The 278,559-nt window shown below is 40.6% G+C and overlaps 1 long non-coding RNA gene and 1 other non-coding gene across 7 annotated transcripts; one reads left to right on the top strand and one right to left on the bottom strand.

Moving 5' to 3' along the window:
* The first annotated feature begins 41,725 nt into the window (after positions 1 to 41,725).
* On the top strand, positions 41,726 to 268,233 carry LOC108583810. 6 transcript variants are annotated; one of them, XR_004180542.1, is made up of 5 exons: positions 41,726 to 42,302; positions 45,990 to 46,122; positions 229,844 to 230,016; positions 234,843 to 234,979; positions 266,150 to 268,233. It is a non-coding gene; the product is annotated as an uncharacterized LOC108583810 (long non-coding RNA). The 6 variants fall into 6 exon arrangements; XR_004180545.1 differs by lacking the exons at positions 234,843 to 234,979; positions 266,150 to 268,233 and adding an exon at positions 230,580 to 231,049 and having other exon boundaries at positions 41,727 to 42,302; XR_004180543.1 differs by lacking the exons at positions 229,844 to 230,016; positions 234,843 to 234,979; positions 266,150 to 268,233 and adding exons at positions 166,825 to 166,958; positions 205,421 to 210,359 and having other exon boundaries at positions 41,728 to 42,302.
* On the bottom strand, positions 264,352 to 264,458 carry LOC116272190. Its single transcript, XR_004180917.1, has one exon. It is a non-coding gene; the product is annotated as a U6 spliceosomal RNA (small nuclear RNA).
* Positions 268,234 to 278,559: the final 10,326 nt, after the last annotated feature.

Genomic DNA, 278,559 nt, shown 5'->3' with positions numbered 1-278,559 from the left:
AAAAAAAAAAAAAAGAAAAGAAAAGAAAAGAAAGAAAGAAAGAAAAGCAAAGAAAAGATAACACATGGGAAACAATTCATGACATTGATTTTTTTGGGATAGAACCTGAAATGCACGGGCAACAAAAAGCAAGAATAGACAAATGAGATTACATCAAACTAAAAAAGCTTCTACACTGGAAAGGAAACAATCAATGAATGAAGACAATCTGCAGAATAGGAGAAAATATTTGCAAACTATGCATCTTGACAAGGGGTTAATATCCAGATATATAAGGAACTCAAATAACTCAATAACAAAAAAAACAAATAATCTCGTTTAAAAATAGGCAAAAGACCTGCTCAAAAGAAGACACAAATGGCCAACAGGTATATGAAAAAATGCTCAGTATCACTAATCAACAGGGAAATGCACATCAAAACCACAATGAGGTATTACCTCTCCAGTTAGAATGTATATTATCAAACAGACAAAATAATAACAAATGCTGGACAGGATGTGGAGAAAGGGGAACTCTTACACACTGTTGATGGGAATGTAAATTAGTAGAGACATGATGGAAAACAGTGTGAACTTTCAAAAATAAAAATAAAAATAGAGTTACTGCTGGGTACAGTGGCTCACGCCTGTAATCCCAGCACTTTGGGAGGCTGAGGCAGACGGATCACCTGAGATCAGGAGTTCAAGGCCAGCCTGGCCAACGTGGTGAAACTTTGTCTCTACTAAAACTACAATACTTAGCCAGGTGTGGTGGTGGGCACCTGTAATCTCAGCTACTTGGGAGGCTGAGGCAGGAGAATGGCTTGAACCCGGGAAGCAGAGGTTTCAGTGAGCCGAGATCACAGCACTGCACTCCAGCCTGGGCAACAGAGTGAGACGCTGTCTCGAAAAAGAAAAAAATAAATACAATAAGACAAAAATAGAAATATAACTACCATATGATCCAGAAATCTCGCTACTGGGTACATATCCAAAATATATAAAATCAGTATGTTGAAGATATATCTGTGCTCCCTTGTTTATTGCCGAACTATTCACGATAGCCAAGATATGGAACCAACCTAAGTTTACATCAATGGATGAATGGATAAAAATATATGGTACATATACACAATGTAATAATACTCAGTCATGAAAAACAAGATCCTGCCATTTGTGACAACATGGGCAAAGCCAGAGGACATTATTTTAAGTGAAATAAGCCAAGCACAGAAGGACAACTATAGCATGATCTTACTCATATGTGGAAGCTTAAAATGTTGAAGTCATAGAAGTAGAGTAGAATAGTGGTTACCAGAGGCTGGGGAGGATAAAGGGGAAGCTGTGAAGGGGAAAGGCTGCTCAACAGGTACAAAATTACAGTTAAACAGGAGGAATAAGTTCTGGTACTCTATTGCACAGTAGGGTGACCATAGTTAACTATAATGTATTGTATATTTTCAAAAAGCTAGAAGAAAGGATTTGGGGTATTTTGTTGGTTTTTAATTGACAAATCAGAAGAATCATTCGGAAGTACATTTATTTTATTATTATTATTTTTGAGACCGAGTCTCACTCTGTCACACAGGCTGGAGTGCAGTGGTGTGATCTGGGTTCACTGCAACCTCCGCCTCCCAGGCTCATGCAATTCTTGTGCCTCAGCCTCCTAAGTAGCTGGGACTACAGGCATGTGCCACTGTACGGAGCTAATTTTTGTTTTTTGTTTTTGTTTTTTTTTTTTAGTAGAGGTGGGGTTTCATCATGTTGGCCAAGCTGGTCTTGAACTCCTTGCCTCAAGTGATCTGCCCGCCTTGGCCTCCCAAAATGCTGGGATTGCAAGCATCAGCCACCCTGCCCAACTGTAGAAGAATTTTGAATGTTTTCACCATAAAGATATGGTAGATATTTGAGGTGATGGATATGCTAACAACCCTGATTTGATCATTACATATGTATCAAAACATCACACTCTACCTCATAAATATTACAATTATTATGTGTCAATTAAAAACAAAATAAAACTAAAAAGAAAAAACAAAAAGAAAAATCTACAGACTTTTTGCTGTTTTTTGATTTTGTCTTTGTTTTTAATACTGCTAACCACAAACATGACAAAGGTTTTTATTAAGCCATTGTCATCTGCTGCTAGACCTTTGATCTTGTAAATGACCTTAAAACCTGTTTTATATATGTTAGGGTCAAATAAGATTTAAAGCAATTCAATAAAAATTTATTGAGCACTTACTATACGCTGAGCACCGAACTAGTTATTAGGAATGTGAAGGTGGATGAGATCTGATCCCTTGGCCCCTGCTTCCGGGGAACTCAGAGTATTAAAGGAGGGCATTACCTAGCGTAATGGTAAGTTATTTATTACAGGAATATCAAGGTGAAAAATATGGTTGTGTAATGAGAGAGCCTTTTTGTCTCCCCCAAAACAGATTGCAGTGATTCTGCCCTAGAGAGAGCGCAAGCTTAGATTCTGGGGGCCAAGGACTATTTTGAAAAAGAGAAATACAGGTCAACGGGAAGGAGGAATCTTTCTTCAGCCTGCTCCCATTGCTCTCGTTGCTCTTTCCATGTTGGCTTGTGGGAGCAGTTCAGGGAGTTTTGTGAACCATAACACTTGCTTCCTGTATTAACAGCCAAAGAACAATTGTATTCTGCCAGGTAGGGTTTCCTGCCCTACTGACCTCTGAGTCTCACTGTGGCCAACACTTACGCTTACATCTGCACAGAGCTGTGGAAGGTTTAACCAGATGGGCAAATCACGGAAACTCCCTGTATCTCCATTTTCTTATCTACAAAGAAAGGAAAACCCAAAACCTCATAAGACAGTTGGGGTAGACAAAAACTCCTTATAAATGGTTAAGTGTTTGGCAGACATTGGTCATTTTTACTATCCAGGCCTCTTTCTTGACCTGAGATTTACATGGAGACTTTTATCCTGTGCTTCTTTGCAGTTTTAGAAAGTTACCTACCATACGGGAATTGGTATGGCATGGTGATTAAGAACATACACTTTAAAATCAGAGAGACCCTGGGTTTAAATCTCAGCTTGACTATTTTCCAGCTGTGTGGGAAGAAACAGTGCTTCCCTTGGAGGTTCCTGTGAGGATGAGATGAAATAATGTACAGTTAAGTGCCAAGCATAGTGCCTGGTGGGCAGCAAACACTTGATAATGAAAGTTGTTCTTTTATCCCATTTCTTCATTTATGTTCCACTACACTGTAAGCTCCAAGAAGACAGGATTTTTAAAAATTTCACTCAGATATATTTCAAGTACCTGAAATAGTGGATAGCATATGGGAGTGCTTATTAAATATTTGTCAAATGACTGAATGAACATGTGGGCTTCACTCCAGGCTCTATCTGTCACACAGCACAGAAGATACTCTGGTGGAGACAGAAAACTCAGAGGCTCAAGGATATCTGTGCCAGTTTCTGGTATTTTAATGGTTCCATTGCCTCAGGTGGGCAGGTATTCCATTTACGATCCCCAGTTCTGGTGGACGAAAGATGGCCACACTTTTTTTTACTGTCTTTTCTTAGAAACATGGGGGTCTATGACCCCTCCCCTTGAAACATAACAGTCTTTGTGACTGCTTTGACTAACAGAATATAATAAAAATTAAATCATGCCAGTTTTCAGGCCCAGGTATTAACAGAATGATAGTCTCCATTTCCTGTGTCTTGGATGCCAGCCACTATTAAAGAAGTGTGACTACCCTGGGACCACCTTGCTGTAAGAAGCTCAAGCAACATGCAGAGACCTTGAAGAGTGGTGCGCTATGTGAAGAGAATAGACAACTGGAACACTGGCTATAGAGAAAGAAACTACAAACTGTGTGGAAACTGAAATTGGTTTCAGAGTGGTTAGTTACTTATTTTCATCATCCCTCTTCACTTTGTTCCCAGAAATAAAATTGATGACCTGCCCACTTTGAGCAGAGGAGAGAAAGTGGGAACTGGCCCCATCAATGAATCAAAAAAATTCCTCTTTGGGGTGAGATTATAAAACAAGTGGGCCCATGAATTACCATAATTCCTTTGATGGCCACTGTGGCAACCAACCACCATGGCACCCCACTGATTCTCTCCTCCTGGTATCCACATCCTTGTGTAGTCCTTTCTCAAATAGGACATAGGAATAAGGCTGACCTGGGTCTCCAGTAGGGAGGGTGGTTTCTGAGGAGTGTGATTTCTGAGTGTAAGTCATGAGAGATTGCAGCTTTCACCTTGCTTCTCTTGAATCACTTGCTCTGAAGGAAGAGAGATGCCATGTTGTGAGGACAATCAGGCAGCTCTATGGGGAGATCTACGTGGTGAGGAACTGAGTGAGGTATCCTGACAACAGCAAGCACTAATGTGCCAATTGTATGATGAAGCCACATTGGCAGTGGATCCTCCAGTCTCAATCAGGCCTTCAGATGAATGCAGCCCTGGCTCTGACATGCTGGCTGCAACTCAATGAAAAACCATGACCCAGAAACACCCAACCAAGCTGTTTCTAGATTCCTGATCCACAGAAACCGTATAAGGTAATAAACGTTAATTTAGAGTTTTAGGGTAATATGTTACATAGCAATACATAACAAATATAGCCACTATCTGCATCCATATGGCATTTGTTTTTGTTTCTTTGCTATTTTGTTGCTATGTTCACTCAAGTGTAGCTTATATTTGGAGCTCAGAGCTTTAACAACAAAATTGTTTTCTAGCTCTATGGTGTCTCAGGAAACTAGCTTCTGTTTTATGGATCCTCTGTACTTCCTTTGATGGTAGGTAGACCCCGCCTTGTCACACGTCTTATAAAAGGCACACTCTTAGAGGTGGTGACACTCATAAGCCAGCCCAAAGTTGCCTAATGGACCCATGTTATCTGAAACATTGCTAGTATTTCTATTTCAACCATATGCAAGTATAATTTTTTAAAAAATTATCTGTATATGGAAATCCATGCTGAGGCCCAACTAGGCCATGACTGCAGGACATGAGTCTTCCAAGCGTGTGTATACACAGACCGAAAAGGCGAGGAATGGCAGGACAGTGAGAAAATTAAGAGACTCCTATCCTTAGTAACTAACAGCAGAAACTCTTAACATTGTGACTTGGACCCTGATTTCCCTGACTTCTTCCAAAACAAAGTTTTGGCAGTGCCATCAGGAGCTTCTTGCCTTGGTTTGCTTAGGAGAAGTTACTTCTCTAGATGAGTGATTTTCCAAGTATTCAGAATTAATCCAGAGCAGGGGCAGTTATCTACCTGTTAATGAGGAGTCTTTTAACATGGACTTCCTCACTCCCCATCTATCCATCTGTCTGTGCTTTCAAAAGTTGAGGACTGCTTTATAATATATAAAGGAGTCAGAAGAAGATAGAGAAGAGTTCTAGAAAGTTCTGCTCCATGCTTATGGAAAGACAAGAAAGAGTAGACTTTGATAAGGCAGGGGATAATTTCATCAAATATAAGGACATCTTGTCAGCTGGGGCCAAAGAACCCAAGCGTGGATTTCTGAACTAGGAGTGTGTTATCATTACAGAAGAATTTTAAGAGGAGAATGAGAATGATCTCACCGGAATGGCTTACACATCTTGTCCTATAAGTAGGACACTGGATCATATGACCTCAAAAATTCATGATCCAACCCTAAGATTCCATGAAGAGTCCACCTAGTATATTTGTTCTCTTCTCCATGTAACATACTGCTTTCCCATTTTTATGAGAACCTAGGTACTTTAATAACTGCCATCTTTATTTATGCTGTCTTTTGTGGATGCTATTATAGTAATGCAAGTTGATTCTGTTTTTCTACATCTTCTTTCTCTTCCTACAATTTCATAAAGCAGGTTTATGCCCAACTTGAATATATCATGAATAAGTATGGAAAAAAGCAGTTAACTATGTTTGTATCAAAATAAGTTCAATAAGACTGAGCAGGAGCAGCAACAGAGATTAAGAGTAACTCCAATTCATGGACTAGGAATGGGATGAGAAGCGAGATAATTTGTAACCAACTGGCAGCTGGAAGGGTGGTGAATGGATAAGGTCAGAGTCACAGATCTTTAACTGATGGCTTTACCATCTGTATAGAAACCATGTGAAAATAAGAATGAATGGTTTGGGCACAGAGCTCAGCGTGTCTGTGCAACCAAGTCCCAGAAAAAGAGATGGCAAAAAAAAAAAAAAAAAAAAAAAATTAATCCCCAGAGTTTATGTTGCTCAGTCTCCAACTAGTTGAGAATGTTTTCTCTGCCATGTCTTAATGAATGCCTTATCTGTATGACTCAAGTGGAGAAGCTTCCACAACAACATGGTAACAACAGGACCACAAACCTCTACCTAACAATTATACTTTGCTGGCATGTTCAGGTCAACTCTCTGAAGGAAGCAAGAAAACAATCATAAAAATGATCTGTATGCATTTGTATGGACTTGGCCTCTGCCATGTGTCCACATTTCTTCAGCTCAGGCTGTAGTCAGGGTGCAGGTGCCAAAGGCCTTGTATTTTCAGGTGTTTCCCATGTGGCAGGTCTGCAGTGATTCAGATTGAGAATTATGATCTGCTTAATTTGGCCCTGTTGTTAAGATCACCACATGGATCTCTGACATGTGATGATTGGAGAAGGTTGAGCAGCTTCACAAGCACCAGAAGGTGTGTGACACCTGCTAGTTAGAAGGAATGGAGAGGAGGCATCTGGTCTCCTCTCACAATGCCTGCAGTAAAAAGCAGGGTTATATTAAAAAATCCACCTTGATCCATCCACATGATGCTGTGCTCATAGATGAAGACATAAAAATGAAAACCAAGAAATACACATTACTTTGAGATCCCTAGCAAAGCAAGTATGGTGGTGCTCCCAGGGCCAGACTCCATAGCAAGTGAAGGGTCTTTACTGTTGTATAGGTCTATTTTTACCTCTATGGGACCTGGATGCCTCTCAAAGGTCATATTCATTTTTTTCATTTCAGCCATGTTATCAGCAAACCTTAGTTTTTCTCAACAACATTTTTGTTTTCCTCTTTATAAAGGCCATATATTGATCATAGTAGAAAATTAGAAAAAGTACTTAAATTATAAAATAGAAAATAGCAGTTCTCCATAGAACAACTCCTCAGAAATAACCACAGTTAATATTTGATGCATTTCATGAAAACTTTTCCTCTGTGTGTGTGTGTGTGCGCATATTACAATATTCAGATTAAATACATACAATTTTCTATCATGTCTTCCTTCAACATTAATTTTTTTCTATCACTGAAAGTTAATTTTAATGCATAGTATTTTATAGTATAGAGGTACTGTGTGAGTAAGTGCTTTGGAGTCAAACAGATCCTAATTCCAGTCATGATTCCTCTAGTTTTCAGCTCTCTGAATGGGCAAATGACTTCCATTTTAGCATCTATAAAATAGGCATAATATAAATTACTTCATATGGTTTCTGTAAGGGTTAAATGAAACAATATCTTACACAGTTCCCATAGATAATAAATGTGAAATATATATTAGCCAGTGCTGAATTGTTCAGTTGTTGGACATGGATCCTGTTTCCAATATTTTTGCTGTTTATAATGTTATTATGTTTGGCTATATTTAAAGTTATTTCCTTAGGATAAATTCCTAACAGTGGGATAAAGGGCATAAAGCTTGATTCCAGTGCCTTTCTAGCCTGGTTGTAACCATTTGCACTCCCACTAATGTTGCATAAGAGTGGTCATCTGGCTCCACCCTTGAGAGCATTATGTATTATCTTTTGTAACTGTGCTAACATAATTGGCAAAAAATGATATCTCATTTAAATATAAATGTTGCTGGTTACCTAGTGACATTGAATAGTTTTTCATACATTTGTCTTCTTTTGTGAATAGTCTGCTAATCAATCAACATGTATCAATCATCAGGTGCCACTTTTGTGCCAGACACTCTACTAGATATATGATAGGAACGCTTTGGGGTCTAGGCAGATATGATCCAAGATCTGGTAACACACCATTTATTGGGGGTGCTTCTCCTGTCAGTCACTGGACCAAATGCCTAACTTGAATGTTAAACATTTTCGGTTTTCTGGCTAATAATTAGCCTCCTTTGGGTAATCTGAAGCCTGTTTTGTGAACTTCCTTATTTTGGCCACATTCTTCAGAGTTGAGGATGCTGTTTATACACTCTGGATGAGTAAACTGTTATGTATGAATTTAAATTTCATATACATACATGAAATGAAGATGGGTGGATGGACTCATTACAAAAGGTATAGAGAAGAGAAGGATAGCGATAAATTAATAGTATCGAGGGGGGCAGAAGAAGCTGAAGAATATATAAACCAAACTAAACAATTTTAGTATGTGTGAAGCTGGGGCATTTGATGGAAATTAAGGTTGTATTCTTTGAATTCTCAGGTTGAAAATCCTGTCCTACATTTGGCAACTCAAGTGGAAGCATCTTTTCATAGCTACCCACCCATCTATATACTCATTGTCCTGTTATGTCATAGATTAAAAGATCAACTTTGCTTTGGTAACTGGAGAGTACCAGCTTTGTCACCTGTGTAGGTGAAATAGAACAGTCCAAAGAGAAGTATAGGCGAAAAAGTTTCTCTTTGCTTCCAATACTAAGTGTAAGATTCCCCAACATCTTACAAAAGTTTCAAGGAGTTGCCATTCACTCCTTGCCATTCAAGGAGTGTTCACGTGCCCTTCTGGCATATTGACACCCTCTGATTTAGCAGATATTATTTATGATCCTCTGCAAAGATGTCACATAGGAGGGAGGAGAGGCTAGCTCCTGGTTATTCTGAGAGAGGGTATTGCTCTGTTGCCCAAGCTGGAGTGCAGTGGTGCAATCATAACTCACTCAGCCTAGAACTCCTGGGCTCAACTGATCCTCCTGCCTCAGCCTCCAGAGTAGCTGAGACTATAGGCAGTACATGCCACCATGGCCGGCTAATTTTAAAACAGATTTTTCTTTTTTTTTGGTAGCGATGGGGTCTCACTGTTTTGCCCAGGCTGGTCTCAAACTCCTGTGCTCAAATCATCTTCCCATCTAAGCTTCCCAAACACTGGGATTACAGGTGTGAGCCACTGTGCCTGGCCCCCATTTCATATTTTTATTGCAATTCATGACATTCAACAATTTTTCATGCATATTATTACAGTGATTCTAAGAGGTGTCAAAAGCTGGTTCCCCAAATATCACCAATACAACCTCTTGTTAAGACAAAACTGAGATTCTTCCTTCTGCAGTGTCTTAGAGAGGGACACTACCCTCAGAGAGGGGAAGGTAAGGTCAGAGTTTCTTGAGAATTGGAAGTTTGTTTTAAGGTGGGTATTTCCATGCAGGGGGATTTGATTAAGACCTCCCACATGACAGTCCAGGATTGGTTAAGATAAAAAAAGATGTTGAAATGAGAGATATTAGGGCACATGTGGTCTCCTGATGCTTTCCACTGAAGTGGTGATGAGTCCTCCAGCAATGTCCTATAATAAAAAATCAAACCATTTACCTAGTCATGACAGTCCCGAAAAAGTAGTCATACTAATAAAGCCAGTGGAATAGCAAAGTCACGTCAGTGTAGCTGGTAAGGTGTGATTTCGGCTAACTGTTGGGAAGATGGTTTTGGTTTTCAGAAGAAACATGGTCACATATCCATTTTACAGATGAGGAAAATGAAGCTCAGGAAGATTAAATGGCTTGCCAAGGTCAAATATCTAATTAGTTCTAGAGAGAGAACTAGCGCTGAGCTCCTTTCCATTTTGTTCACTAAGAACTTTCCCTCCTATACTGTTCTTGCCCTTGTCTCAAATCTCTCTGGGCATTGATGAGTTGCTAGAGCAAAAGGTATCTTCAAATTGATTTTAAAATATAAGCCGCACAGTCTTACTTGAACAGATGATAAAATGCTTTACTGAGAATGGGTTTGTCCAATGAGTCTAAGTGCCTTCCACTCTATGTTTCAAAGATAATCTGTGGATGAGGAAAAGGGAATTATGTCCTTACTAGAGGTTTGATGTGACAAATTAATCATTAACATGGCACTGGCTGCTATATCAATGGTATGCAGGGGACAGAAATCCTTTACTGTTTTTTTCTCTAAGTTTTCTCATAGGGATGTTTTTAAGTGGAAGAAGGAGCCAGGGAGAAAGGGAGAGAAAGCTGGAAAAATGGAGAGAAAAGGTCTGTCTCTCTCTCTCTCTCGCTCGCTTGCTCGCTCTCTGTCTCTCTTACACACACTCTCTCATTTGTGCTGTGTACATTTGGATTTTCTTTAGTTCTTTTTCACCTCCCTCACTCTTCTGTCCTTCTAATTCCCACTCCACCTCACTCTCATGTCTTATGTGCTACATCTGTGGGTATAATTCATGAAGGTAAAATATACCCAAAACAAAATGGCTATAAAGAAAAATATGGTGCCAAAGAACTGTGAAAAAGTTTATCAGTGTGAGCCCAAGTCTTAGTGTGTTAAGTGTGATACAGATTATGTTTTTTATAAGTCTACTACTAAGAGCACATAGCAGGTGCTCCTAAGTATTTGTTAAAAAAACAAATGAACAAACTGGTGGACACCAGTTACCATTTTGCTTTTGAGGTCAACTCAAGATGCCATTTTGTTTTCGTAACTTTGTTCCCAGATGTGCTGATCAGAGCCTGTCCTAATGTCAGCAGTGTGTGAATCAGGTGCAAGTAGGCAAATATTGACAGGAGTTGGTGGTGTCTCTACCCTGCCACTGCTGCTGAGAGTGCCAAGTCCTTCTCCAAGTTTGGGTGGAGATGGGGTGAGGGAGACAAAGGCTTGGAGAAGACAAAGCCTGGATGAGCACTGGAATAAATAACAGAGGCTGGATGGATGGACAAGCATAAAGAGGTGGGGTGACATTCGTGAAGCAGAACTAGTTTGATTGAAAATTGAATAGATTTTTGGCAGGTTAAGTGGTTCTAAGCTTTTCTATGAATTTCTCTAATATTGTTCTCCAAGAAATGTCTTAAAATTAGTCACTATAATCTCGTATGAGAGACTCAGGCACCAAGACTCACTTGTAAACATAGCATGACTGAAGTTTCTTGTTTTAAAAACTCATCTAAAGATACTTGCAGAAATATTACAGATTTTATTAAAAATTATTATCCTCTGAAGTGATCTAACAAATTGACAGTAGAATATTATATATTTTGATATATATGTCTCAATAGGCTTACCTCTGTGTATGCTGTACTAAAGGCAATTGCACTCAATATCAGTTGCATGGAAGAGCAATTTTCCTGTTGATTGTACTTCTATTTATTTATCTATTTAATAATTAGATCTTAGATCTAATTATTAATTTAAGGGCACATCACTCAGTGTTAGTAAGTAAAAGTGTCTGTTGAGTCTAGTTAATTTTATAACAGTTATGGGGCACCAAATTAAATATGAAATGCAAATATATACAAAATGCAAATACATGAACAAACTGATAAAATTGCTAATTGCTCTGCCTTAAAAAAAAAAAAAGCTTCTGTGTGGCAAATGTACATAACAAAATATTGCTACTAGTTATAAAATTTCTTTGTTCCAAGCTTGATGCAAACAGATTAGGGATATAATCTGTCACATATACACAAGAAAAGGTGGATTCTTGGAGACAATGGCTGTGAGGAGTATTTTCATTAGCTTGTCACTGTGGTATTATACTTGTGTATAATTGAAAAGTGAACTATTTTCATTTCCTTTTTAAAAATGGAGTCCCGAGACAGACAGGATACTGGAGTGGCCAGTGGAATAGCTTGATTTAAACCACTATTTGTTAGTCATGATGTCTTTGTGGGCAGCTTAGAAAAGTAACATCCAAATAATTCTACTGTTGTGAAGTTTCATGGCTACTTGAACATTTTTTTAAAATTAGATTCTTGTCAGCTTAGGATGAGGTTTTTGGTAGTGGGTTCCAGACCTCTAACTTTGGCCTTTTCTTTTTTTACTTTCTTCAACGCTTTGAATGAAGACCCCAAAGATTCATGAATCAAATTTAGAAATGAACTAAAGCTGAAAGAGATTGTTAGACTGGGAGTGCTGGAAAATAAGTCAGAGAACAAAATAAATATTCGAAGATAATGTCATACATTGGAGCTAGGAAACAAAGGCAGCAAAATTTAACCTAACAGAGATAAGTGCAAATTCCTCATTAAGGGTTCATGATTTAATCATCCTAGTGTAAGTTGGAAGGAGATCTCAGGACTTCTTATTAAAATGAGCTAGGAGATTTAATTGGTTCCAACTTTAATACAAACCACTAAGTCTACAAAGTTATCCAAAAGCTATGATTCCCTTGCCTATAAGTTACTCTAGGAAGAAGAGCCTGTTTTTCCTTCTCCCTTCAATCTATTTCCGAGGAGGAGTGTTTTTTTTGGATTCAAATCTGGGACATGATTATGCTATGTTTGCCAGTAGGCACAGTCAATGTGTGTTAACAGGTCAGCACTTGGGTGTGACTATTTTGCTGTTCTCGGAAACACTACTGAAGTGGAAGGGTCAGGGCCTACTTTCTATTAGAGACTCTCTTCCTCTCTCTTCTTTCTCTGCCATCCATATGCCAGAAATGATAAGCCAATTCAGGGCCTAGTCTCCTGGAGCATATCCAGCCAACTAACTTTTCTTTTTTCTTGGCATGGGACTGGAGTATGGTTAGATCTAAAATTTGGGGGCAGGTAAAAACATTCACAGGCCTCACTCACAGCCTGCTTTGGGCTGAAGACATTTACCCTAAATACCTTAGGAAAAAGGTTATGCTACACGTGGCCCAGCTCAAATATTACAATATCTTTTTTTGGAAGCTTGGGATCTAAATTCAGAAATCAATAAGGATTTGTTTCATTTTTCCTATTTCATTTTTTTTGGTGTGTGTTTGTGTCTCTTTCAAGAACCTCTCCCTCTCAAGGGAGGATGGCAGTGTCTAGAGTGGGCTATACATATTCCTGTATTCTTGGGACATTTTACCATTCAGAAGCACAGCACCCTATCCTGTACTACTTCTAATAGCCGGACTAAGAGGACAACATAAGAGTTAACATCCCTTTATACTCCAGACATATGTTTTTCACTCTATTGTACATCCCTATTTGTGTGTCCCATATGCAAGTCAAAAATTTATTTTCAAAATTTAACCTCTTTGTAACCTTTTCCCCTGACTCTCCACCCCTACTACTCACTCACAAATGCACTTCTGCAGCTGTTTGAGTATTCTCTGTTCATTAAAGACATCATCATATTCCTTGTTGCTTGGCTCCTTTGACCCTCCGTATGTTGTTTGACACCAAATTCTGTCATCAATAATAGAAAAAAAAGGTTGTTGGAACATACCTACTCCTGTCTTCACACAGTTTGCCATCACTGTATATCACTTGGATTATTTTCAGTCATGGCCTATGTTTCCATTCCTGCTACAATGCTTAGCACATAGTTTCTGACTGACTATGGAAAATATAGCTTTTATGTCTGCCTTCAAATGTTTAATGGAACATGATGTTTGAGAGGCAATAAATTTATTCTTTGGCTGCTTCAGATATCAAGAAGGCCAATTTTCATTAATGTAAGATAGAACTTAAGACAGATTGACTCCAACTATGGACTAAACCATTTCATAAATCTTTGAGCTCTTTATCATTGGGACTATTCAAGGAGAGACTGGATAGACATCTGGGAGAAGTGCTGTCAAAAGGATGCTGGCTTTAGTAAAATGTCAGACAATATGACTTTTAGGGTCTCTTTCAACCACAAGATTTGATGATTTATATATTAATTTTCAAAGATTAATTGAAATTAATTAATTCAGTTCTGTTCTGACTGGTAGAATTAGAGATGTGTAATTTTTTCTTATTTCTTTCCAAAATTTTTAAGTTTTCCAAATAGAAGTGTATTACTCTCATAATGAGAAAAATTTCATCTTGAGTAAACTCAAAGACTTTGCTTTTGAACATTTTAATCTCCTTTGAATATGAGCATACCTTTCATTATATGTATCAAAGAAACATTTTTGTTATTGTGTATATGCCAACTGTTAGTTTGATGTAGGTTTGGCTCCATATAATAGAAAAGAAAAAGTAACAGTTGCTTAAAGAAGCTGGAATTCTAGTTCTCTGTTTTTATGTAAAAGAAGTTTGGATGTAGGTAGCCAGAAGTGGTCTGATGACTTCACCATGTCAGGCACCAACACTTCTTTATCTTGTTCAGCTGTATGTGGCTTCAATTCTTAAGGTCACTTCATGGTCCAAAACAGCCAATGAATACTAGCATTACATTTGTGTTCTGAACAGCAGGAAAGAGGAAGGAGAAAATGGACCTGCCTCCTTCATTTTAAAGTTCTTCCCAGAAATACCAGACAACACTTTTTTATAAATTTCACTGGTGAGAATTTGGCCATAAAGTCATATCTAGCTGCAAGGAATTCAGCGGGGAAAATCAGGGCTTCGTTTCTAATGAGGAAGAAGGGAATGGATATTGGGAAGCTAATAGCTGTGTCTGTTACACCTGTTGACTAAGGGTAAGCATAATACAGAATCATTAAGGAAATGTCACTGACCACAGCTTTTTTGCTAATAGTTTTAGGAACTTTCGATTGGGCTCCATTTATTTAGATCAGTCAACAATTATTTACTAAAAACCTGCTATTTGCATCATTTTTTTTTTCTTTTGTAGGATGAAGCTGTACCTTCCCAATGGGGTTGTAGTGAGCATTAAATGAGATAATAATGTAGAACACTTGGACGAGCATCTGATATATATTAAGCACTCAATACATGTCAGTCATTACTCTGATTAATATTACTATTTGTGAAAGAATAAAAGTGAGATTTAAAACACAGTACATTTAAAGGCTAAAAACGTCCCTATAAGGGTGTGTGTGTGTGTGTGTGTGTGTGTGTGTCTGAGAGAGAGAGAGAGAGAGACAGAGAGACAGAGAGAAAGAGAGAGAGAGAGGGAGAGAGAGAGATAGAGAAGTATCATGGAATATTTAATGAAGACCTAAGGCTTTAGGTTTTATGATGACATCTTAATTTTGTCTGGTCACATAATTTGGTTTCATCTCCCAGAGAGGCTAACCACTGGTCCATATCATCTCAGGCTGGTAAGGGTCTTTCAGTTTCTTAAAAGTTCCAAGGGAGAGGCCACAGACTCCCAAATTTTTCTCTTATGTTTATTTGTGATACTGTAAGTATTAGCTTTTTTAGGGCAAAACTCATGAATTAAAGTAAAAAATTTTTTGTAGTTTAAGAATATAACACCAACTTAAAATTGTATCAATTGAATGAACAACATCACTGGTATGGGAGAGAATGAATAACCTATTAGAACAGATATTGCCTGCTATTTTTTTTTTTTTTTTTTTTGAAGTAAAGTCTTTCCTAGCATTACATTCTATTTTATGCAGTACATTTGCTAAGAGAATTCAAAAGAAGAAATCGGGCCCATTGTCCTTCATTCCAGCAGTATTGAAGGCCCAATTTCATCTTTTGAGGCTCTTAAGGAGCATACTACATAAAAAGGAATGGACTGCTTGCTATTCAACCAGAGCTGGAATAGCAATACCAATCTTTATACTGTTATCTATTTGAAAAATGTGGATTTTACTTGGAGATGGTATTTATTGAAGCCTGCAAGAAATCAGTTTTCTGTCTACCTGGCAAGAGCAATTTGAAATGGTAAATTCAAGCTCAGAAATCCAGTTGAAATTTGACCTTCTCTATATTGCCATGAATGTTGATATGATGATATATGCAGGGGTGGGGGTGAGGGGTGTCCACTGGCTTCTAATCCTGTGCTGTGTTTGTCTCCTGCTGCACAACAGGGCAATCGAAGGGAAACCTTCTCCAGCTTTATTAAAATGGGGAGGGCGTGGGATGCTGGGGCTGATGCACTTAAAATGCGCTCTGAAGCATCATGAAAATTTTGCAAAAGACTTTTTATGTAGCAACAATTCTATTGATAGAGTCAATGAGAGTTTTGTCTGTGCAAGAACTGCAGGATGGGACCCCAAGTCACATGCTTTCAAAATTATTCTCCCTTTGTTGGATATCACAAAGGATATTTTCCCATGAAAACAAGATCTTTTGTTTCTCATGAATTCATTCTAATTTTGAAGCGGGCTGATAGGGTTACTGCATGTTCTTCTCTCGCACTGGCAGGTGGCCTGAGGGAGCTAATGAAATGGGCTCAGTCATCTATTAAGGTTTTTCTGGTCTTAGTGTCATTTACTTATCATCTAAAACCATAGTCCTTGATGTTCATCTCCAAAGGAGATAACAGCGATGTCACAGACACTGATTTGTTCCTATTTGGCTTTAAAAGGCAATAGGCAAAATATTCCTGCCTTTCTGGTTTCCTTGCCTTTTTGCAAATGTGTATGACTAACAAAGAGAAACACACAGGAAATATAGACAGGTAGGGAAAGTTGAGACAAGTTACAGCATCAGTTTTCAAAAGAACTTGTTAAATACTTCATTGCATGTGCTAGGTTCTGTGCAGAAAATAAAATAGGTACAATTTCCTCTTTATGAGGACTTACAATTTACCAGCCACTGTGCTGTGATGAAAACATTTAGCAGCAATTTGGCAAGCATTTGCATAAATGCTCTGTAGAAGACCTGTGCTAAATACTGAGGATTTAAGACAGGTGAGGCCTAGGCTTGTCCCTCAAGAAACTCATGCAGAAATGCTATGTAGTGATGTGGCAGTGCTGCAGCAAATAAAAAAAATGAACTTAAAAGTGCAATAGGAACCAGATGAAAGACAATTCAGTACGTAAACATGAAAGACTGCAGCCAAAAGCCCACAATGTATTAATGAAAGATAGGAAAAAATTTAAAAAATTTTAAAAAATTTCCTGTATGAGCTATTGTGGAAAGCTTTGGCCAGATCTTTTGCACGGAAATCTTTAGTGAATCCAATGATACAGTAACAAGTGAGAGGGTGCAGGTTGTGCTGCGTTAGAGGATGGAGGCTGGGGCTGTGAACCTCTCTAAATAATAATTGTAATCTGTGGACTGTGGACTGTGGACTTGTGCATGCACACACAACCACATGATCAGCAGACTTCTAGAGAGCATCTGTATGGAGCAAAGGAAGGTGAGATGAAGGAGCTTCATTCACTTTTTTTGTATCTTTGATCTTGAGGGCATCTATTGTACTTTTTGTTCGCTGGTTCCCCACCCAGCATGAGTTATCATTTCATCCGTCTTAGAAACTGGACTGAACTTTGAGGTCTAGCACGGCTCATCTAGGTGGGTGGGTTTTGGGGACAAGGTAGGCAAGATATGGTTGGAGGCAGAGATGACTAGAGAATATCAGACATGGACAAAACATGGTGTCACCTTTAGATAAAGAAAGGAGGACTTTGTGGTGAGTGGGATGTGAGTTGCTTCCTTAATTGGACAAGGGTAGTAGATTTCCCCCCTTTCTGGTTGAAGTAAGGAGGAAAACCCTGGTTAACAGGGATGAATGGGGCAAAGGAGATGTTCTTGACCCAAGCATAGGGATCAGGTGCAGCATAGGCCTAAGGGCAATGGAAACATTTGGGCATCATTGAGCCTGGTTTGAGTGCAGGTTATTCAAGGGCAGGGATGCACCATTGTGAAGGGAGAAGGAAAGTGCTGATCTGGGACCTGATACAATGGTATAATGACCATAGTCTTACATTAGAAACAAAGGACACATGATCCAATGAGAGACTGTATCTGAAGATTAATAGAAAAGAGACAGGCAACACAGGCAGGGCAGGTGATATTAGTAATCACAGCGATAAAATAACCAGAGAAGGATTGTATTAAAAATGGGGCTTCTAGTGAAGTCTAGATTGTAGGGGGGGAAAAAAATATATTGTTTTTTATCAATCAAACAACATCTACAGATGTTCAAGCTCTCCGGATTGCATTGGCTGCTTATTATACTGCTTTATCAGATTTCCAAAGGTCCTGGTTGCACATTAACCTACAAATACACAAAAGCCAAATTCGGTAGCTGGTATGGTGAAAAGAAGATTTTCTTTTTCATGTGTTGTCTTGGCGAGAGTCTTAAGGAGCTCAAATGATTCTCACATGCAGTCCTGCAATATAAAGGGACTTCCACCTGAAGTAGGATCTTTAAGTATTTTCCTCCCTTATTCCCATCCTCTCTTTTATTCTGACCCTAACTCTAAACATCTTTAAGAAAAGCACTTAGAAAAATATAAAATAAAAGCAGCTGGGGGTGTGGAGGGGGAGTATGCTTTGGATGTTCTTTGTCAAAGCTGCAGGCATTAAGTGAGCCAAGGCCTCACAGAAAGAGCTCTGTCTTGCTCAAGTGTCTGCGGATTTTGCTCTGCACCATTTCTTTGAAAATCTCCTTGACATAACCATGATATTTCTTCTTTCTCTTGCCTGACTGCAGCTGTACCTGACTCTTATTTTGTCACTTGCCAGAGGCAGGAGCTAGCAGATACATTTTACTAATTTCAGCTGTTTGGATTAGTATCACCATAAGTGGATTAATGTGGATTTCATAAAAGAACTCTACAGACTCAATCAAGGCCAAAAACTTCAGTCGGCCAAATCTACAATTCCTTATGCAACCCCCACTGATAATAAGGCTGCACCCTCCATTGCATGACCACCACATAGACAAAGGATGGCAGACTTTTCGTAAATACATATATCTAGCAATGGCCAGCACAGTGGTCCTCAATGCTCAACTGACTGGAGTGCCAAAAGTAAGAAAACAAAAAAAATCTACGGGATGGGGAATATGTCAAAGGGACACAGGGGCTTACTGAAAAAGCTCCCAGTGGCTAAAGCTGGAAAAACGTGAGCAACAACATGAAGTAATATTGATTTAAACCAGAAGGAAATAAAGGGCGCTGTGGCTCAAGCCTGTAATCCCAGCACTTGGAGTTTCCCACGGTGATCACGAGCTCAGGAGATCGAGACCATCCTGGCTAACATGGTGCACGTGAAACCTGCCTCTACTAAAAAATACAAAAACTAGCCGGGCGTAGGTGGTGGGCGCCTGTAGTCCCAGCTACCGGGAGGTTGAGGCAGGAGAACATGTGAACCTGGGAGGCGGAGCTTGCAGTGAGCTGAGAGCTGGCCACTGCACCCCAGCCTGGGCAACAGAGCCAGACTGGCCTCAAAAAAAAAAAAAAAAAAAAAAAAAAAAAAAAAAAAAAGAAATAAAGAAAAGAAAGAGAGAGAGAAAAAGAGAAAAATAAAATAAATAAAACCAAAAGTATAAAATAAATATCCACGAGTCATACTGATTATAAATAAGTACTTGAATAAATAAATAAATGGTAGAGAAAGACACAAGTTTCCTGCGCAGATAAATTCCAAATAATTTATGTAGGTTCTCTGCCTTCAAGGAGGAGGGATATAACTTCCCACTCCTGATGTGTTGGCTACAGGGACTTTCTTTCAAGCATACAATATAGAAAAAGTTGGGGGGAGAGTAACTTTACAGTGGGGAAACCTGATAAACGCTACCTCAGCCAGCTGATCAGGAGGCAACATCAACAGCGGTCAGTCATGTTGATGGTGTATACCCTTGAAGTGATGTGATGAAAATAGCACTTCACTTAGGTGGTTCTTTCTTTTAAAAACACACAATCGCAGTCCCATTATGAGAAAAACATCAGACAAATTCCAACTGAAGGACATTGTAAAATATATATGACAAGTACTTCTAAAACTGTCAAGGTCATGAAAGACAAGGGAAGTTTGAGAAACTGTCACAGCCAAGAGGAACCTAAGAAGTCATGATGACTAAATGTCATGTGGTGTCCTTAATGGGATTCTGGAACAGAAAAAAGAAATCTGAATAAAGTATGGTCTCTAGTTAATAATAATATATCAACATTGATTCATTAATTGTAACTATACAAATATACCACACTAATAATGCAAGATGCTAACAATAGGGGAAGCTGAGTGTGGGATGCACGGGAACTCTCTGTACTATCTGTAACTCAATAGCTACAGTTTTTTTTAAAAAAAATAAATCTGAAACAGTTGTAAAAAATAAAGTCTTTTCAATAAAACAAAGCCCACAGATAGAGATTGCTGACAGCCGGTCTGGGCTCATAGAGGGAAGCATGACTAAGATGTGGGCATCTGCACCACCTATTATCTGCAGATGTGAATTACTAGAGGAGTCCCAGGCACCCTTCTGGGGCATTTTGAAAGTTCCCCTCTCTCGCTGTGGTCTTCTCTTGGAGAATTTGCAATGGACACTTCAAATCTGTCAGCAGAGACTGGGCTCTGATTAGCGCCTGCACAGCGGCCTCAAGACGGGTAGGAGTCCCATCAGACCACCAAGGCTATCTGAGGCAGAGACGGGGGCACCTGCCTGTACCGGACTCTACAGACTAAGTAGGCAGAGCAGTCCACCAGTGTGTGTGGGCCTATCCTTGTTCTTGGGAAACATAACAATGCTACCCCCTTCTCTGGGCTATTTTCTTGGGGCTTCACAGGGATCCGATTTGGATGAGCCAAGAAGCTCTGCTTTGAGGGTTTCAATGAAATCTCCCCATTCTATCCAACGTAATCTGGCAGTTGTAGCTGAGAAAGTCCCCAAACTACAGAACTGAGGAAGGCATCTAGGCTCCGCAGACCCTCACCAGGCTGCGGCTGCTATTTGTAAAATTTGAATATCTAAACAAAAGCAGATGGTGGCTATGCCTTTTGTTTCTGGGCAAATCATGAACAATAGTTTGGGTCTGATTTCCATAGATGGCCAGGAGCATAGACTTCTCTGCTCATGAATGGTGTGTTTTTGTCAAGACTGACTGAACAGTTTTCTAACCATGATTCCCAGGAAAGAAGCTGATTAATTTCAACCCGGGCAGCATGCCTTAAAGCAGCCGTGTTAAGCACAAGGGATAGTTTATGTTCCATGGTACTGGCCACATATGGTCACTAACCAGTACATTTGAGAGTGGCATATACTTCCTGATTTTTCTAATTTCCCCTTTGAATTTTAAAATTAGGGGCCTGTTGTCTCATGGCCAGAAGACAAAGTGTTAGATGGCAATTAATGTAGGCCAAAGGTTCCATCCCTTTTCCACATTAATTTTGGGAAAAAATGCTTTTATGTTACATGGTGACCCTGTATCAGACTAGCATAAAACTAGAATAATTATGATGTAGGCCAGGCGCAGTAGCTCATGCCTGTAATCCCAGCACTTTGGGAGGCCGAGGCGGGTAGATCACCTGAGGTTTGGGAGCTCGAGACTAGCCTGACTAACATTGAGAAACCCCGTCTCTACTAAATATACAAAATTAGCTGGGCATGGTGGCGCATGCCTGTAATCCCAGCCACTTGGGAGGCTGAGGCGGGAGAATCGCTTGAACCTGGGAGTCGGAGGTTGCGGTGAGCTGAGATCACGCCCCTGCACTCTAGCCTGAGTAACAAGAGCAAATCCCATCTCAAAAAAAAAAAAAAAAAAGTAAGATGTAAGCACAAAGCATTAACAAAGAACATTGGTACTTCCTGTCTTGCCCAACAGAGAGTCCCCTTACTAACAGAACTGAAAAAAGGAGGCCTTGAAATAAAGGTATTATCTCTTTTTGTCTAGTCCATCGTGATAAGCAGATATCATCAATGAAACTTCATTCCTAACTGACTTTGTTCTGGGCTTTCGTATATGTACAAGTTAGCAGAGAAGAAGTGTTGATAAGGGATGCCAGGCTCTGTACCTATTGATCTACGATTGGGATTTACTGCTGCCTGGAAAGTTCTACCCAATTTCAGCTTCTGCAGTGTACCCAGCAGAGAGAATGATAAATACCACTGTGCCACTGGGGCTGTCACTTTAGAGAGTGACATGAATGATGATAAAAGACAAACACAAATTTCAGAAAAACTTGGATTGGCTTTCCTGTCAACACGACTGAAATGGGAGATGGGAGACTATTGATAGAAAGCACTGAGTGTTCCTGATGCAATGTTATATAACAATGACTGTGCTGTGCAAAGGTACATTTTACTGTCTCTGGAAAACAGGAATACATTCTCCTGGGGAACCGGCTTTTAGAAAAGCTTCTTGTATTTTCCTTCTAAGGGAAATGAAAGCAGAGAGAGAATGGAATTTGAAAAGCATCAGAGACAGTTTAGAACACCATCAGCGACTACAAGATGATGTTGGAGAAATCCTCTGACTACTCTATCCTCCTCACTGCTTGAAAGAGATGACATCATTCGGGCTTTGGAAAGATGGCTTGGGCTATTTTGACCCATCTGATGGGTGACTTGATTACTTGCTTTCCCTGTTGCCTGATGCAGTCAGCAATATGAAATCGTCTTTAGAACAGCTAACGGGTTATGTAAATAACAAAGCCAAAGGCACTTTAAGACATGCTACTAAAGCATGCTCTTTATTAAGTTAACTAATATATATAAAGAGTTTAGAACAGTATCTGGAATATAGTAAGTGCTCAATAAATGGTGGCTATTATAGCAGACACTATTTTTAAAATTTTAATTTTAAGTTCTGGGGTACATGTGCAGAATGTGCAGGTTTGTTGCATAGGTAAATGTGTACCATGGTGGTTTGCTGTACCTATCAACCCACCACCTAGGTATTAAGCCCAGCTTGCATTAGCTATTTTTCCTAATGCTCTCTGTCCCCCCCCCCCCCCCCCCCACAGACCCCAGTGTGTGTTGTTCCCCTCCCTGTGTCCATGTGTTCTCATTGTTCAGCTCCCACTTACAAGTGAGAACATGCAGTGTTTGGCTTTCTGCTCCTGTGTTAGTTTGCTGAGGATAATGGCTTTCAGCTCCATCCACGTCCCTGCAACGGACAGGATCTTATTCTTTTTTATGGCTGTATAGTGTTCCATGGTGTATATGGGCCCTATATTCTTTATCCAGTCTATCACTGATGGGCATTTGGGTTGATTTTATGTCTTTTATAGCAGACACTATTAATGTCCCGCCCCATATTCCTTGGCCTTCCTCTGAGTTTGCCTGCATGTGCCACCTAGTTCCTGTGCACATCAACAGTTGCCTATTTTGAGTGCTGAGCTTCCTTGGTTTCTCTGCCCAAGGGCCTCCTTGGGTAACAGCGGAGCTTGTACACTTCTTTGCAGGAGAGGCTAGAAATGCTGGGGCATTTAAGGGTCCCAGGAGCAACCGTCAACCCACGAGAAATGGGACCTGATGAATAAGTAACCCAGCTTCCATGTTCTTAGGTGGGAAAATTCTGAGGAGTGTTCTACAAGCTTCCTAAGAGGATCCTCTTCAGGATTGAACTCTAGTTGCCCACAGCAGAAGCCTACTCATTAAAGCACCCTTTTCTTGTCCTTTCACTATTTCTTATCTCACTTTATCCACTCTATCAATTATGCTTCCTGGGATCACCTCCCGTATAAACTGCCCAAACCTAAGTTGTTTTTCAGGGTCTATTTTTTGGATGATCAGAACTGAGAAAGTATGATTGGCATTAACTGCTGCTAAACATGGGGGCCATAAAAGGTCATGGCAGAAAAGTTCATTACAGTATTATGTAATATGGCTACAAAGACCAATAGATGCATGCTGATTTTTGGATTTATAGAAAATGACCAAAAATTATTCAAGTAATAAGAAATAGGCTTTTGGAATAGTAGCTATAGCTGGAATTTCCCTCCCTCAAAAAGCTCATGTTTACCAAAATGTAGAAAGAAGTAGTGGCTATGTGGTAACATTTACAGCAACTCTTGTGCTCACAGTTCATCATCTTTATTGTGTTCCAACATGGACAGCAAGACATGTGCAGTATGCATACACAGTGGCCTGCACAATTGTATTTGCTTCATGAAAAAAATAAGCAAAAAAACTGTTCAAGGCTTTTAGTTCAGTATAAATTCATTCCTCTAAAGGAAAATGCCATCCTAAACATTTTTTACTTGCAAAACAATCTTCAAGCTATAGAGCAATTTATTTCACATGACATTTACAGAAAATCAACAGAAGTTGCTTTTATAACGTGTGAGTCCACAAATCACGTTTCCTTGCTATGGTTATGCATTGAAATCTCTTGAGGTCTCTTCCGGTGCTGCCCCTGGGAGAAGGCCTTTAGAGATGATTGTTTCTGTTCACGTAAGTATCCTTTTCTCAATGGAAAATTTATATTATTCCCTACTGGGGTACCACTGCTTTCTCCACTCCCAGGCCCTCAAAGACAGTATTTGATGAAGATTGCTACCTTCTGCCTTAACACCTTCATAGTCTCCAACATTTCATATGGTGCTTTACTTGAAACAAACAAGCAAAAATTGAAAAATGAAATAACAAACAGGAAAACTGAAGTAGATTCAACATGAATGGTATGTAATTTAACTGACATAAAAATAATTTGAACATGAAAAAGTGGGTGAGTTCAATGAGTATAATTATAACAGAATCTTGAGATTGCATAACAACATTAGCATCCAGCCTTAGCACAGTGTTATTCCAAATGACCTTTTCCCCCTTCCCATTCACTCCCTTCAGTACTTGGAGGATGGGTTTCATAATATCAGCTGAGCTAAGGGGTACTGTGGGCTCTCACACAGTGATGCTTAATCACAGCATCACTTCTCCAGCCTGGGATGTTGCTGTTTACCTTTTAATGCTGGTCAACTGAAGACAGATGGTAAGCAATCGCTTTCTAATGACATGTTCGGAAATTATTACATTTAAAATGTTAATATATTAACCTTTTTGTTTTGTTCCAACTGAGCCCAGATCTTTGATCTGAAGGATTTATAGGTTATGAACAGGGACACGACGGTTACCAAAAGGAGGATAAATTAAAATAAGTTTGCAAATGAGTAAGGTGGTGTTGAAAGGGCAGAGGATGTGCTGTCAATGAAATGTAGGTAAACACAGAGTTTAGTTGTGATGAATATATTTTGTCTACAGTAAGCAAGGTGTCCAGAAAATGGTCTACAAGAAAGTAACTCCCAAAGAAAGATTTTTGAGTGTCCACTGGCCCAAAGAAGGCAAGGATCTTGCCAGATCTTCCCACATCAGCTAACCTTTCTGGTATTGTTAATAGCCTTAAACACACAAAGCCACCTTGTGCAAGTGAACCGAGACTGCAAAGATTCTTTCAAAAAAATCTTTTTTATTTTTTAATAAGTAGAGACAGGATATCACTATTGTTGCTCAGGCTGGTCTTGAACTCCTGGCCTCAAGCGATCCTCCTACCATGGCCTCCCAGAGTGGTGGGATTACAGGTAAGAGCCACAGCATCTGGCTCAGATTCCTTTTGAAGAGTATGACCACAAGAATTATGCAGAGGCCAGGCACAGTGGCTCATGCGTGTTAATGCCAGCACTTTGGGAGGCCAATGCAGGTGCATCACTTGAGCTCAGGAGCTTGAGACCAGCCTGCCAACATCATGAAACCCCATCTCTACTAAAAACACAAAAAATTAGCCGGTTGTGGTCACATGTGCCTGTAGTACCAGCTACTTGAGAGGTTCAGGTGGGAGGATCACTTGATCCCAGGAGCTCAGGGCTGCAGTGAGCTGTGAGCTGTGATCATGCCACTGTACTTCAGCCTCGGTGACACAGTGAGACTCTGCATCAAAAAAAAAAAAAAAAAAAGAGAGAGAGAGAGAGAGAGAATTATGCAGAGACTTTCAAACTTACAGGGGGAAAAACGATTCTTGGTAGCCACAATGGCCTTCTTAGGACAGTAGGTCTCATTAAATCGGGGCTTTTTATTGTGATAGAATTCATATAAAAATTTTACCACTTTAAATCAGGGCTTCGTACTCTTTTCTTATGCCATCGACCCCATTGGCAATTTGGCAAAATCTGTGGACTCCCTTCTCAGAATCATGTTTTTAAATGTATAAAATAAAATGCATAGAATTTCATAGGAAAGCAATTACTTTGAAACTTTGTTGTCAAAGAATTTTAAGAGTCAAATATGTGAAACTGATATATGTGCTTCTTAATTAATCTATTAATAGCAAGATCTAGCAGGCAAGACTAATAACTAGCATAATTTTAAAGTGGTGATGAACAAAGAGGATATTCTGATTCAGCTGCAACAATTATGAGGTGAAAATATCTGTGACTTCTCCTGGTGGTAAGGGTCTCAGGTACAGATGATACTGCTGTAGGTTGTTGATTAGATTCATAATAGAAGCAAACACTAAGTTTTAGTTAGAGGTTAGTATAATAAAGTAACATTTTTCTATCCAAGTTTATGAAACCCCTGAACTCTTAATACCAGATTAGGAACCCCTGCATGAAATGCAAGTCCCGCTGCCTCCGCCCAGGTTTTGGTTATTTAAGTTTGGAAGCAGATAATAGAAGGAGGGTAAAACAGTTGGAGCCAAGAGGGACTCAGCCAGGAATTGACAAGGTGAGGCCAGTACAACCACAGTGGCAAGGTAACCATGGGGCACTTTTAACTCAGTGATGCCTACTCTAACTCAAAAAGTCGTTTTTTTATCACGTAGTGTCAACCATTTCTATGTTTCCCTCTGAACGCTTCAGTAAAGTCAGGTATATTCCAGAATGTATTTTGGCAGCAGCCTTTCCATGGCCCTTGAGGAAGGGTCTGATTTACACACTTGAGAGGCAAAGGCCACTGATCGCCCAGGCAGATGCAGGAATTCTCAAGGATCACCAAAGTTCTGTGGAGGGCTTTGGACTTCTGTTGCATATAGAGCTGGGGGCTTGGGTTGACCTAGACCTCCAAAAAACAGAGAGTCCAGATGATATCCGTTTGTACTTGGTTTATATGGAATAAGTATTAATAGAACTACAGGAGGTGTGGGACAGATCCAGTGAGACGAGCTGCCTTCCCTTGCTCTTCAGCTAATCTCTGCAGTCTGGAGTATCTATTTCCCAGTAGAGTCAAGCGGTGTAAATTAGGATTCTAGCTAAATGAAGAGCATCATTTTGCCTCCTCTGACCTTACACAGAAGTCGTTGCTTGCCTTTGCACTTGGATTGCTCCAACCATCATTTGCTTACTCTTCCCAGTCATCTTATCTCAGATGTGAAAGATGGTGACACCACAAGCAGAGCTCTGTCATGGATTCCAGGGCCTGAGTGAGGTGGTGAGGTGTAGTGGTCTACACCTCACACTTTGGATCTGATCTGAGTTTGAATCCTGGCTCTACTACTTGCCTTATGCAAGTTCCTTCACTTTTGCAAGCAACAATTCTCTCCTGTGTAAATTGAGGAAAACAATTACACTTGATTCATAGGACTTTTGTGAGTATTAAACCCAATAACGTGGGTAGCACCTTTAGCGTGGTTTGTGGTACGTAGCAGGTGTTTAATAATATAGCTATGGCTAGGTGCGGTGGCTCACATCTGTAATCCCAGCACTTTGAGAGGCCGAGGCGGGTGGATCACCTGAGGTCAGGAGTTCAAGACCAGCCTAGCTAACATGGCGAAACCCCGTCTCTACTAAAAATACAAAAAAACAAATTAGCCGGGCGTGGTGGCGGGCGCCTATAATCCCAGCTACTCGGGAGGCTGAGGCAGGAGAATTGCTTGAAGCCAGGGGGCAGAGGTTGCAGTGAGCCAAGGGCAGGCCACTTCACTCCAGCCTGGGCAAAAAAGCAAAACTCTGTCTCAAAAAAAAAAAAAAAAAAAAGTGGCTATGTTTGTTGCTATTAGTATTATTATCATATCACACCTCACCATATGAGAGGTTAGCGCTATTTTTTTTTTAATGCTAGCAAAAAGCATAGAAAATCTTTCCATAAAAATCTTAAATGTTCACAAGAATAGCTCCTCTCTACTCCAGTTCCTACCCATATACACCCCCACCATATACACCCCCAACATATACACCCCCACCATATACACCCCCACCATTTCACTTCCTCATCCCCTTTGTCCTCTTTGCCTTTCTTTGGAATGACAAATGTTAACGTTTTTTCAAAAGAAACAGGTTTTTTGAGAACCTGTTCTCATCCTCTGCCTCCTTATTAGCTGCTACTGTAAACGCATGCATGTATACACACACGGCATGCACATACACGCACATGCACACACACACTCTCTCTCTCACACACACATGCACACATATTCCTCTCTCCCTGCAGCAAAAGAATCAAATCCAGGCCTCCTGCCTGGAACTGCAGAACATTACCATCAGGCTGGTCCATTAAATATCATTTGAAAGTCAATTTTATCCCAGAGTGGTAAGTAGTATGCGTGCTTATGTCTTCATCTACCTTAATTAGGAAAAGCAATTTGCTGCACATTTCTTAAAAAAAGAAAAAAAAAACTGATCAAATTTGAGTTCCTGATAGATTGAAACACAGCGTATGTTGTGGTGGTGATACAAAGATGTGAAACCACTTCCCACATCTAAATTATGGCTTGGTCTAAAAACAGTCCAGCCTTATGACTCTAGTGTTTTCTAAGTAACTTGTGCAATTGCCCATAATTATGGAAATAGGGGCCATCTCCTGAAAGCTAGCCCCTCCTCATTTTGTTTCCCAAACCGAGAATAGAAAACTCCATTTTGAGTCTATCATTGGAGATCTTTCCATTCCATCATATTTTCTGTGATTCGATACCATTAACAATCTCAAGACCATTTTTGCACATCTACTTATGCCAAAATGGTTAGACCAGCTGAGAAGCTACAGCTCTGTTGAAGGCGGGTCTCTGCTTTGCTCATTTGTTTCTTTTAACTAGGCCAGGCCAATTTTAACTCACATGGATACCTCTGACTTGAGTCTTCCTGGTATATGAGGAGGGTGCCAGTGGCAACTTAGCTTGTACTCCATCGGCCTTGGAGTGTCTGGAGGGCTGCAGGGACAAGCCCATTGGAAGTCTTTGTGCTTGAGGAACTAAGGAGTATCCTAAGAGGGAACAACCCCTCAGAGAAGGATGAACCAGGGATGAAGCAGCCAGGCCTAAGGAGCGCGGCCTGGTAAGACAGCTTTGGACTTTAGAAGGGAGGTGTAATTATGAGTACACGCCCTGTGGTCACTGGCATGCTAAACTGACCCCTGTGCAGCGTCTGAGCTCCTGTTTGGGTCCTGGTGAGAAATGAACTGTCATTCTTGCACCACTCTCTATATTCCATTTGCCAGGAAGCAGCCAGATAACTACTTCCAAATCATAAATCAGATCACTCCTCTGCTTAAAAACCTTCTTTGGCTTTCCACTCCACTTAGCAGTAAATAAAACTCCCCTTCTAAGAGCCTACAGAAAACTGACCTAAGCAGATTCTGCTGGCTTCTCCCACCTCATTTTCACCCCTTTGCCCTGAGTTTTCAACCACACGGTCTTCTTTGTCTTCCTTAGCCAGGCCCATTCTCACTCTACTGCCTACATATTTGCTATTTCTTCTGTCCTGATTACTTTGCCCTGGAGGATCTCTCCATATCCTCCAGATCTCAATTTAAATATCACCTCCTTAAAGAGTCATTTTTCTGAGCCCTCTGTCTAAAGTGGCTGCTGTCTCATGCCCTCTCATGCACCAGTAACTCTCACGTACCATTCCCTTTTGTTTTACTCCTAGTCCTTATCACCGGCAAACATGATATTGCTTGCTTACTAATTTGTTTGTCTCTTACCTCTTGAGTATGGGGTCTGCCTTAGTTAGCTTCCCTCTCAGAAGCAGAGCCTGAGACAAGGGTTTGGTGCAGGTTCTCTATCTTAGAAGATAGAGCCCCTCTAAGTATAATATTACATAAATAAAGGGGTTTGATGTAGGAATCAGAGCTTACGCAAATATGGAAGGATGCAGGGGAGTGAAGATCAAAGAGACTGAAGCTGGAAGGTCAGAGAAATGGCCCCTGATGACCTCAGCCTGCAGCAAAGCACTGAAATGGTTGGCTCTCAGAAGTTCTCTGGGAAATTATGTCACATCTGTCTTCTACAACTTTCTGAAAATATTAGCCTCTTGGCCTCTCCTAACTTCTGCCTTTCCAGTCTCACTTAGGTTCCTCTCATTGGCAAAGTGTCTTGAAGTGTGTCTGGAACTGTTCACTGTAGCCATGCTGGGATCAGAAATGAGGCTGAACGGATATGAGGTGCCTGATGCAGAGATACTGCCTGTCATTTCATTTATCTGCCCCAGACCCTGAAATAGTGCCCGGTGCACCATCGATATTCAATAAGTGCTTGCTGAGTGACTGATTCACAAAAGGTCTGTAAGTAAAAACTCACAGAGTTGTGTCATTCAATTTGGGAACCCAGCAGCATCCAAGCCACCTTGCTATGGGACCCCTTTAATAGAGGGTACCTCAAAAATCTAAGAGGCATTTGCTATCTATTGTTCCAGACAGTTGGGCTCTGCCAGTGCCTCAAGGTTCCAGGCTTTAATGACTGTGCTCAGTGGATAGTAATAGAACAAATACGGCTAACAGCAAGGGGTGGTGTATAGACATAGAGATATCTGAGCAAACTTGTTCATGAGCACGTGTGAAACACCCCTGGGACCTCCTAGAACTACTATTGATAGGGGGAGGGATGACTAAAATGTCTGCTATTATTTGTAATATAGGTCCATCAGGACCATTGGCTTGGCCAGGAAAAACTCAAGTAATAACAATATCTATGAGAAAATATGTCATGAACATAGCACTCAAGGATGGGGCACATTGCTTAAAAGTTCAGAAACTCTTAGAATAGGAACTACCCATGGGATTCCATTAAGCAGTACAAAATTGTACTGGCTAGGAAGAGGGAGGAGGCTATGAGTTTAACAGTGTTGTTCCTGCATCTGTTGATAATGTGGCCATGGAAGACAGCATGAGTCCAGAGGCCTAGGGCCTGAAAGAAATCAAGTGGTGGAAAGTTGCATTAGAATTTAAATCAAACAGGGAGACCAAAGCATGAGTCATGTACAGGGCAGAGCATTAAAAAGCCCTGTACCTCTGTGTAGTAAGCATGAGCCTGCTGAGGTCTGGGGATTAGTTGATGAGATATATGAGTGCTGTTCCATGAATTCCATAATGGAAATATATGCTGTTCCAGAAGTTATTCAGATAAGATGTTTATAAACATCTATGCAGGGTACAGCTACTTTAATTCTCAGCTTTTACTTGAATCCTCCTGGGCATGAAGATGGCTCTTCATCATTTGGAATATGCTATTTCTATGTTCACTCATTCAACAAATATTCATTGAGACCCTACTATGTGCCAAGCAATTAGTTAAGCACTAAGGATGCACTGGTGAACAAAACAGTGCTTATATTAACATATTTATCCAAAAGAAATAAAAGCATACATTCATACAAAGACCTATAGACATACGATCAAAGCAGCTTTATTTGTAACAGATGAAAACAACCTATCAACTGGAGAATAGATCAACTAGCTGTGGTACATCCATAAGACAGAATGACTCAGCAATAAAAGGAAACAAATTATTGGTAAATGCAATCACATGGATGAATCTCAAAAGGTATGCTAAGAAAGAAGCCAGGCACAAATGACTACACACTGCAATTTCATTGATATGACACCATTCTGAAACAGGCAATATTATAAGAACAGAAAGTAGATCAGTGGTTGCCAGTGGCAATAGAGGATTGACTGCAAATGGGCAGAAAGGAACTTTTGGGGTGTTGGAAGTGTTTTATATCTTGATTGTGGTGGCAGTTTTATGACCAAATACACTTATCGAACTCATTGAACTTTACTCTTCAATGTGGACTGAATGCTCAAAAGGCTGCGTATTACTGTATGTAAATTGTACCTTAATAAACATGACTTTTAAAAAAACCATGATAGCCTATATTCTAGCAGAGGAGCAGACACTTATGACTTAATATATAAGGTGCAGCAGACCCACTTGTGCCCCACAACACTTCTTGTCAGCCCACCTCTTATTTCACCTGCTTCTCCAGGGGACAGTCTCCTGCAAACTTGTGCTTGCCTCACATTCACAGCATCTCTCCTCAAGCATGCACTTTATGCATTTTTACTTTCAGTTCTGGGGCTTCTACAACACCTTGGGAATTTTTGGCCTGCAGCCTGGATGTGGGGTGCATTAACTACCAGGGGTGAGCTCAGCACTTCAGGCTGAAATTTCTAGGAGGCATTCTGTATACTTTTCAGGAGGTCTCAATGGAACTGAGCCCTCATGGCCCAAGTGGCAACCTCATGAAAGCACCCTTACATTGGCCATTGGCTTTTCCTCCTTCCCCATCTCACTTTCCCCATTTCCTCAATCCTGCTTCATGGGATAACCTCCCCTAATAAACTACCTGCACTGGAGCCCTTCTCTCAGGCTCTGTTTATTTATTTGTGATTTCAGGGACCGAAACTGAGACATATTATAATCTCAGATGATAGAAAGAAAAAGCAAATAGAGGAGGTAGAGAGATAGTAATGCCACAACAGATAAGGTGAGGAAAGATTACTATGAAGTGAGGACTTCTGAGCAGAAACCTGAACTCAGCAAAGGAATGAGCAATGTGGCTTTTTAGGGGAAGAAAATTTGGGGCTGAGGAAGCAGTAAGCCTAAATATGGAACATTCTAGAAATGTCAAAGAGTTCGCTGTAGCCGTAGCTCAATGAGAAAATGATTAGGGCCTAGAGCTAGTAGGGCAAGTCATGTAGGGTTTCATAGGCTACAGAGGGGATTCTGGACTTCATCCTGAATGATTTAGAAACCAGTGGAGGGTTTTGAGCAGAGGAATAAAATGATCTAAGTGTTCAAAAAGACAATTCTGACCGTTGTGTTATGATGAAATTGTAGGGGTTATTGGTGGAAGCAGGGAGAACAGCCAGAAGTCTGTTGCAATAGTACTGATAAAAAATGATGGTAGATGAAACCTTGGTGGTCATGGTAGTTTCTGCTGAAAAGTGATGATCCTGGATAACTTTGCAATTATAACTGACAGAATTTGCCGATGGATTGAATGTAGAATATAAGAATAGGGAGAAGATTCAGGATCCATAGCCAGATGTTTGTTTTGAGGTATTTAAAGAATGGTATCATCTGTTGCACTGGTTTGGGTAAGGGGAATAAAGATCCTGGTTCAAGCCATGTTAAGTTTGAGGAGCATAATCTAAGTACAGATTGTTGAGGAATCAATTGAACATACAAGCTAGCAGGTCAGGACAGTTGCCAAGGCTAAATAAATAAATTTGGGAACTGTCAGCAAATGGCTAATATTTAAGGCCCTGAGATTCAGGATGAGATCACCCAGGCATCAAGAGTAGACAGAGAAGCGAAGAGGTCCGAGGACTGAATGCTCTGTCATTTAGAGGTCAGGAAGATGAGGAGTAACCAGCAAAGGAGACTGATATGGTTGGCTCTGTGTCCCCACCCAAACTGCATCTTGAATTGTAATCTCCAGGTGTTAAGTGAGAAACCTGGTGGGAGGTGATTGGATCATGAGGGTGGCTTCCTCCATGCTGTTCTTGTGATAGTGAGTGAGTTCTCACAAGATCTGATGGTATAAATGGTAGTTTTCCCTGCACTCTCACACACTCACACTCGCTCCTGCTGCCTTGTGAAGAAGGTGCCTGCGTCCCTTTCTGCCATGATTGTAAGTTTCCTGAGGCCTCCCCAGCCATGCAGAACTGTGAGTCAATTAAACCTCCTTTGTTTATAAATTACCCAGTCTCCCGTGTTATCTTTATAGTAGTGTGAGAACGGACTAATACAGAGACAAAGAAGAGAAATCAATGAAAATAGGAGGAGATCCAAGAAGGGATGGTGTCTGGAAGGCCAAGAGAAGAAAACATTTCCAGAAGGAGAAATGATGCTGATGGGTCAAGTCAGGGAGAAGTCTGAAAATTAGTCTTGGACTTAATTGTAGGGACCATTGGTGATACTAAAAGTTTCAATGGGACAGTGAGGATGAAAGCCTTGTTAGAGTGAATGCAAGAAAGAAAAAAGGAGGAAGTAGAGCAAGTAGAAATAACTTTTGAGTTTTGCTGTAGAGGAAGCAGAGGAACAAGGCAGTAAGTGGAGGGAGATATGGGGTCAAAGAATATTTTTATTTCTGTTTTTGTTGTGTTTTAGATTCATAATATAAGAGTGAGTTTGTATGCTTGTGGGCGTGTTTTAGCAGGATGGGCTAACTTTATGATGCAGCAGCAGGCAGGAGGGAAGTCTCAGTAGGCTGGGAGGGTGTGGGATCTGATTAACATATGGATTGCTTTGGCTTTAGAAAGGGGCATGGATAGTTCGTCTACTATGACAGAAGAGAAGATGAAGTATATGATCACAGAGGCAGAGAGACTGGGATATATGGTGGAGGATATGGAATTTCTCTTCTGATTACTTTCGTTAGTGAAATAGGCAAGATCATCAACTAAAAGTGAAAATGAGAAAGGGAGTATTGAAGATTGGAGGAGAGAAGAAAAAGGGTGATAGAGTTGTTTTAGAGACTGAAAGAATAGACTGACTAGGGAAGTGTAATAGGCAGCATTACAGACCTACTTGAAGTTTCTGGTCATGAATTTAAAGTGAGACCAGTAATCATAGAGCTGCCTCAACTCCTTGCATGCCGGTGGCAAGGAAGTGGAAAGGTGGATTTAAACAGCACAGGGATGTGAAGGTAGGAGAAGAGGTGAGGGAACTGAGGTAGTTGAAGTGGTAGGAAAGGAAGTGGGTGTTATCGTGGGATCAAAACCAGGTAAGAAGGGGAGCAAGGTTACTAAAGGGGTTAAGGGGAGTGAAAAGCTGGTAGGATCAGTGGATAAGAACTCCCAACGAGATTCAGGAATCATTGGATTTGGGAGATGAGAGAGTAATATGGAAAGCTCGAAAGTGGTAACTGGAAAGTGGGAAACTTGAAACTGAGATATGTTGGGAATGCAGTCATTGGTAATGACAGGTCTAGAGTGTGACCTGCTGAGTGGCTGAGGCAGGGCAGAGACACAATTGTTGGAGGAGAAAAGGTCAAAGATCTGCGAAGCTGGAGATTTGAAAGGATCAACTCTGTTGGAGTTGTGGTCATGAATTTGAGAATTTGACCACAAGAATTATCATAGCGCCAGCGGTAGAGGAGGTCATGAACCAGGTGCTTAAATATTTAAGAAACGAGGAGAAAGGGGTGACTGGGAGATGTATGATAGCAGCAAGACATTTTGCATACTCTACCTGTGATGTTCATTCTTTTCGTTTGTGGATTTTTTGTTCAACCCCTTCCCACCCTTTTCCCAACTAATTATGCTGTGAGCTCATGGAAGGAAGGAACTATGTTGTTATCTTCTTTTTGGCAGCTAAGCTAGTGCTTAGACCAGAGGTATTGGTTACTTGATTGGCAGAGGGAGCAGGACCTTCTTTCCTCAGTCCTTTTTCTAGAAATTCTAAAATACCAGACATCTGTCCAGATGCATTTCAGCCCTTGTAGCAACTGCCCTTGTAGCAACCACATTTCTAAAGATAGCACAGCCAAGTTAACTCCACATTACCAGTTATTTTTAGGGCGCAGTCAATGCCAAGCCTTGAAGTTGAGGAAATAATTTCTTCAAATCTACATAATTGTGGCCAAAGGTTAGGCCTTAGTAAAGCTGTGAAGCAGTCAATGTTGTTTCAGATGCTTTTTAATCTCACTGTGTGCAAACTGTAGCACCCGGTTCCCCACTCCTTTACTTCCCCTAATCAGAGCTTTTCAAGAATGACCTGTTAATTCCTGGTCTTCGCCCTGACTAATTAAACCAGCATCATCGGGACAAGGCCCAGGAATCAGCATATTCAATGCTTGTCAGACATTTCAGTGGGCCGTTTGAGAAGCCCTGAACTAAAATAGTGGGTGGTAAGGTTGGACCTCTCCCAAGTGTTTTCATATTTTAACAGTGACCTCTTTAAGGAGACAACACTGTCAAGTCCAAAGGAGCCCATTTTGGTTGGGTGTGGTGGCTCATGCCTGTAATCTCAGCACTTTGGGAGGCCAAGGCAGACAGATCACTTGAGGCCAGGAGTCTGAGACCAGCCTGGCCAATATGGTGAAACCCCATCTCTACTAAAAATACAAAAGCCGGGCATTGGTGGCATGCACCTGTCATCTCAGCTACTTGGGTGCTTGAAGCACAAGAATCACTTGAACCTGGTTGCAGTGAGCCAAGATCATGCCACTGCACTCCAGCCTGGGAGACAGGACTCTGTCTCAAAAAGAAAAAAAAAAAAAAAAAGAGCCAATCTCTAATGGAACTTGGGGCACCTGTCAGGATACTATTAAGCAGCAGAGGGCTGGTCTGAAGCTGTTACATTTTTTAAGTCAAGATTAAGGTGGAGCAAGAGATGCTACCAGGTGTAGTCAGACTTTAATGATTTAATGATTCTCGGTATGTGGTCCCTGAAGCAGCAGCAGCAGCAGTTTCACCTGGGAACTAGTTAGAGATGCAGATTCTTGGGTCCCACTCCAGACCTGCTGAACCAAAAATTCTGGGGGTGGGGCCTAACCATCTGGATTTTCATGAACTGTGATTTTTTTTTTTTTTTTTGAGATGGAGTCTCATTCCTGTTGCCCAGACTGGAGTGCAATGGTGCTATCTTGGCTCACTGCAACCTTTGCCTCCTGGATTCAAGTGATTCTCCTGCCTCAGCCTCTCAAGTAGCTGGGATTACAGATGCCTGCCACCATGACCGGCTAATTTTTGTATTTTTTAGTAGAGACAGGGTTTCACCATGTTGGCCAGGCTGGTCTCGAACTCCTGACTCAGGTGATCCACCCACCTCTGCCTCCCAAAGTGCTGGGATTACAGGCATGAGCCACCATGCCTGGCCCTCATGACCTGTGATTCTGATGCTCACTCAAATTTGAGAACCACTGTTCTTCCAACTTGTGAGTCTGAGCCATGGGGGGCCCCTTCCCATGTGACTGAGCTTAATGTAGGTTGATCTCACTCACTGTGTGGATGTACAATGCTCTCTATGCATGGTAATCTGGGATATGGGAGTGGTTCCTTGCTCTGATTACTGTGCCAGGCTGCGTGGCTGCAATGGTGTCTATCTTTTCTGACACCACTCTGATAGGTAGTGGGACAAAGATTTTTGCATAGACAATAGCTCTTCCTCTCACTCCAACATCCGAAAGTCTCCTCTATGAGTGGTCACCCCACGTTTACTCTCAAAGCAGGTCTAGGGTAATACACTCTGATGTGTTTATACAGCAAACCATTTGTTCTGACAAGGGAGGGTTGCCTCCTGATGAGCTTCATGAACATTCACCTGTTGGTGTGGATTTCAATGCTAAAAGCTATAGGCTAACACCTCCCAGGTATTGCCAGGGCTATCCCACTACAGCATTAAAGAATGTCACTAATTTAAACAGACACTTAAGTAACATCAAAGTAGCAGTGTCCGTCTTATGCAAAGTCACATACAAATGATTTGGAATTACTTCCCTCTCTGCCTCTTTCATTAGTCCAGAAAACAGGGGTTTGATTGAATTATACAGGAGTCTTATATTGGCTGTTGATTATTTTTCAACTTGTTCTATTATTTAAAAGTAATAGAGATTGCACAGTTTTATATGATCTGATTTTTATTCAGATTTGTAAGTCATTCACATCAAATTAAAATTCCTATGGGCCCTTTAAAATACCTTGAATTAAAGTTTATGATTTAATAACTAAAGGGTACAGAGGGAATGTGAACTTACTTTCTTAATCTTCAGTGAAATGGAAATTTCCAGAAGCTTCACAGCTTCTCCAAATTAACATTTCCTCTGTTTAGCAGACAGGGTGGTGATGGGGGGAGGATCCAGGTCTGTGAACCAAAATACCTGCATTTCAGTAGGCTTTACTGAAAGTGAGTTAGTACAAAGAAAAGAACTAGAATACTTGGTCACTGGCCTTAAAGGACTTAGAAAACCAGAGGACAGACAGAAGGGAAAAGGGGGAAAAATTAAATGTGTAAAAGGCTGGTAGTTTTAAGAAAGTCACAGTGAATACAAACTCCTGTACCAGCACAATGTCCAATTCTAGGGAAAAGATCTTCTGTCCTTTCCCTCCTCCTTGTTTCCTTCCTTCCCTCCTCCTCCTTTCTCTCTTTATTCTCCCCCTCCCCAACATCCCTTTATCAATGAATCTATATTACTGAGCAGGCATTCATTAAACTTCTCTTTGTCCCAGAAGTGTGGGAAGTGCCATCTATTCTTAGACCAGAGCTAGAGGGACCTCTGCCTGGGGCCTGGGGGGTTCAGACCCTTGCTACTGAAAGTGTGGTCCATGGACCAGCAGCATCAGCATCACCTGGGAGCTTTTTAGAAATGCGGACCTTGAGCACCACCCCAGATTCAACGCATCAGAATCTTCATTGTAACAAGATCCCTGGGTGATTCGTGTGCACATTAAAGTTTGAAAAGCGCAGTCAGTAAGTCTTCCCTGGACCTCATGGATTGATTTTTGGAAACTGTGACTTTAAGTGAAATGACGTATAATGAAACCAATTTTTCCATAGGCGAATTGATATAAATGAGAGTTAAGAGACCTCCTATGGCAAGTCACAAAAACATCACCAAATTTGTAAATGAAGACCAAAACATTGAAATAAATGTAAGCCATACATACATTTAAGAGCGATTAATTAAAACACGTAGGATAATTATTTACCTACTTATTCCAGTTCAGGGTCGTGGGTGGCTAGTGCCTATGCTGGCAGCTCAGGGCGCCAGGTGGGAACCTACTCTTGACAGGATGCCATCCCATTGCAGGGTGCACTCACACATCCACAACTCACTCACTAGGACCATTTAGACACCACAGTTCGCCAAACGTACACAGCTTAGGGATGTGGGAGGAAATCAGAGTGCCCAAGGAAGACCCAAGCAGACATGGGAATAATGTCCACACAGATAGTGGCCCTGGCCAGGAATTTTTTTTTTCTTCTCACTAACACTACAATAAAAGGACATTGAATGAAACAATCTTTTAAAACATTTATTATTTTTGAAACAGGGTCTCACTCTGTCTCCCAGGCTGGAACGCAGTGGCGCAATCACGGCTCACTACAGCCTTGACCACCCCTGCTCAAGCAATCCTCCTGCCTCAGCATCCCGAGTAGCTGGGACTACACCCTCAGTCTCATGAGTAGCCTGGGACTACAGGTGCATGCACCATGCCTGGCTAATTTTCATATATATTTGAAAATTATTATATATATGTGTGTGTGTATATATTTGTGTATGCATATATGTGTGTGTGTGTGTGTGTGTGTGTGTGTATATATATATATATATTTTGTTTTTTTTGGAGAGATGGGGTTTCACCATGTTGGCCAAGCTGGTCTCGAATTCTTGGGCTCAAGCCATCCTCCTACCTCAGCCTCCCAAAGTGCTGGCATTATAGGCGTGAGCCACCATGCCCAGCCCAACAAAACAACATTATCTAAGGACTTGCTCTACTATATTAGAAGCCCTTTCTCCAACAGCACCACTCTCTGCCAAGCAAGATTCTGAAAAGTCAAGGGATGTGCCCACCTTTGATAACGCCTTCTGGGTTCCTGGACCCCTAAATTTCTTGCCTACAAGTCCTGAGTCTGCTTGCGGGGCCTACAATGAACTGACTGTACAGCCAGTTCCCCTCGACCTGCAGGGTGGGTGTGTCTGTTTAGACGGCAGAACAGGGAGGTCTGTGGAAGGAACTTGGTGAGGCAGCTGAGATAGCCACGTACATGGGCTGCCAGGCTCAGTCAGTGCAGGATGGACCTGCAGGGGGTGAAAGGTGAAAGGGGATGGCTGAATGTCAGAGTGCTCTCTCTCTCTCTCTCTTTCTCTCTCTCTCCCTATCTCTCTCTCTCTCTCTCTCTCTCTCTCTCTCTGTCCCTTTGCCCCTCCAAATTCCGGTGTGAGACTCCAAAGAGCCTCCAAACTCTAAATGCACACTTGGCCTTCCAAATTGTTATGACAGATTACTAGTCAAAATAGAAGGAAATAACTTTTTTTTTTTTTTAAATTTAAGCATTTGTTAGCTTGATACATAACTTTTAAACATTCATACATATGGTATGTAGGCCTCTGTTTGTACTCTTGGCTCAGTCCTGCAGATGTTAAGGGCGAGCCTGCTCCTGGTGAGATGTAAAGACATCTGAGGCTTTCATGTTTTCCAAGACAGCTTGCCCCTCTTTGTCTTCCGGAGAATCAAAGCTAGAGTGGCTGTGCCGCGTCTTGCCTGCCTAGCTCTCTCCCTAAAGCTGCATTCCTTTGTGTGCTTGAAGACTCTTCCTAAACCTCATGGCCTTCTGTTTAGATTGCCTTTAGGATTTCCTTATAGGAACTATTTGTCCAGCCTTTAACAAATCTTCCTCTGGCTTCTCTTTGATTGCTCCATATCGCTGTTTTGGGGTTCAAGCTTGTAATAGAAGTAGCATTCTAGCATAAGCACCTGCCCAATGCAGGGTATAGAACCCAGGACCTCCAACTCAGCACCCAGCATCTTGGGCCTGATGCCCAAAATTATGATTTGCTAAAGGCAAGGTCCAGGGGTTTGCATTTTTAGCAAACGCCCTGGTGACTTTGAGGCTGGTGGTTGGTGGGCCACACTTGGAGAAATCTTAGTATGGAGGGTGGGTCACCTCACTGTCCCTATGTTGCCTAGTTCCATTTATATCCGAGGTCCTGACTGCCAATTAGCTGTACAGACACTGGTGACTCACAAGCGGCTAGGAGCTCATGAAATCCCCTGCACTGAACTGAACTAATATTTATTAGGCATCAGCTCTACATGGAGGAATGTAATAAGCACTGGGAACCCACTAAAGAATGAGTCATGGCTCCAGTCATGAGGAGCTTGGACTCCTTTTCTGTCTATTTACACTAAGTCAGGACTGTCACTAATATAATTTAGGAATATCTATTTTGTTTTGTGAGTAGTCCTAGGTTGGAGAGGAAAGAGGCACAAGACACTACAGAGGAATGATGCAATATCTAATGGTGAAAGAGGATGTACTGACTGTATGTATCTATAGTTACAAAATAAAACATTCTAACGATCCCAACTGCAGTTACAATAAATCTGTCTTATCAAAAACCATTCATTAAAAAAAAAACAAAAACAAGCCACCAAAGGTGGAACTTTTGAGTTCACGTGAAAGAATTTTAAAAAGACTTTCAAGGAGCTATGACTAAGTCTGTACAGCCACACAATTATGTGATACATGGGAAAATATCTATTTTGATTTATTATCTGAATAAGAGGAAAATTTTTTGGTTTCTTTTTAGCCTGGAATTACCCAACTTGATTATCTGTGTTGTTCCCAAAACTCAAGGTAATCATTTGTCCCCAGCCTTTGATATAGCTGGGGTGTGGAATTAGAGATACAAACAGTATTCTTTTTGTTAAATTCCATGCATGGCTTCTGAAGCCTAGCACAGTGGCAGGCATCCCTAGACAGAGCACAGAAACCCACCTGGACACTGTTGTCAATGTTTCTCTCACACAGTTCACGGAGGAAGTTAAGAGCCTCTGAGGGAGTTTGTTAACTAAATGCCTTTTAGTCATGAGGCTTATTAAGACTGCTTTTAAGATATATTTGGGGAATTCATGAAATATCTATTTTTTTTTTAACACCCTCCAGGCCTACCACACCTATCAGTCCCTGACTTCTGTCTCAGAAAAAACAAAGCTGTGTTTATGATTTATTATCAGGCCAGAGCTAATGATTACAAACCCCTCCCAGGCTGCATCTGGGGAGTAGGGATTCTGTCTGTGCTCACTAGGCGCTTGTGGGGAGGATACATTTCTCACAGAAATGCACCTCAACTGTGGGAGATCCTCTGCCCTTGTCTGAGAACGACCCAACTGCTTGGTTCTCCACGTACTACCCACTCCTTCCCACTGCCTTTCTTATCTTTATTCAATATGCAGAAGATACCCAAGTGGTCTTAGGTTAAAATTCTGAGCCCCCAAAGCAGATTTCAGAAAGGAACATCATCATGCTTTTGGGATTGTGAAATAAAGCCACACTGGACCTCTACGCAGAGGGCTCCTCTTTTGAACTCTGTAGGCGATCCACACAGTTCATTGCACCAATCATATTCCCTGGCATTTCAAGTGTGGGACCACTCAAAGCGGCCCCAAGCCTGGTATTTCTCTATTTTGTCCTCCATTGGAGAGCATGGTTGTGCCAAGGCTCTCTAGCCAGGACAGCCCATCCTCAGGCCACCCAGCTCTGTGAGTGAGTTCCCTGCACAACCTGTGACTGACTCACGGATGCAGTGGGGCTGATCTTCACACGGCCCCCCAAGCAGCCTTTTCCAGTTCACATCTGCCAACAAGGCAGCCAAGAGAGTGGTTTAGGAAGTAGAGAAAAGGTGAAAAGGCAGCGGAGTGAGCCAGCTGTCCTGTCTCTCCTCTTTTTCCTGCCCCCGATGACTTGCATTTTCTCTGCGACAGCTGTCATTCTGGTCTCCCAGCCATTCTTAGGAAGAGACGTGCCTGGCTCCGGGAAGGGGCAACTTCTCTGGTAAGGGGAATCATGTGACAAGTAGATGGGGGAAGAGTGGGAGTTAAGGGTGGGAGAGGGCCCAATCTAAAGTCAACAAAAATCCTATTTTTCTTCCCTTAACTTTACACTCTCTTGTTTTCCCAGGCTGTATATTATCTGCACACACACACACACACACACACACACACACACACAAAGCACGAATTCTCTCCACGTTGCCCTTTGTTGATGGCTATCCGGACACCTGCCTTAACTGCTTCCAATGATGAGGCTCACTCTCTTCTGAGGCTGCCCTTTAAAGTCCACTATACAAATATCCCAGATACCCACTTGTATGCGACAGGTTCAATGTTGCGAACTCAGCCAGACCAGGCCCTCTGAGGACCACAGGCTTAGACGAAAATGGTTTTGGCCTTTAAAATGAAATCATGAACTCAGTTGCCTTCTGGGTCCACCACTCCCTGGCTTTGGACAGCTGTTAATTCTCAAGGAGCCTCTTGCTGGGTCTTTGTATGTTTAATGTAAACAACACTGTTCTGTTTCAAATTCTGTTACAACTACCTTTGCTTCCTGTATTTGCTGAAAGTGGTGTTCTTGTTTTTGGTCTTAGTGGGAGTAGGAAGTCCAACTAGCCTAGGTGTAAAGTCTCTAAGTAACTCTGAATAAAGAGGTGCAATTTTCAAATGAAATGAAGACAGATGGAAGTTGGAATCATACAAAGGACATTGGATTTGAATTTGCCCTGAGATACTTAGAGACTGGAATACGTTTTCACTATGTTTTATGTTTAATTTTCTTCTGGTGTTTGTTTTGCTCCATTCTCCTGGAGGCGATTCAGCTGTTTTTTACTAATGGTTCTGAGGACATTTCTGTTGCAAAAATTTATCAGCTAAGACCCTTTGCAAGTATTTAAAAACCCAACTCCAACTGTTTTAAGGGGCAGTTAGAGAAAGTGCTGGTTTGCATAATCAAGAAGTTCAGGGTAGATGCCGGCTTTAGGTAAGGCTTGATCCAGGGGCTCTGGTGCTGTCACCAAGACCCATTTCTGTCCATCTGGAGGTTGAGCCTGACTCTTCTCCTTCCATTGGCTTTCTTCTCAGACTTCACAAGGCAACAGGGCACTGGCAATAACTTCTCATTATTTCCTTATTTTAAATTCTGCTAGTCCAATCAGAGGGAAGCTACCAGACATGAGCTACCAGAAAATAACTCCCTTTCTCTTTCTCTTTTTTACACCCTGATATGAGAGGTGGAGCGCTGCCTAGATCATTTGGACTTAAGATCAAGGGAAGAATCTGTGTCCAGATAAAAATCTGGGTGGTTGTTGGGAGAGAGGGTAACAGGTACTGAGAGACAAACAGAGAATGTCCATAAGAGAGACAGCCATCAGTTTTCTTCTTGGATGCTGTCACCCCCTCAGTAGGACGCATATGTAAATATACATAGGAAACAGCCAGTATTGGCAGCTACAGCTTCAAACAAAGCAGGGACAAATCAGGAGCTTTTTTGGAATGGAACACCAAGAGGAGTTTCAAAATCAGTGACAAAACTAAGAGGGTGATGGAGGAAATTCCACTCTGGGTGGTGGGAAGAGGAGAAAAATGAGGACAATCAGAGAACACAGTTCAAGTTGTTTGGCCATAGTATCCTCTAATACTATATAATAATATGAACAGCAATACTTTGCAATAATGTGTATTATGACTTCAGAAACTACCTAGGTACTTTACATGTATTAATGCATTTAATTCTCACAATAACCCTATGAAGGGAAAACAATTAATATTGTAATCATCCACATTTTACAGATAAGGAAATCAAGGCCCAGAGAAGTTACACAACTTGCCCAAGATCACAGAGCCAATAAGTGGCAGTGCTGGGATTTAAATCTTGGTGGCTCTTAACTCCCCGTATTACAGTGTCTCCAGTGTATGAAATGAATGCACAGAAATGGCAATACTGTGGTGGCCCTAGGGACAGAAATATGGCTAAGAGAGTGCTTGAGTCATTCTCTAAAACTGGCAGCCTCAAGGACATAGAAGGATGAGGAACAAGGGAAGGAAAGTTCACTCCTTCATGACAGAAGTAAAAAGGGGATAATTATGTTCCACACAGCACAATAAAGTATCAAGACTACAGACTACGGTAGAGTAGGTGAAATGTAGGGTGTGGATTAGAAATCAGAGGCCCTGGGTTCTTTGCCAGGTCAACCACTAACTCGTAGTGCAACTGTGGACAGGTCACTTAACCTCTCTGTGCCTCAGTTTTCTCTTCTGTGAATAAGGATGACTGTTGTCTTGCCTCTCTTCTTGTATCATTATGGAGATTAGACAAGATAATGTGAGATGAAACACTTTGTATAGAGAACTCATAGTCATAATTATGCTTTCTATAGCCACTTAAAAGCTTATTTGCAGTAATTTATGACATTGCCACTGAGGTACTTTTATTTTTAAAAAGCCTGTTTTTCTAAAGGATATTATACAGCATCTTCTAGAAATAACTTACGTTTTTAAAATTATGTATTCTGTGTAGATAATTTTAAAAACAAAGATGAATACAAAGAAGAAAACAATGAAGTCACCCAGAAAAAATCTACTCAACATTATTTTTTCAATTGATTTTCTATGCCTGTCTATGCTTTTTTTAAAAAGCGAATAATGTTTCAACCTAATATTTTTTCTTACATACATACACTGTTTATTTTTTGCTATCTACTTTTTTTCCATTTAACGCATTATGAATATATTTCCTTGTCATTAATCTTTTGCAACAGTGATTTCCAAATTTTCTGACCATGATCTGTAATAGAAAAATTTGTATTATATTGCTACCCAGTAGCCACACATACATAAACACACATTTGCCCAATAGTTATCCTCATAATATATTGTGTATTCTGATATTTTCTATTCTATTTTATAATGAATTAGTATATAAGATAATACACTATGTCATGATTCACTACTTGATTACATGAGCCACAGACAGATCATATTTTGTAGTTTGAAAAATATTAACCCACAACATCAATTTTGTTGGTTAGATGGTAGCCCATTGTAGAGATTTACCATAATTATTGAACAAATCTCCAATTGTTGGACTTTCTTATTATTCCAATATTTCGGCATTCATTCTCTTGTTTATTAAATCGTTAAACCAATATGTATCGAGTGTTTACTACATGCCAGGCACTATTCTAGTTGCTGAGGACACAGAGGTGAACCAGACATATTTGGCTCCTACTGTTAATGCACTTGTATTCTATAGAGGACGGGGAGACAGACAATACACACATCTAGAGACTAGGAAATCCCAGGAGACTGTGATAAGAATGGATGGAGCACGGTTACTTTAAGTGATGGTTGGGAGCTCTCTGAGAGCCACTCTCTGGGGACTCTCTTAAATGTCAGCTCTCTGAGGGTTGGCATTTAAGCTGATACTATAGTAACAATAAGATATTGTTGAACTAATTCTTGAGAAAATCCGGGGTAAGAGAATCTGGGCTGGGAGAACAGCTAGCAGAAAGGTCCTAAGGTCGTTGAGAGCTTGGCACATTTGAGGATCAGAAGGATGGCCTGTGTGACTTGAGAACAGTGAAGAAGGGGGAGTGGCTATAAGAGATTAGTTTGGAGAGGTTGTTAGAGGGTAGATCATCCAGAACTTTCTATTACAAACATACTCTATCTTTGCTTACATCCGCAGTTAAGTAATGAAGAAAAAGCTCAAGAAGTGTCCTGAACAGCAGCAGCTGTGGGTGGGGAATGTTGAATGTCTGGGAGACTGAGAGCTGGCCCAAGTTTTTGAATGAAGACTTCTGTGCTAAAGAGGATCTAAGGTTTGTTGGGGGAGCATGGCCCTGGTACAACACTTTGTCCTTTCCCAAGTAGGTCCTTCACAGAGGATTTAAGCAATAGAGTATTTTGTTTTAAATTCTGAGCTAATTTATTTTTTCAAATTTGTATTTCAGTAGCTTTAGGGGTACAAGTGGCTTTTGGTTACATGGATGAATTGTGTACTGTGAAGTCTGGGCTTTAGGTGTACCCATCACCCAAATAGTGTACATTGTACCCAATAGATAATCTTTCATCCCTCATGCCCCATCTAGCCTCCCCCATTCTGAGTCTTCAACATCCATTATATTATGTATGCCTTTGCATACCCATAGATTAGCTCCCACTTATAAGTGAGAACATGCAGTATTTGGTTTTCCATTCTCGAGTTGCTTCTTGCTGCAAAAGACATTATTTTGTTCTTTTTTAAGGCTGAGTAGTATTCCATGGTGTGTGTGTGCGTGTGTATGTGAATACATATATATGGATATATATATGAATATATATGGATATATATGGATATATGTGAATATATATGGATATATGTGAATATATATGGATATATGTGGATATATATGGATATATGTGGATATATATGAATATATTTATGAAACTGGATCCCTATGTATATACCACACGTTCTTTATCCACTCATTGTTTGATGGGCACTGAGGTTGATTTCATATCTTTGAAATTGTGAGTTGTGCTGTGATAAACAAGTGTGCAGGCATCTTTTTCATAGAATTGACTTCTTTTCCTTTGGGTAGACATCCAATAGTGAGATTACTGGATATAACGGTAGATATACTTTTAGTTCTTTGAGAAATCTCCATGCTGTTTTCCATAAAGGTTGTACTAATTTACATTCCCACCATCAGTGTATAAGCGTGCCATTTTCACTGCATCCACACCAACATCTACTGCTTTTTTGCTTTTGAATAATAACCATTCTTACTGGGGTAAGGTGGTATCTCATTGTGGTTTTAATTTGCATTTCCCTGATGACTAGTGATACTGAGCATTTTTTTCACATGTCTGTTGGTCATTTGTGTATCTTCTCTGAGAAATGTCTGTTCATGTAATTTGCCTACTTTTTTTTTTTTTTTTTGATACGGAGTCTTGCTCTGTCACCCAGGCTGGAGTGCAGTGGCGCAATCTCGGCTTACTGCAAGCTCCGCCTTCCGGGTTCATGCCATTCTCCTGCCTCAGCCTCCCGAGTAGCTGGGACTACAGGCGCCCGCCACCATGCCCGGCTAATTTTTTGTATTTTTAGTAGAGAGGGGGTTTCACCGTGTTAGCCAGGATGGTCTCGATCTCGTGACCTCGTGATCTGCCCGCCTCGGCCTCCCAAAGTGCTGAGATTACAGGCTTGAGCCACCGCGCCTGGCCATTTGCCTACTTTTTAATAGAATCATTTGTTTTTTTCTTGCAGATTTTTTTCAGTTTTTTTGCAGATTGTGGATATCAATCCTTTGTCAGATATACAGTTTGCAAGTATTTTATCCCATTCTGCAGATTTTGTATTTACTCTGTTTATTATTTATTTTGCTGTGCAGCAGCTTTTTAGTTTAATTAAGTACTATTTATTTATTTTTGTTTTGTTTCATTTGCTTTTGGGATCTTAGTCATAAATTCTTTATCTAGGCCGATATCTAAGATTTTTCCCTATGTCATCTTACAAAATTTGTATGGTTTTGGGACTTAAGATTAAAGTGTTTATTTCATCTTGAGTTAATTTTTGTATACAGTGAAAGATAGGGATCGTTTCATTCTTCTACATGTGGCTATGCAATTTTTCCATCTCCGTTTATTGAATAGGGTGTCCTCTCCCCACTTTATGTTTTTGTCGGCTTTGTCAAAAATCAGTTGGTTGTAAGTATTTGACTTTATTTCTGGGTTCTCTATTCTGTTCCATTGCTCTATATGTCTCCTTTTATATCAGTATTGTGCTGTTTTGCTTACTATAGCTTTATAGTATAATGTGAAATTGGGTAATGTGATGCCTCCAGATTTGTTCTTTTTGCTTAGGATTGCTTTGGCTATTTGGGCTCTTTTTGGTTCCATATGAATTTTAGGATTGTTTTTTCTATTCTGTAAAAAACAGTGTTTGTATTTTGATAGAAATTACATTGATCTATCAATTGATTTGGGCAGTACAATTATTTTCACAATATTGATTCTTCCAACCCACGAGCATGGGATGTATTTCCATTTGTTTGTTTCATCTATGATTATTTTCATTAGTGTTTTGTAGTTCTTCTTGTAAAGATCTTCCAACTCTTGGTTAATTATGCTCTTAGGTAGTTTATTTTTTTGCTGCTATTGTAAATGGGATTGAGTTCTTGATTTGATTCTCAGCTTGGTAATTATTGGTGTGTGGCAGTGCTACAGATTTGTGTACATTGACTTTGTAACCTGAGACTTGCAATAAGGTTTTTGCTAATTTACGGCCTGGTGCTCAACACCTGTGGCAAGGCTTGACACATAGTAGGTGTTCAATAAATGTTTGTGAAGCAAACAAATGAATACATGAACATCCCCCAGGCCTAAAGGCAAAGAACGGTGGTAATTTCTGACAAATCATTATTGCACATTCAAGTTTTTTCGAATGTGACTGTCCATTCTCATGCTAACAGAGAAAAAAGGACTTTCATGTGATGAAGAAGAAGAGAGCATTTCTTTCAGCCCCTCTTCGGTAAAGTCACAAATAATCTCTCAAAAGCCACTATGTATTTATTTGGTCTTTTTTTTTTTTTTTTTTGTAATGAAATACCATGACGCTTCACCAGCTGGTTTTTGCAATGAAAAAAGATAACACATTGGGATTACCAGGAACAGATGTTGAAGAGGCCTAGAAATCTGATTTTTCCACATCAGGGACCCTGTTGTGTACTGAAATAAATTGACAGGGTTATTGGAAGTTAGATTGTTGGTTTCTTTGAGATTGCTTATTGCCTTGAAGAAGGGAGGGTGGGGAATGCCATCAGAATGGACAGTGCTGGAAGAGCCTCCAAAGGAAGCTTTTGCCTGCCGGGGTCTCCCTGCTGCTTTGGCACTAGCTCCATGTGACACAGCTTTCCCCTACTCTGCGTGCTCATCCTCATCATAAACCCACGCCCTGGGTAAACATGAATGGGGCAAGACAGACACATTTTATTCTGGTGCTTAATGAATGCCTCTCTTGACTGTTTTTCATCTTCTGAGTAAATGGCCTAGGCCTGGTGCTTTGGGATACAAAAACCATTTCAGTAATCCGTGTAGGGCAAAACATGTGGAATAAGGAGAGATCTCTGAGAGATCAACCAAATACCTCCCTAAGGAATTTGAACCCACAAGTGTGGTCACCGGGTAAGAAAACTGCTTTGATCTTCATTGAAATAATTTTCCTGGCCGGGCGCGGTGGCTCAAGCCTGTAATCCCTGCACTTTGGGAGGCCGAGACGGGCGGATCATGGGGTCAGGAGATCGAGACCATCCTGGCTAACACGGTGAAACCCCGTCTCTACTAAAAAATACAAAAAACTAGCCGGGCGCGGTGGCGGGCGCCTGTAGTCCCGGCTACTCAGGAGACTGAGGCAGGAGAATGGTGTAAACCTGGGAGGCGGAGCTTGCAGTGAGCTGAGATCTGGCCACTGCACTCCAGCCTGGGTGACAGAGCGAGACTCTGTCTCAAAAAAAAAAAAAAAAAATAATAATAATAATAATAATTTTCCTTGTGGAAAGAAAGAGACATCCTGTCTATGTGGGAAGGTTTTCTTTCCCTTTTTAACAAGATTGTTCTCTGTCATTTCTTCAACTTCTAATTGAAGCATAATGTCCATACTGGAAGTGCACAAATCATAACCATATAATTTGATAGATTCACATAAAGCCAACACAGCCACGGAACTACTACCTAGATTATCAGAGTGAATGTGACCGGCACTCTGGTCCTTTCCCCACATGCCCCTTTCCAGTCACCTCCCCCATGAAGGGTGGCCACTATCTTGTCTTCTAATACAATAGATGAGTTTTGTCTAGTTTTGAACTTAATGTGAGTGGAATCATGTAGCATACACTTTTTTGTGTGTTTCAGCTTCTTTCATTCAACACATTTGTGAAATTCATTTATATTGTTATGTATCATTGTAGTTCAGTTATTCTCATTGGCATAGAGTCATACGTTGGATGCATATACCACAGTTTATCCTTCTTACTTTTGATGGGTATTTGGGTAGTTTCTAGTTTCTTTTACAGTTATAGCTAATGTTGCTTTAAACATTTCTTTCCGTGAGCCTATGTACCCATTTCTATTGGGTATATTCCTAGGAGAGAAATTGCTGGGTCATAGGTTTGTGTATATCCCACTTTAGTAGATGCTACCAAACAGTTCTCCAAAGTGGTTGCACCAATTCACACTCCCACTGGCAGTGCACAAGAGCTCCGGGCTTCATTGTTTTGCTGTTGTATCGTCCTCCCCTATGCCTCTATCTTGGGTAACTTTCAGCCACTGCCACTGGAATATCTGAGTGTGCCTTGGCAGGATTTCACTTGAAAAAGGCTGTTCTCTGGAACTGTCTTTCCTACTTTCTCTTAAGTACTTTCTGTAGCCACAGAAGTACAGACCGCTTAGCATCTGCTCAAGTACAAAACTGATCTTTACATAATGCTGGCTGGGATTGGGGGAAGTGCAACTGGAAGAAACCATTCTAGTCATTGAGCTTTGTTTTTCAGAATTATAGTCTTAAAATGTCCCTGATTCCCTGGATGTTAATGCTTGCAGAAGGAATAAGTGAGAGTTAAACTTTCCTTCTGAAAAAGAACATAAGTAGGGATTAAAAGAGAGTTATAAGAATCAGTAAGAATTACAGTTAAGGGTTGGACTGCCTGGGTTCAAATCGTGGCTCCATCACTTACCGTGTGACATTAGGCAAATTACTTGAAATCTCTGCTTCAGTTGCCTCAGCTGCCAAGCAGAGAGAATAGTAACATCTACGTCATAGAGGTAGATTTGTGAGGACTAAATGGATTAATACAGGTGTAGCTCTTGAAAGAATGCCTGTCATGTGGTAAGTGCTATGTGAGTGTTAGCTGTATGAAGTGCCTATCTTAAATCTTGAACCCTAGAAGTAGTTCCTGTGATGCCACAGAGTCATACATTGGGTACATATACCTATACTGCAGCTAATAGAAGTGTGAATTGGTGCACCCACTTTGGAGACTGTTTGACAGCATTTACTAAAGTGGGATATATACAAATCTATGACCCAGCAATTTCATTCCTAGGAATATACCAAACAAAAATGCGTACATAGGCACATGGAAAGAAATGTTTAAAGCAGCATTAGCTATAACTGTAAAAGAAACTAGAAACTACCCAAATGCCCATCAAAAGTCAGAAGAATAAACTGTCTTGTTCAAGTTCAATTGAAAGAGTATTCTCAGCAGGGGGAAGGCAGGAAGCAGGACAGGGCATAGGAAGGAGCTAAGGATGTGGTTGAGCTGGAGCCCAGCTTTAACCTGATTCCAGGGTGGTTCTTGGAGCATAAATGACACCAGAGTTATCTTACCATGAAGCAAGGGGGTTGACATTTTTTACTCTTATGTTGGTCAGTCATTGGCTATGAGATGCCAGGGCTGGGGCACTTTGGACTGGGAACTCAGTTCCTGTTAGCTGAGGACAGTCCTCCAGAGAAGACTGCAGCTGTAAGCTCTCAGCAGTCAACAGCTCACAGCACCTGGAAGCTGGGTGCACCTGCCAAAAAGGGGATCTTGGCAGAGCAACAACACTGTTTATTTTTCATTGCCAGGCTTTTATTGTAGTGACAGCAGAAGAACTACAAGGCCAATGATAAAGAAAGTCTTTTAGAGGTAAGACACATACCTTCCTCGGCATTCTTTTTCAGGAACAGGACTGTCCACTTGTGCTCATGAGCCTGAGAAGTCTGTACCTGCAGATTAGTGATGAGCTTGTGAGTGTACCTGCTCCTCCAACAGCGGTTGCCTCTGTATAAGCTTAAAGCATTAAGGCTCCCCTTGTCATCATGTTCCTTCCACTCAAGCAGCCCCTCCCTTAGCCTTGCTTCTTGAGATACTTTCCTTTCTAGACCAATACTTTTAATCTAAGTTTTTCTCTGCCTTCTGACCATCTCTATTCCTGTGAGGGAAGTGAAAAGAAATGTACAAAAGACATCACCATTTATTGGAGGCTCACCGGCTCCTTGATCTGTTTGCTTGGCAGTGAAATGTCACCACACCAAGAGCTCATGACTTAATCAGCATTTATATAATCTGCCCCTCTCTTTGGGAGATGAAGCCAGTGAGCTCTGCTAGATGCATGTTTGATTTCTAGGAGGTATTTCTGCTGGCCGTGACTCTCACAGTATCCAGCTCTCCACTTGCACAGAACAAGGCAACATTAAAGCAAGCTGAGTCACTCTGTAGACAAATAGGAAGGCACTTACTTCCCTGTCTCTGCTCCTGGGGAATGCTGGGAGAGCCTGTGAACACCCCAGCACTAGTGGAGCTGGGAGTTTTAAAGTACTACATGAAAAAACCAGACTCACACTAACATACAGGTTTCCTAATTTCAATTCAACAAAGTGGGAGAGGTGCACCTCAGCCTACCTGGGAGGTAAAATCTGGGAAAGGAAACTAGAATGTACAGTGGCACTAAGCTGAAATCTGCAACATGTACCATTTCCAAGCATTGGTTTGTTAGATAGTAAGTAGTTCGTTTGCTCATTCATTCATTCAACTGATTGGTATTCAGCAACTATCCTCTATGCGTCAGTTTCTGTGCTCCATGCTGGACCTATCAAGGAAATTAACCACAAAACAAATAATTGTAATTGTAATAAGTATTATAAAGGGCCAAACCCAGTAGGAATTGGGAGCTCTAGCATATTGCTTACTACTACCAGGAGAGAATTTGGGAAGATTTTTAGCATAGGGACTACTATTTCTGACACACATGAAACCTTGTAGGTTCATCAGAAGGCCAAAACCAAAAAGGTTAAAAAATAAATTCCTGGATTCCAGTGCTTTGCATGCAATGAATGACTGCACAGATGCCTGCCAGTTCATTCACACAATCATGTGACAGACATCTGAACACTTCCAGGACACACCAACTGGACGGACTCATTTTTGATTCCTCAAGTATAGTCATGTGCCACATCATGACATTTCAGTCAAGACAGATTGCATACACAACAGTGGTCCCATAAAAGTATAATGGAGCTATATGATGGAGTAGGCTATATCATCTAGGTTTGTGTGTGTAAACTCTAAGATGTTCACACAACGACGAAATCACCTAATGATGCATTTCTCAGAGTGTGTTCCCACCCTTAAGCGATGAATATCTGTAGTAACATTTTTGCATTCTGTATCAAGGGCATCATCCCTTTCTTCTATCTTCCCTGTGCTACTCTGCTCAGATATACCTGAAGATCAGCTGGGTAGGTTAGAATTTAAAAGAAAACCCTGATGGAAGAAGAAAATGATTCCATAAAAAAAAATTGCTAATCGTGTTTTCTAGACCTTTTCCCCAAGGAGGTTTTCAAGCAAGCGGTGAATTTTCATGTGCAAAACAGGAGAGCTTGTTTATGTCTTTAACCTTGATGAACAACAGGAGAGCTGGCCAATGTCCGTGTGATTGTTGGTCACTATGTGACTCAGTGGTCAAAACAAAACCCATGGGACCTGACTCCTGAGGCCCGTGCTTCACTATCAGCCATAACTTCCTCATTTCTTTTTATGGCTGGTGAATTTAGCCTTTTAGATAGCATTGCATGAAGCTAGCACAATCATCAGTTCAGCATTTGAGCTAAATGGAGGCAGCATAGGCCAGATAGGTAATGTAATATAGTAGCACAGCGGCAGCAAGAGCAGCAGTAGTAATAGTGATAGCAGGAGTAGGAGTAGTAATCATATTGTGTGTGTTGTGCCCTGTACTTAGCACTTGTCCGCATTATCTTGTTTAATTCTCTCAATGGTCTCAGGATATATGTACAGTTGACCACCCACATCCATAGTTCCACATCTGTGGATTCAACCAAACTTGGACAGAAAATATTTTTTAAAATAACAATACAAAGATAAAAATAATACAAATTTTAAAAACCAGTACAATGTAACAATCACTTTGGGAAACTGAGGTCGGAGGATCATTTGAGGCCAGTAGTTTGAGACCAGCCTGGTCAACATAGTGAGATAGCATTTACACTGTATTAGGTATTATAAGTAATCTAGAAATGACTTCAAGTATGCAGGAGGATATGCATAGGTTACATGCAAACACTAAGCAATTGTATATAGATTTTGGTATCCATGGGAGGTTCCGAAACCAACCCTCCACAGACACCAAGGGACAACTGTGTTGGTATTATTGTTCAACAGAGGTCAGCTAACTTGCCCAGGGTTACAATGGTTTAAGCGGCAGACTTAGAACTGGAATCAAGATCTTTCTGACCACAAGATTTATTTTCTTATTTCAATTCATCATCTCTCAAGAAAGTGAGCTTTGGCATAAAAGAAAAATAAAACTGCCAGTTAAAACTCTATGACCATGGTGAGGATATTCAAACATGTTGTCCTTTGGTTTTCTTCTCTGCAAAATGAAAATAGCTCAGAAGGGTTGTGAAAACTATATGGATTAATTAATTTAAAATCTCTGGCACATAGTAGGCACTTAATGAATGTTAGTTTCCTTCCTTTTTGAGAAAGCCACTTGGATTCCTTTGCAAGATGGGAATCAAGGAGGCATTAGCTCAAATTGAAGCTTTTTAGAGATCTGAAACTAATACTGCCTGAGTTTTTCCAACTCCGGAAGGAGGCTAGTGAAGTATCACAGCCCTCAGCCAGGTGGCCTGTTACTGAGTAAACCCTGATGGGAAATGGTGGCGGGGGACTACTTCTGTTAAACACGGTAGCTGATATGCAAATATAAGCCATTGTATTGCCATATAAATATTCAGTTTGTGTGATACTATAGTTACTTTGAGAGAAGAGAACTAAAAAAACTCAAGCTGTAGGCCACTGAAATTGTTCATTTTTGGTAAAAGAGATTCTGGCAGTTCGAGACTCCATCCATGATTGATTGTTGAAGCTTCCAGAGAGTAAGTCCAATGACTCTGCATCTCCTGTACTATGATTGGGCACTGAGTCACACTCCCAACCCCACCCTGGCCCTCTATGGCACTCCCCAACTGGCATTCCTGCAAGCTTTCCAAACCAGGACACAGTCATACTTCCCACAAACCTGCTTAGGGCTTCCTGTGACAGCGGACACTTGAGGAGCGCTTGGTCAAGGCTTAGGTTTAAGTCATGGTTTTGCCTCAAGGGAAATGAAACTCCTATCAGTCTTGCTCATGAGTCTTTTTGAAGAACCAACTTTTTTTTTTTTTTAAGTTCAGGGTTACATGTGCAGGTTTGTTATATAGGTAAACTTGTGTCATGGGGTTTTGTTGTACAGATTATTTTGTCACCCAGATATTAAGCCTAGTGTACCGATAGTTATATTTCCTGATGCTCCCCCTCCTCCCACCCTCTTTCCTCTGATAGGCCCCAGTGTCTGTTAGAACCAACTTTTCACTTCTTGACTTTCTCTATTGTCCATTTATGTTCTTCTGCTTATCTTTATTATTTCCTTCCTTTTGCTTTCTCTGAATGTAATCTGTTGTATTTCTCTTCTTGGAATAAATAATGACATTGCTAACTTTTAGCTTTATTTCCTAATTTATGAATTTGAAGCTATAAATTTCCCTGTAAGCATAGCTTTGACTGCACCACACAAGTTTTGCTATGCTATATTTTCATTATTACTCAGTTCAAAGTTTTTTTTCTAATCTTTATTGGGATTTTTTTTTTTTTTTTTTTTTTTTTTACCTAGGAGTTATTTAGAAGTATAATACTTAAGTTCCAAATATTTGGGGATTTCCAGTTATATATCCTTAAATTGCTTTTTAGTTTAATCTAGCTGTGGTCAGGGAACATACTCTAAGTGATCTCAATTGTTCAAAATTTATTCTGATGTGCTTTATGGACCAAGTACATATAATTTTGGCAAATGTTTCAAGCACACTGGATTTATATATATACACACACACATATATAATGTATATTATATATAATATATAGTATGTAATATTAAATATATGCACAAAATATATCAATTAAATCAAGTTTATTTGTGTGATTCAAATCTTCCTTATTGTTCTAATTTCGTGCCTGTTGTTTTTTTCTTTCTCTATAAGTTGTGGAGGGAAATAACTAACAAGGCAGAAATTATAACAATGATCCAGGTCTCAGAATGAAGAACATACACCTACATTTTGCATTCCTTGGAATTCTTTTTCAATAACTTCCTGCTAACCAGAAAGATGTGAATTTGGGAAAGGTGGTCCAAAGGTTTTCTGGTGGGCTTGTATTTTCAAATGTAAGGGAGTTGCCTTCCAATTCCTCACCATGATTGTGAATTTGTCTGTTTCCTCTTTATTTCGGTCAATTTTTGCTTTATATTTTAAAGCTACGTTATTACATACATATAAGATTGTTTTATATTCCTGGCAGACTGTGACCCATTTAATCAAACGTCCATCTTTTTTCTTGAGATAGGGTTTACTTTGTCACCCAGGCTGGAGTGCGTGATCTTGGCTCACTGCAGCCTCCATCTTCCGGGCTCAAGCGATCCTCCCACCTCAATCTCCGAGTAGCTGGGACTACAGGAGCACGCCACCATGCCTGGCTAATTCTTGTGTTTTTTGTAGAGATGAGGTTTTGCTATGCTGTCCAGGCTGGTTTCAAACTCCTGGACTCCAGAGATCCACCCACCTCAGCCTCCCAAAGTGCTGGGATTACAGGCGTGAGCCACTGCTCTTGTTAATGGAAGTTTACTTCTTCTGGGAACTTTGATTGTTACTATTGTTGTATTTATCACTTTTTAGTGAAACAAGTTACTTCCTCATGGTGGTAAGAAGTCCCAGAGCACGATTCCAAACACTTTCCCCAAAGGCTCACTCTTGAAAACACAAGACCATCAAGAAGCCATTGGACCATCCTTTTTCAAATACACATCTTTCTGGCAAACAGGGGATTCTTCTAAAATAATTTGAAGGAATGAAAAATACCAGCTTATGTGCTTCACTCTGAGATCATTTCTGTTCTGCTAGGTGCAATCTTAGGGTTTATCCCTGACTTTTCCCCCTGAGCAAGTCTTACTCAGCTCAGGTGATAAAGACAGTTGCACAACTTATTGGTCTTTTTTGAGTAAATATTTGCTTGAGCTTCAGTTCTTTTTTTTTTTTAATTTTGAAATTTTAATTTTTAATTTTTGTGGGTATACAACAGGTGTAAATATGTGTGGGTTACATGAGGTATTTTGATACAGGCATGCAGTGCATAATAATCACATCAGAGTAAATGTATCCACCACCTCAAGCATTTATCTTTTGTGTTACAAACAATCCAATTATACTCTTCTAGTTATTTTTAAATGTATAATTATTTTTGACTATAGTCACACTGTTATGCTAACAATACTAGATCTTATTCATTCTTTTTATTTTTTTGTACCCATTAACCATCCCGACTTCCCCCCCACCTACCCCACTACCCTTTGCAGCCTCTGGTAACCATCCTTATACTCTCTATGAGTTTAATTATTTTAATTTTTACCTCCCACAATTCAGTGGGAACTTGCAAAGTTTGTCTTTCTGTTCCTGGCTTATTTCATTTAACATAATGGCCTCCAGTTCCAACCATGTTGTTGCAAATAACAGGATCTCATTCTTTCTCTTGGCGGAATGGTACTCCATTATGATTAACTGCCATATTTTCTTTATTCATCTGTTGATGGACACTTAGGTTGCTTCCAAATCTTGGCTATTGTGAACACTGCTGCAATCAACATGGAAGTACAGATAACTCTTTGATATACTAATTTCCTTCCATTGGGGTATATACCTAGCAGTATTCCATGGTATATATGTGCCACATTTTCTTAATCCAGTCTGTCACTGATGGACATTTGGGTTGATTCCAAGTCTTTGCTATTGTGAATAGTGCTGCAATAAACACACGTGTGCATGTGTCTTTACAGCAGCATGACTTATAATCCTTTGGGTATATACTCAGTAATGGGATGGTTGGGTCAAATGGTATTTCTAGTTCTAGATCCTTGAGGAATCGCCACACTGTTTTCCACAGTGGTTGTACTAGTTTAAAGTCCCACCAACAGTGTAAAAGTGTTCCTATTTCTCCACATCCTCTCCAGCACCTGTTGTTTCCTAATTTTTTAATGATTGCCATTCTAACTGGTGTGAGATGGTGTCTCATTGTGGTTTTGATTTGCATTTCTCTGATGGCCAGTGATGATGAGCATTTTTTCATGTGTCTGTTGGCTGTATAAATGTCTTCTTTTGAGAATTATCTGTTCATATCCATTGCCCACTTTTTGATGGGGTTGTTTGTTTTTTTCTTGTAAATTTGATTGAGTTCTTTATAGGTTCTGGATATTAGCCTTTTGTCAGATGAGTAGATTGCAAAAATTTTCTCCCGTTCTGTAGGTTGCCTGTTCACTCTGATGGTAGTTTCTTTTGCTGTGCAGAAGCTCTTTAGTTTAATTAGATCCCATTTGTCAATTTTGGCTTTTGTTGCCATTGCTTTTGGTGTTTGAGACATGAAGTCCTTGCCCATGCCTATGTCCTGAATGGTATTACCTCGGTTTTCTTCTAGGGTTTTTATGGTTTTAGGTCTAACATTTAAGTCTCTAATCCATCTTGAATTAATTTTTGTCTAAGGAGTAAGGAAAAGATCCAGTTTCAGCTTTCTACTTATGGCTAGCCAATTTTCCCAGCACCATTTATTAAATAGGGAATCCTTTCCCCATTTCTTGTTTTTCTCAGGTTTGTCAAAGATCAGATGGCTGTAGATGTGTGGTATTATTTCTGAGGGCTCTGTCCTGTTCCATTGGTCTATATCTCTGTTTTGATACCAGTACCATGCTGTTTTGGTTACTGTAGCCTTGTAGTATAGTTTGAAGTCAAGTAGCATGATGCCTCCAGCTTTGTTCTTTTGACTTAGGATTGTCTTGGCAACGCAGGGTCTTTTTTGGTTCCATATGAACTTTAAAGCAGTTTTTTCCAACTCTGTGAAGAAAGTCATTGGTAGCTTAATGGGGATGACATTGAATCTATAAATTACCTTGGGCAGTATGGCCATTTTCACGATATTGATTCTTCCTATCCATGAGCATGGTATGTTCTTCCATTTGTTTGTGTCCTCTTTTATTTCACTGAGCAGTGGTTTGTAGTTCTCCTTGAAGAGGTCCTTTACATCCCTTGTAAGCTGGATTCCTAGGTATTTTATTCTCTTTGAAGCTATTGTGAATGGGAGTTCATTCATGATTTGGCTCTCTGTTTGTCTGTTACTGGTGTATAAGAATGCTTGTGATTTTTGCACATTGATTTTGTATCCTGAGACTTTGCTGAAGTTGCTTATCAGCTTAAGGAGACTTTGGGCTGAGACAATGGGGTTTTCTAAATATACAATCATGTCATCTGCAAACAGGGACAATTTGACTTCTTTTCCTAACTGAATACCCTTGATTTCTTTCTCTTGCCTGATTGCCCTAGCCAGAACTTCCAACACTATGTTGAATAGGAGTGGTGAGAGAGGGCATCCCTGTCTTGTGCCAGTTTTCAAAGGGAATGCTTTCAGTTTTTAACCATTCCGTATGATGTTGGCTGTGAGTTTGTCATAAATAGCTCTTATTATTTTGGGATATGTTCCATCAATACCGAATTAATTGAGAGTTTTTCGCATGAAGGGCTGTTGAATTTTGTCAAAGGCCTTTTATGCATCTATTGAGATAATCATGTGGTTTTTGTCTTTGGTTCTGTTTATATGCTGGATTACGTTTACTGATTTGCATATGTTGAACCAGCCTTGCATCCCAGGGATAGAAGCCCACTTGATCATGGTGGATAAGCTTTTTGATGTGCTGCTGGATTTGGTTTGCCAGTATTTTCTTGAGGATTTTTGCATCAATGTTCATCAGGGATATTGGTCTAAAATTCTCTTTTTTTGTTGTATCTCTGTCAGGCTTTGGTATCAGGATGATGTTGGCCTCATAAAATGAGTTAAGGAGGATTCCCTCTTTTTCTATTGATTGGCATAGTTTCAGAAGGAATGGTACCAACTCCTCCTTGTACCTCTGGTAGAATTCAGCTGTGAATCCATCTGGTCCTGGCCTTTTTTTTGGTTGGTAGGCTATTAATTATTGCCTCAATTTCAGAGCCTGCTATTGGTCTATTCAGGGATTCAACTTCTTCCTGGTTTAGTCTTGGGAGAGTGTAAGTGTCCAGGAATTTATTCATTTCTTCTAGGTTTTCTAGTTTATTTGCATAGAGGTGTTTATAGTATTCTCTGATGGTAGTTTGTATTTCTGTGAGGTCGGTGGTGATATCCCCTTTATCATTTTTTATTGCGTCTATTTGATTCTTCTCTCTTTTCTTCCTTATTAGTCTTGCTAGCAATCTATCAATTTGGTTGATCTTTTCAAAAACCAGCTCCTGGATTCATTGATTTTTTGGAGGGTTTTTTGTGTCTCTATCTCCTTCAGTTCTGCTCTGATCTTAGTTATTTCTTGCCTTCTGCTAGCTTTTGAATGTGTTTGCTCTTGCTTCTCTAGTTTTTTTTAATTGTGATGTTAGGGTGTCAATTTTAGATCTTTCCTGCTTGCTCTTGTGGGCATTTAGTGCTATAAATTTCCCTCTACACACTGCTTTAAATGTGTTCCAGAGATTCTGGTATGTTGTATCTTTGTTCTCATTGGTTTCAAAGAACATCTTTATTTCTGCCTTCATTTTGTTATGTACCCAGTAGTCATTCAGGAGCAGGTTGTTCAGTTTTCATGTAGTTTAGTGGTTTTGATTGAGTTTCTTAGTCCTGAGTTCTAGTTTGATTGCACTGTGGTCTGAGAGACAGTTTGTTATAATTTCTGTTCTTTTACATTTGCTGAGGAGTTCTTTACTTCCAACTGTGTGGTCAATTTTGGAATATGTTCGATGTGGTGCTGAGAAGAATGTATATTCTGTTGATTTGGGGTGGAGAGTTCTGTAGATGTCTATTAGGTCTGCTTGGTGCAGAGTTGTGTTCAATTCCTGGATATCCTGTTAACTTTCTGTCTTGTTGATCTGTCTAATGTTGACAGTGGGGGTGTTAAAGTCTCCCATTATTATTGTATGGTAGTCTAAGTCTCTTTGTAAGTCTCTAAGCACTTGCTTTATGAATCTGGGTGCTCCTATATTGGGTGCGTATATATTTAGGATAGTTAGCTCTTCCTGATGAATTGATCCCTTTACCATTATGTAATGGCCTTCTTTGTCTCTTTTGATCTTTGATGGTTTAAAGTCTGTTTTTTCAGAGACTAGGATTGCAAACCCTGGTTTTATTTGTTTTCCATTTGCTTGGTAGATCTTCCTCCATCCCTTTATTTTGAGCCTATGTGTGTCTCTGCGTGTGAGATGGGTCTGCTGAATACAGCAAATTGATGGGTCTTGACTCTTTATCCAATTTGCCAATCTGTGTCTTTTAATTGGACCATTTAGTCCATTTACATTTAAGTTAATGTTCTTATGTGTGAACTTGATCCTGTCATTATGATATTAGCTGGTTATTTTGCTCGTTAGTTGATGCAGTTTCTTCCTAGCATCGATGGACTTTACATTTTGACATGTTTTTGCAATGGCTGGTACCAGTTGTTCCTTTCCATGTTTAGTGCTTCCTTCAGGATCTCTTGTAGGGCAGGCCTGGTGGTGACAAAATCTCTAAGCATTTGCTTGTCTGTAAAGGATTTTATTTCTCCTTCACTGATGAAACTTAGTTTGGCTGGATATGAAATTCTGGGTTGAAAATTCTTTTCTTTAAGAATGTTGAATATTGGCCCCCACTCTCTTCTGGCTTGGAGAGTTTCTGCCGAGAGATTTGCTGTTAGTCTGATGGGCTTCCCTTTGTGTGTAACCCGACCTTTCTCTCTGGCTGCCCTTAAGATTTTTTCCTTCATTTCAACTTTGGTGAATCTGACAATTATGTGTCTTGGAGTTGCTCTTCTCGAGGAGTATCTTTGTGGCGTTCTCTGTATTTCCTGAATTTGAATGTTGGCCTGCCCTACTAGGTTGAGGAGGTTCTCCTGGATGATATCCTGCAGAGTGTTTTCCAACTTGGTTCCATTTTCCCCATCACTTTCAGGCACCCCAATCAGATGTAGATTTGGTCTTTTCACATAATCCCATATTTCTTGGAGGCTTTGTTCATTTCTTTTTACTCTTTTTTCTCTACATTTCTCTTCTTGGTTCATTTCATTCATTTGATCTTCAATCACTGATACTCTTTCTTCCAGTTGATCGAGTCAGTTGCTGAAGCTTGTGCATTTGTCACGTAGTTCTCGTGTTATGGTTTTCATCTCTATCAGTTCTTTTAAGGTCTTCTCTGCATTGATTATTCTAATTATCCATTCATCCATTCTTTTTTCAAGGTTTTTAGTTTCTTTGCACTGGTTACGTAGTTCCTCCTTTAGCTCTGAGAAGTTTGATCAACTGAAGCCTTCTTCTCTCAACTCGTCAAAGTCATTCTCGGTCCAGCTTTGTTCCATTGCTGGCGATGAACTGTGTTCCTTTGGAAGGGGAGATGCGCTCTGATTTTTTGAATTTCCAGCTTTTCTGCCCTGCTTTTTCCCCATCTTTGTGGTTTTATCTGCCTTTGGTCTTTGATGATGGTAACATACTGATGGGGTTTTGGTGTGGGTGTTCTTTCTGTTTGTTAGTTTTCCTTCTAACAGTCAGGACCCTCAGCTGTAGGTCTGTTGGAGTTTGCTTGAGGTCCACTCTAGACCCTGATTGCCTGGGTATCAGCAGCAGAGGCTGCAGAAGATAGAATATTGCTGAACAGCGAGTGTTGCTATCTGATTCTTGCTCTGGAAGCTTAGTCTCATGGGTGTACCCTGCTGTGTGAGGTGTGAGGTGTTGGTCTGCACCTAGTGGGGGATGTCTCCCAGTTAGGCTACTCAGGGATCAGGGACCCACTTGAGCAGGCAGTCTGTCCATTCTCAGATCTCAACCTCCGTACTGAGAGATCCACTGCTCTCTTCAAAGCTGTCAGACAGGGGCATTTACCTCTGCCGAGGTTTCTGCGGCTTTTTGTTTAGCTATGCCCTGTCCCCAGAGGAGGAGTCTACAGAGGCAGGCTGACCTCCTTGAGCTGTGGTGGGTTCTACCCAATTTGAGCTTCCTGTTGGCTTTGTTTACCTACTTAAGCCTCAGCAATGGTGGGCACCCCTCCCTGAGCCTCGCTGCTGCCTTGCAGTTAGATCTCAGACTGCTGTGCTAGCAATGAGGGAGGTTCCATGGGCGTGGGACCCTCTGGGCCAGGTATGGGATATAATCTCCTGGTGTGCTGTTTGCTAAGACCCTTGTAAAGTGCAGTATTAGGGTGGGAGTTACCCGATTTTCCAGGTGTTGTGTGTCTCAATTTCCTTTGGCTAGGAAAAGGAATTCCCATCCCCCTTGTGCTCCCCAGGTGAGGTGATGCCTCGCCCTGCTGTAGCTCTTGCTGGTCGGGCTGCACCCGTGGACCAGCACCAACTGTCCAACTGCCCCAGTGAGATGAACCCGGTACCTCAGTTGAAAATGCAGAAATCACCCATCTTCTGTGTTGCTCATGCTGGGAGCTGGAGGCTGGAGCTGTTCCTATTTGGCCATCTTGGGTGCCAAGCTTCTGTTCTTTTTATCACTGTCCTGACAGTTCTACATTTACCCACAAGTTGTAGAACTCTCTGGCTTTTTCTCCCTGTGCAAGATCAGCACCATCCTTGTAACACAAAGATGCATTTGTCCATCACTTGAGTGATCTTTTTGAGAGACCACTTTACCTCTTCCCTACTGAGTAGTGGATGATAAGACCTACTTCTAGTCCATTCCACCTGACATTTGAAATATCACCTTTTTACACCCATTATCATGTCCACTATTTAAGGAATCTCAGCATCTGATGTCTTTTTGTCTATAGGAAACCTAGTCTGATTCAAATCTGCCATTAAAGTCTGCAGATGCAGCCACTGATCAGGCCTCAAACAGGCTTGACTTGCACATCTTATCTCAGAGGATATCAATGTGATTCAGGGTTACCCACTAAAACCTGAACTCCAACTAGCCTTTTGAATTGGCTAACAAGCTCCTTGTCTGCCCTGATGGAACAGAACACTAGACACTATGCGGAGGGGAAGTGACAGGGAAAGTTCTGACTCTAAAGCCATGGTTTTCATTTGGGAGTTATGGGCAGTAGGGAAAACACTTCTAAAATGCAAATTCCAGATTACACCTTTGGCTTACTAAATCAGAACCCAGGGTGGAGGCAACCCTTCCCCTTCTTTCTCCTTTCCCTATCCAAAGAAAAGCTATGGTAGCAAGGCACAGAGGAGGTTGAGGTGCCTGTGTGCCAGGGTCAAGAGAGCACTGGCATCTAACAGTGGTAGGTTTGCCACCGTTTTGACTGTGCCAGGGCTCAATAGATAGTCAAGAATAAAATTACTGGACAGCAAAATTCCTAGGTACAGGAGATATAGTGCAGCTATACTATTTATTCACTCTGCATCTCGAAGTAATTGATTCAATCTCTTAAACAGCAATTTCTTAGATAGGAAGTGGGCTAACGAGATAGGTGTTTGGTAAAAGTTTAGTGCTTGACAAGTTGGTTTTTGTTGTTGATGCTATCAACAGCATTCTTTAAATGATGAAGAATTAGATGTTATCATCTTCAGTGCCTTTCAAGATTCCAAATGGAAATTGGCTGACTCAAGGTTGATTTATACTAAACACTTCCTCATTATGCTAAGCAGACATCTCATGGCCAAGTTGGTTTCCCCTTTCTTCATTATCAATATTTTAGGAATGCATGTTTACAATTTTTTAACTCTCTTGGAAAGAAGTTTGGTAACATGTATTAACAGGTTTTAAATATCTCTTCCTCAGACCAAGTAAATTTTTAGATAGCTATTTTATTTATTTATTTATTTATTTATTTATTATTTTTTGGAGAGATTATCACTTTTACTGCTTTATCCATACCATCTTACATATGACCAATAAGAGAATTTCTATTCCCTAATAGTGAGAGCTGGTTTATCTCACATTCTAACAGTAGGAAACTCTATCTATGATATTTCCAAATTTGCTCGAGTCCGTGTCCATAATGATAGCTTCATGGCTTAGAAAATTCTGCTGTGCCTGATTCTGAACAGAATTTCCTACCTACAGTGTATCTTGTTGCAATCGTGTTATTCTTTGTGAATTGGCCGTACATTTTGGTATAAAAAGAATGAGAACCCCATTCCCTGATCATTCAAGATAACTGAGTTCACCACCTTATGGAGCAAAAACAATCCCAAATGGATTAAATTTTCAGCACTAGTTGATAACTATTTTAATATGAATTGGTTCTTCGTCAGCTCTCATTTCTTTCTGCTAAAAGATTCTAAGGAAGATGGAAAGCCAAGCTTGGGTACACAGAATACAATACCTTTGTTTTACTTGGGGTGATTTTACTTGGGGTGTTTTACCTTTGTTGTTTCAGGTGGTACATTCCCAAAATATAACCATGAACCCCGGATTAGATGTTGATGACCACTCAGTCCTTCTTAATAGCAATGAATGGAAATGGGTTTTACCAAGAGATTTCAACATTTTCTTGCTTCCACATAAACCTTTTGATGTATTTTCTAACATTTCACAACTAGATTAAAATGTAACATGTAAGGGGTCTATTACCCCTCCCAAGCCCATCTCCATTAAGAAACAACACACACACACAAAAGAAACATCAGGCTGCACAATAAAGGGGTCACCTTACACGATGCACAAAGCTGTGCATGTTGCCTTGTCTCACATACTCATGGTAGCTAATGCTCTGCACACAAGAGGGGCTCTAGAAAAGTGGTCAAATGACAAAAATAGTAGGTTGTATAACAAAAGCAGCAGACACTAAAATGATAATTCTCATATTCACAAAAGCAGAGACAGGCCTTTTCTTGTGACTATTAGAAGTTCTGTATGGATGAATGCTAGGTCAATATCAGAATTATTTCCCCATCTATTTTGCCACTCACTCCCTGCTATTGGTTTAGCATGTTTTCAATACCTCAGTAACTCAAAGGTCAAATGTTTCCTTCCCAGGTGTATTTCCAGCCTCTGTAGTAAAGATTTTAAGCTCTCATGTCTCATGAGGAGTCTAATAAATTCATTGTTTTGCTTAGTCTGATGATCTTAGCCAGAAGCAGCTAGAGAGCTATATTAGTATTTGGTTTATTTCAAAATTGGTGAGCACGCTTTGCATTTTGAAAATCTCTAGTGATAACTCTTAGGAAGAGCCCTTCTGGCCACTCAGAGGCTTATCTGCAAATGGGTGGGTGTTTTACTTAAATGTAAAACCCAAAACCATAAAAATCCTGGAAGAAACCTAGGCAATACCTTTCAGGACATAGGCATGGGCAAAGACTTCATGACAAAAATGCCAAAAGCAATTGCAACAAAAGCAAAATTGACAAATGGGGTCTAATTAAGCTAAAGAGCTTCTGCACAGCAAAAGAGACTATCATCAGAGTGAACAGGCAACCTAGAGAATGGAAGAAAGTTTTTGCAATCTACCCATCTGACAAAAGTCTAATATCCAGAACTTACAAGTAACTTAAACAATTTACAAAAAAAAAAAAAACCCATTAAAAAGTGGGCAAAGGATATGAACAAACACTTCCCAAAAGAAGACATTTATGCGGCCAAGAAACATATGAAAAAAAAGCTCAACATCACTGATCATCAGAGAAATGCAAATCAAAACCACAATGAGATACCATCTCACATCAGTCAGAATGGGGATTATTAAAAAGTCAGGAAACAATAGATGCTGGCGAGACTGTGAAGAAATAGGCACGCTTTTACAATGTTAGTGGGAATGTAAATTAGTTCAACCACTGTGGAAGACAGCATGGAGATTCCTCAAGGATCTAGAACCAGAAATACCATTTGAGCAATCCCATTACTGGGTATATACCCAAAGGAGTATAAATCATTCTACTATAAAGACACATGCACACGTATGTTTACTGCAGCACTATTTACAATAGTAAAGAGTTGGAACCAACCCAAATACCCATCAATGATAGACTGGATTAAAAAAATGTGGTACATATACACCACGGAATACTATGCAGCCATGAAAAGGAATGAGATCATGTACTTTGCCGGGACATGGATGAAGCTGGAAGCCATCATCCTCGGCAAACTAACACAGGAACAGAAAACCAAATATCGCATGTTCTCACTCATGCGGTATTGAACAATGGGGGTTGAACAATGGGGGTGGAACAATGAGAACACATGGAGACAGAGAGGGAAACAACACACACCAGGACTTGTTGGGAGGTGAGGAGTGGGGGGAGGCAACTTGGAGGATGGGTCAGTAGGTGCGGCAAACCACCATGGGACATGTATTCCTATGTAACAAACCTGCACGTTCTGCACATGTATCCCATTTTTTTAGAAGAAATTTAAAAAAGATAGCTATTTTAAAGAAATAGACAAGCTCATAAAATTGTTTTCATATCTTCAATAAAGTATTGCTTGTCAACACTAAAATATTATTTGGAAGAAGTCAGGAGTTCTTTTTTCTTCACTAGTAAATTCTTAGGACCCTGTCACCCAGAATGTGCTTAATAAATATTTGTTAGATAAATGGATGGATAATTACATTTTACCTACTTGTCTCTGCATAAGTCGTTAAATTGATTAGCTTTCAATTTTCTTTCCTATAAAATGGGACTAATAATATTTAACTCTGTAGTATTTAGAAGAAAATAGCTGTAGTGGATGCTGTGACTGGCCACCCGGATCCCCTTTAAAGAATGACACACTCATTCCTCCAGTTGTTGGGACTGCTGGCAGCTGACAACACTCAGCTGAGTCCAACTTTGCAATTTGCTTCAGCTGCAGAGATCTACCTTGCCCCAAATCATGCTCCATTTTCAGGGCATCCCACATCCACTGACTGTCTGGCACAATATATAAAGGCTTAGCCTCCCTTGTCCCAACTAAGGACAACTCTGATCAGCCACTTTTATCTCTTGAGCTCTCTATAAGGTCAACTGAGGCATTCATTGATGCCCATTTTTTCCATCTGTCCACTCCTGCTTTCTGTTCCTCCCTTCCCCAGGTGTTGATACCAAGAGAACACTAATAATTCTCCTACCTACTAATCTGTCTCTCAGAGTCAGCTTCCCAAAGAATCTAAATAGAGATAGTAGAACATAGTATATGTTAAATAAAACGTTTATTGGGTCTGGCAGTCAGAGAGAAGCAAGAGTCCACAAGAACACATGACTGTTTTGTGAGCTCTAACGGTCCTAATAGAAGTGTTTTCTGTTAAACCTTTGCGGATAAAGGTCAGGGAAGGAGTTGCAGTCAGAGCCTACAGACCTATATCTGTTCTAATCAATACTGTGTCATAGTTAAACAGGTGGACTTTGGAATCAGACAGCTCTGAGTACATATGCCAACTCTGCCATTCACCAGTTATATGACCTTTGACAGGTTATCTCTCTTGGCCTGTTTCCTCATCTACAAAATGAGGATTATAGGAAACCTACCTAGACCGGGTGTGATGGCTCACACCTGTAATCACAGCATTTGAGGAGGCTGAGGAGGGTGGATCATCTGAGGTCAGGAGTTTGAGACCAGCCTGGCCAACATGGTGAAACCCTGTCTACTAAAAAACACAAACATTAGCCGGGTGTGGGGGTGCATGCCTGTAATCCCAGCTACTTGGGAGGCAGAGGCAGGAGAATCGCTTAAACCCAGGAGGTGGACGTTGCAGTGAGCCAAGACCACGCCACTGCATTCCAGCCTGGGGAACAGAGAAAGACTGTCAAAAAAAAAAAAAAAAGAAAAGAACAGAAAAGAAAAAAGAAAAGAAGAAAAGAAGAACAAAGAAAAGAAACCTACCTCAAGGTTGTTATGAGAATTAAATGACATAAAGTAGGTACAGCTCACAGCAGGGGTCTAACCAGTGCTTATAGGAGCTGTTGTTATGCTGTGGTCAAAAAAGACTTATAACTTAATCTGGGCTAGGAAATGACTAGAGATCTAGAGATGCAGAGAGTTGGGCTGTGATCAGGTAGGCAATTGTGAGTATCTCTGCTGTAGACACAGAGATGCATGGCTCAGATCTGCCTCCAAGGGAAAGATGTTGTACCCCAGCTGTCAGCTCTGTCAGGGTTTGCCTCAGCTGCAGGAAGTGAGCTCAGCTTTAGAGTATGCCCTTGCCCTTGCAATGATGAATGAAAGGGTGGGTGGGGGATAAAGGTCTGACCACTTTAGCCCAACACAGGACCATTCCAAAGCCCCTCAGGGAAGGGAGAGCTAGCTGAGAGTTTGTTCAGCATGTGTCGCAGCTCAACTTCTTCCTGTACCCAATTCTGCTTTCCCCTCCTCCCTGCCATAGGTGTTGATCCCTCATAAACAGCCTTCACCTCAACTCCATTTCAGAGTCAGTTTCAAAGAATTTAGCCTGTGAGAAAGTCTGAAAGCACAGCTAGAGGGTAACTCCTCAGACCCTACCCCCATCCTCCCCCACTTCCTTTGTTCATCCTTTTATCTTTCAATCTTATCCCTTTGTCTGTGTTTTGTACTTTCAATATTCAGAGCATTGAGTTTTAATGGCCTGTTGTACACAGCTTGTCCACGAGCTGTCAGGTCGAGGCAAAAGCCTATTTAGACAAGTTGTCAGGTTGAACGGGAGAGGGAAAAAAAAATCCTAAATCAATGTGTTTTCGCATGCAATCACACATGGGCTAATTTATCTGCAGCCACGTTCTACCCTGCCAGTTTGGCATAGGAGTCCTCAGTCAAGGGGGCTGCAAGTTGGCTGATTAACAGAGCGATTTTTATTGGGAGAAGGATAACACAATTGTTTTATGGTAATTATCACCATTTGAACCTGTGCACACGCTCATAGGGAAGATGAAAGAAAAGGCTCTGTATGGATGATGAAGTAGCTAGAAACATGCACAGGCCAGAAGGCTAGAACTATTTAGAATATTAACATTCTATACCTTGTGAAAAACCCCTGGAAGGCGACAGATTGGCTACCTTTTTAAATAGCCCTTGTGCCTTATCTGTGGGCCTGAATGCAAGTAAGTACGTTCTGTTTTTAGAGTTGGGAAAACAGGAGGGTAGATTACTAGGGTGACTTGCTTAAAGATAACAGCCAAGTCCATTTCAAGGCTGAGAACAGAGCCAACCATTCTGAAAGTGCTGAACTAGGCCATTAAACATTCTCCCTTACATTTCACAAAAACAACTAAACAGAAACAAAACACCAGAAATATAACCCTCAAAACAAATAACACACACACACACATGCTTGCACACACACACACAGGAGATAGATTTTAGAGCTTTGTTGCTGTGATAGTTTTAAATTTGAAATACACTGAAAACTACAAAATACGTCCCAGGTGAATTGAAGACTTCAGCTGGGAAAACACAGACTTTGGTATTTTCCCCTTTGATATTTGATAATTCTCTTTGCATCTTTGTCCATTCCCGCTGTCATAGCTGAGTTTAGGACAAGGACAGAATGAGATAAGTCTGTCACCACAAGGTAAAAAAGACAAGTGGAGAGTGTAAAAATGGTTTGCAGACTGGAAATGTCTGTTTTAAAGGTTTGTGGTGTATGATTAACTTTAAAAAATCTTGCTTAAATTGTTAAGAACAAACTCCTCCAGGTCTGCAGCTGTATCTGTGGCTAGAATTAGAAACACGTAGTAATGGGGGCTATGACTTTTGAAGATCTTCCCACTTCTATTACTTTCTCTGCTTTTTATTTTTATTCCCTTTACAAGTAAGGATCATTAAATGATACCTCTCTCCTCATGGCTGGAGCAGAAGAGGGGAAGGGCACAGAGCAAGAGCATTTCTGACAATCATTTTGTTAAGAAAACCCAGGCTTAGAAATCAAAACAGCTTTCTTTCCCCAAAACCAAGAAGACAGATAAAAGTCTAGGCATTCGGGAACTCCCACCCAATTGAGAAATGCTTGCCCCAGAATGGAACATTAGGAAGCTGAGCTGCTGAGAACGCTTAAAACAGATCCCACAGGCAAGGATTCTACTGTGCTTCCACTTGTAGAATGTCTTAGAAAGACAGATTTTATAATTGAAAATAAAAACATTTGATATGTGAATGTAAAAATTTATTTTCCCCTTTGTAAGGCCACCACAAAGTTTTGCTAAGGGAGGAAAGATCAATTCTCCATTAAAAAAGATATGCAAATTAAGCAAAGCATCATGATTTATTTCGTCGTGATGGACTTGGAAGGATGAAATTGGCAATGGAGTATGGAACCAGGTATCTCTCAGCCATAGCTTCACATATGAACTCTTTTTTTGGTTGTTTGTTTTTAAATCATCAGTTGGTTTCTCTCAATTTGCCAGAATTTTCTAGAAAACAAGTTTTAGTCTCCATTTGATGTTTCTCTCAAAATCACAAATTTTTTTTCTTTTTTTTTTTTTGAGACAGTGTCTCACTCTGTCGTCCAGGCTGGAGTGCAGTTGCACAATCTTGGCTCACTGCAACCTCTGCCTCCTGGGCTCAAGCAATCCTCCCATCTCAGACTCCCAGGTAGCTGGGGCATGCACTACCACCCCCAGCTAATTTTTGTATTTTTTGTAGAGACAGGGTTTCACCATGTTGACCAGGCTGGTCTTGAATTCCTGAGCTCAACTGATCTGCCCACCTCAGCCTCCTAAAGTGCTAAGATTACAGGCATGAGCCACTGTGCCCAGCCAGATTTTTTTATTCAATAACCTATATGGTGTAGCCAGCCTGTGTCAGGCCACTGTGCTAGGCATAGGAAACACAGGGCTAAAAGACACAACCTCTGCTCTCAAATTGCATGGAGTCTAACAAAGGAGTAGGATAAAATGATAATAACAGGACAGTGTGGGGGTAATGAGAGCAAACACTCAGAGATTACTTTCTTTCAGGCACTAGTCTAAGTGCTTACAGGTGTAACATCATTTAATCCTCACCACAACTCTATGAGGTACGTGAGTACAGATACAGAAATGTTAACTTATTTGCCAAAGGTCACACCGCTAGTAATTGACAGAGTCAGAATTCAAACGTAGGCAATCTGGTTTAAAGTGTGTGTTCTTCACCTCAACACTGGAGATGTGGCATCCCCCTTGGGTTGGGTGGGATTCAGGTGGGCTTGGGGTGGGAAATCTCAAGGAAAGCTCTCTAGAAGAGATGACACAACAGCATTAAAAATACTTCCATGGCTCAAGCCTGTAATCCCAGCACTTTGGGAGGCCGAGACGGGTGGATCACGAGGTCAGGAGATCGAGACCATCCTGGCTAACACGGTGAAACCCCGTCTCTACTAAGAAATACAAAAAACTAGCCGGGCGAGGTGGCGGGCGCCTGTAGTCCCAGCTACTCGGGAGGCTGAGGCCAGAGAATGGCGTGAACCCGGGAGGCGGAGCTTGCAGTGAGCTGAGATCCGGCCACTGCACTCTAGCCTGGGCTACAGAGCGAGACTCCGTCTCAAAAAAAAAAAAAAAAAAAATACCTCCATTGGCCATGTTAAGATGAATGTGCATGATCACCCAACCAGTGTGCAGATTAGAAAGCTGAGAGTGAGCAGAGAAAGAGAAAGAGAGAGAGAGAGAATCTTCTAGGACTTTCAATACTTGACTACATGGAAAAAGGGTCCACACTGCTTGAGAATAGTGGTGCTGTAGGGCAGTATTTCCATAGCTGTTGTCTTGGAACCTTAATGCTCCCTGAGGTAATAATAGGCAGTCTACAAAATAGGCTTCCAGGATCAATGCTGGGGTTCAACAGAGGTGAATAGGTTTCTTTACCTCTGAACTTGCAAGAGTCTTTAACATACTAATGTACACCGTGAAACTCCGAGAGGTGAACAGAATTTGGCCACAAATCATCCCTTAACAGAAAGCTCTATGAAGCTCTTGTTCATAGAACAAGAGTCCCAGAAATAGTCTGGGAAATGCTGTCTTCCAGGAGGCACATAAGGGCTCAACCTGTCCTGAATTCTGAGGACTACTCTGCTCCTTAGCTGTATGGTAACAGAAGCCCTGTGTTGGGTGGTGTGCAGTGGGTAGTGGGTGGAGGATTTGGTGTTTAGTGTCTTCTTTTCTGTCAGTGCCCCAACTCCTGCCCAATTACTTAGACACTTTTCCTGGTTCCCTGACCTTTTGATCCCCAGTTTTTTCCTAATGGCTGTAGACTCTTTCTTTGGTTCGCCTGCCAGGACCTGTGAAGCCAACTAGGAGCCAATTTGACCTTTGAACATGAGGAACCTGTTAGCCTAAACCTTCAAACTGGCTTAGCTTCTCCTGACTGCACCTGCCCTGGCCCTTCCACTCCCTCCCTTCTACCTTTTTCTCCCTCCCTTCCTACCTTCCTTCCTTCAACATTTATGATTTGCATTCTGTGGGAGCCACAGAGTTATAGGGTTTAGCATGGTCATTTGCAACTTACAGTTCATGTCAAAGTTCTGCAGTAGCTGGCCAAACTCAAGTCATGCGCCTGCTCCCTAGCTAGTAGCCTGAGGGGACATAATTATTGTAAGAAGTATGTGGGAGAGGCCTCATGAAAGGCTAGATTTGTAAAATATTCTTCAGATATGTTTTTCAAATGCATGTAGATCCTATTGCGATTAATGAAACACTGTGTGTAGATACTATTAGGATTCATACAATAGATCTTTATGTATACTGAATTAGCATTGCTTTTGTCATTATGTATTTAAAAATCAATACATACTTTAAATACTATTGTCTTGTTGCTATCTATGAGTTTTTTGATATTGAAAGGGGGTTCTTTACACCATCCAAACCTCAGGCTTTGGAGTCAGCCAGACTTGGGTTCAAATCCCACTTCTGTCATAGATTAGCTGAGTGACTTTGGGCAAGTTGCTTAATTTTTAAAGCCTTAATTTCTTTACCTGGAAATGGAAATTATCATACCTGCTTCATGAGTTTATGTGGCAGTTAAAGAAAACAGTGAATGTAAATCATCTACCAAATTGCATGGTTGCTCAATGATTGATTATTAACATTGTGGAAAAATAGTGGAAAAAGGAGGAGGGTTACAAAAGAGCATTAGCATGAGCTAGCTGAAAATCACAGGGGCTGGAGGTACCAAGGGAGATTAAAAACAGTCATATCTGTCATTACAAATGTCCCACATCTTTGGTTCTTCTGGGGTTTTGCATAAACCCCTTAGCTGAATGAACAACCAATGTGAGGAGACACTTGTTATATTTTGCCTATCCCACGTCTGAGGCCCCTTCTTGTGTTCCTGAGTGGGGCTTGGCGAGAGACAAGGAGGTAGGCGGTATCTCTTGTTTAGCAGTGACCATCCCAGTGGCAGTGGTAGTGTTCAGAGGTTGCTGTGCCTGGCACCATAACCAGACTGGTCTTGCAGCATGACCTTATCTGTGCTCATGTTCTCCAGCTTCTTTTGGTTATCTCATTCTCTTGCTTTTTGTCAAGTCTGTGAGCTAACCAATAACCTACCAACAAATTCATCTTCAACTTTTGAATGACCTAGGAACAATTTCTGGTGTTTGCAACCAAGAGAACTACCTAGCACACCCAGGATGTCCACCAATCTCATCTGGCTTATCTTAGACATGTAGGCTCCAGATCTGATGGCCAATACCAGACCCTTTCTGCACAGCTCTATTCACATTGCAGAGACTTTGTGGACGACATTCTGTCTTGGTTCCATAGTCTGTCTGCCAGGGTGGTTGGTGGCAGAAAACTCATCACTCCATATTTCTTCTCTGTCCCTCCATGTTTGATTGTTTCCAGTTGTCACACCAGAAGTACACTGGGGGAGCAACTGTGAAGGTTGCCTGGGGTAATGCACAGCCAGGTCCTGACTGCTAACCCTGATGCACTGCAGAATCATGTTTGCAGGGCCACTTCATCTCAGTGAAGGTGAGAGCAACTAGACCCATGCATAGTGGAGGATAATGCTGACTTTTGGCTACACTGCCATCTTCTTCCTCCTCACCCATATTGTATTCCAGGGATCAGGCCTCTAGGGTTTACACTGGCTCTCTGTGACCTATGAATGTCCTGGCCCCAGTTTACACTGTTGTTTGTTGTGAGAAAGGACAAGGTAAGGGTGAGTGCTGCTCTAAAATCCCAGGCTCCCTGAAAGTGCTCTACAGATCCCAAACGTGTACAAAGCACTCTCGTTTTCTTTTCAAATTTCAGATGTTAATTATAAGGAAGAGAATTAGGCATATAAAACAAATTACATTGGCAGCGTTTGCTTTACTCGTGCACCACGGGGCCCAGGCTCCCCTAATGAGATGTGACTACAGATCATCGTGCTTCCTGCAAACAGCCAATTGCTTCTAATGTGGCAGAGTCTTCCTTGTGTTGCCAGAGGATTAGCCACAGGTGTAGCATTTGACTTTGGAGAGCATCACCCTCCCAAGGAATACGGTTAAGTCAAAGGCAGAGAGAAGGAGAAAGGGAGAGACAGATACTCAAGGTTTTAGAGCTTCCTCATAATTCCCGTTAGCTGCCCCTCCTCCAACCACCACAGCCACTCCAAACAAATGCTTAATCCGGGAAAAAACAGTGTATTTATGTCCCTTTCTGTAGAAAGCAATTCCGTAGCTGCCACAGGATGCAGGCAACAAATGCTGTCTTTTATCAGTGTTTAATAATATTAATGTCCCCAGCAAAGAACAAACATCCACTCTACCATGGGTCGAAAACTGTTTATGGGCTAATTGGAAAACATTACTTAATGTTTTTCTTAATTAGAATTAATTACCAGACCCTAGTGAAGAAATAAGTCCATATGTGAGATGCTAAGACCTCACACTGTGATGTTAAATTTCCCTAGAAGAGCTGGTCCCTATTCTATCACACCCTCTAACCTGAAAGAGCTTGCTCCATTAGAAGTACCTCTGATAACCTATGTTTACCTAAATATTTCTGTGTTCTTTGTAAGCATGAATGCTCCAACAGCACTGAGATCAGCACAAGTAAAACTGGCTTATTGGTAAACAAAAAGGAGAAACATTAGGTCTAAGGGGCATAGAGGAGGGGGTCTGATTTCTTGGGCTGACCAGTCACTAAATGATTATGGAATTTTGAGGCTCCTGTTCTCTTATCTGTAAATTAAAGGGGCGGGAATAGAGTTTTCTAAAGTTTTTTAAGCTCAAACAGTCCCACGCTCTCATTCTCCCAAAAAGCTAGCTTTTTGAGATAAATAATGAACAGTCCAGAGAAATTATTTTGATTAAATTTTTAACTTTGTTTAGGGATAGTCAATGTATCTATCTACAGAAATGGATTTTTTTTTTAGAGGAGCAACAAAGGAACTATTGAGCTAAGTCAAATGTGCAATTGCTTTGAAAATAACAAGTTAGCATCTCATGAGAAAATATTAGTTTGAATGAATCAAGCTATATTCTGTAAAAACAGATGTTTGTTTGCAAGTAGACTCGACCATTACTTGCTGTAAGAATTTCCCAAACCATGTTCTGAGGAATAGAAGTGTTTTCTAATCTGTAAGTATTGGTACAGTGGAAAAGAGAGGAAGTCTGTGCTTAAATAAGCTTTGGAAATGCTGAATCAAATAGTTATATAAGGTCTCTTCACAATGAGATCCTTAGGGCATTTATTACGCTGAGGGGCTTTGTGACTGTCCTGTGACGTATAGTTTGCAGTGTTCGATCTTATTTGACATTGGAAACCTTTTTATTGACATGTCAACAATTCGTGAAATACCAGTGAGCTACAAAATTAGTGTAAGAAATAATATGCTGCTAGGGTCTGAATGTTTGTGTCCCCTCAAAATTCATATGTTGAAACCTAATCCCCAAAGTGATGTTATTAGAGACGGAGCCTTTGGGAAGTCATTAGGCCATGAGGGCTCCACTCTCATGAATAGGATTAGTGCCCTTATTAAAGAGGTCCCAGAGAGCCCCTTTTGCCCATTCACCATATAAGGACACATAGAAGGTGCCATCTAGGAGGAACAGGCCTTCCCCAGACATTGAATCTTCTAGCACCTTGATCTTGGACTTCCCAGCCTCCATATTTGTGAGTAATAAACTTCTGTTGTTTATAAATTACCTGGTGTAACATTTTTTTTGTAGTAGCCCAAACAGACTAAAATAGAAATCGGTACTGAGAAGTGGGGTGTTGCTATAACTAATGCCTAAAAATGTGGAAGAAGCTTTCGAACTGGGTTATGGGTAGAGGCTAGAAGAGTTTTGAAGTGCATTGCTGTGAATGTAGCCTTAACAGTGATTTTGGTGGGGGCTCAGAAAAAGAAGAGAGCTGTAGAGAAAGCCTCATTCTTCTTAGAGATTATCCAAGTGGTTGTGATCACACTGTTGGTGGAAGTATAGATGGCAAAAGCCATTCAGATGAGGTATCAAAAAAAAAAATGAAGAACATGTTATTGGAAACTAGAGGAAAGGCCATTGTTGTTATAAAGTGGCAAAGAATTGTGTTTATATCCTAGTGTTTTATGGAAGGTAGAACTTATTAATGATGAAATAGGAACTGCCACAGGGGCGAGACCACCGCAGAGAGCCCCCACTAGGGCAATGCCTAGTGGAGCTGTGAGGGCAGGGCCACCGCAGAGCAACCCCACTAGATAAATGCCTGGTGGAGACACAGAATGGGTCTGCCTCCAAGACTCCAGAATGTACCAGTGTGCAAAACCAGCCTTGGGAGAGCCACAGGCATGTGACACCAACCCACGAGAACAAAGAGCATGGACTAGGCACACCAAAGCCATGGGGGTGGGGCTGCCTGGAACCTTAGGGACCTAACTCCCACCCCAGTGTATCCAGAAGGTACAATAGGAAATCAAAGATTATTCTCCAGCCTTGAGTTTTTTTGTTTTATTTTGTTTTTGTTTTTTTTGAGACAAGAGTCTTGCACTGTTGCCAGTAGTGTTATCTCAGCTCACTGCAACCTCTACCTCCCAGGTTCAAGTGATTCTCATGCCTCAACTTCCTGAGTAGGTGGAACTACAGGTGCCCACCATCATGCCCAGCTAATTTTTGTATTCATAGTAGAGACGGGGTTTCACCATGTTGGCTAGGCTGGTCTCAACCTCCTGACTTCAAGTGATTCATCTGCCTTGGCCTCCCAAAGTACTGGGATTACAGGGGTGAGCCACTGTGCCTGGCCAGCCTTTAGATTTAATATTGTTTGCCTTGTTGAATTTCGGATTTATTTGGGACCAGTTACCCTTTTCTTCCTTTCTGTTTGTCCCTTTTCAAATGGGAACATCTACCTTGTAACTGTCTCAGTGTTGAATTTTGAAAGTGCGTAATTTTTTTTTCTTTTCACAGGCTCACAGCTAGAGAGCAATTTGCTTCAGGATTAATCATACCTTGAGTCTTACCCATATCTGGAATAAGTTGATATTATATTTAGATGAGTCTTTGACTTCGATTTTAAAGTTAATGCTGGTATGAGTTGAGGCTATTGTGATGGAATGAGTGAAGTTTGCATGTAAGAAGGATACGAATTTGGGGTGGAGGGCAGGGGTAGAATACTATGATCTGAATGTTTGTGTTCCCCACTTCCAAATTCATATGTTCAAACCTAATTCCCAAGGTGATGGCATTAGGAAGTGGGGCCTTTGGGAGGTGATTAGGTTATGAGGGCTCCACGTTTGTGAATGGGATTAGTGACCTTATAAAAGAGGCCCCAGATTGCCCCTTTTGCCCTTCAGTCATATGAGGTTACATAGAAGGTGCCATGCTGGTGCCTTGATCTTGGACTTTCTAGCCTCCAAAACAGTGAGTAATATATTTCTGTTGTTTATAAATTACCCAGTATGTAAGGTGTTTTGTTACAGCAGCTCAAATGGACTAAGACATACACTCTACAATTAGAAGAGTTTATTTCACTATGTCAGCTGGAAGCCCAAGCAAAACAAGCTTAGAATAAAGAATAAACTAGAAAAATCCTGCAAATGTGGACTTTGATCAATTTCCTTCCTGATAAGATTCAGATAATTATATGAAAGAGTTTGCCATTAAGAATCAGAATAATTAAGTTTGATTAAGTAAAATCAAATGATTTCTTATAAGTGGCAAGTGCAAGACCCATTGATATGTAAAATAAATTTTATTTCTTGAAAAGAGTACAATTTTATTTGCTCTTAGAAGATTTTCATGTTGTATGATTTAGAAGACTATACAAAAGATAGAAGATGGTGTATACCAATTTTATTTTTCTAATTTAATAGTTATTAAATCAAACTCTATTAATCTAAACAAGGAATCCTATTTTCTTTGTGCGAAGAAAAAACCAGCAGATAAATTTCTAAGTGTCACAAAAAGAATTGTGGGTGTAAAGTTCTTGTTATTATTAATACGAGTTAGGTGTAAAATAGCCAAAGAAAATCTGCTTAAAAATCACCATTATATAAGACTTACTCTAGAGAATAAAGATGACCCCTGGAATGTACTTAGCAAGACAATAAATAAAGGTGTAAGCATCAGGCGTTCTCTGAATAGGGATATTTCTTAATTGGGTGGTATATTATTTTCCTCCAGTCATGAGATATATATGTCTGTCCACAGAATAGATGCCTTAGGGATAAATCTTAAGGTGAGTAAATGATTTCATTCTGAGCATAAAGAGTTTTTGTACTTGTTTATTAGAAATACCATCTAAAACTCAGATTATTATTTTTGATTTAGGTTAACAATAATGTCTTGGTTCCTGTTTCTTTTTCTCTTTCCCATGTTGCTTAGCACCCATTATCAGTGATGTCAAAAGATGGCAGGAGGGAAAAAAAGGATTAAAAAATACCACAAAATAATTGATCAGAAAGAGTACTTCTTGAATGCACTGTAATTTTGCTCTCAAGTAGGAATTTTAAACCTCCGCGGAGTGAATCTTTGTCTCATGGGAAAAGGATATTTCCCTTTCTGGATCGGTCAGAGCTCCCATCTGCCTCCCGCCATGACCATCCCTCATCATAACTGTGACTGTTATGCTCCTAGTTGAAAAGACACTGGATTTATGCTGTACAGCACGCACAAATGGGACACTGGCCTGTAATGTTTGATTGATCGGATTCGCAGGAGGCCGTCTGAATACCATATGAGGCGTGAGGCTGGTGTTCCCCAGTCCCTACAGTGAGCTGTAGTGTTGGGGATAGGCTGGGCCACGTTGGGCGGGCTACACTTTTCAAACTCACTCGGTTCAGCTGTGGTGACACAGGCCGGGGGCATCTCAAGCTGTTTGGGGCTTGCACTAACCACGTGTGACAGACACCTTTGCTCCTGCTTCCCAGCAGTAGGATCTCAACTAGAAACAGTGGGCAAATCGCTCTTCTACTTGAGAGCAGACTACAGAGGTGAGGACTGACTTGTATTTCATATTAAAATGAAAGGATGCTTACAGGCCAGCAGGATATTAAAACCATAAATATTATAAAAGATGAGTTTGCAAACACTGTTTCCTCAGAGAAATCGTTTCTTATGCCCCAGACTAGGTGAGGGACCTCTGTTATATACTACCCTGAATTCCTTTTTTTGTGGCACTCACTGGCATTGTCGTGAATCAATCCATTATTTGAGGAATTATTTGTTTCTTATTGGTTCTCAAATATTTAATGTTAATTCCATAAGTGTAAAGAATTACATCTTTTTCTATCATTCTCCCCAGCACCCAGGGCAAAATGCGATTAAGCTCTTCCTTTCCCTTCTTTTCCCTTTTCTTCATGAATAATTTAATCCGAAAGACATTAGGTGGGACAGAACAAGATAGGTGTCCGTGGTGGAAAGGGGAGGGGGTTTGGAGGCCTAGACTTGGATGTCAGAGCCCTAGCAGAGTAAGCAGGGTATCTGCATCCTCATACAACCAAGGGATGGGCTCATTTAACTCCTGTCCCATAGCAGACACTCTTGGTGTACTCAGCCACTTTGGAGAGGGGAGAGAGAGCCATCACATTATAAATGCAATTAGAAAAAACATCTGTTAGATTGATTTTTCATTGTTTCAACCAGTTCTTGTGGCATTGTAGAGACAGATCACTAGTTAATTTCATTTGATGGGCAGTAGTATCTGTGCTAATTGAATTTTTGACTGGATGGTTGGGAGTCATAAAAACATATTTGTATTTGTGTGTGTGTGTGTGTGTGTGTATGTGTGTCTGTATGTGTGTGTGAGAGAAGGAGATGAGAGAGAGAGAGAGAAAGAGAGAGAGAGGAAACCACAACCTTTGAAATCAGGCAGATTCTGATTCAAGCCTTGGTTGCCTCATTCATAAAATGGGGTTGATAATAAATTTGCTTATGGAATTGTGGTAATCATATTAAATGAGCTGTCCATATTTATTCATTATGATATCTTGACATAGATGCTCAAAGATGGGGTGCTTCAAAAAATTTTTTGTGCTATGGACCGCCTTGGAAGTCTGGTGAAGGCAGTGAATTCCTTTTTGAAAGAGTGTTTTTCAAATACATAAAAAATAAATAGAGCTAAAAGGGAGCCAATTGTACTGAAATATAGTTGTCAAAATATTAGTAAGCACATTTGTGATACAGTAATTTATGTGTTTTATTGATATATTCAACAAGATCTAGTGACAGAGCTAATAACCGCCATAATTTTGAAGCAGAGATGAGCATAAATGATGTGTTAATACCAAGGTATTCTGAACAACTGTAATGTCATACAAATGAATCTGTGACATTTATTGGTGACGAAGACACAAGTCTTACTAGTAAAACTGTTGTCTGTTTGCTATATTCATAGACAAAGACAATGTTGAATGTTAGTTAGAAGTTGTGATAAAAATACCATTCTCTCCTCTTCTGAGTTCACAGACCTCTGAATTCTAGTCTCGAACTCCTCAGTGCAGCCTAGGTTAAAACTCCTACTTTAAGATAACATTGACTTACACAAATTTTTCTATTCCTGTCACCTTCTCCAAAGGTAAGTAGAGTCTGTGATGATAGCTGTGGAACTTTCTGCCCTCCAGCTGCCATTACGAGCTTGTCCTCAGTCTGGGATTCTGGAAGCTGTGCCTACAGCGTTCCCCTCCATCTTTCTTTTTTTTTTTTTTTCCTTGAGATAGAGTCTCACTCTGTCGCCCAGGCTGAAGTGCAGTGGTGCAATCTCGGCTCACTGCAACCTGTGCCTCCAGGGTTTAAGCAATTCTCCCACCTCAGCCTCTTGAGTAGCTGGGATTACAGGCACCCGTGATCATGCCTGGCTAATTTTGGGATTTTTTAGTAAAGACGGGGTTTCACCATGTTGGCCAGGCTAGTCTCGATCTCCTGACCTTAAGTGATCCACCCGCCTCAGCCTCCCACAGTGCTGGGATTACAGGCGTGAGCCACCGCACCCGGCCCCCTCCATCTTATATTTGATGTTTCAGGGCATGAACTAGAGGAGCCTGTGTGTGCTTAGACATGGAGAAATCCTTACAATGTCCCAAATACATTTGCTCTGCTTGCCTATGGAGAATATGTGTGTGTAGCATCCTTTAGGCTTTCCAGTTTTCATCACTGGCCATGCTGGGTGGGCTTGCTTCTGAGAAAACACTAATATAGCCATAGTCATTTGTGTTAAAAAATGATTTCCCTTGCCTCCAGCAAGCTATTTGTCCTCTGAACTTTATTTATAAACACCCCCACAGTTAAGGCATCTGTTTCTTCATGTTAATTTCGCCGGCACCAGTCTTCCTAGCCGGGAAGGAGGGTTTCAGCCTGTGGGTAGGCCAAGAGAGAGAAGCAGGTAGCATGAGTGTTAGGCTGGGAAAGAAAAGCTCACCACAGGCCCTGCGGAACAGGCAGATGGAAATGCAGAGGGAAGCACCATTTCATTCCTAACCTCCCCTGGAGGTTTAGGGAAAAGGAAAGCTGTGAAGCCCTGAAATGAGCTCAGGCTGTAGAAACAAATGAGGTGGAGAAATGAAGAATCCAGGAAGAAAATAAAAGCCCAGTTTTTAAGTGGGTAAAAATTAAGCTGAAAAAGTTGAAGTAAAATGTCTTCTTACTTTTGTAATTAAAAAAGATAAATGATATGTGTGACTTTCCCTGCTTGGAAGCTGGCCTCTTGTGTCAGTTCAGAAGAAATCATTAAGAAACAACACTGACCTTGGAACTCTGGGATTACTGTTGCTACTCTGGCTACTTCTGTATCCACTGGCTGGGCTCTTTACAGACTCCCTTATGCCTCTTTTGGGGGTGAGGTGTGGAGAAAACTAGGTCGCTTGGAGATGAAAACAAAGGAAGGAGCAAAGAGTAGATGTAGTTTCGTGCTGGCTTTTGAGGCAAGCTGAAAATCACCAACGAGATGCCTGAGCACAGCCTCCCTGAGGTGGCTCCTTGACGTATCACGTTAACAGTTGAAATTGTCCACTAAGAGAGCAGAGAGGGCTGTTTGTGGGTAGAAGAGGCAGAGGATGGTGTGCTATACAGCTGCCGTATCTGTCTGAGGAAAGGATTTCCTCTCTAAGGCACCAAGAACTAGTAGCAGTGTGAGGTCCCTGGTTAGAAAAGGGTAGAAGGATGAGAGAATGATTAATTAAAAACCTAGGTTGGCCCTGAGCAGATCAAATGAGTAATAATGAAATCCATCAGCATCCTTGGCAGAAAAAGAATTTTCCTAAATGCTTAGAACCAGCATGAAGGCCCTATGGAGCTAGTTTCGTGTTTCTTTAAATCATGTCCTTTTCTGTGGATAAAAGTCCTACATCCTTAAGGCCGGGTGCGATGGCTCTTGCCTGTAATCCTAGCACTTTGGGAGGCTGAGGCCAGAGGATGGCTTGAGCTCAGGAGTTTGAGAGCAGCCTGGGCAACATACTAAGACCCTGTCTCTATTGTTTTTAAAAGTTCTACACCTTCACTGTAGGAGCTTAACTACATAAAGAGAGAGATGAAAAGTAACCTATAACATTACCACCCAGAACAGCCCATGGTTAACAGTTTACCTTCTTTATTTCTTCTGTTTCCTTGGTTTCGATTTCCTCCGTAAAATGATAGAATGGACTATATTTATTTAAGAGCTATTTGTTACAGGGGAGGGAAGCTGGCAGAGGCCAGGCTCTGGGCCTCATGTTGCTCACTGTTCAATGTAGCACACAGTCTTGTCAGCTGGTTGCTTGCCTGTCCTTTCTCTTTGGGCGGTGAGTTACTCAATTGCCCCCAGCAGTTAGACCATCCTCCTCAGTGCCCCCTTGCCATCTTGTATGACCCTCTCTTGTCATAGTGTGAGTTCCTTAAGTTGAACCCTCAGTACTATTTTTTTCAATGATTATTTTTTTTTAACAGGCAATCTTGAATGCCTACTTTGGGTCAGGTCCAATGGCAGGTGCTTACACATACCTTTAATTCATTTAATTCTTCATTTAATTCTACCAGTTTTCCTATTCCTAGAGCCAGGCCAGTATCTGGCATGCAGAAGGTTCAGTAGGAAGGCATTTTGGAAAGAATGTGAGCACTGAAGTTAGACTGGGTTTGGATCCCAACCCTTCTGGTCAGCTGTGTGACCTTGGGACAGCAATTTAACCTCTCTAAACTTCAACGTCCTTATTTGTAAAATGGATATAATAAGATCTTCAATAGGGGCTTCTGATTAATGTTAAATGACATGATATATGCAAAATTCTCGTGCATACTATGTGTTCCATATGTATAAAATGAATGAATGAATGAAGAAATGAAGAAAGAACAAGTGATCAATTAGAGTCCAAGGAAGCAATTCAAAGACTACTGTGGGTATTCAGGTAGAAAAGGAGAATGAACTCAACCTTCATGCCCCCAAGGCCTTCATTCTCTCCCTCCAAATCTGGTCTCAGAAGAAGTCTTAACATGAGGCATTGAACTTTAGGTGAACATGTAAGTTGACATGCTCCCTCTCTGAAAAATATTTGCATTTTAAGGCAAATTTCCAATAATCTGGTTTAGGTAATATTTTGTAGAACTCCAGAGGGCTCACAGTTTCCTCTGAAGCCCATCTATGAACCCTGGGCCACCCAATTAGAACCTCTTATGTCTCCACAAGTATTAATGGGGGGTGGTCACAGATAAATTGTTAAGAGACTTTTCTGGTAAGATACATTTTGATCGGAAGCAAGTCAGGATACGATTTTAGTAATTGAGGCATGAAGGACTATACTCCAGTGGTGCCAGTATGATTGGACAAAAAAACTAGAGTCCAGAGACTTTAAATGTTGAGAACTGAAAATCGTGAGGCCCAACCGGATGCTGTCTTTCAGAGAGAGAAATAAAGAACAATTCAGATAAGGCTCCATGTTTTGAACCTGAGCAGCCAAGGTAATGACACCATAAGGTAGTATAGAAGGGAGTTGGTTCTCTGGAGAACGGATGATAAATTTGATTTTAGCCATAGTGAATTTGGGGTGATTAGGAAGCAGCCAGCTGTCGGGGGCAGCAGTTGGGGAAGTAGGGTATTGATGACACAGTTGGAGGTGTAAAGTCCTGAAGGAAAACCATTTCTTCCAGCACCAACATCGTGATTCTGTGATGACTGGGAATAAAAATTGGGGCTAGAGCTTCAACTGGGGGATCTTCATCTTAGATGTAAAGGTGAGGGTGTCAGGAAGGTGGATTAAAGGCCTGAGAGAAACAATGTAAAGAAAAATAATAAAGGACCAAGTACTAGATCTTGAAATTAGCCCACATTTAGGGGTGAGGGAAAGAAGTGACCTGAACAAAGGAGTTAAAAGTGGCTGGAGAGAGAAAGAAAGAGAAAGAGAAAGAGAGAGAGAGAGAGAGAAGATACAGTGCCACATAGGAGGACCTCTCAGTAGAGAATGGACAACCCAGCCAGCCAAAGAATGAGGACATAGGCACATCTCAAAAGACTTAGACAGATGGAGAGCAAGAGGGAGGCACCTCTTCCTACTGATACTGAGACAGCATTTGGGTAAGACACAAGCTGAGCTCCAGCTCAGGAGAGGGAGAGAGGGCAGCACAGGGAATTTTGAGTTTGTTTGAGCTTCAATCTGGATGACAGAGAAAATCACTGAAGTGTCTGACAGCCTATTAGTGATCAGACTATGTTTTCTGCATTAGACAGATGGAAGCTCCGGGTAGAATTTAAGTCCAGTTTAGAGGGAAATATTTAAAAGTTACAATTTTGTGTACTTGAATTTGTGACTATAATATTTATACTGCCCAAACCATAAGAATTTGAACGCACGAAGGCATTTATTGTCTTCTTTCTTGACAGGTGTATCAACAAGGCACTTTAAATTCTTCAAAGCTCTTTCCCACTCAACTATCTCATTTCATTCTTTTCATCTGGCAGGTAATGCAGGCATCATAGTTCCCATTTTACAGAAAAAGAAACTGAAGCTTGAAGAGATATGAGAATATTCCCAAAGTCCCAGGGGCCAAGCAAGAACCTCAATCCAAGGACTTTGAACTCCTGATTCTGTATTTCTTCCATGCCAGAACTTCTGAGGATAGGTTCAGAAGTTCTTACCATCCCCTTGGAAGTCGGTTTGGGTTTATATCTTCCAAGTTATATAACACAAATTATAGAGTCTAATGGATCATTTGGGTAAATGTGTCACCAGTTCTGCTTATTGACTGTAGTGAAATAGGAATGTCCTCTGTGTGTGTGCGTGCGTGTGTGTATTGCATGTATGTGCACCTGTGTGCATACAACGGAGGAGGGACAATTCAAATATCATTTTGAAGAATGGGCCTTTTAGCATCCCTCAAAACGCAGGATAACATAATGGCCAAAAGCATTTGCTCATTGTAAGATTTTGGACAAGTTTCCTCCCTTCCCATTGCCTCAATTTCTTACCTATAAAATGAGGATGACAGTATCTATTTTGTATGGAGTCTGAGAGGATTAAATGGGGTCTCCTGTGTAAATTACCCGGCTCTCTGATTTTCTGTTGTAAGTACACAAAACATGGTGGCCATTGTCACCAACACAAGCAGTACTCTGTGGAGGGTGGCCCACGATGGCTGCTCTACTTCTAAGTTCCAGGTAGTGTCAGGGACACTTGAACTGCTCATGTGCAATCAGCTGTGACCTGAAGTTTGACTTGTAGACCCTTCTGCAGCCTTGAGGAAAAGCTAGTCAGGGCAAAGTGGGGAGGATGAGTACAAAGACAGACTCTGGAAAGTTATCTGGGTATGATCTAGTGGTGGGACCTGCTTTACAAAAGAAGGACTGTTCTTGAAAAATCTGTTACTATCTCCTAAGAAAGAAAGTAAACAGTTAGGGCTGTAAACTCCAGCCCATTAGACTGGCCCTTTCTAAATAGTGGCTACAATTTACTCACATAGTGAGTTTCCAAGGGCAGAGAGCACAGGCAGACCCACAAAGAGGTAAAGAAGGAACCTAGATTCTGACAGCCAGGCCAATGGGCAGGGAGCTGCTCCAGCCCTACAGAGATAGGCCAGGCTCTGGAGGGCCCTCTAGGAACTTTGGGGATTCAGAAAAGAAGCTGGAAGGGAGAGATGTGTGGGAGGAGGGATGAGCAGATGGAGCAGTATCAGAGGCAGAGAGAAGTGATAGTATTTTCAGCAGCTTCAGATAAAATACAACAGATTGTCCTACATGGCCCTAAATCTGGGTCTGGGAGGCAGTTTTCAAAAGATGGGCTTGAAAAACAGTTTGAATAAGGTTGGGAGTGGGAGAGCATATTTTCTAAGGAGATACATGCAGGAAGGGGTCAGTTCCTAAACTTCTGTCAAGCTGTTTTCATTATTACATCCTGGTTGATTGCAGCGGCTCAATAAATAATTGTTGACTGAATCAATGAATTAGACACACACCTTACACTGGCCATTAGCACATAAAACCTTACTTTGGTTCTCAAGTGGAACTAAAGGCCTGGCCAGCCCTGCCACTTCTACTTGGGCTGAATGAAACCTCATGCCCCAAGAAAGAAGTGACTTAGAAAAATGTAGACCATTACCATGACATTAATATTGCAACTCTTCGAGTGAATTAATTATCCCAGCCAACATGATCTCCACTGGGGGTGAGGACCGGCAGAGCCTTTGCATGTTAAACATTTGTAACAGGCTTTGTGGGGTGGAGCTTAGAGCATGGTCGTGCCCTTCTCCTATTAAAACCTTCTTTACGGAAAAGCTAAGCTCTTCTGATCAAACATTTTATCGTCAATTAATATGTGTGCTTCTTCTGGAGGTGTTCGCATTTTAAGCATGTTTTGTGTCCCCTACTAAGCAGATTTCTGACATTAAGGAGCATGTTGGAAAGGCTCCTGGAGTCTTGGAAGATGAGTTACTGCTGTCTACTGTGTCCTCATTACAGCAGGGCCTCGTTAGCACCCCTATGATGTTCCCCAGGCCCTAGCAGCCCTGGATACATCATGTAGCTCTTTCTGTCACCAGCTTTGGACAGAGAAGGCAATTCATCTGCTGCCTTTGAACTGGTTAGCTGGGCAGTAATAACCAACTAGAATGTAATTCAGAAGGGGCCGATTCCTTTAAATGCAAAAGTCTTGAGGTGGGAGCAGGTTAGCAGATTTAAGGACCATCAAGAAGGCCACAACATCTGGAGCCTAGTAGTGGCCAGGAAAGTGGTAGGAGAGCAGGTCCCAGAGGAAGCCAGTGTAGGCTCATGTAGGGCTTTACAAGTAGGTCTAGGTATAAAAGTCTTGGACTGGATGAGCTTACCTCGGTAAGTGTGTGTACAGTAGACAGGAGACTCAAGGTGTGTTCTAGTGCATTCCAAAATTTAGGATAGGGAGAAAGGAGGAAATAGAGAACTAGTGGTCAATGAGGTGGGAAGTATGGAAGTATGTCACGTGCTGCTGAGACACTGAGCCCAATGAGATGGAGCACGGGTCATTGTGTTTGACAACATGGAAGCTGCTGGTGACCTAGAAGAGGATAATTTCAGTGGAGTGCATGAGGCTGGAAGCCTGATTGGAAAGAGATCTGGAAAGACTAGGAGAAGAGAGAGTATGGAGACAGCAAGCCTAGACATATAGTTATGCATCCTTTAATGACATGGATTCGTTCTGAGAGATGCTTCGTTAGGCAATTTTGTCATTATGCAAACATCATAGAGTGTACTGACACAAATCTAGATGGTACAGCCTATTACACACCTAGGCCATATGGTATAGCCTATGGCTCCTAAGCTCCAAATTTGTACAACATGTGACTATACTGAATACTGTGGGCAATTGTAACACAATGGTAAGTATTTGTGTATCTACATGTATCTAAACATGGAAAAAGTAATGTGTTGCACTATGCCATTATAATGGCTACTATGTCATGACAGCTGTGATGTCACTAGGCTATAGAAATTTTTTAGCTCCATTATAAGCTTATGGGACTACCATTGTACATGTGGTCCCTCACTGACCAAAATATTGTTATGCGGCACATGACTGTATTTTATTTTAGTTTAATTATAGAATGGAGTAGGGAAATGGAGTGGTAGCTGGAGGCAACGATGGGGTTAAGAGTGATTGTTAAAGGTGAGTGACAGTTTGGGATGTTTCTATGCAGATGATACTTCCCAGTTGAAAGGGAAAAATTAATGATGGGAGGAGGGGTATCTTTGAGGAGATGAGAGCTGATGGGATTTCAGGGTGCAAGAGAGAGGCCTTAGACAGCCAACTCTTTCTGTGGGAGGGTCTGTGCAAGGGAGGGTAGAGATATAGAGAGGTGAGGATAGTTGGAGGTGGGCTTATATGGGGTTTCATTTCTGATGACTTCAATCATCTTAGTGAATGAGAAGTAAGGCTGTGAGCTGAAAGTGAGGAAGGAAGTTTTCTACCTTATTCTACTTTATTGAATAGTCAAGAATTTTAATTTAAAAGTTGTCCTTGGACGGGCGTGGTGACTCACGCCTGTAATCTCAGCACTTTGGGAGGCCGAGGCAGGCAGAACACTTGAGGTCAGGAGTTCCAGACCAGCCTGTCCAACATGGTGAAACCCTGTCTCTACTAAAAATACAAAAATTAGCTGGGGGTGGTGGTGGGCACCTGTAATCCCAGCTACTTGTGAGGCTGAGGCAGGAGAATTGCTTGAACTGGGGAGGCAGAGGTTGCAGTGAGCCAAGATCACGCTATTGCACTCTAGCCTGGGCGACAGAGTGAATTGTGTTTCAAAAAACAAAAACAACAACAACAACAAAATAAAACAAAAATAAAAGTTGTCCTTGCAGATTTTTCTTTTAGAAACATCAGTAAACAGTACAACATATGTACATGACTTTTCAAGCACAACTTTTAGGGGGACTCAGCAATTTCAGGCATGCATGGTCTTTAGGGACGTTCTCTTCGTAATCAAAACACCATGCACTGGCTCCAACTGACTACAGACAGTTTTCAAACTGAAAATCTACCCCTCACCCCCAAGGGAAACATCAAACAGGGTCTTGTTTACATTGCAACATTAATTTAAAAATTCTTGTTTGTTCTCTGGTCTATGACTATTTTGCTTTTTTGGATATTTATGGCATGCATTTCATTCATTTCAATTTCATTTCAGAAACCATAATATGAGAAGTGACTATGAATGCCAATATTTGTGTCCCATTCTCTTACATATTTAAAAAATTCTCCTTCAATGGACTCTTCAGTGGATATCCTTGACTTGTTTTTCTGAATATAGTGGTTGTCAAACTTGAACGTGCATCAGAATCCCCTAGAGGATTGTTAAAACCCAGGGTGCCAGGCCCCCACTCCCAAAGCATCTGAATCTGTAGGTCTGGGATGGAGCCTGAGAAATTGCATTTCCACCAAGTTCCCAGATGACACTGATGCTGCTGGTCTGGGGACCGCACTCTGAGAACACTGCCTTAATCCATTCTATAATTTCCTCTTTTCTAGTAGTTTTCGAGGGAGGGCCATGTGGCTGCAAGGCTTCTCTCTGGACCCGCAGGACTGATGGGGAGGGTGATATAGAGGAGAATGGCTCACAAGCTTGCTCTACCCCTCTCTCCTCCCCATAGAAGCTCTTTAGCTACCCCTTACAGAGGAGACCCTGGGCTGGGTGGACCTTTGGTTTTCCCTGCAGAGCATCTCTGCTAATTCTTGTGTCTGTCCTTGTCGGAAAGCAGTCATGACTGCAGCTGCCCCAGGGTGCTTTCATCTTTCAAGTCCTGATCTCTTGTGCCCCTTACCACCTCCTCTCACCCAAATTGCCTTTCCCTGCTCAGATCCCTGATCTCTGGCTTTCCCCCGTCTGCTGCCAGTTGCTCCCAGCAAGCTCTTGGTACCGGATGGATGGGCCTTCATAATAACCCTGGCAGGCAGCTGTGGGCCAGGGCCTCCCCTTTGAGGCGGGTGTGTCTTCGATTTCTAGATAGATTAGCAGCACACAGAAGCAAAGCCCATGTAAAAGGCTGGAGTAAAAGGACCAGCTCTCCACATGACACATGCCTGTAGTACACTGTGACTGGCAGGTAAGGGGAAAATCTATTTGCAGTGCCCAGCAAGCTAGACGCTTGTTCTGAAGAGCCTGCGAGACCTAAAAATACCACAAAGGGTGGGAGGGAGAGAAGGGAAACTTTAGCATGGAATATTTTCAAAAAATTAAAAATAGAAAGGCCTTTGGTAAATGAGAGTCACCAGTTGCTGTTCTGCTCACCACCTATGGGGCTTTTAGGATTCCTAGCAGACAGCCAGTAGCTGGCGTGGCAGGAACAGTGACATTATTTTGAGAAACAGAGTCAAGCCACCAATAGATAGATGGTAGAGGCAAGTGTGGAGAGATGAAATTGCCACGTGGTGGGCTAAATTGATTGGGATTGACAATAAACTGGCCTGGGAATTAATGAGATCCAATAGACGTGGGGTTCTTCTCTGATTTGATGAACCACTTTGTCAGGCTTGCTTAACCTTGGTCTCAAATCAGTGAGATTGTGTAGTTTGCAACAGGACCCTGATTATGCTCCTCTTTTTATTAGGGTGCTGAAGTGCTGCCCCAAATCTCTTGTACAGCCTCCTCCTCCCTCTCCCTACCTCCTCCCCCTGCAGCCTTTTCATTCATTCTAAGCTCTGGCAGGTGTTTGGTTTGGTTTCATTTTTATTGCCTTTCTTAAAAAATGCCTGGATTAGTGAAATAAACAAATGTCTTCCATATGGATGAGCTTTCCCAATCAAGGACCTCATATATAAATAGATTGGGCCCAGCACTAGCCAAATCTTGGGATGAGGGAAGCTGCGATATGTTAGCAGAGTCTAGAAGGTTTACCTTGTATCTCTATCCAGGTCTGGAAGAAAAATGGTACCTGAAAAAGGATGAGGCTTATGCAGAGGAGGAAACTGGATTTCTGCTCTCTAAGGGGTTCAACAACTCAACTCATCAGCGTAGGCACAATTGGGAAGGGTTTAGAACAGGGGCACGTGTTCTCAAAAAGACAATTCCCAGGGGAATCCAAGGTAGAAATGTAGGCTGCAGGCTCTGGAGGCAATCTGATTTATTTTCCAGTTCCCCCATAACAGATGAAGCAGAGAAGACCCTCAATAAATGTTTTCAAATGAATAAATGGGTGGTGGACTAGGTTGGCATTCATGCCAAATGATGAGACTTACCCTCAAGACTGGGGATTTTTCAGTGAGGAGTGCAGCAAACTGTCTTAGGGTACTTCAAGGACTGGCTGGTTATCACCTGAACTGTGCCCAGATTACACATTCCCAGCTGTCAAGTTACCAACTGTGTGCCAGAGGTCAGTGCCACCTCCACCCAAAGAGACAGCTGGCAGGGCCATTGTGTCAGTAATGTCACATACCTGAGCATGACCTTAAGCTGCCCTCACAGTCTGGCCCTGTCCTGTTCAGCTCATGAGCAAGATCAGGTCTGTGCATGGTTGAAAATTCCTCCTCCTATAGACAAACTAGGTTGATAAATATTGTATGTTGCTGAATTTCCATGGCACTCTCTGAGGACTTCAGGCGCTCCATATCACGGATAGTCTTGATGTAAAATGTTGTATCATATAAGATGCACCAAAAACTCCTAGGGGTATATGGAGGTGCTTAGATAAACAGACAATCTGGGCAAAAAAATAACTCCAACTGAGTTGACTTTGGAGATAGAAGACTTGGGAGGAATTTCTAGCATTTTTAAAACAGCTTTGTTGTTGGGAATTCAGAAATATAGTATCTCGGGTATAGGTTTTATTTTTACTTTATTTTTGTTGAGACAGAGTCTCACTCTGTCACCCAGGCTGGGGTGCAGTGGTGCGATCTCAGCTCACTGAAACCTCCACCTGCTGGGTTCAAGCAATTCTTGTGCCTCAGCTCCATGAGTAGCTGGGATTACAGGCATGTACCAACACACTCAGCTAATGTTTTGTAGTTTTAGTAGAGACAAGGTTCCGCTATGTTGGTCAGGCTGGTCTCAAATTCCTGTCCTCAAGTGATTTACCCGCCTCAGCCTCCTAAAGTGCTGGGATTACAGGCGTGAGCCTCCGCGTCCAGCCGGGTATAGGCTTTAAAATGTACACTAAAGATCACAAGGTATCTAATTTAATATATTCAATATATAAGGTTCAGAGAGGTTAAGTGACTCTTCATGGCTTATCACCAGTTTAAAGCCTCACAATGTTAAAATCAGCTACCTGGGCTTAGAATGGAAGACAATTTCATCAGTCTTTCCATGATACCATTTTGCATTTCCTTTTCATGGTGGTTCCTTTTTCATCCATGATTTCAAAAGCACGGATGGTTAAGAACATTAGGGAAGAGAACATTATCGAGTGTATTTTGTGTGCCTCACATATACTAGGTACTTCATATACATGAGCATATATGATCCTAAAAATACTCCTTTTAAGTTGGTAGTAAAAGCTAGATTTTGCAGTTAAGGAAACCAAGGTTGAAAGAAGTGGCTAGACTAGCACACCAATTTTAGGCATGTTAATTTGACTACAAAAGCCATGCTTGATTTACATTACCACACGCACACCAGACTGCCAACCAGATTAGCCCAGAGGGCTGAGTAAGATCAGATCTTACTCTTGTCAACTGCTAGAGTATAAGGACACTGAGTTAAGACAAGAGAGATGTCAATGCGGCCTTAACACATAATAGAAGCCTGCACATTCATTCTTTGATAATCAGTGAAGCCATAGCAAAATTAAAATTAGGAAAGTTGCTAGTAAAGAATAACAACATATAAAACCAAGACATGAAACACTGTTTCCTCTCCCTAAGTCCTTAGCTGATGCTTTGGACTTTAAACTCATCTATCAGGTGAGGACAGCTTTTTCCAGTATTGAAAGAGCTCCTATAATGTTTGTGGAATGATTGAACGAAAAAACAAACTTATTTTCAGAAGTCCCAGGTGCAAAACAAGGACCAATAGTTAGAAATTTTAAAAAGGCAGCTTTAAGCGAAAAGGAAAGAAGGACTTTCTAGCAAGTGGATTTGGGTGACTGTGGTTGCTTCAGGATGAGCTAAGTTCTTTTTCTCAGACATGCTTAAACAGAGATTTGGAACTACTTTGCGAGTTGGCATTGAATAAATGTTGGGCTGGATGATCTCCAGGGGTCTGAAACATCTGAGAGTCCATATTTTGTGGCACCAACAGTAAGACAATCAATAGTTGACTGGACTCTGACTTTTCTAACCTGTCATTGTGCAACACCTCTGCTTAGTTTGCTCATCATTTCCGTCAATACTAATGGAAGGTGCAGTGAGCCCAAATACATCTTCAGTTGGAAACAGATTTAGCTCTTATCTGAGTCAATTCTGGTCTACTATTCAATGCCAAAGAAAGATTTTGCGGGGTGAGACACAAGGCAAATGAGTATGTATGGTTCTACCTGAGACACGGACAATTTAAAGAGAAGAGTGGGTGGGAGCCACAAGGAGGCAGGACTGAGTCCTCTGGAGGTGGTGACTTCTGCCTGAGAAAGTGGCTCAGCTCAGGTAAACTATGGATGGAGCTGTGAAAGGACACAGATGGTATTCAGAAGGTCAGGCCATTACCTCTTTAAGGTCCCTTACAATCAAAGACTCTGGTTTTTAATGAGGAGCCATTTGGGAACAGGAGACCTGTTCCCTGCCACTTTTTTTAGGTTAGGGACTTTCTTCCAAGTAATGCATCTATTAAAGTGAAACATATGCCAATCCTATGACCAGCAATCCACTTCTGGGTGTATACCCAATAGAAATGGGAGTTTTATATCCTCCAAAGGCATGTTTAAGAATATTCATGGTAGTTTTATTCATAATAGCTCCAAACTGGAAACAACCTATTATGTCAGTAAACAGTAGAATGTTAACCTGAATTGTGGTGTATTCATACCACGTGGTGATGGAAAAGTAGTGACTACAAATATATAAAATAAAATTGATGTGTCTTATAGACATAATATTGAGTAAAAGAATTAGATGCCAAAAAATATATACTGTACAATTCCATTTATATGCAGTCCCCAAATTGGCAAAATATTCTGTGGTGAGAGAAGTGTGAACAGTGGTTTTCTTTTGAGGAGGGACTATTGACTGAGATGGGGCATGAAGACAATTTTGGCGTTACTAGAAATGTTCCATATCTTTATCTGATGGTGAATAAATATAAAAATTTATGAAACTGTGATTTATTTTTCATTTTAGTATATGGAAGTTATATTTCGATTTTAAAAAGCTAAAAAAATTAAAAGACATAGTAGTTACTTTCCCATAAAGACTGGGTTATAGTCTAGATTCTGCCAGAATTCTATGTTAAGGGAAAATATTTTATCCTATTGCTTTGATAAACTGGTCCATCTACAAAAGAAATTATTGGACAGGGACTAGTATAACCACTAATTACAGAAGATACTCAATAAAACATATTATTATAGAGATTTCAAAATGTCCTGAATCAAATTTTGGTTTCCAGACCTAGGTTCTACTTCCAGTTCCACCACTAATTAGTTGTGTGTACTTGATGATTTCATTTTTGGGGGGAGGGGGTTTCAATTTTCTCATGAATAAAATGGCGAGCCGTTCATTCATTCATTCAATCAACAAATATTTATTGAGTGCCTGCTATGTGCAAGGCATTGAGCTAGATGTTTGTGGGAAACAAAATCAAACAGCTTCTTACAGAGTTGAGAGGTTTCACTGAGATAATACATGTAAAATCTCATCATAACAGGAAAGGCTGCAGTATTGCAAGAATTTGTTATTAGGACATGACCATTACAGTCAATGTCTTATTTAGTGCAACAAGGAAATTCTTTACCCCAGGAAATTAATACTTTTGCTAAAATATTATTCTCGGTATTCTGTATATAAACATTTGCATCTAGTTGGAAAATTTACTCTGTACTGAGATTTTCAATGTTAAAGGCCCCTTTAGATGTTAATGTGTTATGAATTGAGAAAGATTTAACATACAGTGTGTTGGATATAATACAGTTGTTCAGCATTTGGAAACCAAATGTGTTTTGTGCCTGGTTACTTTTCCATGTGCTAGAAAACTACAAAATTAGTAAAAATAAAAGTCATAAATGCAAAAAGTAAGTACAGTATGATACCATTTTAAAAGGGTTATAAAACATGAAAAAGAATACTATTATTGTTTCTGGATGTATGCAAGCACATCAGTGATAAAAGTATCAAACCATGCCTGCCTATAAGCAGTATAAAATTCTAGGAGAGCATGTCTTAGATTGGGTGTCCCCATAGCCAATCCTGAGAACAGGACTTGAATGCTCAGTGTTTATCAGAGGGTGATCCCAGGGAGCAGGGAAAGGGAGAAAAAGAAGGGAAAAGGCCAAGAAAGAGTGTGTTGTTGACTTTACTGCTGTGCGCAAAAGGGCTGGACTCCAATGGGACTTCTGAGATTTGTCTTTTCAAAGAGCTTTTATATATGCACTAGCTCTGTCCCAATTGGTTGATGTTTCTCCTTGGGTTGTTAATTCCTCCATACTTCCTTGATGTGCCTGTGAGGATCGAGTGTGTTCTTGAGGGTTTTGAGGAAAAGTCTTTGCGTAAAGAATTGGAGACTTCAGGCGGGCCCTGAAGTGGGGTACTGCCAACGTGGCTGAACCCAGAGATGTGCTGAGGACATGTGACACAGAGCACCAATCATATTTATTCAAGTTCTTATCCCTAGGAAAACAGGAAAAGAATGGGATGAGGAAGGAATATACAGGGAGCTTCCACTGGACTTCTAGTGTGTTAATAGCTTAAGAACATGTGTGAAGAAAATATGGCCAAATGTGACTCTTCAGCAAAGCTAGAGGGTAGGTGTATGAGTGTTCGTTATATTATTCCTGAAACTTTTCTGTATTCTTGAACTATTTCAAATTAAGAAAAAATAGGTTGCATCAACATTAATTTGTTTCAGGGGAGCTCTGATTGAATAATTATGCAGAGCAGTTATGTGTCAAATAGTAATATAATTTGCCACTAGTTCTTAAATTAAGTTAATGTACCTAAGTATAATTTCGATGGAATTTGACTAACACAATATTGAGTTTTATCCCAAATGTCATGGTTTAATTTTTATTCTAGTTGAGAGATCTCACTTGATAAACTTTTGATTATATTTCCAGTTGTCTTATCAGAGCACTTTGTAAACGGGGTGATTTATCCATTTTCTGGTTGGGAAAACTGTAACTCAGAAGAATTTAGTAATTCATTTGAGATCACTCAGCAGTAGAAAGGCAAGAGAACAATGCAGGAGCTCTGCCCTTTTGTTTTAATCTGTGATCTTCTCCCTGTTTTAACCAAATCTTCACAAAACGATTAGCAGAACAGCCTAAGGTATAATCTGGAGGACACTTGCTTGTGATTGGATCTACATAGGGGAGTGAGGTAGGGGACCATGGGATTTATAATCTCCACACTCAAGTGCTTTATAATCTTATGAAAATATAAATAAACATATCAGCCATATCAGCCCATCCGTCCCTCCCAAGTGTGAGGAAATGGTCACAATGGGTTTTGCCTACAGAATATCAGCAGCAACAGCCGCCACTACGCAACTATTTACTGAGCGGCCACTGTGGGAAGGTACTGCTGTTAGCATTGCTTATTTCCAGACCATCCCAAGGTTACTGAGTTCCTCTTAACCTTTCCTTAGATGTGTGTGCATTGTGCTTTGTCCCCTGAGGTGGACAACTCCTTGTCCAAGGGCAATTTGTTTGTAGCGGGAGGTGTTTTGAGGAGCGAGCAAACTCAAACCTGATGACCACATAACAACCACAAAAACCAACACAGCCACTTGAGGAAATCCCAAAAGTGTAAGGACACTTTTGAGACCTCATGGCTCCACTCAGGTCAAACATTTCAAGTGGTTGAACTTGGAACTTGGACTCAGAACTTTGTTTTCCCGGAAGGAAATTGATTGGCTGTTTAAATGGTCAATGGGTAAATATTGCAGAATAACAGCTGCAGCTCTCTGGGCTTTTGACACTTACGACTGATGGAAAATGCCATTTGTACCCCTTGATTTACATGTAAAAAACCCGGTGCAAAATGACAGCCAGAGGGTTTGTTTTGCTTTCTGCCTCTTCTAGCTGAATGGCATTTGAATCGAGGAGTTCCTGTGGCATAAAGGAAAGTGGCCTGGTCTCCTCTATACACTCTCCAGACCTATCACTGCACCCATGAAGTATTAAATATTCCTTTTGATCTTGGCCCCCTGAGAGCTGTATCCTAATTCCTCAAACTGCTCTCTAACAATTGGCTACCTCAACTTCCTATTTGTTCTTTGAGTTGTCAAAGCAGGCAGTATCAGAACTGGGGAGCTCAGAGTTTCTACGGGAAAACTAGGCTCACTGACAGCAGTCAGTTCCTCAGTGGCTCCAGTGGGAACCCATTTGGAGGAAGCTGTGTATCTTAGATGTCTGTGTGTCTTGACTACTTACCATTGGTCTAGTTTTTTTCTTACTTCTCTGGCCATACCTTCTGCCATCTTGGTGTTCCTCAGTGTTCTTTGGCAGAAATTCTTAACCAGGAATCTGTGAGCTCTGTGGCAGATGTTGGTGTTGCCACATTCATGTCTCCTGGGCTCTCACCTTTAGGGACAATCTGATGGCTTCTTACTGCAAATACCTGTACCCGTCTGTCTGCGAGTGTTCTCTGGCTACTGGGCCATGTTGTTCTTGGGCCTGCAGGGATAAGGGCTGGGTAGGGCCTGTGTCCTAGGTGAACAAAAGGGCCAGAGAATGAATGCCCCCAGGGGTGCCCTTCAACCAATGAGGGATGGTAAACAGCAGACAAATGCCTCAGTTTTCTTGTACCTAGGTGAGATTCTTCTAGGGCATGTTCCACAGGTTTCTCAGAGGGGCCCCAGAAGAATTGAGCCCCAGTTGCCCACCTGTTCATTGATGCACCTTTATTGGCTTTTCTCCTTTCCCTTGTCATTTGCTCATTTCTCTACTTACTCTCCATGTTTTCTGAGATCACCTCCCAAACAAATTTCTCACAGTCAAATCTTTGTCCTAGAGTCAGCTTTTGGAGGAAACAAAACTAAGGCTTCTGAAATGTCATGCAAAGTTATGTTTAAACTTGTGAATATGGAGAGCCTTCATCAACTTTTCAAAAGGGTCTGTGACCCCCAAAGAGGTCAATAACCAGTACCTAACTCCTTCTTCCCAGGTCTTCTCACCCACTCCTGAGATTCAGACACAGGGAGCATGTGCCTTCCAGATGTTACCCACTGGAAGTCTCACAAACATCTCACATTCCGGTCTGTTGTGGCTACTGTGCTGTGCCAACCAGAATCCCTATTACGATGGAAGGCCCCCCTCCATCAGCTACTGAGAAGGTTGTCAGCTTATGTCTCAGCTACTAGCCTTTTCCAGGAATTGCCATCAGCTGAAGGGAAACATATCACCCAAGGTTGGTGCATCCAATGGCTTGTTTATGTGAGTGAGTGGAGGCCTGGCTCCCTTGCCTTGACTCAAGGCAACTCTTCAGGGCTCTCCTGGCTCCAGAACTCCCTGTGAGTCTGGCTGAGGCCTTCCTGTGACTGTATCATAGGCACTTCCTCCCCCTGTCCCATCTTGCTTCCTTCCCCTTCTCCCAACAAGGGTCAATCCTGAGAGCACTTCCCAATAAACTTCCTGCATGCCAGTCTCCAAATAAGAGTCTGCTTCCTAAAGAACTATACCTGTGACAGCATCTGGGAATCATTTCTGCCTTCTCTCTTTTCTTACCCACCACCCCTGTATAATGAGTCACTCAGTCCATCAAAACTTGAGTCTTGTTGACTATGATTTAGGAGCATCTCTTGAGTCCTTCCACGGTCTCCTACTCCACTCTTATAGTCTCTTCAGTTATTTTCCAGATGTCTGTGACAGCCTCCTAACTGCTCCCAGACTTCTGTTTTGTTCCTCTCAAATATGTTCTTCCATTGCAAAACAGAGTGATCTTTCAAAAGAGCAAATCTGGTTGCTACGTTGTGTATGATCGTCCAATGACTTGCTATTGCCCTGAAGATAAAGTTCTTGATTATGACTCAGACCTTCGTAACCTCCATTCTTTATAGACCCCTCCAGCCTCATGTCTCCCCACTTCCTGCTGTGTGTGCTGTGCTCCAGCTAAACTGGCCAACTTGCTGTCTCATATTTCCCACAGTCTGGGGCCTTGGTGCCTGCTTCTCCCTCTGCTGATGGTTTTGCTCTTCCACCTTCACCCAACACACACACACACGTACACACATGTACACACACACACACGTTTGCACACACTGTTGCTCCTTTTTAGGTTTCTCAGACCCCAGTGCCCCTCCCAGTTGCCTCCACAGCTCCACTTTGGTGTTCCACAGTTGGAGCATTTTTAGGTTGGGTTTCTCAGAAGTAGACCCTGAAATGAGGATTCCTGGGGAAGTGATTTCTAGGAAGTGTTTCCAGGAATAGCAGTAGGGGAGTAGGGAAGCAGGAGACAGAAGGGGAGGAAACCAAACCAGGGTGGATTGGTTTCCTCCCACCATAATGGCAGGAAACCAAGCCATTATTAAGCCAGCTCCTCTAGAGGGTAGGTGTTATAGCTTTGTCTCAGTCCCAGAGGCTGAGCTCTGCAGGCAGTGAAGGCCACACCGCAGTACTGTTCCTAACAGGGCAAGGGAGCTAGAGTATTTACACATGTATTAGTCATTGGTTAAGAGAAGGGGAAAGGAAAGTCCCCAGGTACTTCTGGTTTTCTTTGATGCAGGCAAAGCAGGCTCTAGCAGCCTGAGGGCCACCCTTTGACAAAGACACTGGGGTGATCTCTGTGGGACGAAAGCACCTTGAGGGCAGGCAAGGTTCCAGGGAGGTGTGCTCCAGGGCTCTTACCACACCTGGCTGTAATGGCCTGTCAACTGCCTGTGGCCCCCTGCCCCTCCTTGTCCTATGAGGCAGTGAGATCTTGGCTGGCAGCATGAGTATTCACCATGGTAAACCTAGCACTGAGTAGGGGCTCAAATAGGTTTGTCAGATGAATGAATGAGTAGATGAACAGATGCATCACCAAATAGGTGGCTGAATAAATTCACCTTCTAACAGCAGCCTTCAAAACAGGAATCTTCTACAATGAGAACACTAGCAGACAGGTGCAACTTTCCTACATTTGAAAATACTTTGTCCTTTTTGGGAGAGAAGCATGCATACATTCATGGAAAAGAGGATCCTTTTCTTTTGCAGGGACCCATGAGGAAGCGGGTTTATATGCTTAATGCAGAGCACGTGTTACATAGAAGTCTCACTTTCCCAGTTAGAGAGGTCTGGTGCCGGCAGGCAGCAGGAATGTCAGGCCTCGCGATGAAAAAGCAATAGATAGCTCTGGATGCCTTCAAGTCTGAGGGCAGCCAGGAGCCATGGACTCTTAGCCCTAGAAATGACTGTGGAAAATAAATCCACCACCCTCATTGTTGCATTTCACACTGAGTGTGAAAGGAGTTAACTTCCTTGCTCAAAGCCATAGACCTGCTGCAGCTCTCAGAGTGACAAATGGCAGAGCCAGGTTATCAGCCAGAACTGGAAGCTCTCATCCTTTTCCCCTTCCCCTACTCTGATCTCATCACTTACTACAGCCCATTCACCTAATCTTCCTCCTTGTTGTTTCAATTCCTGCCCTTTCACAAAACAGTTTCCAAAATCAGCTTTACTGAGGTATGATTGACATAAAGTAAATGTGTCAATTTTAAACATCCAGTTCTAAGAGCTTCATCAAATTTACATACCCATATGTAGTATGTGTAACCACCAGAATAAAGATATAGAACAGTTCTATTGTCCTCCTAATTTTTCTTGTTCCATGTTTCATTTGCAGCCAACCCCACTCCAACCCCTGGCCCTAGGCAACCACTGATCTGCTTTCTGTCACTGTTGATTAGTTTTGTGTGTACTCAAATGTCACATAAATGAAATCCTACCATGTGTACATTTTTATGTTGTCTGGTTTCCTTCATTCAGCATAAATATTTGAGATTCATTCGTGCCATGGTGTTACCTGCCTCAGTAGTTTGTTCCTTTTTATTGCTGAGTAGGGTTTCATCGTATGGATGTACAAATGTCTGTTCATTTGTTCTCCTGTGGATAGATGTTTGGGTTGTTATTAGTTTTTTGCTATTATGGATAAAGCTGCTATGGATGTTCTTGTACAAGTCTTTATATGGACATATATTTTTGTTTCTTGTGGGTAAATATCTAGAAGTGGAATGAATGTCATATGGTGGGTGTATGTTTAACTTTATAAGAAACTGCCAAACTGGTTTCTAAAGTAGCTGTGCCATTTCACAGTCTCACTAGCAATGTAAGCAAGTTCTACTTGTTCCACATCCTTGTCAGCTCTTGATATTGTCAGACTTTTTACTTATAGCCACTCTAGTGGATATGCAGGAATATCTTGATTTGCATTTCAACTAATGATGATGAGCCACATTTTCATGAGTTTGTTGGTCATTTGTATTTTTCTTTTAAGAAAGTGTCTGTTAAAATATTTGCCCATTTTTTTTGTGGAAAAAAGACATAAACAGACACCTCTCAAAAGAAGACATACAAGTGACCAATAAACATATAAAAAATGTTCAATATCACTAATCATCAGAGAAAGGCAAATCAAAACCACAATGAGATACCATCTCACACCAGTCAGAATGGCTATTATTAAAAAGCCAAAAAAAAAAAAAATGACAGATGCTGGAGAGGCTGTGGAGAAAAAAGAATGCTTTTACACTGTTCATGGGAATGTAAATTAGTTCAACCACTGTGGAAAGCAGTTTGGAGATTTCTCCAGGAACTTAACACAGAACTACTGTTCAACTCAGCAATCTCACTACTGGGTATATAGCCAAAAGAATATATACTACCTTTTTGTTCCAAAAGAATATATACCACTTTTTGGTGTCATTTCACCAAAAAGACACATGTGCTTTCATGTTCACTATTCACAATAGCAAAAACGTGTAATCAACCAGGCACCCATCAATGGTGGATTGGATAAAGAAAATGTGGTATGTATACACCATAGAATACTATGTAGCTGTAAAAAAGAACAAGATCATGTCCTTTACAGGGGATATAGGTGGAGTTGGAGGCCATTATCCTAAGTGAATTAATGCAGGGACAGAAAACCAAATACTACATGTTCTCACTTATAAGTGGGAGCTAAGCATTGAGTACTCATGGACATAAAGGTGGCAACAATAGACACTGGGGACTACTAGAGGTGTGAAGAAAGGGAGGGGAACAAGGATTGAAAAAAACTACCTATTGGGTACTATGCTCAGTACTGGGGTGACAGGATCAACTGGACCCCAAACCTCAGCATCATGCAATATACCCATGTAGTAAACTTGCACATATATTCCCTGAATCTAAAATACAAATTAAAATTATTTAAAAAATTAAAATCAAATATAGTATCTGCCCATTTTTAATGGACTTGTTTGTGTTATTATTGAGTTGTAAGAGTTCTATATTCTGGATACAAGTCCTTTGCCAAATATAGGTATTGTAAGTATTTTCTCACCGTTTGTGGCTTGGCTTTTTCGTTTTCTTAAAGGTATTTTTTGAAAAGCCTAATATTTACATTTTGATATAGACCAATTTGTCTATTTTTTCTTTTATAGTCCATGCCTTTGGTTGTTATGACTTAGGAATCTTTGTCTACCGTAATGTCACAAATATTTTCTCACTTTTTTTCTAGAAATTTCATGAAGTTCGCTTTTATATTGGGGTCTGTGCTCCATTCTTGAAGCCCTTTAGTCTCCACAAACTCAAAGAGGATTTCCGTGCTGATGCCTGAGGGACTGATTCCATAGACTGAGTGGTGCAGGGGCAACAGTTTGCCAATAGGATTTGTCTCCTTTTTAGGTCCTCAGTGCACCTAGGATCAACCTCCAGTAGCACAAGTGTCACATCTCTGGAAATTGGAACTGCAGAGTAACATTTAACGCAGAGCTCCCAGAAGCTGTGGAGATCACTGCCTGTGTGACTGCAAGGGTAGTGGCTTGACCTTCCTGAGGCTGTTCTTTTGTCTGTAAAATGGGGATAACAAACCATCTCCTGCAGGACTGCTGCCAGGATGAAACCAGAGAGTGTATTATAAGAATGCTTAGCAGGTTTTACCCAGAGGAGGCCCTCACCAAGTAGCAGCTTCTCTTCCTGCCACTGCTGTTGCTGCTGTGCTGTCTCAGCATTATTTGAAGGCTACACAGATGGCCTGGCCTGAGTTTTCATAAAATTGTGTTGATGGCATGACTTGCTGGCTCTCTGCAAGCTCATTTGAACCTTTTTAAAAATAGGGCCCATGCTATATTAGGCAGGTCACTGCTTTGGTATGAAGGGACTTTTAGGGCCATGCTGATGAAGCGTGGCTCAGGAGAGGCCACCAGTCAGCCATGAGTCAGGACCTCTTTGGCATGCTTCTTGCAAGTGTTTTAAAAATGAGTCCACGTGGGAACTTTCTGTTTATTCTCAGGAACAGGAACAGATGGGAATTATGGGAAGGCCTTACTCTTTGCTGTGACACCTTATGTGGTCACATCATCTCCTCTTCAGCCTTCCCCAAAGTCAGAGCCTGAACTTTACATGAACTTCAACAGGGGAAATGGGAACAGAAGTGCTTAGGGATATATTTTAAGGCTTGTGGTTTTATGCTTTGGGCTTACTTTCCTCTTAAACTTTATCTGTGCAGCTGAATACACTTTCTTTCCAGAACTGCTTCTGAAAAACAATATTCTAATGCCAGGAATTCTGACTGGGAGTGTGGTTGAGTTGGTCCTGTGTACACAATGACAGCACACAAACCCATTAGTCAAGTGATGTCACCCTCTATGCCTCAGTTTTCTCACCTGTAAAATGGGAAAAGTAATAATATTATCTCATATTATTGGTTGTGAGGGTTGTATTGGTTACTACAAATAAAGTGTTTTGAAGAGTGCCAGCTACACGGTAATAAATCCTGTGTTATATTATTATTATTATTATTATTGGATTCTGTTTGAAATTGCCTTTTTTTCCCCTCTATGTGTGTATGCGTACACACTCCACTGGGCAGCTGGCTGAGTGTTTTGGAGGGGCTTATCTACACTTAACATTTTTCCTTTGATCAAATGAGTGTCTGTTTTCAAAGCCCTTGAGTAGCAGCTGATTAGCAACGAACAATAACCAGGATTCTTCTTAACCTTTATTTAATGTACTGAAATTCTCTTTGCTTCAGTGACATTTTGTGAGTCTTCCCCTCCCACAGCCTCCACAACTGTCCCTGGTCCCCAGACAATTTCTCCAGAGCTTCAGAAAGTTTTGGTTGAGCGTACCATAGGAACGTTAATTCCCGGGACTTGCACAGAGGTGAAAAGAACCTCTTCAGCATTCTCAGCACTATTTGTCCTCCACCTCTGTGCTCCCCTTCCTCCCCTGCCCCATTCACCAGATCTGTCACTCAAACCTAGCCCTCCTCCTCTTTATCCTCGAAAATGTTGTGCAAGCCAACATCCAGTCAAAGCAGTTGGAGAAGTGGAAAAAGTTTAAGTCTGTGTTGGGGGTGGGGCGGGAGAGGGAAGGGTTGTTGATTTAGTCCCACAGTGTGGTAGAAAAGTAAGAATGGACAAGCTCCGATGGAGAGAGTTGAGGTGTTAGCACTCTCACCCCATGCTGTATTCAGGAAAACATCCTCCGTGTGAAGAGAACAAGGGCTAAGGGTTGTGTTCCAGACTCAATTAGGATTCTTTAACCTAGGGTGGTAAAGCCAAAGGCTACCATCTTGCCCTGCTTCAGAAGTCACAGATCTCTCACCAAATATAAAGATGCCCAGTAGGGCTGGCTTCATGACCTTGCGAGCAGTGCTGTAGTAGCTCAGGGCTCCGTATTCAGAAAGGCCTCATGTGTGGGGTTTAATGCCCTGCATTTGCCGTCTTGAAATTCTTAATAATCTTATGGCTCAAGCCTGTAATCCCAGCACTTTGGGAGGCCGAGACGGGCGGATCACGAGGTCAGGAGATCGAGACCATGCTGACTAACACGGTGAAACCCCGTCTCTACTAAAAAATACAAAAAATTAGCCGGGCGAGGTGGCGGGCGCCTGTGGTCCCAGCTACTCGGGAGGCTGAGGCGGGAGAATGGCGTGAACCCAGGAGGCGGAGCTTGCAGTGAGCTGAGATCCGACCACTGCACTCCAGCCTGGGCGACAGAGGGAGACTCCGTCTCAAAAAAAAAAAAAAAAAGAAGAGTTCAATGGCACTGTGGAACACAATAGCACTTGGGATTTGGAGCATCAGTTTACTTGTGGTCCTGCCTTCTGCTGCCTCCCTGCTTCTTCAGAAAGGATACTTGGCCCATTGCTGTTCTGTCCCCACCCTGAGGCCCCACTTTTGTCCTCTGTTCTTGTAGGGGGCCTGGGTACAGGTGCAGGAAGGTTGGGTCTAGGAGCATGCATCCTGCCCGTCTTGCTGTGGGGCACAGCTGCAGCCACCTCTGCCCTGGGCTTGCAGTGCATGCCACATTTTGTGGGAGACTTGGCTGGGGTTGGCTATGGGTTGGTATGACAAGTTTATGGAAAGAGGAGCTGCCTGGCCCAACTTCCCTGTCCCCGGCTGGGGCATCATATGTTGGTCCGGCATCTGGCGGGAGGGTGAACTTGGCAGCCAGTGGGCTGTGAATGTATGCATGCATGCACTAAGTCACAAGGTGGAGGCCCCCACAGCTCCTCCATGCCCAAGAGAGTGTGCTATTAAATAACAAATGAAAAACACCAAGATAGGTCAAAAGAAAGACTGCAGAAGAAAGCATGAAGCTTTGTACTCAGGCATGGTTTTTTTTCTCTGTTTTTGTGTGAGGAGTCCTGCATTTTCATTTTGCACTGGGTTTAACAAATTATGTAGCTAGTTCTGGTGCCCATGTCTAAATGGTGTCCAGCTGGTTTTGGCTCATTCTTTCCCCAGGTTCCAGCTGGTGGCGAGGGAGAGGAAAGCATGGATGAGGCTCTCATACTGTCATAAATTGCCAGCTGGGGAGGGACGCACATCAGTTCCTCTCATACGTCATTGGCCAGAACCCAGTCTCACGGCCACATTTAAGTGCAAGGAACAAAAGAATATATAGTCTAGTGGAGTTCAGGAGGAAAAGGTGAATGCCAACATGGGTGAGCACTGGCTGTCTCTGCTGCATCCTCAATCCTGGTTCTCTTTTTGGTAATGACACTATCATCTGTTTAATCATGGAGGCCAGTCTTCTCTCGTGTCCTTATCCTTCATCTCTTTATGGCCAAGGTCTCCTCAGGCCTTCACAGTTTGATCTTTGCTTGTTTCTTTAATTTGTCCACTTCTATCCATCCCCACCTCCAACATCTTAGTCGAAGCTCCCACAGTCCTTCGGCAATTTCTAAACATTTTGATCATGCTCCACTATCATTAACACATTTTGAGCACAGACCCCAAATATACATAGTTTGTTTAGAAATAGCATCTATTTGCACCATTGTTTTTCTGAAGTTTAGATATTAACAAAGATTTTTTTTCCTTTTTCTTTAGAATAATATATTTTTACATTTTTCTTCATACTGCCACAGATGCCTATCTCATGCATTTTCTGGAATATGAGCCTCTCATGCTGGCCCCTCATACTGATGATTATTAGCCTAGAAATCTACAATAGACTTTGAGTTGTCCTTTTGTTTTGCTCTTATCCTCATCTAATTTCCTTCTTGTATCCAGGCATGCATTCATATGCAAATAGTCACTAGGAGACCAGTGTGTGCCAAGCACTATCTTTAGCAATGGAATATACAAGACTGATGAAGTTCCTGCCCACATGGAGCTTACTCTGGTGGAGGTGGTTGGGACACAAATAAATTAAATATGTCAGGTACTAGTGAGTGCTCCGGAAAAAAAAAATAATGCAAGGAAAAGGGAAAGAGAGTTGATAGAGATAGAAGTGGCAAGGTGCTCTTTTAGAGAAGACCTTGCTGATGAGGTGACATTTGAATCCTAGGTAAATGGAGGTTGAGGGCCACACATCATTCTGGGAAAGGATAATTGCATGCAGAGGGAACACTAACTGCAAATACCCTGCAGTGGGAACATGCTTAGCTTGGACATGGGACAGCAAGGAGGGGAGGCCAGTGGGCTGGAGCAGAGTGAGCGAGAGAGAAGTGTTAGGAGAGAGGCTTAGGGAGCCAGGCAGAGGCCATCTACCACAAGACCTTGTAGACTACAGTACAGACTTTGTGTTGTTTTCTGAGGATGACGGGAAGACACTGAAGTGTCTTGAGCAGAAAGAGGACATGATCAATTTTACACTTTAGAAGAATGACTGGCTGCTGTATGGAAAACAGACTGTGGAGGCAGGGGCTAGAGAATCAGTAGGAATGTCACTTGGGAAGTGGTTTCAGAGATCAGATGATGTGGACATCAATGATGGTGGGTTGAGCTAGGCTGGTGGCAGTGGGGGTGGGGGAAGTAGTCAGATTAAGTTGTATTTTAAGGGTAGGGTCAATTTGGATAATTTCTTCCTTATGCCCAAAACACCTTGTGATGGCTTTCTAGTGATGGCTTTCTTTATTACCTTTCTCAAGTAATAAAGTCCAAAATCCTTAACAGGACTTACAGGGCCCCAGGGACCCCCATGGCCCAGCCCCTTCCTACCTCTCTACCCAGCACAGTGTTCCTTCTTGGGTTCTGTATTCCAGCCCCTCTTTCTTGTGCTCAACCCACATAGTTCCCTCTACTGGAAATATTCTTCTCCTTCCCCTGGTCAACGCTGACTCTTTTTAAGATCTCATCATAATCATCAGTTTCTCTGAGGACAACTCTTTGATCTCCCTTCTGCTGGATGGCACCTCTCTAACTTTTCTATTGCTGCTCTCCCAGTGCCACATCCTCTCGCATTCTTCTTAGCTCTCCTTTACATTCCTTTGTGCAATTATGTGACTCTCTGTCTCCCCTAATAAACTGCAAACTTCCAGAGGGCTGCCACTCTATTGTTTTGGTGATTGTTCCTCCTGCCCCAGTGTAGTGCTAAGAGCATAGTAAGCTCAATCAGTATTGTTGCATGAAGATGCAAATGAGAAAGTGTGGCTGGAAGAAACAGAGAAGCTTCTTCAGGAGCACTGTGAATCAGTGTCATGGAGAACACCCTAAAATAGCTTGAGGGGAGAACGCTTTCAAGAGTACCGACTCTAATGATTGAATTGGCGCAGGCTTGTGCCCTAATATCGAGTATAAGGTAGTGCTGTAATCTTAGTTGAAGTCACAAGCTAACAAAGGACTGAAGCATACATTATAATTGGTGTTTTACTTATACCTCCAGTTGTGTGGGGCTGTGAGAAGAAAATAATTCATTCTTCCATCTATTGCCTTATCAAACACAATTTCTCAGATCTAGATGAGATCTAGATCTCACTCCTAGATGAAATCTCAGGCTGGTCCCATAGGTTTCAATCCCCATCAATCTCCAGTGCAATCTAGTTTCAGTAAATAAAATGTCCCATCCAGTCTAACCTGAAAACTTCAATCTTTTATTTAATTTCAGGCACCTTCTTTCCCCATGCCCCACGTCAGCCAACCTCTGATTGGGATGTATGCAGGGGAGAGGAGAGAATGGCCACAGTTGATGTCCTTTGTCTCTTTTTCTCCTTTCAGTGCCTGTTTCAGTTTCTAGCTACAATTTTCAGCCTGTCCATAGTTGATGTATAGGAAAGCTGAGTAGCCAGGGCAGGGAATCCCTCTCTAGGTTGGTGCAGTTATTACTGGCAAGGGAACATGCCGGTTCAAAGCTAACTCTTGTTTTGGTAGCTGTCATGGTCCCTCAGGGACTTTGCATTCCTGGGACTTTCTCACTAGTAGGCCTCTGATGAGGTTAAGCATCCTCTGGTTGGCTTCTCCAAGTCCTGGCTATGGGACAACTCATCCCTTGATGGGGTCAATTGCCCTACAAGTGGCCACTTTGGCAGAGCCCTCTTGGGATGGGTTGGTCTAGATCCCTTCCAAGGTCCACATCTGACTCAAGGGAAATGTGCATGCATTCTTGACCCTCCAGCACTGGAAGTGCTGGTGGTTCCCAGAACATTACCCCTCTTTATGCTGCTTCTGGGGCAACTGGGCAGTCACAGGCTAACACCTTCATATTTGCCCAGGAGGCAGTTCAATGGCTGCCTTTATGTCCTTCAAGCTTCAGGGAGCATAGGTCAGATTCTCGTGTGTTCTCTTAAAGCCCTTGTCACCTAATTTAGGTGAAGAGGAAATACCCTATTTTCCTCGGTCACAGCAGTGGTGAACACCAGCACTCCAATCCCTCTCTCCCTTTAACTTCAAATGAATATTTGGCTTCTCTTATATAGCAAGGAACTGGGTAAAAGACATAGTTTCCTTATAATTTATCATCCAAAAAAGTCACTTTTTTGGATTGTAGTTATTTTTTCACCTTATATATAAACTTTTTAATGAAGTGTGATATTCATACAGCAAAGTGGACAAATCACAAGTGTACCGCTTGATGAAGGCTCACAAAATGAGCATGTGTGTGTAATCAACACTTAGATCAAAAAAGCAGAACATTCTCAGCACCCCAAAAGCCCCCTTGTAGTCCTGCCAGTCACTTCCCTTCTCTCAAGTGGAACCACTATCCCAACTTCTTCAGACTACAGATTTATTTTGAAAACTAGAAACATTTTGAGAGTGAAAGGGGACTTGTGGGTACTTGCCCCTCAAAATGGCCACCATCAATCCCTTCTCTTCCTATAAACATATGCTATGGTTCCATTAAGATATGGTAACCATTCTTACATCCCATTGAATGTGGGCCGGACTCTGACTGCTTTGACCTATAGAATATTGCAGTATGATGCCTTTCCAGTTGTGGTCCAGCCTTGACCCATAGTCTTCATGCAGAAAGTCAAGGCTACTCTGCAGAAGAGAGGGGCCATGTGAAAGGAACACTGGGCTCCAGATATGTGAGTGAAGAAGCCAATCTTGAATGTTCAGCCCTGTGAAGTCGTCAGATGACTCCTGCCCCAGCTTCCACCTGACTACAAATGCTGAGATTCTCACTCTTGGATCTTTTATTTTAACTGACTGTATTGGTTTTCAATCCAGAAAGGTCAATGAAGAAAATTCCTTCTGGCAGGTACAAATCAAAAGAAAGGTATAAAAAAAAGAATCATGAAAGATTTAAGCATTAAAATATATATTTTTGCATAGTTTAATCTTTTTCTGTTGGACTTCTGTCCCACATACTCAATCGCACTGTGTGTGAGTAGAATAAACTATGATCTGAATAATTTACAAATGTTCTTAATTCTAAAAAATTAAGAATACCACTATCATTGATGATAAATTAGCTTAGCATTTTCAAAGCAATGCATTTTACACTTATGTACTTATTTTAAATGATTTTAGAATTGACTTAAAAATAAAGGGAAATTTGTCACCCTTAGATCTTTAAGCAGAAAGTGGCTTTGGTCCCCAGCTCCTAGAACCCATTCAAGTGCAGGCAATGTAACCACCTACCACGGAATTACTCACTAACTCTTTTATTCTTTTCCCCAGATGTTTTCTCTCTCCTGAAATAAGCCTTGACTCTATTTGATCTGCAGAGCCTTGGCATGAATAATATTTTATGTTTCTTCTGTGAAGTAAAAAGGCAAGTCTTGTTGACTGATGGTGATTAACCATAATAAAGATGCCTCAGTCATAACATGAACATTGAATATAGGATATCATCTGCATAGAAGCAGACCAAAGTCATCCAAATGACAGACTGTGATATGAAGCTCAGTGATGCCAGGCTTCTGTGTGAAGACTCAGATGCTCAAAAAGTAACAGAGAAGCTCTAGAAAGGTTATTTGTGCCTCCATTATGGAAACCTCTTCTGAGCTTGGGGAAATGTTATGGGAGAAATGCAAACAAAGAGCGCCTGCAGTCTCTGTTCTGGCTCTTTCTACTTCCCCTCTGTCTTCCCAAGGTAAATAGCTGATGGGCTGCCAGACAAATACTTTCAGAGTACTCAAGGACAGAGCAGACTAAGAAAGGCTTAGCCAAAGCTGGACAGGGACCAATAATAGAATCATTTCTACTCATCCTTTGGAGAAGAACCATTTCTCCTTTCTGCAAACTAAGAGTGGGTCTTTCGTTTGTTGGTCTTGACATGAGGTGGTAATATCTCTAGGTCTGACTCCCAATTTTTCTCTTGGAATTGAGCCTTCTTTTATATAACTATTTTATTCAAAACAATATAAGAAATGCAGATTAATTAGAGGAGAAATAGGCAAAATAGAGACATGATATCAGCAATTATGGGATCTGTCCTTCCATATTGTCAAGCGTGAGATGCAATATCAATCTTTATTCACTTTTACTATTGGCATTTTGAATTCATGACCATATAACTTGGAACTTTCTTTTATTTGAACTTCAGGACTTATCATTTACCAATATTTACATGCCTACAAAATGTGACTGTAACAGGTCATATCCCAGGAAAGGGGCAATTTACATCCAAAGTTCATTTGGCATTTTATCATTGGTTACACTTTCTAGAGGGCAGATAAATACTTTGCCCACACTGCATCAATGATTTGAAGTATTGTGATTGCTCAGGGTGCCTGTTGGATCATGTATATTTATACTCTATGACATGTTTCACCTATTTTCCTCTAATCCTTTATAAGTAATTCCTTCTGAGAGGAGGGAATATGTTCTGGAAGACGTTCCAGAAATGTGAAGAACATGGAAGAAAGGAAAAAGAAATTAATAAAATATGTTTCATTTGTCTATTGCTATATAATAAACCACAATGAAACTTAATCGCTCAAAACAACAATGATTTATTATATTTCATGATTCTGTGGGTTGGTTGGACTTAGCTGGGCAGTTCTTCTGCTCTTTGTGGTGTTAGTTGAAGTCACTCATGTAACTGTAGTCAGGTAATGATAGGGCTGGAGATGTCAGTTTAGAAGCTTTGGCTCTTTTCCACATGACCTCTTTGCGTTGTTAGCTTGGACTTCCTTATAGCATAGTGGTCTCAGGGTTCTAAGAACATGAAAATAGAAGGTGCCAAATTCCTTAAGGGCTAGGCCAAATACTGCAGAATTAAACCACATCAATTTTACAGCATGTTATTGGTCGAAACAAGTCACAAGGCCATCATAGATTCAACAGCAGGGGAAATAGATTCCACTTAAGTGAAAGCAAGATCATGTACATTCAGTATCAGATGAATAAATAATTGACAGACATCTTTAGTGACAATATACCAACAATGAGAAATTAAAAACATAAAGAAATGGTAAAGAAACTTTAAAAACAACAACACAGACATTGAAGAAATTCCAAGAATATAATAAGAATATTCTTCAAATATTCATTTGTGTGTGCATCCTCAACATTTAGCATAGTGTCTGGCATATAGAAGATTCTTAGTTAATGATTGTTAAATGCATGAATTGGATAAAGCTACTGTGGCAGAAACTGGCTATTAACCAAACTGATTCTTATTTTTTCTGGGCACATAGAGAGATTATCCTTCCCATCCTCCCTTGTGGTTATGAATGGCCTGTAATTTCTAGTTGATGGAACTGAATGGAAGCACTATGTCCAGGTCTGACTCATAGAATCCTATCACATGTTATTCTTCATTTCTTCATGTTCTTTTCCCCGTATGGATTCCTGGAATGGAAACAACCTCCAGGGTGACCTTGGAAGCCACTTTGAATATAGTTGAGCAACAAGATAGAAGGAGCCCGGATCCCTGAATCACCACTTGGAGGAGTCCCACCTGAATAGGAAAACCCATACTGCATGGTTATATTAGCAACGAATAACCTCGTTTGTGTGCAGCCAGTGAAATCTGGGCTTTTTTGTTGTTATAGCAGCCAGTGTTATCTAAAACAACACATGTCTATTTCTCAACCATCCTACAGTTTCAAGGACTACAATAAAGTTCAAATTTATTAGAACTGATATTGTAGTAACATATATAGGTAGTAACACCTCTAGGTTTGATTCCCAATTTTTCTCTTGGAATTGATTCTTCTTGTATAGTTATCATTTTTTCAAAATAGCATAAGAAATGCAGATTAACTGTAGGAGAAACAGGCAAAATAGAGACAGGATATCAGCAGTTATAGGATCTATCCTTCCATATTGTCAAATATGAGATGTTATACCAATCCTTGTTCACTTTTACTATTGGCATTCTGAATCCGTGACCATACCACTTAGAAGTTTCTCTTATAAGAACTACAGAACTTATAATTTATCAATAGTTGACAAGTAATAACTTATCATTTATCACTCCAGTTGATACAGTGAAACATATGCTTAGAACCACACTGTGGTAGACAGACTTCTAAATGGCTCCTATTGATTCTCACTCCTTGGAATTCACATCCATGTATAATCCTCTTACCTTGAGTGTTAACTGGATCCAATGACTATTTTCTATCCAGTAGAATATGGCAAAGATGATGAGAGGTCAATTCCATGATTATGCTACAGAAGGTTGTGACTTTCCTTTTGCTAGCAGACTCTCTTTCTAGCTGGCCTTGATGAAGCTGTCATGTTGGAAAGGCCTGTGTGGCAAGAAATTGAGGATGACCTCTGAGCAACAGCCAGGGAGGAACTGAGGCCCTCAGTTCAACAGCCCTTAAGGAATTGGAGTCTGCCAGCAAATATATATATATATATGAGTTTGGAAACGGATCCTTCTCCAGTTGAACCTTGAGATGAGACTATAGCCTTGGCCAATACCTTGATGATAGACTCATGAGATACTCTAAAATAGAGGACCCAACTAAGTTGTGCCCAGATTTCTGATCTATGAAAATGGTGAGATAATAAATGTGTTGTTTTAAGCTTCTAAAATTTGGGGCAATTTATAATGCAACAATAGGCAACTAATACACCCGCAAACCTGGATTTTAATCTGGGGTTTACCTGTAATCTATCGACACTGGCAACCTTCTAGTTTCAAGTAGATAATCTTAGAGATAAATGCATGTTGAACTGTTTCTGGCAGCCATGTGCATTTTTAAACCATGAACTTCTGGAAAAACTGCCCTATCTTACCTTCTGGTTACCTAATCCATTATTCAGTGTGATGAAACCACTACATGTTTGTTTAAAATCTTATTGATATTTGAAATTGCTTCTGAAAAAGGAAAAAAAAACAGGGAGAGGCAGACAGAACTAAAACAGGAGTGTCGTGTTCCAGATTACCATGGCTGGAGAAACCTGGAACTTTCTCCATTCACATGAAAAAGAGAAAAAAACAACAGATGCTCAAAGAGTAATAGAGAATCTCATCTCTAGAAAAGTTATTTGTGCCTTCATCACAATCAGTTGCCCAGTTTCAGGAGATGAGTTAGGGTGAGTATAAAGAACATAAAGCAGCCTGTTAATGAAAGAGAGGATAAGAGAAGTAAACACATTTGGAAAGTCTGACGGCAATGGATTCACAGCCCTTCAAGCCAACTGTTGATGAAAGCTGAAGAGAAGCTGAACCTTCAGGATAGAGTTTGAACAATTAGTTGTTCAATTAACTACCTACTGACCCCCAATGCTGAAGCCATGTCACTCACCATCTCTCATAGTGCTTATAATTACTGATTCTTTTCCCTGTAATTAGAAATATTATTTTGTTTCCATGTCTCCATTGAAAGCCTTACCTGTGTGTGGGTGGGCATGTGGAGGGAGCTAGAACACAAGGACCACATGATTTCAAGGAACACAAGGACCACATGATTTCAAAAAACACAAGGTGGGGGCATATTTCATAGTGGAAGTGGAAAATTGGGTGTTTAAAAAGCAAATTCAAGTCCTGTTGCACTCATTGATGTTAGCTACCTGGTCCCAGAAGGCATTTTACCAGGACCCCTGATTTAACCTCTCTGCATAATTTAAATATCTTCATCTCAATAAAAAAATTAAGATAGTTGAAGCCTAAGGTCTATGCTGCCCTAATGTTTTGACTCAGTGATTCTGACAGTGGAAATTCAGGCCAGAAGAAAAACCTATTTAGAAACTTTCCTTAAAAGAAGAGAGATGGCTGATTGGAGGAAAAAAATTATAATTAACTTGAATGATGTTGCTGTAGGGTAAGTTAAAAATATGCTAAATGATGAAGACTCACTTTAACTGTGCCCTTAATGTAACCCTGATATCATTCTTGTTTGGCTGAGCAAAACAGAACTTTCCCAGTTCTGACAGCTGAACCTAGTTCTAAGAAAAGATCAACTGGAATCAACTTTTTTCCCCAGTGACTTGTCATTTCTCAAGTGCTGAGTCACTTGGAAGAGACTGAGGGTGCTGAAAATATCCAATACACCAGGCTAAGTCCTTTCTTAATTTGACACTCATCTATGAGCAGATCCCAACATGAGCTGTATTTCCAAAAATATTTTGTTGAAGTGTGTTATGGATCTCTTTATATTGCAACTTTACCCATGTGCCTTAAAAAAAGATTCATGGTCATACTATTGTATTTTTCTCTCAGTTTTGATTTCTACTTCTCCAAACAGCCCATTTTCACCTGATATTTAGACGTATAAATGTCTTTTAGTGTTTATATTCAGGTGGTCAACAAGTATTGAACTATTGATGCTCCTCAAGGGACCCATTCTTGTTTCTCTTCTCTCTACATTCAGCGTACATTCCATGACTTATTTTATCCCATGGTTTCATTGACAATCTATGTGCAGATATCTTCTACAGGTATACCTTGTTTTATTGAGCTTTACTTTATTGTGCTTCACAGATATTGCATTTTTTACAAATTAAAGTTTGTGGCAGCTCTGCCTCAAACAATCTACTGGCACTATTTTGCCAACATATGTGCTCACCTCATGTCTCTGTGTCACATTTTGGCAATTCTCACAATATTTTAAACTCTTTTATTATTATTATATCTGTTAAGATGTTCTGTGATCAGTGATCCTTAATGTTACCATTATAATTGTTTTGGTATGCCATGAACCATGCCCATATAAGATAGTGAACTTAATTGATCAATGTTATGTATATTCTCACTGTTCCACTGACCTGTCATTCTCTGGTCTCTCTCCTTTTCCTCAGGCCTCCCTATTCTCAGAGACATACTAATATTAAAATTAGGTCAATTAGTAACTCCACAATGGCCTCTAAGTGTTCAAGTGAAAAGTCGCACATCTCTCACTAAATCAAAAGCTAGAAATTATCAAGCTTAGTGAGGAAGGCATGTCAAAAGCTGAGATGGGTTGAAAGCTAGATCTTTTGTACCAAACAGTTAGCTGAGTTGTGAATGCAAAGGAAAAGTTCTTGAAGGAAGTTAAAATTGCCACTCCAGTGAATACACGAATGATGAGAAAGCCAAATTGCTGATATGAAGAAAGTTTTAGTGGTCTGGATAGAAGGTCAAATTAGTCACAACATTCCCTTAAGCCAAAGTCTAATCCAGAGCAAGGCCCTAACTCTCTCTTCAATTCTATGAAGGCTGAGAGAGGTGAAGAAGCTGCAGAGGAAACGTTTGAAGCTACCAGATGTTGGTTCATGAGGTTTAAGGAAAGGAGTCATCTCCATAATATAAAAGTGCAAGGTGAGGCAGCAGGTGCTGATGTGGAAGCTGCAGCAAGTTATCCAGAAGATTTAGCTAAGATCATTGATGAGGGTGGCTACATTACACAACAGGTTTTCAATGTAAACAAAATAGCCTTCTTTTCTAAGATGACATCATCCAGGACTTTCATAGCTAGGAAGGAAAAGTCAATTCCTGGCTTCAAAGCTTAAAAGGACAAACTAATTTTCTTGTTAGGGGCTAATGCAGCTGGTGACTTTAAAGTTAAAGTCATTGCTCATTTAGCCTTAAGGATTAGGCTAAATCTACTCTGCCTGAAAAATTTTAGCCCACTGTTGAGACCTACTGCTCAGGAAAAAATATTTATTTTAAAATATTACTGCTTTTTGATGATTCTCCTGCTCACCCAAGGGCTCTGATGGAAATGTACCAGGAGATTAATGTTGCTTTCATGCCTGCTAACTTAACCTCCATTCTGCAGCCCATGGATCAAGGAGGAATTTTGACTATCAAGCCTTATTATTTAAAAAACACATATAGTAAGGTTATAGCTACCATACATAGTGATTCCTCTGACAAATCTGGTCAAAGTAAATTGAAAACCTTCTGGAAAAGATCCACCATTCTAGATGCTATTAAGAAAACTTACGATTCATGGGAGGAGGTCAATCATAATAGTAATGTCAAAAGGAGGTTAAAAGAAGTTTATTCCAACCCTCATGGATGGCTTTGAGGGGTTCGAAACTCCAGTGGAGGAAGTAACTGTAGATGTGGTGGAAATAGCAAGACAACCAAAATTAGAAGTGGAGCCTGAAGGTGTGACTGAATTGCTACAATCTTATGATAAAACTTTAACAGATGAGGAGTTGTTTCTTATCAATGAGCAAAGAAAGCAGTTTCTTGGGATGAAATCTACTCCTGGTGGGGATGCTGTGAACACTTCTGACATGACAACAAGGGATTTAGAATATTTTCTAAACTTAGTTAACAAAGCAGCAGCAGGATTTTAGAGAATTGACTCCAATTTTAAAAGAATTTCTACCGTGGGTAAAATGCTATCAAACAGCATTGCATGCTACAGAGAAATATTTCATGAAATGAAAAGTCAGATGATCCAGCAAACTTCAGTGCTGTTTTAAGAAATTGTCATAGCCACCCAATCTTCAGCAACCACCATTGTGATCAGTCAGCAGTCATCAATATTGAGGCAAGACTCTCCACCAGCAAAAAGATTAGGATTTCCCAAAGGTTGAGATGATTGTTAGCATTTCTTTTAGCAATAAAGTGTTTTAAATTAAGGTATATACATCACTTTTTAGGCATAATGCTATTGCACATTTAATAGACTACTCTGTAACGTAAACATAACTTTTATATGCACTGTGAAGCCAAAAAAATTCATGTAACCTGCTTTATTGTGGTGGCCTGGAATGGAACCCGCAATCTCTCTGAGGTATGACCATAGATGTATCTCTCCTCTTACATATGTTAAAATGTACCTCCACTTTAATGTACCTTCTCCAGGTCCCTTGAACTTGATATGCCCCAAAGCAGAATTCATCATCTGTCCATTCAACCTCCCTTTCCTGACTTCTCTATTTTGGTTAATGGTGCCATCTTTGGCCAGGTTGTCACCCAAGACTCTTCCTTTTCCCTTATTCTTTACACCCATTTCCCACACTCTGGCAGTTTTTCTTTTAATCATTTCCTGATTATGTCATCTCCTCCACTCTTGTTTATTTGTTCCAACCCTTATCACCTCTGACCTGCATTATTTCTTGTTTTTTTTTTTTTTTTTTTTTTTCCAGTTTTTTATTTCCATAGGTTTTTGGGGAACAGGGGGCATTTGGTCACATGAGTAAGTTCTTTAGTGGTGATTTGTGCGATTTTGGTGCACCCATCACCAGAGCAGTATACACTGAACCCAATTTGCAGTCTTTTATTCCTCACCCCCTTCCCACCCTTTCCCCCGAGTACCCAAAGTCCATTGTGTCATTCTTTATTCTTATGTCTTTGCATCCTCATAGCTTAGCTCCCATTTATGAGTGAGAACATACAATGTTTGGTTTTCCATTCCTGAGTTACTTCACTTAGAATAATAGTCTCCAATCCCAACCAGCTTGCAGCAAATGCCATTAATTCATTCCTTTTTATGACTGAGTAGTATTCCATTATATATATATATGTGTATGTATCACTTTGTCTGCTAATTGATTGATGGGCATTTGGGTTGGTTCCACATTTTTGCGATTACGAATTGTGCTGCTGTAAACTTGTGTGTGCAAGTATCTTTTTCATATAATGACTTATTTTCCCCTGGGTGGATACCCAGTAGTGGGATTGCTGGATTAAATGGTAGTATTACTTTTAGTTCTTTAAGAAATTGCCACACTGCTTTTCCATAGTGGTTGGACTAGTTTACATTCCCACCAGCAATGCAGAAGCGTTCCTTTTTCACCGCATCCATGCCAACATCTATTGTTTTTTGATATTTTGATTAAGGCCATTCTTGCAGGAGTAAGGTGGTATTGCATTGTGGTTTTCATTTGCATTCCTCTGATCATTAGTGATGTTGAGGATTTTTTCATATGTTTGTTGGCCATTTGTATATCTTCTTTTGAGAATTGTCTATTCGTGTCCTTAGCCCACTTTTTGATGGGATAGTTTGTTTTCTTCTTACTAATTTGTTTGAGTTCGTTGTAGTTTCTGGATATTAGTCCTTTGTCAGATGTATAGATTGTGAAGATTTTCTCCCACTCTGTGGGTTGTCTATTTACTGTGCTGACTGTAGAGTTTTGCCATGCAAAAACTCTTTAGTTTAATTAAGTCCCACCTATGTTACTTTTATTGCATTTGCTTTTGGGTTTTTGACCTGTATTATTTCAGTGAACTCTTAGGCTTGCCCAGACCACATACTTCAGACTGAGGGTAAAAATCAGGGCTAGAATATCTGTCACAAAACTGCCTTTATCTTGCTCTGTCCCAAACTTTCTGCTAGAATTCCAGATCAGCTCAATGGGTTCATATGATGTTGACATTCTTCAGAGAGCATTTCACATGCAACTGAAGACCTTCTTTGCTTCTTCTTCTTGGTTTCTACACAAGAATTGTGTAGTCTTCTTTGCCACTACACAAAAGTTGTCATTTTCCTATTTCTGTGCTTTGGCTTGCTCTAGTGATAATGCATTGTCATTGTTGTTAAAAAAAACAAAAAAACAAAAACAAAAACAAAAAAAACCCAACCCAGCAGTGACCTCACTGCTGGTGATATCGACAAATGCTGAAGTCCTAGCCCACTAAGCCTATTGAAGTGTGGCCATTGCTCCTGATGCCAGAACCAAGGGCATTGCTCACCATCTTTGTGGAGATTCTGGACGCTAATGCTGCTGAAGGCCAAGTTCTTGCTGCCCCATGAGTATTTTAGTGAACCAGATCCTTTTTAAGACTTTACATTTTCCTTAATGTAGACCTCTAACCTTCAGACTTGGGTATGACTCTATGGAGTGTGAGACAGAAAGCAATCAAGAAACAGACTGATCTTTCCTTATAATCATTATCCTCCCCTTACAATTTTGTCCTATTTTTATTTAATAAACTTGGCACATCTATTCTTTTTTAAAATTTTTTCCTTAAGGGTAGGTGTTTCCCAGGATGCACTTCAATCCCTCAAAGGTATCCTAGGTCAAATAGTCCCAACCCCTTCTACAGTCCTCCAAGAAAGCAGACCTGAACAATGGAATAACATAGTCTATGCTCAATCAGGGAAGCTTGGGAACACCCCATCACTCTCCACAGTGTTGAGAGTCATTGTTCTAAAGATCAAAACAGCCCATATTTTTTTATGTCCCTGATTAAAAGTATATCCAAATTAAAATCCTCAGTGGCTTCTCAATGCCTAAAGAACAGTGTAAAGTCTTCAAAAAAGTATATAAAACTCTTCAGAATCCAGTTGTAGCCTTCTTATCCAGCATTGCTCATGAAACCAGAAAAAGTTCCCAACACAAAAGGTGCCTTGATCATTGTGCGTTTGTCCGTGAACTACCTGTAATATCACAAAGAGATTAAGAGTGTGAGCTATTGGCTCAAACAGGTCAAGATTCAAGTCCTGCCTCTGCCTTTACTACCTGTGCGATTTTAAGAAAGTTACTTAACCTCTCTGAGCCTTAATTTACGTATCTGTAAAATGAGGATAATAATATTCCCTTTTATGTGGGGAATACATGAAATTTATTCATTTATTTATTGCCATGAGGAATAAGTGCAATTGAAATAAATGCATATAAGGGCAATTCCTGATGCATGAAAATCACCATTAACACAATAAATAATAACCAGTGTGATTACCTGAAATACTCTACTACTTTTCATCTTCTTTAACTGCTGAGCAATTATTTATTCTTCATGATCCAATGAAGCAGACTTATCACAATAGTCAAAATATGGAAACAACCTGAGAGTAAACAAAATATGGCATATCCATATGATGGAATATTACTCACTCATAAAAAGGAATGAGGTATTGATACATGCTACAACATGAAAGACCTTGAAAACATTAAGCTAACTTAAAGGACCCAAACACAAAGGCCACATATTTAATGATTCCATTTATATGAAATGTCCAGAAAAGGCAAATCCATAAAGACAGAATGTAAATTAGTGGTTACCAGAGCCTGCGGTGAGAGAGAAATGGGAAATGACTGCTAATGAGCACGGGATTTGTTTGGGGATGTTGGAAATGTTCTGGAATTATTACAGAATTATCTATAATATGTAGAGGTGATGGTTGTACAATTTGGTGAATATACTAAAAACCACTGTATTGAGTAGCATTTTAAAAGGATACATTTATGGAATGTAAATTTTATCTTAATTTTTAAAAACAAACAAATAGACTCAATTGAAATACCACTTCCTTTTTGAAGCCCTACCCAGACATAGTCACTCCATATTCTGTGTCCCCAAGGATCTTGATACTCACCCTTTCACAGCATTAATCCAGTAATTACTTGGCTTACATGACTATTGCCCTCATTAAACTTTAAGCTCCCTAAGGGCAGAGGTGCTACATGTCTGGAATTTGTCTGCTTAACATATTTTGTTTTGAGAACTGTCCCTTCCCTGCCTGTCTGGCTGCCAATTATAATGTCCCATTTCTTTCAACGGCTTGACACAAGATCTTGCCTAGCCTACTTGACTTCTCTATCCCACTGGCCGTAGTAATTGGTTTAGGGATGAACATGTGACCCAAACCAGGCCAATTATTGTTCAGCGCTTTCATTGGAATTGTAAACTGTAAGAGCCATGTAAGTAGACAGTAAAAGTGCCTGCCTTTGATAGGCAGTCATCGATATAGCTGTGTTAGAATGAAGCCAGGGTAAAGGAATACAGGGCTGAGTTGAGCAGCTGTGACAGGTATTCTACCCCCAGACTTTTTGGCCACCTAAGACAGTTGATTCCCATTTTTACTTAAAATAGTTTGAGTTGAGATTCAGCTACTTGTAATGGAAGGAGTTTCAATACAAGAAAGTTATATATAATAGGTACTGTGCCTTAGTGTTCAACACAGCTACCTTAGTGCCTGTAAGGAGTAGGATCTCAAACATCATTTTCAGATGAGTATAGGATGCTGTTCTCAAACCCCTCTTTCCTTTCTACTCACTGTAAGAAGAATGGGGAAATTTTTAGTAGCAATCATAGTTTCTGTCTTTCATTTTCTTTTGTCCATGCACCACACTCCCTGACTTGGGAGAAGTAGAGGAAGAGAGTGCAGTATTTCTTAAAGTTTTAGCATTATTTAAAGGCTTTCAATGTGAGAAATCAGAGGAGCATGCTTCCTTTTCTCTCCTCATTGCAAATACTTCCCTTTGCTCTCCCTCTTCTAACCCCTTCTCTCTTCTGCTCAACCCCATCTGTGGTTATAGAGATAGGAATTTTGCTTCTCTTGAAGGAGGTGAACAGGAAAAAGTTGTCCACTGTCTGGAATTCTTCATTCTCACAATTTCTTAATATTCTGCTTATACACTGTCATCTTTCTACAGGGACCATCTTGCATCCTGTGATGGATAATACATTCTGGTGTTCTCCACATTCTACCAGCATCTACACAGGACAGTTTGGTAATGCCCTCCCAAAAATAGGCCTACAAATCCCACTCACTAAGTAGAATTTCTAGGGACCACAAATCATCTACTATTTCTCCACAAGTTCTACTCTCCAATACTGCCATTATCTCATGTCACAAGTAGAAGAAATAATATTTAATTATGGATACTTTCAATTGCCTTCTCTGTGCCTCCTGGGGGGAAGACTCCATTGCTTTCTTGATTCTGGGGCCTCTGCCAGCTACTTAGGTAAGGAGGGGTGGAAAGAAGAACGACAGCACTATTTGTGAGTACAGATGAGGTAGGATGAGAGCAGGGTAAGGGAGAGAGTAAGACAAACCAGCATAAGGAAAAGGGATAGAATGGGGAGGGGTGGTAAGAGAAAAAGACAGATTTTGGAAGAGCAGTGTGTAAATTAGATATTAATTAGTCTTTCTATATGTTTCCTGATGTAATTCCCCCATCACCACCATCTCAAGAGATCGCCAGTGCTTTTAAAGGCTTTGGCAATTACATTTTTGTTTATTTTGGATATATCACAGTGCTGAGACAAAGACAGGCCTCAAGGCAGTCCAATTCTATTTGGGTTACACTTAAAACAATCAGGTTACCGCAGGCTACAGGGTAAATGACCAGTTCCTCTCCAGGGGAGCCAAATTGTGATTGAGATGAATATAATTTACATAATTTTCTCATTTAACAATTTTGATAGTTGTCTTTATCATTTAATTTAAGAATTCAGAAAAAAAAATCAGGGTTAGAGCCAAACTACCTGTGTTCAAATGCTCATTTTCCACTTAGTAATTGTGAAAGGTTGAGCAAAGTATTCCAACTCTCCAAGCCTCAATTTCTTCATACAGAAAACTGAAAAATAGTTTATCTCACAAAGGGCTGTTGTGGGAATTAAATGAGTTAAAATATGTAAAGAGCTTCGAACATTTCTTGGCACATAGTAAGAACTCTATAAAAATTAGCTATCATAGTGCTTTTAGCTAGCTTCCAAAATAGATAACTCAGTTCAATGCATACAAAAGGCATTGAAAGTCGCACACACAATATATATACATGGATATGGTGTGTATACACATCTCTGTACACACTATATATGTATACATACATATATGTGTGCATACTATATATACTGTATACATACTCTATATTTGTGTATGTATACAAAGTATGAGCTTTGGTGTGAAACAGGCCTCAAAAATTGGTTGATCCCCACAAAAAGTACGTATACACATCTCTATGTATATGCATATATATATATATATATACACACACACACACACACAGAGGGAGAGGTGTGATACGTTAGTAATTACCCTCAAGAGATAGCTCCAATATTTATTTATTCATTCATCCAAGTTATTTGTAGAACAACTACCATGATCCTATCTACAATGGCAAGACTGTAAGTACCAGCATACCAAGTGTTGCAATTGCTGAGGTCAGCACCATCTCAGAACTTAGAAAACACTTCATGATGTTATCAGAAACACAAAGGATGATGAAGTGAGATGATTTGCCCAGAGCCGTATGTTTCACCTGCACAATTTTGAATACAGCAGGTCAATTTGCTAGCCCTTTATTCTCTCTGCTTTTCCACCTGTGCAATGGAAATGATCACAGCAGCTTCATAAAGGGATTCTGAAGATTTGTGAGTTAAATATGAACTCTTGCTGGCTCAAGGATCATCCTCCACATTCCCTAAAATAACCTTGATTTTAAGGTAGAGGGATAATGACAGAGGGCACATTTTCTATGTGCCTTCCATAGGTGTTACAGTCACATCCTGTTTTCTATTAGCACTCGTTTTGGAGTGCCCTTGGAACTCACCTGCTTGTTCTGTAGTTGAGGTGGACTCTTCTGGGGACTGGAAAGCTACAATGAAAACTCAAGGGTGAGCACAGGAAAACAGGAATGAGAATTCTGCAAACTATCGATGTGCTGAAGGCCACTTTAATAATGTATGTGTGGAAGAAAACCAATCATATACTCCTCTGGCACATGAACTCTTTGTTTATCACCATTCTGTCTCTTGAAGTGTTTGCAAAAATATATGTGAAGGCCTTGTGTACTCAAAATTTTTGCTTCTGCCTGGTTAGATCCAGGGCAGCTGCCAGCCCCGGTTTATTCAGAATTAGACTTAAACCTATGATAGTGAAGGTGGGGAATGAAAAATAAGAATTATCTTTATAAAATCTTGACTGCAGCATCCTCCTGAAAAGATTATATCTGGGAGAGCACAATCAATGCTGCTTTTGCAATTTCACACCTGTATTGGATATTTTGTATGGGAAAGGGTGGTATCTATGGTGAAACAAACCCATGGTCTCTTTCTGCTTTCAAACAATCCTCCTGCTGTTGCCTCTTGTCTTCCCAAAAGGACATCTCATCTGTGTTATTGCCTTGCATACAAAACCTTCGATGGCCCCCTTTTCCTTTTGGAATTAGTATTTCTTCATACTGTGTAACACATTCTACCTTTCCAGCATCACCTCCTGTTGTGCCCCTCGCACACTCAATGATCCAACCAGCCAGGACCACTTGGGAATTAAATGAGGGAGTCCCCATGGTATCTCAGATTGTAGGTTTTGAAATAAGACTCTCTTGGCTTCAATCCAGGATCTCACTAGTTGTATAGCCTCCGACAAGTTATTCACCTCTCTGTGCTTCAGTTTCTTCATCTATGAAATGGGGGAAATATATTATCATAAGGCTACTGTGGCGAGTAAATGAGTTAATACAAATTAAATGTTTAGGAAAGTACGTGCCTGACACATGGCAAGCATCATAAAAGATAAGATAGCATTAATATTATTTACAATTACCTGAATATGGCAATCTTTTTGACACCTCTGAGCCTTTAACATGTAGTTACCATAGCCTGTAACACCCTCTCCCTCCTCTATACCTAAAGTCCAACTCATTTTCAACACCTCTTTCAAATATCAATTTCTTTGCCTCCCTTTGCCCATCTTATCATATGGCACTTATCACAGCAGATTATTGCAGCTTTTCAAAAACACGTCTTTCTTCCCCGATATTGTGACTTTCTTCAGAGCAATAACCACCTTCATTTTTGCATCTCTAGGTCTCAGAAGCTTTGGTGTGAAACAGGCCTCAAAAATTGGTTGATCCCCACAAAAAATGTACAGAAATGTTGATAGCAGCATTACTTATAATGGTTAAAAAGTGGAAACAACCCAAATGACCACCAATAAGCAAGTAAATAAAGAAAATGTGGTATATCCATACAATGGAATATTACTTGCCTGTAGATAAAAATGAAGTACTGATACGTGCTACAACATAGATGAGACTTGAAGACATTATGCTGAGAGAAGCCAGTCAGAAAAGACTACATATTATATGAAATTTCCAGAATTTGTAAATCTAGAGAGACAGAAAATGGATTCATGGTTGCTTAGAGCTGGGGGAGGGGATGGAGAGATTTAGGGTAGATAGCTAAAGAGTATAAAATTTTTCTGGGGAGGTGATGAAAATATTCCAAAATCGTAATGATGACTGTGCAACTCTGAATCATGAAAAAAATCACTGAATTGTATAACTTAAATGGGTGGATTGTATGGTATGTGAATTATATTTTAATAAAGCTGTTTCTAAAGAAAAAAATATATTGATTGAGTAAATGAGCAAATGAGTGAAAGTTGTTTTGAGTTTGTGTTGAGTGTAAACACATCCAAGAGGCAAATCAAAAGCTGCTGCTTCCTTGAGTAGGGACCAGTGCTCAGCAAGCTCCTGGCCTTCCTGTTGCTGCTTCCCCTTTCCTGAAGACTTGCTTCCCTGTTGGCGGTCCTGAATCCTTGCTTTCTTCCAGTTTCTCCTCTTTTCTCCTAATTTTCTTTTCCTCCTTTGTATACAGCCCTTCAGTACAGTTTGTATGAGACCATTGTATGAGATTCTTTGGGAATCTGGAACATGAAAGCCCAAAGAGACCCTGGCAACATCTTTTCGGAGGAACACTTTAAAAAAAAGATAAAGAAATGGAGGCTCAGAAGGGTCAAGGAAATGTCTTAACCTTTCACACGTTGAGTTGGTGTCAGAACTGAATTTAGAATACAGGTCTTTTATTCACCTGTTCAGTACAATTTCTACCACACTCCCTGCCTTCCTCACCTCCCCACGTACCCACCTCCAGGCTGGAATGACTTGGATGCCAAAACAAGTGGAACTAATGAGGATCCCAAACCATATATTGAATGGGTCATTTCATATTAGGTACTTTCTATTCATTCTCTTCCCACGAATATTGCAGATGCCAATAACATCCCATCACATTGAATTCCAAGAAGTTTTTAAATTTTTCTTTTTTTGCATTTTAGTTTTATTAGTACAGAACACATGATATAGTAGAGAAAACACAGGATTGGGAGTTTAAAGATCTAGACTCCACTTTCCACTCTGTAATTAACTAGCTGTGTGATTTATGTAAAACATTTAACCACTCAGGGCCTTACTCCTGCATTATAAAATTAGGGTCTGGATTAGATTACTTCTTTGCTTCCTCCCTCCTCTCTCTACAGTTCCATAATTTGATAACTATAGGTTGACATAAAGATACTATCAGCTAAGATGTACAGCTCTTTTCAATGTAGAGATTTTCTTTCAGAGATACTTGCGGTAATTGATTCTGATCAGTAAAAACAGTTCTTCAGCAGCACAGCATATGAACACAGGAATAATTGAAGGAACCCTTTTTTGTTCAATCTGTGTATCAATACTCTATTTTGGGACATGACCACGATGATAATAAGGGAATTAATACCAAGACACACTGAAATGAAGGTAACGGGTATATATGGCAGGCACCTTCATTTTCCATTTAACTCCCACAACAACCTTATAAGGAGAGGAGTGTTCACCCACTGCACAGATATGAAAAGTGAGGATTGGAAGATAACCTAACTTGTCCAGAGTCACAGTAAACTGTGGATGCCACAGGGATATGGCACCAGCTCCGTCTGGCTTTATTGAATTAGGATTTCCGGCCTCTCAGAACAGCAACTTTCTAAATAAAGGGTCAAGGTTGGAGAAGACCTCTATTTTGAAGTATGGATCTCTGCTACTCTCATTGCTTCTAATGCTTTAGTCTTTCTGATAAGATCCTTAGTTGATTAGGTATGTTCCTTGGTCCCAGCTAATTTTTAATTTGAGATAACCTTTCTGTGGCATTGATTGACCTAGTTTGGCCAGGCAGAGTTTGTAGTTTAAATGGGAGTCAGAAGAAGCCCACCTGATCTAATCATGAATTAGCATCTGTAATCCTTTGTGCCACTTGAATCTGTTGGTCTGGTAGCAATTTTAGGCCTCATTAGAGAACTGCTCGTGGGAGACAGATAATCTTAAGAAACAGAGACCCTTTCCTAGGGAATTTTCTAAAATTCTTTCTGACAGTGCCCAAAATCACAACCCACATAATTTGAGTCCTTCCTGGTATCTGGTAGCTTAACCTGGGACCCACAGAGGGGCTTCCAATGACTTGTGAGGCTCTTGAAATGATATTCACTATTTTGTGCATTTGAGTTTGTTTCTGAGAGGATCCATGGTTTTCATGGGACTCTTAAAAGGCTTCGTCAGCCAAGAAAGGCTAGAAACCCCTGGCTAGTGTCATGAAGCCTTCCATACTCCCTTGTCTTTTAGAGCCCTTCCTCTTACAGAGTATGTGGCTTCCTTCCTCTCTGGTGGGGAAAACCTGGGTCTGCATCATCCAGGGTCCTCCCAGTGGCAGTCTGGTGAAGGGAGTTTGAAGTCAGGCAGATGTACTCTCCAATCCCCATCGCACTCTTTCTTTTGTGTCTGTAGGCAAGTTGCTTAGCTCAGGGCCAACAGTCAGCAGATAAACATGGGTCCAGTCTTCCTGGCTGATAAAATATTGAAGTACTTAGGATCTGATTGTACAATGCTGCTTTTTTATCCTCCTGGGCTACCTTGGCTCCTCCCAGGACCCGATCCTAGTCCAGTAATTAAGAGGTTTCTGTAATTCAAACCTGATTCTAAGTGTAGTCCAAAAGAACATACTGATGGGCTAGACAAGTGGACGTTTCCATCATCAGTTTCTAACTAAATGTAACTCTTTTTTCATTGACACATGAATTTAATTATGTACTATACCACACACAGTGTTGGTGGCTGGCCTATGTCCCCTGAGCACTCACTGTCCTATACACCCAATGACATCTTACTGTTGGAAACAAAAGTCCTCTACCCAAAGGTTTTGTCTTGGGCCTTGCTCATGAAGCATATTGGAAGTGCTGGGAAGTTAACACCCCTGGAAACATCCCTCAGCCAACACTGGATGAGAGCTCATTGAAAGTACTCTGGCTTCCTTTCAGACAGGGAAATTGTCTACACCATCTCCCAGAGGTTCCAAGCAGGACTGAGCCCAGGTTTGCAACTGTGGCAATGAATGAGCCCTGTATTGGCTTCTTTCCCTTCCCTGTGTCACTTCCCCACTTCCCAACCAGTGGGCCAGTACTTCCTGGGATCACATCCCAAATAAGCTACCTGCACCCAAATCCTTGTCTCAGGGTTGGCTTCTGGAGGAAGCTGGCTTAAGACACATTTAAAAATAAATACTATATAAATGATAAGAGAAAAATGTTCATATACAACTTCCTCCTCAACATCAATAAAAAGGAAAATTGAGAAATGTGAGATTTAATATTCCGCAGTGGACTGTCAGCAATTTCAAAGCCCAAAGATGTCTGATAAAACATGTAATTTATTCAACCTCATTTCCTATGATCCTCCAATATTTGCTTAACTGTATTAATACTGTGGGACTCATCTGCCTTAGTTGGAAATCCTCTCCTTAAATTCCTTTTTAAAAATTAACTAACAAAAACCTCTGCTTCTGAAATGTATATCATCTTATATTATTCTATGCTCTGGAAGGAATAGTCCCATATTCCTTTATAGCATGAGATAGATTTTTCTTACCACTTTTCTCACCACTCTGCCTGCCCTTTATGAACTCTCCCCAGCCTTTCCTCAGCAGCTATCTACTTGTTAGGAGAGATATGTAAGTTAACATTTTTCATCCATGACTTAAGTTCCGCATGACTCATGGTTGTAGGATACTTTTCAAAATTTGGCCATAGTCACAGAAACCAGCTTATCCCTCCTGGGAAATCCATCTCCAGCTTTTTTTGGTTCATGGGGCTGCTATGACTGTATTAGAGTCAGCACCATGCATGTACCTTTTTCTGAAGGGGTCATCAATTTTAATAAAGAGCAACAATAAAGGGATAAGTAGATTGGATGAGGTTTGGGATTCTATTCCTCATTCTTTTTACTCTGGAGATACCCATGAAAGGTTAATATATGCGCCCTGCATTACCCCAACGTAATCCAAACAAAAGTCTTATTTATAGGATTGGCAATGGCAAGAATTCCTGCAACTCTTCTTTGGAGTATGTGCTTATGTGTTTAGTGGAGGGTGTGTGGGAGGAAAATGCTGTCAGAGAAGAGCCACACTAAAGCACTATCCCTGTCCATCCCTGTCATATCCACCATGGCCTATCTCAGACAGCTATTGCCATGATGCTGCATAACAAAACACCCCAAAACACAGTGGCTTAAAACAATCAGTTATTTCTTGCTTAAGTGTATGTGAGTTGGCTAGTGGTTAGCTAATGCAGGCTGAGTTCAGCTGGATTTGGTTCCCAGCTGTTGGTTGGATCTGAATCTGCTCCTCTAATTTCTCAACCTGCTTGGACCTGTGGAAGATACTCAGTATGTTCTTTGCATAGCAATGAGAAGTACAAGAGTGTAAGCTCATTTCAAGCCTCTGCTAACATCACATCTATTCATCATTGGCCCAAGTCTATTCATCATTGGCCCAAGACTATGGCTAAGCCCAAAGTCTAGGGGCAGGAAGGTACCCCACTCACAGAGAGGCCATGGCAAGGTTGTACATGTAGATGTTTGATAAGAGTAGTGAATAATTGGGGCCAAAAATTCAGTCTACCGAATGTCTTCTTCTGGGCACCCAAACACTTTAGACAGGTCATCTAATGGCACTATCACAGTGTCTTAGCACTATGTGTCCACATCTCTGAATCAACTACTAAACTGAAAGGCCAGGGCTGGGCTTTTTAAATCTTTGATCTCCAGGACTTAGCAAAGTGCTTAGCACATAGGACCAAAGCAGTTTAATGTGAGCACATGGATGTTCAATGAATGGGGTCTTCAGCAGATAATAGAATTGAATTGAAACAACCTGAGGAAAGCTTTACAAAATGTGTCTTTTATCTACCCATTAGACATTTCCTCCTTAATACAGTATGCATGAAATACCTACATGTTTTATTTGAATCTTCTTACATTCACAGTAAGATGCAATTTTAAATCATCTATCAGCTAATCTTTCTTTTAAACACGAGATATTTGAATGGCAATATAAAAGAGTAGTTGTGAATGTTGACTTTCCCAGTCTAATCTCATTGTTCAATTTGACCCCCAATTCTCTTTTTATTCCCCTTTGGTTACAACTATCATTTTTCACTCCTTAATAGTAAAAATTCAACAGTTTATCGTTTTTTTCTTATAGTTATTTTATTATGTCAAATTTGTTTTAAAACATGCACTATTATGTCTATCCCAGAATGCTTTGGTACCTAGTACATACAATGATTACATGGAATTTGTCCACTCCCATCTATATTGGTTTGCATAATCCATATAGTCTTAACACTGTAATGGCTACATTTAATGAGAACTGATTATGTGCCAGGCACTGAGCTCCGTCATGTGCATGATTTCGTTTTGTGAAGAAAGGCTGATAATGGATTATGCCAGGTGCCTCCCCCAGCCAGTGAGCAATGGTTTCAGCCTTTTAAAGCTGTCTGATTGTAAGCCCATATGCTTAACTACTACCTGATATTGCCTCTAGCTCTTTGATCTTCAGGGTGTTGGCAAGAGCAGGGTCCATGAGGCAGGAGACCTTAGCTCAGTTTCTCCTTTTCTGATTCCCTTTGTGACCAAGGGAAAAACATTTGACCTTTGAGAGCTTAAGTTTCTTCTTTTGTGAATGGGAGCTCATTTACTGTCAACAAAAAGAGTCAAACTGTAAAATATCTGAAGAGATTTATTCTTAGCTGCATATGAGTGACCATGGCCCAGGACACGGCCCCAGGAGATCCTGAAAACATATGGCCAAGGTGGTCGAGGTACAGCTTGATTTTATATATTTTAGGGAGGGATAAGCCATCAGTCAATATATTTAAGGTGTACATTGGTTGGGTCTGGAAAGGTAAGGCAACTCGAAGTGGGGATTTCCAGGTCATAGAGGGATTTAAAGATTTCCTGATTGGCAATTAGTTGAAAGAGTTAAGTTATTATCTAAAGACCAGGAATCAATAGATGGGGATGTCTGGGTTAAAATAAGAGGTTGTGGTGACCAAGTTCTTTTTTTAACCCAGACATTTTGTTTTTTTTGTGGTTTTTTTTTGTTTTTTTTTTTGAGACAAGGCCTCAATCTGTCACCCAGGTAGGAGTGCAGTGGCAAGATCATAGCTCACTGCAGCCTTGAACTCCTTGGACTTGGGTGATCCTCCCACCTCAGCCTCCCAAGTAGATGGTTCTACGGGTGCATGCCACCATGCCTTGCTAATTTTTTTTTTTTTTTTTTGTAGAGGTGAGATTTTGCCATGTTACCCAGGCTGGTCTTGAACTCTTGGACTTGGCCACTCAAAGTGATGAGATTACAGATGTGAGCCACCACCTCCAGGTAGCAGGCTTCAGAGAGAATAGCTTATGAATGTTTCTTATCAGACTTTAGAAAGTGCCAGACTGTTACTTAATTCTCTCCTGGATCAGGAAAAAGACCTGGGAAGGAAAGGGGACTCTCTACAGAATGTAGATTTTCCCCACAAGACACAGCGCTGCAGGGCCATTTCAAAATATGTCAAAACTGTATTTTTAGGTAAAATACTTCAATTTCTTCCAGAGCCTGCTATCTGTAATGTTGGTATTTTACTGCTACAAAGAGTCTGCTTTGTCAGTGTTAAAGTCTCTGTTTTAACGTTAGTGCTGGTCAGTTGTGCCTGAATTCCAAAGGGAGGAGGGTATAATGAGGCATGTCTGAACCCCGCCCCTGCTTCCCATCATTGCCTGAACTAGTTTTTCAGGTTAACTTTGGAATGCTTTTGGCTGAGAAAGGGGATCCATTCAGTTGGTTGGGGGTACTTAGAATGTTAGTTTTGTTTTATATTACCTTATTTACCATACAAGGGAATTGTATGTGGAAATACTTTGGAAATATAACATCTTACTCAAATTCTGAGGGATCTTTATTGTATTCTCTTCAAGTGTCCCCTAAACTCCTGTACTGACCATCCTTCCCTCATAAATGGTTTTTGCTTCTTTGTTTTTGCTCCACGTTTGCTGACAAGGCCCATCTGGTCTTCTGTCTTGAGAAATTTCATTTCCCTTGAGCCTTCCTATTTGTTTGTTGAACAAACCACACATCACTAGCAATGTCATATTCCCAGGCTTTCTCAATATTTCTTGATTAATTTCCCCCTTGTCCTTGCAGCTTCACTGTTTTCCCAGGCTCTCCCCTCAGAAGGGCTGCAGACTGTGTCTGATTGTGTCTACACTTGCCAAAGGCCAAATGGGAATTCAAGAGCTTTGGTTTTCTTTTCTGAAGTTGTTATTTTGTCTAATTAGCCCCAAATATTTAATTATTTTGAAATGACAATAGACTCATTTTTAAAAATTGACCTAAGTGTTCAGCCTCGTAATTTCTATTTGAGGCCTTCATCCCTCTCTCCATCCTTCCCTGCCTGGGAATATTAGGGTGAGATCAAACAAACATATTCCCTGTACCCCATTTTACATTTACACTCTCCGTGTGTGTGTGTGTGTGTGTGTGTGTGTGTGTGTGTGTGTTCATCATTGAATTGATGCTAAGTCATTCTATTTAACTTGTCTTGGCCTAATAAGAAAATCACAAAGGCAGACCTTATATGTAAATGAAGCATTTGCACTGAATGCGCATTGCTTGAGCCAAGGTTTCCTAGTAATTTGAAAATAATTTGCAAAGTACTAGGAAAATTAAGCCATTGTTTGACCTGTGGCTGTGTAGGCATAATGTCCTCTCTCATACTCTCAGCGCCAGTTTAGTTTAGTTTCAGCAAAACAATATTACCCATTATTTCAAAACAATGTTGTTAATTGGAATTGTACTAGTGTTACAGTTCTATTTATATTAATTTGTAAACATTTAAGGGCTTCAAGGATGTAGACGATTGATAATATAAGAATTCTGTGGTCTTAAGTTTGCATGTAACAAGCAATATTTTAACTAAATGCTATTATTCAATAATGCACATCCAAGAGAAAAAAAATTCCCTCAGAAAGGACTGTGCATTACTCAAATTTGAAAAACACGAAAGTTTCCGATTTTTCTCTGAATCATCATCAGCAGCAGATAACAGTGAAGCTATATTCCCCACTCCCACCCCTGCTATCATCTTGGTAGGTCTGGGAAATGACCTGAATGCAAAGTTGACCTATCTTTGAATGGCTTTATCTTTCAGCTATTTTGCAAAGTTCTACTTTGTAACATACAATGGAATCATATCATACACTCATTTAAATTACCTGAGTTTGACTACATGTATTAGTCATCTCCACCTGTAAAAGGAGGAGATACAGAAACACAAAAATACATAGGCAGGTACAGAGAGACTACCATTTGAATAAATGTGGATGATTTCAGAACATCTCCTGTGCATTAACTCAAATTCCCACCACCTTTTGATGTCTCTGGTGCTTATTGTTTCCATCTTTACATCTATGTGTACCCAGTGTTTAGCTCTCACTTTTCATTGAGAATATCTGGAATTTGGTTTTCTATTTCTGCATTAATTCACTTAGGATAATGACCTCCAACTCCATCGATATCCCTGCGAAGACATGATTTCATCCCTTTTTATGGCTACATAGTATTTCAAGGTATATATGTACCACATTTTCTTTATCCATTCCACCACCGATGGGCACCTAGGTTGATTCTATGTCTTTGTAGTTGTGAATAGTACTGTGATAAACATATGAGTGTATGTGTCTTTTTGATAGAATGATCCATTTTCCTTTGGGTATTTATTCAATAATAGAATTGCTGGGTTGAATGGTAGCTCTATTTTTAGGTTATTTGAGAAATCTCCAAACTGCTTTCCGTAGTGGCTGAACTCATTTTCATTTCCACCAATAGTGTATAAGCATTCCTTTTTCTCTGCAACCTCACTAACACCTGTTATTTTTGACTTTTTAATAATAGCTATTCTGACTGGTGTCAGATGGTATCTCATTGTGGTTTTGATTTGCATCTCTCTGGTTAGTAATGTTGAATACTTTTTCATATGGGTGTTGGCTGCTTCTATATCTTCTTTTGAGAACTGTCTGTTCATGTCCTTTGACCATTTTTTAATGGGATTGTTTTTTCTTTCATTTGTTTGAGTTCCTTATGGATTCTGGATATTAATCCTTTGTCAGATGCATAGTTTGCAAACATTGAGAACAGATTTTCCAAAGTCTCACCTGAGACAAGACAAGTCTCTTCCACCTATAAGCCTGTAAAATCAAAAGCAAGTTAGTTACTTTTTAGATATGATGGGGGTACAGGTATTTGGTAAATATACCCATTCCAAATGGGAGAAATTGGCCAAAACAAAGGGACTACAGGCCTCATGCAAGTCTGAAATCCAATAGGGCAGTCAGTAAACCTTTAAGTTACAAATGATCTAATCTGACTCCATTTCTCACATCCAGGTCATGCTGATGCAAGAGGTGGGTCCCCATGGCCTTGGGCAGCTCCGCCACTGTGGCTTTGCAGTCTACAGCCCCTCTCCCAGCTTCTTTCATGAGCTGGTGTTGAGTGTCTGTGGCTCTTCCAGGCACACAGTGCAAACTCTCAGTGGATCTACCATTCTGGGGTCTGGAGGATGGTGGTCCTCTCCTCACAGTTCCACTAGGCAGTGCCCCATGGGGACTCTGTGTGGGAGGTCCAAACCCACATTTCTCTTCCACACTGCCCTAGCAGATGTTCTCCTCAAGGGCTGCACTCCCGCAGCAAACTTCTGCCTGGACATCCTGTTTCCATACATCCTCTGAAATCTAGGTGTAGGTTCCCAAACTTCAGTTCTTGACTTCTGTGTACCTACAAGCCCAACACCACATTTAAACCACCAAGGCTTGGGGCTTGCACCATCTGAAGCAACAGACTGAACTGTACCCTGACTCCTTTTAGCCACAGCTGGGACTCAAGGAGCTGGGATGTAGGACACCATGTCCCAAGGCTGCACAGAGCAGGGGGACCCTGGGCCCAGCCCAGGAAACCATTTTTCCCTCCTAGACCTCTGGGCTTGTGAAGGGAGGGACTGCTGTGAAGGTCCCTGACATGCCCTGGAGATATTTTCCCAATTGTCCTGGTAATTGACATTCAGCTCCTCATTACTTATGCAAATTTCTGCAGTGGGATTGCATTTCTTCACAGAAAATGGGCTTTTATTTTATTTTTATTTTTATTATACTTTATGTTCTAGGGTACATGTGCACAATGTGCAGGTTTGTTACATATGTATACATGTGTCATGTTGGTGTGCTGCACCCATTAACTCATCATTTACATTAGGTATATCTCCTAATGCTATTCCTCCTGTCTCCCCTCACCCCACAACAGGCTCCAGTGTGTGATGTTCCCCTTCCAGTGTCCAAGTGATCTCATTGTTCAATTCCCACCTATGAGTGAGAACATGCGGTGCTTGGTTTTCTGTTCTTGAGATAGTTTGCTGAGAATGATGGTTTCTAGTTGCATCCATGTCCCTACAAAGGACATAAGCTCATCCTTTTTTATGGCTGCATAGTATTCCATGGTGTATATGTGCCACATTTTCTTAATCCAGTCTGTCATTGATGGATATTTGGGTTGGTTCCAAGTCTTTGCTATTGTGAATAGTGCCGCAGTAAACATATGTGTGCATGTGTCTTTATAGCAGCATGATTTATAATCCATTAGGTATATACCCAGTAATGGGATGGCTGGGTCAAATGGCGTTTCTAGTTCTAGATCCTTGAGGAATTGCCACACTGTCTTCCAAATGGTTGAACTAGTTTACAGTCCCACCAACAGTGTAAAAGTGTTCCTATTTCTCCACATCCTCTCCAGCACCTGTTGTTTCCTGACTTTTTAATGATCGCCATTCTAACTCGTGTGAGATGGTATCTCATTGTGGTTTTGATTTGCATTTCTCTGAAGGCTAGTGATGATGAGCATTTTTTCATGTGTCTGTTGGCTGCGTAAATTTCTTCTTTTGAGAAGTGTCTGTTCATATCCTTTGCCCACTTTTTGATGGGATTGTTTGTTTTTTTCTTGTAAATTTGTCTGAGTTCTTTGTAGGTTCTGGATATTAGCCCTTTGCCAGATGAGTAGATTGCAAAAATTTTCTCCCATTCTGTAGGTTGCCTGTTCACTCTGATGGTAGTTTCTTTTGCTGTGCAGAAGCTCTTTAGTTTAATTAGACCCCATTTGTCAATTTTGGTTTTTGTTGCCATTGCTTTTGGTGTTTTAGACATGAAGTCCTTGCCCATGCCTATGTCCTGAATGGTATTGCCTAGGTTTTCTTCTAGGGTTTTTATGGTTTTAGGTCTAACACTTAAGTCTGTAATCCATCTTGAATTAATTTTTGCATAAGGTGTAAGGAAGGGATCCAGTTTCAGCTTTCTACTTATGGCTAGCCAGTTTTCCCAACACCATTTATTAAATAGGGAATCCTTTCCCTATTTCTTGTTTTTGTCAGGTTTGTCAAAGATCAGATGGTTGTAGATGTGTGTTATTATTTCTGAGGGCTCTGTTCTGTTCCATTGGTCTATATCTCCGTTTTGGTACCAGTACCATGCTGTTTTAGTTACTGTAGCCTTGTAGTATAGTTTGAAGTCAGGTAGTGTGATGCCTCCAGCTTTGTTCTTTTTGCTTGGGATTGTCTTGGCAATGAGGGTTCTTTTTTGGTTCCATATGAACTTTTAAGTAGTTTTTTTCCCAATTCTGTGAAGAAAGTCATTGGTAGCTTAGTGGAGATGGCACTGAATCTATAGATTGCCTTGGGTGGTAAGGACATTTTCACGACATTGATTCTTCCTATCCATGAGCATGGAATGTTATTCCATTTGTTTGTGTTCTCTTTTATTTTATTGAGCAGTGGTTTGTAGTTGTCCTTGAAGAGGTCCTTCACATCCCTTGTAAGTTGGATTCCTAAGTATTTTATTCTCTTTGAAGCAATTGTGAATGGGAGTTCATTCATGATTTGGCTCTCTGTTTGTCTGTTATTGGTGTTTAAGAATTTTCGTGATTTTTGCACATTGATTTTGTATCCTGAGACTTTGCTGAGTTTGCTTATCAGCTTAAGGAGATTTTGGGCTGAGACGATGGGGTTTTCTAAATATAAAATCATGTAATCTGCAAACAGGGAAAATTTGACTTCCTCTTTTCCTAATTGAATACCGTTTATTTATTTCTCTTGCCTGATTGCCCTAGCCAGAACTTCCAACACTATGTTGAATAGGAGTGGTGAGAGAGGGCATCCCTGTCTTGTGCCAGTTTTCAAGGGGAATGCTTCCTGTTTTTGCCCATTCAGTATCATATTGGCTGTGGGTTTGTCATAAATAGCTCTTATTATTTTGAGATATGTTCCATCAATACCAAATTTATTGAGAGTTTTTAGCATGAAGGGCTGTTGAATTTTGTCAAAGGCCTTTTCTGCATCTATTGAGATAATCATGTGGTTTTTGGCTTTGGTTCTGTTTATATGCTGGATTACGTTTATTGATTTGCATATATTGAACCAGCCTTGCATCTCAGGGATGAAGCCAACTTGATCATGGTGGATAAGCTTTTTGATGTGCTGTTGAATTTGGTTTGCCAGTATTTTCTTGAGGATTTTTGCATCAATGTTCATCAGGGATATTGGTCTAAAATTCTCTTTTTTGTTGTTGTGTCTCTGTCAGGCTTTGATATCAGGATGATGTTGGCCTCATAAAATGAGTTAGGGAGGATTCCTTCTTTTTCTATTGATTGGAATAGTTTCAGAAGGAATGGTGCCAGCTCCTCCTTGTATTTATGGTAGAATTTGGTTGTGAATCCATCTGGTCCTGGACTTTTTTTGGTTGGTAGGCTATTAATTATTGCCTCAATTTCAGAGCCTGTTATTGCTCTATTCAGGGATTCAACTTTTTCCTGGTTTAGTCTTGGGAGAGTGTATGTTTCCAGGAATTTATTCATTTCTTCTAGGTTTTCTAGTTTATTTGCATAGAGGTGTTCATACTATTCTCTGATAGTAGTTTGTATTTCTGTGGGGTCACTGGTGATATCCCCTTTATCATTTTTTATTGCATCTACTTGATTCTTCTCTCCTTTCTTCCTTATTAGTCTTGCTAGCGATCTATCAATTTTGTTGATCTTTTCAAAAACCAGCTCCTGGATTCATTGATTTTTTGGAGGGTTTTTTGTGTCTCTGTCTCCTTCAGTTCTGCTCTGATCTTAGTTATTTCTTGCCTTCTGCTAACTTTTGAATGTGTTTGCTCTTGCTTCTCTAGTTCTTTTAATTGTGATGTTAGGGTGTCAATTTTAGATCTTTCCTGCTTGCTCTTGTGGACATTTAGTGCTATAAATTTCCCTCTACACACTGCTTTAAATGTGTCCCAGAGATTCTGGTATATTGTATCTTTGTTCTCATTGGTTTCAAAGAACATCTTTATTTCTGCCTTCATTTTGTTATGTACCCAGTAGTCATTCAGGAGCAGGTTGTTCAGTTTCCATGTAGTTGAGCAGTTTTTATTGAGTTACTTAATCCTGAGTTCTAGTTTGATTGCACTGTGGTCTGAGAGACAGTTTGTTATAATTTCTGTTCTTTTACATTTGCTGAGGAGTTCTTTACTTTCAACGATGTGGTCAATTTTGGAATAAGTGAGATATGGTGCTGAGAAGAATGTATATTCCATTGCATTGGGATGGAGACTTCTGTAGATGTCTATTAGGTCTGCTTGCTGCAGAGTTGAGTTCAATTCCTGGATATCCTTGTTAACTTTCTGTCTCGTTGATCTGTCTAATGTTGACAGTGGGGTGTTAAAGTCTCCCATTATTATTGTGTGGGAGTCTAAGTCTCTTTGTAGGTCTCTACGTACTTGCTTTATGAATCTGGGTGCTTTTGTACTGGATGCATATACATTTAGGATAGTTAGCTCTTCTTGTTTAATTGATCAGAAAATGGGCTTTTATTTTCTATTGCATCTCCAGGCTGCAAATTTTCCAAATTTTTATTCTCTGCTTCTTCTTGGATACTTTGTCACTTCGCAATTTCTTCCACCAGATACCCTAAATCTTGTCTCTTAAGTTCAAAGTTCCACAGATCTCTCAGTCAGGGTCAAAAAGCCTCCAGTCTTTTTCCTAAGGAATAGCAAGAGTGACCTTTACTCCAGTTCCTAACAAGTTTTTCATCTTCATCTGAGTCCACCTCAGCCTGAACTTCATTGTCCATATCACTATCACCATTTTGGGCAAAGCCATTCAACAAATCTCTAGAAAGTTCCAAACTTTCCCACATTTTCCTGTCTTCCTCTGAACCCTCCAAACTATTCCTACTTCTGCCTGTTACCCAGTTCCAAAGTTGCTTCTATATTTTCATGTATCTTTATAGCAGTGCCCTACTTCCTTGGTACCAATTTACTGTATTAGTTCACTCTCATGTTGTTATGAAGAAATAACCACAGTCTGGATAATTTATAAAGAAAAGAGGTTTAATTAACTTAGAGTACTGCATGGCTGGGGAGGCCTCAGGAAACTTACAGTCATGGCAGAAGGCACCTCTTTACAGGGTGGCAGGAGAGAGAATGAGTGCAAGTAGGGAAATGCCAGATGCTTAGCAGATCTTGTGAAACTCACTCATTATCATGAGAATAGCATGGGGGAAACCACTCCCATGATTCAGTTACCTCCACCTGGTCCTGCCATTGACACATGGGGATTATGGGAATTATAATTCAAGATGAGATTTTGGGCGAGGACATAGCCAAATCACATCAGTTATCTATTACTATGAATAATATACAGGTACACTTGCATATTTTTGAATGTGCAATATGCATGCATACCCACAGCACAGTGCTGCAAGCTCCTAAACATGCATATGGTGCTTTGGTGAATTCCTTAAGAGATTTTCCATAGGAAATTGAATATTGTTCACATACTGGATGTAGAATCCCTGTATATGATGGTGCTCAACTCTATTTGCATTTAATGTAAGTCATGGGTAGTGGGAGTATAAAATGATAGAACCACTTTGAAAAACATTTTAGCTGTTTTCAATAAAATTAAACATAGACATATATTAAGACTCAGTTATCTTGCTCCCTGATATTTACCCAAGAGAAATGAAACATGTCCACATACCAACTTGTACACAAATATTCTAGGAGCCTTATTCCTAACAGCCCAAACTTGAAACGACCTGAATTTTTATCAACATGAGAAATGGTTTACAAAAATTCTGCGATGTTCTTGCAGTGGAATACTACCTAGCAATAAAAAAGAAAGAACTGATACACAAAACAGCATGGATGAGTCTCAAAACTTATGGTGAAGAAAAGAAGTCAGATGCAAAAGAGCACATTGAGGAGGTATTAACCGTGAACAAGCAGAAGGAAATTTTGGAGGATGATGAGGAAATTTTCCATGTTTTGATTGTGGTGGTGTTTGTATGGGTATTTACATTTGCTAAAACTCATGTAATTTTTTTTTTCTATCTCACAGAGTCGATTTTCAAATTAAAAAGAAGCATAATTTAAAGCTATCAAGATTGATGCTTTTGCAAGATGTGCTATGCTTATCCCTGGGGTACATGTCCATCTGACATTTCACTGTCTTCCCTTGTTTCAGAAGCATGGGCTTGGTGCTTATCTGTTTTTTCTCAAGCAACAAAACCAGTGACCAAGGTCAGTCTAGGACCCCTGCCACTTTGCTTCCAGCCTTGTTTATGGATTTCTCAGCGTCGTCTTTGTAAGTGGTTTCCCTGCTTTCTTGACTAATAGCAAGACGCAGCTTCACTCATTGCCCTTAATACTAAAGTTGAAGTGTTTCCCATTTCAATTCAGAGCCAGCATCCAAAGGGTGCTTTTGTATATCTATATATTTCCTGCATCATATTTTAGCGCAATTTAGTTCCTAGATATATCTATATTTCAAAACCCAGATTTTCATCAGATTAATCAGGATGAATCTTAATCAATTTCTTAAATTTGCCATTCTATACCAGCCATATTTTGCAGGAGTCCTTAAACCCAGGGTAACTGCTCCAGTGTTCCTTGCTGCTGGGTTTGTCAGTGAGCCCAGCCCCACTGGAAGCTGTTCTGATGTTCCTGTCCCTCGGCATGGGAAGGTAAACTGCTTGGTACGCGTAGTGTTCAATCCTTTCCCTTGCTTGCTGTTGTCTTAAGCAGGGAGGACTGCTGACAGCTCAGCCGGCTGCCTCATTAGAATTCACTGGGTGAGCTGATTCTCCATTTAACTGATGAGGGAATTCTTGCACCAAAGGGGCGGGGGAGAGGTTCATTCTCTCAGAAAGCTGCTTTCTTCCTGCTTTGCTGTTAGGAGGAAGGGATGCCTGGTATACAATCTAAAATGGCTTATACAGGAAGCACTAGGAAACCCCAAACAACTCCACCAGGAAACATTGAAAATTATTTCCAAGATCTACTTATTTCAGGATGTCACACATACATCATATTCCTTTTGAAAAATAGTGAGTACACTTTATCTCCCTCAGAATACAAAGTCAATGCCAAGTTGACATTCCTCTCCTCCTAAAACCTTCGGACCTTCACTAAAGGGGATGGAGGAAGGAGAAAATGTGCTTGTAGGTTGTGCTGAAGCATTTGCGTTCTGCCTGTGACCACATTATTGAAACTTCTTCCCGCCGTTAATTTGTCTGACATGTCGCAAAACAAGACCTGGGCTTCTGCTTTAGCTGTAAGCATTAAACTTCGCGACTACAAGAGGTCTTCAAGGCCATCAAGACAAACTTCTTTGTTTTATGAAGGCAGAAGCCAAGGAGTGACATGAAAAATCTCCTAGATGTAGAACAGAAGACTCCCTGAGATCTCTTCTGATCCCAAATCCTAAAGACCACAGTCCCTAATTGGAAAGGTTGACCCTCTCCAAAGCTGCACTATGATGATTCCAGGTTCTAGACTCTAAAGCAATTGCTCCCCTTTGCCTTTAGCTAGATTCTAGTCAAATCAGTTTATGAACAATGGTGTTTGAAAATGGGCGTGGGGACACATGCAGAATGATTTATCAGTCCGGAACGAGATTGAGTTATTGTCTCAGAATCTCTGAAGGGCTTTGCCCTGTGCTTGTAGCTGTTTGCAACTATTTTCTTTGAGATGACAGGAGGCATCAACTGGTGGTTTTCTTCAGAAGAGGAAACTGAATAGCCCATGACAATCCACGTTAACTAGAGTAGGCGAAGGTTGTTGGCGAGGCTAGTGATACGGCTAGAGTGCAGGAGAGATCTCCTCTCCTTTTCTAAAAAGACTTTCTTCTGTTTTACATTTTCCTTTCGGTTTTCTCCTTTTATTTTCAAGCTAAAAGAGAAACATGGGTTGGCTGCAAAAAATTCAGACAATAAAGAAATGTATTTTCTACCAGTTATGTATTGTTATGTGACAAACCACCCCAAAAGTTAGTGGCATAAAGAAGCAACATATAGTTTGTTTTGAATCTGCAATTTAGGCAGTGCTCAGCGGGGAAAACCTGACTCTGCTCCTTGCGATGTCTGTGACCCCAGCTGGGAATGATCGAAAGTCATGGGGGCTGGCCCGTCACTTCTCTCTCCTTTTACATGTAGTCTTAAGGCACATGTCTCAGTACCACATGGTCACTTTATGTGTCCTCTCCAGCATGGTAGCCTCTGGGTAGTCAGACTCCTTACGTGACAACTGGCTTCCTCCATAGCAAGCATCCTAGGAGAGCCTTGTAGAAGCAGGAAGGCTTCTCATGACTTAGCTTGGAAAGTCCCAGAACATAATTTTCACTGCATGCTATTGATCAAGCAAGTCAGTAAGGTGGGCCAGGACACAAATTGGACATAAGACTCCACCTCTTTATGGTAGGAGTAGCAAAGAGTTTTGCACCATCTTTAATCTACAAGATCATATTCACCAATGCTTCGTCACAAACTTGAGAGGTGACTTCTGTTAACACTTTGCTGTGCATTTTTATGTGTGCATTCTCTGAAAGTGTAGATACCACGAGCCTACATGTGGAAATCTATGCATTGGGATATGGGCTGAATTTTGTTTTTGTTTTGATGGGTTGTAGTAACGGGTGATGAAGGGGATATGCTGTAAATTCTCCAATTCTGCTGAGGGCTTTTTATTCACCAACCCTAAAATTCTGTTTCAAGATTATGGTTCCCTCAGGAGTTTTACCCATAGCAGAGCACTAAAAAATCCATGACGAGTGTTCTCAGTGGTATTCATGGTGCTCTGAGTAACTCAGAGAACTCTAATCACACACATCATCTCATTTTGTCTACCCAGCTGTTCTATGAGGTCAGTACAGTAGAATGGCATCCTACCCATTTAGGCAAATTCAACTGATAATATTCTTATTCCTATTTTCCAGATGAGTTCAGAGAGGCTAGGTAACTCACCAAGGTCACTTAACTATTCAATAAAACACCCAACTTCAATTCCTAGACAGCCTGGTAACCAAACCTATGCCCTGAACCTCTCCCATTCATCTTAATTTTCTAGATGAAAAAAATTAAAGGTCAGAAAGCCATCTGGTATGTTTCATTTCCCAGAGTGGTTACAACAGGCGCAGAAACATTTATCTGATTCCCATATTCTGGAGTGTTAACCTCTCATGAAGAGTGTTTTGTGTTGCCCATAGCAACAAAGTTTACTGCTGCTTCCACTTGCGGGAACTACTTCCACAGGCTTAACATCTTGAGTAATCTAAGAACAGTGGGAACATTAGAGTGGAGAGGGTTGGAGAAAATCCAGTGGATTTTCTAGCAAACTAAAAGATAAACTGAGAACAACTGGATCCTAAATTTGAAGCATGATTTCAAGCCATCATGACAGGGTAGTTTTTTGGATTAATTGATACTTCCCTTTCATTAGAGAGATGAAGAAGCTACAGATGCATCATCATTGGGCTGATTCTGGAATAGGTCCTCTTTATCTTTTATCATCTGTTTCTGTGTTTGGCTTTGATTTGATTCAACATTCATATGCCACCAGTCTCATCCAAATAGAAGCTGGACTGGCCACATCCCTCGTGACAAGTCAAGTCATTGATATCAGGCAGCTTTCTGGCCCTCTGTTAGCAACTGTGAAACATTCAAAGCAGAGACCTTCTGCTTTGTCCTACATGGACTTCTCTAACTGTGTTTCTGTTGTCCTAGCTCTTTCTGTTCCCAGGCACTCTTGCTTAAATCCATACAGGGCTGGAGTGTAGCTCTCAGTACAGCCACAATTTACAAAGATAATGAACTCAGCTGGGCCCTTCTGCAAAATACTTTATTTTAAAAAAAAGTATACTGCCGCTGGATGTCTATAAATGGCCTTGACTTATGAATGACTGTCATTGCTAAGGTGGAATGAGTTTTGGTGGATATCTTGGTCTTCACGAGAGAAAAGAAAAACTTTAATCCAGAAGGTTGCCTGAAAGACTTTCCTCCATTATTCATTAATCCTTTTACCTATAGCTTGTTATTTTGTTACTGCATTCATTCAATAAGCACTTTTTGAAGTCTTCTGCTATGACAGGGACTGACTGGACATGCAAGAACATGCAAGGTCAAGTAGAAAATGATCCCAGGACCTACTCTCTGGAAGCATACAGCACAGTGGTGAGGCTTCTATAGTCATTTCAGGTGTTTCTTTGTTCCTTTCCCTTTTTCTGTCCTAGCTCCTTCCTGCTGCCCATTTCTACAGAAGTTGCCTCACTTAGATTTTGTTGTTAAATTATTAAAGTCACTTTAAATTTTAATTACGGTTCTTACAAGTTATTATTATTTTTACAAGTTTATCATTACTATTACATTATAATATCTATTTATTCCTTTATCTCTTTAATAACTTTCAGGATCTTTATTTTATATGTTCTTGCAGATTTTTCTACTATTTCCAGTGGTCAGGCTGTATTTTTTCTCTTTGTTGCATCTGCTAACTATCCCTTATGGTATTTACTTTCCTTGTGTAGCTAGTAATTTTTTTTTTTAATTTTGAGCTTATCTGTAGCTTTTGTTTACCTATGTGAGAGTCCCTGTGTTCTTCAGATTTCACGTTAATTTGACAGAAACCCTAGGGTTTCCCAGGCCTTGGGCCTGTTTTTATGTTAATTACTCCACTTGAATTTTCTATACCCACAGGTAGTATTAACTAAAACTTATATCTTCAAGGAATAGAGGCCTGGGTTGTTTATTTTGCATAGATGTCTTTTTAAAAAAAATTATCTACTTAAGGCCCAGACACACAGCAAGTATCCTTATTGCCCCCACTGAGCCAGTGGATAGAGAGAGTAATTCTGTACCCTTCTAATGGACAGGGTATTTCTGCGGTTCCAAGTTCTATGCAGGTGGCTCAGTTTGAGCTGTCACTTTGCATGAGCCTGAGGCCACAGTTTCTGTATGTGTCAGGTTATTAAAGCCCCTTAGTCCCTGGAGCCTATATCTGGGCTGAAGTTCTTATGGGACAGCATGGTACCAGTATGTATTTATTGCTCTGGCTTTCATTTTCCTCTTCTCATCTAATACTTGGATGTTTCTCTTTCTTTCAAGCCAAGCTTTGTGCTTTTCCTAAAATTTGGGGAGGATATTTTATCCAGACTTTCCATGTGTTGTAGCAGGACAGTTTCTTTTTATTTAGTTCTTAGTATTTTAAAAACATATTTTGAGTACTTATAATATTTCAGGCACTGTTCCCACTCAAATTGTCATCACTTGGAGCCTTTACAATTTTTCCAACATGTTTTCTTAGAAAAAACAAATTAAAAGGTAGCATGACCAGTGATACTGCAGATGGGTACAGTGACACCAGCAAATATAGCTCATGACTGAAAACAACAAAGAGATGAAAAAAAAGTTACTAAACACAAACAAAACACTAAAAACCCATGATGTTCTGCCACCAAATAATGTGAACAAACCAACTGACATGACTGTATCACATAATAACTTCATCTTACTACATCACAATAATATAATAGCTGATATTCATGATGATGTCTCTGTTGAGGAATCTTTCTGTAATAAAAACTGTATCTGTTGTTGTCATCATATGTTTAAAGCATTTTGATATTCTATGGCAGCCACCTGAGGACTGTGAGACCTCACACAACTAGGCGTATGGGAATGGAAACTGTGTGTGGCAGTGGTGACTTGAATGAGTCACCAGGTAGAATATGGATGAGATATGATCAGTTGATGATCACATTGAATTGTGTCAGTCATATCTGTTCTAAAAATGAACTGAGAATTAGATGGCTCCAATGACCAGGAAACTAGAATTGAGTGGGAGGCCCAATGGGAGCATTGGTTTTAAAATGGGAAGAATGGAATTGGAGGTGAGTACGAGTAGTGTTGTTAAAAGGATCTGAGAGCCTCATGGACTTTAGGAAACATGGCAAAGCTGCCATTAATGTCCCACGCTGCCAGAAAGCCTGGGCGGGTAGCTTAAAATAATAGGCAAGAAGCCCAACTTCACCTGAGGCCAGAAGCCTGCTTGGAAGTTTGCAAGTGAACTTTCTTCAGGGGACTGGAACAAGACAAACAGAAGGGATCAAGAGGGAAGGGAAGATTCCAGAGGCCAGAGGCCAGAGGATTATTGACCTCTGGAGAGCAGAGATGATTCCTGCCAAGGAATTGGCAGCCTATTAAGACAGTGCCTTTCTCAGTTGGGGCAAGCATCAGAGAAGGATATTACAGTTCCAGGCTGCTGCAGAAGACATGAGTGGTGCTGTTCTGAGACTAAAAGAAATCTGAGGAAAGTGTCAAGCCCCTCACTGACAGAGAAGTGGAGAGAAAACAGCCCTGAGTCCTGAGTTAGTGACCAGGTTGGGTTGGCTCTAAGTGAATTTTTAAAGAGGGTGAAAATAGTTTCTAGAAACTTCCTTTTCTGCACCTCCTTCTGCCTCTTAGGGTGCTCTCTTCCTGTCCTTAGCTCAGTTTCCTCTGTTTCTTTCTGGCCATATTAAAACTTTGCCCCAGCTGCACCACTTCACGAAACTGTCCTCTTTAACATCACCAATGGATGTTAAATCCAGTGGAAACTTCTCAGTGCTCATCTTGTTTAATATTGGTAGTGGGTCTGTGAAGCACTGAGGAGAGAATGGGTGATAAGGGTATAGAGATGATGAAGGTATTTTATGTATTTTTGAGATGACAGAAGAGGTTTCTTCTACTAGCAATTGGAGAATTGGAACCTTATGAACACTAGGGTCTTGAGTTTAGCTTGGCTTTAGGTGGGGCGGCTTCCTTTCCTAAAACCTGACCCAGACCTAGTGAAAAAAATGAGAAATACAGCAGTGGATAACTCTTTATCCTGGTGAGCACAGAACTCGGAGACCACAAAAATGTGTATTCCCCTCTCTCTGGTCCCAGGTGACATTAAAGAGTAATAGCTTTCGTTTATATAAATTACTTCTATTTTTGTATCTTACCTTATGAGGCAATAAAATTGACATATATATGCTCAATGAACGGGAGTCAGATTAAGTTGAAGATTGTTTTGGATTTCATCACTTAACAATGTCAGCCACTTGAGAAGGTTCACCATGTGATAGGGGGAAGTAGAATGTACGAGTGGATAGGTCTATTCCACTTATACCTGTGAACCTATTATCTATTTCCATCAATCCAAAATTATTCTTGGTAGCCAAAAACTCCCTGGAAACAACCAAAATATCCATCAATAGGTGACTGGATAAACAAATTGTGATAATTCATATGATGGAATACTATATTTTTTGAGACAGGGTCTTGCCCTGTTTCCCAGGCTAGAGTGCAGTGATGTGATCATAGTTCATTACAGCCTCGACCTCCTGGGCAATCAAGCTGTGGAATATTATTTAGCAATAAGAAGAAATGAGGTACTGATATACACAACAACATGGATAAATTGTAAGCACATTATGTTGAGTGATAGAAACTTTGCACGAGAGTGAATACAGTATGAGTCTATGTACTTGACTTTCTAGAATCCACAAAACTAATCTATGGTGGAAAAAAATCAAAACAATGATGTCTGCAACTCACTTCAAAATACATCCCCAAATAAGATAGGCAGAGAGATGAATAAAGATATGGATATGTGATAAAGCAATCGTAGCGAAGTGTTAATTATAGAGTCTAGTGTTGAGTATATGGGTTTCACTATAAAATGTCTTCAACTTTTTTGTGTTTAAATTTTTTAATATTAAAGGGAGAAACATAAACCAAATCAAAATGAGCCTCATTCAGGAATTCTGAATTCCTCCTGACTGAGTTACCATCATGGCTAGACTCAGTGCTTGTGAGGTAGGAGAACAGGGTCTGGAGGCAGGGAACTTAAGGCCCATCCACACTGACTTCTTAAAACTAAATCAAAAGGAAAACCCCAACTTTCCACACCTAAGTAACAAAAGGACTGAAGGCTACTCCCTTCACAATACCCCCCTAAACACACGGCACCTTTTCTGCATGGCAGATGGAAAATTGAAAGTATCTCTGATACATTTGTGTAGGAGTCTAACTTTGTAACTTCACTTCAGCCTCTGATTGGTTGCTTTCCACAAAAAGTCGGACTGATTGCAGGCCAAGTCTTCCTTTGCATAGAAGTGCAACTTTGTAACTTTACTTTAGCCCCGGATTGGTTGCTTTCCACAACCAATCACATTCTTGCTTAGGGTGTAAACTTTGTAAAATTTCACTTTAGTCTCTGATTGTGGGCCACTACTTCATTTACATAGGGTGTACACCAAGTAACCAATGGGAAACTTCTAGAGGGTATTTAAACTCCAGGAAATTCTGTAAGGGGGCTCTTGAGACCCTATGCTCTGCCCCCTCCCACCCTGTGGAGGGTACTTTCATTTTTTAATAAACCTCTGCTTTTGTTGCTTCATTCTTTCCTTGCTTTGTTTGTGTGCTTTGTCCAATTCTTTGTTCAAAATGCCAAGAACCTGGATACTCTCCACCGGTAACACTTATGTGCATCATCTACCTCCTCTTCCTTTCTGTTATCCTTATAGCCCAGGTGATTCTTTTCAACCACCTAGGCAACCTCTTTAAGCGGATTTTTAATAATCAGGCCTGCCTGGGGGTGGGGGGGGGGTGGTCATCTGTCCTGCTTATCTTTCTTCCAGTGAAGCTATACATAATTTAAAAATGTACAATTGTTGAATGAAACTTATTGAGAAGCTACCTATGATTACAAATATTTCCTTGGAAACTACAAAAGGGAAAAGATTTCATGATGAAGACACTAAAAATAATTGGAACAAAAGCAAAAATTGACAAATGGGATCTAGTTAAACTAAAGAGCTTCTGTACAGCAAAAGAAACTACCAAGAGAGTAAACAGACAATCTACAGAATGGGAGAAAAATTTTGCAATCTATGCATCTAACAAAGGTTTAACATCCAGCATCTGTAAGGAACGTAAACCAATTTACAGGAAGAAAACAAAACAAAACAAAACACCAAAGAACTCCATTAAAAAGTGGGCAAAGGACATGAACAGACACTTTTCAAAATAAGACATACATGTGGCCAACAAGCATATGAAAAAAGCTCAACATCACTGACCATTAGAAAAATGCAAATCAAAACCATGATGAGATAACATCTCACACCAGTTGGAATGGATATTATTAAAAAGTCAAAAAATAACAGATGCTGGTAAGGTTGCAGAGAAAAAGAAACCCTTCTACACTGTTGGCAGGAGTCTAAATTAGTTCAACCATTGTAGTAGACAGTGTGGTGATTCCTCAAAGACATGAAAACAGAAATACCATTCAACCCAGGAATCCCATTACTGGGTATATACCCAAAGGAATATAAATCATTCTATTATAAAGACACATGCATGCATATGTTCATTGCAGCACTATTCACAATATCAAAGACATGGAATCAACCTAAATGCTCATCAATGATAGACTGGATAAAGAAAATGTGGTACATACACACTATGGAATACTATGCAGCTATAAAAAAGAATGAGAACATGTCCTTTGCAGGAACATGGATGGAGCTAGAGCTCATTATCCTTAGCAAACTAATGTAGGAACAGAAAACCAGATACAGCATGTTCTCACTTACAAGTGGGAGCTGAATGATAAGAAAACATGAGCACATAGAGGGGAATAACACACACTGGGGCCTATCAGAGGGAGGAGGGTGGGAGGAGGGAGAGGATCAGGAAAAATTACCAGTGAGTACTAGGCTTAATACCTGGGTGACAAAATAATCTCTACAACCAATCCCAGTGACACAAGTTTACCTATATAACAAACCTGCATATGTACCTTGAACTTAAAAGTTAAAAACAAACAAATTAACAGAAAAAAATATTTCCTTGGAAACTACCTGTGACTACTCTTGATTGCACAAAGAGAGAAATGCAGGGACTTAGAGCTGGTAAATTGGCATAGGCTACTGCCACTTCCCTCCTTCCTTGTCCCCTCCCTGAACTCTATTGAATTTGTAATGATAGGATCTGTCATCTCCCCAAATTGTATTGTAAAATCAGAAAACATACATTCTCTGGAATTGACATTCCCATCTCATGACCTCATTTGGCCAGAGGCTCAGCTGCAATTTGCCTGGAGGCTCACATCCCACCACATGACCTTCCCACCATTGCAATCTCTTGCACATGTACATTACACAGAATGCGAAGTGTAGGTCAAAAGAGGCTGCCAGGAATTTTTTTTTTTAAAGCTCCGTTCTTCTCCATGCTTGTTAGCTTGAAAACAGAATACTGCATTTGATATTTTTCCGTTGCTGCCTTAAAACGTCCGTGCAGGGAGCTGAAGCATAAATAAATGAACACACAAGTAAACCCTTTATTTGGAGGCAGGGAATTGTAAGTTAACTCTTGCCATAACATACAAAGTTTTTTCTACCAAACAATTTAGTTGAGATGGAGGACACCAATTTATTTGATCTCATCTAGGCCAAAGCCACTTGAAGAGAAAGCTAATGGCCTACAATCTCTGTTTCTAAGGTAATTAGGAAGCGTTTATGCTGACAGTTAAGATGTAGCCTGGAGTACCTCTCTTTCCGAGGGTCAGAGTTGGTCTTCAAAGGAAAGCCAGGTTTCATCAAGGAGGGCCAAATGCATTTGTATTGTTTAAGATCTGAGAATAGACATGAAACTCCGTTTCTGTGGTTGAACTGCTTTATAGTCATCCATTCAACAAATATTTATTGAGCACCTACTATATGCCAAGTATTGTTCTTGGACTCTCAGGTCCCTGCATGTGGTCCCTTATGTTGTGGTGCCTTATATGGCTCTGTTATTTCTGCGTAGTTCAACTCTTCTATCGGGCGGTAGCACTTTTTGTTGTGTTTTGCTTTATTCACTCCAGCAGTTTTTTCACCTCTGTTATCTCACTGGATGAGTTTTCAGGCCCCTCATGATTGGTTAAATGTAGATGTTCTGTGATTGTGTGATTGTGACTTGAGCATAGAAATGGCCTGACCAACAGACCCTGAGTTGGTGGAAGGAGCAGCAGCTGTGAGCTTGGGCTCCTGCTAGCTGACAGCTGCCAACTCCCCCTTAAAAAGCCAGGCAGGGCATGGTGGTGCCAATCCAAGAGACAACAGGCTCTGGGGAGAGATGAACTTTCTTTGCTGTAACCTTGGATTTTGAATAACTACCTATGGTTGGCCAGTCAGCTGGCATCTCCATGCACATATATTGCTGGCTTACTCGGGTAGTGGGTGGTGTCCTTTATGCCTGCTAGCCTGAGTGAAATGTCTCAAGTTGACTTGTTGACAGCAGTTGGCGGAGACTATGAGACTGGTCCTGTGTTCATGCCTGGGGTCTGAGAATGGCCAGACTCCCCAGGTGAGAAATGTTTACTCCTCCTTATGGTTTTGCCATATCCTTTCTTTCCTTACCCACTCCAGATTTCCCCACAAAACCAGTCGCCAGTGATGCAAGGGACAGCCATTAGCTGGCTGCAACCTAAAACCAGAGCAATACTTGAAATATTTCTTTTAGGACCTACCTAGCTCCTCTTTAAGCCAGCTTCAGGTGCTTAAACAGGATTTTATAAAAGCTGGCGTTCTTTGTTTACCCTGAGTTTAAGTCAAAGGATGCATATGCATCTGTGTGCATTGATGTACATTCTAGTGTGTGCATATGTTTGCATGAGGAATGACTTTTTAAGGTTAAGTGTGAAAAAGAAGGGTAGTTTAGCATAAAATAATGATAAACATGGAACATTAAGCACTGATGGTGCAACGATGCTGCTTATATCAATTAGCTCTTTGTGTGTAACAAATCAACCCCAAATTTAGTGGCTTAAAGCAACAATCATTTGTTTGCTGAAGATTCTGTGGCTTCTGCTCTAAGCTGGCTTGACTGGGACTGGATGGTCTAGAATGGCCTCACTCAAACGTCTGGAGCCTCAGTGGGGATGCTTGGGACACTTGGAGCCCCTTTCCCTACACAGACTCTCATTTTCCAGTAGGCCATACTGGACTTCTTCACATGGTAGTGGAAGTGTTTCCAGCAGCAAGAAAGAGCAAGCCCTAATGTGCAAACTATTTTTCAAGCCTCTTCTTACATCATATTTACCAATCATCATATTTCGTGTCATACTTATCCTACTTCTTACATCATACTTGCCAAAGCAAGTCACATGGCCAAGCTTGGGATTCAGTGGGTAAAGAAAAAGACTCAACCTCTTGGTGGGGGGAGGTGCAATAAATTTGTGGCGATTTCTTTATACCCTACCACACTGTGGATGATGTCATAGGGAATAAGCACAGGTTTAGAGATGGGAAGTAAAAGAAAATTACAGCTCATCTGCTTAATAGCCAAATGGTCTTAGACAATCACCTACCTCTTCTGAATCTCAATTTTCTCATCTGGACATGGGAAAACCACATCCACCACAGTGGTTGAAATGAGATGTTTCATTTATCTCTTTTTTAATAGGCATGTGCTAAGCCTATGTGCCAGGCTCAGGCTATGTCAATCATGGGATACAGCAGTGAATATTGTGATCTCATCCTTATGGAGATGCCAATATGGATATTATTTGTGGAAGTGTTTTGAAAACAACAAATCATGATACAAATTATTAGTAATATGTGTCATGTGTTGATGGGTTATCTTCCTTTCCCCCTTTTTTCCTTTGTAACATTTATTCTGCCACCAATCCTGGCACACTATGGAACCATAAAGTCCCACTTGCCTGAGCAGACAGTTGGCCTTTGTTACAGAGTTGTGGACAGAGTGTGAACTGGCCCCACACAGCTTTTGTGAGTTGATTCATCCATCGTAATTGTATAGGGGAGGTAACCACTGCGTCAAGCCTGACAGGGAAGAACACCATAGATATTGAAAGTTGAAGAGATGCCAGAGATTATCTAGTCCAATTTGTTCATTTTATAGGTGAGGAAACTTAGGCCTCAAGGGAGAATATGACTTATACAAGGTCACACAACTACTTGGTGCCAACAACAAGTTCCTAGTGATAGTCGTCTCAGTGGCTTTATGTTTGTTTCTGTGTCTCCCTCTTACACTTTTAGCCTCATTTTGTTCCAAATCATTACACACATACATATGCCCACCCCCCAAACACACACATAAACACACAATTGGGCTTTTAATGGAAAAGAATAATAAATGGAGCCTGTCCTCTTTATCTTCCATGTGAGTAAAAAAAAAATAACTCTTCAGTTATCGCTCCACATCTGACCAAAAAAAGGTAAAATAAATATTAGTTGACCAAAACTTATATATATCTTTAGCTTAGAACTTATGGATTACTTTCATTTATTTTTCACCAGAAGGGAGGACAGTGAGGGAGTTGGGCCACATATTTAAATCCCTATTTTAGAGATGTGGAAGCCAAGGTCCAGAAAAGTTGAGTGAGTTGCATGAGGTTGCAGAATTAGTAGTAGTAGCAGTAGGCCCAGGACTGTGTTCTTTCCACATTATGGGGCCACTGGAGGATAGCTGGCCACCACAAATCTGTATATTGTGAATGAGTTTTCCTAGGGGCCAAATGAACAAGACTTTATTTACTTATGTATGTATGTATGTATGTATGTATGTATGTATGTATGTATTTATTTGAGACAGTCTCACTCTGTCTCCCAGGCTGGAGTGCAGTGGTGCAATGTCTGCTCACTGCAACCTCTGCCTCCTGGGTTGAAGCAATCCTCTTGCCTCAGCCTCCCTAGTAGCTGGGGCTACAGGTGAGCACCACCACACCTGGCCAATTTTTGTGTTTTTAGTAGAGAAGGGGTTTCACCATGTTGGCCAGGCTGATCTTGAACTCCTGACCTTAGGCGATCCATTGCCTTGGCCTCCCACAGTACTGGGATTACAGGCATGAGCCACGATGCCCAGCCCAAATGAACAAAAATTTGTTTAAAAATCATACTGCTTAGGTGAAATAATTCTGGAATGGGTGTATGTGATCTACTGTTGACACATACCCAGATAAATGAAAATTATTCTAGTTACAGTAGTATATATAACTATTAACAGAAAAGAAAATGTATTTAGTGTCACTGATAACTCTTTTTGTTTCTATTTGCTACACATGCCGGATCTGTGTCCTCTTTTATCCGAATTTATCACTGACATATGCATTCTGAAAAAACACCAAATACACCTGATATTTTATAAAATTAAAAAAAAAATATGTGCAAAATAATTGAATCTACCAACTTCAAGAGTTACACTTGAGAAAAGACAGTATGAAACAATACAGAGGAACACAATTCAAATCAATTCTGAATAATCTGGAAAGCAGAACTGCTTCTAGAATCCTCTTCCAACATGAAGATATTTGTTTTTCAGTATTTGGTTACTCATTTTCGCAACATAGTTTTCCAACCTGGGGGAAAATGGGGTCTCTAACTTCAACTGCTTTTTAACAACTATTACACCAATTGGCGATTCTGTCTTGAGATTTAGTAACACAACAAATTCCAAGAGAGCTAGGAAAGTTTCAGAGTACAATTGTAAGCCCAAACTAAAACTATCTATAACCACTCCCCATAGTAGTTAAGATTTACTGGGGTGAGTACTATGTGTTCAGCATAGCACTGAGTATTTTACATGAATTACCTTATTTTGTCCTCATGCCATCCCTATAGGCTGCCCCATTTTGCACACATCACCATTTGATCCATGAAGAAATGGAGGCTTGGAGGGCTAACGACCTGTCTCACTAAGTGGGCAATCTGAGATATGGGGTAGAAGAAGTCTGACTGCTTTTGGAGTCCCATTCTCAACTACTGCTGCTGTAGGGACTTGGGAGAGAGAAAGTAGAAACCAAGGAAATATTTCTACATACCAAATTCAAAAGGTCTTCTGTTTTGGAAACATAACTTTTCCGTGATAGCAAATGCTGACCACACCAGCCTGACACTGCATCTTTGGGAATGGCAAATACCACTTTTGCTGCATATAGAAGGGAATTTAGCTTGGCAGATGCCTAACCTCATTGAAAACAGGCAATAATCTCTTGACAAAAGGACCACTGATGATCTGGGCTGAATAAGGCATTGTGGTACCCCTCTTCCCCCAGAATTAGGGGATTCTGATGTGCACACACATCCCCTGGAGATCTTGTTAAAATAGAGACCCTGATTCAATGGGTCCGAGGAGGGTCCACCGTTCTGCATCTCTAACAAACTTCCAACTGATACTGATGATTCTGGTTAGTGGGCCACACTTTGGGTAGCAAAGTGTTAATAAACCTCCACATGCTTCAGTTTAATCTTACCCATGCCTCAGTTTCCTCCTCTGTAAAGTGGAGTTAATAATAACATCACCCTCAAAGGATTGTAATGTATTTAAACAGGTAAAGTACTTAAAACAGAGGTTGGCATATGGTAAGTGCTCAATAAATGCTAGTTATCACTGTTATTATTCTTTTATGCCCTCACTTTTGTTTTTTTGAATTCTATACCAGCTTACACCCACAGGCCATATATTAACAGTAGCTTAGCTTTCAAACTGCATTATCCTGGCCCTTCCCCTCTGCTGTTGGAACATCTGTGCAGCAGTGAATCAAGGCAGCTCTCAGACTTCCATACATGCTCCTTACATGTGCAGCAGGCCTTGCCACACTGCCCACAATTCCTGCTGCTCCCACTTCACTGTAGCTCTGCCCTACGTGTTCATGGGTTTGTAGGGCCTTAGAGTTGGGGTGGGTTTAGGTGGTCAGTTAGTCCTACTTAATAGGAAGAGTCTCATGCCATACTAGCCACCTAAGTCAAGGACCTGGGCACAGGGAGATATGGACAGGATAAAGTCGCTTGCCAGAAGAGTTGGAATGATTCAAAGCAAGCCCACCTGCTCTCTGCCCATTTCTGTTTGCTGTGCTGAGACATCTCTGGAAAACCCTTGTGCCCCAGGAAATTTCCCTTTTCACACAGAAAACTGCCTCCTCTCTGGTCAGCTCTCTAAGCTATGGAACAGGGGTCTTCAGAATGGGGCATAAAATGCCAGGGGGGCCAGGCGTGGTGGTGTGAGTGCCTGTAATCCCAGCTACTTGGGAGGCTGAGACAGGAGGATCACTTCAGTCCAGGAATTTGAGACCAGCCTGAGCAACGTAATGAGACTCCATCTAAATAAATAAATAAATAAATAAAAGTCCAGGGAGTAATGAGACAATCTATTGAGGGAGAAGCAGGAAAAAATTAAACTTATTTTATATTTACTTCTATACCTAAAAGATAAAGAAATCAAGCACAACCAAATACATGATACCTAAATTGGCTTAAGTGAATGCATATGCTTTCTATATAAATGTATATCTATTGAAATATGGGCCTAAAATGTTTTGCCATTAGGTGTGAACAATCTAAAATGATTTAGAGATCATGTCTAGAAACTATAATGTTCACCTCTTCGTGGATGGGAAGATAAAATGTCTCTGTGGCAGAGACAATTCTGGTGTCCACCACCCTTTCATTTTCTTCCTGGGAACTCAAGAAGGAAGAGTTCTTTCCCAGCTCCTTTGCATTGATGTGGGGTCATATAATTAGTTCTGGCGAATGGAAAATGGGGGGAAGTGCTTCACTCAGCTCTCAGGCTTGGGTCCCCTCAAATAACTTGTGAGATCCTCCACTTGGTCTGAGTCTTCTCCAGTCAGCTGGTGGGATGCAGATGGTCTCAAAAGCTGCCAGCAGAGGGTGGAGCCATCAGTGGAAGGTAGCTGGGTTTGATCTAGGTGAGAGAAGTGCTCCCCAGAAAAGCAACTCACCTAGGAGTACCTGTGATGGACTTTGCGTGAGGAGGCAATGAGCATTCATTGGTCTAAGACACTGAGATTTCAGGAGTTTCTTGTTGCTGCAACACAACCTAGCGTATTCTGACTAATACATTTCCTCTGTAACTCACCTTCCTCCCTCAATTCCGTTGCCTGGGAGTCTCATTGGCACCAAAGACCTTCTAGATCCTGGACATTTAACTTCTTAAGGTCTTTAGCACTAAGGAGGTTGTAGCACAGAGTAGAAGTCAGAAGTCTGAAGTCAGACTACCTGGGTTCAAATCCCAGTGATACCACTTATTAACAGTGTGATGTTTTGAAAAGTCACTTAGCCTCATTCTCACTTTATTTCCTCATCCAAAATAAAAGATGACATTAATGATTTTATAGGACTGTTAGAAGAATTAAAAGAGAAAATCTTCGCAAGGCAAATTAACATATGTTATCTATATGCCTGACAATTACTATATGCCTGACATATAGTCATTGTTTAATAACTGCTAACCTTGGTAGTGGTATTATCGCAACTGCAAAGTTCCCTGCCTTCTCCAGCTACAAAGCCCTTCTCACATTAAAATGACAAGTATCAGTGCCCTCCTCCTGCCTGTGTCACTGCCTCCTAACCATCTTCCCCCAAACCCCAGCCCTCAGAAGGACCCTCTAGTCCCTAATTCCACATATCAGAAATCATTGGGGAATTCCTGAAGGGCTTTAGCTACTCCAGTCTCTGCCTCTAGGCATAAAGGCATAAAGACCCAACAGAATCCTGATGATAGGTTACACTGCCTCTTCTGGAACCTGTTGAGTTGCAGGAAATTTAGTGGACAGCCTCTTTACTATGATCTGAATGTTTGTGTCTCCCCAAAATTTATATTTTGAAATACTAACCCCTGAGGTGATGCCTTTGGGAGATTAGGCTTTGAGGGTAGAGCCCAAATGAATGGGATTAATGACCTTATAAAAGAGACCCTGGGGAGTTCCCTTGCTCCTTCTGACACGTGTGGACACAGCAAGAGTACACTATTTATGACCCAGAAAGCTGACCCTCACCAGACATCAAATCTGCTGGCACCTTGATCTTGGACTTCCCAGCCTCCAGAACTGTGAAAAAAATAAAATTCTGTTGTCTAGTCTATAAGCCACCCAGTCTATGGTATTTTCTTACAGCAGCCTGAATGGAGTAAGACACTCTGCCATTATTGCAATAGACTCATTCGGAAATTGTTTGTACATTAAATGGAAAATTGTCTCCTTCTTAACTGAGAATGAGCTTACCAATTAGCCCAATGCTTCTCAAATTTTAGTGAACATTACAATCTCCTGAAGAGTTTCTGAAAACAGAGTGATGGCTCCCACTCTAGAGTTTCTGATTTCATAGGTCTAGGGTGGACACACAAATTAGTATGTCTAACAAGTTCACAATGATACGATGCTGCTGGCCTGCGGACCATGCTTTGAGTAATTCTGTGTTACTCTATTTGACAGCCTTTAAACTATTTAAAGACAGTGAGTGTATCCTCCACCGCTTTCCCCAGTCACTTCTTTTCCAGATTAAAACATGTTAGGGCCTTCAGTTTTCATTATCCTGCATCAAACTCTATTCTTATTACTGAGTATCCAAAGACGAAAAGTACTTAGACTTTGTCCTCAGAGAGCTTAAAATTATGTGGAAAAACAGAGAGAAAAGGAATCCTGTATACTGTGACCACAATAAATATTTACTCTGCGACTACTATGTGTCGTGATTGTCCCCAGAGTCTGGTGATTCCACAGTGAGAAAGATGTCATAGTCCTTCTTCATGGAGCCCTCAATCCAGTGGCAGAAACTGATCAGTGAACAGGAGATTATAGTCCAACATGATAATGGTGTGGAGAGGAAAAGCCAGGGAGCTCTGGGAGCACAGAAGGGAGATCTCAAACCCCAGCATATGACTGGAGAGTCAGGGCAGGTTTCCCGGTGGAGGTGATGGCTAAGATTGGACATGGAAGATAAACAGGCATTAAGCAGGTAAGGGATAGGGTGGAAGTTTTAGGCAAAGTGCTGAGGTGCACAGGACCCTGCTGAAATTTAGGCTCAGTGGGAAGTGCTATGTGGCTGAAAAGAGAGTACAGACAGGTCCTATGGGATAGGGAGGAGCTGGAAGGCTGGTAAGAAGTGCGGGAGAACAGGAGAGACTACCACTTCCCAGGTGGATGTTAGTGAGCCTGCAATCAGCTGAAATTACAGATCCATACCCCATGCCCAGTCCACTCTCCATTTGAAGGATGGAGGGCAGTTTTGCCCCTGTGTTATCTAGACACTTGGAGGCATGACTTGCGGTGGAGGAGAGCTGGCCCAGGGTTAAACATTGTCCAGAGCCCAAACAGGACGTGTCTGACAGGGGGACTTCCTTCCTGCAATAGGGCCAAGGGCATTGCCTTGGGTCATGAGTGTGCTACAGTGTGTAAGTGGGTGGGGTGGCGGGACAGTTAGAAAGAGCTCAAGGGGAATTTAATGGGCAAAGTCACAGTGGAGTAGAAAAGATGAAGCAAATGCAGAATTCAAAGTATCCCATGATGCTCTACTCTAACTGAGAGGTTGAAGAGCCTGGGTGTCTGTGGGGGTCAGGGGGCAGGATGTGGGGTGTGGATAGAAGGAGGAGTGAGGAGGGAGAGAAAGAAGAAAGTGGAGAGTAGGGGGAGGGAGAGAGGAAGAAGGAGAGGGAGAAAGAGAGAGTGAGCAAAGGATGGAGGGAGAGAGGAAAAAGGAGGGAGGTTAGAGAGAGAGGGAAGAAAAGACAGAGACAAGGAGACAAAAGAGGAAAGGGGAGAAAAGGAGTAAGGGTGGGGAAGAGAGAGTGAACAGAAGAAGAAGGAGGAAAGAAAGGGAGAGGAGGAGGAGAGTGAAGCAGGGAGGAGGGAACAGAGAAAAGCAGTCTTCCTAGAGGCAGGGCTAAAGATTTGACTATATTGGTTAGGCAAAGGAACACTTTAGCAGGATTTTGAACACAACTGTTTTTAAAGGAAGTGATCCCACAGGTTGGGGGAACCTGGTAGAGGGAAAGGAAGGAAAACACAGCCTCTACATGCAAACAGGCTTAGGTTTGAGTTCTATCTCTAGCACTGACTAGCTGTGTGACCTTGGGCAAGTTGTTTAAATTCTCCGTATCTCAGAATCCTTATCTGTGAGAGGAAATAACAAAAGTCAACTCTAAGGGTTGTTGGGAGATTTAAAGGAGGTTCAGATGTGTGGCTCCTGGCACTTAGTTGGCATCCAGAAAATGTATGCTTCTGTGCTATGTATGTCCTCTCTTGGAATCCAGAGAACTCATCCATGACCCCCATTAAGCTGAGAAGAACTGAAATTCCAAGGCTGAAAAAGTTGATGGAGGGAACTGTCTCTTGCTTTGACCCTCTGCGAAACTGAATGTGTAAATGTTCAGTTGTTCTGTGAGCTGACTGTGTGCCTTGGCTCAAAGTGGCAGGTGGCCTGGGAATGCTGGGAGAGAAGGAAGTCTGGTGCTCAGAGAAATGAACTTGGATAGAGAAAGTGTCCCCCTTTTCAGAGCAAAGAACAAAGCTAAGATTCACTAATAGGAAGACAGGACCCTGGGCCTTGTACTCAGCAAGAATGTAAAAAGCTTTCTATTGCCATTTTATAGATTATACTGTAAAGGTGAGTGTGTTTCTGACATATCATAGACTGGGGATAATGATTTGAGCATCATTTTATAGTTTGAGGTAACTTTCACTGACATCTTTTGTTTAGCCATTCAACGAACATTTACAGAGGGCCTAGGTCGACCCACGCACTCATTGTCTTGGGTATTCACCAATAGCACTTTTAATTTGACTCTCCTTTGGGGATTCTCCTGGCCTTCTGTTGATGGGAATAGTTAGGAATGACCCTAATTTCTTTCCCACTTCAGCTAGGCCTGAGGAAACTTCCATTTGCATTCCTTCCCCTTTGGTGATGCCTGAGTGGTTAGCTGGCTGTGGATAGTCAATCCTGTTGGTTAATGAGCTGAGCAAAGAGGTTAAGGTCACAGTTTTGATCCCTGGGGGCTGATTTACCTTCTCCACTTGTGTGCACTGTCCTTCTTTCTCTACCCGCACCAGGTATGCTTCCTCCCACCTCAAGGCCTTTGACAAGTTTTTTACTCTGCCAGAAGTTGTCTTGCTTCAGCTACTAATTATTGATATTCAGTGCCATTTTCCCAGCCAAGCCTTATTCGCTCCCTAGACCTAGTCAGTTGCCTCAGTTTATATCCCATGGTGTCTTGTATTTCTCTAGCATGGCATTTATTCGTGTTTATAATTATCCATTCATTTTTATTATTATTTGATTAATGTGACCTATTATTAGCATAGAAAGCTAACAGGAAACAAATATTGAGTGAGTATTTAAATCTTATCTCTGTATTCTCCAGCCACATGACCTTGGGCACGTTACTTAATTTATCTGGGGCCAGTCTTCTCATCTGTGAAACAGGTATGATGATATTTGAACTTACTGCCCAGTAAGTCCTTGTGTCATGTAAGGTAGTGTTCACCTGCAAATAATAGGAAACTTGGCTGATTGTTCATTAAACATATGGAGTTTATTTAACTCCTATACCAACATAGGCAGTCCAACACAGGTCTAGTGGCTTGATGATGCCATATAGAGCTCAGATTCATTTTCATTCTTTCTCTACTTTGTATAGCAAGTACATTTAATCCTCATGTTTACAAGATGACTGCTGCTATTCCAGGCACAGCATCTGTATTCCAGTCAGAATGAAGGAGAAAGAGGAAAAGTGAGCATCAGTTGATACTGTTAATATCTTATTGGCCAGAACTAGTTCACAAGGCCACTCCTAACAGCAAAGGAGTTCAAAAGTTTTTTTTTTTTTTTTTTTTTTTAGCTTTTACAACCTATAGAGGCAAGTCATAGAGAAATGGTAAGCCAACTAAAGACGACTATATGCCCTAACCAAACTTCAATATCTAAGACGGAAGGAACCATGCTCCTTTTGTTCACCATCATAGGTTCACCTTGAACAATGTCTGTCTCACTGTAGGCACCCTTAGATGAACTCCTGCAGAGACCATCTCCCAGTTAGGTTTTAAGAGGTACTAGACAAGGATAGATGAATCACTGCCATCTTAACATCACAGGTAGGAAGAATTTAAAATAGACACCACCATCACCATCAGAGGCCCCACTAGCCTTTACATTGCCTCTGCATGAATTACAAAAGGGCACCCACCCCTTCCTTAAGACACATTACTGCCATCTACTGGAAGATTTTCTTAATAAAATTATAAGTCTACCGTATCTAAGATGTGAATGGTGGCCCCTTAGATGCAGAGAGGTCGTTCACCAAAAAATCTACACAGCCCTGTGTAGCCACCTTGCAGGAAATTTAAACACATCTCACCAGTAGGGTGGATGTAGCCAATGAAGGAGCCATCACATCTGTCTCTTGAAACCTAGAAGGTGGAGCAGGGGGGTGTATTTTCATGGAGTGGTCTGAAGATTTTAACACGGCTCATAGGAACTTGCCTTAGGTAAAGACTTATTCTGACAAAGCAGGGGTTTGGTGAGAAGAACAAACGGTGTATTTGACTCTTGCTTTTTACTTTCTGCCTCTATAATACTAGAAAAATCACTTAATTCCTCTAAATTTTTGTTTCCTCATCTCTTAATTGGAGACAAGAACACCTGCCCCAAGAGATGCGTTGAGTATCCAACAAGGTAATATACATGAAAGGGTTGGGAATCTGCTCTTGATTAGAAAATGTAAGCTATTGTTAGCATGGAGAGCTAACAGGAAACAAATATTGAGTGAGTGTTCAAATCTTATCTCTACCACTCACCAACCACGTGACATTTGGCATGTTACTGAATTTTTCTGGGGCCAGTCTTCTCATCTTTAAAATTGAATTAGAATTTACTGGCCAAGAAAGTTGTGAGGATTAAAGGCAGTAAGTGTTCAATAAATGTTAAGCATGAACTTTAAGGCAGTTGTGCCTTGCATTATGCTCTGCATTTTGCATTCAGTATTACATTGAAATACTTTTAAATTACCCTTGACTTTTTAAAAAGAGGGAAAAAAGTAAAATGAAATGAAACAAAAGGGCTGCTAGGCCTTTTTGTGAAGAGAGTTGAGACTGTGGGAAAAGAAGGATTCAGTACATTTCTTGAACTCTGGATCTGTTGTGATGTCTCTGAGGAAACCTTTCTCTTCCCCTCCCCACTTCACGCCACCTCCAAACACTTTTTGGCCAAATCTAGAGCTGGTCGTGCTAGATTATGGCTGGAATTTCTCATGAAGTAGTTATTAGGATTGATTTCATGAACACTTCATGATTTATAGAGCAAATAGAGCAGAAAGGAACCAAGGGGAAGAAAAGGCCAGCCAGGTAGGCAGGCAGAGTGGGGCAGATCAGGCAAGCAGAATATTGGTTCCCACGTGTTCTGGTTCTCCCTTCTGCTACCCTCCTCCCTGCAGCCCCTCTGGTGATGGGACCCTGTGACTGCTGAGAAAATCCGTTCAGACTATAGTGCAGTGAAATAGGAGGGCAGAGGCGTTTGAAGCAGAAAGCAAGTAACAAAGTTGTTAATTCAACTGTTATCTAATGGCCGACTTTCTCATGCACAGTCTCCCTAACCCTGATCAGCGTAACCTTCTAGTGACTATATTTTATCTTCTTCGCCACCACCCACATCACTCCCCCTAATCTCTTCAGGGGGTAGGGCTATGGAGGAAACAAGATATTGTTCCTTCATTTCTCGAGTCACATTTCAGTGAAGTAAACAGCACCTTCTTTCCCTTCCTTCTGTTCCATGAAAGCTATTTTAGAGAAACTATGTTGAGCACCAGAAGTTCATGGGTTTGGTTGCTATGTGGCCTGAAGCTGACATCTTTTGTGTGTGTGTGTGTCATGGTTTATGGTAGAGTGGTTAAAAATCAGTTCCCATTCTGGTGACTAAATTTTATTGACTTTTCCAGGGCCTGTGGTGGGACTGTCATGTCCCCTATTTAATTACTTCCTTCTTCTTGACAGCAGATTGAGTTAACCAGAGGACATGCAGGTGGCTCCGGGGCCAGGGAGCTTGGAGTGGCCATGGCTTGGCAGCTGAGAGGGGCCGGGGCGAGCACAGGCCTGGGGATGTAACAACCTGCTGGCAGTTGTGAACTGTGAGTTTTATGACTGCACTGGGGGCAATAACTGAACAGTGGGGCTTTTGGGCTAATTTGAAGAATACTTTGCATAAATCCCAGCTGCTAGCCATATGTCCAACCCTTGTAGAGGGGAGGGCGTGTTTCCCTGAGCTCTTGTTTCTTTTCCTGGAAGTGAAGACTAACCAAACCTTTAAATGCCCAGCTGGAGTCTTTGGGGGAGGAAGATGGGTCACAAAAGCTTGAACTGATTTAATCACAATATAAATTTATATTTTACCAGATTTTCTCTTCCGATGATGTTGTGTCATTTTGTCCTCACAAACTCCCAAAATATAGGCCAGGTAGAAATCCTCCATTTACCCACAAGAAGACTGAGACCCCGGGAGGCTGAGACCAATAATAAAAGCAGCCATTTTGGAGCTCACCATGTGTTAGACACTTTTCTAAACCCTTGATAGGTGTTCACTCATTTCATACTGACATCAGTCCTACAAGGCAGGTACCATTATTATCCCTATTCCTTGATGAAGGAGATGAGCCCAGAGAGGTTACTTAACTTGCCCAGGGTCACACAGATAGTTAGTAGTGGAGCTGGGATTCAAACCTAGGCAGTCTGGCTCCAGAGTCTGTATTTAAAACCACTATACATGCTGCCAGCTAGCTTGGCATTGATGTGGCTGGAATTCATATGCACGTACTCAACTCCAAGTTCAGGTTTTCCCTAATGCCACACCACTCTTTTGAAATTTGCTCCTTAAAGATCTCTTATTCCTGCAAGCATTAGCCACAGCAATTTAGACTTGGACTCTTTTCATCTGGTATCGCAAAGTCTTTCACTTAAATTTATTTAATTAGTCCCTCTATACCTACTTACTGTGGAGTCAGAGGCATACCCAGTCTAAAGGAGTTGTAATACATTAGGAAATTACTCCCAGACTAAGGCTTTGGAAAAATACAGGTATGTAGGTGTTGGGAGTTGCTAAAACCTGGCAGCTTCATACCTGGAACAAATATTTTCTCTCTCCCTGTTTCCTGGGAAGAATGGGTGTGGTTCTCACAGCGCTCTGCTTTTGTGAGCGTGCACACTCCAAGGTTTCACACACAGAGTTGGCCTCTCCCTTTGGGAAAAGGTAATTCCAGCCCCGACTCTTCTGACAATTATGGGCCTCTTAGCCTGTGGTAAGTTTGAACAAATCAAGTGAAAGGGAGGGAGTTGTTTTAATGTGATAATATCTCTAGCTGCCCATGCTGACTTTCTCACAGAGGAAAAACCAGTAAGTTTTGCTCTGCATTCACTGGTGCCCCAAAGAAAACCTTGGGGAAAGGCTGGGCACGGTGGCTCACGCCTGTAGTCCCAGCACCTTGGGAGGCCAAGGCAGGTGGATCATTGGAGGTCAGGAATTCGAGACCAGCCTGGCCAACACGATGAAACCCTGTCTCTACTAAAAATACAAAAATTAGCCAGGCGGTAGTGGGGCATACCTGTAATCCCAGCTACTGGGGAGGCTGAGGCAGGAGAATCGTTTGAGCCTTGGAGACAGAGGTTGCGGTGAGCTGAGATCATGCCACTGCACTCCAGTCTGGGCAACAGAGTGAGATCCTGTCTCAAAAAACAAAACAAAACAAAAACAAACAAACACAACACTTGGGGGAACCTCCAGATTTTTATATGTCATAGCCAAAACCAATGTAGACCAAACCCCAATTCAAATTTGTGATGATGACTGAAAAGCAAGAGTATGACTCTCGTTTGCAGATCTGAATAGCAGTTTTCTTTCCTCATTTGCAGACGAACTCTGTAGGCAGGCATTGGGTAACATGAAACAAGGAACATGACATAACTTTGGCTGAGAAACCATCATAGGAGAGTATTAGAAGGGGAGGACAAAATAGTTTGGGTTGTAGTGATAATTTGTCATTATTTACTTAATTTATTTGGCGACTATTTCTCTAAGTTGGATTTCCCCCAGATGCAGATCCTGCCACAAGAATTTGGATGCAAGTTTGTTATTTGGGAAGTGATTCCAGGAAGCATCTTTAGGAAGTGGAGAAGTGAGACAGGGAAGAGAAAAAAAACAAAACAAAACAAAAAACTTGGAGTGTCAAAATAGGTTATCACTGTGGGCAGCTGAGACTCAGTCATGCTGGGGACCTCAGGTAGATGGTGTGGAACATGCCTTAAAGTCTCACCTGAGTGGCAAGGAGGCTGAGGTATTTATCCAGTCTCCTGTTGGTCATTGCTCCTATGTGTGTTGATTCATTAGCACTGTGGCCTCTCTCACCTGAGAATATCTCATTTGCTTACAGTAAGAAGGCATCAGGCTACATGGGGACATTGAGTGCCAAAATAATATGGGCAGGGCACTGATGCTGTCTACTTAAGAAACAAACCAGTTTGTGGAGGAGGAGGATATGAGGGCAGACATATTGTAATTAAGGTTATTTCAGTTGCAAGTGATAAAATCCCAACTCAAACTAGCTTGAGAAAAAAAAAGCAATGTATGTGAGTTACATCACTGAAAAGTTCAGGGGTAAGTAGTCTCAAGCATAGCATAGCTAGCTTTTACCCATCATTGGTTTAGGGTTTCTCTTATGTGTGTTAACTCACTAGCACTCTGGCCTCTTCCACCTACGGGTATAATAGGTGCACAAGCAATGCCATCAGGGCTCTGTCTTCTGTACATCTCTTGTTCTGCTTTCTTCTGTGTTGGCTTTATTATCTGGCTGACTGAGAAGAGGGTGGAAAAGATGGTACCTGTAGGCTTATATGATCCTTATTCCTCCTGACCCTAGAGGAGAAGAGCATTTTTTTTTTTTCTAATAGCACTGGTTAAAATCTTGGGGAACAAAGGTAATGAAATGAGCAAATCGAAGAGATGTCTATATACCCATGTTCATTGCAGCACTATTTATGATAGCCACAATACGAAATCAACCTAAGTGTCCACCAATGGATGAATGGATAAAGAAAATGTGGTATACATGTACACAATAGAATATTATTCAGCCTTGAAAATGAAGGAAATCCTGTCATTTGCAACAACACGGATGAACTTGGAGGACATTACGTTAAGTAAAATGTGCTAGTAAAAGAGAAAAAAACACTGCATGACATCACTTATATATAGAATCTGAAAAAGCTGAATTCAGAAGCAGTGAGTAGAATGGTGATTCCCAGGAGCTGGGAGGGGAGGAGGGTTGGGAACATGTTGGTCAAAGGATACAAAATTTCAGTTAGACTGGGAAGAAAAAGTTCAAGAGATCTGTTGTGCCACATGGTGACTGTAGTTAATAATAATGTATTCTTGAAAACTGCTGAGTGAATTTTAAGCATTACCACAAATAAATGATAAGCACATGAGGTAATGCATATGTTAATTAGCTCAATTTAGCCATTCTACAATGTATACATACTTCAAAACATGTTGTACATGATAAATATGTATAATTTTTATTTGTCACATAAAATCTGTCTACATATATGTGTGTGTGTATATAATATATGTGTATGTGTGTGTGTGTGTATATATACACACACATATACACACACACACACACGCACGTAAATCCTGGAGAAGGCTCTGATTGGCCTATTGTGGTTCCTGTGTCTATTCCTGCACCAATTGATGTGGCCAAGAGGATAGTGCACTCTGATCAGCCAGACTCAGGTCATGTGTTGGGTTGGAGAGGATGGTATCATCTTACCCAAATAAGTAGAATTTCTGAGACTTGAGGAAGGAGTGGCTCTAGTAGTGTGCTGATAAATAAGCTTGTAAACAAATAAACAAAGCCCCTGATTTGTAGCTGATTTCCACCATATAGATATTCCCACCTTGGCTAATTTGAAGCTATCAACATGATGTCACTAAATATGGAATTGAGAAAAGTTGCACACAATTGGCCTTGAGTCAGCATGAGCTGGCACCAGCACACCACTTTGTGATTCCCCATGAAGAGCAATCATGGGCAAACAGTGTGACCACTACAACTATAAACAAGAAGGCCAGTGTCTCTCTTGTGGAGCCTTGGTAGCCACAAAGATAAAAAGTGATAGGACAGCTTGCTTTATTTGGCATGTACAATGCTTAGGATGAACTGGTGTATTAAAGCAAGTGGTCTTCTTCCCCCACACTCCTTATTTTGCAACTACCTTCAGGAAACACTTAGCTAACAGTTTGATGACTTCAAAATAACATTCAGCAACATTTATTCCAGTACTGTGTGAGTTTCACGAGGGCAGGGATTTTGCCTGGTTTGTTCAGTGCTATGTCCCCAGGGTCTAGAAGAGAGCTCAGGAAAACACATAAACACTCAATATTTGTTAGATGACTGCATGAATGACTGGACAGCCCACAGAGTTAGATGCTTTTCCCAACAACACAAGCATACCCACCTCGTGAGTAACCATCACCTCACTTTGCATCTCACAGATGCCATCCGGGTCCTCCAGACTTTCTCGTCCTAATCCTAGGAGGGCCACACTACCTCCTGGTGTGAGGAAAATGCAGCTTTGGTCCTTTCTCCTGTAGTGGACACTTTGTTCTCCTTTTTCTTTGATTTCATTTACTTGGTGGTTCTTGTTGTTTTAGGTCAGGAGGGGTGGCTCTCCCTTTCTGCCTTGGGGCTCAACTCTTCCCAGGCAGGGGCAGACCAAGATGGCATCTCCTTATTAAGACATGAGAGCATGCTGAGGCTTGTCTGATTAGAGTCTCCTTACACATTGGTACAGAGAACTTTCTGCCTTTGCAATTCTTTTGTTTCAAAATGAAAAAAAGGATAGCCAGGAAGCTGCAAGATTGGAAAGTTGTTACACACACACACACACACACACACACTCACACTGAACCAGATTTGCTGATAAAAGGAGAATAGGAAGGCCTGAAGCTGAGGGAGCATTTCAAGGTCACAGGCAAGGAGGGGCCTGCAGTGGAGGTGATGGAATAGATGAATAGACAACAGTTGAATGCATTATTTAGTGTGTTCCACATCGCAAAGCCAAGAATGGTTCTTTCGCACCAGAAGATTTGATGTATCAGGCTGGCTGTCTCCTCAGAGGACACCCCCGGTCTCCTCTTGAGTTCATGGAGACATGGTTGTCTAGGTGACAACTGTCGGGCAAGAAGCTGCAAGCTGAAGAATAAAATCGCCTTAGCTAATAGAGCGGCGTGCTATTATGTACCTGAAGGTTTAACTGCTATATTACCCTGAAAGAATCATTTGGTGGGAAGGAAGGAGCTCACTTTTCCCTGGGCTACATCAGTGAATTCAATTTCTATTGAAGAGAGACTAGCATTTTAAAAACCACTGTGTGTGGAGCTTCGAGTCCTTTTCTTCTTTCGGTAAGAAATGATTTAATAATGAACTTACAACTGCAGGGCCTCCAGTCAGCCCCATGGAGCCCTGGAAGAGGGAAGAGGCAGTGTGCAGGGGCCAGGGGCTGGCAGGCTCCATCCTGTTCTGTCCCTGCTCAGGCCCAGGCTCTGTGACTGAGGTTACCCCAGAGCAACTTGGTTCAGAAGCATGTAGAGTCTGAGCGATAATTTTCCTCCCTCACAAGATTGCCGGGTGCCTCTAATTAACGGTTGTGAATTCCTTAGATGGGGTTGTTATCAGATGGAAAGGGGCTAATTGTACTGGTCACAATAGTTAACCTCTTCCAGAAGGAAGTGTGTGTGTGTGTGTGTGTGTGTGTGTGTGCATGTGTATGAGAGAGAGAGAGAGAGAGAGAGAGAGAGAGAGAAAACCCTGGTCCTGGTTCGTCCTGCAAATGAGGCAGAAAAGCTTGAGAATCATTGAAATTCTTTGACATCCAGACACCAGAAAATGAAAGATTGTATTCACTGAGACTTTTTTTTTTTTGCCAAGCCAAGAGTGGCCAACATTTACTGGGCTTTTTCTAGCACTAAGTGCTTTACCAACTCGATTACATTTAACCCTCAGCATTCCCGAGTCTTAAATGTGATGGTTATTATCTTCAGTCTACAGATGGGGAAACCAAGGTTTAGTGAGTTAAGGAGATTTGTCAAGGCTTGATCCACACCAGCAAAAAATGAAGGCCTTTTAGATTCAGAAGATCCTGCCAAAGACTGAGAGTTGAGCAGGAAAACTTGAGCTCCCTGCATTAAAAGGCAAGTAGGACCCCTCATGCAATGAGCTGGGACAACTTTGCCAGGGCACCCTCTGGGCATCAGGGCAACCTCCTGCCTTACCTTCTGCCCCAGTTATCAGCTCTGCTGTGTGTTTTCTTTGGCTCCTTTCTTGCACTACAAACAGTATCTCTAGTCTATTTCCCTGTGACTCAAGTATCTGGCCTTTAAATTGCCTACACTCCTTCAGAGACAATTCTAGTAAGACATGCCTATGTTGATCTCCTACTACGTGCTGGGCTGTGCTGGGTAGCTGGAGAGAAAAAAATAAGTGGCATCAATACATTGCTTTGAGGAAGTTCATTCTGGAGAGGGAATGAGATATAAAACTACACAATCAACACAGTATGATCAGTTCAGTGATAGTAATGAAAATAACAACAAGAGCTATTTTGGGAGTACTTCCTATGTCCTGGGTCTTGTGCTGAACACATAAAACAAGCCCATAAGGTAGATACTATTATTATTTCTACTCTAGAAATGAGAAAATGAAAGCATAGAGAAGTTAGATCACTTGTCCAAGGTCATGCAAGTAGTAAATGGCAGAGCAGGAATTTGAACTAAGAAACCCTATGTCCATAGCTGATCCTATTAACCACTATGCTGTATTGCACATACATAGACCAGCATAGAAGCATATATATATTATATAGGAAACCCAAATGAAGAGATATAAATTCTCTTCTAAGTAGAATGGCTCACAGGAAGAGAGACAAAAGCTGTAAACAAGAAAGGGAGAATGGTTGTGTGTCCAGAATATTAAAGACACAGCCCAGACACTGGGCTTGTGCTTTTGATCTCATGGCCTGTATCTAAGGTTGCATAACAAATTAAATTTACTGCATTACAATATCCATAATTGTGCATTATCTTTCATGGCTTCTATGGGTCTGGGATTCAGGAGTGGCTCAGTTCGGTGGTTTTTGACCCAGGTTCTCTCATGAGGTTGCACTTACATAACAACTTGGGCTGCAGCAATCCAATATGGCTCACTCACATGGCTTGTAAATTGGTGCTCGTCTAAGTTCTTAACATGAACCTCATTCCACAGGTTTGCTTGAGTGTCCTCATGACATGGCAGCTGGCTTCCCCAGAGCAAGAGATCCAGCAGACGAAAGTAGAAGCTGTAATGCCTTTATAACTTATATAGAGGTTACACACTGTCACATCTGCCATGTTTTATTGGCCATTCACACCAGCTCTGCTTTTATATGGGAGAGAACTACAAAGGGATATAAATACTAGGAGCAAGAGATCATTGGGGACTCTCTTATAGTTCATCAACCTGGAATTAAAGTTCCAATATTTTGAAAGCAAAAGCCTATACAGTCCCCCCAACTCACCTTAGGTTTGCTGTTCCAAGCTATAGACGTTTAGGATCAAGAAGCCCAGTACTTTACGAGGAGATGGCATGTTTGAGATCTTAGAGACCCTGTGGCTCTGGACAAAATGGTGGCTTTGATGAGGACAGTGGAGATGAACTCAAGACTTATAGGGAAGCTGGGAAGAGAGGCCAGAACTGGGGACAGCTGTAGGCCTTTTGGTAACTAAGCCCAGGTGCCAAGCACTCTGGAGATTTACTATCATTTAGACCATTGGACAGGAATATGTTCTGGTCCATGAATACTCTGGAAACAAAAATCTATCCAACCAGAGTCTCCTGCTTTCAGACTGGAAGTCTATCTGTTCATTACATGCAGAAGGAAGCCACCAGCATTTTCTGTACAAGAATTTGGATCTTGCTTTCTTCCTTCTACTTCAGTGCTTTGCACAGACCTGGGGTATGTGTATATAGCAGCATTAAAGCCATTGCTGAATAAATGGCTATTTACTTGTAAGTTAAAATATTTCATGGGAATATATTAAACACGGATTTAATAGACTTAATATTTTATGTTATCCTAATATGTGCTGGGCTAGACACCATACTAGATGCTGGAGGAAAGCAGTGAACAAAAAAGACATAATCCCTGTTCTTATGATGCTTATGAGAGAGATATTAATCAAATAACAATACAAATAAATATGTAATTATGAACTCAGAGAGGCGCCTTGAAGGAAAGAAAGTGACTTCAGGAGATTAAAAACAGAAAACACTGAGGACGTGGTGCTTGAGCTGAGATGTGACAGATGAATAGGTTAAAAAGGGAGGAAGAACATTTCAAGTAGAGAGAAAAGCATGCTCAAAATGTGTTTGTGGAACTGAAAGGACTCTTGTGTGGCTGAAGCAGAGGAAACGAAGAGGAAGTATGGTATAAGATGAGGGTAGAGAGCTTGTCAGGGACCCAGATCATGCGGGACTTTATAGACATGTTTAAGGATGTTGGTCATTATCTTAAACGATGGGTAACCATTAAAAGGCTTCAAAGCAATACAGTGGCATCATCAGATTTGTGCTTTGAAAATATCCATGTTTGTTATATGGAGACTGGATTAGAGAGGCAAGACTGGAGGCAGGGAGACCAGCTAGAAGACTGTGTCCAGGAGAGTGATGTTGGTAGTGGAGATAGTGAGAAGAGAGTGGAACTGAAATATTCCACAGATAATTTAGTGTAACCTGTAAGGTAAAAACAGGCATCAAATATCAGGGGCCAGGTGACAATGTAGGGGATGGGGAAATGGGAAATCAGAATGGAGTTTCTAAGAGGTAGGAAGAAGAAGGTGATCTGTGCAAGACAGGTAGGACTTCGTCTGTAGAAGAAGGACTGTGTAGTTTCTGGTGTGTTTGAGTAGTGGTCTTTGTTGCTAAGAGGCATTGGTTATTCCTGTGTATGGTTCTGGTACATAAGTACCTGTGGTGCTGTAAGCAGTACATTTATAATGATCAATGTTACTGTTCTATTAAACAGCAGCCATGTCACGGCACCAAGTGTTCCCTGGAGGCCTTCATTGACTAGAGCAATTCTACTTTAAAAAAAACTATATTCCAATTGCAAGCAAGATGGCCGAATAGGAGCAGCTCCAGTCTCCAACTCCCAGCGCCAGCGACACAGAAGACCGGTGATTTCGGCATTTTCAACTGAGGTACTAGTCTGCCCCACTGGGGAGTGCCGACTCCATCGGTACTGGTCAGCTGCTGCAGCCCGACCAGTGAGAGCTGAAGCAGGGCTGGCATTGCCTCACCTGGGAAGCGCAAGGGGAAGGCAATCCTTTTCCTAGCCAGGGAACTGGAGACACAACACCTGGAGAATCGGGTAACTCCCACCCCAATACTGCCAAGGCTTTGAGCAAACAGGCACACCAGGAGATCATATCCCACACCTGGCCGGGAGGGTCCCACACCCACGGAGCCTCCCTCATTGCTATCACAGCAGTCTGTGATCTACCTGGGCAGCAGCCAGGCTGGGGAGGGGCTCCGCCATTGCTGAGGCTTGCAGGTAAGCAAAGCTGCTGGGAAGCTCGAACTGGCGGAGCTCACAGTGCGCCTGGGCTGGAACCCGCCTGTCTCTGTGACTCCACCTCTGGGGGCAGGGGCACAGTAACAATAACAAAGCAGCAGACACCTCTGCAGACTAAAACCACTCTGTCTGACAGCTTTGAAGAGAGCAGTGGATCTCCCAACACGGAGGTTGAGATCTGAGAAGGGACAGGACTCCCTGCTCAAGCCGGTCCCTGGACCCCTGAGTAGCCTAACTGGGAGACATCCCCACTAGGGGCAGTCTGACACCCCACACCTCACAGGGTGGAGTACACCCCTGAGAGGAAGCTTCCAAAGCAAGAATCAGACAGGCACTTGCTGTTCAGAAATATTTCTGTCTCTGCTCTGCCACATGCCCCAGGCAAACAGGGTCTGGAGTGGACCTCAAGCAATCTCCAACAGACCTACAGTTGAGGGTCCTGACTGTTAGGAAGGAAATCATCAAACAGGAAGGACACCTACACCAAAACCCCATCAGTACATCAAATTTCATCATCAAAGACCAGAGGCAGATAAACCACGAAGATGGGGAAAAGCAGGCGTAAGCTGGAATTCAAAAAATAAGAGCCGATCTCCGCAAAGGAGTTTGAGTCATCACAGCAACGGATCAAAGCTGGACGGAGAATGACTTTGACGAGATGAGAGAAGAAGGCTTCAGTCCATCAAATTTCAGAGCTAAAGGAGGAATTATACCCAGTGCAAAGAAACTAAAAATCTTGAAAAAGTGGAAGAATTGATGGCTAGAGTAATTAATGCAGAGAAGGTCCTAAACGAAATGAAAGAGATGAAACCATGCATTAATGAAATACGCGGACAAATGCACACAAGCTTCAGTAACCGAATTAGATCAACTGGAAGAAAGTATATCAGCGATTGAGGATCAAATGAATGAAATGAAGCGAAGAGAAAACCAAAAGAAAAAAAAGAAGAAAAAAGAAATGAACAAAGCCTGCAAGAAGCATGGGATTATGTAAAAGACCAAATCTACGTCTGATTGGGGTGCCTGAAAGGAGGGGAAAATGAACCAAGTTGGAAACACTCTCAGGATATCATCCAGGAGAACTTCCCCAACCTAGTAGGGCAGGCCAACATTCAAATCCAGGAAATACAGAGAATGCCACAAAGATACCCTCGAGAAGAGCAACTCCAAGAAACATAATTGCCAGATTCACCAAAGCTGAAATGAAGGAAAAATCTTAAGGGCAGCTAGAGAGAAAGGTCGGGTTACCTGACAAAGGAAGCCCATCAGACTTACCAGCAGATCTCTCGGCAGAAACTCTACAAGCCAGAAGAGAGGGGGCCAATATTCAACATTCTTAAAGAAAAGAATTTTAAACCCAGAATTTCATATCCAGCCAAACTAAGTTTCATAAGTGAAGGAGAAATAAAATCCCATAGATAAGCAAAATGCTTAGAGATTTTGTCACCACTAGGCCTGCCTTTTACAAGAGACCCTGAAGGAAGCACTAAACATGGAAAGGAACAACTGGTACCAGCCATCTCAAAACATGCCAAAATGTAAAGACCATCGAGGCTAGGAAGAAACTGCATCAACTAACGAGCAAAATAACCAGTTAATATCATAATGGCAGGATCAAGTTCACACATAAATAATATTAACCTTAAAATGTAAATGGACTAAATGCTCCAGTTAAAAGACAGACTGGCAAACTGGATAAAGAGTCAAGACCCATCAGTCTGCTGTATTCAGGAGACCCATCTCACATGCAGAGACATACATAGGCTCAAAATAAAGGGATGGAGGAAGATTTACTCAAGCAAATGGAGAACAAAAAAAAGCGGGGGTAGCAATACCTAGCTCTGATAAAACAGGACTTTAAACCATCAAAGATCAAAAGAGACAAAGAAGGCCATTGGCATAATGGTAAAGGGATCATCCAACAGGGAAGAGCTAACTATCCTAAAATATATATGCACCCAATACAGGAGCACCTAGATTCATAAAGCAAGTCCTTAGAGACTTACAAAGAGACTAGGACTCCCATACAATAATAATGGGAGACTTCAACACTCCACTGTCAACATTAGACAGGATCAACGAGACAGAAAGTGAACAAGGATATCCAGGAATTGAACTCCATCTCTGCAGCAAGCAGACCTAATAGACATCTATAGAACTCTCCACCCCAAATCAACAGAATATACATTCTTTCAGGCACCACACTGCATTCTCTACTCCAAAATTGACCACGTAATTAAAGTAAAGCACTCCCTCAGCAAATGTACAAGAACAGAAATTATAACAAACTGTCTCTCAGACCATTGCAATCAACCAGAACTCAGGACTAAGAAACTCAATCAAAAAACCGCTCAGTAACTACATGGAAACTGAACAACCTGCTCCTGAATGACTACTGGGCATAAATCTAAATGAAGGCAGAAATAAAGATGTTCTTTTTTGAAACCAATGAGAAATGAAAGATACAACATACCAGAATCTCTGGGACATTTAAAGCAGTGTGTAGAGGGAAATTTATAGCACTAAATGCCCACAAGAGAAAGCAGGAAAGATCGAAAATTGACACTCTAACATCGCAATTAAAAAAGAACTAGAGAAGCAAGAGCAAAACACATCTGAAAAGCTAGCAGAAGGCAAGAAATAACTAAGATCAGACAGAAACTGAAGGAGACAGAGACATAAAAACCCTCCAAAAAATCAATGAATCCAGGAGTTGGTTTTTGAAAGATCAACAAAATTGACAGACCACTAGCAAGACTAATAAAGAAGAAAAGAGAGAAGAATCAAATCGACACAATTAAAAATGATAAAGGGATATCACCACCGACCCCACAGAAATACAAACTACCATCAGAGAATACTATAAACACCTCTACTAAATAAACTGGGAAATCTAGAAGAAATGGATAATTTCCTGACACTACTAATTTTCCCAAGACTAAACTAGGGAAGAAGTTGAATCCTTGACTAGGATAATAGGCAGGCTCTGAAATTGAGGCAACAATTACGCCTACCAACCAAAAAAAAAGTCCAGGACTGTGATGGATTCACAGCTGAATTCTCTACCAGAGGTACAAGGAGGAGTTGGTACCATTCCTCTGAAAACTATTCCAATCAATAGGAAAAAGAGGGAATCCTCCCTAACTCACTTTATGAGGCCAACATCATCCTGATACCAAAGCCTCTGGCAGAGATACACTGAAAGAGAATTTTAGACCAATATCCCTGATGAACATCGATGCAAAATCCCCACAAAATAATTGGCAAACCGGATTCAGCAACACATCAAAAGCTTATCCACCATCATCAAGTGGGCTTCATCCTGGGATGCAAGGCTGGTTCAACATTTGCAAATCAATAAACATAATCCAAAGCATATAAACAGAACCAAAGACAAGAACTACGATTATCTCAATAGATGCAGAAAAGGCTTTGACAAAAATTCAACAGCTCCTTCATGCTAAAACGCCAATAAATTCGGTATTGATGGAACGTACCTCAAAAATAATAAGAGCTTATTTATGACAAAACCCACAGCCACATCATACTGAATGGGCAAAAACTGAAAAATTCCCTTGAAAAACTGGCATTACATTAGGGATGCCTCTCTCACCACTCCTATTCAACATAGTGTTGGAAGTTCTGCTAGGGCAATCAGGCAAGAGAAAGAAATCAAGGGTTCAGTTAGAAAAGAAGAAGTCAAATTGTCCCTGTTTGCAGATGACATGATTGTATATTTAGAAACCCCATTGTCTCGGCCCAAAATCTCCTTAAGCTGATAAGCAACTTCAGCAAAGTCTCAGGATACAAAATTAATGTGCAAAATCACAAGCATTCTTATACACCAGTAACAGACAAACAGAGAGCCAAATCAGGAAATGAACTTCCATTCACAATTGCTTCAAAGAGAATAAAATACCTAGGAATCCAACTTACAAGGGATGTGTAAAGGACCTCTTCAAGGAGAACTACAAACCACTGCTCAGTGAAATCAAAGAGGACACAAACAAATGGAAGAACATACCATGCTCATGGATAGGAAGAATCAATATCGTGAAAATGGCCATACTGCCCAAGGTAATTTATAGATTCAATGCCATCCCCATCATTACCAATGAGTTTCTTCACAGAATTGGAAACCGTTTTAAAGTTCATATGGAACCAAAAAGAGCCCGCATTCCAAGACAATCCTAAGTCAAAAGAACAAAGCTGAGGCATCAATGCCTGACTTCCAACCATACTACAAGGCTACAGTAACTAAAACAGCATGGTACTGGTACCAAAACAGATATAGACCAATGGAACAGAGCAGAGTCCTCAGAAATAATAATTGGCCACATCTACAGCCATCTGATCTTTGACAAACCTGAGAGAAACAAGAAATGGGGAAAGGATTCCCCATTTAATAAATGGTGCTGGGAAAATTGGCTAGCCATAAGTAGAAAGCTGGAAACTGGATCCCTTTCCTTACCCTCTTACGAAAATAATCCAAGATGGGATTAGAGACTTAACAAGTTAGACCTAACACCATAAAAATCCTAGAGGGAAAAACCTAGGTAGTACCCATTCAGGACATAGGCATGGGCAAAGATCACTGCCTAAAACACCAAAAAAGCAACGGCAGCAAAAGCCAAAATTGACAAATGGATTCATTAAACTAAAGAGCTTCTTGGCCAGCAAAAAGAAACTACCATCAGAGTGAACAGGCAACCTACAGAATGGGAGAAATTTTTGCAATCTACTCATCTGACAAAGGGCTACAATATCCAGAACCTACAAAGAACTCCAAACAAATTCCATAAGAAAAACAAACAACCCCATCAAAAGTGGGCAAAGGATATGAACAGACATTTTCAAAAGAAGACATTCATACAGCCAACAAACACATGAAAAAAAAATGCTCATCATCACTGGCCATCAGAGAAATGCAAATCAAACCACAATGAGATACCATCTCACACCAGTTAGAATGAAGGATCATTAAAAAGTCAGGAAACAACAGGTGCTGGAGAGGATGCGGAGAAATAGGAACACTTTTACACTGTTGGTGGATTGTAAACTAGTTCAACCATTATGGAAATAGTATGGCGATTCCTCAAGGATCTAGAACTAGATGTACCATATGACCCAGCCATCCCATTACTGGGTATATACCCAAAGGATTATAACATATAAAGACACATGCACACGCATGTTTATTATGTACCATTCACAATAGCAAGACTTGAATCAACCCAATGTCCATCAGTGACAGATTGGATTAAGAAAAATGTGGCACTTATACACCATGGAATACTATGCAGCCATAAAAAGGATGAGTTTGTGTCCTTTGTAGGACATGGATGCAGCTGGAATCCATCATTCTTAGCAAACCATCACAAGAACAGAAACCGAACATCCCATGTTCCTCACTCATAGGTGGGAACTGAACAAATGAGATCACTCTGGACTCAGGGAAGGGGAACATCACACACCGGGCCTATCATGAGGAGGGGGAGGGGAGGGATTGCATTGGAGTTATACCTGATGTAAATGACGAGCTGATGGGTGCAGCACACCAACAAGGCAATGGGCATATGCTATGTAACAAACCTGCATCGTTATGCATACGTAATTTACAACTTACAGTATAATAATAATAAATAAATTTAAAAAATAAAAAATAAAAAATAAAAAAAATTAAAAAAAAATAAAAAAATAAAAAAAATTAAAAAAATAAAAATAAAAATAAAAAAACTATATATATATATACACATACATATGCATATATATATACATACACACACACACACACACACACACACATATATATGGTTTGTAAAACAGAACAGGTAGTCTCAAAAGTGAGTTTCCAGATGGGAGCTTTAAGAGTGGCCAGTCTTTGAGCGTGACTTTAGACTGCACATCTGAAATAACTGAATTTAATTTAAAAATATAGGCAGATGTTTTAGTCAGCTCAAGCTGTTATAACACAATACCATAAACTGGGTGGCATAAGTAACAGTAATTTCTTTCTCAGAATTCTGGAGGCTAGGAAGTCAGAGATCAAGTGCCAGCAAGTTCTGTTCTTGGTGAGGGCCCTCTTCCTGGCTTGCAGACACTCATAATCTCTCTGTGTGTTCACATAACTTCTTTGTGCACTTGCTGAGAGAGAAAGCTCTGGTGTCTCTTGCTTTACTTATAAAGACACGCATCCTATTATGGAGACTCCACCCTCATGACCTCATCTTAACCTAATTAACTTCCCAAAGGCCCTGCCACTTTGGGGGTTAGGGCTTCAACGTATAATTTTTTCTTTTTTTGAGATGAAGTATTGTTCTGTCACCCAGGCTGGACTAGAGTGGCACGATCTTGGCTCACTGAAGCCTCTGCCTCCTGGGTTCAAGCAATTCTCCTGCCTCAGCCTCCCAAGTAGCTGGGATTACAGGCACATACCACCATGTCTGGCTAACTTTTGTATTTTTTGTAGAGACAAGATTTCACCATGTTGGCCAGGCTGGTCTCAAACTCCTGACCTCAAGTGATCCACCCACCTTGGCCTCCCAAAGTGCTGGGATTACAGGTATGGGTCACCGCACCCAGCCCAATATATGAATTTGAAGGGGATGTAAACATTCAGTCCACAGCAGTCAGTGTTCAAATAAGAAGACACATGAACAATGTGATGGATTAGGAAGTCTAGAGATGGAACCAAATAGATACAGGAACTTGGATGTAAAGGTGGAATCTTTTATTACTATGGGAAAAGACGGACTGATTAAAAAATAGTGTTGGGACAACTGGTTAACCATCTGGATAAAATATAAATGAATCTAGTCCTCATATAATATAACAGGAAAAAAAATTATCCCAGATTCAAACGCAAAAAGATGAACTCTTAAAAACTATTAGAGGAAAACATGGGGGAATTTTTGTATAACGTTGGAGTGAGCAAGGTCTTTCTGAGTTGAAATGAAGAACCCATAAAAGAAAAGGATGAAAAATTTAACTACATAAAAATCAGACTAAAGTCTCTACATGGAAAAATGTACAATAAACAAAATAACACTTTGGAAGGCTAGAGCAAGAGGATTGCTTGAAGCCAGGGGTTCAAGACCAGCCTGAGCAACATAGTGAGACCCCCATCTCCACAAAATACAAAAAAAAAAAAAAAACTGAAAAACTAGCTGGGTGTGGTTATATGTGCCTGTGGGCCCAGCTACTTGGGAGGCTAAGGCGGGAAGATTGCTTGAGCACAGGAGGTCAAGGCTGAAGTGAGCTATGATCATGCCATTGTGCTCTAGCCTGGGTGACAGAGCAGAAACCCATCTCTAAAAACAAAACAAAAACAAAAAATCCCAAGTAACACAACAGCAACAATAAACAAATGACAAACTAGAAGAAAAGTTGTCAGCGGCATCACAATGCACAAATCTCCTTGGAAAAATCAATAAGAAGAATAATAACGTAATATAAAAATGGACAAATGATGTAAACAAGATAGTTCACAAAAAAGGAAATATAAATAGCTTCAGAAGTTATGAAAAGATGCTCAAACACACTCATAACTATACTAATATACTATTTATTTTTACCTCTCAGATTTAAAAACAACAACAGACTACTCACTGTCTATTGACAAAGCTACAGGGAGCAGGCACGCTCATACCTTAATTGTCGAGGGTAGATTTGGTGCTCCCCTGCGGCAGAAAACTTGTCAATATTCATCAAAATTGTGACTGCCTACTCTACGTTGCCTAGTTATTCAATTTTAAGATTTTATCCTATAGAAACACTTGCTCCCTTGTGAAATGATGGGCATACCAGGCTATTCACTGAAGCATTATTTGAAATAGCACAAGATTGGGCACAACCCAAATGTACAACAGGAGAGGATTGGTGAAATAAATTATATCATGTACATTCAATAGATGTAAAAATAAATGAGGCAGATCTCCATCTACTGATATGGTAAGATCTCCAGGATATACTTTAAAGTGAAAAAAGTACTGAGTAGACTATTGTGTACTCATTGCTATCTTTAGGATGTAGAACTGACAATGTATACTCATATTTGTTTGTATATACATAAAGAATTAGGGAATGACTCCATGATATACATTTTTCACATTTTAACATCTGTGAAATTGAAATGTCTTCCATTATGTGTCATTTTAGAATTACAATTAGCCATATTATTTTCTTTCTTAGTGGTACATAAAATAACGATGCATCTTAAAATGGATGACATCTTAGATTTGTTGAAATACAGTAATAAATGTAGTTACCTATGGTGGGGGAGACTGGAAAAGGGATGAGGAGGAGCCTCTTCATTTATATGCCTTGTAATGGTTTTTATTTGAGCCATGTTAGTTTATGCCTACTCAGAAATTGAATAAATAATAGTCATAAAAATAAGGTAATAGAAACTAATATGTAAGTGGACAATAGATTATTTCCTGGGGTCTATGTCCTCCTGCAATACTGGTCTAAGTAAGAGATTCAGTTCTAAGATATTAAAATGTGCCACAAAGTGCCCAACACCTAGCATGTGCTAGTCAATGAGACACAACAGCTGTGTGCTGTGTTGACCTGGGTCCTCCTGGGAAGCTATTTACTCCTTGGCATCACACCTGGTTTGACCAGCAGGCAGAACATATTATTTCTGCAGATGAGACTAATGCAACTTTAGTTTGGGAACCCAAAAGACATTGTGTCATCATAAAGCCTTATGAGAGGTGGGGACACACCATTTAGGCATCTACTGTGACCTAGTAGACATTTTCAGAGCTCTCAGACAAAAATCAATGCTTGGGCAAACACAGAACTGAACCAAGATCTTGCTTTGACTTTTTTCTGCCTTGAGAAGACTACATAAGCTCCATGTTAGAAATATTTTTCTTTTTGGTATGTATTTTAGTAGTAAGGATAATTGCTCCTCTTTCCCTCTTCCCTACTTCCACAAACCTTTTCAGCCTCTTCTGGGTTAAATGTATTTTCTGGGTAAGATGTTGGCAAAAAGCAGGGTAATAAATGCCACAGGAAGGGCCAGGTGGATAGTATTCTGACTTGTGTTCCAAATACTTTGTAATGAAAAATAGAACCGGGAGAAATCCCAGCAGATCTTTCTTTTTGTGAAAGAAAAGGTTCGTAGCTTTATGGAATGCCTAGTTTAGGTTCAAGAAACCAGGATTTTAGTTTCCGGTTCTTCAGTAAACAGCTGCATGATTTCTGGGTATTGTTTTAGTGGTTCTTTTGCTCAGTTTCCTTATCTGAAAAATGAATGTGCTAGTACCTTTTCTGCTTTTCTTAAAGGACCATAGAGAGAATATATGTCATAGTGGTTGGGAAGACATTTAAAGATAAGTTTATCAAAGTGCTACAGGTAGAGGTAAGGTTCTATTTTTGCCATAATTTTAAGGGGATTTGTGTTGAGCAGCCATTTGATGGAGACTGGTCATGTCTCAGCTAGAGAGGCCTCTTTCCCAACTGCACTGTGTGACAGTTAGGAAATATCTCTGAACAATGACAACTGGGAGCAGGGAGGGGCTAGGCCTGTCACCATCTGAGGCAGTAACAACAACGGCCAAATGTTCTTTACAAAGTACTTTCTCACCTTTTATACCACATCATCCTCTCAATAGCCCTTTGAGGTAGGAATTAGCACTATCATTCCTGTATTGCAAATAAAGAATCTGAAACTGGGAGCTGAGCTGGAATTTGGGCCTATGCTTCTGCAGCTCAAAAGCATGTGTTCTTCTCACAACACTGTTCTGTCACCTGTATCCTCTACTCTAAACTAATCTCAGCAACTTGTTGCAGACACCACAGAAAGCTGGAGCCTGAACTACTCTGGGACCAGGAATAGAAACAGGGAAAGGAAGAGGGCATGGAAACTTTTTCTACTTGTAACACAGGCTATTAGCACACATGTGCTAGGACAAATGGTAACCATCTGGAACTGAAGCCACAATAGTCATTGCTGAAATTCAGTCTAACAACAATGTACTCAGGTTAGATAGCATTGTATTGCCCCAGTGCCCTAAAATTCTGCCTTTGGGGAGAATGACTTTGGCAAATGGTGATTAAAAGTAGCAGTATATCTGTTGACACACAGAATAAAATGTTAGTTGACATATGGGGCCATGGTACTAGCTGACCTTAAGGTCAACATTTAATGCCTTCAGGCAGATTGTGTCCTAATCTTATAATACATGGCATCATTAATAATCTGGCCATGCAGGATTATGCGAACAAAAGGGACACCCACAAAAGGAATCAACTCAGTTCCACAAATCAGGTGTCCCTAATGAAGAACCAGATAACCAGTTCCAGCTGGTGGTGGTTAGAACTAGATTGAGGATAGACAAACTACAGTCCTTGGGCAAAATCTGTCCTCTGGCTTATTTTTGTAAATAAAGTTTCATTGGAACACAGCCATACTTATTCGTCATACATTGTTTGCTTTTATGCTACAATGGCAATGTTGAGTGATTCTGACAGAGGCTATATGGTCTGCGAAGCTGAAAATATTTTTGATTTAATCCTTTACAAAAAAAATTTGCCAAACTTTATTCTGTACAATGAATGTACAGGTGATCTTGAACTTGTGAGCATAGCCAAAAGCCTTGGGCATGTCCTCTGCTGGTGAGACACCAGAAAAGAAAGAGAAGGATAATAGAAATCTCTAGATAACCATATCCAGAGAAATGCTCCAAGAGGCCTGGTTCCAGGGGATAGGGGGCAACAATCCTATGGATTCAAACATCAGGGAGCCCAAACCATGTGCATATAGTATTTCCGTTTTAGTTAGGTCTTAAGAGCCTCAGAGACCCAGCTAACCACTCAGTTGGCTGCCCTCTCTACTAACTTTATAATGCTTGAATAAAACTTGAATAAAAATGACCTTGTTAGCAGGTCATTGTGAGTGATGTCCCTGGAGGCCTTCAGGCCTCTCTTGGATAGTTAAGTGGTTCTCAAAGCCCTGGAGGAACCTCTTGAACCAGGAACCCAAACTAGTAGATCTTGAGGGAACCTCAGAGATCATCTAGGCCAAAAGAATGGAATGGCTTATACAGAGGCTCACTATGAGTTAAGTGATGAAGTCTTCCAAATCCCATTCAGGTGCATCCCATCATGCCCTGCAACCTAACATCAATCCATGGCACACTGTCTCAAATACCCAGTGGGCCAATGAAGTGTTTATAAGTTCAGTATGACTTATTCTTTATGATCCTGACCTGCTAGTTAGAGATGGCTGTTTGAGGGAAGCCATAAGCCTGCAGTTATTCCTGGAGCTCAGTTTCTTATAAGAGGTTCATTAATCAGTTCTCACACTGCTAATAAAGACATACCGGAGACTGGGTAATTTATAAAGGAAAGGTATTTAATGGACTCATGGTTCCACATGGCTGGGGAGGCCTCACAATCATGGCAGAAGATGAAGGAAGAGCAAAGGGCATCTTACATGGTGTCAGGCAAGAGAACGTGTGCAGGGAAACTACTCTTTATAAACCATAAAATCTTGTGAGACTTATTCAGTACCCATAAGAACGGTATGGGGAAAACTGCCCCAGTGATGCAATTATCTCCACTTGCCCCCGCCCTTGACATGTGGGGGTTATTACAATTAAAGGTGAGATTTGGATGGGGACACAGCCAAACCATATCAAGAGTTAAGGGGATAAGGAGAGTTGTGAGAAAGCCTTTGTGGACAAATGAAAGAAGAATGAAGGAGCTATCTGTGATGATTGGTGTATGGCTCTTTCATGAATGACTAGAACAGTAAACTTGGGTCAGATCCAGTGGTGCAGAAGCCAGGACAAGTAGCCAAGACAAGGGGGAAGAAAAGAAGCACATCCCAAGAATGCTACCAGGGTCTACACCCATGCATAAGAAATCTTCCAGATTAGCATCAGCATCTCAAGTCAGGGTCACTAAGTAGAAATAAGGACAACCCAGGAAAGGGAAGACGTTCCATTATAAATGCTGGGACAGGATTGAAAGGCTAAGGTAATGACAACAATGTGAGGCATGTTGGATTAGAGATTCCACGTGTTAATAACATACCAACTCTCCTATAATAATGATCATAGTGCAGGCTCATAGGATTCCAGAATGCCAGTGTTTTTTTGAAGGAGACACTGTAAAAGTCTGGAAGAAATATGTGTAACATTGGTTTACATAAAGACTACTATTGCTATAAATATGTAGAAAGATAACCAATTGTAAACACAGACTCTCCAGTCAAGGAGTTTCAAGGTAGCTACAGAACTGCCTAGGAGTTGTGAGGGGTAAATGATTGAGTGCCACATTTCGTTCAGTGATAACCTAGGCACCCACAAACAAACACAAGGTCAGGTCAGTAGAAGACCTCAGCTGCATGGTGAACCAAAAGACAAAAAAGCGGATTAAGGAAGACCTTGAGAATAGGGTTTGAAGGTGCCCCACTGAATGTGGAGCTAACCTTAGCTTTCCTCACCATAGGTCAATTTGAAAATCTGGCCACCCCTCTAGATCATGGGTCTTTGAGTAAACGAGAGAGAATTTGTGTTCTCAGAAATAAAATCCTGAATAACTTTTATGTTAAAAATCGGTCTAGCTTGTCTTTGGCGTTTGTTCTAAGGCAGTTGAACAAATTTTATTGCCTGCCTTTGGGCACTGTACTTTGTGATAGATACTAGGTGTATGAAGATTAATCAACAGTCACTTTCCTCTAGGGGTTTCTTGCTTAATAAAGGAAACCAACACATAAACAGACAATTTTAATATAATTTAGTAAGATCCAGAGAGTTAAGGGAGCAGAGGTGAGCTATATGGTTCAGGATAGGATGTTATAGAAGCTTCTGGAAGGAGAGGATACTTGATTCCTCAGTGTGGTCAGTAATGAAACAGTGGGGCAGGAGGAAAACCAGGGACATGGAAACCAAGATAATGGAGAGATTCAAGAAGCAGTGAAAAGACAACAGTGTCAAATACAGCAGATAAGGACAAAAAGGTGCTTTGTTGGATTTGGAAATGAAGAGGTCATTGACGATCTTAAAGATAGCATGTTTCAGTGAAACAAGAGTGGATTCCAAGAGCCAGTAATGAGGACTGAATGGAATTGAGGAAGAAGAAACAGGCAGCATAGACTAACTTCTGAAGGATTGTGACTGGGAAGGGAAAGAGAGTGATGAAGTGATTGACAATGGTCAAAGGAAATTAAAGGGAGGACTGGTGTGTGTGTGTATGTGTGTATGTGTCTGGATTAGAGGGATATTTATCATGTCTATGGTCTGAGGAGAAAGTGAATAGAAAGAATGCAGTGTCAGAAAAAAGAAGTGGGGTGAGTGACAGAGCTGTTAGGGAGTAACTGGCCTTGAACAAAAGGCTAACCTCATTCTCTGAGATCAGAGGTGGGACTGAGGAGGGGTGGGTGCCATGCAGTTAAGCCAGTAGATGAGAAAGGGTGGTGGTGGGTGCAAACCTCCATGGCTTCAAGTTTTATCAATTTGTAGAGGCACTGACATCTTCAGCGAGTCCAGGCTGTGGAGGCTGGGCCGGAGGCCCGAGAAAAGCAACATAGGCCTGAAATGTCCCTGAGAGGAATGAGAACAATGCTAAGCAGGGACCAGCTATGTGAAAGTCAGAGCTTTCCGGGGTCCCCAGGCACTGTGGTGTGGTGATGGCACTGCTTTGCATGTTTCCTTCTCTGTCAGGGTCACCCCATGATGTATAGCTCTGCTGTTTGTGATTATGCACTTGACTTTGCAATCATTGGTTCTGTGTCTCCTTGGGGAAGGAGAGCATCCCTAAGATTTTAGAATAACCGGGAGGCTAGCCAGTAGGGCAGAAGGTGGAGTTGGAGAGATATCCTGACTCCCTACAATCAAGGTTGGGCACCTAATTAATCCTGCCATTCTTCAGAATGGCTTTGCCCTTACTTTACAAAGGTTTGTTCCAGGCCATGTAGCAAGCCAGAGTGAGAGTCCTGCATAGAGTAGAAACCTCTACTACAGCCTTTGTCCCCTACAATGGCTCAGTTGCACCCACTCCTTCCCAGTTTAACAGCCCAGCTGAACTGTCTGCCATATTTCCTGGCCATCCCTGAATGCTGTGAAGCTGTCCATGCATGGTTCAGTTCCACCCTCTTCATGACCTCAGGCTCACAGACATCTTGACTGTTCCCACTGCAAACTCCATTCCTGTCCTAATGCACTTCACTTGAATTCAGTGCAATCACTGTAAGTTTTATTTTTTACCTTCTCTTGACATTTATTATCTACTGCTTTTCATTTCTAGTTTTTCATGATAGTTTATCTTATCCCCCTCTCCACCCAACAAAACAGTGACCCTGAAGGCATGAGGGAATCTTGCACATTTTGTTTTGGCATTCCCCAGCACCAACCCAGAGTTGCTGCTAAATAATTACTGGTTTATTTGGCTGAACTGATGGATAAAGGAGGTATGAAATGTGCTTTGCCTTGGAGTAAGCTGGTTCTTTTCTGATCCCGGGATATCAGAGTTTTGAGAGCAACCTCCCTCTTGGGTAGAGCCAGGGAAAAAGTTACCAATAAACATGACTTTCTTATTGAAAAATGTGTTACTGGTGATTAACAGCTGCTGGTTAGTATTTCCTGATTGTCTGAGACACGGTGCAGGAGGGCATTTGGAGAAGGATGTGGGATGGAAATCTGTACCTCTGTAGCTCTCAGGTCTCCTGCATACCCCTCAGCCACCCACTCCTCCTGAATCTTGTCCTTGCTTCCAGACACTCATTGTTGCAGATTATGAGGGCTGCCAGTCACTTAAGTGGCCCCACAAAGCAGAGAGCATGGTGACCCAGCACACTGTCTGCTTGCACATGAAGTGTCCTGCTACAATGGCAAAAAAAAAGATTTTACTTTTTTCCTTCTGATTTATGGAGCAGGATAAAAGATCATGTAAGTAAGAATTACAGAGATAACTAGTATTCCTTCTTGGGTTTTATTGGAGACTTTTCAAGATTTGTGCTTTGTGAACTTTGGCTTCGTCTGCTGAATTAGTTGCACCTGGTTACAGGGCCAAACCATGGAGATTGGAAGGCTGAACTCTTTAAATGTTGATCTAAAGAAAGCGCTTCCTGGGATTTTCAGTGGTGGAACATTACTGGATGAGTAATGGTCTTGAGCATTCTTGTTTGATGATGTAAGATGTTTAGTCTCAAAACCGGGACAAATCAAAAGGCCATTTCATTGCCTCTTGTGGGTGAGATGTGAATTAAAATCATGGATTTTCTAATTCACTTAAGGCCAGACTATCCTTCATTTTAAGCCTTGATGTGCTTGCATTTATCTTGGTTTCTTAGGTTGTTTCTCACACTACAAAAAAAACAATGTAACACTTGGGCAGTGCGAAAAAGGTTTCAAGGCATTTTTGTTGTAAAATCTAAAATTCTGTTTGTTTGTCCTAGCTCCATTCCAGGCCACATGCCAGGTACCCTTTACATTATACTAGACAGGTCTCTTATGCCAGCCCTTCCAAAATACCACCAAATGCCACCAGTGTTAGAGCACGGGGTCATGTATTTTAAATAATGAGAGGACACCTAAAGGGTAGGAATGGCAATATGCTCACTTTCACCACCCTAAGGGCTCTATCTCCTAACATTGAATTTGTGGATTCCAGAGCAGTGGTTTAGTTCTGTGATGGTTTAGTTCTCACTTAACCTATCCTCTCAGATGCCATCAGATTCTGAGATTCACATTCTCTTTACTTGAGACTAGACCCAACTTCTTGATTCTGCATGGAATCACTTGAGTAGCAACTGCTGGTCTTTCTGTAACCACAGGAACCTCTTTTGGACTATTTTGCAGGCGGGACGGCCTTCATGCCAAAGATCCTGTACTATTATCTTCACAAATATGTTCATACTTATCAGGTCATGTGTCTCATATTTAAATTGCAATATATGGCCATTGAAAGCACAAGACAGCAACAAAGTCACATTTTTTTCAACTCTAATGTACAACAGTGATTCTCAAATGTGAAGACATCTGCAAACCACCTGGGCAAAATGCAGATTCTGGCTCAGTAGGTCTGGGAAAGGGCCTGAGACTGTATTTTTAACAAGCACCCAAGGGGTACCACACATAGATTCAGTCTCCCTGAAGTACGTGTTTAAAACCAGACCCTAAATATGTATTTTAAATTTGGCAGGGCAAAACTATCTGGTAGTATTTGGCTTCTGATCTAGCCTCACAGCTCCTTCTTAACTCTCAGTTCATCCACTTCTGACCCTACAGGACTTGAGTTATTTGGCTTTTAATTTCAGGAGACAGGAACCTTTGGGATCTGCTTATTATTAGTGCTTGATGAATGCTGTTTGTTAGTACTGGACCTGATTATGATAATCCTTTGAATGTTAGGTTCTAAATCTGTCTTTCAAACATAACAACAACTAACTAATTTCTGTCCTGTCTCACCTCCATTCTCTCGGGCCCCCCAAGGCCTTTCATTAGGCCACACCATTTACTTGGTTTTAGATTTAGCTAGTATCTGTACATGTTAAGACCTTCTTCAGCAATTCACCTGCTTCCCAAGTTTGGGCTGTTCCCACTTAATCCAACGTGGAATCATAGCAAGTCAAGAACAAAAGGGACATTGGAAGCCAGAACCCTTGTACATCATTTTGGAGCTTCCTTTGGATTTCTTCAGATGACCTGGAGTGCTCCTGTCTCATGAAGCAGCCTGTTCCATGGTTGTGATGCTCTGATTGAGAGAGATTTCTTTAGTATTTTCAGCCACACGTTACCTCTCTGTAATTTTTGCTGTGGTTTTGCCTTCTAGAATTAACCCCTCTTTTACAATGTGGTTCTTTTATGGTTCTTCAACCCATTAAAAGCTACTCTTGTGACTCTCTGTTTCTTTTCTCTAGGTACAAGTGTCCCATTTATTCATCTATTTATCGTATATCGAAATTTCCTGACCTCTTACTCTCCTGGTCACTAGGCTCTGACATGCTCCAGTTTGACAATGTCCTCCTTTCCCTAGTTTCTCTGCTGTGATCTGGCCAAGTCTGGTTCTGAACATCTATGTTGGCAGCCATGCTTTGCTGTTGACTCATATCAAGCCAAGAAATCCCCTGGAGCTTTTTGAAAGGGAGTTGAGTCTCCTCAACTTGTGCTGTTGACTATTTGAATCCAGCACAGATGTTTACACTTATCTTTAAAGATTTTACCTTGTTTCTTTCAACAATTCCTCCCATTTATTTAAGATCTTGAGTCCTGATTCTATCACTTGTTATATAAGGGCTTCCTCCCAGCTTTGCCATCCACACATATGCTAGGTACATCCTTTATAACTTCATCATTGGAGATAAAAATTGACTGAATGCTGGTCCCTATGGCCTTTCACTCAAACTATTTGCCACTTCTAAACTCTCACCCATGATAGTCAACTTGTCAACAGGAGACTCACATTCTACTGTGCCTTTCTGATCCTACCTGTCACCTGCCAGGCCAGCCTCTCATTCTTCTACCACCTGCTTTCCTTATAAAGTGAGAACTAAGGGCCTAGAATTTGGAAGTGAAAGGTCTGGAGACTGAGTATAAACATGCAGTAGGCTCTACAGTGAGGATTAGAAAGGGAAGGGGAAAGAAAAGAAGAGAGAAAGAGAAGGTGGCTGGGAAAGAAAGGGGAAAGAACTCCCATGCAGAGGCGGCTGAGAGGGGACCCTTTGACTTCTTGGCTGTGGTTGAATGTATGTGAGAGGTGAATGAGTATAAATCAGGACATGCTTGCATAACCAGTATGTAGACAAGCATAGCCTCTGACGTGAACAAAGCAAAACTTGATTGTTTGACTCTCTTCAGGGAGGGTAATCTTCCCCAAAATCAAATGCAACCTGAGCAAGTCTTATTTCTACTCATTGTTAGGTAATAGAAAGTCACAGCTGAGTAATTAGAATGTTCCATTCAACATGTGATAAGTCACAACTCCAAGCTTGGCTTGCCATTAAGTCTTCGCTGCCTGGTTCAGGTCTTTTTTAATCTGAAAGGCAGCAGTGAGGAGGTAGAGTAGAGGAGAGGAGAACTTCTTCTCTCTGCCTGTTCACCTCTTCCTCTATTTGTTAGCTGTCATTTTGTTGCAGCCACTAATGAAGCTTGGAGAGCGAGAAGAGGCCAGGAAGCAGATAGCTCTGACTCGGCAGTGACATTGCTCTTTTGGGGCCTCATTTTCAGATGATTAAAGCTGGGACCCTGGTTGTGGGCATGGAAGATGGATGAAGCCAACTTTTTCCCTCCTGAGGTGCACTACTGGCCCTTTCAGAGGTTCCCATGGCCGTAGATCTCTCTCCTATGGTTCTCTTGACCTCTGCCTGATATGTCTCCATAAGGCGTAGTGGCTTGGGACTACTCTTCAGCTAGATATCTGGCAGAACACCTCCAGTCTCTTTATGATGAGATGCCCTTGCACTACTGGTCAGGACTGAAGTCTGCTTCACATCAGCGCTCTCTCTTCTATAGCCACTTCTGACCTGTGAACCATACTCTCACATCTCTTGTCCCAACATACTCTGGGAATCCAGGGTCACCCCAAAGCAGCAGCCTCCACTGACTTGGCTGCCAAAGCATGTAATGGTCCCTCCCTCTCACCTAGATGACCCCAGGCAAGAGGCAAACTCTAACCCACAGTGTGCTTTAGCTTTTGTGGGTGTAAGTGAGTTCCCCTGTGGTTACTAACCATAGCGAATATACTGCAAAGCACCTTGAAGGTCCCTCACTGGTCTTGGGGTTACAGAGTAACACCCCAACCTCTTTTAAAAGCAAGAGAAGAGGGCATTCACTGCAGAGCTATGACTCAGTTCCAGTCTCCTCACATACAAGCCTCTCTTCCCACACTCTGACCATTTCTTGTATTTTCTAAATGGGAGATGGGGTTCAAGAGTTCTCAAGAATAGCCATTTAAGAAAGCAGTTTGATATTACCTCCTAAAGTCAAGCATTCACACATCTAGGTTTATTCCTAAGAGTAACCCTGGCATATTCAGTAGGAGACACATACAGGAATGTTCATAGCAGCTCAGTTCCCAACCTAGGGTTGTCAGATAAAACACAGGATCCCAGTTAAAATTTAATTTCAGACAAACAACAAATCAGGTTGTTTTTTCTGTCTGGTCTAAGTATGTCCCAAAGATTTCATACGCTATAGTTTAAAATTTTCATGTTTTAAGTTCAAATTTAATTCAATGTTCTTCATTTTTATTTGCTAAATCTGGCAACCCTATCCTAAACCAAATGCCTGTCAAAGGGTGAATGGAAGAAAAATTGTGGTATTTACACACACTGGACACATGCGGGAGTCTAAATAAATGAAAAACAACTACACAGAAAAATACAAATGAATTTCAGCAACATGAAATCTGAAAAAATAAGGCTCCAAAATATTACATACGGTATGGTTTTTTGTTGAAATTGGAAACAACTAAAATAAAATATTTCTATATTTTTAAAGGAATCCATCTAGTTGCAATAAAACTACATAAAAAGGAAAGGGAATGATGAATACATATATGATTCAAGATGATGATACATTTTCTCAAATGGGGAGAAAAGGGTATAAATTGATGGCGTGATGAAGTGTAGGCTATTAGCAAGGTTCCAAGATGCTAGCTTTTGTTTTGGGTAGCGGCTTTCCTAGTACTTAAGAGGTGTGCATAGACCAATGATGAGAGTATTTCATTAGCCGATGCTTACAAGTAATCCAATAATCTGCACCTGATATCCAAAAAGAAAATAAAAATTTAAAGAGAAATAAAAAGAAGAAACAACTGAGGTTGGGAGAATTCTATTATAGAAACATACAGTGTTTGTCTAGGCGGGAAGGAAAGCGATATTGGCAAGGAAGATGCCTCCAAGGAGGTAACAGCTGAATTGGCCCTTGAAGTATGAATAGAAATTCACTAGATGGAGAAGGAGGGCAAAACATTCCAGGAACAGCATGTCAGAAAGCAAAGCAGCACAACAGAACCTTGCCTTCTCAGAGAACAGGCTCAGGATGGTCACAGTCAGAAGTAGGTGACAGTGGCAAGTACAGAAGTCAGAGAGGTGGGGAGAAGGATAGGGTGTGGAAGACCTTATGTCCCCTGTCAAGGGGTGTGGAACTTATTATTGGGCCTCAGGGTGGGAAAACAGCAAAAGGATTATGCAGGAGGTTGTTATTGTGGATCCCCAGAACATTATTATACCAAAATGGGAAGTCTCTTGGCTTCACATATGCAAACTATTGATAAAACTGTTGCATATGGTGGAGGGTAGAGAGGGCAATGAGGCAGGTGCTAAAAAATCATAGCCTCATGGGCTTCATGGATGCTGAGTAAAAAATAGGCAAGGGATGGATTATAATTATGGTTCAAAATCATAGATACAGAATGGTTGACAGCTCTGAGAATAAAGATGGTTATCGATTTGGTGGGAAAGTGGGGAGAGCAGGAAAGGTTGGATAATTCTCCAAAGGGCAGTTCCAAGAAAAATTAAAAACCATTAATAAAGAAATATTAGTAGATTCCCTTTATGGCACCTCTGGATTTCTTGTGTATTGTCTGCATCAGCCACTCCTCTTCTCCCAAACCCTTAGAATTTGTTCTCTCAATTCATTCTGTTCCATGTAGCAAAGTGTACTGTGCAACTACTACTGAACGTCAGGTAGAATGTTGGATGCTGGAAACACCAAGAGAGATAAAATACAGTTCATCACCTTATTGGGATTACATCTGAGCAGGAACACAAACCATCAGCAAGTATCTATAATATATTTGAAAAGTACTAGAATAGATATGAGTTACTACACGAATATAGAAGGGAGAGCAATTGGTGCCACCTGCAGTGGGAGTGTCAGAGACAAGGTGGCATTTGAGTTGCATGAGCAAAAGTTCAAGGTTGAGCAAAAGTTGGACAAGCAGATAGGAGAGGCATGCAAAGCAGAGAGAACTGCAAAAGCAAAGGCCTGGAGGTGAGGCTGCCGGGAGGCTGCAGCCAGATTGGGACAGGCTTTCTAGATCTTGCTGAGAAGTTCAAACTTTGTTCTACATGCTGTGGCTCTTAAGCAAGGTGGGGTCAGGAGCAGATCTGGGTCTTTGGAACAAGCCTGCTGGCCATGTGTGGAGGATGGAATGAAGGGGTTTGAGGTTGAGGTCACAGAGAACAGTCAGGAGACAGCTGCAGGACTTGCCATGAGTCACAATGAGCCTATAGAAGGACTGTGGAGGTGGAGAGCCAGTGAGGTCGGGACCAGAAAAGGCCTTGGTTGTGGGGTAGGTTGCTACCCTCCCTGCCATCCACATGGGTGGGCTGTGTGAGATGGACAGCAGCCTGAGAAGAGGCCAGGAGTGGGAGTGGATTTGGGAAGGGCCTCAGTGACAGGAAGGGTGTTTCCACTGTGCAGCTGCCAAAAGAAACCTGTGACTCAGTGGATGGCATGTCTGATACCCAGAAACTTTATAGCCCGAGTTAGCCTGGCTCCTATCTACTTCCGTAAGTCAACACTGCTTCACAGGTGGGATGGCAGCCAATGGGTGGGGTCCATAATGCCTTTTCTCAAATTTAAATAGTGTCTACACCAACCGCAAGCCTATTACAGGGGAGTGCCTTTGTAGGAGGCACATGCCATGGGAAGATTGATGAAGAGCAGGAAAAACATCTTTTTTTAAGGCCTGCAATTCTCACACCCAATTAGAGTGATCTTGCTTGTGTAAGAATTGAGTTGTATCAGTCATTAATAATATCAAGGCAACTGCTGTTTAGAGAGGACCCACTATGTGCTAGAAGCTAGGTGATACACTCTTCCTCACTATCTGATTTATTCTCCACAGTAACCACACAAGGTAGTCATTTCTTGCTCCATTTTACAGGTGGAGAAGTAAGGCTGAGAGAGTCCTAATGGGTTGGTCATCAGACGGAGTTTAGAAATATTGTCCCTATTCCGACTGGTGATGGCCTTGCTTGGCATCTCACCAGTATATAGTTTTCTTTGTTAATGGCCAGGGCACTGATAGCAGTCATGCTATATGTAAAACATTCCCTTCCTCCCACACTGCGAAGTCCTTCTCTACAGCACAATCATTCCAAGAACGAGGTTTAATTGCAAGGTCTTTTTAAAACCTAGCCACCATGGGAATTGCATTCCTGAAAGACTAGGGCTGTGATGGTTTTCAACAATGCCTGGTGTTCTGTTTGCCTCGGCTCATGCTTAACAGTCCAGCAGTTAGAAGATGGAAAATAATTATTCAGTCTAGCCGGGAGATGGGGTGATAAAAGGAAACTTTGGGCTGCTGATTAAATTGTTTATTTATGCACAAGCTTGGCTATGTCTTCAGCATAATGTGCTGTAGGAAGAAGATAGGGATCTGTCCTCATGGAGAGACACTGACAGGGGTGACTGAAATCCCCACCTCTACTCACTCCCACAGCTCCCTCTCTGCAGTGCCCTGCATCTTCGTTTCCTGCTTGGCTCTGGATTTTGAGGACTTTGTGAGGCTGGGATTAGGCAGAGTAACAGAATAGTAGAGCTATTTGTCCAAGCTCTGCATTTTGCAAAAGAGAAAGCTGAGGTGAGAGAGAGGTTGTGATGGTGCTGGGCAGGGCAGAGAACGTCCTGGAGTCTGGGTTCCTTGATTTCTGGTCCTGTGTTCTTTACATTATTGCATGCTCACCCAAGTGTGTGTGCACCACCTTTACAAAACATCTTTTGCCTTTTACCCCTCGTGGTCCTTTTCTGCATTCTTCTCCCTCTGGCTTTTGAAACAAAATCAGCTGTCTTTAATCTCTTTTTTGTGCACTGTTTCTCTTTATTTTCTTCCTCCTTCCCTGCATTAGAGCATGTACAAATTGTACATAATGCATAATTTAAACCCTCAGTTTGCCTATATTTTGAGCGCATGCAAACTCAACTTTCTAGGGAAATACTAGACCAGTAGTCAGCAAACTACGGCCCACAGGCCAAATCTAGCCTGTGCCTGTTTTGGTAAATAAAGTTTTATTGGAACCTGGTCACTCTCATTTATGTATTGACTATGGCTGCTTTCATGTAACAGTGGCAGAGTTGAGTAGTTGCAACAGAGACTGTAGGGCCTACAAAACCTGATATATTTAGTATCTGACCCTTTACAGAAACAGTTTGCCAAGCCCCTGCACTAGAAAAAGATATTGCGACTAAATTCTAATTTAGGGCATTCCTGCCTTCAGAGAGCCCAGGCCTAACTTTTATGCCTGCAGAACAACAAAGACACAAGCTGTGTTTAAATTGAACCATTGAGAGCGTGAGGATTCACCAAGAATATTGTGATTCACTAAGCTAGAATTTTGTTTCTGAACTTTAATTTTTGATACTTTGAATGCTGAGGAGACTCAAATTTAGTTCCCTCTCCCACTTTTAAGTCTTTGATGACTCCTCTTCTGAGTTCCATATCCCAGACCCTCGCATCCAGGCTGGCCCTTCCTGCTGGTCCCGCTCTGCAACTTGAGGACTCCTGGCTCGGAACTGAACCACTTTGCTCCAGTTGAACCATACCTTTGCTCCAGTCATACATCTTGCAGGACAAAAGTTCAGAGGGCAGAATTTCCAGATCATAGTCTCCTATAGGGTTGCCTCAACTCATCTCACAATAAACGATAGTTCTTTCCAAGAAGTGCTATGAATTAAGACATTCCTTCTGGCATTTTCTTTCCTTCCTTTCTTTGCATTTTGCTTATGCTGATGTGGGTTCCTTTAGCTCCATTTAGATTTTGTCGATGCTCTCCTAAGCTCATGGAATTTTGGAGGAGATCATCAAGTCTAGCCCCTTTTCCACCAAGAGGAAGCTGAGGCCCATGGTGTGGTAGTCTTTAAAAGATGCTTTCTTTTCATGCTTCATTTCTTTGGTTGTAAATGAATGTTTTTCTTTTCTTTTTAAGTAATTTAATGTTTTTCCAGTTCCTTTTCTGAATTTACATCTGTCTTTATTGTATACGGTCTTTACTTCTCTTTCCCCTCCAGGTGCCTAAAAGTAGAGTCTGCAAAGGTTATATTTTGTGGAAAGCTCCCCACAGATCATAGTGCTCACATTTATTTGCTCAGAAAAATTCTCCTTAGGTTTTATTAGAGTTTTCTGGAATCACCTAGAAGGTGAATTCCTAGTGAAATGTTTGGGTTCAGATTGTTAATTGAATTGTGGGCAGCCTAAAGGTCTTTCTGCAATCTCCTGGAATTTCTCAGCCTGAATGTTAAAGATGGAGCATGGATCTTTGCCACCTGCAACTACCACTTAACCAGGTGACTGGTGCCAGTCCAGCAGCATGCTGGATCTGAGGTTTACCACCTGGGAAGACAGATGATAATGCTTCTCTCCTCCTGGCCTGGATAAGGGGGGGAAATGGCACAAGGTGCATGTGCTCAGAACATGGAGTTCCTCTTAGGATTAGGGCTAAGATGCTGGAGTCGTTCCAGCCAATGGAGACTCCCAAAGCTGCAATAGTATTACAGCTCTCTTGGCACCTCAGCACACAATGCGGGTAGACCTGGTACAGCATGCTTTCCTAGCTGGTTTTCAGATGAGTGAGAAAATAAGCTGCTCCTCGTATGGTGGATACCCCAAACAGTTTTCTTTAGGCCAACCCCTAGATGTTACAGGCAAGGAAACTGAGGCTTGATGTCAAAGTCACTGTGGTGGCTTTGTACTGTAGTAGCTAAGCTGGAACTGTGTTTCCCAGAATTCCTTTCTTTTTTCTCTCTGGTTGGAGTTGGTCAGAAGAGAAATTTGTGTGTAATTTGTAGGTGGAAGTGAAGCAGCAGTCATGCCTATGCTCTGATTGTCAGGAGAAGGGCTAGTGGGCACTGTTGCAGCTCACAGGTGTCATCACTGATCTGAAGGCTTACTTTGCTGATGTGGGTGACAGCCAGGCCTGCAACCTCTCCAGTCCCATCCAGGCCTCCTCCCTTGGCTTTCTGGGGTCCCAAGGCTGGGCGTGTGTGCAACTATGTTGGTAAAGGGCACTGGCCTAGCCTGCAGGTCACCTGCATCAGTAAAGTTGAAAATGGTGAGAAACTGATGGGGTTTTCGTCTGTCCAGGGTGGGTTCTAGTTTGTCCATGTTCTCCTCGATTTCATGTGCGTGTCTCCTTCCTGACAGCAAACTCTACTGTGTTCAGGCTCAAAGCTAGATGCAGAGCAACAGACCTACATAGACTGCTTAATCAGATTCTACACCTGTGGAAGGTCCAGTCCCTGTCATAAAGCCCTTATTCTAGACCTTCATGGTGGTTTCTGCTTCTCTAACTGAACCTTAACTGATACAGTCACACAGCCTTGCAGTGGAGCCCAGGTCCCCCAGGATTCCAGGAGAACAGGCTTCCTGCTTCCAGTGTCGCCTCTGCTTAGAGGCTCTGTCGGCATGGCACATTGCTGGTGTTGATAAATGCTGGAAAGCAAATGAGGAGGCCCTGGCCAAAGAAATCTTCTGGGTGCTCAGCCACAAACTTGTCATCAAAATGCCTGGGTCACCCCCTCAAGCCCCATCTCACACTGAGCAGGGTAGACACTGCTTGCATTACTCTTTGTGCCAGGGCATTTGAGTATGTAAGTATGATAGAGACCGAATCAATCTTAGATGCCTGAGCCAGAGATTCTGAGCAAAATCAGATGAGTCCAAGATGCAGTTCATTTTCTCCATTGGTTACTCCACTTTCTTGTGGGAAAAGGTGGTGGGGGAGGGTCAGGCAAACTTTCATTCGATCACTCTGTGTATGGTGAGATAGGAGAAGAAAGAGGGTGTTGTCTCTGCAGTAAGCCTGGGGGAGTTGGTGAGGGACACCTTAAGTCACCCTCTCTCTTTCTACGTGTCTCCATCTCCAAGACACACTATGAGGAGCCCTGCTCAGATGACGGTGGCAGGGAATTGTGTGGGAGACCCCATGGTCTTAGGTCCCCAGCACTTCAAAGCAGGGAGAATTCAACATCTCTCAGTCCTCTCACAGCATTCCAAGATTGCTGCTTGAGGTCTGAAGCCTGTCTTGTCTTTACAGCCACCCTCATTGAAATGCAGGTGAGCTAGGGACTCAGAGGGGTGGGGCATTACTCCTAGTTGGTTATTAATTAAACGGGACTATATCCGAGACTAGGTGTTAGTTAATGGAGAACTAAGGAGTCCTGTGAACCCTGTGAGGTGGCTACTGAGATCCCAGCCTGGCAGAGCAGGCTGATGGAGCAGTGAGGGCACCAGCGATAATGTTCTGTGATTCTCTACTGCACTCAGGACCTGCAGAGACACACTCAGCCTCTCCACTTCAGCTCCACTGGCTCCCATGGTGCACTTTGGCTCTACCAGGCATGCTCTTGCCTTAAGACATTTGTGCTCACTGTCCTCTCTACCTGGATCCCTCTTACCCTAGAGAGCCTTCTGACAGGTTTCACTCTCTCATTTCTTCACATCTTTGCTCTAAAGTAACTTCATCTTCAGGAACTTTTCCCTGACCACCCTACTATAAATTGCAACCCTCCCCACTCTTCATGCTAATATAGTCTTACTATAGTGGCCATTGCTGTCTACCTTCCTACGTAACTTACTAATGAGAAGGTAAGTGTCACTGGGGCAGAGATTTGCTTTATATGTGCTCTGGTGTATCCAAGTGGTGGCAACCTAGTGGGCACTCATTGTGGCCTTTGTCTTTCTTCACTCCACAGGACACCATTGGCACTGCATTCCCCATTGAATGATGCCCCCTGGAACACAGCTTTATAGACTTCAATGTGAATAGTGCCCCCTAGAATTGTGCAATTTGGCAGTACAGAGCCTAATATTTGTTGAAAAGAGGCCACAGGCGATCCACTCTCTCTGTTCATCTTCCTGATCCAGTGGCCTCTGAAATCCTTCTGGCGACTTCTAATTGTAAACCTTCTCATACTTGAAACCTTCCCTGTGTCAGGATGAGGAAGCTGGTATGAAGAGTGGGCTGATTCCGTTTGTTTGCAGTTTATTATCAAACTTGGACATCTTATTTCAGAGAGATATAAGAAAGGCACTTGATAAGCTGTCTGCAGCAGTTTCTCCTGAGGGGTCTGCCAAAAACGGCGTGGGATTTCAGGGTCTGGTTTTCTTTGCCTTCTCCAGGTAAGCTTGTTTATAAAGAGGAAACATTTGTGCCGCTCAGCAGATTTGAGAGACCCAGTGGGAATTGCTGTTTATTTGTCTTTTGATCACAAAGCCTGGGGTTTGGCTCCAAGGCTGAAGGTCTCAAGGCCTCTTTATCTCCTCCCCTTGAGACTTTAATCTCTCCTCTGACATTCCTTTGGCCCATGAGGTGGCTGGGGAGTTGAAGGAGGGGGAGTACTTGCAGGTGTACAAAGATTCCCTGGCCTGTCAGAGTATCTGTCCTTAGTCTGACCTCCCACCAGGGACTGTGATTCTTTTTGAGATCGGCTCTGGAGCCTAACCTCCCCCTCCCCTTTGTCCTACAAACAACCAAAAGGAAGAAACGACAAAGCCACCCACCCTCCCCCAACCCCCAGGCAACATTTATTTTGGGGAGCGAATCTTTTGTATTTGAAGCCACATCTTAGTATTTGCCTTTTATGGAATCCAAGAGGGGAAGCGAGGTGAAGGGTCGTGGCATTCAATTCGCTGGTTTTATAGATGATGACACAGCAGTCCTCAGGGCTTCTGGGGCCTGCCCAAATCACGCAGCCTCTCCATAAAGGTGGCTGGGCCAGTCCCCTGGTTGTGTGGCCTCCCCAGGTGGTTTTCAGGGCGCCTCTCAGCTCTGTGTAATGTGAGCTGCCCATGACTAGCCTTAAACCCCTGTGAGCAGAGACAATTTTCTTTGAATCAGCATGCACACCACGCAGCGTTCCCCACAGGGGGACATATTGAGAAAATGAAATTCAAATCACCCCTCTGGTACGCTTTTCACTCCCTTCTCTGATAACACACAGAGAGAAGCCCAATCTGTGGGTGATCAGGTGGGTTTTCACAGGGCCAGCCAGTAAGACCTATGAAGGCCACCCAGGCCCTTCTCCTGTCCCTAGGTGCTTCTGACAGGAGCCACAGAGAGCAGCCTAAGGCTGGGGACACAGACAAGCCTTCAGCCAGGACTTTGCTCCCTGACTCAGGGCTCACTTCCCCAAGTAGCTGAATAACATTTTAGGGTATATGGCTGCACCCATGTTCCACTCTCTTACTTGGCACTAGGCTGAATGAACACCTGGTGTTCAGTGACCTCGAGACACTGTGAACCTACTTTGAACTAACTTCGTAAAGCCATTCAGCTACACAGTAGATTGCATGCAGTCTGTCTTTTAAAAATAAATAAAAAGTCCTTAGTTTGGTGAAGTCATTTTACTCACGCAGAAAAAAATGTAGGCCGGGCGCGGTGGCTCAAGCCTGTAATCCCAGTACTTTGGGAGGCCGAGACGGGCGGATCACGAGGTCAGGAGATCGAGACCTTCCTGGCTAACACGGTGAAACCCCGTCTCTACTAAAAAATACAAAAACTTAGCCGGGCGAGGTGGCGGGCGCCTGTAGTCCCAGCTACTCGGGAGGCTGAGGCAGGAGAATGGCGTAAACCCGGGAGGTGGAGCTTGCAGTGAGCTGAGATCCGGCCACTGCACTCCAGCCTGGGCGGCAGAGCGAGACTCCGTCTCAACAAAAAAAAAAAAAAAAAAAAAAAAAAAAAAAAAAAAAAAAAAAAAAAGAAAAAAATGTAAAGGTAACCATGAAATTACAAGAACAAACCTTTGTGCTCTCTGGGTCTCTTGGAAAAAGAGGGCAGGCAGGGCTTGTGTGCACAAGGCAGGAGCTGCTTGTGCAGAAATGGAAATGCTCCCCCATCTTTCCTTCCACACTAAGTCGCTTCATTATATTTTCAGGCGAGCAAGTCATGGGTTCCTGGTGCGCGGTGCTGTCTTTTTCAATTAATGCTTTTCACAGAAGTTCAGGTTTTAAACATCTCCCCCTCTCTTCCCAGGTCTGTTACATTTCCCAGAATGGTTCCCAGTGCTGGAGATAATTCCTTTTCGGAGAACCTACATTTCTCACCTGCTGATTGCAATTAGCCACTACCAGCTGGGGCCTGGTGTGCAGCTGAAAAGCTAACAAGAAGTGGAGACCACGCGGAACCCAGACAGGGCATAGGATGTGCATAAATAAGCAACGGTGCCTGTGTTTATGAGATGCTCCTGTGAATTCAAGGCTTCCCCACCCTCTGCATAACTCTCCCTCTTCTGGCTTTGTGCTGCACACCCCTCCCCTAACTATATTTTTTGTCTCTGGTTTCGTAGCCTACACTTAACATCACAGTCACGAATTTACCACTAAGTACATTTTGTTAGGCAATAAACAGCCTTGGAAGAAAAATGAAATCTGACTAGGACTTCTGTTCTAATAATGTTTGTGAGCTGTGGTGGATTCAGGCAGGCCCCACATGCAGGTCTTAGAGCTAACCTTGGCTGTGGGGGCTGGCGGGGCTGGGAGAGGGCTCAGGGACCCCAACTCAACTCCCTTATTTTATGGGGGAGGATACTGAATCCCAGAATGGGAGCATGGCCTGTCCAAAGTCTTAAAAGGAAGTCACAGGACTGGATGAAGCCCATGTCTCCCGACCCCCAGCTTAGGGCTTTAAACACTGCTTTGCTTTCAAACATCACGGGCAGCAGATTGGTAGTTTGTGAGGAAGGCACCAAGGAGACTCCTGAGTGCTAGAAGGCAGTTTCTGTTGAACAATGTGGTCTCCAACCCTAGGCAATCTTTCTTTCCTTCCTCACGGACCAGGCATGTCCCCTGTGCCAACGTTGCACCCTTTTCATTCAGAGTTGATACCCATGTTTCCGTAGCTCACAGCTGCTGAACCCAAATCCCTACTTGCCGCCTAAGGGGAATGCTCTCGACCTTTAGAGCTGTCTTGGGTTTGTGCTGCAGGGAACAGCAGAGAACAGACACGCAAGCCGGGGGAACTTAGCAGCTGTCCCTGCGTGGTAGCTCTGCGGTGTAAATGGAGGGAGGCCAGCCTCGTGAGGTCTGTGGCTTCTGGTGCAATCATATCTACTGGCTGGGGATGAGCTGGATTTTTTCCAGCCCTCTCCACTCAGAGGATCAGCCATTCTATACCCAACTCAGCTTCCACCAGGAGAGGCCATCTTGAAGGATTTAGAGTCGGGGAGTTAGACTGGCTTCCAGGTAGCAAGCAGTAAAGAAATGTACCGGGACTTTGGACTCCAATTCTGGCTTTGTTCTGCGGTGGGCATGCCTCTCAGCCTCTGATTCCTTGTACGTAACATGGAGACTCATAATGCATAGTTCAATGGGCTTTTCTGAGAGGGTAAGGGAAGGAGTCAAAAATAGGTTTGCTATAAGTGTTCACTTTACTTCCCTCTAGTACTAATTTCTGTTTTACTGATAAGGAAAACTGAGGCCAAGGGAAGTAGAAATACTCTCCCAAGGCCACAGGCTTTTCTATTGTCTCCAGCCACCTGTTAGTCTCTGTCAGGCACTCGGGGAAAAAAAAACTGCAATGAACTTCACTAACACAAAATCCTTTCTCCAAAAATAAGTGGTTCTACATGCTGGCAAATATTTAACAATTAGCTGGGGGTTTGGAGGAGGAAAGGCGGGAGAAAGCTCTGCTTTGTAGGCTTGTTGATTTTTATTTTAAGAGAACTGTAAGTTCACATGCTGTCATAAGAACTGTTAATGAGAGATGACCTGTACCCTTCATGCAGTTACCTCCAATGGTAACATCTTCAAAACTATAATAGTGTTACAACCAGGATATTGACATGATATAATCCACGAATCTTTATATTTTCCCAGTTTTACTTGTACTCATTTGTGTGTATATGTGTGTGTATTTAGTTCTATACAGTTTTATCACATGTGTAGGTTCCTATGACCACTACCTGTAAATTCAGTCAAGATACAAAATAATTCCGTCACCACAAGAACCTCTCTGTTACAATCTTTACCTCCCTGCTGCTCTAACTCACCTTGTCATTGAACCCTGACAACCTCTAATCTGTCCTCCACTTATTTAAAAAATTTCATCAATTCAAAATGTTATATAAATGGAGTCACACATATGGAATCTTTGGCAGTTGTTTTTTCACTCAGCATAATTCTGTCAAATTTCATCCAACGTGTGTGTATCAATAGTTAATTCCCTTTTATCGTTAAGTACTATTCTATGGTATGAATGTGCCACAGGTTGTCTAACCATTCACCTGCTGAGGGATACCAAGGTTGTTTACAGATTTTGGCTCTTTTGTATAAAGTTACTGTGAATATTCATGTATAGGTTTTTATGTGCACAAAAATTTCCATTTATTTAGAGACTTGGCATTCTATCCAATAAGTGATTGCTGGATCTCACAGTGGTTACATGTTTAGTTTTGTCTTTAAAATGCTAAATTGTTTTCCAGAGTGACTGTACCATTTTATATTCTCTCCAGTGATGTACAAATGATCCAGATTCCCCACATCTTCACCAGCATTTGATATTGTCAGTATGCTTTATTTTAGCCATTCTGATAGATGTGTAGTGATATCTCATTGTGGCTTTAGTTCGCATTTCTCTAATAGCTAATGAAACTGAACATCTTTTCATGTGCTTGTCACCTGTTTATCCTCTGATGAAATGTCTCGTTACTTTTTTTTTTTTTTGGCAAATTGTCTAATTGGACTGTTTGTTTTTGACTATTGAGTTCTGAGAGTTCTTTATATATTTTAAATGCTAGTCCTTTGTGTGAAATGCATGGTTTGCAAATATTTCCTTTCACTCTAGCTTGTCTTTTCATCCTCTTATGGGGTACTTCACAGAGCAAAAGTTACTCATATTGATGAGGTCCAATTTACTAATTTTTAAAATTTTATTGAGTGTGCTTTTTCTGTTATTTTTAAGAATTCATTGCCTCTCTCTAGTTCACAGAGATTTTTCTCTTTTTTTTTTTCTAAATGTTTCATAGTCTTATGCTTTACATTTAACTCCATGATCCATTTTGAGTTAATTTTTCCATAAGTTGTGAGGTTTAGGTCAAGGTTATTTTGTGTGTGTGTGTGGTTGTTACTCATGTGTGTCCAATTGCTCTGGCATTATTCATTGAAAGGCTGATATTTCTCCATTGGATTACTTTTACATCTTAGTAAAAATTTAGTTGGGCATATTCGTGTGGGGCTATTTCTGGGTTCTCTGTTCTGTTCTATTAATTTATATGTGTATTTTTGCACCAAGTCCACACTCCTGATTATTGTGGCCAATAATAAGCTTTAATATAATTGCTTTTCATTTCTCACCATAGAAAATATAACAAAACAATTCTCATAAGGGAGGCAATTAAAGAGAAAGCAATTAAAAACTGTAGGGAGAATGTATTATAGAAGTGTGTCAGGAAGTTAATTAATATAAATATTGGATTTAAAAAATTTTTGTTATGATTATGGTATTTTCAACCTTTTAGAATTTATTATTTATTGCAATTCCTTCTCATGCTAAATAAATGTTCATTTTCATACTTGAAAATAATAATAAGCTTTAATACTGCAGAGGGTGATTCCTTATACTTTATTCTTCCACTTCAAAATTGTCTTACCTATTTTAGGGCTTGTGACTTACCATATACATTTTAGAATAAGTTTGTCTATCTCTACAGAAAATCTTGATGGGAAGTTGATTGGAATTGCATTAAACCTGTTTATCAATGTGAGAGAATTGACATCTTTACTACGTTGAGTCTTCTAATCCACTTACTGGAATGTCTCTCCATTTATTAGATCTTCTTTGATTTTTTTATCAGCATTTTGTAATTTTCAGTGTACAGATCCTATAAATATTTTAAGTGTATATCTAAGTATTTCTTACACTGTACAGCTCTTGTAAATGTTTTGTTAAGAGCATACCTAAGGTTGTAAGTATTTGCAATCACATTGGAGTTATTGTAAATGGTATTGTGTTTTAAATTTCTGTTTCCACAGTTCATTAGTAGTATATAAAATATGTTGATCTTACATCCTGCAACCTTGCTGAACTTACCTCTTAGCTCCAGGAATGTGGTTTTTTTGTTTGTTTGTTTGTTTGTTTTTAGATTCCTTGAAATTTTCTGCATAGACAACCATGTTATCTGAAAATGGGGACAATTTCATTTCCTCCTTCTAATTTTTATGATTTTTATTTCTATTTCTTGACTATTGCACTAGCTAGACCTTCCTATACGCTGGTGAATAGGAGTGGTGAGAGTGAACATCTTTACTTTGTTCCCAATCTTAAGGGGAGAACAAACAGTTTTCACCAGTGAGTATGATGTTAGCTGTATGTTTTTTGTAAAAGTTTTTTATCAATGTAGTTCCCTTCTATTTGTAACTTACTGAGAGTTTTCAGCATGAAGAGTTCTGGATTTACAATTTTTTTTATTTCTATTGATATGATTTTTCTCTTTTGCCTTGTTGATACGATGGATAACCAGCCTTGCATACTTAGAATAAATTCCACTTGATCATGACATGTAATTATTTGTACACATCACTAAATTGAATTTGGTAATATTTTGTTGAATTTTTTTGTTTCAAAGTTTATAAATTTATATTGGTATGTAGTTTGCTGTTTTTGTGCAGTCTTTTTCTGCTTTTGGTATCAGTGTAATACTGGCCTCGTGAAGTGGGTTCTAAAGTATTCTTTCAACTTTTATTTTCTGGAAGAGATGGGTAAAATTGATGTTAATTCTTTAAATTTTTGGGAAAATAATCCCTGTGAATTCATCTTTCCTTTTCTGTGCCGAGCCTCTGCTAGCTACTATTCTACTCTCTCTTTCTGAGACACACTTTTTAGATTCCACATATGAGTGAAATCATGCAGCATTTGCCTCTCTGTGCCTGGCTTATTTCACTTAATACTATGTTCTCCAGATTCATCCATATTACTACAAATGACAGGATTTCATTATTTTTTACAGCTGAATTGTATTTCATTGTGTATATGTATGACATTTTCTTTATTCATTCACTTGTTGGACACTTAAATGGATTCCATCTCTTGGCTATTGTGAGTGGTGTTGTAATGAACATGATTGCAAATATCTCTTTGATAAACTGATTTATTTTCCTATGGATAAATACCCAGTAGGATTCCTCGTCAAGTGATAATTCTATTTTTGTTTTTTTTTCAGTAATCTCCATATTGTTTTCCATAATGGCTGTACTAATTTACATTCCCACCAACAGTGTATACGAGTTTCCCTTTCTCCACATTCTTGACAGAATTTGTTATTTTTTGCCTTCTTAATAACAGTCATTCTAATTGGAGTGAGGTGATATCCCATCGTGGTTTTGATTTGCCTTTCCCTAATGATTAGTGATGCTAAGCATTTTGTCATATACCTGCTGAACATTTGTGTGTCTTTTTTTGAGAAATGTCTATTCAGATCTTTTGCCCATTTTAAAATCAGATTATTTGTTTTGTTTCCTATCGCATTGAGTTTCTTGTATATTCTGGTTATTAACCACTTGTCAAATGCATAGTATGTAAATATTTTCTCCCATTCTGTAGGTTGTCCCTTCACTCACTGATTATTTCCTTTATTGTTCAGAAGTCTTTTAGTTTGATGTAATGCCATTTGTCAATTTCTGCTTTTGTTGCCTGTGCTTTTGAGCTTCTATCCAAAAAGCCCTTGCCCAAACCAACGTCAGGAAGCATTTTCCTTATGTTTTCTTATAGTAATTTTATAGATTTCAGTCTTAAATTTAAGTCTTTAATTCATTTTGATTTGTTTTTTGTGCAAAGTCAAAGATAAATATCTAGTTTTATTGTTCTGCATGTGGATATCCACTATTCCCAGCAGCATTTATTGAAGATACATTTTCCCCCACAATATGCATTCTTGGCACTTTTTTGTTAAAAATCGGTTGACTGTAAATGTGTGCATTTATTTCTGGGCTCTCTATTCTGTTCCATTGGTCTATGCAACCAATAACAATGCTGTTTTGGTTACTATAGCTTTGTAGTATGTTTTGAAGCCAAATATTGTGATGCCTTCAGCTGTGTTCCATTTTCTCAAAATTGCTTTGGCTGTATGGGGTCTTTTGTAGTTCCATGCAAAATTTAGGATCGTTTTTTCTATTTATGTAAAGAATATTATTGTTTCTTTTTTAATGAAGATTGCATTGAATCAGTAGATCTCTTTGGGCAGTGTGGACATTTAAATGATATTAATTCTTTTAATTCATGAGCATATCTTTCTATTTGTGTCCTCTTAACTTTCTTTCATCATTGTTTTACAGTATTTTAGTGTAGAGATCTTTCACCTTCTTGGTTAAGTTTATTCATAGGTATCATTTTTGTAGCTATTTTAAATGGAATTGCTTTCTTTGTTTCTTTTTTGATGGTTTTCTACTTGCATATACAAATGCTACTGATTTTTTGTATGTTGATATTGTGTCCTACAACTTTATTGAATTCATTTATTGCTCTAATAGTGTTTTTGTGAAGTCTTTGGGATTTTCTGTATATATAATTATGTCATCTGCAAACAGGAACAATCTGACTTCCCCCTTTCCAATTTTGATGCCCTTTATTTCTTTCTATTGCTCTGTTGTTCTGTCTAGGACTTCCAGTACTATGTTACATAAAAGTGGTGAAAGTGGACATTCTTGTCTTATTCCAGATCTTAAAGGACAAATTTTGAACTTTTCCCCATTCATTATGATATTAGTTGTGAGTTTGTCATATATGGCCTTTATTGTGTTGAGGTATGCTCCTTCTATACCTAATTTGTTGAGTGTTTTTATCATGATGAAATGTTGAATTTTGTTGAACACTTTTTTGCATCTATGGAAATGATCATATGGTTTTTGTTCTTGATTCTATTAATGTGATGTATTATGTTTATTGATTTGTATATGCTAAACCATCCTTGCATCCCTGGGATAAATACCACTTGATTATGGTGAATGATCTTTTTGGTGTGTTGTTGAATTTGGTTTGACAGTGTTTTGTTGAGGACTTTTGCATCTATGTTCCTTAGGGATATTGGCCTGTAGTTTTATTGTTGTTGCTGTTGTGTCCTTGTCTGGTTTTGATATCAGGGTAATGCTGGCTTTGTAAAATTAGTTTGGAAGTATGCCCTCCTCTTCATTTCCTGATAAAGTTTGAGAAGAATTGGTATTTGTTCTTCTTAAAATGTTTGGTTAAAATCAGCAGGGAAGCCATCGGGTCGTGGGTTTTTCTTTGATGTGAGAGCCTTCATTATTGCTTCACTCTCATTACTCATTATTGGCCTGTTCAGGTTTTATACTTCATAATGATTCAGTTTTGGTAGTTTGTATGTGTCCAGGAATTCATTTCTTTTAGATTTTTTGATTTGTTGGTGTATAGTTGTTCATAATAGTCTCTTAAGATCCTTTGTGTTCTGTGGTATTAGCTGTAATATCTCCTTTGTTGTCTCTTATTTTATTTGTTTGAGTCTTCTTTTTTTTCTTAGTCTAGATAAAAGTGTGTTGATTTTGTCAATCTTTTCAAAAAACCCAACTTTTTGTTTCCTTTATCTTCTGTATTGTTGTTTTAATCTATTTCATTTATTTCCACTTTGATCTTTGTAATTTTTTAATTCCACTAATTCTGAGTTTAGTTTGTTCTTGTTTTACTGGTTCCTTGATATATCACGTTAGGTTGTTTATTTGTAATCTTTCTACTTTTTTGATGTAGGCATTTGTTATTAAAAAATTCTTTCTTAGCACAGCTTTTGCTGTATCCCACAGGTTTTGGTATGTTGTATTTCCATTTTCATTTGTCTCAAGGAATTTTTAAATTTGCTTTTTAATTTCTTCATTGACTCATTCATTATTTGGGAGCATGTTGCTTAACTTCCATGAATTTGTACAGTTTCCAATATTCCTTTTGTTATTGATTTCTAGTTTTATTCCATTGTGGTCATAGAAAATACTTGATTTGATTTTGATTTTTAAAAATTGGGTAATTTCATGTGTTCTGTCTTAAAGCTCACTGACTATCTTCTCTAATCAAGTCTGCTGCTAAAGCTTTCTAATGAGTTTTTCAATTCAGTTATTGTATTCTTTATTTCTAGTATATCTATATAATTTAAAAAAATTATTTCTATATTTTGTCAAATTTCTCATTTTATTCCTGAATTGTTTTCCAGACTTCATTTCAGCCCTGCCAGTTTTTGCTTTATGCATCTTAAAACTCTGTTGTTTGGTACATGCACATTTAGATTCACTACTTCTTATGGTATTGATCAATGTAATTACATGATGCTACTCTTTTTCCCTAGTATCATTCTTTGCTGTGAAGTATACATTCTCTAATATTAATATAACTAGTTCCATTTTTTAAAAAGTTAATATAAGCATGATATACCTTTTACATTTATTTACTTTTGACATACCTATATCATTGTGTTTGAAGTGAGTTAATGTTAGTAAACATATATTGACTCATTACATTTTATCCACTGTGATAATCTTTTAATTGGTGTATTTAAACCATTTACATTTAAAGTAACTATTAATCCGTTAGCTTTAAGTCTGCCCTTTTATTATGTGTTTCTGTTGGTTTCTTGTTTCTTTTGTCTGTTTTCTTGTCTTCCTGTGGATTACTTGAACTTTTAAAAAAATTCCATCTTATTGCATTTATACTAGTTTTTAGTATAGCACTTGTATAATTCTCTTAGTGGTTGCTCCAGGTGCTACAATATACATACGTAACTTATTACAGGTATCAGTGTTTGATTGCTTCTAGCAAAAAATTGAAGTCTTCTATTAATGTCCCATTACCATCCTCACTTGGAAAATATAATCATTTCATGTATTTTCTCTACATTTTAAGCACCACAACAGATATTGTTATATTTTTTGCTTCAACCATCAAATATAACTAAAGATTCTCATGAGAATAATTTATTTTTTGCCCTTATTTTTACCCATTTTATTATTTTTCTTTCCAAAGTTTCAATTCTTCTTTTGTATCTTTTATAATTTTATTTCCATTCAGAAAGCTACTTTTAGCTATTCTTTAAGGGTATGTTTGCTAGCAATACATTCTTTTAGTTTTCCTTTGTCTAAGAATGTCTTTATTTTTTCTTCATTCCTAAAAGATAATTTCAACAGATATAGAATTCATGGTTAACAGCAGTTGGTTTTTGTTTGTTTGTTTGTTTTTGGCACTTGGAAAATGTTGTTCCACTTCCTTTTGGCCTCCATGTTTTTTAATGAGAAATTTGTTGTCATTCGAATTCCTGTTTCCTCTAGGCAATGCATTGTTTCTCTCTGGTTGCTTTTAATATTTTTTTTCTTTGTTTTTAGTTTTCAGGTGTTTATTATTTTTCTTGGTATGAATTTCTTTGGGTTTATTTATCTGGGTTTTATTCAGCTCCTCAAATCTGTATACTTAGATCTTATGCCAAATTTGATAAGTTATCAGCAATTATTTCTTCAAATACCATTTCAGTCCCATGTTCTTCGTTTTCTCCTTCAGGGATTCTGATGATATAAATTTATATCTTTTTTGGTGTTCTAAAAATCCTTGAGACTCTGTTCTTTTTTTCCATCTATTTATTTGTTGTTCAGATTGAGTAAATTTTCTTGCTCATTTATCATGTTCACTGACTCTTCCTTTTGTCATCTCTACTACGAGCCCATCTAGTGAGTTTTTTATTTTGATTATTGTATTTTTAAGTTCTATAATTTCCATTTGGTACCTTTGAAATAACTTTTATTCCTTTGCTATGTTTTTTAAACTTTTAATTTGTTTAAAATAATTCATAATTATTTGTTGAAGCGATTTTATGGTGGATGCTGAAAAATCTTTGTCAGATATTTTGAAATCTAATTCATCTTGTCATTGGTATCAGTTGATTACCTTTCTTGTTCAAATTGTGATCTTCCTGGTTCTTAGTATGGTGAGTAATTTTTTAATTGTATTTTGGACATTTTGGATCTTATTTAGGAGACTATTTAAATCTTCTCTTATAGCAGGTTTTTGCACTATTTAGGCTTAGCTTATGGGTTCTCTCCTACTTTTGTGACCTGTAGTTTCAATGATAATTTAGTTTTCTGAAACTTTGTGATAATATTCTGGTCTACTTTAATCATCTAACTCTACTTGAGCTTCCACTAGACACCTGCTGGTGCCACTTGCAGAAGTGGAAGGTGCTTCTCTGGTTCTCTTAGTATTATTATATGGTGAGTAGGGTATTCCAAACCTACAAGTAGGAGAGCATTTCACCTAGCCTGTTCACTGGTCACTTGGCACCATTTCACTTCCTACTCCTACTTATTCAGGTGCCTCTGAAGGAGTGAATAGCCTACCTGGCTGCCTTCTGCCACTGAGTAAAGGATCAGGAAGCACAAGGTCTGGACAGTTCTCTGCCATTAAGTGGAGGGTTTGGAGACACTCACCTTGGGTCATTTTCTGCTACCAAATCAATGACTGGAAACCATAGAACCTGCTGGCCCCACTGATGATATTGCTGGCTGCTGTAGAGTGTGGGTGGATTGTCCAACTCAGGACCCACTATTGCTCCTGCTATTAATACATTGGGTTTGCTGCTATTGTTTGGTGTGGGGCAGGAGTTGGATTGAGCTCTAATGCTACAACCGTTGTGAATAGATTGGCCTGCCACTGCCACTGGGTATGGGTCTCTGTGCTACGTCATTGCTAGATTTCTCTCTTCCTTGTAAAAGGGCGGGGACAGGGGGGAAGAAAACCCAGAGAACTCACTGCAGTGTTGTTCTTCAAGTCCTGAGGTCCCTAGTCAGTCCATTTTTTTTCTATCCAGCATTTAGAATGAATCCTTTTTATCATTTTCTGTTGATTTATTTCTAGGATATTTCATTATATTTAGAGGGTAAGAGCAGGAAAATTTGAGTCTATGTTGTCTTGTCCCAGAACTGGAAGCCTGGAAGGAGCTTTTTTAAAAGCCAAAATTATTGCTCAGAATAGTAGTCTCTTCTGGGTGATGGATATACAAATGTTCATATTACATTATTTTTATACATTCCTGTGAATTTGAAATAGCAAAAAAAAAAAAAAAAAAAGGCTGAATGTAAGGTTATGCCAGATATAAGATAATCTCCTGTTGCCATTACACTGTCTTTCTTATTTTGGTTTACTTTATCTATTTTGATTAACAAAATACTTGTTTGGTCAAGACACAGTAGCCAGAAATTATTTCAATCAATGCAATTGGAGGATCATCTGACAGAATAGATTTAAAATTAATCAAATAAATTTAATGCATATTTATCATTATACATAGGGGCATGACCTCACAGTTGCAAGAGTTAGATGTTGATGTAAGCAAGTCATTTAAGAATTGCTTAAAAAGTAATGCAGTAAGTGGATACCTTTGGAAATAGTAAATATAAACCCACAGGACAAATTTATTTTAAAATTTTCCTAATATGAGGGTAAGAACTTGAAGCTTCAGGTATTTCCAGTGACAGCTTCATACATGGAATAAAGGGTACTATATCTCACCTTTGAGGAAAATGAAGATAATACGAACAGGAGAACTGTGTTAGATGGCTCAAACATATCCCTATAATTACTAAGAAAGTTACTGATGTCAAAGATGCATGATTAGTTTAAATACGATTGTTTAATAAGGAAAAAGGATATTTCCAAATTAATAATTTTTTATATAAAATATGGTTTTAAGTATGTATATATAACTTTATTAGAAAATTAAATATTCTGAGTAGATCTTTCACTATTCTGTCTGTTTCCTTAGAAGTTTACGAATTCAAAATGACCAAAAGCTGTTCTTAAAGTTTTTTTTCATTTGGATAATTGGAGGTTATGTTATATTTGATATGGACTTAGGTATAGTTATTTTGGTACTTCAGATGCCCAGAAAGTGACAGTTGTGGACCCATCACTCAGATTTATAAAATATTAGGCTCTTGTCACATTTACCATACACTTCTTAAAAGAAATAGAGTGCACAGTGAAAGTCCTTTGTGTACCTCACTTCCATCCCATTCTCTCTTTCCTTCCCCTAGATATGGGTTATGTATCATTTCCATGCTCGTCTAATGAGATTACCAGGTAGATATATACCTGAAAACAATACATGGAATTAATTGCTCTGTGAGTTTTTAAACATTACATAAATGGTACCATGCTATACATGTAATTTTGCATTACTGATATATTTGGACTAATTTTTATCAGCTTATTTCCTGTTTTCTGCTTTTGTTATCCTTCCAACCTTCTGATGGATTGGAAAAAAATTCCCTTTTGTTTCCTCCCACTACTAGTTTAGAAGATATATGTTGCATTTCTATCTTGTTTTACTAATTATTCTTACATTTTCAACATGAAAATTTAATTATAAATGTTTTATCAAAGTCTAAAAGTACTTAATATCTTTATTCTTCTCCCCCAAACCTTTAGCTACCACCTGATAGCCTTCCCATGTTACTTGTTATCTTGTCTAGAATTTTAGTTCCATCCTTTTTTAACCACACAATTTATAGCTCTTGCTTTTTAAGTGGTCACTAGTTAATTTTATCAACCTATATTATTATTATGTTTTTCTTTGCTCATAATGATTTCCGGTAGCCCACTCCTCTCTGAATTCACTTTTTTACTTACTGAAACATATACTTTAATTGTTCATTTAGTGAATATCAATGGGTCTTTTATATTTGAAAATACCTTTATTTGTCTTCATCTGTAAGTGATATTTTAGCTGAAAATGAAGATCTAGGTTGACAACGATTTTCCCTTAGCAGTTTGAAGATTTCACTGTCTCTGGCATCTATGGTAGATTAGAAACCTGCTTTAAGTTTAATACTGTTCTTTTGAAGATAATTTATCTTTTTCATTCTAGTAGCTTTTAAAATTTTCTCTTTATCCGTAATGTTCTAAAATTTCAATACAATTTGTCTAAAGTTTGGATTTATTTTTATTCATACCATTTAGAGTTGGTGCGTCTTTTAATCTGAGTACTTACTAACCTTATGTAATTGCCATAATTCTGGAAAATTCTGTTCCTTTGTTTTAAACTCCAATTAGATGTATGTTGAAGTCTTCTCTCACTCTTGCTTTTAACTGGTCTTTCATTGTATAACTAGGAATACAACGTACTCTTTGTACTCTTTTACAAATTCCACAAGACTATCTTCCAATTCGTTAATTTTCTCTTTAAGTCCAATCTAGAACTGACTTATTTATTGATTTGTTTATTGCTTTGCTTTCATAATTATATTTTTATTTCTAAGATTGCTAAATGGTTCTTCTTCATTTCCACTTATTCCAGTGTCATTTTAGCCACTCTGCCTACTTGCATTTCATAATTTTCCATTTTTTCTCTCTCTGTGTCATAGTCTTTCTTTTGTCTTTTTGAGGATCCTAGATATACTAATATTAAAGTTATTCTCATATTACTATCTTAATTTCCCTTTATCTGAAGAAAATTTATTTCCTAACTGTTGATTTCATCAACTGTCATTCTTAATGTTCATTTCTTCATGTGTTTGGAAATTTGGTTTTCAGGCTTATTTTGAGTGGGAGTTTGATGTCAGTATTTTTCTTTCTTTCTTTATGTGGTCACTTCTTTCTGTCTAGCAGTTTTGGAGTTGCTTCCACATGATCCACTGGGACCCCAGGTTTTATGTTGTTTGCTCAAAGCTCCCATTTCATGACGACATTGGGATGTTACCAACCCAGTCACAGAGCCATGAGTAGCTTCAACCAGGTCTTAGTTATAGGGTACTCTTACTCCCAGTTTAACCTGTAATTACTGAACACCACGTCCTTCCATCGACTTAAACCTGATTCTGGATTCTGATTTATTGCCAAAGAGGCTCTTAGCTTTTTTTAAATTGCTGCTTTAAGTTTCTGCTTTATTTATATTTCCCAGAGATTATTTTGTAATTTTTGACCTTGGCTAGGTTTTTAAAATTTTATCTTAAAATGTTTGATCTGTCATCCCTGTTGATCTATTGGAAAAAAAATAAGTATAATCTTAATTTTATTTTATTTCCTTGCCTTTATTTTCCCTTGCCCTGTTTTCTACATCTATTTAAACAAATTATTATATCAAATGAGTTTATTCAAAGTACCTCCACTCTTCCCTGGTTTGAAGAGGAGTACAAACAAATAAATATAGAAAGATAAATAAATAATACATTATATTCCACCTACAGATTTTTGTGGTTGGTAAGACATCAAATCTCCCTCACTCGAACCCTGTATTTTTGCTTATCAGAACCAGATCTTCAGATAAACTTTCAAAAGTGATTCTGATTACCCTACCTCCTAGGTCCAGTCCTGCAGTTTGCTGTGGCTGCAGAACCTGTAGCTATCATTTCATTCCCATGATACAAATATAATCACTATGGCTTTTGATCTTACCATTTTGACTGTATAAAAAGAAAAAAATGATCATTCTTTCAACAGACTTTTGTGGGTAATTTATTATGTGTCAGGCATTATGGTAGGCACTGTACTTATACAGATGAATGAGATAGATTTCTACCTTTGATGCAACCCATGTCTAGACAGAAAAAAAGGCAAATTAGCAAACAATTCTACATGGCATCATAAGTATTATGACAAAACCATGGTGTTCTCTAAGTATTGAGCGGCGCTACTTCGAAATGAAAAAAAGCAACCTTAGGTAAAAGCTACCAAACAAAACCTTGCAGGCCAGGTAAAATTTTTTTCCAGGTGAATAAAGAGGTGGAAGTACGTGTCTGGTAAAGAGAACAACTGTACAAAGTAGAGTAAGAACTACTGTGTCTGTTAGTAGCTGAAGAAGAGGCATAAGGAGATCTAAGGAGAGGATGAGAGATTAAATGAGAGAGGTGGGAAGAAATTAGATCCTGAAGGGTCTTGTGCACTCTGTTCTTGAGTGTGATTTTTTTTCCTGAAAGTATTATAGTGGGCAGTCATTTAGCAATTGTAAGCAAAGGAATGATATCCTTAGGTTTGAGTCCTAGAAATATCACTCCAGATTGTAGGAACTTGCAGCTAGATATAGTAAACAATGAACATATGGGTTCTGGCAATGAGTAGAGGGGTTGGAGAAGATGGGGTGAATTCAAGAGATGCTTAGAAGGCAGGTATGACTAAGCCTGGTGACAGAGAGGCTGAGGGGTCTGAGAAAAAGCAGAAGTCAAGGACGACTCACAAGTCTGTGGATTTTATAATTGGATAGACAAAATAGTATCACTATAAATAAAAAGGAGGAACATATTTGTAGGGTGGATATGGGAATGATAGAGAATCAGGGTTGGGACATGTTAAGTTTGAGGAGCTTTTGAATCTTCCAGATGAAGATGTGTAGTAATAGGTAGTCATGAAGATCTGAAAGTCACAAGAGAGCTATTAGAGACATAGAATTGAAAGTAATAGTTAACGTCAATGGCCAAAGTCATAAATGTTGGTGAGCCTTCAAGAGAGAGCACAAAAAAGACAGGAGGAGAAAGTTTTTGATACTGCTGGTTCTTTGAATATACATAAATTGTTAGCATCACCTCAGTGATAGAGGTGATTTTTCTGTTTTCCACATATCATCATTCTCACAAAGACTCTAGAATTCCCAAAATCACTGATAAATGAAAGTGATAGTACCTGGAATCATTGTTCCAAGGAAGACAAGACTTGAGACAGGCTTTCAATCTCTCTTAGTGTGTAGTGGGATTCCATTGTTATCCCATTTCTATTTACTGGTTGTATCAGGCCCCTCCTCATTCAAACTGCCATATGGAGGAACATGCTTGGCATCAGCCCAGTTAATATATAACACAGGGGTTTTACCTATTCATCAGTACTTTCCCACTTCATGAAAAAGAAAAACCATAGAGAACAGTAACCAGTGTGTTTTAGGTCCATTAAACAACAACAACAAAAATATACATTGGTTAAAAAAAATTAGGTTACACACAAGGAAAGCTTCCATAAGGATCTTGGCTAAGTGCAGGAATTGTTAACCCAAAGTGTCAGGGACTCTCCTTCCTCAAATGCTTCTAAGAATATAACATTCACTCTACTGGGAAAATTTTAAAGTGGCTCAGTAAAAGCAAAAATTTTTTTTTTAGGAGCGCTTCTATTGCCCTCAGGATGCAAAACAAGATCTTAACAGGACTTACATAGCCCATTATAATCTCTTCCCCATCTAACTCTCACCTCCTGATTCCATCCACCTCCAAACCTGTTGAATGTTTGCTCTCTGCAGAGCCCCTTGCTCTCTCCCCTTAGGTCTTCTCTTCATTTGGAATCCTCTTCCTCCTGCATTATATTTCTCTTGCCTCTGATTCATCCTTCAAGTCTCACCTTAGATGCTACTTCCTGCAGGAAACCTTTCCTCATCTTCTAAATCATGGCTGTCCCTCCTATGTGCTCATATTTATTAAATAAATCATTTAATAAATGTTTTTTAAGGACCTACTATGTGTCAGGCACTGTGCTAAATTCTGAAACACATACACGCCCCATTAGAATCTACTGGAGAAGAGAGACAATAAACAAGTCAAACAACAGTATTAATTAGTGCCAAAGGTGAACCACTCTACTAAGGTATCCAGCAATAATATAGCATGAAGAACAAAGTGCTTTATTTCTATTTCATGTGAACAATTGGAGGTGAGTGTTCCAGGTCAATGGGCATCCCAGCTTCAAGCGGTTGTGCAAGAATCCAGACCAAGAGTGGCTGTGTCATCTTCAATGCTCTGCTTCCAAAGTCACTGAGTTCAGTGCTGTCTAATAGAATATTCTATGATAATGGAAATGTTCTATGTATATCTGTGCCATTCAGTATGGTAATTAGCCACACGTGGCTACTGAACACTTGAATTGTGGTTACTACAATCAAAGACCTGAGTTTTAAATTTTAATTAATTAGAATTTAAATAGCTACACATGGCTAGCTAGTGGCTACCATATTGGGCAATGCAACTCTCTTGCCACTCCAGCCAGTGGAATGGGAGAAAAAGTGAAATTCGAGACCCTAGGATTGCCCCTTAAGCAAGTGATGCCAAAGTTGCTTCCATGGCTTCTGCTAACATTCTATTGAACCTACTGTGTTTCATTGCATTCAAGTTGACATCAATTATAAGATGAACCATGGTTTTATATGCCACCAGAAAAGAAGAAAAATGCTCCAATTAAACTGCTGTAATGCTTTTTAAATAACACATAATCTTTTTTATTTTATAAATATTAGAAGTTGTTTTTGATGTACTAAGTACACATACATGAAAAGGAAAATATAATTGAGATAAATTCCTAAAACTTTTTTCTATCTAGTCTAACTCTTCTGAGATGCTTTTAAGCTCAGAATTGTCAATGTTTGGCTTTCCACAGAAGATCTTTCTCTATGTCCCAAAGAACATCAGTGATGTGGAGTTTCTTACAAGAGTGCTCTACTGTTGTCTCCAGGATTTTCCTCCGAGATGATGAACAGCCATTTGGCAAGTTTTGATTCTGGTACTTTACCGTTTGACCAAATTAATAGCGTTATTTTTTCCTCAGTTGAAACAAATGTTGCTAGAAGTTGGACAGTTTATGATAAAAAGATGTTCACTGCCTTAACAATGGTCTTGTTTGACACATGAATTGGTCACATCAGCCTCTCATGGCTTTGAAATTTCTTTAGCTTGTGCTGAAGGATTTGGCAGTTTCTCTGCTTTCAATTGCATTGTTCAACATGAGATAAGGTGATCTTTTTGCTCATATGTCAGAAGCAAAATGTAACACAGCTTCATCTACTTGTAGGTGTCTTCCTTTCTTAGGTCTTGTAAAGTGCTTGGTTGTTGCTTTGCAAGAAAATATGAAATTGCTGCCATTCCTCCAATGATGAATATTTGCTTTGCTAATATCGAATTTATGCCCCATTGCTCTGTTTACATGCCTTTCTGTGTACATGATAACCTTTTCATTTCAATGCTAAATCATAGTATAATCTTTCTGAAGACATTTTAAACAACAATTCAATTTAGCATGTGTAGCACCAGCAATGCACAAATCTCAACTGAAGTGATGACAATGTGAATAACTATGATCAACTTTGTATATACAAGGGCAATGACAACGCTTTCATGACTGCCATCTAGCCTATAGCAATGGTAAAATGCCATTGATTTGGGAGCAGAAGTCAGTGCCAGGACAAACTACAGCCAAAGCCAAGCCAGTTATGGGTGAGCTAAGGGGATTCTGGACTGTCGGGAAGAAGAAAAACCCACATATAGGCAGAGAGAGGCAAAAGTAAAAGCCCGTAATACCCAGAGTAGAGGAAGGAGGGAGTAAGGGGAAGAGGGAGGAAGGGAAGGACACTTGTTTTCTGAAGACTTCTAAGCTTTAGACCAGTTTCATATACACACATGTATAAACATACACATACACATACATATACATGCCTACATGTTTGTATGTTTTCATAAACCAATTCTTACTTGAGCTAGTTCAATGGGGTTTCTGTACTTGCAAACAAAGACTCAAACACTACCCTTTTAAGATCTGTTTCAGTTCAAGGACTGACCTTCAGAAAAAGTTTAAAGAAGCTCATCTGAACCACCACAAAGCAACTGCATCGGTTGGGTCAGTTTGAGGGATTCTAACTGAAGAAGAAGCATGAATTTCATGCAGCTTAATATGAACTGACACTCAAGCACATACCCTCTATAGGATTTCACCCATGACTAACAAGCCTTTTAATCATGGCAAGAAGACACGGAGATTTTGCAAACATGCTTTTACAGTACCCACATTTGCTGTTCCTGACCCTGTTTTCTTGCCAGATTGTGAGAAGCACCTGCTCCTTTTCAAGCAGTTGTCAGATCAATATTTAATCAATTGCCTTTTGATATTTGGTAGCGCTGAATAAATGGGATGCCAATATTTCTGCTCAGAGCCGTTCCTCTGGTGTACCTCATTCGTTTTCTGTGAAATCCTTCAGGAACCTGTGAACACTAAGTGGCATATCCTCCGAGTTCTGTGGCATTCCTCCCTCTACTGCAGAAGGGCTCTGTGGCTCGAGGAGACGCGAGATGCTGGTGCCTGTGCTACTCTTATTAAAACGACGTCCAAACTGAGTCATGAAAGCGGGAAAGCAGAGCCGCATTTGGGACACTGGGGGGGCTTTGCCAGGTGAGGGCTATTTAATAGACCAGACACATTAAAGAAAGGCAGTGATGTAGTGAAAGGAGCCTAATGAGCAGAAGTGAGGCTACCGTATCTAAAGAGAAAAAATAATGAGCTGCGAAATATCCCCCAAGGCGAGATTGCCAGCCTTCTGGAAGGAGGTCTCAGCCTATAGGTAAAAAAGGCTCATGTGGTCCCTTACCCTTGCATGGTAAACAGAAGTTTTGTGGGCAATTAGGGACTGAGCTGAATGTGAGATTTGAAAACCGAGAACTATGTCTCGGACTCTTTGGAGATTTCCACACCCAAGACCGCAGCTTTAATTCCCAAAGGAAGCAGGGAACATACTCAACCTGTGAATAGAAATGAGAAACATCGTATCATCAAAAACAACCTTCCTGTTGTCTGTGCAGCAGATGGACATCTGGAAATCTCAGTTCTAGCAAGCTCAGGGACTAGCACTACAGAATCTTTATAAAACTGTGCTTAGGGGCCATATCATAGGGCTGCCTTGAGGGCAAAACCACTTTTTAATGAGGTCCTCTTGGTCTTTCAGTAATGACCCCTCCTAGAATAAGATCCATGATCTTATATAAGATCATGGGTAGGGGATGCTCAACTTGGATCTTATTCTAGGAGGGGTCATTAGTGAAATGTTAGGGCAGATTTTGGTACATCTAGGTAGGAAAAAACTTATTAAACTCAAAGATTTACTACATTACTAACGTGGAAAAAAAAGATTTGGTTCCCACCCTCAAGAAATGTACAAACCTGTACCACATAGACAATAAATTATTAACAGAGCACCTTTTCAATTTCACATAGTGGAAAAGAGGATGGTGCCCATGCTTCCCAGATGGGGAAAGACACAGGAGAATAAAATACACATAAGAAAACTGTGAAAATAATACAGATTTATGATATAAATCCTTATCACTTATAAAGTGCCTTCTTTAGCATTTTCTAAATAGGTGCTTATAGCAACTTTATGACACAGACAAAGTTGGTATTAGTCCCCCGTCTTACATGAAGAAAACTGAAGCTCAGAGGGGTACAGTCAGAAGTTCCTAATTTTGTAGCCACTGGGGGAGCACAAGGATGAGTAGAGTTCTCATGCATGGTACACTCCCATGGCCATACCCAAGTTTAGAAGAAATTCAAGTTTTTAGGGTAAACAAATAGTACTATATACTGCTTTTTGAGGGATGAGGCAGGGGTAGGTATTGTATTCATAAAAAATTTTACAAATATATGAATAATAAAAACAATTATTTAAAAATACCAAAATATTATCAGGAAAAAATCCAGAAAAATGTCCAATCGGTTCTCACAAAATCACTATATTAGTTTGAATTGATCAAGCAATCCATAGAGCTGTTTGTGGACCAATAATGATATTGTATGTCCCATTAAAATTAGTATGCAACAAATCACACGAAAACTTAGTAGCTTGATACAATGGCAGTTTATTATCTTTCACTGTGGCTAGTGGTGATTCTGGCTTGGGATCTCCCATGGGGTTGCAATCAGATAGTGGTTGGGGCTGAAATAGCTAGGGTGTCTCTCATCATGTAATTTCAGGGCTTCTCCAAGTGGTCTTGCATTTGCGCTAGGCTGGACTTCCTTACAGCATGGCACTTTGGGACTCCAGCCTGAGTATGACAGCAAGTGAAGGAGAAGTTAGATCACCTTTACTTGCTTCACCACATTCTTCGGTTACAAGTGAGTTGCTCACCCAGTTTCAAGGAGAGGGGACACAGATCTCTCCTCTCTATATGAGGAGTGTCCAGGCCATATTATTGATAAGCATGTGAGAGGAAGATATTGTTGCAGCTGCCTTTGAAAAATAAAATCTGTGGAGCATGTCTTGAACTAAGGGTTATGCTTAATTTAATTTTATGCCTCTGAGGTCCAATAAGAGGAAAAAAATATGGTCACTCAAATTTGCTTCAGTGGAACTTATTTTTTGAAAAATGAATCTTGCATTTTTTTCAGACTTTCTTTCCACAGGTAGATTTAATAAGGCACTAAACATGCAATTGAAGAAAAAATACAAATAAATTTTATTTTATTGTTTAATATCACAAAAGACATAATTTACAGAGTATTAACATCTCATAAATGTGAAGACTATTTTACAATTCCATTCATTTTATCATTTCATCTGTCTTTATTAGGAAGCTAACTTCTGTATCATAGATAGAAATGTACCTAAGACTATTTTCACTCACGTGCACTACTTTTCCTTCCCTTGTCTTTCCTTGCAGTTTTGTCATTAAAAATTTATTATTGTGTGAAATTTAAAGGAAAATGGAAGCAATTGTAGAATCACAACTCATATGCACTGTATAAATCTATAATCATTATAACTAATACTGATGGAGCATTAACTATCTGGTTTGGCTGAACATGGTTGAAGAGTTTTTACAAACTTTTCCACTTTAGGACCTATATCAGCCAAGGAGAAAGAATATATAACCCCGAATCCTTGGAGACGTAGCCCTATCAGCCTCAAGTCTATGGGCGATCTTGAAAATTCAAGGACATTTTATTTTCTCTTCCAGAAGACATCAGTTTTATTATTTTAATATTTAAAAAGATAATTTGGATACCATCCCTTAACATAAAAAAGCCATGTCTATCACATAGGCTTTAAGATCCTCTGCACATCTCCTCATATCAGTTAGAGAGGCAATTGATGGATCATACCTAGTCCCCATGATGCTGGCTATCATTTCCCTAATATGTTTTCTCTTCTTGAGAAAACACACCAGAATGCAGGTAAATAAGAATTATATGATAATTTGCATTACTTTGAATTCACTTTATGTATTTTAAATTACTGTTGAACATCAGTACTTGGCTATTATTGTTAATTACTTAAGGCATACCTCACAGTGATTATGACACTCTAGAATGTCCTTGGCACCTCTGCTAGGAGTTCCTGGGATTAGTGACTAACTCAAGGTCATGTAGTTAATTAATAACAGCACTGGTATTCAAACCCTATCTCTGGATTCCTTATCTAGTGTTTTCTCTGCTACACTTTGGAGTTATAAAGACTACTAACAGAAATCCAATTCTTAATAAGGCTGGGGACCGGAGGTAGGTGTAAAATAACATTTTGCAAAGAAGGAAAACGTAACTTATGCTATGTTACTCACACATTCAATTACTTATTTAGTCCTGAAAAGTTTAAAGGAGAAACATATAGTACTGAAGAGTCTCTGCTTTGTAAACTGAACCAGACTTTGTGATCTCTGTATTGCAAGGTTCTGCAACAGTGCCACTCTATGCTGGTCCTCATACCTTATGCCCAAGGGCTATGCAGGTACTGGTGATGATGGAGCTCCACTGAGCTTTGATATGATGAAGTAGAAATACTATATCATTGGCCTTGCAAAGTGAGGAGTGTGTTATGATCAGCTGAGGTGAGTATTAACATCTTATAAATGATGTTCTTCTTATCACAGCAAGGTTGCTTGAGCTGCAGGGTGTTATAGACTTTAGTGTTATAGTTGCTTCAATTATCTGTGGGAAGGAGAACTTCAGTGGGGGTGAGAATCAGGATCCTATCACTGTTGGCCATCATTTTGTAGCAGAAACCACCATTTGCCTCAGAAGCTTAGGTTCTGTAGTTAAATGGTTTTCACTTCTTTCTTTATGGGGAATTATCTCTCAGGGGTTCTATTTCCCTCCATGAAATCTTGCTTCTACCAGAGACCTTGTAGATTAATAGCACATGTATTTATGTGTCTGAACCTCCATATTATTTTTTTTAGCCAGGAAACTTCTTAGCTCCTATTAAAACAGTGAAAGCAAATATGTGTATACGGTGGTGGGGAGTGGGGATGTCACTTGACTGCACTCACCATTAGCATTCAAGTCCCATCTTTGTATCCTCTAATAGAGTTTGTCACACTGTTAAATGTAAAGCCTTAAGAAGACCCTTGGCAAAGAGTCCCAAAAAGAGAAAGACATTGGAAGTAAGATAGAATTGCCAAACTAGTTCGCTGCATGCACTTAAGTCCACCAAAAATACTGAACAAAAAATGTGGATCTACCATTCCACCCAGCAATCCCATTACTGGGCATATACCTAGAAGAATATAAATTATTCTACCATAAAGACACATGCACACGAATATTCACTGCAGCAGTATTCACAATAGCAAAGACATCGAATCAGCCTAAATGCCTATCAATGACAGATTGGATACAGAAAATGTGGTACATATATACCATGGAATACTATACAGCTATGAAAAATAATGAGATCATGTCCTTTCCTGCAATGTGGGTGAGGCTGGAGGCCATTATGGTAAGCAAATTAATGCAGTAACAGAAAACCAAATACTACATGTTCCCACTTACAATTGGGAGCTAAACATTGAGTATACATGGACACAAAGAAGGGAATAATAGATGCCAGGGCCTACATGAGGGTGGGTAGTGTGGGGGAGGGCAAGGATCATAAAACCTACTGGGTACTGTGTTTATTACCTGGGTGGTGAAATAATCTTTATACCTGACCCCTGCAATACACAATTTGCCCATGTAACAAACCTGCACATGTACCCCAGAACCTAAAATAAAAGAAAGAATAAAAAACGTGGAACACATACCCCCTGAGTGTTATTGTTGTTGCTGTTGTTTTTTGCTTGCTTCTTAAAAATCATCTTTCTTTATAAGGCTTGAGATGTTAGAAAAACCCTGGAGTCCCCTGGCCTGGGTTTTAAATGCTCATTTTTCTTAACTGACCTTGCAAATCCCTCTCCTTCCTGAGCCTTAGCCCCTCATGCTTCCTGGAGGGTTAGACTAGATGATATCTCAGAGACTTTCCAGCACTGTTGTGCTACAGTTCCATGAACTTGTGTGAACTTGTGAATTCTACAAAGTGATGGTAGTTGTGAGAATTCAGCACAATTTCCTATAAGTTTCCTATAAGCTTCATAAGAATATTTAGCAAACTGGCTAATTGACTCATGTGGATAGTGCACTGGGCTCTGCGACTTTAATGGGGGCCTGTGTAGAATCCTGGAACTTGAACCTGTTGGATGCATGCCCCTTTATAAGGGTTAACAAATAAAACCAGAAAGGAATAGCTGGATATCTGCTACATTCAAAAAATCCAAACAAAGAGAATGCATGCAGGCTACCTATAGTAAGAAGGTAAGAGCTTATATTCCAGAAACAAAAGTCCCTGAAAGCAAGCATGAGTAAAGCACACACACTTGTATTGAATCCTTTGCAGAGTTTTGAACTCTCTATTTTAAACCCTCTGTTGTTTTGGACCTTCTGAAGAGTCAATAGGCTGAGTCAAATGTCTTCTTGGCATAGATTTTATTGCAACTGTCAACAGGGCAAGAGAATAATGCAGTGAGTTGTTAATAAGAAGACCTGCTCATCTTGCTTCTGGATTCCAAGTCCCCAGAGGACCCTGGCTCAACTCCAGCTTAGTGCTGGAACTCTAGCAGGTAAGGATAAGCAGGTAGAAAGAAAGGGGAAAAAGGCTCACTCTGGTCTTGAGTGATCCAGCTCTGGGTTAACAGAGCTTCAGGAGCACTCAATGGTGACAATTCGGGACCAGCTCTCTCTTCAGAAAGCCTGGGCTTTTACATCAGTAAAGGGCTTCCCAATCTCACTCAAGAAAAGATCTCAATCCCCTAACTAGCACCAAAACTATCTAAGTCTTCCAGGTCCAACATAAGAAAGATTATTATATTCAAGAACCCTTTCCTCATTCTTCCGCTTGATCACATCTAATTTATTCATCAGTACTGAGCTCAATGTCACATTCTCCTGGAATTCCCCAGATAGAAAGAGGAATTCTCTTCTATTCTCTTTTCCCAGAGCACCAAAATCTTATCACAAGCCACCCTCCTGTTAGGACAGATCATGTTATATTGTAATTATTTCCTTTTAGTTTTTTGTGTTAAGATTTTTATTTCATTTCAAGAGTCCAAAAGCAAAACAAAGCTACTGGCTTAAACCTAGATGAGAATTTACGGGTTTGTGTCACTGAAAATTCCACCTTCAGTTGCAGCTTGATTCAGCTGCCCAACAGCATCTCCAAGATCTACCTGGGTGAGCTCCAGTCTCAGGTTTCCTATGTTCTCTGGCTTTGTATGTTGTTCTTCAGGAGCTTCAAGTTTAAATAATCTCAGAACTCTTGCCAAGAAGAGAAAGAACTTCCTTTTCCCTGAAGGTAAACATAAATCATCTTGATCCTGATTGGCCTGGCTTGCATTGTGAACCCATCTCTAACCAATCGCTGTGATCTGGAGGATGAACTTTTCTAATTGGCTTCAAAGAGGTCACATGCCCCACTCATAGAGTCCAGAAATGGAGCTGAATTGCCTAAGCCTTGCGGCCTGAGGGCAACAGTGCAGTGGTTCTTACTACAAATAAAGAAAGTGGATGTTGGATTGCAAAAGAATAAAACAGTTCAAAAAGTCCCCTGTACTGTAAGCTCCCCTGCACATAGCACTGTGTCTGACACAGAGAAGGCATGTAACAAATGACAACTGAGTTTGTGAATAAAGAAGAGAATGAATACAGCTTGGCCCCACCACCTTCTCTCCTCCCTGCTCTCATCGATTACCCACTCATGACCACTGGACACCATAGCCTTCTGGGGATTGGGGCCTAAACAGCTGACATTGTTTTACGCTTTTCTCTCTCCTACACTTCTAGCCAATAACTTTGATGGGTCATGATTAAATTGCTTTTGTTTAGAAGCCACATAAAGAAATAATTTCTTGCTAATATTCCTGAAGGATTTTGCACAAAGTGATTAGATTATTGCTCATCTAGTGACACCATATAAATAGTGTTATTAATAATGTTATGTGATTTTTTCCAGCAATCATATTGCTCACTCAATGAAAATTTTTGAAAATTTTCTTTCTGAAAAGCTTTGGATGACTAAGCTATAGATATAGTTAGTTGCATTATTCTGTAGTCATCTTATAGCATATTAATAAAAACAAACAAATAAATAAAAACAATATTCATATCAGGGTAATGGAATTATGTGTTTTTTTCCTTTTTATGCTCATCTGTGTTTTCACTCTCTCTACAGTGAGCATTCATCAATTTAGACTTTAGAAACTCTTTTTTTTTTTTTTTTTTGGAGAGTGGAGCTTTGTAGGAAATTCTATTCTCATCTACTTAATTATCACCTTGGGGCAGACTCCCTCCAGATTGAGATGGATTGGATTCAGGGGCTCTTTGGTGAGTCCCAGGAGTACATGCCACTAACATTTGCAAAACTAGAGTGCAAGTGTAAGTGGAAACCTGCATATCTTATATCTAGCTATTTATGATGTATAATTAAGTTAATAAATTAAGTAAAATATCTCCATCCACCTACCTTGACAATATACCTTCAAAATGATCTGGATGTTCAGCTTTGATTTTAGAATCCTTGGACTCCTCAAAGGTGGATTCCTTGGACTCTACAGTGGGTTTCTTCCTGGTGGCATCAGAGGGTGGGCCCCCGGCCCTTGGCCCATTCTCCTTCTCTTCCCATTCCTGGCTCCAGCTCCCATTGCAAGAGGCTTCACATGTATGCATGAGAACACTTGAGCCTCCTTGTCCAAGATCCATTGCCCTACTTTGGAAACAGCCATTCCTTAACCACTTCTTAGGGATAGGGGTGCACCTCAGCTATGTGATCCATCCTCAGAAGGACCTGGGGAAGAGGCCTGCATAGGCCCTAGGTATATTCCCTTGCCACTATAAATTCCTCACCTGATAAAGATGAGTGTAGCCAGAGGAAGGCCAGAGAGGGATCCTCTAAAGCACAGGGCCCAGGGCAAGAGTATTTTGTGTTTGAGACCAGGAGAGGAAGTGCTCATGACTGAGCGTGCTGGGTCACACCTAAGATGGAGTGGCCTCTATCATTATGACTACAGTTCTAGGGACACTCCCCTCCACCACACACACACATAAAAGCGTGCCGTGGTCTGGGTCTTAGAAATGATCAATATAGTGAAAGATAGTGTGTTCTCAGATGGGGCCATAGTTGAATGTGGATGCTGCTTTCAGGAAGTCACATGGACATGTGTACTCTCTGGTCCTGGGGTCCTGGGTCCTTAAGGGCCCTGTTAAGGGGCCAGCTTACAGTGACCAAGACAAGTATTAATGGAGCCTTCAAAGCTGTTGTAACAGATGTTGTTGCTACCCTGCCCATATTCCCTCAACACTCATCATTGCAGTCTCTGCCAGCGATGTCATTTTGTGAGCACACCAAACTCTCCACCTGAAAGATTCTCTTTGCTAGAGCATGTGTGAGCTAGAACTACTGTCAAGGGGCTGATGCCTTCTGGAGCAGCACTCAGCCAATAATGGGTGGAGCTGACGGGTGAATACTCCAGCTCCCTCATTCCTCAGATAGGATCATTCTGAGGCATAAGTTTTAGCCTCTCTCCCAGAGGTGTGCAGTGGAATTGGGTCTTTGTCGTTCATGATGGTAGCCTGATCATTAATGGATCTTTTATCGGTTTCTTTTTATTTCCTGTCACACTGCTTCATCCCTCTACCCAGACTTCCTGGGATATTTTCCTTGGATGCTTCCCTAATGAACTCCATGCACCCAAATGTCTCTCACCATTTGCTCCTGGGTTACATAACCTAAGACAGTATTCTATTTCTAGTTTCACTGATTTTGATTGCTTATGGCATGCCAGGCACTGTTCTCTGTATTTTACTACTATAATCTCAATTTTACAGATGAGGAAACCAATGCTCAGTGAAATTAAATAACTTCCCTGAGTTTTCACAACTAGGAAGCAGCAAAAACAGGATTTGAATCAAGTGGTCAGACTTCTCAACCCAAACTATTGATGATTGAGCTCTAACTGCATACATATGTCACCATAATGCCCATACTTATTTTAGGCTTAGAGTCAAATAGAAGAGGAGCAAAGAGTGTTTGGAATCAGGTTCAAGTCCCCAATCTATCATTTTCTAGATATCTGACCCTCCATGCTCTTCCTTATACATTAGTGTTAATAAGAATAGCTACTTTCCAGGGTTACAGGGGAAGTTAAATAACATGATGCATTCGCAGTGCTTCACACCTTGCCAGGCATGTGGGACATTCCTTGTACATGCTAGTTGGCTTCCTGCCTCCCCGCCTCCTCCTCAACAGGTCCCTTCCCTGGTTTAACAGGAGGACAGGTAATGGCAGAAGAGAATGCAGCCTCAATAGCCTGTTGTTTCCAGAAAGTATCTGGCTAATTTATTTCAAAAGGTTTTGCTTCTATGAAGTTTAATAGAGTTGATGAGTATTAAAGGAATCATTTAATCTTCATTTGAATGTGAGCAGTAAATGTGTTTTGGAGATTATATTCATTCCCCAGTGACTCCAAGTACTTTCCTATTCCAAAGCTGATTTTCATACATCAGAGCAAAGGGTTTTCAGCTCTGTGTAGCTGGCTGAATGAAATGCAGTTCTCAAGCAAGGTGGCAGAGTCTCCTTCCGGCCACACCCATTGAGGGCCACAGTGCAGACATTTGGCTCCTTCCTGACCCATATGTTCCGGTCTCAACCTGTTCCCGAACATGTGCAAGGCTTCCTGTCTCTGTAAAACAGGCTTCACAAACACAGGACTTAGCCACAGGGTCTGCCTCCTTCTTGCAACCCACTGGTTCTTCCACTGTGCTGCACCTAATGGAAGGTCTGCCCGTCCACCAGAGGTGAAGCTGCTAAGATCTGTCAGGGGAAGCATTTTACCAAATTAATTTTAGTAGCTTGGAATCAGGTTAAACTTGTGAAGAAGGAAAGAAAAGAAGGCTTACCTGGTATCCAATATATGATACTAAATTTTACATCCTGTAAGCACTTGGGATGTGAGTGTTGCTTTAAGGGTACGAAGAATTTTTGCTTCTCTGCTAGGAGCAATTCAGGGTTTTGATAAGTGCAGCATTATCTGAGGAAGGGCTTGGAGTTTAGGGTTTCTTTTCTGCATTAGTAAAACATTTCCAAACTAGGATAGAGCACTGATGGGCTAGTTATATACGATAAGTGTGCATTGAGTCCAGTTGTGGAGTGTGAAGGGTAACAATCAAGGAGAAGGCAGCCAAGGGTTTCCCAGGGTGTTTAGTGGGCCCCATGCCTTCTCAGTTGGATCTCTCATTCTCTCAGGCATCTTCTGAAGTGTGCCCCTGGGTGCACACCTAGGCTTGTTTTGATAAATGGGAAGATAGAGTCAGAGAGATTTTAAAAACTGGCCCCCACTGGGATTGGAACTCAAATGTTTCTGTGACCAAAGCTTGTGTTCTTTTTTTTTTTTAGGCTCGGCTCCAGCACTCATGTGGACTTGAGCAAGTCACTTACTCTGTTGAACACACAGTGCCATCTGCAAAATGGAAATAATTCTGATTTTCATGCATTATAAGACTGTCATGAGGAGCAAATGAGATAATACACATGTAAGTGCTTTAAAGGCAGTTAAGTGCTAGTCCAATATAATGCATTGTCATTTATTGATGATTGCCATGATGACAACAACGGTGGTAATCATTGTATCACCAGAGACATCCAGTAGAAGAAACTTTCAAGTAGGGACGCCCAGTAGCATGAGTCTCTTCGTGAAGAAATCCATGGGATTTAGTATTTGTGAGGCTTCCCTTGACAAACAGAAAGATGAAGCCAGATACTAGGGAATCAGAGGCAGTGTAGGTTGGGAGGAAATGCAGGCATGTTCGAGTACTCCGGTGGTGAACTCAGATGAAGGAGCAATAAATAGGGCAGTAGCTGAGGGGTCAGCAGGGTCAAAGGCCAGCAAGGCAGCAAAGGAGGGAGCAGGAGAGAAGCCGGATGAGACAGTCCTGAGCAGCAGTGAGATCTGAATGCCTTTGTTAGCTGTCAGTTTTAGGTTATATTTTTGAACAGTGAGCAAGCAGCCTTATGCCAAAACCATCTGGGCCAGCTCTGGGACAAGCCTCCAGCTGCAAGAGTACATGGAGGTGGAATCTTACAATATTTATGGACTTCAGATGCATGGCCTCTGGAGTTCCAGGAGGCGAAAGCACATTCCACATGCATATAGGCTGAGTTTCAGTGTGGGAGACACCACAGGAGTCTCTGGTTATGAAGGTCTCACCTGAGGCTGGGTTGCTGCAGATAGAGGCGAGGAGTCCGGGAGCCTCAGGTCAAGCAGGTTTCAGGGTGAGCAGACTCTGAACTCCTCATGTTGCTTTTTGGAGAAATATCACAGAGAGACCCTTACCCACGGGATTTCTTTAAGGCAACCATGTTAGTGTTCTCTTGTGGGAGTGAGTGTAGTGAGCGTAGCTAGCAGTTCTTCCTCCCCCATTAAAAGTTGCACTCCTCTGGGTAAGAAAAAATAGGTCACCCTTGTTTCCGATGGAGCTAGAACTAATTCCAGCACTTCATGGGTGTTTATACAAGAGGTGGCTTGTTCCCAGTGGCTGGGGTGACTCCAGTGCCTTTGGCCCTAGAGCTTGGTCTCAAGCCTTTGGTCAGAGAAAGTTCACAAAGAAGTGACTGTAAGAAAGTATAAAAGGCCACAGTCTGCTGAAGGTCAAGGGGTAAAGAAGGGGAACATTTGTCTTGTCTGAACCACCTGAGGCTTCTCAGGTGTGACTTTGATCTGTCCATGACTCTGATAAGGTGTCCCTTCTCCAGACACATTATCTGTATCACCTTTCCTCACCAACCCTTCAGCAGCTGGAAGATGGCAGGGGCCCTGTGGAGGCTGTGAGGGAGGGAAATGCCAGGGGAAGAGAAATTGGGCATTTTATGATTTAAGCCAACCTCAGTTTCCGGTGGGTAAAATGGAGATGAAAGTAAGACATTTGGGTGGCTAGTTCACCACAACTGAGGTTCCTCCTCACCTCAGAAGGAAAGAAACATCCCAGGCAGCCCTTCCCAGTGAGAAGGGAGGATGGAATGGATCTCTGGAAATGTGAGGACAGACTTTGCCAATAAACTCATGATATTTGGAGCTCTCCATGGAAGGCCTCTTATGCCAGGAAGAGAGGAGGCCCCAAAGAAACAAATGATACTTTGAAACCTCAACACTAAAAATATTTTCCTGCAACCACAGGAGAAGGTCTCACCAATGGTGATCTCATGGGCTCCTGAGAGTCACTGAGCTCAACATTTGTGTTCGACCAACTTTGAGAATGGGGAGCAGAGACCCCATTCCAGCTTCTGGAACCCCAGCCATCTTTCCACTGCTCCCATGCATGCGCTCTACTTTTCAGGGTGTTTTTGAGGGAAACTATACAGCAGCCATAACTCCAATGTGTAACAACCCTTTTAGTTGAATTCATCCAATAGCAGTGACTTTGTCACTCTTCCTCAGCAGAACCCTTGACGATGTTCTGCTGGTTAAGTCCAGTCCGTGCATATTTCTCCCTCTCAGGGTCTGTTGCTCAGCTCCTATAGTGTGCAATATGGAGCATCCTTCTAGTAAATTGCTCTTCATGCCAGAGTTGAGTTTTGGTGCTTCTAATTGAAGAACTCTAACTGATATTCCTATTCATGTTGCATTCATTCATTAAATCATCATTTATTCAGCACCACCATCTGCCAGGCACAGATATCATTACGGAAAAAGCATAGCCCTTGCCTTCAAGGGCCTCCGAGTCTAATGGGGAAAAGATACAAGTATGAAGGGCCACAATAGAGTTATTAGGTAGGTGCCAGAGAAGCAGAGGAGGTGCAAGCAGCTTAGACTCGGTGGAGTCAGGGAAGGCTTCCAGAGGAGAGGATGCTTAAGTTTTGATGAATGGGTAGAGGTGGTCCAAACAGAGGAAGGAGGAAAGATGCATTCTCTTTAGGCAGAAAACCATTGTGTGAAGGTTTGAAGATATGCAGAAGCTGGATAAATCTGAGGCACTGCTAACAGATTAGCTGGGATATAGGGCAGGCATGAAAATGAAGCAGAAGAGGCAGTTTAAAGAGGTTGGCAGGAAGGTGCCAGACCAAGATGTATACTAATGATGAGCTAAGGAGGCTAAACATTCTCCCAGAGGAGTCACTGAAAAGTTTTAAACAGGGAATGCTTTGGTCATGCTTATGTCTTAGAAAAGTCATTGTATCCCCAACTACAGAGTGATTTGGGAGAACCCTTGGTCAAGGAAGGGAGACCAGTCATCCAGAGGGCAAGGATGGGGGGGATGAACCAAGTTACTTTGACACAGGAATCAGAATGCCAAGGTTAAGATCAAGGAGAGGGGCATTTAGAAGGTAGACTAGAATATACCCATCTAGACAGGAGATGAGAACAAAGAAAAAGCCAGAAGCTGAAGTCACACTGTGGTCTTTACTCCCACCTCCTACATCTCATTAGATCATGTCATTTTTCTGGTTAAAATATTTCTGGTTTCCCTTTGCTTTCAGGGAAAAGTTCAAACTCACAGGATAATCAAACAAAGCTTTTTCTAATGTGGTCCTTGATGATGTTTGTTTTGGCAGGAACAGGAGCAAAGTCTGTTTGCTTGTTTTCCCATATTTCAGTATGAAAAATTTCAAAGCTTAAGAAAAATTGGAAAATAGCACAATGAATAACTGTATGCTTTACCTAGATGCACCAATTGTTACTATTTTGGTGCGTCTGCTTTATTTCTCTCTTTCTCTCAATTTCTCCCTCTCTTTCTGTCTTTTCCAATGTGTGCACATTCACACACATTTATATTTTTTAACCGGGCCATTTTGGACCATTTGTAAGTTGCAGACATCATGACACCTCAATCTCTAGATACGTCAGTGTGTATCTCCTAAGAGCAAGAACATTGTCCTGGAAAACACCAATATCCAAGACATTAAGCGTTGATTCAGTAATATCATTGAATATACAGTCCACACATAAATTTCCCAGCTGTCCTCAAATATATGCTTAATGGCTTTTTTAAAAGTCTAAAATCCAAGGATCATGAATTGCATGACTCTGTTCTGTCTTTAGCATGCTCTATCTTTCATTTGAGGCCCTTTCCTGTCCTACTGAAATGTCACCCTATTCTGGGGCATACAGTGATGTCTCTTTATGCTGTTTTGATTTGCAAAAGTCCCCTCTCACTTTCTCTCTTTCATGACGTGATCTTTCCTAAGAGTCCAGGCCAGTTGCCTTGTAGCATGAACCACAATCTGAGTATGGTGGATTGTTTCCTCACGGTTAGATTCAGGTTTCACATTTTGGGTGATAATTCTGCATAAGTGACGTTATATCTTCCCTGTTGTGTCACATCAAGAGACACATAATAGCCGTTTATCGCATTATTAATGATGCCAAGTTTGATCTCTCCACAACAAAGGCACCTTTCCCCTCATTGTGATTAATCAGTAATTTGGGAGGTAATACTACGTGACTGTGTAAATATCTTGTTCTAAATGATGTTTCACCCATTATTATCCATTAATGATTTTGCCCAAATGAATTACCCTATAGTTGGTTGTAAAATATTGATTTCCTAAAACCCGTCATTTCTTATACATTTATTAGCTAGCATTCATTTGGAAAGAAGAGCTTTCCCTCCCTACTTCCACACTTTCTTCACACTTTTTTCAAAAGTGTTACTGTGGACTCCTGGATTCTGTTTTTTATATACACAATGTTATAATTTATTACTGCCATCATTCTTTTCGATGTTGTGATTATCCCAAATTTGGCCAGTAAGATTCCCTTTGAGCAAAATTTTGTCCTTCCAGCATATCCACAGTTGTCTTTAAGCACTTCCTTGCTTTTGGACATAATATTATTTTCCAGCATCATCTGTTACTTTCCTGAAAGGCAGAGTTTTGGGGGAGAAATGGTGTTTAGCTTTGAATGTTTAGCTTTGAATGGTGCTGCATTTGAATTTGGTATACCTTTTTGATATCTCGTGTCTAGCAAACAGTTGCACATTCACGCGCGCGCACACACACACACACACACTTATATACATCTCCAGCTTTGTTTTCAATGTATTTGAATGGTGGTCTTTCGTCTTGACAAGGTAGGCAGCTCCCTTCCAGCTATGCTGCAACTGTGGAAGGGGAAACATGAACTGCTGGCTGTGTCTGCCATAGGGAGTCATCGGTTTGTCAATCAGTAGTCTCCAAGAAGGATGTGAGCAAGATGATCCATTAAGAGGGAAAAGAAAGGACTGGAACTTCTATCTAGATTTATTTTTACCTAATTGTTCACATTTCTATAATATACAGGTTTTATAATATAATGAGTAAATAAGTACAGTAACACATGTATATCACCTTGTAAATAAACAACCATACACACAGAGGGGACTATGCTCAATTTAAAAAATGAAAACATGAACAAAAATATTTGGGGAACCCTAGCATAATTGCAGTGGAAGCCATGGGTTGAAAGGAGTCATCTGGGAGGTGTTCATAGAAAGAGAAGAGTAGAGGGTATAGAATGGAAGCACAGGGAAACCCCAACCCTTTGGAAATGAGAAAAAGACTAGAGTAGACACCAAGAAAGGAGAGGAAGAGAAAGCTAGGCAAGAAGCAACAGAAAGATCTGGAAGAGTGCTGTCACAGACACACAGAGAATGATGGAAGTGTTTCATATAACCAAAAATGGTTGAGGAAGAGAGGCCAGAAATGTGCCCACTGGATATGGCAATATGGTGGCCATCATATTGCTGACTGATCACAGTGGCCTAAGGAAGGAATGCCAGGAGGTATGTAGAAAGTGAGGATGAGTCAACAACTGTGGCTATAAAGGGGAAAGAGATCAGACAGACCTTGGAAGCGTGTGTGGGACCAGCTAGAACAATAGTCATTTTAGCTGCTGTAACAAATTCAACACAGCTGGGAAGTGAGAATCATAACAGAATATGATGTGGAGTTTTGAGAGACCTGTGAAATACTCTGAGGCTCCGAGAGGAAGGGGCTGCAGAAGTCTGCCTTGATGTGATTGAAAGCAGACAGTAGCACAAGGCACTTTGGGGCACGTGTTTTAACAGCACGATGTCAAGCACAATCCATATTTGCCGAATAACAATGACCTTCAACTCTCCTCCACCAAGGCTGGGCCCAGTCTGAGGTGGCCCAGTGTTACCCCTTACATAGCCTAAATTTTTCTGGCTGAAACCTGTGACAGACTCTGTTCTGTCTTTAGCACTGCCTGTCTTCCATTTGGAGTCCTTCCCTGTCCTATTGAAGCATCACGCCATTCCAAGGCACATAGTCATGTTCTGTGCCCCACCTGGCCCTTTCTGTGACTCTTCACGGGAGCAGAGCTTTTACTTTGGACCTCTTCCCTACGCTTGTACTCTAGAAGCATTGGCTGCTCTCAGGAGCCTTATTCACTGCTGGATGATACATAGAAAATAACCTGTGCTAAAAGATGAGCTTGCTAATGTGCTTGCAGAGAAAGAACTTGGCCCTGCTTTGGGTGAGAAGTCATGGAAAGGGCCCAGGTGTGCAGGTCAAAGAGGCTTTCAGTTCTCTGGGCTCTTCTACTTTCCACATTTAAGGCCTGGGGCAAGGGCTTAAGCCTGCCAGGCCCAGTTTCCTCACCCTGAAAATGGGGACAATGATGATAATAATATCTAACTCGCAGGTCATCATGAGAATGAAATTAAGTCATCTTCAGAAAGTCCTCAATATATAACAGTAAGTATGTTAACAAATTCATTCATTCACTAAAGATGTACTGTGCATGTATTTTAGACCAGACACTGTCCAGGCACTGGGGATGTGAGAGTGCAAAGAATTAAAAAGAAAAGAACAAATGCTTGCCCTCATGGAGCTTGAATTCCACTGAGGGAGGGGAAAAGTAAGCAAATAAATGCATAATACATTATCAGACAATAATAAGTTCCTTGAAGAAAAATAAAGGAGGATAGGGCCTAAGGAATGAATGGGAGGTAAGCTGAGAAATGTGCCGTGAAGACCTCCCTGAGAAGGTGACTATGAGTAGAAATCTAAGTGAAGTGAGGCTGTGAGCTGCCTAATGATGGGAGCAAGAGCATTTCAGGCAGATGGAACCGCACATTCAAGGGGGACAGTAGGGAAGCACCGTGAGTGTATGTGGGGCTGGTGTGGGGAGAGCAAAAGGAGATGAGGTCAGAGAGGTCGGCAGATGTCAGATCATTTGAGTCTTGTAGGCCACTGGAATCTTTTGGGTTAGATTTTATTCTAAACATGTTAGGTAACATTGGAATGTGAGGGCAGAGAAAGATGATATGATTTATTTATTTTTTCATTATTCTTCTGGCTGCTGTGCGAGAGACAGATTGTAGGTAGGGGCAGGAATGGAGTGATGAAACCAACTAGAAGGCTCTTCCAGGCATCCAGGCAGGAGATACTGGTGGCTTGAACCAGGACAGAAATAGTGGGCATGGTCAGAAGTGGTCATATTTGGGATATGTTTTAAAGTTAGAGCCCACAGCATTTGCTGATAAACTGAGAGTGGGACGGGAAAGAGCTGAATCAAGGATGATGTCAAGGCTTTTGGCCTGAGTAACTAGGAAAATGGTAGGGTCTTTTAAAAAAATATTGGGTATATTAGAGATTATCAGCAGCAGCAGCATCTTGACATTCAACCCTATTTAATGACTATTTGGAACAGTATAGAGAAGATAAGAGTTCCAAGGTCATTACCAGGCTTAGTAGAAAAGTGGGAGTTGACTGGTTAGCTCTTTCTGCCATGAGCACAGGAGCAGAGTTTGGTGTTTTATGTCCAGAATAGTTATCAACCTGGGCCTATAGCGGTGTTTCTCAAAGCGTGGCCCAGCAGTGTCAGCATCACCTGGCAACTTGTCAGAAACGCACATTCTCAGGCCCCACCCCAGACCTGCCGAATCAGAAACTCTGAGAGGTGGGCCCAGAACTCTGTTTTAACAAGCCTTCCAGGTGATTCTGATGCATGCTCAAGTGTGAGAACCACTAGCCTAAGGTGTTTCTATGCTGATGGGCAACTGCAGAATGCTGCAGTGTTTCCCAGGGATGGGTCATCACAATGTGTGTTCTTGTGTCTGTGTGACAAGAGATCTCTGCTTGGGAAGGGAAGGGAAAGGAAAGAAAGTGGGGGAAAACCTAGGAATCTAGAAAATATATTGTTTAGGGCATTAGAGTCCTGAAAAATGGTCCCATGAGCCAAGTGAAGAATCAGCTAGAATAGAATCAGAATCCTTTACTTGATAAACATGACTTGCTTAATATTTGTGTGAGGGGTAGGGTGGGGGAGTGGGGGATTGTATTCATTTTCCTTTGTTTGTTCCTAGAATTTTAGAGAGATTTTATTTTGAAAATTCATAACTTTCACAGCAGCCTGCATGGTTAAAAGGAAAGGATCATTTATCTATGCTAGGGCCAGAGTTTTAAAGGGAGAAGCCCCCAAGACTAGCCACTAAGGTCATGAATGGCAGCTATGGGAGCCAAAGGACACTAAAGGAATGATGAAACTTAAGTTGGGGATTCCTCCCTGACCTGACAACCTATTCTAAAGACAGTCCTTTTGGAAGATTATCTGCTCTCAAACCTAGGAAGTGTTGAGGCTTTGTTTTTATAATGGCCTCTTCTTAACCTAAATAACCTAAAAAAAAAAAACTAACAAAAAAGTCACCCTCCTTAAAGATCAGACTTTTAAAATGGACCAGGTTGGGCTGGGTGCAGTGTCTCATGCCTATAATCTCACCACGTTGGGAGGCCGAGGTGGGAGGATTGCTTGAGGCCAGGAGTAGCTGTAGTCCCAGCTACTCGAGAGGCTGAGGCAGGAGGATCACTTGAGCTCAGGAGAGCAAGGCTGCAGGGAGCCATGATCATGCCACTGCATTTCAGCCTGGGTGACAGAGCAAGACCCTGTCTCAAAAAAATACAGTAAGATAAAAACTAAAATGGGCCAGGCCATCTTTCCAATGTGGCCTGCTTCTCTTCACTCTAACTGCCAGTTGCCAGGAGCAGCCTGCTCTGCCCGGGAGTGAGGCTGACCCTCTGATCCTTATCTTTCCTCAGCGGCCAGCTGCAGGACTTCCAATTGGCTGACCCCATTAGTTCTAGTTTCTTTGAGTAAACAGAACACTTGGTCACATTGACACAGGACTCTTTCGGTGCCGCTTCACCAGCCAGAAATCTCCATGGTTGGCAGCACCTCTGTCTGAACTTCACTTAGACCCACTGGACTCGATCTTCCCACTCTGCCCAGCAGATCATGCTACCAGCCTGGACCCCATGCCCAACATGGCTCTGCACTCAGCCTGTAGCTGGTCTAGGCATGCTATGACCGGTTTCCACCTTTGGTGCCATCTGGATGAGGGGGATGCGGTGGCATCCAAAAAAAATTGAAGATGCCAGCAACTACAGAGCCTCAAAGGGGTGTCACCTCCTCTGGGATGTCTTCCCTGATCTCCCCACTCCCAGCCCAAGACTGGAGTAGGTATCCTTGCTTTGGGATCTCACTGTACTGTTATTGCCTCCTTATTTGCCTGGATTCCACTCCAGCCGTATCTGTGTGTTTGGTTCATCGTATTCACCATAATAGTTTACACTTTATCAGAGAGTCTGGCACATAGGGACACAGAATGAAGAAGCCAGAGAACTTATTTCCCAGCACACCTTTAGACTAGGTGAGGGACTGGTCTGAGGCTTAGAGTAAGGTGGGTTCATAGGCAGATCCTCAGTGCAGGGCCAGCAGCAGTTCTTTCTCCCAATGGGCTTCCTCTTTGTGCCCTGTCTGGCATCAATATAGGGAGGGCAGAAGACCCAGCAAGAATTCCAGGCATACCTGCAAGCTCCTTTCATCTGGGTAGATGACCCTTGCAAGCTAGTGGACTATAAATCAGTGCCCATCACCTAGCACATTGTAAATGAACATACATTGATGAAAAATGTTCCTATTTGGCTCAGTCATCTTGGGTGAAGTACGAAAATGGCACCTGTTTCCAAATCTTTATCTAGGGAGACTAGAACCTCCTTGTATTCTCCCAGCCAGCAGGTTACACACTCCTATTATGGCATTTGTCACACTGGTTTATAATTATTTCTTTATGTTTCTGTCACTTTGGGAGCTCTTCGAAGGCAGGAACAGATTTTACTTATCTTTTGGGCCTCAGCTGGTGGCATGGAGCCTGGCAAAGACTAGGAGAACACAAGAGTTCGCTGAACAAATATCCCAGGTATATACTGTTTTGCTATTGGATATAAGCCAGGAGTGGTAGTGATGAATTACTGCCACAGCCCCTTTCTGATTCCAGGAGCCCTGGCCAGCATTATCTCAGTATTGTGTATAGGAAAGATGCTACAGGCTCCTTTGAAGTGATGCTGGTGCCACTACATATGTAATAACAGGTCATGAGGCAATATGATGAGGTCAAAGTGTGATGCAAGGGCCTCCTTGCAACACCCAGCAAGGAGGAAGTGACATGAGAGGAGAACAGGATTGACGCCCCTGGACCAGGTCCAGAGCTTTAAGAGCTTGTGCTTCAGGGAGTGTATCTGGGTGATGCTGCCTCTGTGAATTTCACAAACCTGTGTGTCCTGTCAGGAAGGGAACTGAAAGCCTGGGCCACCCACCCTTTCCACAGTATTGGGGCAGATGTAAAACGGGACCCAAAGAATTGTCTTTTTGCTCTGCTAGACGGTAACTGTATAAGCGATGTGAATTCAGGGAGGAAACTGCTCCAAAACATGCCCCCACCCACTGAGCCACATCCCTTTACCCAAGGATGCAATCTTTCTTCCCTCTCTTTCACCCTGGAAGGAAATGAGGTGTCTTAGGTTGCGTTTCCTGGAAAATCCAATTTGAGTCAGTAATTGACGTGCAGGAAGTTTATTGGGAATGCCCTGGGGAACAACACCTATTAGGGAGGGAGAGGGCAGGAGGGCAAGAGGGAGAAGTTGAACTGCAGTGCCAATGTGCTTGCCACAGAGGCCTCAGGTCATCCCTCAAGGGCCTCCAGAGCCGGGGTGGCCTTGCGGAATTGGCCCAAATTGAAGCAAAGGGGCTGGGCCTTTGTATTGCCCCCACCTCGGAAAGAGGGGGTGACCTTGGACAAAAAAAGCTCTTATCAGCTGAGAGCAGTTCCCAGAGGAGGACTTACCAGCCAACAGTCATGGTGGCTGAGGGAGGAAGTGCCTGGGAAAGAGCACCTGGACATCACAGCATCTGCCACAGGAGGCTGAAAATGCAAATATACCTGAGAAAAGCAACAGATGGTTTTCAATGGATACCAAGAAGTAAATGACTGATCCAGAGTCCTTTTGGATAAGAATCATGGAAGTGGATTTGAGATCGAAATGAACAAGACCAAGATCAGGGAAGAGAGGAAGAGGATGTGCAGAGTGTCAAGGAAGGAGAATCTGGATTCAGACTGTGGAGACCTGCCCTGGGGCTTCCTGCTGTGGAATTCTGCTAGCAGCACAGGAGTCAAGTTGAGTTGTCCAGGACCTGGAACTGCGCCTTACCTCTGAGACACCTTGAGTGGAAGTTCTCTATTTCAGCTCTCCCACTTGGCAAATGAGGACTGGTGATGCCAACCTCATCTAGGGACTTCAGTCTTTAGGGGGAAAAGATATAACACACCACATCTATATTTGCAGCAAGGGACACACAGATAAAAACAAACTTTGTTAATATGAAATAAGATATAAATCGTTATCAGAATCACAGAAGCTGGGATGGGTAAGTTATCCACTCATTTTACCAATGAGGAAATAGATTCAGGGAGCAGAAGTGACTTGCCCAAGGTCTCCCAGCAGCTCCTTAGCCAAAAATAGGCCCAAAGTTCCTAACGCCTGGTTCAGGGCTCATTTATAACACCCAGCTTCTAGAAATCTTTATGGGGTTGCCTGTTTTTCTTTTCTTTTTTTCTTTTCTTTTTTTTTTTTGAGACAAAGTCTCGCTCTGTCGCCCAGGCTGAAGTGCAATGGCGCTATCTTGGCTCACTGCAACCTCCACCTCCTGGGTTCAGGCAATTCTCATGCCTCAGCCTCCCAAGTAGCTAGGATTACAAGTGCCCACCACCATGCCTGGCTAATTTCTGTATTTTTAGTAGAGAAGAGGTTTCACCATGTTGGCCAGACTAGTCTTAAACTCCTGACCTCAGGTGATCCACCCGCCTCGGCCCCCCAAAGTGCTGGGATTACAGGTGTGAGCCACCACGCCCGGCTGCCTATCTTCTTAAAAGCAACTTCAAACTCAGGCAGACTCCAAATTTTCTAATGCAATTTTGTCTTAAGTACCCCTCTCTGTCGGAAGCTCCTGTCCTTAGCAGAATTCTGTCGCTGCCACTGCTCGCCAGTGCCAGTGAAAGACCTGCCAGCCAGAGAGGCCTTGGAGACATTTGCATTTGGGTGAAAGGAGCTGATGGTCTTGGACTCACAGCTGAAGGTTTTCTGGGGTGGAAATTAAAGTGGCAGCAGGAAGCAGAATGCGACCTAATTAGCAGTTTGGTCTCTGAGGCTGACCTCCTTTCGGGAAAGCTGGCACTCATAGGAGCATAAAGCAGCTGTCGCCTCTTCCCTGCCTGGCCAGGTGGGCTCAGAGCAGTGCCAGCCCAGCCGTCAGCCCATGGCAGATGCCCTTCTGGAAAGAAGTCTTGCCTCACCCCTCAGCTCTCCATCTATGGCTCCAAACAAGGAGTACTCCCAGCATGAAACTCCTTAAAAACGAGGGAAGGAAGAGAGAAGACAAAAGCCTTTCATATCTCTGGCGGGGAGGGGGAGGCTTAATGACTTGAATGGGGCTCAGGAGGTGGAGGGACGGGTAGCAGAGGGCTGCGCTGTGGGCAGTTGATGTGTTCACCAGCGTCTCGCACCTGTTGTCTTCTGCGACCACACGTGCAGGCAACCCTGGGAGCTCCAGCTAAACAGGCGAGGAGTGTAATTAATCCATTGTTTAGCATTATTGGAGCTCACTGCTGTGCGGATTCTTCCTGGCAGTTCTCCCAGCCTGATGGTGGCGGTGGAGACAGCAGCTCAGCGAGCAAGGAGGGGGTTTGGACGGATTGAGATGTCAGGTCTGGGGAAGGGTAACTACTTATTAAAGAAGGTTCATGCCTGAGGGTGAGGGTAGGACAATGCCCAGCTCTCTTCCCTGGTGGTTCACTTCCCACTGCTAGGAAATAATGTCTATCTGTTTGACTCCCGCTGAGAAAGCCCATTTTCCTCCTTGTTCCTGGGAGGCTGGCTGAGCTGTGAGCATAGTGTGGAGGATGTTTGCCTAGAGGCCTGGGCCCGGTCTCTGTCTCAAACTGGGCTGCTTCCTACTACCTGGCCTCTTGGCTGGTGTGGTTGATGGCTTTCACCTGCCGTAATGATCCAGCATCAGCCTACATAGGGGTCTTAGTAGCCTCCCAAGGGTAAGAGCCAACACTTTAACAGCTTTTACTAAGTGCCAGACATCGTTCTAAACACTGGGCATGTATTACTGCATTGAATTTTCACAACAACACTATGAGATAGGTGCTATTCTTATCCCTACTTTACAGATTAGGTGAAGGAGGCACAGAGAGGCTAAGTAACTTACCCAAAGTAGCACAGCTAATAGGAGGTAGAGATGTGATCCAAACAGAGTCTGATTCCAGACCTTGTGTGCTCAGCTGTTGCACTGTACAACCTCTTCAGCTCACACTCCTAGCACCAGTGGGACATAAAGAACATTTTCTGGTATTTCAATCACCATATCTACCTGCCAGGGGACATTTCTATTTCTGCCCCGCCAGTCCAGATTATCCAGTGGAGGAGCTTTGCTGGCTCCTTTTTAATAAGCATTAGGCATACCTTTCATGATTTGGTCTATTTGAGAAATCCTGGAGATAGGGAGTTACTTCAGCTCATTGATTCTCAAACTTAGGTGTCAGGAACAAACACTCTGGAGGTTATTGACAATACCAGTTCCTAGACCCCTTGGACCGCACCCCCACCCCTAGATTTCTGGTTTTAGACCCACTGGTTGGGTTGCGTCACTCTTTGTCTATAGCAGATATGATAGGACTATTCTTTATTCCTCTTCACTCTGTTCTCATACCTGCAGCCAGGAAGTCCAGGGTAGCCCTGAGCATCTTGATTGTGCAGCACTGGTCTGAGGCAGCCTTGTAGGGCTCTTGTTTTCAGAGGCATGGAGAGGAGAAAGGCAGGCTGAAGAACTGGCTGAGGGATCACGAAGCAACCTTAGTGATGCTGCTACTTAATTGGGTGGTTATTGGATTGCCAAGGCTGGGCCTTGTTGGCTCCTTACTTAAAAGCATGCAGAAGCCCGATCTGAGACAGCAAGAATGGCTTTTTGCTTCACTGGACTAATGTGGACAGTGGTCAGTGCTTTTCCTTTCTCTCCCATTTCCTGGGAACACATTCGTGGAACTTGGCATTATCAAAGAATAAAACAAGACCATCCAAGCTGATATATATATATCTATAAAGCCGAGTCTATTAGCTTTCTAGGCATGGGAGCATAGACCAGTGAGTGGTTCTCTGAGGGGACGGGTCAGGAGTTTTTATTTTTTCTAAATGGAAAAGCACTTGATGTTTATGCTAATTAAGAATAAAAAGCTAGCATTGAGGATAGGACGAGAGAGTATACAGCTTTACACACAGTTGGTTAAAAGCAAGTCCAGTTTTAGCTTAGGAAAGTGTCTTCAGTTAGGCTGAGTGAGGAGTGGCATCTTGGGTTCTTTGACCACACAGCATTCAGTTATGATAACTCCTAGGTAAGTGGTGCTGTGAATAAAAAATTATCCTTTTACAACTTGCCAGGGCTGTAGCTGTGAGCAGGTCCAGAAAGACCCAGGTTGGTTCCTTGAGGTCATTTTGAGCCCCTTCTGGGTGGAATTACAGCTGTTTCCAGTCTCCTACGGCCCAGGCTGGTGATCCTTCCCTTCAAGGGTAGAGCAAAGCAAGCAAGGTATCTGGGGACAGTATTTAAGGAGGTACATACTTTCATGTTTGTGCAAGTGCAGAGTTGACCCTTGAGAGTGAGCACCTCCTTAAATATTGAGTTAGTGTCAGCCTACTGCTGCTGTCTTCCAAGATGTAAGGGAAAATGCTTTTAGTGTTGGTCTTGCTATAAAACATTCTCTTTGGATGAACTATGATTGCCTTTGCTCCAGATACATAATATTTCCACTTGCTCTTATTTCCCCGAGACTAGAAATGAATAGCGTGTGGACCAGGAAGGTAGAATGAGAAGGAATGAATCTGAGGATGCGTCAACTCTTGATCATGTTCTCTGTAATTTCAAGGATTTTACTCATATGACCAGATCACAGTGGCACAGACAGTCTGTCCCATTATAGAGCTGTGCTTAGTGTTCTCCCTCCATTGCCTCAGGCCAGAAACATTTTGTTTCAGGAGATATTTATTTGAAGTTTCAGGCACATGGAAGTTACTCATATCAGATCTTATCCATGGAATTATTTTTGCCTGGCTGTTATAAAACATCATCTGCAAAAAAGTTCAGAATGGCTCCCTGATTCTAGTTCCCTTAGTGTGGCTCCTCCTACAGTTTTCTAGAAAGGCATTGAATCCAATTCAAGGTATCCTGATTTGCAAATAGACAGGGCCTCTGGGAGCCTCCACATGCAGCTGAATTATCCATGCCCCTGACTCTGGGTTGAATTGGGCCTCAATAGTCCTGAGCAGATCAAACTCTGTTCTATTTTTTTTAAATTATTATAATTTAAGTTCTAGTGTACATGTGCACAACGTGCAGGTTTGTTACATAGGTATACATGTACTATGTTGGTTTGCTGCACCCATCAACTCGTCATTTACATTAGGTATTTCTCCTAATGCTATTCCTCCCCAGCCCCCTACCCCCAACAGGCCCCGGTGTGTGATGTTCCCCTCCCTGTGTCCATGTGTTATCATTGTTCAACTCCCACTTATGAGTGAGAACATGCAGCATTTGGTTTTTTGTCTTTGTGATATTTTGCTAAGAATAATGGTTTCCAGTTTCATCCATGTCCCTGCAAAGGACATATCCTTTTTGATGACTGCATAGTATTCCATGTTCTATTTTTAATGGCCTCTCATGAAGGCAAGCTGTGGTCTATGGCAGTCCTGATTTCAGGGGCTACCCCCTCCCTCAGCCTCAAGACTGTCTCATGATAGCATTGTTATGTTGATACAAATAGTCAAACTCTGTAAAATATTTGAAGAGGTTTATTCTAAGCCAAATATAAGTGACCAATGGCCAGTGACACAACTCTCAGGAGACCCTGAGAACTTGTGCCCAAGGTGATCAGGGTGCAGCTTGGTTTTTACATTTTAGGAAGACATGAGACATCAATAAATACATGTACTAGGTTGGTGCAAAAGTAATGGTGGTTTTCACCATTAAAAGTAACGGCAAATACTGCCATTAGTTTTGCACCAACCTTGTAAGATATACATTGGTTTGGTACAGAAGGGCAGGATAACTTGAAGCAGGGGGTGGAGGGGGCTTCCAGGTCTTAGGTAGATTCAAAAGTGTTCTGATTGGCTATTGTTTGAAAGAGTTATTATCAGTAGAAAGGAATGTCTGGGTTACTATAAAGGTGATATGGTTTGGATCTGTGTCCCATCCAAATCTCACATCAAATTGTAATCCCCAATATTAGAGGTGGGGCCTGGTAGGAGGCCCTTTGGAGCTGTTCTCATACTAGAGTTCTCACAAGATCTGGTCACTTAAAAGTGTGTAACATATCCCCCCAACCTTCTTTTCTTCCTGCTCCAGTCATGTTAAGACATGCCTGCTTCCACTTTGCCTTCTGCCATGATTGTAAGTGTCATGAGGCCTCCTCGGAAGCTGAGCAGACGCAGGTACCATGCTTCCTGCAGAGCCTACAGAACCCTAAGCCACCTGAACATTTTTCCTTTATAAATTACCCAATCTCACGTATTTCTTTATAGCAATGCAAGAACAAACTAATATAAAGAGGTTGTAGAGACCAAGGTTTTATCATGCAGATGAAGCCTCTAGGTAGCAGGTTTCAGAGAGAACAGATGGTAAATGTTTCTTATCAGACCTAAGGTCTGTGTCGATGTTAAATGCTGGTGGGATTTTCCTGAATTCCAAAAGGGAGGAGGGCATAATGAGGTAATGAGGCATGTCTGACCCCAATCCCCTTTTGCATCATGGCTTGAACTAGTCTTTGGGTTAACTCTGGAATACCCTTGGCTGAGAAGAGGGGTCTATTCAGATGGTTGGGGGGCCTTAAGATTTTATTTTTGGTTTCCAGTTGTCTCTGGAAGAATCTGTCTTTTCTGTGTGATTTAAATTGTTCCAGTTAGTTTACCTCCTCTTGCAGCTATTTCAGCTGTTTCTTCTTGTTCTGTCCTTCAAAGATATAGGGAGGAGCCAGCCACCAACTGCTCAGTAATAATCCTTCATGTGCAGCATGTAAGGGACACATAAGAAAATGCAGGGTTAATTCGAGAGCCACATTGCAATTCATTCATGCAGGGACCTCAGGAAGTTTTCTTGTTGCATCCCCCTCCCTCCCAGTCCCAACATCAAGTAAGCATAATGAAGTCAGTTCGGGATGGGCTTTAAGCCAAAATTCACTTGCTTTGGGATTTGTCACTCAGGCTCCTATATTAAATTCACCTTGGGGTCTATGGTAAATTTTATGAAATGTTACTTTCCTCTTTATGACTAGTATAAACATTTATTATACATCCTGTGATATATGTTTCCAGGAAGTAAGGAAATGCTGTTGTGGAAAGATATGATTCCCAACTGATTTGAAATATAGACAAATAGCATGTTTTAGAAAGGGGCCAGGACTTTAATTGAAAAAAAAAAGTAGTTATCAGATTTTTTTTTCTTGTCTTGCTCTGCCTTCTCTTCTGGCACCAGTTAAAGGAACGTTTCTCATGCTTTCTCCCCTTGCACACAAAAGATGATACCTGATATGAAATGCTGTCAAATCCTGCTTCATTAAAGCCTACAAAAGCTAATGCACAGCTCTCCTTGCACTGCCCTAAAATGGGAACAAAGAAGCAGAATAATGTCAAAATAGAACACAAAGGAAAAGAGTTTGTCCTCTGGGCCCAAGAGATGAAAGATATCAGGAGTCATCTGTGAATGTTGGGCTGGGCCAATGTTTCTAGGGCTTGTTTCATAGATGATGGGGGATTGCCAGATAGGGCAACTCATGCAAACACAGAGAGTACAGTGAGGATCCTCCAACGAGGACCCAGCCAATGCTTCTGTCATTGACTCAGTCACAGGAAACAAGGAAGATTGTTTGCCTCAGCACAGGGACAGCTAAATAGTCATGGAATATGGCTTTCCCATTCACTTCCTGTGCAGAAGAATACACCTTGAAGAGGAAAGAGGTCTGGGGACATGAGTTTCGTTGGAGGACCCTGGTTGGGGAACCCAGGAAACAGGCAGTTGTAAAAGATGTACTGGATTCTTAATAGGAGGTAGCTGTAAGAAAACTCAAGTCATATAACAAGCTTTATCACTCCTGGTAACATGAACCACCATGAGGACCAAGCCCCTTGGCTTTGTGGTTTAACAGAGTTTATTAATAAATCACAGATTGGGGGCAAATCTATTCTGCCAAATCAGAGTATGACCCCTGGAAATGTGAGAGGGCAAATTCAGAGCAACCTAGGTGGCATCACTGGGAATGGCAGACTCACGTTAAAATTAGGGCTGAAGTCAAAATCTAGCACTATGGGATTCAATGATGTGGTTCAGTCAGTCAAAGCAGGGATAGAACATAGTCCAGTCCCTTCCCATCATCCCACACTACCTCCTCATTTAATCTCCTGGCCTCCCCTTCATCTGCGTTCACTCTTCTGTCATCCACAGCTAAAGCCAGCTGCTGTGACTGGGCCATGGGAAAAGAGAAACAGTGAGGGTTGGACAGCCACTAGGAGCACACAGTTTGGCAAGTGAGGTTATTTCTTACTTGAGTTATCCCAAAGCAGAGCCTGAAACAAGTATTCGAGAACAAGTAGTTTGTTTGGAAAGGCATTCCAAAGAGCAGGAGTGAGGGAGTGGGGCGTATGAGGTACGGATATAGAGAAGGTCAATACAAGCATGAATTGTTGGAGAATCATTCTGCCAGAATTCCCTAGGAAGCATGCGGAAGACTTCCCAAAAATGTCCATCTTAAAGATGGGAGGCAGGAGCTGGCTCCCATCCTTCATTGGCTGAGGGCTGCCCCTGTATGTGTTGACATTCCTGAAATTCCCAGCTGGGCATGTAGTATCCTGGCCTCATAAGTGCCTTGGGGCAGAGAGCAAAGGTGTGGTGCTCAATCATGGTGAGACAGGTGAGTCTAAGTTCACACACAGAGCTTTCCACCCCAGTCAGCTCTGGAATTAGAAGTATGACCGATAGGATGTGTGACAGGGCACCAGACATATGTACTACAGGATGTAAGTCTGCCAAAGGGTAAGAGAACAAAAAGATACCATACTATCACTGGGGAGCCAAAAACGAAGGGAACTTGGACAAAAGTCCTCAGAAAATAAGTTGGCATATAATTATTCAAACTGACAAAAGTGAGGAGGCTTAAAAGAAGAATTGAGGAGGATTACGGGGAGTTGGATGGGATACTGTCAGAAAAAAAGGGAAGAAATCTTTCTGGATAGCCAGCATCCTGAGCATTAGAATGCCCTTGATACCTGAACCAGCAGAGATCTCAACATCGGGTGATAAAGGAGGTGAGACTACACTGTAATGAGATCTTCTGGATCCAACTTTAAGAAACCTTTGTGGGCAGGGACAAGAATGCCTTACATAGTATTGATTCCAAAGCTATACCAAAGTCATGCTTTTGTGGGAGCGTTTGGAAAGCTTAGAGTGCTTGAAAACAGAGGAGGCTTGAGCTGGAATCTTGATTAGACTTTTGGAGCTATATGCCCTACAGAGCCAGAGTCTAGACCTTGTCATTGCCACTTCTACCTGCAGCAAAACACCTTGGGAGTAGTCAAGGATCTCTGAGGCACTGCAAGCTCAAACCTTCCTTTACAAGAAAGGAAAGCCCCTCTGTGGCATTCATATTGTAAATACTTAACTTCTAGAAAGAGCCTGAAGATTACAAGCTTCGCAGATTAGTAAGATGAAATCTGTGAGGTTGAACTAATTAAGTATATGAAAGGATAATAGAAGATATGTATAGGAAAGACCTACTAAGTGACCCATTAGAAATACACTGATGCCTCCCAGTACCACAGTCTTAAAAGTTAATAGTGAACTTTATACAAAGTTATAGTAAACATATATTATTAATCTTCTCAGTGTTCCCTCCTCTGGAGAATTGACTCACTTCCATTTTATGTGGTTTTGGTGGTATATTAATCACAGTGCCTTACTCCGTGCTCACCTCCAGCACCACCATCACATATTCTAGACACAGGGGTGATCATGAAAGAATCAGCCATCAAATACCTCCATTCCTCAGGTCACAGTGATTAATTCAAGAATGAATGTGTGACTTAAAGAGGAATAATCAAAGTCTTCACTAAAATTCAATATATTGATGCTGGCAGATAAAGAATGGTGAACCTTCTTAAGAATAAAGCAGTACCTGGAAGAAAGAAAAGCTGGAGAGACTGAAAGATATTGTTGGGTCCCTGGATCTAGCCATGTCCTATACTACAAGTACCTTCAGACTTGCCAGTTTTGGGACTAATAAACTCTCTTTTTGCTTAAGCTAGTTTGACTCGAATTTATATGATTTGCAATGGAGAAAATGTCTAATGCAGTATTTACTGAGCACATAATGTTGGTTATGCTAGGTGTAATGGGTTGAAGGTTGGCTCCCAAAAAGACATAGCCGCAACCCAGACACTATATTTGAAAAAGGGATCTTTTCCAGTTAAGTTCAAAATGTCAACATGTGATCATATGACTATCTGGATGGGCCCTAAATCCAATGATGAGTGTTGTTTTGAGACACACAGATTAAAACAGACAGAAGAGGAGAAGACACAGACACACAGAAGAGGAGATCGTGTGAAGATGGAGGCAGAAGTTGGACTGATAGAGTCACAAGGAATGCCAACTGCCACCAGAAACTGGAAGAGGCAAAGAAGGATACTCCCCTAGAGTCTCCAGGGGGAGAGCTACTTTGCTGACATCTTGGTTTCAGACTTCTGGCCTCCAGAACTGTGAGATAATACATTACTGTTGTTTTAAGCCACCCAATTTGTGATAACTGGTTATGGCAGCCCTGGGGAACTTGTGTATTATGTTAGTGATTTAAATTTGAAGAGAAGGAATTACTGCTCTGCAGATAGTGGCATAAAATATTATTTATTATTTATTTTAAAAATAATTGTTATACAATAATTGCTTTAATGGAGGGGCATGTAAAGTGATGTAGGAGTGAAGAAGAATGGCTCATACAATGATGTCACATAATAGAAACAGAACTATATAACAGTTAAAAGAACTGCCTAGATTCAAATCCTAGCCCACTACTTACTTCACTGTAAACAGCTGTGCATCCTTGGGTAAGTTGACTAGACCCTCTGGGCCTCAGTTTCCAAAACTGTAATACAGGGTTGGCAATAAGGATTTTTTTTAATCGGATTTTTGTAAGTTAAATAGAACAATATATGTAAAGTGCTTAGAATAGAGCCTACTAGGCAGGTATGCAGTAAATGCTATTCAGGAGGAACTGCCCTGTAAGGAGGTACTCTGTATCAGAGCTTCCCCACCAGCATGCTGCAAATGGATTATGGATATGTCTGGTTAGAGGACTAAAAGGAGAGAGCCAGAGAAATTGGAAAAAACTGGGGATACCACAGTAAAGGAGAAGCTTGTGAAAGAGACAAGTTGTTATGAATTTCTGGGGTTATTCCAGATCTGCATATGCATGGACGTGATCCTAAACACAAATGAGGAGATAGACCAATGTACAAGTCCAAGACTGGCCACTTCCTTGTGCACACATGAGAGAGAGCTGAACTATGTTGCAAAGGCTTTAAAAACAGGACTGATATTGACAACACAACTCACAGAAGGCTAATCAGAACTTGCAGCCTGAACATACAAGTTGACTGCCTGCTAAAGCAAACAAACAAAAATAGCAACATTCTCCACAGGATTTAAATAAGATCCAGGATCTAATAACATCATATGCAAACATTTAGGATGCAATCCAAAATTACTCAGTATACAAAGAACCAAGATATAATACTGAGATAACACATATGCTAACATTTTGAGACTAAGACTTTTAAACGGCTACTATTAAAAACTCTAAGAAGTAAAGATAAACACGCTTGAAATGAATGGAAATGTAGAAAGCCTCAACAGCAACAACAAAAAGGAAACAAAGAAGCAGTGGAAGTTTTAGAACTAAAAAATTCAGTAACTGAAATTTTACAAAAACCTCACTGGATGGGCTTAACAACAGAATAATTAGGAATTAAGCATTCTGCATAATAGACAAAAGATTTAAAACAAAATGAACAGAGCCTCAGGAACCTACGTGACAATACCAAATTGTCTAATAATTATGTCTTCAGAGTCCCCAAAGAAGAGAAGAAAGAATTCTATGTTGAAAATTGTTTGAATAAATACTGGCTGAAAATTCCCCCAGTTTGATAAAATACATAGATTTATAAATTCAAGAGATGAATGAACTCCAAATAAAATAAATCAAAAGAAATCCATAGACAATGACAGTATAATGGAACTGCTGCAAAATAAAAACAAAGAAAAAAATCTTAAGAAAGAAACCCCTCAAAAGTGGAAAAGCAGTACTTTACTTAAAGGGGAATAGTGATTTCAATGACTGTGGATTTCTCCTAAGAAATCATGGAGACAAGAAGGAAATGACAGTATTTTCAAGTACTTGGAAAACAAACAAACAAACAAACAAACGGTAAACCCAGAATTCTATATCAAGTGAAAGTATCAGGAATGAAAGTGAGCTAAAGATATACTCAGATGAAGGGAAACTTCATTGCTAGAAGAATGATTCTAAAATAATTGCTAAAGAAATTTCCTTAAATAGAAAGGAAATAAAACCAAAAGAAAATTTGGAACATTAGGAGAGAGGGAGGGAGAACCAGAAATGGTACAGTAAATAACACATGCTTATTTATTAATACTAAAAATATTTATTTGCTGAGAAATAAAATTGACTATTTCTCTCCTATTGAGTTTTTAAAATATGTTTGACAGTTGAAAGCAAAAAGTATAACATTGATAGAGACTTCCATGTTTTTATTGCAAAATATGAGACAATTACAACATAAATGTGAATGGGTACAGGACCCTATATAGTACTAAGTTTCTATATTCCATTTAAAGTGACAAGATATTGGTTCTAAGTAGACTGGGAAAAGTTAAACGTGTACATTCTAATACCTAGAACATCCAGCATATACAGAGATATGGTCAGAAACAGAATAAATGTATTAAAATGTTTCTGAAAATATACAAATAAAAGAACATAAGCCAGGAGAAATGAGAATGGAAAACAGAGGAAATAAGCAGAAAATAATGAAGTGGTAGAAATCAAAACTTAACAATGATTACATTAAATGAAAATGGTCTAAACACAGCAATTGAGAGATCGAAATTTTCAGAATTGATTTTCTAAAATTTTCAAACTATATGTTGTTCACAAGAAACTCACCTCAAACATATCACTATGTTCAAAGTAAAATAATAGAAAAGTGTATACACTAATCAAGAGAAAGCTGGACTGAATATACTAACATCAGGTAGACCTCAGAGCTAAGAAAATGACCAGATATCAAGAGAGAAATTACATAATGATGAAAGAGCCAATTGCTGAGAGAACATAACAATACTAAATATGTACGTATATGCATCTAAAAGTAGAACAACAAAACACATGAAGGAAAAACTGACTAACTTGAAATGACAAATAGACAAGTCCACAATTGTAGTTGAAGACATCAACACTCCCTTCTCAGTAATTTACAGACCTAGTTCACAGAAAATGAGCAAGAATATAGGAGGACTCAACAACACCATCGACCAATTGGATCTAATTGACATTTTTAGAACATTTTACCTAAAAACAGCAGTATATACATTATTTTCAAGTAAATATGGAATATTCACCAACATAGACCATATCTTAGGTTATAAAACAGATTTTTATAAATTTAAAATGTTTGAAATCATACAAAGTATGTTCTCTGATCACAATGGAATTCAACTATAACTCAATAACAGTAAGATAAAAGAAAGCTTTTCAAACACTTGAAAATCAACCACACACTCCTAAATAATCTATCAGTCAAAAAAATGTCCCAAGGAAAATTAGAAAATATTTTAAACTAAGCATAGATAAAAATACAATATTCAAAATATGTGGGATACAGCTAGAGCAGTGCTAATAGGTAAATTTATAGCATTAAATGCTTATATCTGACAAGAATAAAGGTCTAAATTAATCAAGCTTATACCATAACATTCTAGAAAAGGAAGTACATAACTAAGGCAATGCAAGCAGAGGGAAGTAAAGAAAGATAAGACAGAATCCATGAAATTGAGAGCAGTAAACCAAAGCTGTTCTTTGAAAAGACTTATGGAATTGATAAATCTCTACCAATATTTACGAAGAAGTAAAGAAAGAACCCAAATTGACAATGTTAGTAACGAATGAAGGGACAATACAAAAAAAATCCTATTGGCATTAAGAAGATAATAAATGAATACTATGAAGAACAACCCTACCCACATGGATTTTACAATGTAGAAGATATGGACCACTTCCTTGCAAACCGTGAACAACCGATATTCACCCAAGATGAAATAAATAACTTGTATAAGAAGTAACACCAATTATATACAATCTCTTCTAGAATATGGAAGCATATGAACACTTCCAAATTTATTTTGTGAGGCCAACATTGTTACAGTGATATCAAAACCAGAAAAAGGCAGCACAAGAATAGAAAAAAGCAGACAAATATTTTCATGAAGACACGAACATCCTCAAACGGTATTAGAAAATCAAATCTAGTAATATATAAAAAGAACACACTACAATCAAGTGGGTTTTAAATTGGGAATGCAAACCTGGTCCAATATTCAAAAGTCACTCAATGGAATCCACCACATAGATAGTCAAAAGAAAAGAAATCATATGATTTTATCAATTGATGCATAAAAGGCATTTGATGTAAATGACGAGTTGATGGGTGCAGCAAACCAACATGGCACATATACACCTATGTAACAAACCTGCATGTTGTGCACACATACCCTAGAACTTAAAGTGTAATAATAAAATATAAAATAAAATAAAATAAAATAAAATAAAAGGCATTTGACACAATTTAAAATTCACTCTTGATAAAAACCTTTCCACAAACTAGAAACATTAGGTTGGTGCAAATGTAATTGTGGCTTTTGCCTTTAAAAGTAACAGCAATTGCATTTGCACCAACCTGATAGAAGGAAACTCACTCAACCTGATAAAGGGCATCTACAGAAAACCTATAGATACTATACTTTTTAAAAACTTTTATTCGGCCAGGCATGATATGGCTCATGCCTGTAATTCCAGCACTTTGGGAGGCCAAGGCGGGGGTGGTGGGGGGGCGGATCACTTGAGATCAGGAGTTCGAGACCAGCCTGGCCAACATGGTGAAACACTATCTGTACTAAAAATACAAAAATTAGCTGGGCATGGTGGCACATGCCTATAATCCCAGCTATTCGGGAGGCTGAGGCAGGAGAATCACTTGAACCTGGGAGGCAGGGGTTGCAGTGAGCTGAGATCGTGCCACTGCACTCTAGCTTGGGCGACAGAGCAAGACTCCATCTCAAAAAACAAACAAACAAAACAAAACAAAACAAAAACACCTTTTAAGTTCAGGGGTAAAAATTCAGGTTTGTAACACAGGTAAACGCGTGTCATGGGAGTTTGTTCTACACATTATTTTGTACGTTATTTCACCCAGGTGTTAAGCCTAGTACCCATTAGTTGTTTTTCTTGACCCTCTTCCTCCTCCCACCCTCCACCCTCTGATAGGGCCCAGTGTGTATAGTTCACCTCTAATGTGTCCATGTGTTCTCATCATTTAGCTTCCACTTACAAGGGACAACATGCGGTATTTGGTTTTCTGTTCCTGCGTTAGTATGCTAAGGATAATGGGCTCCAGCTCCATCCATGTCCCTGCAAAGGACAAGATCTTGTTAATTTTTATGGCTGCACAGTATTCCATGGTGTATATGTGCCACATTTTCTTTATCCAGTCTATCATTGGTGGGGATTTAGGATGATTGCATGTATTGTGAATAGTGCTCCAATGAACATACATGTGCATGTGTCTTTATAATAGAATGATTTTTATTCCTTTATTCTTTTATTCCCAATAATGGGATTGCTAGGATGAATAGTATTTCTGTCTTTAGGTCTTTGAGGAACTGCCACACTGTCTTCCACAATGGCTGAACTAATTTACACTCCCACCAACAGTGTTTAAGCATTCCTTTTTCTCCACAACCTTGCCAGCATCTGTTATCTTTTGACTTTTTAGTAATAGACATTCTGACTGGTGTGAGATGCTATCTCATTGTGGTTTTGACTTGCATTTCTCTAATGATCAGTGATGTTGAGCTTTTTAAAATATGCTTATGGGCTGCATGTATGTTCTTTTTTAAAAACTGTCTGTGTCATTTGCGCACGATTTTATGGGTTTTTATTCTTGTAAATTTGTTTAAGTTCCTCATAGATGCTGGATATTAGACATTTATCAGATTTATAGTATGCACAAATTTTCTCCCATTGTGTAGATTGTCGGTTTATTCTGTTGATAGTTTCTTTTGCTCTGCAGAAGCTCTTTAATTAGACCCACGTTGTCAATTTTTGCTTTTGCTGCAATTGCTTTTGGCGTCTTTGTCATGAAATCTTTGCCTGTGCCTATGTCCTAAATGGTATTGCCTAGGTAGTCTTCCAAGGTTTTTATACTTTTGGGTTTTACGTTTAAGTCCTTAATCCATCTTGAGTTAATTTTTGTATATGATGTAAGGAAGGGGTTTGGTTTCAATATCCTGCACTGCCTAGCCAGTTATCCTGGCACCACTTATTGGATAGGGAATCCTTTCCCCATTGCTTGTTTTGTCAGGTTTGGAGAAGATCAGATAGTTGTAGGTGTGCAGTCATATTTCTGGGTTCTCTATTCTGTTCCATTAGTGTATGTGTCTGTTTTTGTACCAATACCATGCTGTTTTGGTTATTGTAGCCCTACAGTATAGTTTAAAGTTGGGTAGCGTGATACCTCTAGCTTTGTTCTTTTCACTTAGGATTGCCTTGGCTGTTCAGGCTTTTTGATTCCATATGAATTGTAAAATAGTTTTCTCTAGTTCTGTGAAGAATGTCAATGGTAGTTTAATAGGAATAGTATGGAATGCATGAATTGTTTTGGTCAATATACCCATTTAAACCACGTTGATTCTTCCTATCCATGAGCATGAAAAGTTTTTCCAGTTGTTTGTACCATCTCTGATTTCTTTAGCAGTGATTTGTAGTTCCTGTAGAGCTCTTTCACCTTCCTAGTTAGCTGTATTCCTAGGTATTTCATTCTTTTTTGTGGCAATTGTGAATGGGAATTCAATCCTGATTTGGCTATTGGAATGACTGTTATTGGTGTATAGGAATGCCAGTTTTTTCTGGGCATTGATTTTGTATCCTGAGACTTTGCTGAAGTTTTTTATTAGCTTAAGAAGCTTTTGGGCTGAGATGATGGGGTTTTCTAGATATAGGATCATGTCATCTGCTAACAGGGATAGTTTGATTTCCTTTCTTCCCATTTGGATGCCCTTTATTTCTTCCTCTTGACTGATTGCCTTGGCCAGAACTTCCAATACTATGTTGAATAGGAATGGTGAGAGAGGGCATCTTGTGCTGGTTTTCAAGGGAAATGTTTCCAGCTTTTTTTGCCCATTTAGTATGATGTTGGCTGTGGGTTTGTCATATATGGCTCCTGCTATTTTGAGGTATGTTCCTTCAGTACTTAGTTTATTGAGAGTTCATAACATGAATGGATATTGAATTTTATCAAAAGCCTTTTCTGCATCTATTGAGATAATCATGTGGTTTTTGTCTTTAGTTCTGTTTATGTGATGTATCAAATTTATTGATTTGTGTATGTTGAACCAACCTTGCATCCTGGGGATGAAGCTGACTTGATCATGGTGGATAACCTTCTTTTTGATGTGCTGCTGGATTTGGTTTGGCAGTATTTTGTTGAGGATTTTTGCATTGATGTTCATCAAGGATATTGGCCTGAAGTTTTGTTTTGTTTTGTTTTATCTCTGCAAGGTTTTGGTATCAGGATAATGCTGGCCTCATAGAATGAGTTAGAGAGGAGTCCCTCCTCCTCAATATTTTGGAATACTTTAAGTAAGAATGTTACCAACTCTTCTTTGTACATCTGATAGAATTCAGGTGTGAATACGTCTGGTCCTGGGCTGTTTTGTTTTGTTTTGTTTGGTTTGGTTGGTAAGCTATTTATTACTGCCTCAATTTCAAAACATGTTATTGGTCTGTTCAGGTATTCAATTTCTTCCTGGTTCAGTCTTAGGAGGGTATATATGTCCAGGAATTTATCAATTTCTTCTAAATTTTCTAGTTTACATGCATAGAAGTATTCATAATATTCTCTGATGGTTGTCTATTTCTGTGGGGTTAGTGGTAATATCCCTCTTGTTTTTCTTATTATGTTTATTTGAATCTTCTGTCTTCTTTATTAGTGTAGTTAGCAGTTGATTTATTTTATTAATTTTTTCAAAAATCCATCTCCTGAATTTGTGGATCTTTTGAATGGTTTTTTAATGTCTCTATCTCCTTCAGTTCAGCTCTGATTTGGGGTAATTTTTGTCTTCTGCTAGCTTTGGGATTTGTTTGCTCTTGGTTCTCTCATTCTTTCAGTTTTGATGTTTGGTTGTTAACCTGAGGTCTTTCTAACTTTTTGATCTGGACATTTAGTGCTATACATTTCCATCTTAACACTGCCTTAGCTGTGTCCTAGAGATTCTGGCACGTGGTCTCTGTGTTCTCATTAGTTTCAAAGAACTTCTTGATTTCTTCCTTAATTTCATTATTTACCCAAAAGTCATTCAGAAGCAGGTTATTCAATTTTCATCTAATTGTGTGGTTTTGAATGAATTTCTTACTTTTGATTTTGTATTTGATCGTGCTGTGGTCTGAGAGACTGTTTGTTATGATTTCAGTTCTTTTGCATTTACCAAGAAGTGTTTTGCTCCTGATTATGTGATCAATTTTAGAGCAAGCGCTATTTGGTGATGAGAAGAATGTATTTTCTGTTGTTTTAGGGTGGAGAGTTCTGTAGGTATCTATCATGTCTATTTTATCCAGTGCTGAGTTCAGGTCCTGAATATATTTTTAAATTTTCTGTCTCGATGATCCATGCAATGTTGTTAGCGGGGTGTTAAAGTCTTCCACTAGTATTGTCTGGGAGTCTAAGTCTCTTTGCAGGTCTCTAGAACTTCCTTTATAAATCTGGGTGCTGCTGTGTTGGGTACATATATATTTAGGTTAGTTAAATCTTCTTGTTGAATTGAACCCTTTATCATTATATAATGCCCTTCTCTGTCTGTTTTTATCTTTGTTGGTTTGAAGTCAGTTTTTTTCAAAAATAAGAATTGAACCTCTGCTTTTTTCTGTTTTTCATTTGTTTTGTAGATTTTCCTCCATACCTTCATTTTGAGCCTATGTGTGTCATTGCATGTGAGATGGGTCTTTTAAAGACAGCATACCAGTGGGTCTTGGATCTTTTTTTAGCTTGCCACTCTGTGTCTTTTAATTTGGGCATTTAGCCCATTTAAATTTAAGGTTAGTATTTATATGTGTGGATTTTATCCTGTCATCATGATGTTAGCTGGTTATTTTGCAGACTTGTTTATGTGGTTGCTTTATAGTGTAAAAATATGGAATATTTCACAAATTTGTGTGTCATCCTTGCACAGTAGCCATGCTAATCTTCTCCATATTGTTCTAAACTTAGTATACATGCTGCCGAAGCAAGCACTAGATAATATGCTTCATGGTGAAAGACTGAATGCTTCCTGTAAGATTGAGAACAAAGCAAGGATGTCTACTCACTACTATTCAGCATCATAGTGGAAATCTTAGCCAGTTCAATAAGGCAAGAAATCAAAAGAGATAAAGATTAAAGAGGAAAAAATAAAACTGTTCCTATTTGCAGATGACATTGTGGTTTACATAAAAAACCTGAAAGAATAAAAAACAAAACAAAACAATTCAGAACTCCTTAAAAAATGAGCGATTTTAGGAGAGGTTAAGAATACATTGATGAAATAGAAAGTCAATCATGTTTCTACATATTAGCAATGAACATTTGTAAGCTGAAATTTAAAAACTACCATTTCTATATACTCTAAAAAAAATGAAATACATTCCCCAAGTTACCATGATTCAACTTACAATTTTCTGACTATATTACAGGCTTGTTAGGATGTGACTCCATCATAAGTTGAGGAGCTCCTTAAAACTTATAATGGGATTATGGTTTATATTGAATGTGTATCACTTTTGCACCATTATAAGGTCAAAAGTTTGCAAGTTGAAACATCAAAAATTAGGGGCAATTGTGTTTCTAACATTAAAGGCATTTTCAATTTATGATGCTTTTTACTTATGATGGGTTCATTAGGATGCAACTCCATCATAAGTCAAGAAGCAGCTGTACTTATGTGTAAATCACACAAAACCTGTACACAAATGTTTAGAACAGCTCTATTCATAATCACAAAAAACTTCAAACAACCCAAATGCCCTTTAAAAGGGTTTTAAAAAACAGTGTTACAGCCATACAATGGAATATTATTCAGCAATAAAAAGGAATGCACTATTGATAAAATAAACAGCTATATGACTCTAAAAGGCTGAGTAAAAGAATCCAGTCTTAAAGGTAACAATCTATATGATTCCATTTTATATGACATCCTCTAAAAGACAAAATGATAGTGATAGAGAATAGATCAGTGGGTCCCAGGGGTTAGAGGTAGCGGCACGGAGTGGCTACAAAGAGATTTCATGAGTGAGTCTTTTGGCTAATGTAAATGTTCTTTATCCAGATATTGGTGGTGGTCACATGAATTAAAACATGTGTTAAAAGTCATAGAAATACATGTCCCCCCCCCCAAAAAAAAAATCCATTTGACTGTATGTTAATCTAAAAAATAAAATTTGAAAAAGAAAAGATTAAACAAGAGGATTCTGGGAAGATGACAGAGTAGAAAGCACCATAAATACGTTTCCCCAAGAAGATAATAATTGCACTAGCAAACTCTGTGTGATGTAACTATTTTGGAACTGTAGAGTTTATTGAAGGCTTTTAACTTCCAGCGGAAGGCATGGGTGGTAAACTGTGGTTAATTTCAGCTCTTAGCACAGTAGTAGCTACCCACTCTCAGCCTTGTGGCAGTCATCTGTGCATTTTCCCTGGAACAACCTGTACATAGCTTGCAGTGCCCGGGATACGCATAAGAACTCAGCCCTCCAAATACTGGGGATCTGTGCTCAGATTGCTGATTGCTATTTCTGATCATAGAAACACAAAGAGGTGGGACGCCACTGTTTTTGCACCTTCCCACATTGTTGCAAGAGCCTCCCCCCTAGCCAAAATGACTTCCAGGAGATTTGAAGTGCTGGCACCCGTTTTTTCTCCCTTCATTTTTCTCTTTTTCCTCTTTTTAGAGCCAGCCACTAAAGACTAAGATATTCAGGCCGGGTGCAGTAGCTAACACATGCAATCTCAGCATTTTGTGAGGCCATGGCAGGAGGATCACTTGATTCCAGAAGCTCAAGACCAACCTGGGCAACATAGTGAGACCCCCATCTCTACGGAAAAAAAAAGAAAGATTCACAAGCAACTATGTATATGAGAGAGATTAGAAAGTGACTGTACATGACCAGGGAAAGATGCAGGCTCACAAAAGGCTTGGGAAGATCTTAAGTTTACACCTCAGGCTGATCCTTGGCACAGAGACAGAATACAACAATTAACAAAGAAAAAAAAAATAACGAATAGCAAAAATAGCAAAAATAATGAATCCTCAGAAAGGGGGGGAATTGGATTTCCAGAATTACCACATTACTAGATTCAAATGTCTGGATTTCAACAACAAAACTGACAAAGTATACAAAAAGAGAGTAAAGTGTGACCTATTCAAAGGGGAAAAAATAAGTCAATGAAAACTGTCCCTGAAAAAGAGCAAATGACAGACTACTAGACAACTACTTTAAAATAGTTATCTTAAAGATGCTCAAAGAACTAAAGGAAGATATGGAGAAAGTCAAGAAAACAATGTGTGAATGAAATGGGAATGTCAATCAAGAGACAGAAAGCTGAAAAAGAAACCAAAAGAAATTGTGGAATGGAAAAGTATAATCACTGAAATTAAAAAATTCACTAGAGGACTTCAAAGGCAAATTTCAGAAGGCAGAAGAAAGAACCAGTTAACTTGAAGATAGGGCAATGGAAATTATTCAGTCTTGAGGAACAGACAGAAAGGAGATTGAATAAGATTGCATAGAACCTAAGGGACCTGTAAGACACGATTAAATGGACCAACATATACATTGTGGGATTTCCAGGAGAAGAGAGACAAAAAAGGTAGAGAATATTTGAACAATTAATGGAAGAAAAACTCCCCAAATTTGCTGAAGGGCATGAATATAAATATCCAAGAAGCTCAACAAACTCCAAGTAAGATGACCTCAAAGACACCCTCACTGAGACACATTATAATCAAACTTTTGAAAGACAAAGACAAGAGAATCTTAAAAGCAACAAGAGAGAAGTGATTCATCAGATACAAGGAATCCTCAGTAATACTATGAGCAGATTTTTCATCAGAAACTTGCAGGCCAGAAGGAAGTGGGCTAATAGAGTCAAGGTGCTAAATGAAAAAAAAAAAGTCAACCAAGAATCCTATATTCAGCAAAACTATCCTTCAAAAGTGAGGCTGAAAGTAAGATGGTCCCAAATAAGCAGAAACTGAGGGAGTTTGTTACCACTAGACCTGCCCTGCAAGAAATGCTCAAGAGAGTTTTGCGGGGTAAAATGAAAGAACACTAGCAGCAAGTTAATTCTCTACGAAGAAATATAGATCTCAATAAAAGTACATACATGGGCAATTATAAAAGATAATATTATTCTAACAATTTGTAATTCCACATTTTCTCTCATGATTTTGGAGATTAATACCTTTTAAAAAATAGTCTGAAAAGCAGGTGTTACTATAATTTAGCTTTATAAGTCCACAATTTATTTTCTTCACAACCTAAGACACTAAGCATTTAAAATAATTGTTAGTTTATGTTTTGGACACAAAATGTACAAAGTTGTAATTTGTAACATCAGTAACCAAAAGAGGCAAGGATAGAGCTATTAAAGGAGTAGAAAGTCAATAAAAACATAAATTCACTTCAGAGTGTTATAACTTTAGGATACTGAATGTAATCCCCATGGTATCCACAAAGAAAATATTTATAGAATATATACAAAAGGAATTTAAACATTTCAGTACAAAAAAGCAAATAAACACAAAAGAAGACAGTAATGCAGGAAATGAAGAGTAAGAAATTTTTGGTTTCTATAAGGCATATAGACAAAAGTATCAAAATGAAAGAAGTAAGTCCCTCCTTATCAGTAATTACTTTAAATGTGAATGGATTAAACCCTCCAATAAAAAGACAGATTAGCAGAATGAATTTTCAAAGTCCAACTATATGCTTTCCACAAAAGACTCACATTATATCCAAAAATACAAATATAATGAAAGTGAAAGGATTAAAAAATATTTTATGCAAATAAAAAAAAGAGAGCAAGGGTAACTAATACTAACATCAGACACAATCAACTTTAAATCAACAAAAGGTTATAAGAGACAGTACTACAATAGTAGTTGGATACTTTAATATTACATTCTTAATAATGTATAGAAAAACAGACAAAAGGTAAACAAGAAAACAGAGGACTTAATGCAATAAACCAAGTAGCTCTAACAGACATACAGAAGACTCTACCCAACAACAGCAGCATACACATCCTTCTCAAGTGCACATGGAATATTTTCCAGGATAGGCTATATGTTAGGACACAGATTAAGTTTTATATGATTCAAATAGATAAACATCACAAAATGTAGCTTCTTGGACCACAATAAGGTAAAGTTAGAAATCAATAGCAAAAGTAAAACTGAAATAATCACAACTTTCTGGAAATTAATAATTTTCAACAACCAATGGATCAAAGAATAAATTACAAGGGAAATGAGAAAATACTGAAAGATGAATGAAAATAAATACACAGTATATCAAAACTTTTGGAACTCAGCAAAAGCAATGATCAGGAAAAAAATTTACAGATAAAAATGCTTACATTTAAAAACAAAACAGATCTCAAGTCAACAACCTAATTTCACAACTTACAGAAATACAAAAAGAGTAACAAAATAAAACTAAAGGTAGCAGAAAGAAGGAAATACTAAAGACTAGAGATAAATGAAATAGATAATCGAAAACCAATAGAGAAAGTCAATAAAATCTTTAGCTAGATGGACCAAGAAGAAAAGAGAGAAGACTCAAAATATTAAAATCAGAAATGAAAGTTACTACCAATTCCATAAAAATAAAAAGTATTGTAAAAGAGTACTATCTTAAAAATTGGATAAGCTGGATCAAATGGGAAAACTCCTAGAAATACAAAATCTACCAAGACTAAATCATGAAGAAATATAAAATCTGAATAGACCTATAACTAGTAAAGAGATTGAATCAGTAATCAAAAATCTCCTGACAAAGAAAACTCTTGGAGCTAATGGCTTCACTGGTGAATTTTACCAAACGATTAAAAACTAACAATTATTCTCAACCTATTCCAAAAATTGAAGAGGAGGCAATACTCCCTAACTCATTCTATGAGGCCAAAATTACCCTGACATCAAAGCCAAAGATGCTACAAGAAAAATACAGATCATATCTCTCATGAGCACTGATGCAAAAATCCTCAACAAAATACTAGCAAACCAAATGCAACAGCTTATTAAAAGGTTTCCACATTATAATCAAGTGTGATTTATCCCTGAAATGCAAAGATGGTTGAACATATGAAAATTAATGAATATAATACACCACATTAACCCTTTTCCCATTTGCCCTGAGAATATTCACTGGTAGGCTTGCAACTGTAGCCTTTATCCCAAGACAACTTTGCCACAAAATATCTCACTTTTATTATAATTTTTATATCACTCTAATATATCAAAAGATGTCATACTATTTATAGCATTCTGTTTTTAGTAGTGATATTTCCATTTACAAAATATAATAATTCTTAATCACTGAAAACGTCAAATCCTATAAAACATAGCATTCCTATGTATGATCATTCTCGAATGTTTCTTGCCTTAAGATTCATTTGATAAATCCAATTTTTCCCAAATAATAGATGATTCTGATGATTCAGACTATTCAGATGTTATTTCTGTTTAGAGATAACTCCAGGAACAGCTTTTATATTTTGTTTTCACATTAAAAATCAGTCATATTTGCTTCAGCCTCAAAGAGAGTGTTTATGTATAATTAAACAAGTGCTGGCAGCTCACTGCACTTTTTTTCTGAATGGGAAACAGGTTAACAGAATGAAAGGGAAAAGCCACACGATTGTCTCAATTGATACAGAAATAGCATTTGATGGAATTCAACACCTTTTCATGAAAAAAGGACTAAAAAAACTAGAAATAGAAATAAAACTACTTCAAAGAAATAAAAGCCATGTATGAAAAACCCACAGCAAACATTATACTCAATGGTAAAAGACTGAACACTTTTTCTTTAAAATTAGAAGTGAGGCAAAAATGCCCACTTTTGTCTTTTCTGCTCAGCATAGTACCAGAAGTTATAGCTAAAGCAATTAGGCAAGAAAAATAAGTAAAAGACATCCAAATTGAAAAAGAAGAGGAAAAATTATCTCTGTTCACAGATGATGTAATATTATATTTTAAAAAACCTTAAAAATTCCACAAAAGACTGTTAGAACTGTTAAGTTAATTCAGAAAAGTAACAGGATAAAAAGTCAACACACAAAACCAATAGCATTTCTACATATATGCTAACAATGAATGATTTGAAAGGGAGATTAGGAAAAAATGTCATTTAAACAGCACCAAAAATAATAAAATGTCTAGAAATTAACCAAAGAAGTGAGAGACTTGTATAAAGAAAACTAAAAGCATTGCTGAAATGAATCAAAGAAGACATAAATGGAAAAACATCCATGATTATGAATTGGAAGACAGTATTGTTAAAATGCTCATACTATTCAAAGTGTTCTACAGATTCAGTGTAATCTCTATCAAATCCCTATGACTATTTTTGCAGAAATAAAAGAAAAATTAAATTTGAAAGGCATCTTTAGAAACCTCAAATAGCCAAAACAATCTTTAAAAAGAAGAACAAAGCTGGGGGACAGGCACTTCCTGATTTCAAAACTTACTACAAAGCTATAGTAATCAAAGCAGTGTAGTACTGGCATAAGATAGACATATAGGCCGGGTGCAGTGGCTCAAGCCTGTAATCCCAGCACTTTGGGAGGCCCAGATGGGCGGATCACGAGGTCAGGAGATCGAGACCATCCTGGCTAACACGGTGAAACCCCGTCTCTACTACAAAATACAAAAAAACTAGCCGGGCGAGGTGGCGGGCGCCTGTAGTCCCAGCTACTCGGGAGGCTGAGGCAGGAGAATGGCGTAAACCCGGGAGGCGGAGCTTGCAGTGAGCTGAGATCCGGCCACTGCACTCCAGCCTGGGCGACAGAGCGAGACTCCGTCTCAAAAAAAAAAAAAAAAAAAAAAGATAGACATATAGACCAATGAAACAGAATAGATATCCCAGAAATAAATCTTTGCATGTATGGTCAAATGAGTTTTGACAAGGATGCTTAGACCGTTTAGTGAGGGAAAGACAGTCTTTTCAACAAAGCAGGCAGGGAAACCTGGATATTCATATCTAAAAAATGATGTTGAACTCTTACCTAACAATGCATACAAAAATAAACTCAAAATGGATCAAATACTTAAATATAGGACCTAAAACTATAAAACTCTTAGGAGAAAACATATGGCAAAAACTTCACAACACTAGATCTGGAAATGATTTCTTAGATATTACACCAAGGGCACAGACAATGAAAGAAACAAAGGAAAAACTTTAAATGTATATTTCAAAATATGGTATCAATAGGGTAAAAGTATTCAGATGAGAATATTTTTAAATCATACAACTGATATGGATGAAAATACTTTCAAATTATTTGTCTGATAAGGAATTGATAACAGAGTGTATAGAAAACTTCTAAAACTGAACAACGACATGAATTCAAAAATGGGCAAATGACTTGAATAACCATTTCTCCAAAGAAGACATACAAATGTCCAATAAGAAAATAAAGATGCTGAGCATCACTAATCATTTGGAAAATACAAATCAAAACTTCAGTGGTGGGGGGTGACAGGCAAGATGGCCAAATAAGAATAGCTCCAGTCTGCAGCTCCCAGCAAGATCAGTGCAGAAGGTGGGAGATTTCTGGATTTCCAGCTGAGGTACCTGGTTTATCAAATTGGGACTGGTTAGACAGTGGGTGCAGCCCACAGAGGGTGAGCCAAAGTAGGGTGGGGCATCGCTTCACCCAGGAAGCAAAAGGGGTTAAGGAACTCCCTCCCCTAGCCAAAAGAAGCCATGAGGGACTGTGCCATGAGGACTGGTGCACTCTGGACCAGATACTGTGCTTTTCCCATGGTCTTCGCAACCCATAAACCAGGAGATTCCCTCAGGTGCCTACACCACCAGGGCTCTGGGTTTCAAGCACAAAAATGGGTGGCCATTTGGGCAGACACAAAGCTAGCTGCAAGAATTTTTTTTCATACCCCAGTGGTACCTGGAATGCCAGTGAGACAGAACCATTCACTCCCCTGAAAAGGAGGCTGAAGCCAGGCAGCCAAGTGGTCTAGATCAGTGGATCCCACCTCCATGGAGCCCAGCAAGCTAAGATCCACTGGCTTGAAATTCTCACTGCCAGCACAGCAGTCTGAAGTCGACCTGGGACACTTGAGCTTGGTGCGGGGAGGGGCATTCACCATTACTGAGGCTTGAGTAGGTGGTTTTCCCCCCACAGTGTAAACAAAGCCACAGGGAAGTTCGAACTGGGCAGAGCCCACTGCAGCTTGACAAAGGCAGTGTAGCAACACTGTCTCTCTGGATTCCTCCTCTCAGGACAGGGCATCGCTTAAAGAAAGGCAGCAGACCCAGTCAGGGGCTTATCAATAAAACTCTCATCTCTCTGGGACAGAGCACCTGAGGGAAGGGGTGGCTGTAGGTGCAGCTTCAGCAGACTTAAACGTTCTTGCCTGCTGGCTCTGAAGAGAGCAGCAGATTTCCCAGCACAGTGCTCGAGCTCTGCTAAGGGACAGACTGCCTCCTCAAGTGGATCCCTGACCCCCATGCCTCCTGACTGGGAGACACCTCCCAGCAGGGGTAGATAGACACCTCATAGAGGAGAGCTCTGGCTAGCATCTGGCAGGTGCCCCTCTGGGATGAAGCTTTCAGAGAAAGGAACAGGCAGCAATCTTTGCTGTTCTGCAGCCTCTGCTGGTGATACCCAGGCAAACAGGGTCTGGAGTGCACCTCCAGTGAACTCCAGCAGACCTGCAGCAGAGGGGCCTGACTGTTAAAAGGAAAACTAACGAACAGAAAGGAATAACATCAACATCAACCAAAAGGATGTCTACACAGACACCCCATTCGAAGGTCAACAGCATCAAAGACCAAAGGTAGATAAAACCACCAAGATGAGGAATAAAACAGCACAAAAAGGCTGAAAATTGCCAAAACCAGAATGCCTCTTCTCTTCCAAAGGATCACAACTCCTCACCAGCAAGGGAACAAAACTGGGCAGAGAATGAGTTTGACAAATTGACAGAAGTAGGCCTCTGAAGATCGGTAATAAAAAACTCCTCCGAGCTAAAGGAGCATGTTCTAATCCAATGTAAGGAAGCTAAAAGCCTTGAAAAAAGGTTAGAGGAATTGCTAACTAGAATAACCAGTTTGGAGAAAAACATAAATGACTTGATGGAGCTGAAAAACACAACACAAGAACTTCGTGAAACATACACAGGTATCAATAGCCAAATTGGTCAAGCGGAAGAAGGAATATCAGAGATTGAAGATCAACTTACTGAAATAAAGCATGAAGACAAGATTAGAGAACAAAGAATGAAAAAGAACAAAGTCTCCAAGAAATATGGTACTATGTGAGAAGACCAAACCTACATTTGATTGGTGTACCTTAAAGTGACGGGGAGAATGGAACCAAATTGGAAAACACTCTTCAGGATATTATGCAGGAGAACTTCCCCAACCTTGCAAGACACGCCAACACTCAAATTCAGGAAATACAGAGAACACCACAAAGATAATCCATGAGAAGCACAACCCCAAGGCACATAATTGTCAGATTCATCAAGGTTCAAATGAAGGAAAAAATGTTAAGGACAGATAGAGAGAAAGGCCAGATTACCCACAAAGGGAAGCTCATCAGACTAACAGTGGATCTCTCTGCAGAAACCCCACAAGCCAGAAGAGAGTGGGGGCCAATATTCAACAATGTTCTTCTTTTTTGTTTTTTTTGTTTTTGTTTTTGTTTTTTTGAGACGGAGTCTCACTCTGTCACCCACGCTGGAGTGCACTGGTGTGATCTTAGCTCTCTGCAGTCTCCACCTCCTGGGTTCATGTCATTCTCCTGCTTCAGTCTCCCACGTAGCTGGGACTACAGGTGCCCGCCACCACACCTAGCTAATTTTTTTGTATTGTTAGTAGAACAAGGTTTCACCATGTTAGCCAGGATGGTCTCGATCTCCTGACCTCTTGATCTACCCTCTTTGGGCTCCCAAAGTGCTGGGAATGCAGGCGTGAGCCACCGCGCCCAGCTCAACATTTTTAAAGAAAAGAATTTTCAACCAAGAATTTCATATCCAGCCAAATTAAGCTGCATAAGTGAAGGAAAAATAAAATCCTTTACAGACAAGCAAATGCTGAGATGTTGTCACCACCAGGCCTACCTTACAAGAGCTCCTGAATGAAGCACTAAACATGGAAAAGAAAACCTGGTACCAGCCACTGCAAAAACATACCAAATTGTAAAGACCATCGACACTATGAAAAAACTGAATCAACTAATGGTGCAAAATAACCAGCTAGCATCATAAGGACAGGATCAAATTCACACATAACAATATTGACCTTAAATGTAAACTGGCTAAATGCCCCAATTAAAAGACACAGACTGGCAAATTGGATAAAGAGTCAAGACCCATGTCACACGCAAAGGCACACATAGGTTCAAAATAAAGGGATGGAGGAATGAATATTTACCAAGCAAACAGAAAGCAAAAAGCAAAAAAAAAAAAAAAAAAAAAAGCAGGGGTTGCAATCGTAGTCTCTGATAAAACAGGTTTTAAACCAACAAAGATCAAAAAAGACAAAGAAGGGCATTACATAACCGTAAAGGGATCAATGCAACAAGAAGAGCTAACTATCCTAAATATATATGCACCCAATACAGGAGCACCCAGATTCATAAAGCAAGTTCTCAGAAACCTACAATAAGACTTAGACTCCCACACAAGTGGGAGACTTTAACAACCCACTGTCAATAATAGACAGATCAAGGAGACAGAAAACTAACAAGGATATTCAGAACTTGAACTCAGCTCTGTACCAAGTGGACCTAATAGTCGTCTACAGAATTCTCCACCCTAAATCAACAGAATATACATTCTTCTCAGCACCAAATAGCATTTATTCTAAAATTGATCATATACTTGGAAGTAAAACACTCCTCAGCAAATGCAAAATAATGGAAATCATAACAAACAATCTCTCAGACCACAGTGCAATCATATTAGAACTGCACAACTACATGGAAGCTGAGCAACCTGCTCCTGAATGACTACTGGGTAAATAATGAAATTAAGGCAGAAGTAAATAAGTTCTTTGAAACCAGTGAGAACAAAGACACAATGTACTAGAATCTCTGGGACACACCTAAAGCAGTGTTCAGAGGGAAATTTACAGCACTAAATGCCCACAGGAGAAGGCAGGAAAGATCTAAAATTGACACTCTTAACATCACAATTAAAAGAACTGGAGAAGCAAGAGCAAACACATTCAAAAGCTAGCAGAAGGCAAGAAATAACTAAGATCAGAGCACAACTGAAGGAGATAGAGATATGAAAAACCCTTAAAAAAAATCAATGAATGCAGGAGCGTTTTTTTTTTTTTTTTAAGATTAACAACATAGGCTGCTAGTCAGACTAATAAAGAAGAAAAGAGGGAAGAATCAAATAGACACAATAAAAAATGATAAAGGGGATATCAACACTGATCCCACAGAAATACAAACTGCCGTCAGAAAATACTATAAACACCTCTATGCAAATAAACTAGAAAATCTAGAAGAAATGGATAAATTCCTGGACACATACATACTCCCAAGACTACATTAGGAAGAAGCCGAATCCCTGAATAGACCAACAACAATTACTGCCAGACAGATTAACAGCCAAATTCTACCAGAGGTACAAAGAGGAACAGGTACCATTCCTTCTGAAACTACTCTAAACAATAGAAAAAGAGTGACTTCTTCCTAACTTATTTTATGAGGCCAGCATCATCCTGATACCAAAACCTGGCAAAGACACAACAACATAAAAAATTCAGGCCAATATCCCTGATGAACATCGATGCGAAAATCCTCAATAAAATACTGGCAAAGTGAATCCAGCAGCACATCAAAAAGCTTATCCACCATGATCAAGTCAGCTTCATCCCTGGGACGCAAGGCTGGTTCAACATATGCAAATCAATAAACGTAATCCATCACATAAACGGAAGCAATGACAAAAAACACATTATTATCTCAATAGATGCAGAAAAGGCCTTCAATAAAATTCAACACCCCTTCATGCTAAAAACTCTCAAAAAACTAGGTATGGATGGAACGTTTCTCAAAATAGTAAGAGCTATTTATGTCAAACCCACAGCCAATATCATATGAATGGGCAAAAGCTGGTAGCATTCCCTTTGAAAACTGGCACAAGACAAGGATGCCCTCTTTCACCATTTTATTCAACATAGTATTGGAAGTTCTGACAAGGGCATTCAGGCAAGAGAAAGAAATAAAGGGTATTTAAATAGGAAGAGAAGAGGTCAAATTGTCTCTGTTTGCAGATGACATGACTGTACATTTAGAAAACTCCATTGTCTCAGCTCAAAATCTCCTTAAGCTGATAAGCAACTTCAGCCAAAGTCTCAGGATACAAAATCAATGTGCAAAAATCACAAGCATTGCTATACACCAATAATAGACAGAGAGAAAAATCATGAGTGAACTCCCATTCACAACTGCTACAAAGAGAATAAAATACCTAGGAATATGACTCACAAGGGATGTGAAGGGTCTCTTCAAGGAGAACTACAATCCACTGCTCAAGGAAATAAGAGAGGACCCAAACAAATGGAAAAACATTCCATGCTCATTGACAGGAAGAATCAATGTGGTGAAAATGGCCATACTGCCCAATGTAGTTTATAGATTCAATGCTATCCCCATCAAACTACCATTGACTTTCTTCACAAAATTAGAAAAAACTACCTTGAATTTTGTATGGAATTAAAAAAAGCCTGTAGAGCCAAGACAACCCTAAGCAAAAAGAACAAAACTGGAGGCATCACACTACCTGATTTCAAACTATACTACAAAGCTACAGTAGCCAAAACAGCATGGTACTGGTACCAAAACAGATATATAGACCAACGGAACAGAACAGAGGCCTCAGAAATAACACCACACATCTACAACCATCTGATCCTTGACAAACCTGATAAAAACAAGAAATGTGGAAAGGATTCCCTATTTCATAAATGGTGTTGGTAAAACTGGCTAGCCATATGCAGAAAACCGAAACTGGACCCCTTCCTTACACCTTATAAAAAAATTAACTCAAGATGGATTAAAGACTTAAACATAAAACCTAAAACCATAAAAATACTGGAAGAAAACCTGGACAATACCATTCAGGAGATATGCATGGGAAAAGACTTCATGACTAAAACACCAAAAGCAATGGCAACAAAAGTCAAAATTGACAAATGGGATCTAATTAAACTAAAGAGCTTCTGCATGGCAGAAGAAACTATCATCAGAGTGAACAGGCAACCTACAGAATGAGAGAAAAAATTTTCAATCTATCCATCTGACAAAGGGCTAATATCCAGCATCTACAAAGAACTTAAACAAATTTACAAGAAAAAAATCAAAGAACCCCATCAAAAAGTGGGCAAACGATATGTCCAGACACTTCTCAAAAGAAGACATTTATGTGGCCAACAAACATATGAAAAAAACTCATCATCACTGGTCATTAGAGAAATGCAAATCAAAACCACAATGAGATACATTCTCACACTAGTTAGAATGGCAATCATTGAAAAATCAGGAAACAACAGATGCTGCAGAGGATGTGGATAAATAGAAACGCTTTTATAATGTTGGTGGGAGTGTAAATTCATTCAACCATTGCGGAAGACAGTGCGACGATTCTTTAAGGATCTATAACCAGAAATACCATTTGACCCAGCAATCCCATTACTGGGTATATACCCAAAGGATTATAAATCATTCTACTACAAAGACACATGCACACGTATGTTTATTGCAGCACTGTTCACAATAGCAAAGACTTGGAACCAGCCCAAATGCCCATCAGTGATAGACTGGATAAAGAAAATGTGGCACATATACACCATGGAATACTATACAGCCATAAAAAGGATTAGTTCATGTCCTTTGCAGGGACATAGATGAACTGGAAGCCATCATTTTCAGCAAACTAACACAGGGACAGAAGATGAAACACTGTATATTCTCATTCATAAGTGGGAGTTGAGCAATGGACACGGGGAGGGGAACATCACACACCAGGGCCTGTCGGGGGTGGAGTACTAGGGAAGGGATAGCATTAACAGAAATACCTAATGTAGGTGAC

Source organism: Papio anubis, chromosome X, assembly GCF_008728515.1.
Source record: "Papio anubis isolate 15944 chromosome X, Panubis1.0, whole genome shotgun sequence".
NCBI lineage: Eukaryota > Metazoa > Chordata > Mammalia > Primates > Cercopithecidae > Papio > Papio anubis.
This window is presented reverse-complemented; position numbering and strand designations above follow the sequence as displayed.